Source organism: Lepus europaeus, unplaced genomic scaffold, assembly GCF_033115175.1.
Source record: "Lepus europaeus isolate LE1 unplaced genomic scaffold, mLepTim1.pri SCAFFOLD_30, whole genome shotgun sequence".
Classification (NCBI taxonomy): domain Eukaryota; kingdom Metazoa; phylum Chordata; class Mammalia; order Lagomorpha; family Leporidae; genus Lepus; species Lepus europaeus.
In genome coordinates this window covers 4534689-4823046 of record NW_026909177.1, presented here as the reverse complement: position 1 = coordinate 4823046, position 288358 = coordinate 4534689, and positions in this window count along the sequence as shown.

Genomic DNA, 288358 nt, shown 5'->3' with positions numbered 1-288358 from the left:
TCTGGATATTCTCGATGGACTTTATTGTTTTGAATGCTTTTGTCAGGGAACATTTAATTTCGTACCGTAGAAACACTAATTGGTTCATCATGGGGACACCAGCTCTACACATTCCTACTTTCTAGGGAGAAAGCTAGAGGAACTGCCTAAAAGAAACATGATATTTCTGTTTGTCCTGATGACATTTTATGCACTTGCCTAAAGAAAAGACTTTGCTTTTCTCCAAAACCATTTTTTACTCTGATTTTCTCGGTCCATTGCATACGAATTCCACACCAGTTTGTCCGGATATGACTGCATGAAACCGGAAATATCTGGTTTTGTTTTGTCTAACTCAATCCCAGATATTGCTACAGCCTCTCTGTTTGTGCATTGCTGATATTATCGATGGACTTTATTGTTTTGAATGTTTTTTATCGGGGAACATTTTATTTTGAGCTTGGATACAGTAATTGTTTCCACATGGAGACACCAGCTCTGCACATTCGTATTTTCTAGGGAGAAAGCTAGAGGAACTGCGGCAAACAAACATTATATTTCTGTTTGTATCGATGACATTTTATGCACTTGCCTAATGAAAAGACTTTGCTTTTCTCCAAAACCATTTTTACTGGTTTTTTTTTTTTTTTTGGTTCAATGCTTACGAATTCCACACCAGTTTGTACGCGTATGACTGGATGAAACCAGAAATATCCGGTTGTGTTTTGGCTAACTCAATCTGAAATATTGTGAAAGACTCTGTGTTTGTGTTTTCTGGATATTCTCGATGGACTTTATTGTTTTGAATGTTTTTTATCAGGTAACATTTTTTTATGTTTTATTTATTTATTTTTTTAGTGGGAGATAAAATAGCAAGGTTTATTAGGGTAGGGACATCCATAAAAACGGATGGGCACCTCTCCAGACAGGACCTGGGCGAGAGCGGGGCTGCATGGGTGAGTGGAGTTTACACCTGGCCAGACCAGGTGGGCGGCTCATCAAAGATGCAGAGAGCTGAGCGCGCTGTCCAGTTCAGGCTGGGTGTTTTTAAGGGGATGGGTCTTGCTTCCCCACCTCTGCTCCTCTTGGAACAAAGGGCTTTTTGGATGTAAATAGAAAAACTTCTCTTGAAGGTCTGAAACAAAGGACTTTATGGATGCAAATGTTATCAGACCTGAGGAAGGGAGCAGGGTGTTTGAGATGCAGATACTGGGCTGCACCTGGGAGATTGTGGAAGATTGTCAGGCAGAAGGGGGCAGGGCAGGGCTGGATGCTGCCTCAGAAACATTATCGGGATGACTTTGTCATGCAGATGCATATGCTGGACATAGATGTCTTCTCTTTAGGCCTGTTACACACACATAAGCTCATAACTGACTTCCTACCTAACATTCCCCCCTCAAGAGGTAATACCCAAAATTCTTTTTGGGATTATGGATGGAGTTCTGTCTTCTGTAACTTCTTCAAAGCTGGCATGTGGGCGTCGAGGGAGATTTGGGTATTTCCTCTTGCTAACTGTCTTATGGTGTGTGACAGTGGTCTTGGAAAGACTGTGCTGCTCGGTCCAGGGGGCTGCTCAGGTCGTCCAATGGAATGGGCTGGAAGCCTTGTCTGACGACCATTTGGAGTTTGCCAGCCTTTAGTCTGTTAGAGACAAAAGGAACAAGGGCATTAAAAACACAAGGTCCAAAGAGAAGCAGCAAGATTACAGAAGTTATTGGGCCAAGGAGAGGAAATAGGCAGGATTTCCATGACCAGATGTCAGGCCAGAAATCCCAGCCCTGCTTGGCCTGGTCCTGGAGCTGTTTGGAATTGTCCAGGAAAAGTACAAATTTGGGTTTGTACCTGTCCAGTCTGATTGACACAGAGACAACATTCTTCCTGGAGCATGGCACAGATACCTCTCAGAGCAGCAGTTAGCATGTTTAATATTTCTGTCTTTTTTTTTTTTTGGACAGGCAGAGTGGACAGTGAGAGAGAGAGACAGAGAGAAACGTCTTCTTTTTTGCCGTTGGTTCACCCTCCAATGGCCGCCGCGGTAGTGCGCTGCGGCCGGCGCACCGCGCTGTTCTGATGGCAGGAGCCAGGTGCTTATCCTGGTCTCCCATGGGGTGCAGGGCCCAAGCACTTGGGGCATCCTCCACTGCACTCCCTGGCCACAGCAGAGAGCTTGCCTGGAAGAGGGGCAACCAGGACAGGATCGGTGCCCCGACCGGGACTAGAACCCGTTGTGCCGGCGCTGCAAGGCGGAGGATTAACATAGTGAGCCGCGGCACCGGCCTATTTCTTTCTTTTATAACCTTTTGTGACTTCCACACACCCTGTTCAACTTACTTTAAACATTTCACCATTTCCATTCCAGTCTAGAGTAAACTAGCCATCAGGATAAAGTCATTCTTACAAACCATGTCCTTTCCTTATTTAAAAAGCCCTTTCCTTTTTAGCCCTTCTTACCAACAACACTCTTTCCTTCTACACCTTTCTTACCAAGCACACATTTCTATACTTGATGTTTTCCATAGAGCCTGGTTGGCTCTTCTTACCTTACCAGAAGACTGAGGTCTCCATGCAGAGTGAAGATGCCTTACAAATCCCTTGTGTGATCTAGCGCTCTGGTTAAGGCAATCAGTTCTGCTAGCTGAGCAAAAGTTCCTGGGGGCAGAGCACGCTTCAATAACGTGCCATGCTGTAACTGTTGCATACCCTGAGAAGCAGGTCCTGTCTGACAAAACTGTTTCTGTCTGTGAACCAAACCTCATCTGCATTAGTCAGGGGGCTTTTAGGTCCCTTCTGCTGGCATAGATTAAGACTATAGACTTGATCTATTGTCTCAGTACAGGAGTGGAGGGGACCACTTTCCCCCGGAACTGGCATTAAAGTAACTGGGTTTAGAGTAGAGCAATGCCTTATTTTTACCTGAGGGTTTTCTAGGAGGACCTGATATTTTAGTATTCTACTATCTGTGAGCCAGTGAGAGCCCTTTTGCTCTAATAGAGAATTTATTTGATGTGAGGTATAAAGGGCGATATCTTGCCCCAGTGTAATTCTAGATACCTCTTCCGTAAGCAAGGCAGCTGCTGCCATTGTCTTTAGGCAGTGAGGCCATCCTTGTGCAACCATGTCTAGGTTTTAGAAAAGTAGCCCACAGGTTGATTAATAGGTCCCAGATCCTGAGTTAACCCTCCTAAGGTGACTCCCTGCCTCCCAGTGATGTACAGCTGGGAGGGTTTCTCTGGGCTTGGCAGTCCTAGCACAGGGGCTTTAGCCATAGCATCCTTCAGCTGAGCAAAGGCTGTGGTTTGCTCTTTCCCCCAAAGGAGGGGGCTCTGCTTTGCCTGCCTGTCAAGAGCCTGGTTTAGGAACTGTGCTATTTCCCTGTATCAGGAACCTGTAACCTGATAGAGAAAAGCTGGGACTGCCTGAAGTTTGCAGACTTTGCTGCATGGCCCATATCCTCTCTGGGGCTGGTTTTCTCTCCCCAGGGGAGAGGATAAGGGTTAAATAATTAACACTCTAATGGACTAGCAATGCTTTGTTTTCTTCCAGATACCTAGTAGCTAGTTTTGCTAGGAAGTTAAGCCAATGTATAAGACTAGAGTCTCAGGCTGGGAAAGGAGACAGACTAACAAATCATTTACATTTAATCATCTACATTATGGATTATTGTGCACCCCCCTCAAGAGATAGTCCCTTTAAGTCCTCAGTGAGGACCTGTCCAAATAGGTGCAGGACTACCTGAGTTAGCTGTTACTGAAAGCCCTGTTTTTAGGAACAGGCAGGGAGGGCTTTCTCTAAGCTTAATACTATTGGATAGATGTCTAAGGCCTGGCTGGGTGCATGAGGCCCAGACCTATCCAGGGGGTGCTGGAAGAGAATTGCAAGAGATGCGAATCTCTTTTAAGGGAGGCACCCTGTTGACTGGCATTACATGGCTGGACTAGGAGGAGAGCTGAGTAGGAGGCTGATAGAAATAGGCAACTTGCGTTTCACTGACCCTGGGCCATCCCCTCAATAGCAGTGGCTGGAGCTAGAAGCTGGGCAGAGGCTGGGCAGAGCCAAAGGCTTTTTAGCTCGGGGCCACAAGGTCTGCAGTTCTGAACCAGGAGTCCTTCGACACCCAGGGCAGTTCCGTGTCCAGTGACCATGCTCTTGGCAGAGCTGACAGAAGGCAGTTTCTGTCACAACAGCTGATTGCCCAATGCCCTGGCTCCTTATATCAGCAACAGGTGCTGTTTGGGGTGCACTGGCCTTGCTGGGTCTCCTTGACGGCAGATCACTGTGCAGAAAGCCATATATTGGCCTGTTGCCTACCCTCTGCTAGCTTGCTGCTTGTTCTCCTGGTCTCTAATAAAGTAGACCAAGGAGGCAGCCTTTATGATGTCAGTCAAGGGGGTGCTCAACCCAACCCTGATTTCTTTAATATCAGGGTGAGCTAAAAAAACTATGGTCATGGGCAAATTCTGACACTTAATATTTTCTTGTTAAGACTGTGCCCATGAGGAGAACTATGACCTTTTAGGTACGATCAACTGTGGTGACCTGCTTGCATAGTTTGAGGTCATCAGTACAACTTCCTATTTATCCCTTAATTTGGTTTAAAAGGGGAGTTAAAAGGTGCAGGACTACCTGAGTTAGCTGTTACTGAAAGCCCTGTTTTTAGGAACAGGCAGGGAGGGCTTTCTCTAAGCTTAATACTATTGGATAGACGTTTAAGGCCTGGCTGGGTGCGTGAGGCCCAGACCTATCCAGGGGGTGCTGGAAGAGAATTGCAAGAGATGCGAATCTCTTTTAAGGGAGGCACCCTGTAGCTGTCACATTATTTCATAGTATAACCTCTTATTCTGGCTATGCTGTTTGGCCAGGCATTATTACAGAAAAGGTCAACCATTCCTTACATAAGGTCTGGGGATCAAACCGTACATCACAGTGGAGAGCCCTGCAGAACTGTAGTAACTTCCCTTCTGGAAGAGAAAAGAGGAGAAGTGAGGCAACGAGTCGGGACTCTAGACTGACTTCCTGGGCTTTCAGATTTAACTGGCGGTTTAACCAGTTCTTACTGCGTAGCCTGACTTAGAGGAGAAATTGTGGCAGACTCGTCTCTGCCATCCTTTGGCTTCCGGATTATTTACCGTGTAGCCAGTGGGTTATGGGCCTGGGTTTCCGGGTTTAACTAGTCTTACCGTGTAACCCATAAGTTTAAGTTTTTTTGGCTTCCGGGCTTTCACCGTGTAGCCTGTGGACACTAGAGTTTTCTTGGGCTCCTGGAACCCAGTTCTCTAGCATCTGCCGCATAACCATCTCCTGTTGTCTCTAAGTCTCTTCTGGAACACTTTCTCCCTTTTGGCTAGACCTCCTGTTTGATCCACATTTGAACTAGCAATACATTTGAACTAGCAATGCCTGGTTGTTCAGCGTTAGCTGGACGGAGACTCTGTCAGTCCCTCTTTAAAGGATCTGGCTTCTGAGCCAGAGACTGGAGCAGCTAGAAAGAAACACGTTTATAGCTGAAGTTTAGCATCATTTCACATCTTGGCACCACTTTTAATCTAAACAGCCGATTGATTATTATCTCTGCAAGATGAGAGAGATCTCTTTTGACATCTCCAGGGGCCCACTGGGGATGTCAAAAGTCCGGATAATTTAGAACTTTGATTTTCAGAAAGTCTGTTAAAGGTGCCAAGAGAACTTAGAGTATCTGGTCAAAATAGAATTCCTTAACATCCTGAAATGATAGCCATTCATTTAGGGTGATTTTAACACTTTTAAACCAGATCTAATCATAATATTTAACAATGCTTTTCATCAATCTGAACTTAACAGAGACAGTAGAGCACACAATAGATTACTTGGGTAGAACATGAATTCTATATCTCTTGTTGTCGAATAAACCAGAAATAAAAAAAAAACCTTGCACATAAGAGTTCACATAATTCAGAACTATTTAACAGAGTCAAAAAGAGCTTACACGACCTAACTCTAGAAATGGCAGAGCAACCGATTAAGCAGACACTGTTGATTTACGACTTAGACCATTTCCAGATATTTACTAACATTAGTGAACATTTTTTTTAGAAACCTCATTGTTGTAACAGAAGATCAGACTTCAACTTTAGGTCAGACTTCAACTTTAGGTTAATGTAATTTTGGCATTAGCACTCAACTTAAAGAAAACTCTGTAAACAATTTAAAGTTGTAAACCTTTTAAAACTTTTCATGACTTGCTCACACCTTCTGAAACGTTATACCTGTAGTTACTTTTACATAGTCTTGAATTGTCATGTATGGACAATCTATGAGAATACATGCTAACAAACTCAAACAGTCTCTCTTATCGAATTTAAGATGTGAAAAGTACACAATACATTTTCCCACATTTTGCTTAGCATTGATGCCTAGATGGCTTAAGACACTGAGTTATTACTGAATACCACACCATTATCTGAATAGAAAGTCAAAATTACATTTCGATGCTTTTAAGTAACATAAGAATAACTCCTCCTGGACAGCAAACACGGACACTAGTACATGTTTACAACTTTGAAAAGATCTTCATCGTTAAGAGAAACAAGTTGAAAGCATATCAAAGACATGTAAAACCGAGCAAGTGAGCTACCAAGCAAACCGAAGGGCTTTGGCATTAACTTAATTCTCTGAACCAATCTGTATTGGCTTACTTTAGTTAACAACATAAAGGCTTGTATACACAGAATTTACTCATTTTCGTAAGGCCACTCTAGCTGGAAAGCAAGAACATGAATACAGCATAGGTCTGACACCAATTACAACATTTTAGTACATTTCACATAATCTGAATTGACTCAAGCAGCTGTTACTTTAACAAATTTTAGAGTCTCATCCTTTGAGAGTTCCAGGGATCTGACTGGAAGCCCAAAGTTGGAAGACTCGGTTTAGAATTTAAGCTGTCAGAGTCAAGCGGTTTAGCCAACAATCAGTACATTCCTGATCAGTTGGGTAATCACTCAAACACTGAAAACAGATAAACAACATAAATAACTTTGCGTTGCAGTTTTCCCAATAGAAAAACGCGAAACCTTTAAGGCACGTGAATGAACACTCTCATCAGATAAGTCAGGGACAGCAGCATAGAAAAGAACTAGACATCAGCATATGACCCATTGCTTAGGCTTCCATTAACTGCAAAGAGAAAAACCCATCAGGTTGGAAAGGGTTAATGGATTAAGGTTCTGGCTCCCTTAGGTAAGGCCAGCAGTAGTAAGTATTGAATTGGAAATTCCTCCAGGGGAGGGAAAAAAAGCAGCCCTGGAGGGGGGTGGGGCGTGCTCTTCCTAGATATCTGGCTATGCCTGCCAGGGTGCAGCAGGCCACGTGGACTGGAATAGAGTGCAGAGAAAGGCTGTGGTCCCCCATTTACAGGGAAGACTGTGCACACCAGGGCCTGGAGGACTGGCCGTGGGGTTGGGTAGGTGCGCCATTTCACCAAGAGTGCTGGGAACCTCCTATAATTCAGCCAAAGCCAGATCAATCAGGACTACTGCAAACACTCAGTCAATTAAAACAGATAGTTAACTTGAGCTCCTTTCCAGATTCAGTCCTCAGACAATCAAAGCTTAGCAACAGTAATAGCTCAGAAAAACTTCAAGACGCACCAAAGCTACCATAAGCTGCAAAGACGGAAAGCCTTCTACCAGGTTGGAAAGGGTTAACTGGTAACAGCTTTTACCTAGGTAGACAAGATGTGAGCGGCTGCCCTCACCTTCCCCTATGAATCTCAGCTGGAGGAGAGCAAAGGGAAAAGGCCCTGATGTCTGGGGGCTGAGTGGGGTTTGAAATCTCCTATCGCTCAAGAGTGCCCACTACCTAGTTGTCCGAGTTTACCTGGAGGGCCAATATTAGCCTCGACCGAAGCTAAGCCCTGCTCGCGTAGCAGTAGGCAGCGTGACCAGGCGTCCCTCCAAGAGAGAGACCTGGTCCTCGGGTCGCGGTCTGGCCGCCGGGAAGCCAAAGCGAGCTCAGGGGGTCTCCAGGCTCTCAGCCAACTGCCCTTCCTAATCGCCCTCCTGTTCCTTACAATCCCTCTGGAGTTTCGGCCGTAGCTAAGCCATGGCCGGGGGGACTCCACGTTCTCGGGGAGCTGTGGTGTGCCGGACACTCAACGGTCACTTCCACAGATCCGGTCCTGCTTGAGGGAAGGAATACTGACCTCCGATGTCTTCTCAAAATCCCTTCGTGGTTGCCAAAAATGTTACCGGAGAAATTGCAGGGTTCTTGTCTCCACGCAAGAAAGAATTCAGGTGTGAGACAGAGAGTAGTGGGAGGTAAAATAGCAAGGTTTATTAGGAAGGGACATCCGTAAAAACGGATGGGCACTCCTCCAGACAGAGCCTGAGAGACTGGGGAGAAGGAAGGAGTGGAGAGATTACACCTGACCAGGCCAGGCGGGCGGCTCAGCAAAGAAACAGAGAGCTGAGAACTTAATTTTGTTCTTGGAAACACTAATTGATTCCACATGGACACACCATTTTTACTGTGATTTTCTCAGTCCATTGCATAGGAATTACACACCAGTTTGTCCGGATATGACTGGATGAAAAAAGGAAATATCCGGTTGTGTTTTGGCTAACTCAATCCGAAATATTTTGAAAGCCTCTGTGTTTTTGTTTTCTGGAAATTCTCGATGGACTTTATTGTTTTGAATGCTTTTGTCAGGGAACATTTAATTTCGTACCGTAGAAACACTAATTGGTTCATCATGGGGACACCAGCTCTACACATTCCTACTTTCTAGGGAGAAACTAGAGGAACTGCCTAAAACAAACATGATATTTCTGTTTGTCTAGATGACATTTTATGCACTTGCCTAATGAAAAGACATTGCTTTTCTCCAAAACCATTTTTACTGTGATTTTCTCGGTCCATTGCATACGAATTCCACACCAGTTTGTCTGGATATGACTGCATGAAACCGGAAATATCTGGTTTTGTTTTGTCTAACTCAATCCCAGATATTGCTACAGCCTCTGTGTTTGTGCATTGCTGATATTATCGATGGACTTTATTGTTTTGAATGTTTTTTATCGGGGAACATTTTATTTTGAGCTTGGATACAGTAATTGTTTCCACATGGAGACACCAGCTCTGCATATTCGTATTTTCTAGGGAGAAAGCTAGAGGAACTGCGGCAAACAAACATGATATTTCTTTTTGTATAGATGACATTTTATGCACTTGCCTTACGAAAAGACTTTGCTTTTCTCCAAAACCATTTTTACTGTGATTTTCTCGGTCCATTGCATACGAATTCCAAACCACTATGTCCGCATATGACTGGAAGAAACCAGAAATATCCGGTAGTGTTTTGGCTAATTGAATCCGAAATATTGTGAAAGCCTCTGTGTTTGTTTTTTCTGGATATTATCGATGGAATTTATTATTTTGAATATTTTTATCAGGGAGCATTTAATTTTGTACCGTAGAAACACTAATTGGTTCATCTTGGGACACCAGTTCTACATATTCGTATTTTCTACGGAAAAGCTAGAGGAACTTCAGCAAACAAACATGATATTTCTCTTTGTCTCGATGACATTTTATGCACTTGCCTAACGAAAAGACTTTGCCCTGGAGTCAAAGGATGCCCAGGTCAGAGCCACAGATCTTGTTGGCTCTAAGCTGAAAAGCCCTTCACTCAGCCCAACTTCCAAAGTGACCACTGCAGCTGAGGGGATGGTCAAGTAGGGTCAGCAACATTGCAGGCAGAACTGTAAATTTCTTGTTAGAGATGCCCCCTGCCTTTACCTGGCCAGCTCTCCTCCCAGCCCAGCCAAGTAATGAAAGTCAACAGAGTGCCTTCCCCTAGGAGGCTCACACCTCCCTTAGGATGTACCCCATGTGAAGAGATAGATAGGTCTGGGCCTCTTAACTTACAAGGCCTAAAGCCCACCAGATTAGTATCAAGCCCCTTCTATCAGGTTCTATTTGCCTCTCAATCAGAAAAATTACTTGTAGCTTAGACAGCACCTTTCTTAGCTCCTCTAATAATGACTCTGTCCTTTGTTCTAGGCCCTGTCTAGTGCACTTGGGCCTCATTCCTTTGTAATCATAACCTCTACTCTACCACCAATGGCTCTACTCCCAACCTGTGTGTACTGATGGTCCTCTTCCCCACTTAATGCTGTATAATTGTTCAAACCTGGTAAATGCCACTCTTAGGATCATTGGTTACTATCCTCACTCTGTCTTTTATGACCTGGTCTAAATATGATCAGAGTCGGCAAACTTGGAAGGCTTCCATAGCCTTGGCAATTCATGAAGACAGCCTAGGATGGTTACTGGCGCCATAAACTAGAGTGTCAATTTGTTGGGTCAACAACAGGAGCCACTGTGCACTTGCTCCTCATGTGGGATCTCTGTCCTTAATATGCTGTACATTGTGATTTAATGCTATAACTAGTACTCAAACAATATGTTTCATTTTGAGTTTCTATGTGGGTGCAAAATGTTGAAATCTTTATACTAAATTGATCTTCTGTATATAAAGAGAATTGAAAATGAATCTTGATGCAAATGGAAGGGGAGAGGGAGCGGGAGAGGGGAGGGTTGCAGGTGGGAGGGAAATTATGGGAGGGGGAAGCCATTGTAATCCATAACCTGCACACTGGAAATTTATATTCAGAAACATCCGATTGTGTTTTGGCTACCTCAATCTGAAATATTGTCAAAGCCTCTGTGTTTGTGTTTTCTAGATATACGAATTCCAAATGACTTTTTCCGCATATGACAGGATGTAACCAGAAATATCTGGTTGTGTTTTGGCTAACTCAATCCGAAATATTGTGAAAGCCTTGTGTTTGTGTTTTCTGGATATTATTGATGGACTTTATTATTTTGAATGTTTTTATCGGGGAACATTTTATTTTGAGCTTGGATACAGTAATTGGTCCACATGGAGACACCAGCTGAACATATTCATAATTTCTAGGGAGAAAGCTAGTTAAACTGCTGCAAACAAACATATTTCTATTTGTATAGATGACATTTTATGCACTTGCCTAGCGAAAAAACTTTGCTTTGCTCCAAAACCATTTTTACACTGATTTTCTCGGTCCATTGCATTCTAATTTCACACCAGTTTTTCCGGATATGACTGCATTAAACCAGAAATATCCTGTTTTTTTTTTGCTAACTCAATCCCAGATATTGCTACAGCCTCTGTGTTTGCGATTTCTTGATATAATCGATGGACTTTATTGTTTTGAATGTTTTTATCAGGGAACATCATATTTTGAGCTTGGATACAGTAATTGGTTCCACATGGAGACACTAGCTCTACACATTTGTGTTTTCTAGGGGAAAGCTAGAGGAACTGTGGCAAACAAACTTGATATTTCTGATTGTATAGATGACATTTTATGCACTTGCCTAACGAAAACACTTTGCTTTTCTCTCAAACCATTTTTACTGTGATTTTCTCACTCCATTGCATACGAACTCCAAACCACTTTGTCCGGAAATAACTGGATGAAACCAGAAACATCCGATTGTGTTTTGGCTAACTCAATCTGAAATATTGTGAAAGCATCTGTGTTTGTGTTTTCTAGATATTATCGATGCACTTTATTGTTTCTAATGTTTTTTATCGGGGAACATTTTATTTTGAGATTGGATACAGTAATTGGTCCACATGGAGACACCAGCTGAACATATTCGAATTTTGTAGGGAGAAAGCTAGAGGAACTGCGACAAACAAACATGATATTTCTGTTTGTATAGATGACATTTTATGCACTTGCCTAACGAAAAGACTTTGCTTTTCTCCAAAACCATTTTTACTGTGATTTTCACCATCCATTGCATACATATTCCACACCAGTTTACTGGATATAACTGGATGAATCCGGAAATATCCGGTTTTCTTTTGGTTAACTCAAACCCAGATATTGCTACAGTATCTGTGTTTGTGTATTCCTGATATTTTCCACAGAGTTTATTGTTTTGAATGTTTTTATCAGGGAACATTTAACTTTGTGCTTGGAATCACTAATTGGTTCCACATGGAGACACCAGCTCTACACATTCGTATTTTCAATGGAGAAAGCTAGAGGAACTGCGGCAAACAAACATGATATTTCTGTTTGTATCGATGATATTTTATGCACTTGCCTAACAAAATGACTTTGTTTTCTCCAAAACCATTTTTACTGTGAATATCTCGGTATATTGCATACTAATTCCACACAAGTTTACCGGATATAACTGGATGAAACGGGAAATATCCGGTTTTCTTTTGGCTAACTCAATCCCTGATATTGCTATAGCCTCTGTGTGTGTGTATTCCTGATATCCACGAACTTTATTGTTTTGAATGTTTTTTATCAGGGAACATTTAATTTTGTTCTTGGAAACACTAATTTATTCCACATGGAGACACCAGCTCTACGCATTCGTATTTTCTAGGGAGAAAACTAGAGGAACAGCAGCAAACAAACATGATATTTCTGTTTGTATAGATGACATATTATGCACTTGCCTGATGAAAAGACTTTACTTTCCTCCAAACCATTTTACTCTGATTTTCTCAGCCCAATGCATACGAATTCCACACCAGTTTGTCCGGATATGACTGGATGAAACCAGAAATATCCGGTTGTGTTTTGGTTAACTCAATCCGAAATATTGTGAAAGCCTCTGTGTTTGTGTTTTCTGCATATTATAGATGGACTATATTGTTTTGAATGTTTTCTATCAGGGAACATTTAATTTTGTACCATGGAAACTCTAATTGGTTCATCATGGGGACACCAGCTCTATACATTCGTATTTTCTATGGAGAAAGCAAGAGGAACTGCGACAAACAAACATGATATTTCTGTTTGTATAGATGACATTTTATGCACTTGCCTAGGGAAAAGACTTTGCTTTCTCCAAAACCATTTTTACAGTGATTTTCTCGATCCATTGCATCCTAATTCCACACCAGTTTTTTCGGATATGACTGGTTGAAACCAGAAATATCCAGTTTTGTTTTAGCTAACACAATCCCAGATATTGCTACAGCCTCTGTGTTTGCGTATTCCTGATATTATCCACAGACTTTATTTATTTGAATGTTTTTTATCAGGGAACATTTAATTTTGTACCATTGAAACACTAATTTTTCCACCTGGTGACACCAGCTCTACACATTCGTATTTTCTAGGGAGAAAGCTAGAGGAAATGTGGCAAACAAACATGATATTTCCGTTTGTATCGATGACATTTCATGCACTTGCCTCACGAAAAGAATTTGCTTTTCTCCAAAACCATTTTTCTGTGATTTCTCGGTACACTTCATGTGAATTCTACACCCGTTTGTCCCGATATGACTGGATGATACCGGAAATACCCGGTTGTGTTTTGGCTAACTCAATCCCAGATATTGTTACAGCCTCTGTGTTTGCGTTTTCTGGATATAATCGATGGACTTTATTGTTTTGAATATTTTTATCAGGGAATATTATATTTTGAGCTTGGATACAGTCATTGGTTCCACATGGAGACACCAGTTCTACATATTTGTGTTTTCTAGGGAGAAAGATAGAGGAATTGTGGCAAACAAACTTGATATTTCTGATTGTATAGATGACATTTTATACACTTCCCTAATGAAAAGACATTGCTTTTCCCTCAAACCATTTTTACTGTGATTTTCTCGGTCCATTGCATACGAATTCCAAACCACTTTGTCCTGAAATGACTGGATGAAACCAGAAACATCCGATTGTGTTTTGGCTAACTCAATCTGAAATATTGTGAAAGCCTCTGTGTTTATGTTTTCTGGATATTATCGATGGACTTTATTGTTTTGAATGTTTTTATCGGGGAACATTTTATTAGAGCTAGGATACAGTAATTGGTTCCACATGGAGACACCAGCTGAACATATTCGAATATTGTAGGTAGAAAGCTAGAGGAACTGCGACAAACAAACATGATGTTTCTGTTTGTATAGATGACATTTTATGAACTTGCGTAACGAAAAGACTTTGCTTTTCTCCAAAACCATTTTTACTGTGATTTTCACCATCCATTGCATATGAATTCCACACGAGTTTACTGGATATAACTGGATGAATCCGGAAATATCCGGTTTTCTTTTGGCTAACTCAAACCCAGATATTGCTACAGCCTTTGTGTTTGTGTATTCCTGATATTATCCACGGAGTTTATTGTTTTGAATATTTTTATCAGGGAACATTTAACTTTGTGCTTGGAATCACTAATTGGTTCCACATAGAGACACCAGCTATACACATTCGTATTTTCTAGGGAGAAAGCTAGAGGAACTGCGACAAACAAGCATGATATTTCTGTTTGTATCGATGACATTTTATGCACTTGCCTAACGAAAAGATTTTTCTATTCTCCAAAACCATTATTACTGTAATTTTCTCGGTCCATTGCATACGAATTCCACACCAGTTTGTCCGGATATGACAAGATGAAACCGGAAATATCTGGTTTTGTTTTGCCAAACTCAATCCCAAATATTGTGAAAGCCTCTGTGTTTCTATTTTCTGGATATTATCAACGGACATTATTGTTTTGAATGTTTTTTATCGGGGAACATTTTATTTTGAGCTTGGATACAGTAATTGGTTCCAAATGGAGACACCAGCTGAACATATTCATATTTTCTAGGGAGAAAGCTAGAGGAATTGTGGCAAATAAACATGATATTTCTGTTTGTATAGATGACATTTTATGCACTGGCCTAGCGAAAAGACTGCTTTTCTCCAAAACCATTTTTACTGTGATTTTCTCGGTCCATTACATACGAATTCCAAATGACTTTTTCCGGATATAACTGGATGAAACCAGAAATATCTGGTTTTGTTTTGGTAACTCAAACCCAGATATTGCTACAGACTCTGGGTTTGTTTATTCCTGATATTATCAATGGATTTTATTGTTTTGAATGTTTTTTGTCAGGGAACATTTTATTTTGAGCTTGGATACAGTAATTCATTCCACATGGAGACACAAGCTCTAAACATTCGTATTTTCTAGGGAGAAAGCTAGAGGAACTGTGGCAAAGAAACATGATATTTCTGTTTGTCTCGATGACATTTTATGCACTTGCCTAACGAAAAGACTTTGCTTTTCTACAAAACCATTTGTACTGTGATTTCCTCGGTCCATCGCATATGAATTCCACACAAGTTTGTCCGGATATGACTGGATAAACCAGAAATATCCGGTTTTGTTTTGTCTAACTCAATCCCAGATATTGCTACACCCTCTGTGTTTGTTTTTTCGGGATATTATCCACAGACTTTATTGTTTTGAATGTTTTTTTCGGGGAACATTTTATTTTGAGCTTGGATACAGCAATTGGTTCCATATGGAGACACCAGCTCTATATATTTGTATTTTCTAGGGAGAAAGCTAGAGGAACTGTGGCAAACAAACATCATATTTCTGTTTGTATCGATGATATTTTATGCACTTTCTAATGAAAAGAGATTGCTTTTCTCCAAAACCGTTTTTACTCTGATTTTCCCGGTCCATTTCATATGAATTCCACATCAGTTTGTCCGGATATGACTGGATGAAACCAGAAATATCCAGTTTTGTTTTGGCTAACCCAATTCGAAATATTGCTACAGCCTCTGTGTTTGTGTATTCTGGATATTATCGATGGACTTAATGTTTTAATGTTTTTATCAGGGAACATTTAATTTTGTACCGTTGAAACACTAATTGGTTCATAATGGGAATACCAGCTCTACACATTCGTATTTTCTAGTGAGAAAGCTAGAGGAACTGCTGCAAACAAACATCATATTTCTGTTTCTATAGATGACATTTTATGCACTCGCCTAACGTAAAGACTTTGCTTTTCTCCAAAACCATTTTTACTGTGATTTTCTCGGTCCATTGCATACGAATTCCACACCACTTTGTCCGGATATGACTGGATGAAACCAGAAATATCTGGTTTTGTTTTGGCTAACACAATCCCAGATATTGCTACAGCCTCTGTGTTTGTGTATTCCTGATGTTATCCACAGACTTTATTGTTTTGAATGTTTAATTTCAGGGAAAATTTTATTTTCTGCTCCGAAACACTAATTGTTTCCACATGGATAAACCAGCTGTATGTGTTTGTATTTTCTAGGTAGAAAGCTAGAATAACTGCGGCAAACAAACATGATATTTCTGTTTGTATAGATGACATTTTATGTACTTGCCTAACGAAAAGACTTTGCTTTTCTCCAAAACCATTTTTACTGTTATTTTCTCGGCCCGTTGCATACGAATTCCACAACATATTTTCCGGATATGACTGGATGAAACCAGAAATACCCGGTTGTGTTTTGGCTAACTGAATTCCAGATATTACTACAGCCTCTGTGTTTGTGTTTTCTGGATATTATCGATGGATTTATTGTTTTGAATGTATTTATCAGGGAACATTTATTTTTGTACCGTAGAAACACTAATTGGTTCATCATGGGAACACCAGCTCTACACATTCATAATTTGTAGGGAGAAAGCCTGAGGAACTGCGGCAAACAAACATGATATTTCTGTTTGTCTAGTTGACATTTTATGCACTTGCCTAACGTAAAGACTTTGCTTTTCTCCAAAAGCATTCTTACTGTGATTATTTCGTTCCATTGCATACGAATTCCACATGAGTTTGACCAGATATGACTGGATGAAACCAGAAATATCCGTTTTTTTTTTTTTTTTTTTGGTTAACTCAATCCCAGATATTGCTACAGCCTCTGTGTTTGTGTTTTCTGGATATTATCAATGGACTTTATTGTTTTGAATTTTTTTTATCGGGGAACATTTTATTTTGAGCTTGGATACAGTAATTGGTTCCTCTACCTATTCGTATTTTCTAGGGAGAAAGCTAAAGGAACTGACAAACAAACATGATATTTCTGTTTGTATAGATGACATTTTATGCACTTGCCTAACGAAAATACTTTGCTTTTCTCCAAAACCATTTTTACTGTGATTTTCTCAGTCCATTGCATACGAATTCCACACCAATTTGTCCGGATATGACTGGAAGAAACTGGAAATATCTGGTTGCGTTTTGGCTAACTCAATCCGAAATATTGTAAAAGCCTCTCTATTTGTGCTTTCTGGATATTATCGATGAACTTTATTGTTTTGAATGTTTTTATTAGAGAACATTTAATTTTGTACAGCAGAAACACTAGTTGGTTCATCCTGGGGACACCAGCTCTACATATTCATATTTTTAGGGAGAAAGCTAGAGGAACTGCAGCAAACAAACATGATAATTCTGTTTGTCTAGATGACATTTTATGCACTTGCCTAACGAAAAGACTTTGCTTTTCTCCAAAACCATTTGTACTGTGATTATCTCGGTCCATTGCATACGAATTCCACACCAGTTTGTCCGGATATGACTGGATGAAACCAGAAATATCTGGTTGTGTTTTCAATAACCGAATCTGAAATATTGTGAAAGCCTCTGTGTTTGTGTATTCCTGTTATTATCCACGGACTTTATTATTTTGAATGTTTATTTTCAGGGAACATTTAATTTTTGCTTAGAAACACTAATTGATTCAACGTGGAGACACAAGCTCTGCAGATTCGTATTTTCTAGGGAGAAAGCTAGAGCAACTGCGGCAAAGAAACATGGTATTTCTGTTTGTATCGAAGACATTTTGTCTATTTCTCTAATGAAAGACTTTTCTTTTCTCCAAAACCATTTTTACTGTGATTTTCTCGGTCCATTGCATACGAATGCCACACGAGTTTGTCCGGATGTGACTGGATGAAACCGGAAATATCCGGTTTTGTGTTGGCTAACTCAATCCCAAATATTGCTATGGCCTCTATGTTTGTGTATGCCTGATATTATCCACAGACTTTATTGTTTTGAATGTTTTTTATTAGGGAACATTTAATTTTGTGCTGGGAAACACTTATTGTTTCCACATGGAGACACCAGATCTACATTTTGTACATTCTAGGGAGAAAGGTAGAGAAACTGCTGCAAACAAACATGATATTTCTGTTATTATAGCTGACATTTTATCCACTTGCCTAATGAAAAGACTTTGCTTTTCTCCAAAACCATTTTTACTCTGATTTTCTCGGTCCATTGCATGCGAATTCCACACCACTTTGTCCACATATGACTAAATGAAACCAGAAATAATCGGATGTGTTTTTCTAACTCTAACCGAAATATTGCGAAAGCCTCAGTGTTTGTGTTTTCTGGATATTATCGATGGACTTATTGTTTTGAATGTTTTTATCAGGGAACACATAATTTTGTACCATTGAAACAATAATTGGTTCATCATGGGAACACCAGCTAAACACAATCGTATTTTCAAGGGAGAAAGCTAGAGGAACTGCAGCAAACAAACATGATAATTCTGTTTGTATAGATGACATTTTATGCACTTGCCTAACGAAAAGACTTTGCTTTTCTCCAAAATTATTTTTACTGTGATTTTCTCGGTCCATTGCATATGAATTCCACACCACTTTGTTCGGATATGACTGGATGAAACCAGAAATATCCGGTTCTGTTTTGGCTAACTCAACCCGAAATATTGCTACAGCCTCTATGTTTGTGTATTCCTGATATTATCCACGTACTTTATTATTTTGAATGTTTTTTTTAGTGAACATTTAATTTTTTGCTTAGAAACAATAATTGGTTCCACGTGGAGACACCAGCTCTGCACATTCGTATTTTCTAGGGAGAATGCTAGAGGAACTGCGGCAAACAAACATCATATTTCTTTTTGTATCGATGACATTTTATACACTTGCCTAAAGAAAAGACTTTGGTTTTCTCCAAAACCAGTTTTATTGTGAATTTCTTGGTCCATTGCATAGGAATTCCACAGTAGTTTGTCCAGATATGACTTGATGAAACCAGAAATATCCGTTTTTTTTTTTTTTTTGGCTATCTCTATCCCTTATATTTCTACAGCCTCTATGTTTGAGTATTCCTGGTATTATCCACGGACTTTATTGTTTTGAATGTTTTTTATCAGGGAACATTTAATTTTGTGCTTGGAAACACTAATTTGTTGCACATGGAGACACCAGCTCTACACATTCGTTATTTCTAGGGAGAAAGCTAGAGGAACTGAGGCAAACAAACATGACATTTCTGTTTGTCTCGAAGATATTTTCTGCCCTTCCCTAACGAAAAGACTTTGCTTTTCTCCAAAACCATTTTTACTGTAAGTTTCTTGGTCCATTGCATATGAATTCCACAGGAGTTTGTCCAGATATGAATGGATGAAACCGGAAATATCCGGTTTTGTTTTGGCTAACTCAATCCCAGATATTGCTACAGCCTCTGTTTGTGTATGCCTGATATTATCCACAGACTTTATTGTTTTGAATGTTTTTTATTAGGGAACATTTAATTTTGTGCTGGGAAACAATTATTGTTTTCACATGGAGACACCAGCTCTACATTTTGTACATTCTAGGGAGAAAGCTAGAGGAACTGCTGCAAACAAACATGATATTTCTGTTTTTATAGCTGACATTTCATCCACTTGCCTAATGAAAAGACTTTGCTTTTCTCCAAAACCATTTTTACTGTGATTTTCTTGGTCCATTGCATACGAATTCCAAACCACTTTGCCCGGATTTGACCGGATGAAACCAGAAATATCAGGTTGTGTTTTGGCTAACTAAATCCAAATTATTGTGAAAGCCTTGGTGTTTGTGTTTTCCCGATATTATCGAAGACTTCATTGTTTTGAATATTTTTATCAGGGAATATTTATTTTTGTACCGTTGAAACACTAATTGGTTCATCATGGGGACATCAGCTCTACACATTCGTATTTACTAGGGAGAAAGCTAGAGGAACTGCGGCAAACATGATATTTATGTTTGTGTAGATGACATTTTCTGCACTTGCCTAACGAAAAGACTTTGCTTTTCTCCAAAATCATTTTTACTGTGATTTTCTCGGTCTATTGCATATGAATTCCACACCACTTTGTCCGGATATGACTGGATGAAACCAGAAATATCTGGTTGTGTTTTCGCTAACTCAATCTGAAATATTACTACAGCTTCTGTGTTTGTGTATTCCTGATATTATCCATGGACTTTATTGTTTTGAATGTTTTTTTTTCAGGGAACATTTAATTTTTTGCTTGGAAACACTAATTGCTCAACGTGGAGACACCAGCTCTGCACATTCGTATTTTCTAGGGAGAAAGCTAGAGGAGCTGCGGCAAACAAACATGATATTTCTGTTTGTATAGATGACATTTTATGCACTTGCCTAAAGAAAAGACTTTGCTTTTCTCCAAAAGCATTCTTACTGTGATTTTCTCGGTCCATTGCATACGAATTCCACACCAGTTTGTCTGGATATGACTGCATGAAACCGGAAATATCCAGTTTTGTTTTGGCTAACTCAATCCCAGATATTGCTACAGCCTCTGTGTTTGTGTTTTCTGGATATTATCAATGGACTTTATTGTTTAATGTTTTTTATCAGGGAACATTTTATTTTGAGCATGGATACAGTAATTGGTTCTGCATGGAGACACCAGCTCTACATATTCGTATTTTCTATTGAGAAATCTAGAGGAACTGCGGCAAACAAACATGATATTTCTGTTTGTATCGATGACTTTTTATGCACTTGCCTTACGAAAAGACTTTGCTTTTCTCCAAAATCATTTTTACTGTGATTTTCTCGGTCCATTGCATACGAATTCCAAACCACTTTGTCCGCATATGACTGGAAGTAACCAGAAATATCTGGTAGTGTTTTGGCTAACTGAATCCGAAATTTTGTGAAAGCCTCTGTGTTTGTTTTTTCTGGATATTATCGATGAACTTTATTGTTTTGAATATTTTTATCAGGGAACATTTAATTTTGTACCGTAGAAACACTAATTCATTCATCATGGGGACACCAGCTCTACACATTCGTATTTTCTACGGAAAAGCTAGAGGAACTGCAGCAAACAAACATGATATTTCTGTTTGTCTCGATGACATTTTATGCACTTGCCTAACGAAAAGACTTTGCCCTGGAGTCGAAGGATGCCCAGGTCAGAGCCACAGATCTTATTGGCTCTAAGCTGAAAAGCCCTTCACTCAGCCCAACTTCCAAAGTGACCACTGCAGCTGAGGGGATGGTCAAGTAGGGTCAGCAACATTGCAGGCAGAACTGTAAATTTCTTGTTAGAGATGCCCCCTGCCTTTACCTGGCCAGCTCTCCTCCCAGCCCAGCCAAGTAATGAAAGTCAACAGAGTGCCTTCCCCTAGGAGGCTCACACCTCCCTTAGGATGTACCCCATGTGAAGAGATAGATAGGTCTGGGCCTCTTAACTTACAGGGCCTAAAGCCCACCAGATTAGTATCAAGCCCCTTCTATCAGGTTCTATTTGCCTCTCAATCAGAAAAATTACTTGTAGCTTAGACAGCACCTTTCTTAGCTCCTCTAATAATGACTCTGTCCTTTGTTCTAGGCCCTGTCTAGTGCACTTGGGCCTCATTCCTTTGTAATCATAACCTCTACTCTACCACCAATGGCTCTACTCCCAACCTGTGTGTTCTGATGGTCCTCTTCCCCACTTAATGCTGTATAATTGTTCAAACCTGGTAAATGCCACTCTTAGGATCATTGGTTACTATCCTCACTCTGTCTTTTATGACCTGGTCTAAATATGATCAGAGTCGGCAAACTTGGAAGGCTTCCATAGCCTTGGCAATTCATGACGACAGCCTAGGATGGTAACTGGCGCCATAAACTAGAGTGTCAATTTGTTGGGTCAACAACAGGAGCCACTGTGCACTTGCTCCTCATGTGGGATCTCTGTCCTTAATATGCTGTACATTGTGATTTAATGCTATAACTAGTACTCAAACAATATGTTTCATTTTGAGTTTCTATGTGGGTGCAAAATGTTGAAATCTTTATACTAAATTGATCTTCTGTATATAAAGAGAATTGAAAATGAATCTTGATGCAAATGGAAGGGTAGAGGGAGCGGGAGAGGGGAGGGTTGCAGGTGGGAGGGAAATTATGGGAGGGGGAAGCCATTGTAATCCATAAGCTGTACACTGGATTTTATATTCATTAAATAAAAGTTAAAAAAAAAGACTTTGCTTTTCTCCAAAACCATTTTAACTCTGATTTTCTCGATCCATTGAATATGAATTCCCCACCACTTTGTCTGGATATGAATGGATGAAAACAAAAATATCTGGTTGTATATTGGCTAATTCAATCCCAGTTACTGCTACAGCCTCTGTGTTTGTGTATTCCTGATATTATCCATGCACTTTATTTTTTACAATGTTTTTTTTCAGGGAACATTTAATTTTGTGCTTGGAAACACTAATTGGTTCCACATAGAGACACCAGCGCCACATATTCGTATTTCTAGGGAGAAAGCTAGAGGAACTGCGGCAAACAAACATGATATTTCTGTTTGTATAGATGACATTTTATGCACTTGCCTAATGAAAAGGCTTTGCTTTTCTCCAAAACCATTTTTACTGTGATTTTCTCGGTCCAGTGCATACGAATTACCCACAACTTTGTCCGCATGAAACCGGAAATATCTGGTTTTGTTTTGTCTAACTCAATCCCAGATATTGCTACAGCCTGTGTGTTTGTTTTTTCTGGATATTATCCAAGGACTTTATTGTTTTGAATGTTTTTTATCGGGGAACATTTTGAGCTTTGATAGAGTAATTGGTTCCACATGGTGACACCAGCTCTACACATTCGTATTTTCTAGGGAGAAAGCTAGAGGAACTGCAGCAAACAAACATGATATTTCTGTTTGTATAGATGACATTTTATGCACTTGCCTAATGAAAAGAGTTTGCTTTTCTCCAAAACCAGTTTTCCTGTTTTTTTTTTTTTGTTGTTGTTGTTTCAATGCTTACGAATTCCACACCAGTTTGTCCGGATATGACTGGATGAAACCAGAAATATCCGGTTGTGTTTTGGCTAACTCAATCCGAAATATTGTCAAAGACTCTGTGTTTGTGTTTTCTGGATGTTACTGATGGACTTTATAGTTTTGAATATATTTATCAGGGAACATTTAATTTTGTACCGTAGAAACACTAATTGGTTCATCATGGAGACACCAGCTCTACACATTCGTATTTTCCACATGGAGACTCCAGCTCTACACTTTCGTATTTCCTAGGGAGAAACTAGAGGAACTGCGGCAAACAAACATCATATTTCTATTTGTATAGATGACATTTTATGCACTTGCCTAAAGAAAAGACTGCTTTACTCCAAAACCATTTTTACTGTGATTTTCTCGGTCCATTGCATACGCATTCCACACCAGTTTACAGGATATAACTGGATGAAACCGGAAATATCAGGTTTTGTTTTGGCTTACTCAATCCCAGATATTGCCACAGCCTCTCTGTCTGTGTATTCCTGATAGCATCCACGGACTTTATTGTTTTGAATGTTTTTATCAGGGAACATTTTATTTTATACCATTGAAACACTAATTCATTCCACATCTGGTCACCAGCTCTACACATTCGTATTATCCAGGGAGAAAGCTAGGGGAACTGCGGGAAACAAACATGATATTTCTGTTTGTATAGATGACATTTTATGCACTTGCCTAACGAAAACACTTTGCTTTTCTCCAAACCATTTTCACTGTGATTTACTTGGTCCATTGCATACAAATTCCACACCAGTTTGTCCGGATATGACTGGATGAAACCAGAAATATCTGGTTTGTTTTGCCTAACTCAATCCCAAATATTGCTACAGCCTCTGTGTTTGTGTTACTGGATATTATCTACGGACTTTTTTGTTTTGAATGTTTTCATCGGGGAACATTTTATTTTGAGCTTGGATACAGTAATTGGTCAAAATGGAGACACTAGCTGAACATATTTGTATTTTCTAGGGAGAATGCTAGAGGAACTGCGGCAAACAAACATGATATTTCTGTTGGTATAGATGACATTTTATGCACTTGCCTAACGAAAAGACTTTGCTTTTCTCCAAAACAATTTTTACTGTTGTTTTCTCGGTCCATTGCATACGAATTCCACACCAGTTTGTCCGGGTATGACTGGATGAAACCAGAAATATTCGGTTGTGTTTTAACTAACTCAATCCAAAATATTGTGAAAGCCTCTGTGTTTGTGTTTTCTGGATATTATCAATGGACTTTATTTTTTTGAATGTTTTTTATCGGGGAACATTTTATTTTGTACCGTTGAAACCCTAATTGGTTCATCATGGGGACACCAGCTGAACATATTCCTATTTTCTGGGGAGAAATCTAGAGGAACTGCGACAAACAAACATGATATTTCGGTTAGAATAGATGACATTTTATGCACTTGCCTAACAAAAAGACTTTGCTTTTCTCCAAAACCATTTTTACTGTAATTTTCTCGGTCCAGTGCATAGGAATTCTACTCGAGTTTGTCAGGATATGACTGGATGAAAACAGAAATATCCGGTTGTGTTTTGGCTAACTCAATCCGAAATTTTTTGAAAGCCTCTGTGTTAGGTTTTTCAGGATATTATCAACGGACTTTATCTTTTTGAATGTTTTCTATCGGGGAACATTTTATTTTGAGCTTCGATACAGTAATAGGTTCCACATGGAGACAGCAGCTCTACGCATTCCTATTTTCTAGGGAGAATGCTAGAGGAACTGCGACAAACAAACATGATATTTCTGTTTGTATCGATGACATTTTATACACTTGCCTAACGAAAAGACTTTGCTTTTCTCCAAAAACATTTTTCTCTGATTTTCTCAGTACACTTCATAAAATTCCACACCACTTTTCCGCATATGACTGGATGAAACCAGAAATGTTGGGTTTGTTTTGGCTAACTCAATCCCAGATATTGCTACAGCCTCTGTGTTTGTGTATTCCTGATATTATCCTCGGACTTTATTGTTTTCAATGTTTTTTATCAGAGAACATTTTATTTTGATCGTTTAAACACTAATTTGTTCCACAGTGAGACATCAGCTGTACATATTCCTATTTTAAGAGATGAAAGCTAGAGGAACTGTGACAAACAAACATGATATTTATGTTTGTATAGATGACATTTTATGCACTTGCCTAACGAAAAAACATTGCTTTTCTCCAAAACCAATTTTTTTCTCTGATTTTCTCGGTACACTTCATACGAATTCCACACCAGTTTGTCTGGATATGACTGGATGAAATCGGAAATATTCGGTTTTGTTTTAGCTAACTCAATCCCAAATATTGCAACAGCCTCTGTTTTTGTGTATTCCTTATATTATCCAAGGACTTTATTGTTTTCAATGTTTCTTATCAGGGAATATTTTATTTTGTTCTATTAAACACTAGTTTGTTCCACATGGAGAAACAGGCTCTACACATTTCTCTTTTCTAGTGAGAAAGCTAGAGGAACTGCGAGAAACAAACAGGATATTTCTGTTTGTCTACATGACATTTTATGCACTTGCCTAACGAAAACACTTTGCTTTTCTCCAACACAATTTTTACTGTGATTTTCTTGGTCCATTGCATACGAATTCCACACCAGTTTGTCCGGATATGACTGGATGAAACCAGAAATATCCGGTTTTGTTTTGGCTAACTCAATCCCAGATATTGCTACAGCCTCTGTGTTTCTGTATTCCTGATATCATCCACGGACTTCATTGTTTTGAATGTTTTTAGCGGGAACATTTAATTTAGTACCGTTGAAACACTAACTGTTTCATCATGGGGACCCCAGCTCTACACATTTGTATTTTCTAGGGAGAAAGCTAGAGGAACTGCGACAAACAAACATGATATTTCTGTTTGAATAGATGACATTTTATGCACATGCCTAACAAAAAGACTTTGCTTTTCTCCAAAACCATTTTTACTGTGATTTTCTCAGCCCAATACATACGAATTCCACACTTTTTCCGTATATGACAGGATGAAACCAGAAATATCCGGTTGCGTTTTGGCTAATTCAATCCGAAATATTGTGAAAGCCTCTGTGTTTGTGTTTTCTGGATATTATCGATGGACTTTATTTTTTGAATACTTTTATCAGGGAATATTTAAGTGTGTACCGTAGAAATAATAATTCGTTCATCATGGGGACACCAGCTCTACACATTCGTATTTTCTAGGGAGAAACTAGAGGAACTGCGGCAAACAAACATGATATTTCTGTTTGTGTAGATGAGATTTTATGCACTTGCCTAAAGAAAAGACTTTGCTTTTCTCCAAAACAATTTTTACTGTAATTTTCTCATTCCATTGCAGGCGAATTCACACAAGTTTGTCCGGATTGAGTAGATGAAACCAGAAATATCTGGTTTTGTTTTGGCTAACTCAATCCCAAATATTGCTACAGCATCTGTGTTTCTGTTTTTCGGAGAATATCCACGGACTTTATTGTTTTGAATGTTTTTTATCGGGGAACATTTTATGTTGAGCTTGGATACAGCAATTGGTTCCACATTGAGACACCAGCTCTACATATTCGTATCTTCTAGGGAGAAAGCTAGAGGATCAGCGGCAATAAACCTGATACTTCTGTTTATATCGATGACATTTTATGCATTTGCCTAAGGACAAGACTTTGCTTTTCTCCAAAATCATTTTACTCTGATTTTCTCAGCCCAGTGTATAGGAATTCCACACCACTTTGTCCGGATATGACTGGATGTAACCAGAAATATCCGGTTGTGTTTTGGCTAACTCAATCCGAAATATTGTGAAAGCCTCTGTGTTTGTGTTTTCTGGATATTACTGATATACTTTATTGTTTTGAATGTTTTTATCAGGAAAAATTTAATTTTGTACCGTTGAAATACTAATTGGTTCATCATGAGAACACCAACTCTACACATTCGTATTTTCTAGGGAGATAGCTAGAGCAACTGCGGCAAACAAACATGATATTTATATTTCTATAGATGACATTTTATTCACTTGCCTAACTAAAAGACATTGCTATTCTCCAAAACCAATTTTACTGTGATTTTCTCGGTCCATTGCATACGAATTCCACACCAGTTTCTCCGGATATGACTGGATGAAACCGGAAATATCCGGTTTTGTTTTTGCTAACGCAATCCCAAATATTGTGAAAGCCTTTATGTTTGTGTATTCCTGCTATTATCCATGGACTTCATTGTTTTGAATGATTTTATCAGGGAACATTTAATTTTGTACCGTTGAAACACTATTTAGTTCATCAAGGGAAAACCAGCTCTACACACTCGTATTTTCTAGGGAGAAATCTAGAGGAACTGCGACAAACAAACATGATATTTCTGTATGTATAGATGACATTTTATGCACTTGCCTAAAGAAAAGACTTTGCTTTTCTCCAAAACCATTTTTCTGTGATTTCTCGGTACACTTCATATGAATTCTACACCAGTTTCCGGATATGACTGGATGAAACCGGAAATATCCGGTTTTGTTTTGGCTAACTCAATCCCAGATATTGCTACAGGCTTTGTGTTTGTGTATTCCTGATATTATCCACGGACTTTATTGTTTTGAATGATTTTATCAGGGAACATTTAATTTTGTACCGTTGAAACACTAATTGGTTCATCATGGGAACATCAGCTCTACACATTCGTGTATTCTAGGGAGAAAGCTAGAAGAACTGCGGCAAAAAAACATGATATTTCTTTTTGTATAGATGACATTTTATGCACTTGTCTAACGAAAAGACTTTGCTTTTTTCCAAAACCATTTTTACTGTCATTTTCTCGGTCCATTGCATACGAATTCCAAATGACTTTTTTTGGATATAACAGGATGTAACCAGAAATATCCAGTTGTGTTTTGGGTAACTCAAACCGAAATATTGTGAAAGCCTCTGTGTTTGTGTTTCCTGGATATTATTGATGGACTTTATTTTTTGAATATTTTTATCAGGGAACATTTAATTTTGTACTGTTGAAACACTAATTGGTTCATCATGGGGACACCAGCTCTACACATTCGTATTCTCTGGGGGAAAGCTAGAGGATCTGTGACAAACAAACTTGATACTTCTGTTTATATAGATGACATTTAATGCACTTGCCTAACGAAGTGACTTTGCTTTTCTCCAAAACCATTTTTACTGTAATTTTCTCTGTCCACTGCATCTGAATTCCACACCAGTTTGTCCGGATATGACTGGATGAAACCGGAAATATCCGGTTTTGTTTTGGCTAACTCAATCCCAGATATTGCTACAGCCTCTGTGTTTGTGTTTTCTAGATATTATTGATGGAGTTTATTGTTTTGAATATTTTTATTCAGGGAACATTTCATTTTGTACCGTAGAAACTTCATTTGATTCATCATGGTGACACCAGCTGAACATATTCGTATTTTCTGGGGAGAAAGCTAGAGGAACTGCGGCAAACAAACATGATATTTCTGTTTGTATAGATGACGTTTTATGCACTTGCCTAACGAAAAGACTTTGCTTTTCTCCAAAATCACTTTTACTGTTTTTTTTCTCGGTCCATTGCATACGAATTCCACACCAGTTTGTCCGTGTATGACTGGATGAAACCGGAAATATCTGGTTTTGCTTTGGCTAACTCAAACCCAGATATTGCTACAGCCTCTGTGTTTGTGTATTCCTGATATTATCCACGGACTTTATTGTTTCGAATGTATTTTGTCGGGGAACATATTATTTTTTGCTTGGAATCACTAATTGGTTCCACATGGAGACACAAGCTCTACACATTCGTATTTTCTAGGGAAAAAGCTAGAGGAACTGCGACAAACAAACATGATATTTCTGTTTGTATAGATAACATTTTATGCACTTGCCTAACGAAAAAACTTTGCTTTTCTCCAAAACCATTTTTACTGTGATTTTCTCGGTCCATTGCATCTGAATTCCACATCAGTTTTTCCGGATATGTGTGGATGAATACAGAAATATCCGGTTGTGTTTTGGCTAACTCAATCCGAAATATTGTGAAAGCCTCTGTGTTTGTGTTTTCTGGATATTACTGATATACTTTATTGTTTTGAATGTTTTTATCAGGAAAAATTTAATTTTGTACCGTTGAAATACTAATTGGTTCATCATGAGAACACCAACTCTACACATTCGTATTTTCTAGGGAGATAGCTAGAGCAACTGCGGCAAACAAACATGATATTTATATTTCTATAGATGACATTTTATTCACTTGCCTAACTAAAAGACATTGCTATTCTCCAAAACCAATTTTACTGTGATTTTCTCGGTCCATTGCATACGAATTCCACACCAGTTTCTCCGGATATGACTGGATGAAACCGGAAATATCCGGTTTTGTTTTTGCTAACGCAATCCCAAATATTGTGAAAGCCTTTATGTTTGTGTATTCCTGCTATTATCCATGGACTTCATTGTTTTGAATGATTTTATCAGGGAACATTTAATTTTGTACCGTTGAAACACTATTTAGTTCATCAAGGGAAAACCAGCTCTACACACTCGTATTTTCTAGGGAGAAATCTAGAGGAACTGCGACAAACAAACATGATATTTCTGTATGTATAGATGACATTTTATGCACTTGCCTAAAGAAAAGACTTTGCTTTTCTCCAAAACCATTTTTCTGTGATTTCTCGGTACACTTCATATGAATTCTACACCAGTTTCCGGATATGACTGGATGAAACCGGAAATATCCGGTTTTGTTTTGGCTAACTCAATCCCAGATATTGCTACAGGCTTTGTGTTTGTGTATTCCTGATATTATCCACGGACTTTATTGTTTTGAATGATTTTATCAGGGAACATTTAATTTTGTACCGTTGAAACACTAATTGGTTCATCATGGGAACATCAGCTCTACACATTCGTGTATTCTAGGGAGAAAGCTAGAAGAACTGCGGCAAAAAAACATGATATTTCTTTTTGTATAGATGACATTTTATGCACTTGTCTAACGAAAAGACTTTGCTTTTTTCCAAAACCATTTTTACTGTCATTTTCTCGGTCCATTGCATACGAATTCCAAATGACTTTTTTTGGATATAACAGGATGTAACCAGAAATATCCAGTTGTGTTTTGGGTAACTCAAACCGAAATATTGTGAAAGCCTCTGTGTTTGTGTTTCCTGGATATTATTGATGGACTTTATTTTTTGAATATTTTTATCAGGGAACATTTAATTTTGTACTGTTGAAACACTAATTGGTTCATCATGGGGACACCAGCTCTACACATTCGTATTCTCTGGGGGAAAGCTAGAGGATCTGTGACAAACAAACTTGATACTTCTGTTTATATAGATGACATTTAATGCACTTGCCTAACGAAGTGACTTTGCTTTTCTCCAAAACCATTTTTACTGTAATTTTCTCTGTCCACTGCATCTGAATTCCACACCAGTTTGTCCGGATATGACTGGATGAAACCGGAAATATCCGGTTTTGTTTTGGCTAACTCAATCCCAGATATTGCTACAGCCTCTGTGTTTGTGTTTTCTGGATATTATCAACGTACTTTATTGTTTTGAATGTTTTTTATCGGGGAACATGTTATATTGAGCTTGGATACAGTAATTGATTCCACATGGAGACACAAGCTCTACACATTCGTATTTTCTAGGGAGAAAGCTAGAGGAACTGTGGCAAACAAACATGATATTTCTGTTTGTATAGATGATATTTTATGCACTTATCTAACGAAAAGACTTTGCTTTGCTCCAAAACCATTTTTACTGTGACTTTCTTGGTACATCGCATACGAATTCCACACCAGTTTGTCCGGTTATGATTGGAGGAAAACAGAAATATCCGGTTTTGTTTTGGCTAATTCAATTCGAAATATTGTGAAAGACTCTGTTTGTGTTTTCTGGATATTATCGATGGACATTATTGTTTTGAATGTTTTATCGGGGAACATATTATTTTGAGCTTGGATGCAGTAATTGGTCCTCGAGGAGACACCAGCTGAACATATTCATATATTCTAGGGAGAAAGCTAGAGGAACTGCTGCAAACAAACATGATATTTCTGTTTGTATAGATGACATTTTATGCACTTGCCTAGCGAAAAGAGTTTGCTTTGCTCCAAAAGCATTTTTACTGTGATTTTCTCGGTCCATTGCATACGAATTCCACACCATTTTGTCCGGATATGACTGGATGAAACCGGAAATATCCGGTTCTTTTTTGGCTAACTCAATCCCAGATATTGCTACAGCCTCTTTGTTTGTGTATTCCTGATATTCTCCAAGGACTTTATTGTTTTGAATGTTTTTTTTACCAGGGAACATTTAATTTTGTGCCTGGAAACACTAATAGGTTCCACATGGGGACACAAGCTCTACACATTCGTATTTTCTAGGGAGAATGCTATTTGAACTGCGGCAAACAAACATGATATTTCTGTTTGTATAGATGACATTTTATGCACTTGCCTAACGAAAAGACTTTGTTTTTCTGCAAAACCATTTTGACTGTGATTTTCTGGGTGCATTGCATATGAATTCCACACCAGTTTGTCTGGATATGACTGGTTGAAATCGGAAATATCCAGTTTTGCTTTGGCTAACTCAATCCCAGATATTGCTACAGCCTCTGTGTTTCTGTATTCCTGATATTATCCACGGACTTTATTGTTTTGAATGTTTTTATCAGGGAACATTTTATTTGATCTTGGAAACACTAATTGGTTCATAATGGGAATACCAGCTCTACACATTCGTATTTTCCAGGGAGAATGATAGAGGAACTGCGGCAAACACACATGATATTTATGTTTGTGTAGATGACATTTTATGCACTTGCCTAACGAAAAGACTTTGCTATTCTCCAAAACCATTTTTACTGTGATTTTCTCGGTCCATTGCAAATGAATTCCACACCAGTTTGTCCGGATATGACTGGATGAAACCGGATATATCTGGTTTTGTTTTGGCTAACTCAATCCAAGATATTGCTACAGCCTCTGTGTTTGTGTATTCCTGATATTATCCATGGACTTTAGTGTTTTGAATGTTTTTTATCAGGAACATTTACTTTTGTGCTTGGAAACTCTAATTGGTACCACATGGAGACACCAGCTCTACATATTTGTATTTTCTAGGGAGAAAGCTAGAGGAACTGCGGCAAACAAACATCATATTTCTGTTTGTATAGATGACATTTTATGCACTTGCCTAATGAAAAGACTTTGCTTTTCTCCAAAAGCATTTTTACTTTGATTTTCTGGGTGCATTGCATACGAATTCCACACCATTATTTCCGGATATGACTGGATGAAACCAGAAATATCCGGTTGTGTTTTTGCTAACTGAATCTGAAATATTGTGAAAGACTCTGTGTTTGTGTTTGCTGCATATTATTGATGGACATTATTGTTTTGAAAGTTTTTATCAGGGAATATTTAATTTTGTACCATTGAAACACTAATTGGTTCCACGTGGACACACCAGCTCTACACATTCTTATTGTCTAGGGAGAAAGCTAGAGGAACTGCGGCAAACAAACATGATATTTCTGTTTGTATAGATGACATTTTATGCACTTGCCTCACGAAAATACTTTGCTTTTCTCCAAAACCATTTCACTGTGATTTTCTCGGTCCATTGCAAATGATTTCCACACCAATTTGTCCAGATATGACTGGATGAAATCGGAATTATCCGGTTTTGTTTTGGCTTACTCAATCCGAAATATTGTGAAAGACTCTGTGTTAGACTACTCCTAATATTATCCACGGACTATATTTTTCTGAATGTTTTTTTTGGTGGGAACATTTAATTTTGAGCTTGGAAACACTGATTGGTTCCACATGGAGACATCAGCTCTACACATTCGTATTTTCTAGGGAGAAAGTTAGAGGAACTGCTGCAAACAAACATATTTCTGTTAGTCTATATGACATTTTATGCCTTCCCTAAAGAAAATACTTTGCTTTTCTACAAAACCATTTTTACTGTGATTTTCTCGGTCCATTGCATGCGAATTCCACACCACTTTGACGGATATGACTGGATGTAACCAGAAATATCCGGTTTTGTTTTGGCTAACTCAATCCCAGATATTGCTACAGCCTCTGTGATTGTGTATTCCTGATATTTCCATGGACTTTACGGTTTTGAATGTTTTTATCAGGGAACATTTAATTTTGGGCTTGGAAACACTAATTGGATCCACATGGAGAAACCAGCTCTACACATCCGTATTTTCTAGGGAGAAAGCTAGGGGAACTGCGGCAAACACACATGATATTTCTATTTGTCTAGATGACATTTTATGCACTTGCCTAATGAAAAGACTTTGCTTTTCTCCAAAACCATTTTTACTGTGATTTTCTTGGTCCATTGCATACGAAATCCACAACACTTTGTCCGCATAAGACTGGATGAAACCAGAAATATCCGGTTGTGTTTTGGCTAACTCAATCCGAAATATGGTGAAAGCCTCTGTGTTTTGTGGATATTATTGATGGACTTTATTATTTTCAATGATTTTATTAGGGAACATTTAATTTTGTCCCGTAGAAACTTTAATTGTTTCATCATGAGGACACCAGCTCTACACATTCGTATTTTCTAGGGAGAAAGCTAGAGGAACTGCGGCAAACAAACATGATATTGCTGTTTGTATAGATGACATTTAATGCACTTGCCTAACGAAAAGACTTTGTTTTTCTGCAAAACCATTTTGACTGTGATTTTCTGGGTGCATTGCATATGAATTCCACACCAGTTTGTCTGGATATGATTGGTTGAAATCGGAAATATCCAGTTTTGCTTTGGCTAACTCAATCCCAGTTATTGCTACAGCCTCTGTGTTTCTGTATTCCTGATATTATCCACGGACTTTATTGTTTTGAATGTTTTTATCAGGGAACATTTTATTTGATCTTGGAAACACTAATTGGTACATAATGGGAACACCAGCTCTACACATTCGTATTTTCCAGGGAGAAAGATAGAGGAACTGCGGCAAACACACATGATATTTATGTTTGTGTAGATGACATTTTATGCACTTGCCTAACGAAAAGACTTTGCTATTCTCCAAAACCATTTTTACTGTGATTTTCTCAGTCCATTGCATACGAATTCCACACCAGTTTGTCCAGATATGACTGGATGAAACCGGATATATCTGGTTTTGTTTTGGCTAACTCAATCCAAGATATTGCTACAGCCTCTGTGTTTGTGTATTCCTGATATTATCCATGGACTTTAGTGTTTTGAATGTTTTTTATCAGGAACATTTACTTTTGTGCTTGGAAACTCTAATTGGTACCACATGGAGACACCAGCTCTACATATTTGTATTTTCTAGGGAGAAAGCTAGAGGAACTGCGGCAAACAAACATCATATTTCTGTTTGTATAGATGACATTTTATGCACTTGCCTAATGAAAAGACTTTGCTTTTCTCCAAAAGCATTTTTACTGTGATTTTCTCGGTCCATTGCATACGAATTCCACACCATTTTGTCAGGATATGACTGGATGAAACCAGAAATATCCGGTTGTGTTTTTGCTAACTCAATCTGAAATATTGTGAAAGCCTCTGTGTTTGTGTTTGCTGCATATTATCGATAGACTTTATTGTTTTGAAATTTTTAATCAGGAAATATTTAATTTTGTACCATTGAAACACTAATTGGTTCCACGTGGACACACCAGCTCTACACATTCTTATTTTCTAGGGAGAAAGCTAGAGGAACTGCGGCAAACAAACATGATATTTCTGTTTGTATAGATGACATTTTATGCACTTGCCTCACGAAAATACTTTGCTTTTCTCCAAAACCATTTCACTGTGATTTTCTCGGTCCATTGCAAACGAATTCCACACCAGTTTGTCCGGATATGACTGGATGAAATCGGAATTATCCGGTTTTGTTTTGGCTTACTCAATCCGAAATATTGTGAAAGACTCTGTGTTAGACTACTCCTGATATTATCCACGGACTATATTTTTCTGAATGTTTTTTTTTTCGGGGAACATTTAATATTGAGCTTGGAAACACTGATTGGTTCCACATGGAGACATCAGCTCTACACATTCGTATTTTCTAGGGAGAAAGTTAGAGGAACTGCTGCAAACAAACATGATATCTCTGTTTGTGTAGATGACATTTTATGCCTTCCCTAAAGAAAATACTTTGCTTTTCTACAAAACCATTTTTACTGTGATTTTCTCGGTCCATTGCATGCGAATTCCACACCACTTTGACGGATATGACTGGATGTAACCAGAAATATCTGGTTTTGTTTTGGCTAACTCAATCCCAGATATTGCTACAGCCTCTGTGATTGTGTATTCCTGATATTTCCATGGACTTTACGGTTTTCAATGTTTTTATCAGGAAACATTTAATTTTGGGCTTGGAAACACTAATTGGATCCACATGGAGAAATCAGCTCTACACATCCGTATTTTCTAGGGAGAAAGCTAGGGGAACTGCGGCAAACACACATGATATTTCTGTTTGTCTAGATGACATTTTATGCATTGCCTAACGAATAGACTTTGCTTTTCTCCAAAACCATTTGTACTGTGATTTTCTCAGACTATTGCATACAAATTCCACAGCACTTTGTCAGGATATGACAGGATGAAACCGGAAATTTCTGGTTGTGTTATGGCTAACTCAATCCGAAATATGGTGAAAGCCTCTGTGTTTCTGTATTCCTGATATTATCCACACACTTCATTGTTTTCAATGTTTTTTATCAGGGAACATTTAATTTGTGCTTGGAATCACTAAGTGTTTCCAAATGGAGACACCAGCTCTACACATTCGTATTTTCTAGGGAGAAAGCTAGTGGAACTGCGGCAAACACACATGATATTTATGTTTGTGTAGATGACATTTTATGCACTTGCCTAACGAAAAGACTTTGCTTTTCTCCAAAACCATTTTTACTGTGATTTTCTCGGTCCATTGCATACGAATTTCACACCATTATCCGGATATGACTGGATGAAACCGGAAATATCCGGTTTTTTCTTGGCTAACTCAATCGCAGATATTGCTACAGCCTCCGTGTTTGTGTATTCCTGATATTATCCATGGGCTTTTTTGTTTTGAATGTTTTTTTATCAGGGAACATTTCATTTTGTACCGTTGAAACACTAATTGGTTCATCATGGGGACACCAGCTCTACACATTCGTATTTTCTAGGGAGAATGCTATTTGAACTGCAGCAAACAGACATGATATTTCTGTTTGTATAGATGACATTTTATGCAGCTTCTTCACTAAAAGACATTGCTTTTCTCCAAAATCATTGTTACTGTGAATATCTCGGTCCATTGCATACGAATTCCACAAAGTTTGTCAGGATATGAATAATTGAAACCAGAAATATCGGGTTTTGTTTTGGCTAACTCAATCCCAGATATTGCTACAGCCTCTGTGTTTGTGTATTCCTGATATTATCCACGGTCTGTATTGTTTTGAATGTTTTTCTCTGGGAACATTTAATTTTGTGCTTGGAATCACTAATTGGTTCCACATGGAGACACCACCTCTACACATTCGTATTTTATAGAGAGAAACTAGAGGAACTGCTGCAAACATACATGATATTTCAGTTTGTATAGATGACATTTTATGCAATTCCTAATGAACATACTCTGCTTTTCTCCAAACCATTTTTACTGTGATTTTCTCGGTCCATTGCATACGAATTCCACACCAGTTTGTCTGGATATGACTGGTTGAAATCGGAAATATCCGGTTTTGCTTTGGCTAACTCAATCCCAGATATTGCTACAGCCTCTGTGTTTGTGTATTCCTGATATTATCCACGGACTTTATTGTTTTGAATGTTTTTATCAGGGAACATTTTATTTGATCTTGGAAACACTAATTGGTTCATCATGGGAACACCAGCTCTACACATTCGTATTTTCCAGGGAGAAAGAGGAACTGCGGCAAACACACATGATATTTATGTTTGTGTAGATGACATTTTATGCACTTGCCTAACGAAAAGACTTTGCTTTTCTCCAAAACCATTTCACTGTGATTTTCTCGGTCCATTGCAAATGAATTCCACACCAGTTTGTCCGGATATCACTGGATGAAATCGGAATTATCCGGTTTTGTTTTGGCTTACTCAATCCGAAATATTCTGAAAGCCTCTGTGTTAGAGTACTCCTGATACTATCCACGGACTACATTTTTTTGAAAGTTTTTTTTTTTTCGGGGAACCTTTAATTTTGAGCTTGGAAACACTGATTGGTTCCACATGGAGACATCAGCTCTACACATTCATATTTTCTAGGGAGAAAGTTAGAGGAACTGCTGCAAACAAACATGATATTTCTGTTAGTCTATATGACATTTTATGCCTTCCCTAAAGAAAATACTTTGCTTTTCTACAAAACCATTTTTACTGTGATTTTCTCGGTCCATTGCATGCGAATTCCACACCACTTTGACGGATATGACTGGATGTAACCAGAAATATCCGGTTTTGTTTTGGCTAACTCAATCCCAGATATTGCTACAGCCTCTGTGATTGTGTATTCCTGATATTTCCATGGACTTTACGGTTTTGAATGTTTTTATCAGGGAACATTTAATTTTGGGCTTGGAAACACTAATTGGATCCACATGGAGAAACCAGCTCTACACATCCGTATTTTCTAGGGAGAAAGCTAGGGGAACTGCGGCAAACACACATGATATTTCTGTTTGTCTAGATGACATTTTATGCATTGCCTAACGAATAGACTTTGCTTTTCTCCAAAACCATTTGTACTGTGATTTTCTCAGACTATTGCATACAAATTCCACAGCACTTTGTCAGGATATGACAGGATGAAACCGGAAATTTCTGGTTGTGTTATGGCTAACTCAATCCGAAATATGGTGAAAGCCTCTGTGTTTCTGTATTCCTGATATTATCCACACACTTCATTGTTTTCAATGTTTTTTATCAGGGAACATTTAATTTGTGCTTGGAATCACCAAGTGTTTCCAAATGCAGACACCAGCTCTACACATTCGTATTTTCTAGGGAGAAAGCTAGTGGAACTGCGGCAAACACACATGATATTTATGTTTGTGTAGATGACATTTTATGCACTTGCCTAACGAAAAGACTTTGCTTTTCTCCAAAACCATTTTTACTGTGATTTTCTCGGTCCATTGCATACGAATTTCACACCATTATCCAGATATGACTGGATGAAACCGGAAATATCCGGTTTTTTCTTGGCTAACTCAATCGCAGATATTGCTACAGCCTCTGTGTTTGTGTATTCCTGATATTATCCATGGACTTTTTTGTTTTGAATGTTTTTTATCAGGGAACATTTCATTTTGTACCGTTGAAACACTAATTGGTTCATCATGGGGACACCAGCTCTACACATTCGTATTTTCTAGGGAGAATGCTATTTGAACTGCGGCAAACAGACATGATATTTCTGTTTGTATAGATGACATTTTATGCAGCTTCTTCACTAAAAGACATTGCTTTTCTCCAAAATCATTGTTACTGTGAATATCTCGGTCCATTGCATACGATTTCCACAAAGTTTGTCAGGATATGAATAATTGAAACCAGAAATATCGGGTTTTGTTTTGGCTAACTCAATCCCAGATATTGCTACAGCCTCCGTGTTTGTGTATTCCTGATATTATCCACGATCTTTATTGTTTTGAATGTTTTTCTCTGGGAACATTTAATTTTGTGCTTGGAATCACTAATTGGTTCCACATGGAGACACCACCTCTACACATTCGTATTTTATAGAGAGAAACTAGAGGTACTGCTGCAAACATACATGATATTTCAGTTTGTATAGATGACATTTTATGCAATTCCTAATGAACATACTCTGCTTTTCTCCAAACCATTTTTACTGTGATTTTCTCGGTCCATTGCATACGAATTCCACACCAGTTTGTCTGGATATGACTGGTTGAAATCGGAAATATCCGGTTTTGCTTTGGCTAACTCAATCCCAGATATTGCTACAGCCTCTGTGTTTGTGTATTCCTGATATTATCCACGGACTTTATTGTTTTGAATGTTTTTATCAGGGAACATTTTATTTGATCTTGGAAACACTAATTGGTTCATCATGGGAACACCAGCTCTACACATTCGTATTTTCCAGGGAGAAAGAGGAACTGCGGCAAACACACATGATATTTATGTTTGTGTAGATGACATTTTATGCACTTGCCTAACGAAAAGACTTTGCTTTTCTCCAAAACCATTTCACTGTGATTTTCTCGGTCTATTGCAAATGAATTCCACACCAGTTTGTCCGGATATCACTGGATGAAATCGGAATTATCCGGTTTTGTTTTGGCTTACTCAATCCGAAATATTCTGAAAGCCTCTGTGTTAGAGTACTCCTGATACTATCCACGGACTACATTTTTTTGAAAGTTTTTTTTTTCGGGGAACCTTTAATTTTGAGCTTGGAAACACTGATTGGTTCCACATGGAGACATCAGCTCTACACATTCGTATTTTCTAGGGAGAAAGCTAGAGGAACTGCGGCAAACAAACATGATATTTCTGTTTGTATAGATGACATTTTATGCACTTGCCTCACGAAAATACTTTGCTTTTCTCCAAAACCATTTCACTGTGATTTTCTCGGTCCATTGCAAACGAATTCCACACCAGTTTGTCCGGATATGACTGGATGAAATCGGAATTATCCGGTTTTGTTTTGGCTTACTCAATCCGAAATATTGTGAAAGACTCTGTGTTAGACTACTCCTGATATTATCCACGGACTATATTTTTCTGAATGTTTTTTTTTTCGGGGAACATTTAATATTGAGCTTGGAAACACTGATTGGTTCCACATGGAGACATCAGCTCTACACATTCGTATTTTCTAGGGAGAAAGTTAGAGGAACTGCTGCAAACAAACATGATATCTCTGTTTGTGTAGATGATATTTTATGCCTTCCCTAAAGAAAATACTTTGCTTTTCTACAAAACCATTTTTACTGTGATTTTCTCGGTCCATTGCATGCGAATTCCACACCACTTTGACGGATATGACTGGATGTAACCAGAAATATCTGGTTTTGTTTTGGCTAACTCAATCCCAGATATTGCTACAGCCTCTGTGTTTGTGTATTCCTGATATTATCCACGGACTTTATTGTTTTGAATGTTTTTATCAGGGAACATTTTATTTGATCTTGGAAACACTAATTGGTTCATCATGGGAACACCAGCTCTACACATTCGTATTTTCCAGGGAGAAAGAGGAACTGCGGCAAACACACATGATATTTATGTTTGTGTAGATGACATTTTATGCACTTGCCTAACGAAAAGACTTTGCTTTTCTCCAAAACCATTTCACTGTGATTTTCTCGGTCCATTGCAAATGAATTCCACACCAGTTTGTCCGGATATCACTGGATGAAATCGGAATTATCCGGTTTTGTTTTGGCTTACTCAATCCGAAATATTCTGAAAGCCTCTGTGTTAGAGTACTCCTGATACTATCCACGGACTACATTTTTTTGAAAGTTTTTTTTTTTTTCGGGGAACCTTTAATTTTGAGCTTGGAAACACTGATTGGTTCCACATGGAGACATCAGCTCTACACATTCGTATTTTCTAGGGAGAAAGTTAGAGGAACTGCTGCAAACAAACATGATATTTCTGTTAGTCTATATGACATTTTATGCCTTCCCTAAAGAAAATACTTTGCTTTTCTACAAAACCATTTTTACTGTGATTTTCTCGGTCCATTGCATGCGAATTCCACACCACTTTGACGGATATGACTGGATGTAACCAGAAATATCCGGTTTTGTTTTGGCTAACTCAATCCCAGATATTGCTACAGCCTCTGTGATTGTGTATTCCTGATATTTCCATGGACTTTACGGTTTTGAATGTTTTTATCAGGGAACATTTAATTTTGGGCTTGGAAACACTAATTGGATCCACATGGAGAAACCAGCTCTACACATCCGTATTTTCTAGGGAGAAAGCTAGGGGAACTGTGGCAAACACACATGATATTTCTGTTTGTCTAGATGACATTTTATGCCTTGCCTAACGAATAGACTTTGCTTTTCTCCAAAACCATTTGTACTGTGATTTTCTCAGACTATTGCATACAAATTCCACAGCACTTTGTCAGGATATGACAGGATGAAACCGGAAATTTCTGGTTGTGTTATGGCTAACTCAATCCGAAATATGGTGAAAGCCTCTGTGTTTCTGTATTCCTGATATTATCCACACACTTCATTGTTTTCAATGTTTTTTATCAGGGAACATTTAATTTGTGCTTGGAATCACCAAGTGTTTCCAAATGCAGACACCAGCTCTACACATTCGTATTTTCTAGGGAGAAAGCTAGTGGAACTGCGGCAAACACACATGATATTTATGTTTGTGTAGATGACATTTTATGCACTTGCCTAACGAAAAGACTTTGCTTTTCTCCAAAACCATTTTTACTGTGATTTTCTCGGTCCATTGCATACGAATTTCACACCATTATCCAGATATGACTGGATGAAACCGGAAATATCCGGTTTTTTCTTGGCTAACTCAATCGCAGATATTGCTACAGCCTCTGTGTTTGTGTATTCCTGATATTATCCATGGACTTTTTTGTTTTGAATGTTTTTTATCAGGGAACATTTCATTTTGTACCGTTGAAACACTAATTGGTTCATCATGGGGACACCAGCTCTACACATTCGTATTTTCTAGGGAGAATGCTATTTGAACTGCAGCAAACAGACATGATATTTCTGTTTGTATAGATGACATTTTATGCAGCTTCTTCACTAAAAGACATTGCTTTTCTCCAAAATCATTGTTACTGTGAATATCTCGGTCCATTGCATACGAATTCCACAAAGTTTGTCAGGATATGAATAATTGAAACCAGAAATATCGGGTTTTGTTTTGGCTAACTCAATCCCAGATATTGCTACAGCCTCCGTGTTTGTGTATTCCTGATATTATCCACGGTCTTTATTGTTTTGAATGTTTTTCTCTGGGAACATTTAATTTTGTGCTTGGAATCACTAATTGGTTCCACATGGAGACACCACCTCTACACATTCGTATTTTATAGAGAGAAACTAGAGGTACTGCTGCAAACATACATGATATTTCAGTTTGTATAGATGACATTTTATGCAATTCCTAATGAACATACTCTGCTTTTCTCCAAACCATTTTTACTGTGATTTTCTCGGTCCATTGCATACGAATTCCACACCAGTTTGTCTGGATATGACTGGTTGAAATCGGAAATATCCGGTTTTGCTTTGGCTAACTCAATCCCAGATATTGCTACAGCCTCTGTGTTTGTGTATTCCTGATATTATCCACGGACTTTATTGTTTTGAATGTTTTTATCAGGGAACATTTTATTTGATCTTGGAAACACTAATTGGTTCATCATGGGAACACCAGCTCTACACATTCGTATTTTCCAGGGAGAAAGAGGAACTGCGGCAAACACACATGATATTTATGTTTGTGTAGATGACATTTTATGCACTTGCCTAACGAAAAGACTTTGCTTTTCTCCAAAACCATTTCACTGTGATTTTCTCGGTCCATTGCAAATGAATTCCACACCAGTTTGTCCGGATATCACTGGATGAAATCGGAATTATCCGGTTTTGTTTTGGCTTACTCAATCCGAAATATTCTGAAAGCCTCTGTGTTAGAGTACTCCTGATACTATCCACGGACTACATTTTTTTGAAAGTTTTTTTTTTTTTTCGGGGAACCTTTAATTTTGAGCTTGGAAACACTGATTGGTTCCACATGGAGACATCAGCTCTACACATTCGTATTTTCTAGGGAGAAAGTTAGAGGAACTGCTGCAAACAAACATGATATTTCTGTTAGTCTATATGACATTTTATGCCTTCCCTAAAGAAAATACTTTGCTTTTCTACAAAACCATTTTTACTGTGATTTTCTCGGTCCATTGCATGCGAATTCCACACCACTTTGACGGATATGACTGGATGTAACCAGAAATATCCGGTTTTGTTTTGGCTAACTCAATCCCAGATATTGCTACAGCCTCTGTGATTGTGTATTCCTGATATTTCCATGGACTTTACGGTTTTGAATGTTTTTATCAGGGAACATTTAATTTTGGGCTTGGAAACACTAATTGGATCCACATGGAGAAACCAGCTCTACACATCCGTATTTTCTAGGGAGAAAGCTAGGGGAACTGCGGCAAACACACATGATATTTCTGTTTGTCTAGATGACATTTTATGCATTGCCTAACGAATAGACTTTGCTTTTCTCCAAAACCATTTGTACTGTGATTTTCTCAGACTATTGCATACAAATTCCACAGCACTTTGTCAGGATATGACAGGATGAAACCGGAAATTTCTGGTTGTGTTATGGCTAACTCAATCCGAAATATGGTGAAAGCCTCTGTGTTTCTGTATTCCTGATATTATCCACACACTTCATTGTTTTCAATGTTTTTTATCAGGGAACATTTAATTTGTGCTTGGAATCACTAAGTGTTTCCAAATGGAGACACCAGCTCTACACATTCGTATTTTCTAGGGAGAAAGCTAGTGGAACTGCGGCAAACACACATGATATTTATGTTTGTGTAGATGACATTTTATGCACTTGCCTAACGAAAAGACTTTGCTTTTCTCCAAAACCATTTCACTGTGATTTTCTCGGTCCATTGCAAATGAATTCCACACCATTATCCAGATATGACTGGATGAAACCGGAAATATCCGGTTTTTTCTTGGCTAACTCAATCGCAGATATTGCTACAGCCTCTGTGTTTGTGTATTCCTGATATTATCCATGGACTTTTTTGTTTTGAATGTTTTTTATCAGGGAACATTTCATTTTGTACCGTTGAAACACTAATTGGTTCATCATGGGGACACCAGCTCTACACATTCGTATTTTCTAGGGAGAATGCTATTTGAACTGCGGCAAACAGACATGATATTTCTGTTTGTATAGATGACATTTTATGCAGCTTCTTCACTAAAAGACATTGCTTTTCTCCAAAATCATTGTTACTGTGAATATCTCGGTCCATTGCATACGAATTCCACAAAGTTTGTCAGGATATGAATAATTGAAACCAGAAATATCGGGTTTTGTTTTGGCTAACTCAATCCCAGATATTGCTACAGCCTCCGTGTTTGTGTATTCCTGATATTATCCACGGTCTTTATTGTTTTGAATGTTTTTCTCTGGGAACATTTAATTTTGTGCTTGGAATCACTAATTGGTTCCACATGGAGACACCACCTCTACACATTCGTATTTTATAGAGAGAAACTAGAGGTACTGCTGCAAACATACATGATATTTCAGTTTGTATAGATGACATTTTATGCAATTCCTAATGAACATACTCTGCTTTTCTCCAAACCATTTTTACTGTGATTTTCTCGGTCCATTGCATACGAATTCCACACCAGTTTGTCTGGATATGACTGGTTGAAATCGGAAATATCCGGTTTTGCTTTGGCTAACTCAATCCCAGATATTGCTACAGCCTCTGTGTTTGTGTATTCCTGATATTATCCACGGACTTTATTGTTTTGAATGTTTTTATCAGGGAACATTTTATTTGATCTTGGAAACACTAATTGGTTCATCATGGGAACACCAGCTCTACACATTCGTATTTTCCAGGGAGAAAGAGGAACTGCGGCAAACACACATGATATTTATGTTTGTGTAGATGACATTTTATGCACTTGCCTAACGAAAAGACTTTGCTTTTCTCCAAAACCATTTCACTGTGATTTTCTCGGTCCATTGCAAATGAATTCCACACCAGTTTGTCCGGATATCACTGGATGAAATCGGAATTATCCGGTTTTGTTTTGGCTTACTCAATCCGAAATATTCTGAAAGCCTCTGTGTTAGAGTACTCCTGATACTATCCACGGACTACATTTTTTTGAAAGTTTTTTTTTTTTCGGGGAACCTTTAATTTTGAGCTTGGAAACACTGATTGGTTCCACATGGAGACATCAGCTCTACACATTCGTATTTTCTAGGGAGAAAGTTAGAGGAACTGCTGCAAACAAACATGATATTTCTGTTAGTCTATATGACATTTTATGCCTTCCCTAAAGAAAATACTTTGCTTTTCTACAAAACCATTTTTACTGTGATTTTCTTGGTCCATTGCATGCGAATTCCACACCACTTTGACGGATATGACTGGATGTAACCAGAAATATCCGGTTTTGTTTTGGCTAACTCAATCCCAGATATTGCTACAGCCTCTGTGATTGTGTATTCCTGATATTTCCATGGACTTTACGGTTTTGAATGTTTTTATCAGGGAACATTTAATTTTGGGCTTGGAAACACTAATTGGATCCACATGGAGAAACCAGCTCTACACATCCGTATTTTCTAGGGAGAAAGCTAGGGGAACTGCGGCAAACACACATGATATTTCTGTTTGTCTAGATGACATTTTATGCATTGCCTAACGAATAGACTTTGCTTTTCTCCAAAACCATTTGTACTGTGATTTTCTCAGACTATTGCATACAAATTCCACAGCACTTTGTCAGGATATGACAGGATGAAACCGGAAATTTCTGGTTGTGTTATGGCTAACTCAATCCGAAATATGGTGAAAGCCTCTGTGTTTCTGTATTCCTGATATTATCCACACACTTCATTGTTTTCAATGTTTTTTATCAGGGAACATTTAATTTGTGCTTGGAATCACTAAGTGTTTCCAAATGGAGACACCAGCTCTACACATTCGTATTTTCTAGGGAGAAAGCTAGTGGAACTGCGGCAAACACACATGATATTTATGTTTGTGTAGATGACATTTTATGCACTTGCCTAACGAAAAGACTTTGCTTTTCTCCAAAACCATTTTTACTGTGATTTTCTCGGTCCATTGCATACGAATTTCACACCATTATCCAGATATGACTGGATGAAACCGGAAATATCCGGTTTTTTCTTGGCTAACTCAATCGCAGATATTGCTACAGCCTCTGTGTTTGTGTATTCCTGATATTATCCATGGACTTTTTTGTTTTGAATGTTTTTTATCAGGGAACATTTCATTTTGTACCGTTGAAACACTAATTGGTTCATCATGGGGACACCAGCTCTACACATTCGTATTTTCTAGGGAGAATGCTATTTGAACTGCGGCAAACAGACATGATATTTCTGTTTGTATAGATGACATTTTATGCAGCTTCTTCACTAAAAGACATTGCTTTTCTCCAAAATCATTGTTACTGTGAATATCTCGGTCCATTGCATACGAATTCCACAAAGTTTGTCAGGATATGAATAATTGAAACCAGAAATATCGGGTTTTGTTTTGGCTAACTCAATCCCAGATATTGCTACAGCCTCCGTGTTTGTGTATTCCTGATATTATCCACGGTCTTTATTGTTTTGAATGTTTTTCTCTGGGAACATTTAATTTTGTGCTTGGAATCACTAATTGGTTCCACATGGAGACACCACCTCTACACATTCGTATTTTATAGAGAGAAACTAGAGGTACTGCTGCAAACATACATGATATTTCAGTTTGTATAGATGACATTTTATGCAATTCCTAATGAACATACTCTGCTTTTCTCCAAACCATTTTTACTGTGATTTTCTCGGTCCATTGCATACGAATTCCACACCAGTTTGTCTGGATATGACTGGTTGAAATCGGAAATATCCGGTTTTGCTTTGGCTAACTCAATCCCAGATATTGCTACAGCCTCTGTGTTTGTGTATTCCTGATATTATCCACGGACTTTATTGTTTTGAATGTTTTTATCAGGGAACATTTTATTTGATCTTGGAAACACTAATTGGTTCATCATGGGAACACCAGCTCTACACATTCGTATTTTCCAGGGAGAAAGAGGAACTGCGGCAAACACACATGATATTTATGTTTGTGTAGATGACATTTTATGCACTTGCCTAACGAAAAGACTTTGCTTTTCTCCAAAACCATTTCACTGTGATTTTCTCGGTCCATTGCAAATGAATTCCACACCAGTTTGTCCGGATATCAATAGATGAAATCGGAATTATCCGGTTTTGTTTTGGCTTACTCAATCCGAAATATTCTGAAAGCCTCTGTGTTAGAGTACTCCTGATACTATCCACGGACTACATTTTTTTGAAAGTTTTTTTTTTTTTTTTCGGGGAACCTTTAATTTTGAGCTTGGAAACACTGATTGGTTCCACATGGAGACATCAGCTCTACACATTCGTATTTTCTAGGGAGAAAGTTAGAGGAACTGCTGCAAACAAACATGATATTTCTGTTAGTCTATATGACATTTTATGCCTTCCCTAAAGAAAATACTTTGCTTTTCTACAAAACCATTTTTACTGTGATTTTCTCGGTCCATTGCATGCGAATTCCACACCACTTTGACGGATATGACTGGATGTAACCAGAAATATCAGGTTTTGTTTTGGCTAACTCAATCCCAGATATTGCTACAGCCTCTGTGATTGTGTATTCCTGATATTTCCATGGACTTTACGGTTTTGAATGTTTTTATCAGGGAACATTTAATTTTGGGCTTGGAAACACTAATTGGATCCACATGGAGAAACCAGCTCTACACATCCGTATTTTCTAGGGAGAAAGCTAGGGGAACTGCGGCAAACACACATGATATTTCTGTTTGTCTAGATGACATTTTATGCATTGCCTAACGAATAGACTTTGCTTTTCTCCAAAACCATTTGTACTGTGATTTTCTCAGACTATTGCATACAAATTCCACAGCACTTTGTCAGGATATGACAGGATGAAACCGGAAATTTCTGGTTGTGTTATGGCTAACTCAATCCGAAATATGGTGAAAGCCTCTGTGTTTCTGTATTCCTGATATTATCCACACACTTCATTGTTTTCAATGTTTTTTATCAGGGAACATTTAATTTGTGCTTGGAATCACTAAGTGTTTCCAAATGGAGACACCAGCTCTACACATTCGTATTTTCTAGGGAGAAAGCTAGTGGAACTGCGGCAAACACACATGATATTTATGTTTGTGTAGATGACATTTTATGCACTTGCCTAACGAAAAGACTTTGCTTTTCTCCAAAACCATTTTTACTGTGATTTTCTCGGTCCATTGCATACGAATTTCACACCATTATCCAGATATGACTGGATGAAACCGGAAATATCCGGTTTTTTCTTGGCTAACTCAATCGCAGATATTGCTACAGCCTCTGTGTTTGTGTATTCCTGATATTATCCATGGACTTTTTTGTTTTGAATGTTTTTTATCAGGGAACATTTCATTTTGTACCGTTGAAACACTAATTGGTTCATCATGGGGACACCAGCTCTACACATTCGTATTTTCTAGGGAGAATGCTATTTGAACTGCGGCAAACAGACATGATATTTCTGTTTGTATAGATGACATTTTATGCAGCTTCTTCACTAAAAGACATTGCTTTTCTCCAAAATCATTGTTACTGTGAATATCTCGGTCCATTGCATACGAATTCCACAAAGTTTGTCAGGATATGAATAATTGAAACCAGAAATATCGGGTTTTGTTTTGGCTAACTCAATCCCAGATATTGCTACAGCCTCCGTGTTTGTGTATTCCTGATATTATCCACGGTCTTTATTGTTTTGAATGTTTTTCTCTGGGAACATTTAATTTTGTGCTTGGAATCACTAATTGGTTCCACATGGAGACACCACCTCTACACATTCGTATTTTATAGAGAGAAACTAGAGGTACTGCTGCAAACATACATGATATTTCAGTTTGTATAGATGACATTTTATGCAATTCCTAATGAACATACTCTGCTTTTCTCCAAACCATTTTTACTGTGATTTTCTCGGTCCATTGCATACGAATTCCACACCAGTTTGTCTGGATATGACTGGTTGAAATCGGAAATATCCGGTTTTGCTTTGGCTAACTCAATCCCAGATATTGCTACAGCCTCTGTGTTTGTGTATTCCTGATATTATCCACGGACTTTATTGTTTTGAATGTTTTTATCAGGGAACATTTTATTTGATCTTGGAAACACTAATTGGTTCATCATGGGAACACCAGCTCTACACATTCGTATTTTCCAGGGAGAAAGAGGAACTGCGGCAAACACACATGATATTTATGTTTGTGTAGATGACATTTTATGCACTTGCCTAACGAAAAGACTTTGCTTTTCTCCAAAACCATTTCACTGTGATTTTCTCGGTCCATTGCAAATGAATTCCACACCAGTTTGTCCGGATATCACTGGATGAAATCGGAATTATCCGGTTTTGTTTTGGCTTACTCAATCCGAAATATTCTGAAAGCCTCTGTGTAGAGTACTCCTGATACTATCCACGGACTACATTTTTTTGAAAGTTTTTTTTTTTTCGGGGAACCTTTAATTTTGAGCTTGGAAACACTGATTGGTTCCACATGGAGACATCAGCTCTACACATTCGTATTTTCTAGGGAGAAAGTTAGAGGAACTGCTGCAAACAAACATGATATTTCTGTTAGTCTATATGACATTTTATGCCTTCCCTAAAGAAAATACTTTGCTTTTCTACAAAACCATTTTTACTGTGATTTTCTTGGTCCATTGCATGCGAATTCCACACCACTTTGACGGATATGACTGGATGTAACCAGAAATATCCGGTTTTGTTTTGGCTAACTCAATCCCAGATATTGCTACAGCCTCTGTGATTGTGTATTCCTGATATTTCCATGGACTTTACGGTTTTGAATGTTTTTATCAGGGAACATTTAATTTTGGGCTTGGAAACACTAATTGGATCCACATGGAGAAACCAGCTCTACACATCCGTATTTTCTAGGGAGAAAGCTAGGGGAACTGCGGCAAACACACATGATATTTCTGTTTGTCTAGATGACATTTTATGCATTGCCTAACGAATAGACTTTGCTTTTCTCCAAAACCATTTGTACTGTGATTTTCTCAGACTATTGCATACAAATTCCACAGCACTTTGTCAGGATATGACAGGATGAAACCGGAAATTTCTGGTTGTGTTATGGCTAACTCAATCCGAAATATGGTGAAAGCCTCTGTGTTTCTGTATTCCTGATATTATCCACACACTTCATTGTTTTCAATGTTTTTTATCAGGGAACATTTAATTTGTGCTTGGAATCACTAAGTGTTTCCAAATGGAGACACCAGCTCTACACATTCGTATTTTCTAGGGAGAAAGCTAGTGGAACTGCGGCAAACACACATGATATTTATGTTTGTGTAGATGACATTTTATGCACTTGCCTAACGAAAAGACTTTGCTTTTCTCCAAAACCATTTTTACTGTGATTTTCTCGGTCCATTGCATACGAATTTCACACCATTATCCAGATATGACTGGATGAAACCGGAAATATCCGGTTTTTTCTTGGCTAACTCAATCGCGGATATTGCTACAGCCTCTGTGTTTGTGTATTCCTGATATTATCCATGGACTTTTTTGTTTTGAATGTTTTTTATCAGGGAACATTTCATTTTGTACCGTTGAAACACTAATTGGTTCATCATGGGGACACCAGCTCTACACATTCGTATTTTCTAGGGAGAATGCTATTTGAACTGCGGCAAACAGACATGATATTTCTGTTTGTATAGATGACATTTTATGCAGCTTCTTCACTAAAAGACATTGCTTTTCTCCAAAATCATTGTTACTGTGAATATCTCGGTCCATTGCATACGAATTCCACAAAGTTTGTCAGGATATGAATAATTGAAACCAGAAATATCGGGTTTTGTTTTGGCTAACTCAATCCCAGATATTGCTACAGCCTCCGTGTTTGTGTATTCCTGATATTATCCACGGTCTTTATTGTTTTGAATGTTTTTCTCTGGGAACATTTAATTTTGTGCTTGGAATCACTAATTGGTTCCACATGGAGACACCACCTCTACACATTCGTATTTTATAGAGAGAAACTAGAGGTACTGCTGCAAACATACATGATATTTCAGTTTGTATAGATGACATTTTATGCAATTCCTAATGAACATACTCTGCTTTTCTCCAAACCATTTTTACTGTGATTTTCTCGGTCCATTGCATACGAATTCCACACCAGTTTGTCTGGATATGACTGGTTGAAATCGGAAATATCCGGTTTTGCTTTGGCTAACTCAATCCCAGATATTGCTACAGCCTCTGTGTTTGTGTATTCCTGATATTATCCACGGACTTTATTGTTTTGAATGTTTTTATCAGGGAACATTTTATTTGATCTTGGAAACACTAATTGGTTCATCATGGGAACACCAGCTCTACACATTCGTATTTTCCAGGGAGAAAGAGGAACTGCGGCAAACACACATGATATTTATGTTTGTGTAGATGACATTTTATGCACTTGCCTAACGAAAAGACTTTGCTTTTCTCCAAAACCATTTCACTGTGATTTTCTCGGTCCATTGCAAATGAATTCCACACCAGTTTGTCCGGATATCACTGGATGAAATCGGAATTATCCGGTTTTGTTTTGGCTTACTCAATCCGAAATATTCTGAAAGCCTCTGTGTTAGAGTACTCCTGATACTATCCACGGACTACATTTTTTTGAAAGTTTTTTTTTTTCGGGGAACCTTTAATTTTGAGCTTGGAAACACTGATTGGTTCCACATGGAGACATCAGCTCTACACATTCGTATTTTCTAGGGAGAAAGTTAGAGGAACTGCTGCAAACAAACATGATATTTCTGTTAGTCTATATGACATTTTATGCCTTCCCTAAAGAAAATACTTTGCTTTTCTACAAAACCATTTTTACTGTGATTTTCTCGGTCCATTGCATGCGAATTCCACACCACTTTGACGGATATGACTGGATGTAACCAGAAATATCCGGTTTTGTTTTGGCTAACTCAATCCCAGATATTGCTACAGCCTCTGTGATTGTGTATTCCTGATATTTCCATGGACTTTACGGTTTTGAATGTTTTTATCAGGGAACATTTAATTTTGGGCTTGGAAACACTAATTGGATCCACATGGAGAAACCAGCTCTACACATCCGTATTTTCTAGGGAGAAAGCTAGGGGAACTGCGGCAAACACACATGATATTTCTGTTTGTCTAGATGACATTTTATGCATTGCCTAACGAATAGACTTTGCTTTTCTCCAAAACCATTTGTACTGTGATTTTCTCAGACTATTGCATACAAATTCCACAGCACTTTGTCAGGATATGACAGGATGAAACCGGAAATTTCTGGTTGTGTTATGGCTAACTCAATCCGAAATATGGTGAAAGCCTCTGTGTTTCTGTATTCCTGATATTATCCACACACTTCATTGTTTTCAATGTTTTTTATCAGGGAACATTTAATTTGTGCTTGGAATCACTAAGTGTTTCCAAATGGAGACACCAGCTCTACACATTCGTATTTTCTAGGGAGAAAGCTAGTGGAACTGCGGCAAACACACATGATATTTATGTTTGTGTAGATGACATTTTATGCACTTGCCTAACGAAAAGACTTTGCTTTTCTCCAAAACCATTTTTACTATGATTTTCTCGGTCGATTGCATACGAATTTCACACCATTATCCAGATATGACTGGATGAAACCGGAAATATCCGGTTTTTTCTTGGCTAACTCAATCGCAGATATTGCTACAGCCTCTGTGTTTGTGTATTCCTGATATTATCCATGGACTTTTTTGTTTTGAATGTTTTTTATCAGGGAACATTTCATTTTGTACCGTTGAAACACTAATTGGTTCATCATGGGGACACCAGCTCTACACATTCGTATTTTCTAGGGAGAATGCTATTTGAACTGCGGCAAACAGACATGATATTTCTGTTTGTATAGATGACATTTTATGCAGCTTCTTCACTAAAAGACATTGCTTTTCTCCAAAATCATTGTTACTGTGAATATCTCGGTCCATTGCATACGAATTCCACAAAGTTTGTCAGGATATGAATAATTGAAACCAGAAATATCGGGTTTTGTTTTGGCTAACTCAATCCCAGATATTGCTACAGCCTCCGTGTTTGTGTATTCCTGATATTATCCACGGTCTTTATTGTTTTGAATGTTTTTCTCTGGGAACATTTAATTTTGTGCTTGGAATCACTAATTGGTTCCACATGGAGACACCACCTCTACACATTCGTATTTTATAGAGAGAAACTAGAGGTACTGCTGCAAACATACATGATATTTCAGTTTGTATAGATGACATTTTATGCAATTCCTAATGAACATACTCTGCTTTTCTCCAAACCATTTTTACTGTGATTTTCTCGGTCCATTGCATACGAATTCCACACCAGTTTGTCTGGATATGACTGGTTGAAATCGGAAATATCCGGTTTTGCTTTGGCTAACTCAATCCCAGATATTGCTACAGCCTCTGTGTTTGTGTATTCCTGATATTATCCACGGACTTTATTGTTTTGAATGATTTATCAGGGAACATTTTATTTGATCTTGGAAACACTAATTGGTTCATCATGGGAACACCAGCTCTACACATTCGTATTTTCCAGGGAGAAAGAGGAACTGCGGCAAACACACATGATATTTATGTTTGTGTAGATGACATTTTATGCACTTGCCTAACGAAAAGACTTTGCTTTTCTCCAAAACCATTTCACTGTGATTTTCTCGGTCCATTGCAAATGAATTCCACACCAGTTTGTCCGGATATCACTGGATGAAATCGGAATTATCCGGTTTTGTTTTGGCTTACTCAATCCGAAATATTCTGAAAGCCTCTGTGTTAGAGTTCTCCTGATACTATCCACGGACTACATTTTTTTGAAAGTTTTTTTTTTTTTCGGGGAACCTTTAATTTTGAGCTTGGAAACACTGATTGGTTCCACATGGAGACATCAGCTCTACACATTCGTATTTTCTAGGGAGAAAGTTAGAGGAACTGCTGCAAACAAACATGATATTTCTGTTAGTCTATATGACATTTTATGCCTTCCCTAAAGAAAATACTTTGCTTTTCTACAAAACCATTTTTACTGTGATTTTCTCGGTCCATTGCATGCGAATTCCACACCACTTTGACGGATATGACTGGATGTAACCAGAAATATCCGGTTTTGTTTTGGCTAACTCAATCCCAGATATTGCTACAGCCTCTGTGATTGTGTATTCCTGATATTTCCATGGACTTTACGGTTTTGAATGTTTTTATCAGGGAACATTTAATTTTGGGCTTGGAAACACTAATTGGATCCACATGGAGAAACCAGCTCTACACATCCGTATTTTCTAGGGAGAAAGCTAGGGGAACTGCGGCAAACACACATGATATTTCTGTTTGTCTAGATGACATTTTATGCATTGCCTAACGAATAGACTTTGCTTTTCTCCAAAACCATTTGTACTGTGATTTTCTCAGACTATTGCATACAAATTCCACAGCACTTTGTCAGGATATGACAGGATGAAACCGGAAATTTCTGGTTGTGTTATGGCTAACTCAATCCGAAATATGGTGAAAGCCTCTGTGTTTCTGTATTCCTGATATTATCCACACACTTCATTGTTTTCAATGTTTTTTATCAGGGAACATTTAATTTGTGCTTGGAATCACCAAGTGTTTCCAAATGCAGACACCAGCTCTACACATTCGTATTTTCTAGGGAGAAAGCTAGTGGAACTGCGGCAAACACACATGATATTTATGTTCGTGTAGATGACATTTTATGCACTTGCCTAACGAAAAGACTTTGCTTTTCTCCAAAACCATTTTTACTGTGATTTTCTCGGTCCATTGCATACGAATTTCACACCATTATCCAGATATGACTGGATGAAACCGGAAATATCCGGTTTTTTCTTGGCTAACTCAATCGCAGATATTGCTACAGCCTCTGTGTTTGTGTATTCCTGATATTATCCATGGACTTTTTTGTTTTGAATGTTTTTTATCAGGGAACATTTCATTTTGTACCGTTGAAACACTAATTGGTTCATCATGGGGACACCAGCTCTACACATTCGTATTTTCTAGGGAGAATGCTATTTGAACTGCGGCAAACAGACATGATATTTCTGTTTGTATAGATGACATTTTATGCAGCTTCTTCACTAAAAGACATTGCTTTTCTCCAAAATCATTGTTACTGTGAATATCTCGGTCCATTGCATACGAATTCCACAAAGTTTGTCAGGATATGAATAATTGAAACCAGAAATATCGGGTTTTGTTTTGGCTAACTCAATCCCAGATATTGCTACAGCCTCCGTGTTTGTGTATTCCTGATATTATCCACGGTCTTTATTGTTTTGAATGTTTTTCTCTGGGAACATTTAATTTTGTGCTTGGAATCACTAATTGGTTCCACATGGAGACACCACCTCTACACATTCGTATTTTATAGAGAGAAACTAGAGGTACTGCTGCAAACATACATGATATTTCAGTTTGTATAGATGACATTTTATGCAATTCCTAATGAACATACTCTGCTTTTCTCCAAACCATTTTTACTGTGATTTTCTCGGTCCATTGCATACGAATTCCACACCAGTTTGTCTGGATATGACTGGTTGAAATCGGAAATATCCGGTTTTGCTTTGGCTAACTCAATCCCAGATATTGCTACAGCCTCTGTGTTTGTGTATTCCTGATATTATCCACGGACTTTATTGTTTTGAATGTTTTTATCAGGGAACATTTTATTTGATCTTGGAAACACTAATTGGTTCATCATGGGAACACCAGCTCTACACATTCGTATTTTCTAGGGAGAAAGCTAGTGGAACTGCGGCAAACACACATGATATTTATGTTTGTGTAGATGACATTTTATGCACTTGCCTAACGAAAAGACTTTGCTTTTCTCCAAAACCATTTTTACTGTGATTTTCTCGGTCCATTGCATACGAATTTCACACCATTATCCAGATATGACTGGATGAAACCGGAAATATCCGGTTTTTTCTTGGCTAACTCAATCGCAGATATTGCTACAGCCTCTGTGTTTGTGTATTCCTGATATTATCCATGGACTTTTTTGTTTTGAATGTTTTTTATCAGGGAACATTTCATTTTGTACCGTTGAAACACTAATTGGTTCATCATGGGGACACCAGCTCTACACATTCGTATTTTCTAGGGAGAATGCTATTTGAACTGCGGCAAACAGACATGATATTTCTGTTTGTATAGATGACATTTTATGCAGCTTCTTCACTAAAAGACATTGCTTTTCTCCAAAATCATTGTTACTGTGAATATCTCGGTCCATTGCATACGAATTCCACAAAGTTTGTCAGGATATGAATAATTGAAACCAGAAATATCGGGTTTTGTTTTGGCTAACTCAATCCCAGATATTGCTACAGCCTCCGTGTTTGTGTATTCCTGATATTATCCACGGTCTTTATTGTTTTGAATGTTTTTCTCTGGGAACATTTAATTTTGTGCTTGGAATCACTAATTGGTTCCACATGGAGACACCACCTCTACACATTCGTATTTTATAGAGAGAAACTAGAGGTACTGCTGCAAACATACATGATATTTCAGTTTGTATAGATGACATTTTATGCAATTCCTAATGAACATACTCTGCTTTTCTCCAAACCATTTTTACTGTGATTTTCTCGGTCCATTGCATACGAATTCCACACCAGTTTGTCTGGATATGACTGGTTGAAATCGGAAATATCCGGTTTTGCTTTGGCTAACTCAATCCCAGATATTGCTACAGCCTCTGTGTTTGTGTATTCCTGATATTATCCACGGACTTTATTGTTTTGAATGTTTTTATCAGGGAACATTTTATTTGATCTTGGAAACACTAATTGGTTCATCATGGGAACACCAGCTCTACACATTCGTATTTTCCAGGGAGAAAGAGGAACTGCGGCAAACACACATGATATTTATGTTTGTGTAGATGACATTTTATGCACTTGCCTAACGAAAAGACTTTGCTTTTCTCCAAAACCATTTCACTGTGATTTTCTCGGTCCATTGCAAATGAATTCCACACCAGTTTGTCCGGATATCACTGGATGAAATCAGAATTATCCGGTTTTGTTTTGGCTTACTCAATCCGAAATATTCTGAAAGCCTCTGTGTTAGAGTACTCCTGATACTATCCACGGACTACATTTTTTTGAAAGTTTTTTTTTTTTCGGGGAACCTTTAATTTTGAGCTTGGAATCACTGATTGGTTCCACATGGAGACACCAGCTCTACACATTCGTATTTTCCAGGGAGAAAGTTAGAGGAACTGCTGCAAACAAACATGATATTTCTGTTAGTCTATATGACATTTTATGCCTTCCCTAAAGAAAATACTTTGCTTTTCTACAAAACCATTTTTACTGTGATTTTCTCGGTCCATTGCATGCGAATTCCACACCACTTTGACGGATATGACTGGATGTAACCAGAAATATCCGGTTTTGTTTTGGCTAACTCAATCCCAGATATTGCTACAGCCTCTGTGATTGTGTATTCCTGATATTTCCATGGACTTTACGGTTTTGAATGTTTTTATCAGGGAACATTTAATTTTGGGCTTGGAAACACTAATTGGATCCACATGGAGAAACCAGCTCTACACATCCGTATTTTCTAGGGAGAAAGCTAGGGGAACTGCGGCAAACACACATGATATTTCTGTTTGTCTAGATGACATTTTATGCATTGCCTAACGAATAGACTTTGCTTTTCTCCAAAACCATTTGTACTGTGATTTTCTCAGACTATTGCATACAAATTCCACAGCACTTTGTCAGGATATGACAGGATGAAACCGGAAATTTCTGGTTGTGTTATGGCTAACTCAATCCGAAATATGGTGAAAGCCTCTGTGTTTCTGTATTCCTGATATTATCCACACACTTCATTGTTTTCAATGTTTTTTATCAGGGAACATTTAATTTGTGCTTGGAATCACCAAGTGTTTCCAAATGCAGACACCAGCTCTACACATTCGTATTTTCTAGGGAGAAAGCTAGTGGAACTGCGGCAAACACACATGATATTTATGTTTGTGTAGATGACATTTTATGCACTTGCCTAACGAAAAGACTTTGCTTTTCTCCAAAACCATTTTTACTGTGATTTTCTCGGTCCATTGCATACGAATTTCACACCATTATCCAGATATGACTGGATGAAACCGGAAATATCCGGTTTTTTCTTGGCTAACTCAATCGCAGATATTGCTACAGCCTCTGTGTTTGTGTATTCCTGATATTATCCATGGACTTTTTTGTTTTGAATGTTTTTTATCAGGGAACATTTCATTTTGTACCGTTGAAACACTAATTGGTTCATCATGGGGACACCAGCTCTACACATTCGTATTTTCTAGGGAGAATGCTATTTGAACTGCGGCAAACAGACATGATATTTCTGTTTGTATAGATGACATTTTATGCAGCTTCTTCACTAAAAGACATTGCTTTTCTCCAAAATCATTGTTACTGTGAATATCTCGGTCCATTGCATACGAATTCCACAAAGTTTGTCAGGATATGAATAATTGAAACCAGAAATATCGGGTTTTGTTTTGGCTAACTCAATCCCAGATATTGCTACAGCCTCCGTGTTTGTGTATTCCTGATATTATCCACGGTCTTTATTGTTTTGAATGTTTTTCTCTGGGAACATTTAATTTTGTGCTTGGAATCACTAATTGGTTCCACATGGAGACACCACCTCTACACATTCGTATTTTATAGAGAGAAACTAGAGGTACTGCTGCAAACATACATGATATTTCAGTTTGTATAGATGACATTTTATGCAATTCCTAATGAACATACTCTGCTTTTCTCCAAACCATTTTTACTGTGATTTTCTCGGTCCATTGCATACGAATTCCACACCAGTTTGTCTGGATATGACTGGTTGAAATCGGAAATATCCGGTTTTGCTTTGGCTAACTCAATCCCAGATATTGCTACAGCCTCTGTGTTTGTGTATTCCTGATATTATCCACGGACTTTATTGTTTTGAATGTTTTTATCAGGGAACATTTTATTTGATCTTGGAAACACTAATTGGTTCATCATGGGAACACCAGCTCTACACATTCGTATTTTCCAGGGAGAAAGAGGAACTGCGGCAAACACACATGATATTTATGTTTGTGTAGATGACATTTTATGCACTTGCCTAACGAAAAGACTTTGCTTTTCTCCAAAACCATTTCACTGTGATTTTCTCGGTCCATTGCAAATGAATTCCACACCAGTTTGTCCGGATATCACTGGATGAAATCAGAATTATCCGGTTTTGTTTTGGCTTACTCAATCCGAAATATTCTGAAAGCCTCTGTGTTAGAGTACTCCTGATACTATCCACGGACTACATTTTTTTGAAAGTTTTTTTTTTTTCGGGGAACCTTTAATTTTGAGCTTGGAATCACTGATTGGTTCCACATGGAGACACCAGCTCTACACATTCGTATTTTCCAGGGAGAAAGTTAGAGGAACTGCTGCAAACAAACATGATATTTCTGTTAGTCTATATGACATTTTATGCCTTCCCTAAAGAAAATACTTTGCTTTTCTACAAAACCATTTTTACTGTGATTTTCTCGGTCCATTGCATGCGAATTCCACACCACTTTGACGGATATGACTGGATGTAACCAGAAATATCCGGTTTTGTTTTGGCTAACTCAATCCCAGATATTGCTACAGCCTCTGTGATTGTGTATTCCTGATATTTCCATGGACTTTACGGTTTTGAATGTTTTTATCAGGGAACATTTAATTTTGGGCTTGGAAACACTAATTGGATCCACATGGAGAAACCAGCTCTACACATCCGTATTTTCTAGGGAGAAAGCTAGGGGAACTGCGGCAAACACACATGATATTTCTGTTTGTCTAGATGACATTTTATGCATTGCCTAACGAATAGACTTTGCTTTTCTCCAAAACCATTTGTACTGTGATTTTCTCAGACTATTGCATACAAATTCCACAGCACTTTGTCAGGATATGACAGGATGAAACCGGAAATTTCTGGTTGTGTTATGGCTAACTCAATCCGAAATATGGTGAAAGCCTCTGTGTTTCTGTATTCCTGATATTATCCACACACTTCATTGTTTTCAATGTTTTTTATCAGGGAACATTTAATTTGTGCTTGGAATCACTAAGTGTTTCCAAATGGAGACACCAGCTCTACACATTCGTATTTTCTAGGGAGAAAGCTAGTGGAACTGCGGCAAACACACATGATATTTATGTTTGTGTAGATGACATTTTATGCACTTGCCTAACGAAAAGACTTTGCTTTTCTCCAAAACCATTTTTACTGTGATTTTCTCGGTCCATTGCATACGAATTTCACACCATTATCCAGATATGACTGGATGAAACCGGAAATATCCGGTTTTTTCTTGGCTAACTCAATCGCAGATATTGCTACAGCCTCTGTGTTTGTGTATTCCTGATATTATCCATGGACTTTTTTGTTTTGAATGTTTTTTATCAGGGAACATTTCATTTTGTACCGTTGAAACACTAATTGGTTCATCATGGGGACACCAGCTCTACACATTCGTATTTTCTAGGGAGAATGCTATTTGAACTGCGGCAAACAGACATGATATTTCTGTTTGTATAGATGACATTTTATGCAGCTTCTTCACTAAAAGACATTGCTTTTCTCCAAAATCATTGTTACTGTGAATATCTCGGTCCATTGCATACGAATTCCACAAAGTTTGTCAGGATATGAATAATTGAAACCAGAAATATCGGGTTTTGTTTTGGCTAACTCAATCCCAGATATTGCTACAGCCTCCGTGTTTGTGTATTCCTGATATTATCCACGGTCTTTATTGTTTTGAATGTTTTTCTCTGGGAACATTTAATTTTGTGCTTGGAATCACTAATTGGTTCCACATGGAGACACCACCTCTACACATTCGTATTTTATAGAGAGAAACTAGAGGTACTGCTGCAAACATACATGATATTTCAGTTTGTATAGATGACATTTTATGCAATTCCTAATGAACATACTCTGCTTTTCTCCAAACCATTTTTACTGTGATTTTCTCGGTCCATTGCATACGAATTCCACACCAGTTTGTCTGGATATGACTGGTTGAAATCGGAAATATCCGGTTTTGCTTTGGCTAACTCAATCCCAGATACTGCTACAGCCTCTGTGTTTGTGTATTCCTGATATTATCCACGGACTTTATTGTTTTGAATGTTTTTATCAGGGAACATTTTATTTGATCTTGGAAACACTAATTGGTTCATCATGGGAACACCAGCTCTACACATTCGTATTTTCCAGGGAGAAAGAGGAACTGCGGCAAACACACATGATATTTATGTTTGTGTAGATGACATTTTATGCACTTGCCTAACGAAAAGACTTTGCTTTTCTCCAAAACCATTTCACTGTGATTTTCTCGGTCCATTGCAAATGAATTCCACACCAGTTTGTCCGGATATCACTGGATGAAATCGGAATTATCCGGTTTTGTTTTGGCTTACTCAATCCGAAATATTCTGAAAGCCTCTGTGTTAGAGTACTCCTGATACTATCCACGGACTACATTTTTTTGAAAGTTTTTTTTTTTCGGGGAACCTTTAATTTTGAGCTTGGAAACACTGATTGGTTCCACATGGAGACATCAGCTCTACACATTCGTATTTTCTAGGGAGAAAGTTAGAGGAACTGCTGCAAACAAACATGATATTTCTGTTAGTCTATATGACATTTTATGCCTTCCCTAAAGAAAATACTTTGCTTTTCTACAAAACCATTTTTACTGTGATTTTCTCGGTCCATTGCATGCGAATTCCACACCACTTTGACGGATATGACTGGATGTAACCAGAAATATCCGGTTTTGTTTTGGCTAACTCAATCCCAGATATTGCTACAGCCTCTGTGATTGTGTATTCCTGATATTTCCATGGACTTTACGGTTTTGAATGTTTTTATCAGGGAACATTTAATTTTGGGCTTGGAAACACTAATTGGATCCACATGGAGAAACCAGCTCTACACATCCGTATTTTCTAGGGAGAAAGCTAGGGGAAATGCGGCAAACACACATGATATTTCTGTTTGTCTAGATGACATTTTATGCATTGCCTAACGAATAGACTTTGCTTTTCTCCAAAACCATTTGTACTGTGATTTTCTCAGACTATTGCATACAAATTCCACAGCACTTTGTCAGGATATGACAGGATGAAACCGGAAATTTCTGGTTGTGTTATGGCTAACTCAATCCGAAATATGGTGAAAGCCTCTGTGTTTCTGTATTCCTGATATTATCCACACACTTCATTGTTTTCAATGTTTTTTATCAGGGAACATTTAATTTGTGCTTGGAATCACTAAGTGTTTCCAAATGGAGACACCAGCTCTACACATTCGTATTTTCTAGGGAGAAAGCTAGTGGAACTGCGGCAAACACACATGATATTTATGTTTGTGTAGATGACATTTTATGCACTTGCCTAACGAAAAGACTTTGCTTTTCTCCAAAACCATTTTTACTGTGATTTTCTCGGTCCATTGCATACGAATTTCACACCATTATCCAGATATGACTGGATGAAACCGGAAATATCCGGTTTTTTCTTGGCTAACTCAATCGCAGATATTGCTACAGCCTCTGTGTTTGTGTATTCCTGATATTATCCATGGACTTTTTTGTTTTGAATGTTTTTAATCAGGGAACATTTCATTTTGTACCGTTGAAACACTAATTGGTTCATCATGGGGACACCAGCTCTACACATTCGTATTTTCTAGGGAGAATGCTATTTGAACTGCGGCAAACAGACATGATATTTCTGTTTGTATAGATGACATTTTATGCAGCTTCTTCACTAAAAGACATTGCTTTTCTCCAAAATCATTGTTACTGTGAATATCTCGGTCCATTGCATACGAATTCCACAAAGTTTGTCAGGATATGAATAATTGAAACCAGAAATATCGGGTTTTGTTTTGGCTAACTCAATCCCAGATATTGCTACAGCCTCCGTGTTTGTGTATTCCTGATATTATCCACGGTCTTTATTGTTTTGAATGTTTTTCTCTGGGAACATTTAATTTTGTGCTTGAAATCACTAATTGGTTCCACATGGAGACACCACCTCTACACATTCGTATTTTATAGAGAGAAACTAGAGGTACTGCTGCAAACATACATGATATTTCAGTTTGTATAGATGACATTTTATGCAATTCCTAATGAACATACTCTGCTTTTCTCCAAACCATTTTTACTGTGATTTTCTCGGTCCATTGCATACGAATTCCACACCAGTTTGTCTGGATATGACTGGTTGAAATCGGAAATATCCGGTTTTGCTTTGGCTAACTCAATCCCAGATATTGCTACAGCCTCTGTGTTTGTGTATTCCTGATATTATCCACGGACTTTATTGTTTTGAATTTTTTTAATCAGGGAACATTTTATTTGATCTTGGAAACACTAATTGGTTCATCATGGGAACACCAGCTCTACACATTCGTATTTTCCAGGGAGAAAGAGGAACTGCGGCAAACACACATGATATTTATGTTTGTGTAGATGACATTTTATGCACTTGCCTAACGAAAAGACTTTGCTTTTCTCCAAAACCATTTCACTGTGATTTTCTCGGTCCATTGCAAATGAATTCCACACCAGTTTGTCCGGATATCACTGGATGAAATCGGAATTATCCGGTTTTGTTTTGGCTTACTCAATCCGAAATATTCTGAAAGCCTCTGTGTTAGAGTTCTCCTGATACTATCCACGGACTACATTTTTTTGAAAGTTTTTTTTTTTTTCGGGGAACCTTTAATTTTGAGCTTGGAAACACTGATTGGTTCCACATGGAGACATCAGCTCTACACATTCGTATTTTCTAGGGAGAAAGTTAGAGGAACTGCTGCAAACAAACATGATATTTCTGTTAGTCTATATGACATTTTATGCCTTCCCTAAAGAAAATACTTTGCTTTTCTACAAAACCATTTTTACTGTGATTTTCTCGGTCCATTGCATGCGAATTCCACACCACTTTGACGGATATGACTGGATGTAACCAGAAATATCCGGTTTTGTTTTGGCTAACTCAATCCCAGATATTGCTACAGCCTCTGTGATTGTGTATTCCTGATATTTCCATGGACTTTACGGTTTTGAATGTTTTTATCAGGGAACATTTAATTTTGGGCTTGGAAACACTAATTGGATCCACATGGAGAAACCAGCTCTACACATCCGTATTTTCTAGGGAGAAAGCTAGGGGAACTGCGGCAAACACACATGATATTTCTGTTTGTCTAGATGACATTTTATGCATTGCCTAACGAATAGACTTTGCTTTTCTCCAAAACCATTTGTACTGTGATTTTCTCAGACTATTGCATACAAATTCCACAGCACTTTGTCAGGATATGACAGGATGAAACCGGAAATTTCTGGTTGTGTTATGGCTAACTCAATCCGAAATATGGTGAAAGCCTCTGTGTTTCTGTATTCCTGATATTATCCACACACTTCATTGTTTTCAATGTTTTTTATCAGGGAACATTTAATTTGTGCTTGGAATCACCAAGTGTTTCCAAATGCAGACACCAGCTCTACACATTCGTATTTTCTAGGGAGAAAGCTAGTGGAACTGCGGCAAACACACATGATATTTATGTTTGTGTAGATGACATTTTATGCACTTGCCTAACGAAAAGACTTTGCTTTTCTCCAAAACCATTTTTACTGTGATTTTCTCGGTCCATTGCATACGAATTTCACACCATTATCCAGATATGACTGGATGAAACCGGAAATATCCGGTTTTTTCTTGGCTAACTCAATCGCAGATATTGCTACAGCCTCTGTGTTTGTGTATTCCTGATATTATCCATGGACTTTTTTGTTTTGAATGTTTTTTATCAGGGAACATTTCATTTTGTACCGTTGAAACACTAATTGGTTCATCATGGGGACACCAGCTCTACACATTCGTATTTTCTAGGGAGAATGCTATTTGAACTGCGGCAAACAGACATGATATTTCTGTTTGTATAGATGACATTTTATGCAGCTTCTTCACTAAAAGACATTGCTTTTCTCCAAAATCATTGTTACTGTGAATATCTCGGTCCATTGCATACGAATTCCACAAAGTTTGTCAGGATATGAATAATTGAAACCAGAAATATCGGGTTTTGTTTTGGCTAACTCAATCCCAGATATTGCTACAGCCTCCGTGTTTGTGTATTCCTGATATTATCCACGGTCTTTATTGTTTTGAATGTTTTTCTCTGGGAACATTTAATTTTGTGCTTGGAATCACTAATTGGTTCCACATGGAGACACCACCTCTACACATTCGTATTTTATAGAGAGAAACTAGAGGTACTGCTGCAAACATACATGATATTTCAGTTTGTATAGATGACATTTTATGCAATTCCTAATGAACATACTCTGCTTTTCTCCAAACCATTTTTACTGTGATTTTCTCGGTCCATTGCATACGAATTCCACACCAGTTTGTCTGGATATGACTGGTTGAAATCGGAAATATCCGGTTTTGCTTTGGCTAACTCAATCCCAGATATTGCTACAGCCTCTGTGTTTGTGTATTCCTGATATTATCCACGGACTTTATTGTTTTGAATGTTTTTATCAGGGAACATTTTATTTGATCTTGGAAACACTAATTGGTTCATCATGGGAACACCAGCTCTACACATTCGTATTTTCCAGGGAGAAAGAGGAACTGCGGCAAACACACATGATATTTATGTTTGTGTAGATGACATTTTATGCACTTGCCTAACGAAAAGACTTTGCTTTTCTCCAAAACCATTTCACTGTGATTTTCTCGGTCCATTGCAAATGAATTCCACACCAGTTTGTCCGGATATCACTGGATGAAATCAGAATTATCCGGTTTTGTTTTGGCTTACTCAATCCGAAATATTCTGAAAGCCTCTGTGTTAGAGTACTCCTGATACTATCCACGGACTACATTTTTTTGAAAGTTTTTTTTTTTTTCGGGGAACCTTTAATTTTGAGCTTGGAATCACTGATTGGTTCCACATGGAGACACCAGCTCTACACATTCGTATTTTCTAGGGAGAAAGTTAGAGGAACTGCTGCAAACAAACATGATATTTCTGTTAGTCTATATGACATTTTATGCCTTCCCTAAAGAAAATACTTTGCTTTTCTACAAAACCATTTTTACTGTGATTTTCTCAGTCCATTGCATGCGAATTCCACACCACTTTGACGGATATGACTGGATGTAACCAGAAATATCCGGTTTTGTTTTGGCTAACTCAATCCCAGATATTGCTACAGCCTCTGTGATTGTGTATTCCTGATATTTCCATGGACTTTACGGTTTTGAATGTTTTTATCAGGGAACATTTAATTTTGGGCTTGGAAACACTAATTGGATCCACATGGAGAAACCAGCTCTACACATCCGTATTTTCTAGGGAGAAAGCTAGGGGAACTGCGGCAAACACACATGATATTTCTGTTTGTCTAGATGACATTTTATGCATTGCCTAACGAATAGACTTTGCTTTTCTCCAAAACCATTTGTACTGTGATTTTCTCAGACTATTGCATACAAATTCCACAGCACTTTGTCAGGATATGACAGGATGAAACCGGAAATTTCTGGTTGTGTTATGGCTAACTCAATCCGAAATATGGTGAAAGCCTCTGTGTTTCTGTATTCCTGATATTATCCACACACTTCATTGTTTTCAATGTTTTTTATCAGGGAACATTTAATTTGTGCTTGGAATCACTAAGTGTTTCCAAATGGAGACACCAGCTCTACACATTCGTATTTTCTAGGGAGAAAGCTAGTGGAACTGCGGCAAACACACATGATATTTATGTTTGTGTAGATGACATTTTATGCACTTGCCTAACGAAAAGACTTTGCTTTTCTCCAAAACCATTTTTACTGTGATTTTCTCGGTCCATTGCATACGAATTTCACACCATTATCCAGATATGACTGGATGAAACCGGAAATATCCGGTTTTTTCTTGGCTAACTCAATCGCAGATATTGCTACAGCCTCTGTGTTTGTGTATTCCTGATATTATCCATGGACTTTTTTGTTTTGAATGTTTTTTATCAGGGAACATTTCATTTTGTACCGTTGAAACACTAATTGGTTCATCATGGGGACACCAGCTCTACACATTCGTATTTTCTAGGGAGAATGCTATTTGAACTGCGGCAAACAGACATGATATTTCTGTTTGTATAGATGACATTTTATGCAGCTTCTTCACTAAAAGACATTGCTTTTCTCCAAAATCATTGTTACTGTGAATATCTCGGTCCATTGCATACGAATTCCACAAAGTTTGTCAGGATATGAATAATTGAAACCAGAAATATCGGGTTTTGTTTTGGCTAACTCAATCCCAGATATTGCTACAGCCTCCGTGTTTGTGTATTCCTGATATTATCCACGGTCTTTATTGTTTTGAATGTTTTTCTCTGGGAACATTTAATTTTGTGCTTGGAATCACTAATTGGTTCCACATGGAGACACCACCTCTACACATTCGTATTTTATAGAGAGAAACTAGAGGTACTGCTGCAAACATACATGATATTTCAGTTTGTATAGATGACATTTTATGCAATTCCTAATGAACATACTCTGCTTTTCTCCAAACCATTTTTACTGTGATTTTCTCGGTCCATTGCATACGAATTCCACACCAGTTTGTCTGGATATGACTGGTTGAAATCGGAAATATCCGGTTTTGCTTTGGCTAACTCAATCCCAGATATTGCTACAGCCTCTGTGTTTGTGTATTCCTGATATTATCCACGGACTTTATTGTTTTGAATGTTTTTATCAGGGAACATTTTATTTGATCTTGGAAACACTAATTGGTTCATCATGGGAACACCAGCTCTACACATTCGTATTTTCCAGGGAGAAAGAGGAACTGCGGCAAACACACATGATATTTATGTTTGTGTAGATGACATTTTATGCACTTGCCTAACGAAAAGACTTTGCTTTTCTCCAAAACCATTTCACTGTGATTTTCTCGGTCCATTGCAAATGAATTCCACACCAGTTTGTCCGGATATCACTGGATGAAATCGGAATTATCCGGTTTTGTTTTGGCTTACTCAATCCGAAATATTCTGAAAGCCTCTGTGTTAGAGTACTCCTGATACTATCCACGGACTACATTTTTTTGAAAGTTTTTTTTTTTTCGGGGAACCTTTAATTTTGAGCTTGGAAACACTGATTGGTTCCACATGGAGACATCAGCTCTACACATTCGTATTTTCTAGGGAGAAAGTTAGAGGAACTGCTGCAAACAAACATGATATTTCTGTTAGTCTATATGACATTTTATGCCTTCCCTAAAGAAAATACTTTGCTTTTCTACAAAACCATTTTTACTGTGATTTTCTCGGTCCATTGCATGCGAATTCCACACCACTTTGACGGATATGACTGGATGTAACCAGAAATATCCGGTTTTGTTTTGGCTAACTCAATCCCAGATATTGCTACAGCCTCTGTGATTGTGTATTCCTGATATTTCCATGGACTTTACGGTTTTGAATGTTTTTATCAGGGAACATTTAATTTTGGGCTTGGAAACACTAATTGGATCCACATGGAGAAACCAGCTCTACACATCCGTATTTTCTAGGGAGAAAGCTAGGGGAACTGCGGCAAACACACATGATATTTCTGTTTGTCTAGATGACATTTTATGCATTGCCTAACGAATAGACTTTGCTTTTCTCCAAAACCATTTGTACTGTGATTTTCTCAGACTATTGCATACAAATTCCACAGCACTTTGTCAGGATATGACAGGATGAAACCGGAAATTTCTGGTTGTGTTATGGCTAACTCAATCCGAAATATGGTGAAAGCCTCTGTGTTTCTGTATTCCTGATATTATCCACACACTTCATTGTTTTCAATGTTTTTTATCAGGGAACATTTAATTTGTGCTTGGAATCACTAAGTGTTTCCAAATGGAGACACCAGCTCTACACATTCGTATTTTCTAGGGAGAAAGCTAGTGGAACTGCGGCAAACACACATGATATTTATGTTTGTGTAGATGACATTTTATGCACTTGCCTAACGAAAAGACTTTGCTTTTCTCCAAAACCATTTTTACTGTGATTTTCTCGGTCCATTGCATACGAATTTCACACCATTATCCAGATATGACTGGATGAAACCGGAAATATCCGGTTTTTTCTTGGCTAACTCAATCGCAGATATTGCTACAGCCTCTGTGTTTGTGTATTCCTGATATTATCCATGGACTTTTTTGTTTTGAATGTTTTTAATCAGGGAACATTTCATTTTGTACCGTTGTAACACTAATTGGTTCATCATGGGGACACCAGCTCTACACATTCGTATTTTCTAGGGAGAATGCTATTTGAACTGCGGCAAACAGACATGATATTTCTGTTTGTATAGATGACATTTTATGCAGCTTCTTCACTAAAAGACATTGCTTTTCTCCAAAATCATTGTTACTGTGAATATCTCGGTCCATTGCATACGAATTCCACAAAGTTTGTCAGGATATGAATAATTGAAACCAGAAATATCGGGTTTTGTTTTGGCTAACTCAATCCCAGATATTGCTACAGCCTCCGTGTTTGTGTATTCCTGATATTATCCACGGTCTTTATTGTTTTGAATGTTTTTCTCTGGGAACATTTAATTTTGTGCTTGGAATCACTAATTGGTTCCACATGGAGACACCACCTCTACACATTCGTATTTTATAGAGAGAAACTAGAGGTACTGCTGCAAACATACATGATATTTCAGTTTGTATAGATGACATTTTATGCAATTCCTAATGAACATACTCTGCTTTTCTCCAAACCATTTTTACTGTGATTTTCTCGGTCCATTGCATACGAATTCCACACCAGTTTGTCTGGATATGACTGGTTGAAATCGGAAATATCCGGTTTTGCTTTGGCTAACTCAATCCCAGATATTGCTACAGCCTCTGTGTTTGTGTATTCCTGATATTATCCACGGACTTTATTGTTTTGAATTTTTTTAATCATGGAACATTTTATTTGATCTTGGAAACACTAATTCGTTCATCATGGGAACACCAGCTCTACACATTCGTATTTTCCAGGGAGAAAGAGGAACTGCGGCAAACACACATGATATTTATGTTTGTGTAGATGACATTTTATGCACTTGCCTAACGAAAAGACTTTGCTTTTCTCCAAAACCATTTCACTGTGATTTTCTCGGTCCATTGCAAATGAATTCCACACCAGTTTGTCCGGATATCACTGGATGAAATTGGAATTATCCGGTTTTGTTTTGGCTTACTCAATCCGAAATATTCTGAAAGCCTCTGTGTTAGAGTACTCCTGATACTATCCACGGACTACATTTTTTTGAAAGTTTTTTTTTTTTCGGGGAACCTTTAATTTTGAGCTTGGAAACACTGATTGGTTCCACATGGAGACACCAGCTCTACACATTCGTATTTTCTAGGGAGAAAGTTAGAGGAACTGCTGCAAACAAACATGATATTTCTGTTAGTCTATATGACATTTTATGCCTTCCCTAAAGAAAATACTTTGCTTTTCTACAAAACCATTTTTACTGTGATTTTCTCGGTCCATTGCAAATGAATTCCACACCAGTTTGTCCGGATATCACTGGATGAAATCGGAATTATCCGGTTTTGTTTTGGCTTACTCAATCCGAAATATTCTGAAAGCCTCTGTGTTTGTTTTTTCTGGATATTCTCGATGGACTTTATTGTTTTGAATGTTTTTATCAGGGAACATTTAATTTTGTACCGTTGAAACACTAATTGGTTCATCATGGGAACACCAACCCTACACATTCATATTTTCTAGGGAGAAAGCTAGAGGAACTGCGGCAAACAAACATGATATTTCTGTTTGTATAGATGACATTTTATGCACTTGCCTAACAAAAAGACTTTGCTTTTCTCCAAAAGCATTTTTACTGTGAATATCTCGGTCCATTGCATACGAATTCCACACCAGTTTTCCGGATATACCTGGATGAAACCGGAAATATCCAGTTTTCTTTTTGCTAACTCAATCCCAGATATTGCTACAGCCTCTGTGTTTGTGTATTCCTGATATTCTCCAAGGACTTTATTGTTTTGAATGTTTTTTTACCAGGGAATATTTTACTTTGATCTTGGAAACAATAATTGATTCCACATGGAGACGCCAGCTCTACACATTCCTATTTTCTAGGGAGAAAGCTAGAGGAACTGTGACAAACAACCATGATATTTCTGTTTGTCTAGATGACATTTTATGCACTTGCCTAACGAAAAGACTTTGCTTTTCTCCAAAACCATTTGTACTGTGATTTTCTCAGTCCATTGCATACGAATTCCACACCACGCTGTCCGCATAAGACTGGATGAAACCAGAAATATCCGGTTGTGTTTTGGCTAACTCAATTCGAAATATGGTGAAAGCCTCTGTGTTTTGTGGATATTATCGATGGACTTTATTGTTTTCAATGATTTTATTAGGGAACATTTAATTTTGTCCCGTAGAAACTTTAATTGGTTCATCATGAGGACACCAGCTCTACACATTCGTATTTTCTAGGGACAAAGCTAGAGGAACTGCGGCAAACAAACATGATATTTCTGTTTGTATAGATGACATTTAATGCACTTGCCTAACGAAAAGACTTTGTTTCTCTGCAAAACCATTTTGACTGTGATTTTCTGGGTGCATTGCATATGAATTCCACACCAGTTTGTCTGGATATGACTGGTTGAAATCGGAAATATCCGGTTTTGCTTTGGCTAACTCAATCCCAGATATTGCTACAGCCTCTGTGTTTCTGTATTCCTGATATTATCCACGGACTTTATTGTTTTCAATGTTTTTAATCAGGGAACATTTTATTTGATCTTGGAAACACTAATTGGTTCATAATGGGAACACCAGCTCCACACATTCGCATTTTCCAGGGAGAAAGATAGAGGAACTGCTGCAAACAAACATGATATCTCTGTTTGTGTAGATGACATTTTATGCATTGCCTAACGAAAAGACTTTGCTTTTCTCCAAAACCATTTTTACTGTGATTTTCTCGGTCCATTGCATACGAATTTCACACCATTATCCAGATATGACTGGATGAAACCGGAAATATCCGGTTTTTTCTTGGCTAACTCAATCGCAGATTTGCTACAGCCTCTATGTTTGTGTATTCCTGATATTGTCCATGGACTTTTTTGTTTTGAATGTTTTTTATCAGGGAACATTTCATTTTGTACCGTTGAAACACTAATTGGTTCATCATGGGGACACCAGCTCTACACATTCGTATTTTCTTGGGAGAATGCTATTTGAACTGCGGCAAACAGACATGATATTTCTGTTTGTATAGATGACATTTTATGCAGCTTCTTCACTAAAAGACATTGCTTTTCTCCAAAATCATTGTTACTGTGAATATCTCGGTCCATTGCATACGAATTCCACACCAGTTTGTCTGGATATGACTGGTTGAAATCGGAAATATCCGGTTTTGCTTTGGCTAACTCAATCCCAGATATTGCTACAGCCTCTGTGTTTGTGTATTCCTGATATTATCCACGGACTTTATTGTTTTGAATTTTTTTAATCATGGAACATTTTATTTGATCTTGGAAACACTAATTCGTTCATCATGGGAACACCAGCTCTACACATTCGTATTTTCCAGGGAGAAAGAGGAACTGCGGCAAACACACATGATATTTATGTTTGTGTAGATGACATTTTATGCACTTGCCTAACGAAAAGACTTTGCTTTTCTCCAAAACCATTTCACTGTGATTTTCTCGGTCCATTGCAAATGAATTCCACACCAGTTTGTCCGGATATCACTGGATGAAATTGGAATTATCCGGTTTTGTTTTGGCTTACTCAATCCGAAATATTCTGAAAGCCTCTGTGTTAGAGTACTCCTGATACTATCCACGGACTACATTTTTTTGAAAGTTTTTTTTTTTCGGGGAACCTTTAATTTTGAGCTTGGAAACACTGATTGGTTCCACATGGAGACACCAGCTCTACACATTCGTATTTTCTAGGGAGAAAGTTAGAGGAACTGCTGCAAACAAACATGATATTTCTGTTAGTCTATATGACATTTTATGCCTTCCCTAAAGAAAATACTTTGCTTTTCTACAAAACCATTTTTACTGTGATTTTCTCGGTCCATTGCAAATGAATTCCACACCAGTTTGTCCGGATATCACTGGATGAAATCGGAATTATCCGGTTTTGTTTTGGCTTACTCAATCCGAAATATTCTGAAAGCCTCTGTGTTTGTTTTTTCTGGATATTCTCGATGGACTTTATTGTTTTGAATGTTTTTATCAGGGAACATTTAATTTTGTACCGTTGAAACACTAATTGGTTCATCATGGGAACACCAACCCTACACATTCATATTTTCTAGGGAGAAAGCTAGAGGAACTGCGGCAAACAAACATGATATTTCTGTTTGTATAGATGACATTTTATGCACTTGCCTAACAAAAAGACTTTGCTTTTCTCCAAAAGCATTTTTACTGTGAATATCTCGGTCCATTGCATACGAATTCCACACCAGTTTTCCGGATATACCTGGATGAAACCGGAAATATCCAGTTTTCTTTTTGCTAACTCAATCCCAGATATTGCTACAGCCTCTGTGTTTGTGTATTCCTGATATTCTCCAAGGACTTTATTGTTTTGAATGTTTTTTTACCAGGGAATATTTTACTTTGATCTTGGAAACAATAATTGATTCCACATGGAGACGCCAGCTCTACACATTCCTATTTTCTAGGGAGAAAGCTAGAGGAACTGTGACAAACAACCATGATATTTCTGTTTGTCTAGATGACATTTTATGCACTTGCCTAACGAAAAGACTTTGCTTTTCTCCAAAACCATTTGTACTGTGATTTTCTCAGTCCATTGCATACGAATTCCACACCACGCTGTCCGCATAAGACTGGATGAAACCAGAAATATCCGGTTGTGTTTTGGCTAACTCAATTCGAAATATGGTGAAAGCCTCTGTGTTTTGTGGATATTATCGATGGACTTTATTGTTTTCAATGATTTTATTAGGGAACATTTAATTTTGTCCCGTAGAAACTTTAATTGGTTCATCATGAGGACACCAGCTCTACACATTCGTATTTTCTAGGGACAAAGCTAGAGGAACTGCGGCAAACAAACATGATATTTCTGTTTGTATAGATGACATTTAATGCACTTGCCTAACGAAAAGACTTTGTTTCTCTGCAAAACCATTTTGACTGTGATTTTCTGGGTGCATTGCATATGAATTCCACACCAGTTTGTCTGGATATGACTGGTTGAAATCGGAAATATCCGGTTTTGCTTTGGCTAACTCAATCCCAGATATTGCTACAGCCTCTGTGTTTCTGTATTCCTGATATTATCCACGGACTTTATTGTTTTCAATGTTTTTAATCAGGGAACATTTTATTTGATCTTGGAAACACTAATTGGTTCATAATGGGAACACCAGCTCCACACATTCGCATTTTCCAGGGAGAAAGATAGAGGAACTGCTGCAAACAAACATGATATCTCTGTTTGTGTAGATGACATTTTATGCATTGCCTAACGAAAAGACTTTGCTTTTCTCCAAAACCATTTTTACTGTGATTTTCTCGGTCCATTGCATACGAATTTCACACCATTATCCAGATATGACTGGATGAAACCGGAAATATCCGGTTTTTTCTTGGCTAACTCAATCGCAGATTTGCTACAGCCTCTATGTTTGTGCATTCCTGATATTGTCCATGGACTTTTTTGTTTTGAATGTTTTTTATCAGGGAACATTTCATTTTGTACCGTTGAAACACTAATTGGTTCATCATGGGGACACCAGCTCTACACATTCGTATTTTCTTGGGAGAATGCTATTTGAACTGCGGCAAACAGACATGATATTTCTGTTTGTATAGATGACATTTTATGCAGCTTCTTCACTAAAAGACATTGCTTTTCTCCAAAATCATTGTTACTGTGAATATCTCGGTCCATTGCATACGAATTCCACAAAGTTTGTCAGGATATGAATAATTGAAACCAGAAATATCGGGTTTTGTTTTGGCTAACTCAATCCCAGATATTGCTACAGCCTCCGTGTTTGTGTATTCCTGATATTATCCACGGTCTTTATTGTTTTGAATGTTTTTCTCTGGGAACATTTAATTTTGTGCTTGGAATCACTAATTGGTTCCACATGGAGACACCACCTCTACACATTCGTATTTTATAGAGAGAAACTAGAGGAACTGCTGCAAACATACATGATATTTCAGTTTGAATAGATGATATTTTATGCAATTCCTAATGAAAATACTCTGCTTTTCTCCAAACCATTTTTACTGTGATTTTCTCGGTCCATTGCATACGAATTCCACACCAGTTTGTCTGGATATGACTGGATGAAACCAGAATTATCCGGTTGTGTTTAGGCTAACTCAATCCGAAATATTTTGAAAGCCTCTGTGTTTGTTTTTTCTGGATATTCTCGATGGACTTTATTGTTTTGAATGTTTTTATCAGGGAACATTTAATTTTGTACCGTTGAAACACTAATTGGTTCATCATGGGAACACCAACCCTACACATTCATATTTTCTAGGGAGAAAGCTAGAGGAACTGCGGCAAACAAACATGATATTTCTGTTTGTATAGATGACATTTTATGCACTTGCCTAACAAAAAGACTTTGCTTTTCTCCAAAAGCATTTTTACTGTGAATATCTCGGTCCATTGCATACGAATTCCACACCAGTTTTCCGGATATACCTGGATGAAACCGGAAATATCCAGTTTTCTTTTTGCTAACTCAATCCCAGATATTGCTACAGCCTCTGTGTTTGTGTATTCCTGATATTCTCCAAGGACTTTATTGTTTTGAATGTTTTTTTACCAGGGAACATTTTACTTTGATCTTGGAAACAATAATTGATTCCACATGGAGACGCCAGCTCTACACATTCCTATTTTCTAGGGAGAAAGCTAGAGGAACTGTGACAAACAACCATGATATTTCTGTTTGTCTAGATGACATTTTATGCACTTGCCTAACGAAAAGACTTTGCTTTTCTCCAAAACCATTTGTACTGTGATTTTCTCAGTCCATTGCATACGAATTCCACACCACGTTGTCCGCATAAGACTGGATGAAACCAGAAATATCCGGTTGTGTTTTGGCTAACTCAACCCGAAATATGGTGAAAGCCTCTGTGTTTTGTGGATATTATCGATGGACTTTATTGTTTTCAATGATTTTATTAGGGAACATTTAATTTTGTCCCGTAGAAACTTTAATTGGTTCATCATGAGGACACCAGCTCTACACATTCGTATTTTCTAGGGACAAAGCTAGAGGAACTGCGGCAAACAAACATGATATTTCTGTTTGTATAGATGACATTTAATGCACTTGCCTAACGAAAAGACTTTGTTTCTCTGCAAAACCATTTTGACTGTGATTTTCTGGGTGCATTGCATATGAATTCCACACCAGTTTGTCTGGATATGACTGGTTGAAATCGGAAATATCCGGTTTTGCTTTGGCTAACTCAATCCCAGATATTGCTACAGCCTCTGTGTTTCTGTATTCCTGATATTATCCACGGACTTTATTGTTTTCAATGTTTTTAATCAGGGAACATTTTATTTGATCTTGGAAACACTAATTGGTTCATAATGGGAACACCAGCTCCACACATTCGCATTTTCCAGGGAGAAAGATAGAGGAACTGCTGCAAACAAACATGATATCTCTGTTTGTGTAGATGACATTTTATGCATTGCCTAACGAAAAGACTTTGCTTTTCTCCAAAACCAATTTTACTGTGATTTTCTCGGTCCATTGCATACGAATTTCACACCATTATCCAGATATGACTGGATGAAACCGGAAATATCCGGTTTTTTCTTGGCTAACTCAATCGCAGATTTGCTACAGCCTCTGTGTTTGTATATTCCTGATATTATCCATGGACTTTTTTGTTTTGAATGTTTTTTATCAGGGAACATTTCATTTTGTACCGTTGAAACACTAATTGGTTCATCATGGGGACACCAGCTCTACACATTCGTATTTTCTTGGGAGAATGCTATTTGAACTGCGGCAAACAGACATGATATTTCTGTTTGTATAGATGACATTTTATGCAGCTTCTTCACTAAAAGACATTGCTTTTCTCCAAAATCATTGTTACTGTGAATATCTCGGTCCATTGCATACGAATTCCACAAAGTTTGTCAGGATATGAATAATTGAAACCAGAAATATCGGGTTTTGTTTTGGCTAACTCAATCCCAGATATTGCTACAGCCTCCGTGTTTGTGTATTCCTGCTATTATCCACGGTCTTTATTGTTTTGAATGTTTTTCTCTGGGAACATTTAATTTTGTGCTTGGAATCACTAATTGGTTCCACATGGAGACACCACCTCTACACATTCGTATTTTATAGAGAGAAACTAGAGGAACTGCTGCAAACATACATGATATTTCAGTTTGAATAGATGATATTTTATGCAATTCCTAATGAAAATACTCTGCTTTTCTCCAAACCATTTTTACTGTGATTTTCTCGGTCCATTGCATACGAATTCCACACCAGTTTGTCTGGATATGACTGGATGAAACCAGAATTATCCGGTTGTGTTTAGGCTAACTCAATCCGAAATATTTTGAAAGCCTCTGTGTTTGTTTTTTCTGGATATTCTCGATGGACTTTATTGTTTTGAATGTTTTTATCAGGGAACATTTAATTTTGTACCGTTGAAACACTAATTGGTTCATCATGGGAACACCAACCCTACACATTCATATTTTCTAGGGAGAAAGCTAGAGGAACTGCGGCAAACAAACATGATATTTCTGTTTGTATAGATGACATTTTATGCACTTGCCTAACAAAAAGACTTTGCTTTTCTCCAAAAGCATTTTTACTGTGAATATCTCGGTCCATTGCATACGAATTCCACACCAGTTTTCTGGATATACCTGGAGGAAACCGGAAATATCCAGTTTTCTTTTTGCTAACTCAATCCCAGATATTGCTACAGCCTCTGTGTTTGTGTATTCCTGATATTCTCCAAGGACTTTATTGTTTTGAATGTTTTTTTACCAGGGAACATTTTACTTTGATCTTGGACACAATAATTGATTCCGCATGGAGACACCAGCTCTACACATTCCTATTTTCTAGGGAGAAAGCTAGAGGAACTGTGACAAACAACCATGATATTTCTGTTTGTCTAGATGATATTTTATGCACTTGCCTAACGAAAAGACTTTGCTTTTCTCCAAAACCATTTGTACTGTGATTTTCTCGGTCCCTTGCATACAAATTCCAAACGACTTTTTCCGGATATGACTCGATGAAACAGGAAATATAGTTGTGTTTTGGCTAACTCAATCCGAAATATTGTGAAAGACTCTGTGTTTGTGTTTTCTGGATATTATCGATGGACTTTATTGTTTTGAATATTTTTATCAGGGAACATTTAATTTTGTGCTTGGAAACACTAATTGGTTCCACATGGAGACACCAGCTCTACACATTCGTATTCTCTAGGGAGACAGCTAGAGGAACTGCGACAAACAAACATGATATTTCTGTTTGTATAGATGGCATTTTAAGCACTTGCCTAACGAAAAGACTTTGCTTTTCTCCAAAACCATTTTTACTGTGATTTTCTCGGTCCATTGCATACGAATTCCACACCACGTTGTACGGATATGACTGGATGAAACCAGAAATATCCAGTTGTGTTTTGGCAAACTCAATCCGAAATATTGTGAAACACTCTGTGTTTGTGTTTTCTGGATATTATCGATGAACCTTATTGTATTGAATGTTTTTATTAGGGAACATTTAATTTTGTACTGTTGAAACACTAATTGGTTCATCATGGGGACACCAGCTCTACACATTCGTATTTTGTAGGGAGAAAGCTAGAGGAACTGCGGCAAACAAACATGATATTTCTGTTTGTGTAGATGACATTTTATGCACTAGCCTAACGAAAAGACTTTGCTATTCTCCAAAACCATTTTTACTGTGATTTTCTTGGTCCATTGCATATGAATTCCACACCACTTTGTCCAGATATGACTGGATGAAACCAGAAATATTCGGTTGTGTTTTGGCTAACTCAATCCCAGTTATTGCTACAGCCTCTGTGTTTGTGTATTCCTGATATTAACCACGGACTTTATTGTTTTGAATGTTTTTTATCAGGGAACATTTAATTTTGTGCTACCAAACACTATTTGGTTCCACTTGGAGACACCAGCTCTACACATTCGTATTTTCTAGGGACAAAGCTAGAGGAACTGTGGCAAACAAACATGATATTTCTGTTTGTATAGATGACATTTAATGCACTTGCCTAACGAAAAGACTTTGTTTTTCTGCAAAACCATTTTGACTGTGATTTTCTGGGTGCATTGCATATGAATTCCACACCAGTTTGTCCAGATATGACTGGTTGAAATCGGAAATATCCGGTTTTGCTTTGGCTAACTCAATCCCAGATATTGCTACAGCCTCTGTGTTTCTGTATTCCTGATATTAACCACAGACTTTATTTTTTTGAATGTTTTTTTTATCAGGGAACATTTAATTTTGTGCTTGGAAATACTAAATGGTTCCACATGGATACACCATCTGAACATATTCGTATTTTCTAGGGAGAAACCTACAGGAACTGCTGCAAACAAACACGATATTTCGGTTTATATAGATGACATTTTATGCACTTGCTTACAGAAAAGACTTTGCTTTTCTCCAAAACCATTTCTACTGTGATTTTCTCGGTCCATTGCATATGAATTCCACACCAGTTTGTCTGGATATGACTGGTTGAAATCAGAAATATCCGGTTTTGCTTTGGCTAACTCAATCCCAGATATTGCTACAGCCTCTGTGTTTCTGTATTCCTGATATTAACCACAGACTTTATTGTTTCGAATGTTTTTATCAGGGAACGTTTTATTTGATCTTGGAAACACTAATTGGTTCATCATGGGAACACCAGCTCTACACATTCGTATTTTCCAGGGAGAAAGAGGAACTGCGGCAAACACACATGATATTTATGTTTGTGTAGATGACATTTTATGCACTTGCCTAACGAAAAGACTTTGTTTTTCTCCAAAACCATTTTACTGTGATTTTCTCGGTCCATTGCATACGAATTCCACACCAGTTTGTCCGGATATGACTGGATGAAACCGGAAATATCCGGTTTTGTTTTGGCTCACTGAATCCCTGATATTGCTACAGCCTCTGTGTTTGTGTTTTCCGGATATTATCCACGGACTTTATTGTTTCGAATGTTTTTTTATTGGGGCATATTTTATTTTGTGCTTGGAAATACTGAATGGTTCCACATGTATACACCAGCTGAATATATTCGTATTTTCTAGGGAGAAACCTACAGGAACTGCTGCAAACAAACACGATATTTCGGTTTATATAGATGACATTTTATGCACTTGCTTACAGAAAAGACTTTGCTTTTCTCCAAAACCATTTCTACTGTGATTTTCTCGGTCCATTGCATACGAATTCCACATCAGTTTGTCCGGACATGACTGGATGAAACCGGAAATATCCGGTTTTGCTTTGGCTAACTCAATCCCAAATATTGCTACAGCCTCTGTGTTTGCGTTTTCTGGATATTATCCACAGACTTTATTTTTTGGAATGTTTTTTATCGGGGAATATTTTTTTGAACTTGTATACAGTAAGTGGTTCCCCAGGGAGACACCAGCTCTACACATTCGTATTTTCTGGGGAGAAAGCTAGAGGAACTGCGGCAAACACACATGATATTTATGTTTGTGTAGATGACATTTTATGCACTTGCCTAACGAAAAGACTTTGCTTTTCTCCAAAACCATTTTTACTGTGATTTTCTCGGTCCATTACTTACGAATTTCACACCATTATCCAGATATGACTGGATGAAACCGGAAATATCCAGTTTTTTCTTGGCTAACTCAATCGCAGATATTGCTGCAGCCTCTATGTTTGTGTATTCCTGATATTGTCCATGGACTTTTTTGTTTTGAATGTTTTTTACCAGGGAACATTTCATTTTGTACCGTTGAAACACTAATTGGTTCATCATGGGGACACCAGCTCTACACATTCGTATTTTCTAGGGAGAATGCTATTTGAACTGCGGCAAACAGACATGATATTTCTGTTTGTATAGATGACATTTTATGCAGCTTCTTCACTAAAAGACATTGCTTTTCTCCAAAATCATTGTTACTGTGAATATCTCGGTCCATTGCATACGAATTCCACAAAGTTTGTCAGGATATGAATAATTGAAACCAGAAATATCGGGTTTTGTTTTGGCTAACTCAATCCCAGATATTGCTACAGCCTCCGTGTTTGTGTATTCCTGATATTATCCACGGTCTTTATTGTTTTGAATGTTTTTCTCTGGGAACATTTAATTTTGTGCTTGGAATCACTAATTGGTTCCACATGGAGACACCACCTCTACACATTCGTATTTTATAGAGAGAAACTAGAGGAACTGCTGCAAACATACATGATATTTCAGTTTGAATAGATGATATTTTATGCAATTCCTAATGAAAATACTCTGCTTTTCCCCAAACCATTTTTACTGTGATTTTCTCGGTCCATTGCATACGAATTCCACACCAGTTTGTCTGGATATGACTGGATGAAACCAGAAATATCCGGTTGTGTTTAGGCTAACTCAATCCGAAATATTTTGAAAGCCTCTGTGTTTGTTTTTTCTGGATATTCTCAATGGACTTTATTGTTTTGAATGTTTTTATCAGGGAACATTTAATTTTGTACCGTTGAAACACTAATTGGTTCATCATGGGAACACCAACCCTACACATTCATATTTTCTAGGGAGAAAGCTAGAGGAACTGCGGCAAACAAACATGATATTTCTGTTTGTATAGATGACATTTTATGCACTTGCCTAACAAAAAGACTTTGCTTTTCTCCAAAAGCATTTTTACTGTGAATATCTCGGTCCATTGCATACGAATTCCACACCAGTTTTCTGGATATACCTGGAGGAAACCGGAAATATCCAGTTTTCTTTTTGCTAACTCAATCCCAGATATGGCTACAGACTCTGTGTTTGTGTATTCCTGATATTCTCCAAGGACTTTATTGTTTTGAATGGTTTTTTACCAGGGAACATTTTACTTTGATCTTGGACACAATAATTGATTCCACATGGAGACACCAGCTCTACACATTCCTATTTTCTAGGGAGAAAGCTAGAGGAACTGTGACAAACAACCATGATATTTCTGTTTGTCTAGATGACATTTTATACACTTGCCTAACGAAAAGACATTGCTTTTCTCCAAAACCATTTGTACTGTGATTTTCTCAGTCCTTTGCATACGAATTCCACACCACTTTGTCCGCATAAGACTGGATGAAACCAGAAATATCCGGTTGTGTTTTGGCTAACTCAATCTGAAATATGGTGAAAGCCTCTGTGTTTTGTGGATATTATCGATGGACTTTATTGTTTTCAATGATTTTATTAGGGAACATTTAATTTTGTCCCATAGAAACTTTAATTGGTTCATCATGAGGACACCAGCTCTACACATTCGTATTTTCTAGGGACAAAGCTAGAGGAACTGCGGCAAACAGACATGATATTTCTGTTTTTATAGATGACATTTTATGCAGCTTCTTCACTAAAAGACATTGCTTTTCTCCAAAATCATTGTTACTGTGAATATCTCGGTCCATTGCATACGAATTCCACAAAGTTTGTCAGGATATGAATAATTGAAACCAGAAATATCGGGTTTTGTTTTGGCTAACTCAATCCCAGATATTGCTACAGCCTCCGTGTTTGTGTATTCCTGATATTATCCACGGTCTTTATTGTTTTGAATGTTTTTCTCTGGGAACATTTAATTTTGTGCTTGGAATCACTAATTGGTTCCACATGGAGACACCACCTCTACACATTCGTATTTTATAGAGAGAAACTAGAGGAACTGCTGCAAACATACATGATATTTCAGTTTGAATAGATGATATTTTATGCAATTCCTAATGAAAATACTCTGCTTTTCTCCAAACCATTTTTACTGTGATTTTCTCGGTCCATTGCATACGAATTCCACACCAGTTTGTCTGGATATGACTGGATGAAACCAGAAATATCTGGTTGTGTTTAGGCTAACTCAATCCGAAATATTTTGAAAGCCTCTGTGTTTGTTTTTTCTGGATATTCTCGATGGACTTTATTGTTTTGAATGTTTTTATCAGGGAACATTTAATTTTGTACCGTTGAAACACTAATTGGTTCATCATGGGAACACCAACCCTACACATTCATATTTTCTAGGGAGAAAGCTAGAGGAACTGCGGCAAACAAACATGATATTTCTGTTTGTATAGATGACATTTAATGCACTTGCCTAACGAAAAGACTTTGTTTTTCTGCAAAACCATTTTGACTGTGATTTTCTGGGTGCATTGCATATGAATTCCACACCAGTTTGTCCAGATATGACTGGTTGAAATCGGAAATATCCGGTTTTGCTTTGGCTAACTCAATCCCAGATATTGCTACAGCCTCTGTGTTTCTGTATTCCTGATATTATCCACGGACTTTATTGTTTTGAATGTTTTTATCAGGGAACATTTTATTTGATCTTGGAAACACTAATTGGTTCATAATGGGAACACCAGCTCTACACATTCGTATTTTCCAGGGAGAAAGATAGAGGAACTGCGACAAACACACATGATATCTCTGTTTGTATAGATGACATTTTATGCACTTGCCTAACGAAAAGACTTTGTTTTTCTCCAAAACCATTTTACTGTGATTTTCTCGGTCCATTGCATACGAATTCCACACCAGTTTGTCCGGATATGACTGGATGAAACCGGAAATATCCGGTTTTGTTTTGGCTCACTGAATCCCTGATATTGCTACAGCCTCTGTGTTTGTGTTTTCCGGATATTATCCACGGACTTTATTGTTTCGAATGTTTTTTTATTGGGGCATATTTTATTTTGAGCTTGGATACAGTAATTGGTTCCACATGGAGACACCAGCACTATATATTCGTATTTTCTAGGGAGAAAGCTAGAGGAACTGGGGCAAACAAACATGATATTTCTGTTTGTATCGATGATATTTTATACACTTGCCTAACGAAAAGACTTTGCTTTCCTCCAAAACCATTTTTACTGTGATTTTCTCCTTCCATTGCATACGAATTCCACAGCAGTTTGCCCGGATATGACTGCATGAAACCGGAAATATCCGGTTCTGTTTTGGCTAACTCAATCCCAGATATTGCTAAAGCCTCTGTGTTTCTGTATTCCTGATATTCTCCACAGACTTTATTTTTTTGAATGTTTTTTTTATCAGGGAACATTTAATTTTGTGCTTGGAAATACTAAATGGTTCCACATGGATACACCAGCTGAACATATTCGTATTTTCTAGGGAGAAACCTACAGGAACTGCTGCAAACAAACACGATATTACGGTTTATATAGATGACATTTTAGGCACTTGCTTACAGAAAAGACTTTGCTTTTCTCCAAAACCATTTCTACTGTGATTTTCTCGGTCCATTGCATACGAATTCCACACCAGTTTGTCCGGATATGACTGGTTGAAATCGGAAATATCCGGTTTTGCTTTGGCTAACTCAATCCCAGATATTGCTACAGCCTCTGTGTTTCTGTATTCCTGATATTAACCACAGACTTTATTGCTTTGAATGTTTTTATCAGGGAACGTTTTATTTGATCTTGGAAACACTAATTGGTTCATAATGGGAACACCAGCTCTACACATTCGTATTTTCCAGGGAGAAAGATAGAGGAACTGCGGCAAACACACATGATATTTATGTTTGTGTAGATGACATTTTATGCACTTGCCTAACGAAAAGACTTTGCTTTTCTCCAAAACCATTTGTACTGTGATTTTCTCGGTCCATTACTTACGAATTTCACACCATTATCTGGATATGACTGGATGAAACTTGAAATATCCAGTTTTTTCTTGGCTAACTCAATCGCAGATATTGCTGCAGCCTCTATGTTTGTGTATTCCTGATATTGTCCATGGACTTTTTTGTTTTGAATGTTTTTTATCAGGGAACATTTCATTTTGTACCGTTGAAACACTAATTGGTTCATCATGGGGACACCAGCTCTACACATTCGTATTTTCTAGGGAGAATGCTATTTGAACTGCGGCAAACAGACATGATATTTCTGTTTGTATAGATGACATTTTATGCAGCTTCTTCACTAAAAGACATTGCTTTTCTCCAAAATCATTGTTACTGTGAATATCTCGGTCCATTGCATACGAATTCCACAAAGTTTGTCAGGATATGAATAATTGAAACCAGAAATATCGGGTTTTGTTTTGGCTAACTCAATCCCAGATATTGCTACAGCCTCCGTGTTTGTGTATTCCTGATATTATCCACGGTCTTTATTGTTTTGAATGTTTTTCTCTGGGAACATTTAATTTTGTGCTTGGAATCACTAATTGGTTCCACATGGAGACACCACCTCTACACATTCGTATTTTATAGAGAGAAACTAGAGGAACTGCTGCAAACATACATGATATTTCAGTTTGAATAGATGATATTTTATGCAATTCCTAATGAAAATACTCTGCTTTTCTCCAAACCATTTTTACTGTGATTTTCTCGGTCCATTGCATACGAATTCCACACCAGTTTGTCTGGATATGACTGGATGAAACCAGAAATATCTGGTTGTGTTTAGGCTAACTCAATCCGAAATATTTTGAAAGCCTCTGTGTTTGTTTTTTCTGGATATTCTCGATGGACTTTATTGTTTTGAATGTTTTTATCAGGGAACATTTAATTTTGTACCGTTGAAACACTAATTGGTTCATCATGGGAACACCAACCCTACACATTCATATTTTCTAGGGAGAAAGCTAGAGGAACTGCGGCAAACAAACATGATATTTCTGTTTGTATAGATGACATTTAATGCACTTGCCTAACGAAAAGACTTTGTTTTTCTGCAAAACCATTTTGACTGTGATTTTCTGGGTGCATTGCATATGAATTCCACACCAGTTTGTCCAGATATGACTGGTTGAAATCGGAAATATCCGGTTTTGCTTTGGCTAACTCAATCTCAGATATTGCTACAGCCTCTGTGTTTCTGTATTCCTGATATTATCCACGGACTTTATTGTTTTGAATGTTTTTATCAGGGAACATTTTATTTGATCTTGGAAACACTAATTGGTTCATAATGGGAACACCAGCTCTACACATTCGTATTTTCCAGGGAGAAAGATAGAGGAACTGCGACAAACACACATGATATCTCTGTTTGTATAGATGACATTTTATGCACTTGCCTAACGAAAAGACTTTGTTTTTCTCCAAAACCATTTTACTGTGATTTTCTCGGTCCATTGCATACGAATTCCACACCAGTTTGTCCGGATATGACTGGATGAAACCGGAAATATCCGGTTTTGTTTTGGCTCACTGAATCCCTGATATTGCTACAGCCTCTGTGTTTGTGTTTTCTGGATATTATCCACGGACTTTATTGTTTCGAATGTTTTTTTATTGGGGCATATTTTATTTTGAGCTTGGATACAGTAATTGGTTCCACATGGAGACACCAGCACTATATATTCGTATTTTCTTGGGAGAAAGCTAGAGGAACTGGGGCAAACAAACATGATATTTCTGTTTGTATCGATGATATTTTATACACTTGCCTAACGAAAAGACTTTGCTTTCCTCCAAAACCATTTTTACTGTGATTTTCTCCTTCCATTGCATACGAATTCCACAGCAGTTTGCCCGGATATGACTGCATGAAACCGGAAATATCCGGTTCTGTTTTGGCTAACTCAATCCCAGATATTGCTAAAGCCTCTGTGTTTCTGTATTCCTGATATTCTCCACAGACTTTATTTTTTTGAATGTTTTTTTTATCAGGGAACATTTAATTTTGTGCTTGGAAATACTAAATGGTTCCACATGGATACACCAGCTGAACATATTCGTATTTTCTAGGGAGAAACCTACAGGAACTGCTGCAAACAAACACGATATTTCGGTTTATATAGATGACATTTTAGGCACTTGCTTACAGAAAAGACTTTGCTTTTCTCCAAAACCATTTCTACTGTGATTTTCTCGGTCCATTGCATACGAATTCCACACCAGTTTGTCCGGATATGACTGGTTGAAATCGGAAATATCCGGTTTTGCTTTGGCTAACTCAATCCCAGATATTGCTACAGCCTCTGTGTTTCTGTATTCCTGATATTAACCACAGACTTTATTGCTTTGAATGTTTTTATCAGGGAACGTTTTATTTGATCTTGGAAACACTAATTGGTTCATAATGGGAACACCAGCTCTACACATTCGTATTTTCCAGGGAGAAAGATAGAGGAACTGCGGCAAACACACATGATATTTATGTTTGTGTAGATGACATTTTATGCACTTGCCTAACGAAAAGACTTTGCTTTTCTCCAAAACCATTTGTACTGTGATTTTCTCGGTCCATTACTTACGAATTTCACACCATTATCTGGATATGACTGGATGAAACTTGAAATATCCAGTTTTTTCTTGGCTAACTCAATCGCAGATATTGCTGCAGCCTCTATGTTTGTGTATTCCTGATATTGTCCATGGACTTTTTTGTTTTGAATGTTTTTTATCAGGGAACATTTCATTTTGTACCGTTGAAACACTAATTGGTTCATCATGGGGACACCAGCTCTACACATTCGTATTTTCTAGGGAGAATGCTATTTGAACTGCGGCAAACAGACATGATATTTCTGTTTGTATAGATGACATTTTATGCAGCTTCTTCACTAAAAGACATTGCTTTTCTCCAAAATCATTGTTACTGTGAATATCTCGGTCCATTGCATACGAATTCCACAAAGTTTGTCAGGATATGAATAATTGAAACCAGAAATATCGGGTTTTGTTTTGGCTAACTCAATCCCAGATATTGCTACAGCCTCCGTGTTTGTGTATTCCTGATATTATCCACGGTCTGTATTGTTTTGAATGTTTTTCTCTGGGAACATTTAATTTTGTGCTTGGAATCACTAATTGGTTCCACATGGAGACACCACCTCTACACATTCGTATTTTATAGAGAGAAACTAGAGGAACTGCTGCAAACATACATGATATTTCAGTTTGTATAGATGACATTTTATGCAATTCCTAATGAACATACTCTGCTTTTCTCCAAACCATTTTTACTGTGATTTTCTCGGTCCATTGCATACGAATTCCACACCAGTTTGTCTGGATATGACTGGATGAAACCAGAAATATCTGGTTGTGTTTAGGCTAACTCAATCCGAAATATTTTGAAAGCCTCTGTGTTTGTTTTTTCTGGATATTCTCGATGGACTTTATTGTTTTGAATGTTTTTATCAGGGAACATTTAATTTTGTACCGTTGAAACACTAATTGGTTCATCATGGGAACACCAACCCTACACATTCATATTTTCTAGGGAGAAAGCTAGAGGAACTGCGGCAAACAAACATGATATTTCTGTTTGTATAGATGACATTTAATGCACTTGCCTAACGAAAAGACTTTGTTTTTCTGCAAAACCATTTTGACTGTGATTTTCTGGGTGCATTGCATATGAATTCCACACCAGTTTGTCCAGATATGACTGGTTGAAATCGGAAATATCCGGTTTTGCTTTGGCTAACTCAATCCCAGATATTGCTACAGCCTCTGTGTTTCTGTATTCCTGATATTATCCACGGACTTTATTGTTTTGAATGTTTTTATCAGGGAACATTTTATTTGATCTTGGAAACACTAATTGGTTCATAATGGGAACACCAGCTCTACACATTCGTATTTTCCAGGGAGAAAGATAGAGGAACTGCGACAAACACACATGATATCTCTGTTTGTATAGATGACATTTTATGCACTTGCCTAACGAAAAGACTTTGTTTTTCTCCAAAACCATTTTACTGTGATTTTCTAGGTCCATTGCATACGAATTCCACACCAGTTTGTCCGGATATGACTGGATGAAACCGGAAATATCCGGTTTTGTTTTGGCTCACTGAATCCCTGATATTGCTACAGCCTCTGTGTTTGTGTTTTCCGGATATTATCCACGGACTTTATTGTTTCGAATGTTTTTTTATTGGGGCATATTTTATTTTGAGCTTGGATACAGTAATTGGTTCCACATGGAGACACCAGCACTATATATTCGTATTTTCTAGGGAGAAAGCTAGAGGAACTGGGGCAAACAAACATGATATTTCTGTTTGTATCGATGATATTTTATACACTTGCCTAACGAAAAGACTTTGCTTTCCTCCAAAACCATTTTTACTGTGATTTTCTCCTTCCATTGCATACGAATTCCACAGCAGTTTGCCCGGATATGACTGCATGAAACCGGAAATATCCGGTTCTGTTTTGGCTAACTCAATCCCAGATATTGCTAAAGCCTCTGTGTTTCTGTATTCCTGATATTCTCCACAGACTTTATTTTTTTGAATGTTTTTTTTATCAGGGAACATTTAATTTTGTGCTTGGAAATACTAAATGGTTCCACATGGATACACCAGCTGAACATATTCGTATTTTCTAGGGAGAAACCTACAGGAACTGCTGCAAACAAACACGATATTTCGGTTTATATAGATGACATTTTAGGCACTTGCTTACAGAAAAGACTTTGCTTTTCTCCAAAACCATTTCTACTGTGATTTTCTCGGTCCATTGCATACGAATTCCACACCAGTTTGTCCGGATATGACTGGTTGAAATCGGAAATATCCGGTTTTGCTTTGGCTAACTCAATCCCAGATATTGCTACAGCCTCTGTGTTTCTGTATTCCTGATATTAACCACAGACTTTATTGTTTTGAATGTTTTTATCAGGGAACATTTTATTTGATCTTGGAAACACTAATTGGTTCATAATGGGAACACCAGCTCTACACATTCGTATTTTCCAGGGAGAAAGATAGAGGAACTGCGGCAAACACACATGATATTTATGTTTGTGTAGATGACATTTTATGCACTTGCCTAACGAAAAGACTTTGCTTTTCTCCAAAACCATTTGTACTGTGATTTTCTCGGTCCATTACTTACGAATTTCACACCATTATCTGGATATGACTGGATGAAACCGGAAATATCCAGTTTTTTCTTGGCTAACTCAATCGCAGATATTGCTGCAGCCTCTATGTTTGTGTATTCCTGATATTGTCCATGGACTTTTTTGTTTTGAATGTTTTTTATCAGGGAACATTTCATTTTGTACCGTTGAAACACTAATTGGTTCATCATGGGGACACCAGCTCTACACATTCGTATTTTCTAGGGAGAATGCTATTTGAACTGCGGCAAACAGACATGATATTTCTGTTTGTATAGATGACATTTTATGCAGCTTCTTCACTAAAAGACATTGCTTTTCTCCAAAATCATTGTTACTGTGAATATCTCGGTCCATTGCATACGAATTCCACAAAGTTTGTCAGGATATGAATAATTGAAACCAGAAATATCGGGTTTTGTTTTGGCTAACTCAATCCCAGATATTGCTACAGCCTCCGTGTTTGTGTATTCCTGATATTATCCACGGTCTTTATTGTTTTGAATGTTTTTCTCTGGGAACATTTAATTTTGTGCTTGGAATCACTAATTGGTTCCACATGGAGACACCACCTCTACACATTCGTATTTTATAGAGAGAAACTAGAGGAACTGCTGCAAACATACATGATATTTCAGTTTGAATAGATGATATTTTATGCAATTCCTAATGAAAATACTCTGCTTTTCTCCAAACCATTTTTACTGTGATTTTCTCGGTCCATTGCATACGAATTCCACACCAGTTTGTCTGGATATGACTGGATGAAACCAGAAATATCTGGTTGTGTTTAGGCTAACTCAATCCGAAATATTTTGAAAGCCTCTGTGTTTGTTTTTTCTGGATATTCTCGATGGACTTTATTGTTTTGAATGTTTTTATCAGGGAACATTTAATTTTGTACCGTTGAAACACTAATTGGTTCATCATGGGAACACCAACCCTACACATTCATATTTTCTAGGGAGAAAGCTAGAGGAACTGCGGCAAACAAACATGATATTTCTGTTTGTATAGATGACATTTAATGCACTTGCCTAACGAAAAGACTTTGTTTTTCTGCAAAACCATTTTGACTGTGATTTTCTGGGTGCATTGCATATGAATTCCACACCAGTTTGTCCAGATATGACTGGTTGAAATCGGAAATATCCGGTTTTGCTTTGGCTAACTCAATCCCAGATATTGCTACAGCCTCTGTGTTTCTGTATTCCTGATATTATCCACGGACTTTATTGTTTTGAATGTTTTTATCAGGGAACATTTTATTTGATCTTGGAAACACTAATTGGTTCATAATGGGAACACCAGCTCTACACATTCGTATTTTCCAGGGAGAAAGATAGAGGAACTGCGACAAACACACATGATATCTCTGTTTGTATAGATGACATTTTATGCACTTGCCTAACGAAAAGACTTTGTTTTTCTCCAAAACCATTTTACTGTGATTTTCTCGGTCCATTGCATACGAATTCCACACCAGTTTGTCCGGATATGACTGGATGAAACCGGAAATATCCGGTTTTGTTTTGGCTCACTGAATCCCTGATATTGCTACAGCCTCTGTGTTTGTGTTTTCCGGATATTATCCATGGACTTTATTGTTTCGAATGTTTTTTTATTGGGGCATATTTTATTTTGAGCTTGGATACAGTAATTGGTTCCACATGGAGACACCAGCACTATATATTCGTATTTTCTAGGGAGAAAGCTAGAGGAACTGGGGCAAACAAACATGATATTTCTGTTTGTATCGATGATATTTTATACACTTGCCAAACTAAAAGACTTTGCTTTCCTCCAAAACCATTTTTACTGTGATTTTCTCCTTCCATTGCATACGAATTCCACAGCAGTTTGCCCGGATATGACTGCATGAAACCGGAAATATCCGGTTCTGTTTTGGCTAACTCAATCCCAGATATTGCTAAAGCCTCTGTGTTTCTGTATTCCTGATATTCTCCACAGACTTTATTTTTTTGAATGTTTTTTTTTTATCAGGGAACATTTAATTTTGTGCTTGGAAATACTAAATGTTTCCACATGGATACACCAGCTGAACATATTCGTATTTTCTAGGGAGAAACCTACAGGAACTGCTGCAAACAAACACGATATTTCGGTTTATATAGATGACATTTTAGGCACTTGCTTAAGGAAAAGACTTTGCTTTTCTCCAAAACCATTTCTACTGTGATTTTCTCGGTCCATTGCATACGAATTCCACACCAGTTTGTCCGGATATGACTGGTTGAAATCGGAAATATCCGGTTTTGCTTTGGCTAACTCAATCCCAGATATTGCTACAGCCTCTGTGTTTCTGTATTCCTGATATTAACCACAGACTTTATTGTTTTGAATGTTTTTATCAGGGAACATTTTATTTGATCTTGGAAAGACTAATTGGTTCATAATGGGAACACCAGCTCTACACATTCGTATTTTCCAGGGAGAAAGATAGAGGAACTGCGGCAAACACACATGATATTTATGTTTGTGTAGATGACATTTTATGCACTTGCCTAACGAAAAGACTTTGCTTTTCTCCAAAACCATTTTTACTGTGATTTTCTCTGTGCATTACTTACGAATTTCACACCATTATCCAGATATGACTGGATGAAACCGGAAATATCCAGTTTTTTCTTGGCTAACTCAATCGCAGATATTGCTGCAGCCTCTATGTTTGTGTATTCCTGATATTGTCCATGGACTTTTTTGTTTTGAATGTTTTTTATCAGGGAACATTTCATTTTGTACCGTTGAAACACTAATTGGTTCATCATGGGGACACCAGCTCTACACATTCGTATTTTCTAGGGAGAATGCTATTTGAACTGCGGCAAACAGACATGATATTTCTGTTTGTATAGATGACATTTTATGCAGCTTCTTCACTAAAAGACATTGCTTTTCTCCAAAATCATTGTTACTGTGAATATCTCGGTCCATTGCATACGAATTCCACAAAGTTTGTCAGGATATGAATAATTGAAACCAGAAATATCGGGTTTTGTTTTGGCTAACTCAATCCCAGATATTGCTACAGCCTCCGTGTTTGTGTATTCCTGATATTATCCACGGTCTTTATTGTTTTGAATGTTTTTCTCTGGGAACATTTAATTTTGTGCTTGGAATCACTAATTGGTTCCACATGGAGACACCACCTCTACACATTCGTATTTTATAGAGAGAAACTAGAGGAACTGCTGCAAACATACATGATATTTCAGTTTGAATAGATGATATTTTATGCAATTCCTAATGAAAATACTCTGCTTTTCTCCAAACCATTTTTACTGTGATTTTCTCGGTCCATTGCATACGAATTCCACACCAGTTTGTCTGGATATGACTGGATGAAACCAGAAATATCCGGTTGTGTTTAGGCTAACTCAATCCGAAATATTTTGAAAGCCTCTGTGTTTGTTTTTTCTGGATATTCTTGATGGACTTTATTGTTTTGAATGTTTTTATCAGAGAACATTTAATTTTGTACCGTTGAAACACTAATTGGTTCATCATGGGAACAGCAACCCTACACATTCATATTTTCTAGGGAGAAAGCTAGAGGAACTGCGGCAAACAAACATGATATTTCTGTTTGTATAGATGACATTTTATGCACTTGCCTAACAAAAAGACTTTGCTTTTCTCCAAAAGCATTTTTACTGTGAATATCTCGGTCAATTGCATACGAATTCCACACCAGTTTTCTGGATATACCTGGAGGAAACCGGAAATATCCAGTTTTCTTTGTGCTAACTCAATCCCAGATATTGCTACAGCCCCTGTGTTTGTGTATTCCTGATATTCTCCAAGGACTTTATTGTTTTGAATGTTTTTTTACCAGGGAACATTTTACTTTGATCTTGGAAACAATAATTGATTCCACATGGAGACACCAGCTCTACACATTCCTATTTTCTAGGGAGAAAGCTAGAGGAACTGTGACAAACAACCATGATATTTCTGTTTGTCTAGATGACATTTTATGCACTTGCCTAACGAAAAGACTTTGCTTTTCTCCAAAGCCATTTGTACTGTGATTTTCTCAGTCCATTGCATACGAATTCCACACCACGTTGTCCGCATAAGACTGGATGAAACCAGAAATATCCGGTTGTGTTTTGGCTAACTCAATCCGAAATATGGTGAAAGCCTCTGTGTTTTGTGGATATTATCGATGGACTTTATTGTTTTCAATGATTTTATTAGGGAACATTTAATTTTGTCCCGTAGAAACTTTAATTGGTTCATCATGAGGACACCAGCTCTACACATTCGTATTTTCTAGGGACAAAGCTAGAGGAACTGCGGCAAACAAACATGATATTTCTGTTTGTATAGATGACATTTAATGCACTTGCCTAACGAAAAGACTTTGTTTTTCTGCAAAACCATTTTGACTGTGATTTCCTGGGTGCATTGCATATGAATTCCACACCAGTTTGTCCATATATGACTGGTTGAAATTGGAAATATCCGGTTTTGCTTTGGCTAACTCAATCCCAGATATTGCTACAGCCTCTGTGTTTCTGTATTCCTGATATTAACCACAGACTTTATTGTTTTGAATGTCTTTATCAGGGAACATTTTATTTGATCTTGGAAAGACTAATTGGTTCATAATGGGAACACCAGCTCTACACATTCGTATTTTCCAGGGAGAAAGATAGAGGAACTGCGGCAAACACACATGATATTTATGTTTGTGTAGATGACATTTTATGCACTTGCCTAACGAAAAGACTTTGCTTTTCTCCAAAACCATTGGTACTGTGATTTTCTCGGTCCATTACTTACGAATTTCACACCATTATCCGGATATGACTGGATGAAACCGGAAATATCCAGTTTTTTCTTGGCTAACTCAATCGCAGATATTGCTGCAGCCTCTGTGTTTCTGTATTCCTGATATTATCCACGGACTTTATTGTTTTGAATGTTTTTATCAGGGAACATTTTATTTGATCTTGGAATCACTAATTGGTTCATAATGGGAACACCAGCTCTACACATTCGTATTTTCCAGGGAGAAAGATAGAGGAACTGCGACAAACAAACATGATATCTCTGTTTGTATAGATGACATTTTATGCACTTGCCTAACGAAAAGACTTTGTTTTTCTCCAAAACCATTTTACTGTGATTTTCTCGGTCCATTGCATACGAATTCCACACCAGTTTGTCCGGATATGACTGGATGAAGCCGGAAATATCCAGTTTTGTTTTGGCTCACTGAATCCCTGATATTGCTACAGCCTCTGTGTTTGTGTTTTCCGGATATTATCCACGGACTTTATTGTTTCGAATGTTTTTTATTGGGGCATATTTTATTTTGAGCTTGGGTACAGTAATTGGTTCCACATGGAGACACCAGAACTATATATTCGTATTTTCTTGGGAGAAAGCTAGAGGAACTGGGGCAAACAAACATGATATTTCTGTTTGTATCGATGATATTTTATACACTTGCCTAACGAAAAGACTTTGCTTTCCTCCAAAACCATTTTTACTGTGATTTTCTCCTTCCATTGCATACGAATTCCACAGCAGTTTGCCCGGATATGACTGCATGAAACCGGAAATATCCGGTTCTGTTTTGGCTAACTCAATCCCAGATATTGCTAAAGCCTCTGTGTTTCTGTATTCCTGATATTCTCCACAGACTTTATTTTTTTGAATGTTTTTTTTTATCAGGGAACATTTAATTTTGTGCTTGGAAATACTAAATGGTTCCACATGGATACACCAGCTGAACATATTCGTATTTTCTAGGGAGAAACCTACAGGAACTGCTGCAAACAAACACGATATTTCGGTTTATATAGATGACATTTTAGGCACTTGCTTACAGAAAAGACTTTGCTTTTCTCCAAAACCATTTCTACTGTGATTTTCTCGGTCCATTGCATACGAATTCCACACCAGTTTGTCCGGATATGACTGGTTGAAATCGGAAATATCCGGTTTTGCTTTGGCTAACTCAATCCCAGATATTGCTACAGCCTCTGTGTTTCTGTATTCCTGATATTAACCACAGACTTTATTGTTTTGAATGTTTTTATCAGGGAACATTTTATTTGATCTTGGAAAGACTAATTGGTTCATAATGGGAACACCAGCTCTACACATTCGTATTTTCCAGGGAGAAAGATAGAGGAACTGCGGCAAACACACATGATATTTATGTTTGTGTAGATGACATTTTATGCACTTGCCTAACGAAAAGACTTTGCTTTTCTCCAAAACCATTTTTACTGTGATTTTCTCTGTGCATTACTTACGAATTTCACACCATTATCCAGATATGACTGGATGAAACCGGAAATATCCAGTTTTTTCTTGGCTAACTCAATCGCAGATATTGCTGCAGCCTCTATGTTTGTGTATTCCTGATATTGTCCATGGACTTTTTTGTTTTGAATGTTTTTTATCAGGGAACATTTCATTTTGTACCGTTGAAACACTAATTGGTTCATCATGGGGACACCAGCTCTACACATTCGTATTTTCTAGGGAGAATGCTATTTGAACTGCGGCAAACAGACATGATATTTCTGTTTGTATAGATGACATTTTATGCAGCTTCTTCACTAAAAGACATTGCTTTTCTCCAAAATCATTGTTACTGTGAATATCTCGGTCCATTGCATACGAATTCCACAAAGTTTGTCAGGATATGAATAATTGAAACCAGAAATATCGGGTTTTGTTTTGGCTAACTCAATCCCAGATATTGCTACAGCCTCCGTGTTTGTGTATTCCTGATATTATCCACGGTCTTTATTGTTTTGAATGTTTTTCTCTGGGAACATTTAATTTTGTGCTTGGAATCACTAATTGGTTCCACATGGAGACACCACCTCTACACATTCGTATTTTATAGAGAGAAACTAGAGGAACTGCTGCAAACATACATGATATTTCAGTTTGAATAGATGATATTTTATGCAATTCCTAATGAAAATACTCTGCTTTTCTCCAAACCATTTTTACTGTGATTTTCTCGGTCCATTGCATACGAATTCCACACCAGTTTGTCTGGATATGACTGGATGAAACCAGAAATATCCGGTTGTGTTTAGGCTAACTCAATACGAAATATTTTGAAAGCCTCTGTGTTTGTTTTTTCTGGATATTCTTGATGGACTTTATTGTTTTGAATGTTTTTATCAGAGAACATTTAATTTTGTACCGTTGAAACACTAATTGGTTCATCATGGGAACAGCAACCCTACACATTCATATTTTCTAGGGAGAAAGCTAGAGGAACTGCGGCAAACAAACATGATATTTCTGTTTGTATAGATGACATTTTATGCACTTGCCTAACAAAAAGACTTTGCTTTTCTCCAAAAGCATTTTTACTGTGAATATCTCGGTCAATTGCATACGAATTCCACACCAGTTTTCTGGATATACCTGGAGGAAACCGGAAATATCCAGTTTTCTTTGTGCTAACTCAATCCCAGATATTGCTACAGCCCCTGTGTTTGTGTATTCCTGATATTCTCCAAGGACTTTATTGTTTTGAATGTTTTTTTACCAGGGAACATTTTACTTTGATCTTGGAAACAATAATTGATTCCACATGGAGACACCAGCTCTACACATTCCTATTTTCTAGGGAGAAAGCTAGAGGAACTGTGACAAACAACCATGATATTTCTGTTTGTCTAGATGACATTTTATGCACTTGCCTAACGAAAAGACTTTGCTTTTCTCCAAAGCCATTTGTACTGTGATTTTCTCAGTCCATTGCATACGAATTCCACACCACGTTGTCCGCATAAGACTGGATGAAACCAGAAATATCCGGTTGTGTTTTGGCTAACTCAATCCGAAATATGGTGAAAGCCTCTGTGTTTTGTGGATATTATCGATGGACTTTATTGTTTTCAATGATTTTATTAGGGAACATTTAATTTTGTCCCGTAGAAACTTTAATTGGTTCATCATGAGGACACCAGCTCTACACATTCGTATTTTCTAGGGACAAAGCTAGAGGAACTGCGGCAAACAAACATGATATTTCTGTTTGTATAGATGACATTTAATGCACTTGCCTAACGAAAAGACTTTGTTTTTCTGCAAAACCATTTTGACTGTGATTTCCTGGGTGCATTGCATATGAATTCCACACCAGTTTGTCCATATATGACTGGTTGAAATTGGAAATATCCGGTTTTGCTTTGGCTAACTCAATCCCAGATATTGCTACAGCCTCTGTGTTTCTGTATTCCTGATATTAACCACAGACTTTATTGTTTTGAATGTCTTTATCAGGGAACATTTTATTTGATCTTGGAAACACTAATTGGTTCATAATGGGAACACCAGCTCTACACATTCGTATTTTCCAGGGAGAAAGATAGAGGAACTGCGGCAAACACACATGATATTTATGTTTGTGTAGATGACATTTTATGCACTTGCCTAACGAAAAGACTTTGCTTTTCTCCAAAACCATTGGTACTGTGATTTTCTCGGTCCATTACTTACGAATTTCACACCATTATCCGGATATGACTGGATGAAACCGGAAATATCCAGTTTTTTCTTGGCTAACTCAATCGCAGATATTGCTGCAGCCTCTGTGTTTCTGTATTCCTGATATTATCCACGGACTTTATTGTTTTGAATGTTTTTATCAGGGAACATTTTATTTGATCTTGGAATCACTAATTGGTTCATAATGGGAACACCAGCTCTACACATTCGTATTTTCCAGGGAGAAAGATAGAGGAACTGCGACAAACAAACATGATATCTCTGTTTGTATAGATGACATTTTATGCACTTGCCTAACGAAAAGACTTTGTTTTTCTCCAAAACCATTTTACTGTGATTTTCTCGGTCCATTGCATACGAATTCCACACCAGTTTGTCCGGATATGACTGGATGAAGCCGGAAATATCCAGTTTTGTTTTGGCTCACTGAATCCCTGATATTGCTACAGCCTCTGTGTTTGTGTTTTCCGGATATTATCCACGGACTTTATTGTTTCGAATGTTTTTTATTGGGGCATATTTTATTTTGAGCTTGGGTACAGTAATTGGTTCCACATGGAGACACCAGAACTATATATTCGTATTTTCTTGGGAGAAAGCTAGAGGAACTGGGGCAAACAAACATGATATTTCTGTTTGTATCGATGATATTTTATACACTTGCCTAACGAAAAGACTTTGCTTTCCTCCAAAACCATTTTTACTGTGATTTTCTCCTTCCATTGCATACGAATTCCACAGCAGTTTGCCCGGATATGACTGCATGAAACCGGAAATATCCGGTTCTGTTTTGGCTAACTCAATCCCAGATATTGCTAAAGCCTCTGTGTTTCTGTATTCCTGATATTCTCCACAGACTTTATTTTTTTGAATGTTTTTTTTTTTATCAGGGAACATTTAATTTTGTGCTTGGAAATACTAAATGGTTCCACATGGATACACCAGCTGAACATATTCGTATTTTCTAGGGAGAAACCTACAGGAACTGCTGCAAACAAACACGATATTTCGGTTTATATAGATGACATTTTATGCACTTGCTTACAGAAAAGACTTAGCTTTTCTCCAAAACCATTTCTACTGTGATTTTCTCGGTCCATTGCATACGAATTCCACACCAGTTTGTCTGAATATGACTGCTTGAAATCGGAAATATCCGGTTTTGCTTTGGCTAACTCAATCCCAGATATTGCTACAGCCTCTGTGTTTCTGTATTCCTGATATTAACCACAGACTTTATTGTTTTGAATGTCTTTATCAGGGAACATTTTATTTGATCTTGGAAACACTAATTGGTTCATAATGGGAACACCAGCTCTACACATTCGTATTTTCCAGGGAGAAAGATAGAGGAACTGCGGCAAACACACATGATATTTATGTTTGTGTAGATGACATTTTATGCACTTGCCTAACGAAAAGACTTTGCTTTTCTCCAAAACCATTGTTACTGTGATTTTCTCGGTCCATTACTTACGAATTTCACACCATTATCCGGATATGACTGGATGAAACCGGAAATATCCAGTTTTTTCTTGGCTAACTCAATCGCAGTTATTGCTGCAGCCTCTATGTTTGTGTATTCCTGATATTGTCCATGGACTTTGCTTTTCTCCAATACAATTTTTACTGTGATATTCTTGGTTCATGGCATACAAATTCCACACCAGTTTGTCCGGATATGACTGGATGTAACGAGAAATCTCTGGTTGTGTTTTGGCTAACTCAATCCGAAATATTGGAATTTATATTTTTCAATGTTTTTTTTCAGGGAACATTTAATTTTGAGCTTGGAAACACTAATTGGTTCCACATGGAGACACCAGCTCTACACATTCGTATTTTATACGGAGAAACCTAGAGGAACTGCAGCCAACAAACATGATATTTCTGTTTGTATAGATGACATTTTATGCACTTGCCTAACGAAAAGACTTTGCTTTTCTCCAAAACCATTTTTACTGTGATTTTCTTGGTCCATTGCATACGAATTCCACACCAGTTTGTCCGGAAATGACTGGATGAAACCAGAAATATCTGGTTGTGTTTTGAATAATTCAATCTGAACGATTGCTACAAAGTCGGTGTTTGTGTATTCCTGATATTATCCATGGACTCTATTATTTTGAATGTTATTTTTCTGCTCTACACGTTCGTATTTTCTAGGGAGAAAGCTAGAGGAACTGCGACAAACAAACATGATATTTCTGTTTGTCTAGATGACATTTGATGCACTTCCCTAACGAAAAGACTTTGCTTTTCTCCAAAACCCTTTTTACTCTGATTTTCTTGGTTCATTGCATGCGAATTCCACACAACTTTGTTCGGATATGACTGGATGAAACCAGAAATATCCGGTTTTGTTTTGGCTAACTCAATCCCAGATATTACTGCAGCATCTGAGTTGTGCATTCCTGACATTATCCATGGACTTTATAGTTTTTAATGGTTTTTTTCAGGGAACATTTAATTTTGGGCTTGGAAACACTAATTGGTTAAACATGGAGACAACAGCTCTACACATCCATATTTTCTAGGGAGAAAGCTAGAGGAACTGCGGCAAACAAACATGATACTTCGGTTTCTATCGATGACATTTTATGCACTTGCCTAACGAAAAGACTTTGCTTTTCTCCAAAACCATTTTTACTGTGATTTTTTCGGTCTATTGCATGTGAATTCCACACCACTTTGTCCGGATATGACTGGATGAATCCAGAAATATCCAGTTGTGTTTTGGCTAACTCGATCCCAGATATTGCGACAACCTCTGTGTTTGTGTATTCCTCATATTATACACGGACTTGATTGTTTTGAATGTTTTTTTTTCAGGGAACATTTAATTTTGAGCTTGGATACAGTAATTGGTTCCACATGGAGACACCAGCACTATATATTAGTATTTTCTACGGAGAAAGCTAGAGGAACTGCGACAAACAAACATGATATTTCTTTTTGTATCCTTCACATTTTATGCACTTGCCTAATGAAAAGACTTTGCTTTTCTCGAAAACCATTTTTACTCTGATTTTCTCGGTCCACTGCATACGAATTCCAAAGCACTTTGTCGGAATATGACTGCATGAAACCAGAAATATCCGGTTGTGTTTTGGCTAACTCCATCCGAAATATTGTGAAAGCCTCTGTGTTTGTGTTTTCTGGATATTATCTACAGACTTTATTGTTTTAAATGTTTTTATCAGAGAACATTTAATTTTGTACCGTTGAAACACTCATTGGTTTATCATGTGAACACCAGCTGTACACATTCATATTTTCTCGGGAGAATACTAGATGAATGCGGCCAACAAACATGATATTTATGTTTGTGTAGATGATATTTTATGCACTTGCCTAATGAAAATCTTTGCTTTTCTCCGAAACCATTTTTACTCTGATTTTCTCCGTCCATTGCATACGAATTCCTAAGCACTTTGTCCGAATATGACTGGATTGAAACAGAAATATCTGCTTGTGTTCTCGCTAACTCAATCCGAAATATTGTGAAAGCATCTGTGTTTGTGTTTTCTGGATATTATCGATGGACTTCATTATTTTGAATGGTTTTATCTGGGAACATTTAATTTTGTACCATTGAAACACTAATTGATTGCACATGGGGACACCTGCTCAACACATTCGTATTTTCTAGGGAGAAAGCTAGAGGAACTGCGGCAAACAAACATGATATTTCTGTTTGTATAGATGACATTTTATGCACTTGGCTAACATAAAGACTTTGCTTTTCTCCAAAACCATTTTACTGTGATTTTCACGGTCCATTGCATACGAGTTCCACACAACTTTGTCGGGATATGACTGGATGAAACCAGAAATATCCGGTTCTGTTTTGGCTAACTCAATCCAGATATTGCGGTGTTTGTGTATTCCTCATATTATACAAGGACTTTATGCTTTTGAATGTTTTTTTTTTCAGGGAACATTTAATTTTGTGCTGTTGAAACACTAATTATTTCCCCATGGAGACACCAGCTCTACACATTCGTATTTTCTAGGGAGAAAGCTAGAGGAACTGCGACAAACAAACATGATATTTCTGTTTGTATCGATGACATTTTATGCACTTACCTAACGAAAAGACTTTGCTTTTCTCCAAAAGTATTTGTACTGTGATTTTCTCAGCCCATTGAATAGGAATTCCACACCACTTTGTCAGGATATGACTGGATGAAACAAGAAATATCTGGTGGTGTTTTGGCTAACTCAATCCGAAATATTGCTACAGCCTCTGTGTTTGTGTATTCCTGATATTATCCATAGACTTTATTTTTTTGAATGATTTTTTTTCAGGGAACATTTTATTTTGTACTTGGAAACACTAATTGGTTCCACATGGAAACACCAGCTCTACACATTCGTATTTTCTAGGGAGAAACCTAGAGGAACTGTGGCAAACAAACATGACATTTCTGTTTGTATCAATGACATTTCATGCACTTGCCTAACGTAAATACTTTGCTTGTCTCCAAAAAAACTTGTACTGAGATTTCCTTGGTCCATTGCATAAGAATTCCACACCAGTTTGTCCGGATATGACTGGATAAAACCGGAAATATCTGGTTGTGTTTTGGCTAACTCAATCCCAGATATTGTTACCGCCTCTTTGTTTGTGTATTCCTGATATTATCCAAAGACTTTATTGTTTTGAATGTTTTTTCAGGGAACATTTAAATTTGTGCTTGGAAACACTAGTTTTTTCCCCATGGAGACACAAGCTCTACACATTCGTATTTTCTAGGGAGAAAGCTAGAGGAACTGCGGCAAACAAACATGATATTTCTGTTTGTAAAGATGACATTTTAAGCCCTTGCCTAATGAAAAGTCTTTGCTTTTCTTCAAAACCATGTTTACTGTGATTTTATCGGTCCACGGCATACGAATTCCACACCAGTTTGTCCGATATGACTGGATGAAACCAGAAATATCTGGTTGTCTTTAGGATAATTCAATACCAGATATTGCTACAGCCTCTGTGTTTGTGAATTCCTGATATTATCCACGGACTTTATTGTTCTGAATGTTTTTTATCAGGGAACATTTAATCTTGCAACATTGAAACACTAATTGGTTCATCATTTGAAAACAGCTCTACACATTTGTATATTCTAAGGTGAAAGCTAGAGGAATTGCAGAAAACAAACCTTATATTTCTTTTTGTCTAGATGACATTTTATGCACTTCCCTAACGAAAAGACTTTGCTTTTCTCCAAAACCATTTTCACTGTGATTTTTTCGGTCCATTGCATACGAATTCCACACCAGTTTGTCCGGATATGACTGGATGAAACCGGAAATATCCGGAATTTTGTTGGCTAACTCAATCCCAGATATTGCTACAGCCTCTGTGTTTGTGTATTCTTGATATTATCCAGGGACTTTATTTTTTTGAATGTTTTTATCAGGGAACATTTAATTTTGTGCTGCGAAACACTAATTGTTTCCACGTGGAGACACCAGCTCTACACATTCATATTTTCTAGGGAGAAAAGTAGAGGAACTGCGGCAAACATACATGATATTTCTGTTTGTATAGAAGACATTTTATGCACTTGCCTAACGTAAAGACTTTGCTTTTCTCCAAAATCATTTTCACTGTGATTTTCTCGGTCCATTGCATACGAATTCCACACGAGTTTGTCCGGATGTGACTGGATGAAACTAGAAATATCCGGTTTTGTTTTGGCTAACTCAATCCCAGATATTGCTACAGCCTCTGTGATTGTGTATTCCTGATATTATCCACGGACTTTATTGTTTTGAATTTTTTTATCAGGGAAAATTTAATTTTGTACCGTAGAAACACTAATTGGTTCAACATGGGGACACCAGCTCTACACATTCGTATTTTCTTGGGAGAAAACTTGAGGAATTATGCCAAAAAACATGGTATTGCTGTTTGTCTAGATGACATGTTATGCACTTGCCTAAGGAAAAGACTTTGCATTTCTCCAAAACCATTTTTACTGTGATTTTCTCGGTTCATTGCATTAGAATTCCACACCAGTTTGTCCGCATATGACTGGATGAAACTGAAAACATCAAGTTTTGTTTGGCTAACCCAATCCCAGATATTGCTACAGCCTCTGTGTTTGTGTATTCCTGATATTATCCACGGACTTTATTGTTTTGAATTTTTATTATCAGGGAACATTTAATATTGTGCTTGGAAACTCTAATTGGTTCCACATGGAGACACCAGCTCTACACATTCGTGTTTTCTATAGAGAAAGCTAGAGGAACTACTGCAAACAAACAGGATATTTATGTTTATATCAATGATATTTTATCTACTTGCCTAATGAAAAGACTTGGCTTTTCTCCAAAAACATTTTTCCTGTGATTTTCTCAGTGCAATGCATAGGAATTCCACAGGAGTTTGTCCGCATATGACTGGATGAAACCAGAAAATTCCTGTTGTGTTTTGTGTAACTCAATCCGAAATATTTGAAACCCTTTGTGTTTGTGTTTTCCGGATATTATCGATGGAATTTATTCTTTTGAATGTTTTAATCAGGGAACATTTAATTTTGTACCGTAGCAACACTAATTGGTTCATCATGGGGACAACAGCTCTACACATTCGTAGTTTCTAGGGAGAATGCTAGAGGAACTGCGGCAAACAACCATGATATTTCTGTGTGTCTAGATGACATTTTATGCACTTGCCTAACGAAAAGACTTTGCTTTTCTCCAAAACCATTTGTACTGTGATTTTCGCGGTCCATTGCATACGAATTCCACACCATTTTGTCCGGACATGACTGGATGAAACCGGAAATATCCGGTTTTTTTTTTTGATTAAGTCAAACCCAGATATTACTACAGCCTCTGTGTTTGTGTTTTCTGGATATTATCCATGGACGTTATGGTTTGAATGTTTATTATCAGGGAGCATTTAATTTTCTTCTTGGAAACACTATTTGGTTCATCATGGGGACACCAGCTCTACACATTCTTATTTTCTTGGGAGAATGCTAGAGGAAGTGCAGCAAACAAAAATAATATTTATGTTTATGTAGATGACATTTTATGCACTTGCCTGATGAAAAGACTTTGCTTTTCTCCCAAACAATTTGTACTGTGATTTTCTCGGTCCATTGTATACGAATTTCACGCCACTTTGTCCGGATATGACTGGATGAAACCGGAAATATCCGTTTTTTTTTTGTTTTTTGTTTTTTTTGGCTAGCTCAATCCCTAATATTGCTAAAGCCTCTGTGTTTGTTTTTTCTGGATATTATCCTCAGACTTTATTGTTTTGAATGTTTTTTATTGGGGAACATTTTATTTTGAGCTTGGATAGAGTATTTGGTTCCACATGGAGACACCAGCTCTACATATTCGTATTTTTTAGGGAGAAAGCTAAGGGACTGCCACAAACAAACATGATATTTCTGTTTGTATCGATGACATTTTATGCACTTGCCCAATGAAAAGACTTTGCTTTTCTCCAAAACCATTTTCACTCTGATTTTCTCGGTCCATTGCATACGAATTCCACACCACTTTGTCCGGATATGACTGTATGAAACCGGAAATATCCGGTTGTGTTTTCGCTAACTCCATCTGAAATATTGCTACAGCCTCTGTGTTTGTGTTTTCTGGATATTATCGATGGACTTTATTGTTTTGAATGTTATTATCAGGGAACATTTAATTTTTTACTGTAAAAACACTAATTGGTTCAACATGGGGACACCAGCTCAACACATTCGTATTTTCTAGGGAGAAAGCTAGAGGAACTGCGGCAAACAAACATGATATTTCTGTTTGTATCGATGACATTTTATGCACTTGCCTACCGAAAAGACTTTGCTTTTCATGAAAACTATTTTTACTGTGATTTTCTCGGTCCATTGCATACGAATTCGACACCAGTTTGTCCGGATATGACTGCATGAAACCGGAAATATCCGGTTTTGTTTTAGCAAACTCAATCCCAGATATTGCTACAGAATCTGTGTTTGTGTATTCCTGATATTATCCACAGACTTTATTGTTTTGAATGTTTATATTAGGGAATTTTTATTTTTTTGCTTGAAAACACTAATTGGTTCATCATGGGAATACCATCTCTACACATTCATATTTTCTAGGGAGAAAGCTAGAGGAACTGCGGCAAACAAACATGATATTTCTGTTTGTATCGATGATATTTTATCTACTTGCCTAATGAAAAGAATTTGATTTTCTCCAAAACCATTTGTACTGTGATTTTCTCGGTCCATTGCATACGAATTCCAAAACACTTTGTCGGATATGACTGGATGAAACGGGAAATATCCGGTTTTCTTTTGGCTAACTCAATCCCAGATATTGCTAAAGCCTCTGTGTTTGTGTATTCCTGATATTATCAATGGACTTTATTGTTTTGAATGTTTTTTATCCAGAAACATTTAATTTTTTGCTGCGAAACACTGATTGTTTCCACATGGAGACACCAGCTCTACATATTCGTATATTCCACGGAGAAAGCTAGAGGAACTGGTGCAAACAAACATGATATTTCTGTTAATCGAGATGACATTTTATGCACTTGCCTAATGAAAAGACTTTGCTTTTCTCCAAAACCATTCTTACTGTTATTTTCTCGGTCCATTGCATAGGAATTCCACTACACTTGGTCAGGATATGACTGGATGAAACCGGAAATATCTGGTTCTGTTTTGGCTAACTCAACCCGAAATACTGCAACAGCCTCGGTGTTTTTTTATTCCTGATATTATCCATAGACTTTATTTTTTTGAATGTTTTTTAACAGGGAACAATTAATTTTGTGGTTGGAAACTCTAATTGGTTCCACATGGAGACACCAGCTCTACACATTCGTATTTTCTTGGGAGAAAGCTAGAGGAACTGCAGCAAACAAACATGAATTTCTGTTTGTATAGCACTTGCCTAACGAAAAGACCTTGCTTTTCTCCAAATCCATTTTTATTCTGATTTTCTCGGTCCATTGCATACGAATTCCACACCAGTTTGTCCGGATATGACTGGATGAAACCGGAAATATCCGGTTTTTTTGGCTAACTCAATTCCAGATATTGCTACAGCCTCTATTTTGTGTTTTCTTGATATTATCAATGGACTTTATTGTTTTGAATGTTTTTTATCGGGGAACATTTGATTTTGAGCTTGCATACAGTAATTGGTTCCACATGGAGACACAAGCGCTACATATTCGTATTTTCTAGGGAGAAAGCCAGAGGAACTGCGGCAAACAAACATGATATTTCTGTTTGTGTAGATGACATTTTATGCACTTGCCTAATGAAAAGACTGCTTTTCTCCAAAACCATTTTTACTGTGATTTTCTCGGTCCATTGCATAAGAATTCCACACCAGTTAGTCCGGATATGACTGGATAAAACCAGAAATATCCGGTTTTTATTTTGGCTAACTCAATCCGAAATATTGCTACAGCCTCTGTGTTTGTGTATTCCTGATATTATCCATGGACTTTATTGGTTTGAATGTTTTTATCAGGGAACATTTAATTTTGTACCATAGAAACACTAATAGGTTCATCATGGGGACACCAGCTTTACACATTCGTATTTTCTAGGGAGAAAGCTAGAGTAACTGGTTAAAACAAACATGATATTTATGTTTGTGTAGATGACATTTTATGCACTTGCGTAAACAAACGACTTTGTTTTTCTCCAAAATCATTTTTACTGTGATTTTCTCGGTCCATTGCATAGGAATTGCACAGCAGTTTGTCCGGATATGACTGGACAAAACAGGAATATCCCGTTTTCTGTTGGCTAACTCAATCCCAGATATTGCTACAGCCTCTGTGTTTGTGTATTCCTGATATTATCCATAGACTTTATTTTTTTCAAAGTGTTTTTTCAGGGAACATTTAATTTTGTTTTTCGAAACACTAATTGGTTCCACATGCAGACAGCAGCTCTACACATTCTTATTTTCTAGGGAGAAAGCTAGAGTAACTGCAGCAAACATACATGATGTTTCTGTTTGTAATGATGACATTTTATGCACTTGCCTAACGAAAAGACTTTGCTTTTCTCCAAAACCATTTTTACTCTGATTTTCTCCATCCATTTCATACCAATTCCACACTAGTTTGTCCGGATATGATTGGATGAACCCGGAATATCCGGATTTGTGTTTGCTAACTCAATCCCAGATATTGTTACCGCCTCTTTGTTTGTGTATTCCTGATATTATCCACGGACTTTATTTATTTTGAATGTTTATTATCAGGGAACATTTAATTTTGTGTTTGGAAACTCCAATTGATTCCACATGGAGACACCAGCTCTACACATTCGTGTTTTCTATAGAGAAAGCTAGAGGAACTACTGCAAACAAACAGGATATTTCTGTTTGTATCGATGATATTTTATCTACTTGCGTAATGAAAAGACTTTGCTTTTCTCCAAAAACATTTTTTGTTTTGTTTTTTTTTTAATTTTTATTTAATGAATATAAATTTCCAGTGTACAGCTTATGGATTACAATAGCTTCCCCCTCCCATAACTTCCCTCCCACACGCAACCCTCCCCTCTCCCGCTCCCTCTCCCCTTCCATTTGCATCAAGATACATTTTCAATTCTCTTTATATACAGAAGATCAATTTAGTATAAAGATTTCAACAGTTTGCATCCACATAGAAACACAAATTGAATCATACTGTTTGAGTACTAGTTATAGCATTAAATCAAAATGTACAGCACATTAAGGACAGAGATCCCACATGAGAAGCAAGTGCACAGTGGCTCCTGTTGTTGACCCACCAAAATGACACTCTACTTTATGGCGCCAGTAACCAACCTAGGCTGTTGTCATGAGTTGCCAAGGCTACGGAAGCCTTCCAAATTTGCCGACTCTGATCATATTTAGACAAGGTCATAAAAGACAGAGTGAGGATAGTAACCAATGATCCTAAGAGTGGCATTTACCAGGTTTGAACAATTATACAGCATTAAGTGGGGAAGAGGACCATCAGTACACACAGGTTGGGAGTAGAGCCATTGGTGGTAGAGTAGAGGTTATGATTACAAAGGAATGAGGCCCAAGTGCACTAGACAGGGCCTAGAACAAAGGACAGAGTCATTATTAGAGGAGCTAAGAAAGGTGCTGTCTAAGCTACAAGTAATTTTTCTGATTGAGAGGCAAATAGAACCTGATAGAAGGGGCTTGATAAAAATCTGGTGGGCTTTAGGCCTTGTAAATTCAGAGGCCCACACCTATCTATCTCTTCCCATGGGGTATATCCTAAGGGAGGTGTGAGCCTCCTAGGGGAAGGCACTCTGTTGACTTTCATTACTTGGCTGGCCTGGGAGGAGAGCTGGCCAGGTAAAGGCAGGGGGCATCTCTAACAAGAAATTTACAGTTCTGCCTGCAATGTTGCTGACCCTACTTGAACATACCCTCGGCTGCAGTGGTCAATGTGGAAGCTGGGCTGAGTGAAGGGCTTTTCAGCTTAGAGTCAATAAGATCTGTGGCTCTGACCTGGGCATCCTTCGACTCCAGGGCAGGTCCATTTCCAGTGATCCAACTCTTGGCAGAGCTGCCAGGGCTCTTCACAAGCTGACTTCTGCTGAAGCCCAGGCTTACCACATTGAAAGCCACTGCAGTGGATTGGCCTGTTGGGTCTCCTAGAGGGCAGATCACTGTACAGAACAGCCATTAATAGGCCTGTCACCCATTGCTTCTGATGCCAAGCTTTCTTTTCCTCCTGGTTTGTGTTAAAGCCGACCAGAGGATGCAAGTCAAGGGAGTGCCCGTGTCCCATCTCTAATCTTCAGTGGTCTGAACTACAAGTCTATAGTCACAGGCATGTTCTGTAGTAGTTTTTCTAAGGTAGACAATGCCCATGAGGAAAATTATATTCTCAGTTAAAAAGTTTCTTTCCCTTTGGTCTGAAAGTGAGGTTTTTTCTACTTACTATATACTTCGCTGATGGAGAAGTGAATCTAGCTATGAGATTATTATTTAAGTTCTTATTTTGGCTATGCTATTACAGAAAAATGTTAGCCATCTCTTTTATAAGGTCTAAAGATTAAATTGTGCATCCTACAGATTCCTTTATAATAGAATTAGTTTCCTACCTTGAAGAGATAGAGCAATGAAAGAACAAGTTGGGCTTAGAATAGAGAAATGAGGGAGCAAGTACTAGATCGCTTGCTGACAATAGCAATATTACATGAATACTTAGCAAACCGTTTCAACCATTAGATAACAACTTAAGAAAACATTTACCAGAAGGTCCAATGCCTTCTATAAATTTTAAGAATCATGTATTTGAAAACACCTCTTAAATATCTAACATGGTGTAGTTTGTTTAGCCAGTAAACTTAAGCACAACCATCTAAAATGTGTTTAGTTTCTTTCTACCAACACGTTTAAAACATATGATACACAGATTTAGGTCACACAAATTAAAATGTATCTTTGATTGATTTTAGCATCTTAAATTTATGGACAATCTTATCTATAAGCCATTGAAAATAAAACTCTTAATAAAATTTCCCCCTGTGGACATACAATATGTACACACATGTAACATAGCATAATAGACCAATATAGCAATTTTAATAATAGCTTTTAAAATCTTTAACTCTTTTTGTAGATTGCCAATTGATTTGAATTGCTTTTTGTTTTTAGTAACCTCAGTTAACCATACTTTCTCTCAGTTGGTAGTTAATACATTATTGGCTTCATCTGTTTACAGAGCCATCCCAAAGTATTGAATACAATAGAAGTGGCTGGAAAAATTCCATAGGATCCTATAGGAGGACAGCTAAACACAGAACCAACAACGCTTTAGTTTTATGAGCAGCACATCATATATAACTATGGATGACAAAAGACTTTAAGTCGCCATGTTTAAAATTATAAACTCATCAACCAACAAGAGGCACTTGCTTCCTTCACAGTATTTTTGAAAGCACCTGTAGGATTTTACAAGTATTTAACCCTTTTTGTCCTCTGGGGCTTTCTCATTAAGATAACTATCATGTCTAGTAACACAAGATCATTAGACTTTTTAATTCTCAAACATTTGTATTAATAGCATTTTCCATTATAGAAACTTAAAGTCTGGTACCACATCACATCTTGACAGTCCTTCTAATATAATCCAAATAGACTGATTAGTTGGTGTCTCTATAAGATGAGAGACATAGGTCCTTCGATTTTTTCAGTTGGGCCCAAACTGGAAAAACCAAAGTCCAAGATTTACTGGAAATTTTAGAGACCAGATTGTTTGAAACTTTGATTTTTTGAATGCCTGTCAAGAATGCCAAGAAGGCTCAAAATCCAAAATATATGGTTGAAAAAAGATTCCTTAAAATCATGACATAACATAGACCAAATGTTATCATTGTTACAAGGTGATTATTCAAATCTTTGAAAATAAGCACATATTTAAATAACCCATAGCACTTAATAAAAATTCAGCTGTTTTTGAACAATTAGAATTTAACAGACATCAAGAGAACATAATAGATTACTTTAACACATTGATTTAACAGAGCATCAGAGTTTAATTCTATGTCAAAGAGAAATTGAGCTTCCTGTGATCTTTTGCTGTGAGGTTTCCTTCCTTTACCTTCTTTCATATTGGTGACCATGTTTCTGTGTTTCTGTGTGTAACACATTTTTAAGCATCTTTTGCAGGGCAGGATGAGTGGCAACAAATTCTTTCAGTTTCTGTTTGCTATGAAAAGTCTTAATTTCACCTTCATTCACAAATGAGAGCTTTGCAGGATATAGTATTCTGGGCTGGCAGTTTTTCTCTCTTAGTACATGGGCTATGTCTCGCCATTCCCTTCTAACTTGTAGGGTTTCTGATGAGAAGTCTGCTGTGAGTCTGATTGGAGATCCTCTAAGAGTAATCTGACATTTCTCTCTTGCACATTTTCGGATCTTTTCTTTATGTTTCACTGTGGTGAGTTTGATTACAACATGTCGTGGTGAGGATCTCTTTTGGTCATGTTTATTAGGGGTTCTATAAGCTTCCTGTACTAAGATGCCTCTGTCTTTTTCCAAACCTGGGAAATTTTCTGCTAGTATCTCACTGAAAATGCCTTCTAATCCTTTCTCACTCTCCATGCCTTCAGGAACTCCTAGAACCCGAATGTTGGGTTTTTTAATAGTATCCTGTAGATTCCCGACAATATTTTTTAGATTTCTAATTTCTTCTTCTTTTCTTTGGTTTGCCTGTTTCATTTCCTGTTCTCTGTCTTCTAAGTCTGATATTCTCTCTTCTGCTTCGCCCATTCTGTTTTTAAGGCTCTCTAATGTGTTTGTCATTTGATCTATTGAATTCTTCATTTCATTATGATTTCTAGTCACTATCAGAGTTTCTTGTTCCACTAGTTGTTTCATTTCATTTTGATTCCTCCTTAATATTTCACTTTCACGAGAGAGATTTTGTATCTTGTCCATTAAGGATTTCTGTAGTTCAAGAATTTGTTTTTGAGAACTTCTTAATGTTCTTATCAATTTTTTGAGATCCACTTCTTGCATTTCTTCTATCTCATCATCTTCATAATCTTGAATTGGGGTGTCTTTTTCATTTGGGGGTGTCATAGTGTCTTCCTTGTTCTTGTAACCTCGGTTTTTGCGTTTGTTGTTTGGCATGTTGGAGATATTTGGTTTCTTCACTGTGGTGTTTTTTCTTGTTACACTATGGCTCTATATTAAGGGGACTGTCTGCTTTTGGTGGAGCCTTAGATGCTTGAGATGAGTGTGGACTGGGAGCTGTGTTTGGTTCCTCAGGGTTGAGGGTGTGTCAAAGATGACACTCCCAGGTTAGGCGTGGTAAATCTCTCTTTTTTTGATTCAAAAGGGAAGTAATTCCACACAGCTGAATGTAATTGGAGGTAGTTAGCAGGCAAATGATATACCCACAGGAGCCAGAGATTGGAAGCTCTTTCCCAAGGACCACACAGGGAATCTCTGCTGCCCTCAGCATGGGCTCCAATTCTCCTGCAGTCTCCCACTGGGTTGCCAAGTTAGATGCTAATCTCCTGTTATTTCACCCCTCCCCCCAGAGTCAGGTTTTTCTGCTAGGCTCAGGGCTAGTGCAGACCTGAGGTCGCCCTGCTTATGACGTATTTTCAAAATGGCGCCTGCTCTGTCTTGCTCGCCTTTGAGAGGTGAGCGCAGAGAGAGAAACTTGTGTCCGTATCGGTCACTTTTTTATTTTTTTCCTCTCTCTCTTCTAGTTAGCCTGGTGAATTTTTCCTCACGGAATTGCAAGCCTCATTAACTCTAGCCTCCTCTTTCCGCTTGCCCGCTAGTGTCTCGGGCTATTGAGGTTCGGCTCACTTCACGTTCCAGCTCTGGTGTGTTGAGTCTGCCACTGGTGTCCCGAACTTGGGCTCCCACGCTTTCCACGCAGGTCCACTGTGAATCACTAGTTCCGGAAGAGTTTCCTCTGCTGTTTCATCCCCAACACTTCCTTGAACCTGCAGTATCTCCACTTATATTAAACTGTCTCTCTCCTAGACTAATAGTGTGCTCCCTGCCTATTCCGCCATCTTGCCTTTTCAATTCTCCAAAAACATTTTTACTGTGATTTTCTCAGTCCATTGTATACGAATACCACACCAGTTTGTCCGCATATGACTGGATAAAACCAGAAATATCCGCGTTTGTTTTGGCTAACTCAATCCCAGATATTGCTACAGCCTCTGTGTTTGTGTATTCCTGATATTATCCACGGACTTTATTGTTTTGAATGTTTTTTTATCAGGGAACATTTAATTTTTGCTTGGAAACTCTAACTGGTTCCACATGGTGGCACCATCCCTACACATTCGTATTTTCTAGGGAGAAAGCTAGAGGAACTGCTGCAAACAAACATGATATTTCTGTTTGTATCAATGATATTTTATCTACTTACCTAAGGAAAAGACTTTACTTTTTCTAAAACTGTTTTTACTGTGATTTTCTCGAACCATTGCATATGAATTCCACACCACTTTGTCCGGATATGAATGGATGAAACCAAAAATATCTGGTTGTGTTTTGGCTAACTCAATCCGAAATATTGCTACAGCCTCTGTGTTTATATTTTCAGGATATTATCGATGGACTTTATTGTTTTGAATATTTTTATCAGGGAACATTTAATTTTGTAACGTTGAAACTCTAATTGGGTCATCATGGAGACACCAGCTCTACACATTCGTATTTTCTAGGGAGAAAGCTAGAGGAACTCCGGCAAACACCTATGATATTTCTGTTTGTATAGATGACATTTTATGCACTTGCCTAACGAAAAGACTTTGCTTTTCTCCAAAACCATTTTTACTGTGATTTTCTCCATCCATTGCATAGGAATTACACACCAGTTTGTCCGGACATGACTGGATGAAACCAGAAATATCCGGTTGTGTTTTTGCTAACTCAATCCGAAATATTGCTACAGCCTCTGTGTTTGTGTATTCCTGATATTATCCAAGGAATTTATATTTTTCAATTTTTTTTTCAGGGAACATTTAATTTTGTGCTTGGAATCACTAATTGGTTCCACATGGAGACACCAGCTCTACACATTCGTATTTTCTAGGGAGAAAGCTAGAGAAACTGCGACAAACAAACATGGTGTTTCTGTTTGTATCGATGATATTTTATCTACTTGCCTAATGAAAAGAATATGCTTTTCTCCAAAAGCATTTTGACTGTGATTTTCTCGGTCCATTGCGTATGATTTCCACACCACTTTGTCTGGATATGACTTGATGAAACCAGAAATATCCGGTTCTGTTTTGGCTAATCAAACCGAAATATTGTGAAACAATTTGTGTTTAAGTTTTCCAGATATTATCCATGGAATTTATTGTTTTGAAAGTTTTTATCAGGGAACATTTATTTTTCTACCGTAGAAACACTAATTGGTTCATCATGGGAACACCAGCTCTACACATTCGTATTTTCTAGGGAGAAAGCTAGAGGAACTGCGGCAAACACCTATGATATTTCTGTTTGTATAGATGACATTTTATGCACTTGCCTAACGAAAAGATTTTGCTTGTCTCCAAAATCATTTTCACTGTGATTTTCTCGGTCCATTGCATACGAATTCCACACCAGTTTGTCTGGATATGACTGGATGAAACCAGAAATATCTGGTTGTGTTTTGGCTAACTCAATCCGAAATATTGCTACAGCCTCTGTGTTTGTATTTTCAGGATATTATCGATTGAGTTTATTGTTTTGAATATTTTTATCAGGGAACATTTAATTTTGTACCGTTGAAATTCAAATTGGTTCATCATGGAGAAACCAGCTGAACATATTCGTATATTCTAGGGAGAAAGCTAGAGGAACTGCGGCAAACACCTATGATATTTCTGTTTGTATAGATGACATTTTATGCACTTGCCTAACGAAAAGACTTTGCTTGTCTCCAAAATCATTTTCACTGTGATTTTCTCGGTCCATTGCATACGAATTCCACACCAGTTTGCCTGGATATGACTGGATGAAACCGGAAATTTCCAGTTTTGTTTTGGCTAACACAAACCCAGATATTGCCACATCCTCTGTGTTTCTGTTTTCTGGATATTATCCATGGACTTTATGGTTTTGAATGCTTTTTATCAGGGAACATTTAATTTTGAGCTTGGAAACACTATTTGGTTCCACATGGAGACACCAGCACTACACATTCATATTTTACGGAGAAAGCTAGAGAAACTACGACAAACAAACCTGATATTTCTGTTTGTATCAATGATATTTTATGCACTTGCCTAATGAAAAGACTTTGGTTTTCTCCAAAACTATTTGTACAGAGATTTTCTCGGTCCATTGAATACGAATTCCACACCACTTTGTCTGGATATGACTAAATGGAACCATAAATATCAGGATGTGTTTTGGATAATTCAATCCTAAATATTGCTACAGCCTCTTTGTTTGTGTATTCCTGATTTTATCCACGGACTTTATATTTTTCAAAGATTTTTTTCAGGGAACATTTAATTTTGTACTGTTGAAACTCCAATTGGTTCATCATGGAGACTCCAGCTCTACACATTCGTCTTTTCTAGGGAAAAAGCTAGAGGAACTGCGGCAAACAAGCATGATATTTCTGTATGTCTAGATGACATTTTATGCACTTGCCTAATGAAAAGACTTTGCTTTTCTCCAAAACCGTTTTTACTGTGATTTTCTCAGTCCATTGTATACGAATACCACACCAGTTTGTCCGCATATGACTGGATAAAACCAGAAATATCCGCGTTTGTTTTGGCTAACTCAAACCCAGATATTGCTACAGCCTCTGTGTTGTGTATTCCTGATATTATCCACGGACTTTATTGTTTTGAATGTTTTTTTATCAGGGAACATTTAATTTTGTGCTTGGAAACTCTAATTGGTTCCACATGGGGGCACCAGCACTACACATTCGTATTTTCTAGGGAGAAAGCTAGAGGAACTGCTGCAAACAAACATGATATTTCTGTTGGTATCAATGATATTTTATCTACTTGCCTAAGGAAAAGACTTCACTTTTCTCCAAAAATCTTTTTACTGTGATTTTCTCGAACCATTGCATATGAATTCCACACCACTTTGTCCGGATATGAATGGATGAAACCAGAAATATCTGGTTGTGTTTTGGCTAACTCAATCCGAAATATTGCTACAGCCTCTGTGTTTGTGTTTTCAGGATATTATCGATGGACTTTATTGTTTTGAATATTTTTATCAGGGAACATTTAATTTTGTACCGTTGAAACTCTAATTGTTTCCACATGGAGACACCAGCTCTACACATTTGTATTTTCTAGGGAGAATGCTAGAGGAACTGTGGCAAACACCTATGATATTTCTGTTTGTATAGATGACATTTTAAGCACTTGCCTAACGAAAAGACATTGCTTTTCTCCAAAACCATTTTCACTGTGATATTCTCGGTCCATTGCATACGAATTCCACAACAGTTTGTCCGGACATGACTGGATGAAACCGGAAATATCCGGTTCTGTTTTGGCTAACTAGAGTCCCAGATATTGCTACAGCCTCTGTGTTTCTGTATTCCTGATATTATCTTCGGACTTTATTTTTTTCAATTTTTTTTCAGGGCACGTTTAATTTTGTACTTGGAAACACTAATTTGTTCCACATGGAGACACCAGATCTACACATTCGTAATTTCTAGGGAGAAAGCTAGAGGAACTGCGGCCAAGAAGCATGATATTTCTGTTTCTATAGATGACATTTTATGTACTTGCCTAACGAAAAGACTTTGCTTTTCTCCAAAACCATTTTTACTGTGATTTTCTCCGTCCATTGCATAGGAATACCACAGCAGTTTGTCCGGATATGACTGGATGAAACCAGAAATATCCGGTTGTGTTTTCTCTAACTCAATCTGAAATATTTGAAACCCTTTGTGTTTGTGTTTTCTGGACATTATCGATGGAATTTATTGTTTTGAATGATTTAATCAGAGAACATTTAATTTTGTACCGTAGAAACACTAATTGGTTCATCATGGGAAAAACAGCTCTACACACTCGTATTTTCTAGGGAGAATGCTAGAGGAACTGCGGCAAACAAACATGATATTTCTGTTTGTATCGATGACATTTTATGCACTTGCCTAACGAGAAGACTTTCCTTTTCTCAAAAACCATTTTTACTGTGATTTTCTCGGTCCATTGCATACGAATTCGACACAAGATTGGCCGGATATGACTGGATGAAACCGGAAATATCCCGTTTAGTTTTGGCTAACTCAATCCCAGATATTGCTACAGCCTCTGTGTTTGTGTATTCCTGATATTATCCACGGACTTTATTGTTTTGAATGTTTTTTTATCAGGGAACATTTAATTTTGTGCTTGGAAACTCTAATTGGTTCCACATGGGGGCACCAGCACTACACATTCGTATTTTCTAGGGAGAAAGCTAGAGGAACTGCTGCAAACAAACATGATATTTCTGTTGGTATCAATGATATTTTATCTACTTGCCTAAGGAAAAGACTTCACTTTTCTCCAAAACTCTTTTTACTGTGATTTTCTCGAACCATTGCATATGAATTCCACACCACTTTGTCCGGATATGAATGGATGAAACCAGAAATATCTGGTTGTGTTTTGGCTAACTCAATCCGAAATATTGCTACAGCCTCTGTGTTTGTGTTTTCAGGATATTATCGATGGACTTTATTGTTTTGAATATTTTTATCAGGGAACATTTAATTTTGTACCGTTGAAACTCTAATTGTTTCCACATGGAGACACCAGCTCTACACATTCGTATTTTCTAGGGAGAATGCTAGAGGAACTGTGGCAAACAAACATGATATTTCTGTTTGTATAGATGACATTTTAAGCACTTGCCTAACGAAAAGACATTGCTTTTCTCCAAAACCATTTTCACTGTGATATTCTCGGTCCATTGCATACGAATTCCACAACAGTTTGTCCGGACATGACTGGATGAAACCGGAAATATCCGGTTCTGTTTTGGCTAACTAGAGTCCCAGATATTGCTACAGCCTCTGTGTTTGTGTAATCCTGATAATATCTTCAGACTTTATTTTTTTCAATTTTTTTTCAGGGCACGTTTAATTTTGTACTTGGAAACACTAATTTGTTCCACATGGAGACACCAGCTCTACACATTCGTAATTTCTAGGGAGAAAGCTAGAGGAACTGCGGCCAAGAAGCATGATATTTCTGTTTCTATAGATGACATTTTATGTACTTGCCTAACGAAAAGACTTTGCTTTTCTCCAAAACCATTTTTACTGTGATTTTCTCCGTCCATTGCATAGGAATTCCACAGCAGTTTGTCCGGATATGACTGGATGAAACCAGAAATATCCGGTTGTGTTTTCTCTAACTCAATCTGAAATATTTGAAACCCTTTGTGTTTGTGTTTTCTGGACATTATCGATGGAATTTATTGTTTTGAATGATTTAATCAGAGAACATTTAATTTTGTACCGTAGAAACACTAATTGGTTCATCATGGGAAAAACAGCTCTACACACTCGTATTTTCTAGGGAGAATGCTAGAGGAACTGCGGCAAACAAACATGATATTTCTGTTTGTATCGATGACATTTTATGCACTTGTCTGACGAAAAGACTTTGCTTTTCTCCAAAACCATGTTTACTGTGATTTTCTCGGTCCATTGCATGTGTATTCCATAACACTTTGCCGGATATGAATGGATGCAACCAGAAATATCTGGTTGTGTTTTGGCTAACTCAATCCGAAATATTGCTACAGCCTCTGTGTTTGTGTATTCCTGATATTATCCACGGACTTTATTGTTTTGAATTTTTTTTTCAGGGAACATTTAATTTCCTGCTAGGAAACACTAATTGTTTCCACATGGAGACACCAGCTCTACAAATTCGTATTTTCAAGGGAGAAAGCTAGAGGAACTGCGACAAACAAACATGATATTTCTTTTTGTATAGATGACATTTTATGCACTTGCCTAACGAAAAGACTTTGCTTTTCTCTAAAACCATTTTTACTGTGATTTTCTCGGTCCATTGCATACGAATTCCACACCAGTTTGTCTCGATATGACTGCATGAAACCAGAAATATACGGTTTTCTTTTGGCTAACTCAATCCGAGATATTGCTACAGACTCTGTGTTTATACATTCCTGATATTATGCACAGACTTTATTTTTTTGAATATTTTTTATCAGGGAACATTTAATTTGGTACCATTGAAACACTAATTATTTCCACATGGAGACACCAGCTCTACACATTCGTATTTTCTAGAGAGAAAGCTAGAGGAACTGCGGCAAACAAACATGATATTTCTGTTTGTATCGATGACATTTTATGCACTTGCCTGACGAAAAGACTTTGCTTTTCTCCAAAACCATGTTTACTGTGATTTTATCGGTATTGCATACGAATTCCACACCAGTTTGTCCGGATATGACTGGATAAAACCGGAAATATCTGGTTGTGTTTTGACTAACTCAATCCCAGGTATTGCTACAGACTCTGTGTTTGTGTTTTCCTGATATTATCCACGGACTTTAGTGTTTTGAATGTTTTTTATCAGGGAACATTTTTTTTTTGTGCTTGGAATCTTTAATTGGTTCATCATGGGGACACCAGCTCTTAATATTGGTATTTTCTGGGAAAAAGCTGGAGGAGCAGCAGCAAACAAACATGATATTTCTGTTTGTATAGATGACATTTTATACACTTGCCTAACAAAAAGACTTTGCTTTTCTCCAAAACCACTTTTACTGTGATTTTCTCAGTCCCTTGCATACGAATTCCACACCACTTTGTCTGGATATGACTGCATGAAACCAGAAATATCCGCTTTTGTTTTGCCTAACTCAATCCCAGATATTGCTACAGCCTCCGTGTTTGTGTATTCCTGATATTATCCGCATACTTTATTGTTTTGAATATTTTTTATCAGCGAACAATTAATTTTGTACTGTTGAAACACTAATTGTTTCCACATGGAGACACCAGCTCTACACATTCGTATTTTCTACAGAGAAATCTAAAGGAACTGCGGCAAACAAACATGATATTTCTGTTTGTATAGATGACATTTTAAGCACTTGCCTAACGAAAAGACTTTGCTTTTCTCCAAAACCATTTTTACTGTGATTTTCTCGATCCATTGCATTCGAATTCTACACCAGTTTCTCCGCATATGACTGGATGAAACCGAAAATTTCCGGTTTTGTTTTGGCTAACTCAAACCCAGCTATTGCTACAGCCTCTGTGTTTGTGTATTCCTGATATTATCCACGGACTTTATTGTTTTGAATGTTTTTTGTCAGGGAACATTTAATTTTATGCTTGGAATCACTAATTGGTTCCACATGGAGACACCAGCTCTACACCTGTGTATTTTCTAGTGAGAAAAATAGAGGACCTGCGGCAAACAAACATGATATTTCTATTTGTATAGATGACATTTTATGCATTTGCCTAACGAAAAGACTTTGCTTTTCTCCAAAATTATTTTTGCTGTGATTTTTTGGTTCATTGCATATGAATTCCACACGACTTTGTCCGGATATCACTGGATGAAAACAGAAATATCAGGTTGTGTTTTGGCTAACTCAATCCGAAATATTGTGAAAGCATCTGTGTTTATGTTTTCTGGATATTATCGATGGACTTTATTGTTTTGAATATGTTTATCAGGGAACATTTAATTTTGTACCGTAGAAAAACTAATTGGTTCATCAAGGGGACACCAGCTCTACACATTCGTATTTTCTAGGGAGAAAGCTAGAGGAATTGCGGCAAACAAACATGATATTTCTGTTTGTATAGATGACATTTTATGCACTTGAGCAAAGAAATGATTTTGATTTTCTCCAAAACCATTTTTACTGTAATTTTCTGGGTCCAGTGCATACGAATTCCACTCCAGTTTTTCCGGATATGACTGGATGAAAACAGAAATATCCGGTTGTGTATTGGCTAACTCAATCCGAAATATTGTGAAAGCCTCTGTGTTAGTGTTTCCAGGATATTATCAATGGACTTTATTTTTTTGAATGTTTTTTATCGGGGAACATTTTATTTTGAGCTTGGATACAGTAATAGGTTCCACATGGAGACACCAGCTCTACACATTCCTATTTTCTAGGGAGTAGGCTAGAGGAACTGAGACAAAGAAACATGAAATTTCTGTGTGTATCGATGACATTTTATGCACTTGCCTAACGAAAAGACTTTGCTTTTCTCGAAAACCATTTGTAATGTGATTTTCTCGGTCCATTGCATACGAACTCCACACCAGTACCGGATATGACTGGATGAAACCAGAAATATCCAGTTGTGTTTTGGCTAACTCAATCCCAGATATTGCTACAGCCTCTGTGTTTGTGTATTCCTGATATTATCCACGGACTTAATTGTTTGAATATTTTTTGTCGGGGAACATATAATTTTTTGCTTGGAATCACTATTTGGTTCCACATGGAGACACCAGCTCTACATATCCGTATTTTCTAGGATAAACCTATAGGAACTGCGACAAACAAAGATGATATTTCTGTTTGTATTGATGACATTTTATGCACTTGCCTAACGACAAGACTTTGCTTTTCTCCAAAACTATTTTTACTGTGATTTTCTAGGTCCATTGCTTACGAATTCCAAACCAGTTTACCGGATATGACTGGATGAAACCGGTTTTGTTTTGGCTAACTCAAACCCAGCTATTGCTATAGCCTATGTGTTTGTGTGTTCCTGATATTTTCCACGGACTTTATTATTTTGAATATTTTTTATCAGGGAATATTTGATTTTGTGCTTGGAATCACTAATTGGTTCCACATGGAGACACCAGCTCTACACATTTGTATTTTCTAGGGAGAAAGCTAGAGGAACTGCGGCAAACAAACATGATATTTCTGTTGGTATAGATGACATTTTATGCACTTGAGTAACAACAAGACTTTGCTTTTCTCCAAAACCATTTTACTCTGAATTCTTCGCCCAATGCATACGAATTCCACACCACTTTGTCCGGATATGACTGGATGAAACCGGAAATATCCACTTTTGTTTTGGCTAACTCAAACCCAGATATTGCTACAGCCTGTGTGTTTGTGTGTTCCTGATATATTCCACGGACTTTATTGTTTTGAATATTTTTTTAATCTGGGAATATTTAATTTTGTGCCTGGAATTACTAATTGGTTCCACATGGAGACACCAGCTCTACACATTCGTATTTTCTAGGGAGAAAGCTAGAGGAACTGCAGAAAACAAACATGATATTTCTGTTTGTATCGATGACATTTTATGCACTTGCCTAACGAAAAGACTTTGCTTTTCTCTAAAACCATTTTTCTCTGATTTTCTCGGTCCATTGCGTACGAATTCCACACCAGTTTGTCCGGATATGACTGGATGAAACCGGAAATATTTGGGTTTTTTTTTTGCTAACTCAATCCCAAATATTGCTACAGCCTCTGTGTATGTGTATTCCTGATATTCTCCACGGACTTTATTGTTAAGAATGTTTTTGTCGAGGAACATATAATTTTGTGCTTGCATAGAGTAATTGGTTCCACATGGAGACACCAGCTGACCATATTCGTATTTTCTAGGGAGAAAGCTAGAGTAACTGCGACAAACAAACATGATATTTCTGTTTGTATCGATGACATTTTATGAACTCGCATAACGAAAAGACTTTGCTTTTCTACAAAACCTTTTTTACTGTGATTTTCTCGGTCCACTGCATATGAATTCCACATCAGTTTGTCCAGATATGACTGGATGAAACCGAAATATCTGGTTTTGTTTTGGCTAACTCAAACCCAGATATTTCTACAGCCTCTATGTCTGTGTATTCCTGATATTATCTACTGACTTTATTGTTTTGAAATTTTTTGTCGGGGAACATATAATTTTGTGCTTGCATAGAGAAATTTGTTCCACATGGAGACACCAGCTGACCATATTCGTATTTTCTAGGGAGAAAGCTAGAGGAACTGCGACAAACAAACATGATATGTCTGTTTATATAGATGACATTTTATGCACTTGCGTAACGAAAAGACTTTGCTTTTCTCCAAAACCATTTTTACTGTGATTTTCTCGGTCCATTGCATACGAATTCCACACCAGTTTGTCCGGATATGAGTGGATGAAAACAGAAATATCTGGTTGTTTTTTGGCTAACTGAATGAGAAATATTGTGAAAGCTTCTGGGTTTGTTTTTTCTGGATATTATCGATGGAGTTTATTGTTTTAAATATTTTTATCAGGGACCATTTAATTTTGTACCGTTGAAACACTAGTTTGTTAATTATGGGGACACCAGCTCTACACATTCGTATTTTCTAGGGAGAAAGCTAGAGGAACTGTGAAAAACAAACATGATATTTCTGTTTGTATCGATGACATTTTATGAACTCGCATAACGAAAAGACTTTGCTTTTCTCCAAAACCATTTTTACTGTAATTTTCTCAGGCCATTGCATACGAATTCCATCAGAGTTTGTCCTGATATGACTGGATGAAACCAGAAATATTCGGTTTTGTTTTGGCTAACTCAATCCCAGATATTGCTACAGGCTCTGAGTTTGTTTTTTTTTCTGGATACTATCAATGGACTTTATTTTTTTTAATGCTTTTTATCAGGGAACACTTTATTTTGAGCTTGTATACAGTAATTGGTTCCACATGTAGACACCAATTCTACTTATTCGTATTTTAGGGAGAAAGCTAGAGGAACTGTTTCAAACACATATGATATTTATGTTTGTGTAGATGACGTTTTATGCGCTTGCCTAACAAAAAGACTTTGCTTTTCTCCAAAACCATTTTTACTGTGATTTTCCCGGTCCATTGCATATGAATTCCACACCAGTTTGTCCAGATATGACTGGATGAAAGCAGACATATCCGTTTTTGTTTAGGCTAACTCTATCCCAGATATTGCTACAACCTCTGTGTTTGTCCATTCATGATATTAGCCACAGACTTTATTGTTTTGAATGTTTTTTATCAGGGAACAATTAATTTTGTACCATTTAAACACTAATTGGTTGCACTGGAGACACCAATTCTACACATTCCTATTTTATAGGGAGAAAGGTAGAGGAACTGTGACAAACAAACATGATATTTCTGTTTGTGTAGATGACATTTTATGCACTTGCCTAAGGAAAAGACTTTGCTATTCTCCAAACCCGTTTTTGCTGTGAATATCTCGGTTCACTGCATACAAATTCCACACCAGTTTCTCCGGATACGACTGGATGAAACCAGAAATATTTGTATTTTGGCTAACTCAATCCCAGATATTGCTACAGCATCTGTGTTTGTGTATTCCTGATATTATCCAAGGAATTTATAGTTTGAATGTTTTTTTTCAGGGAACATTTAATTTTGTACCGTAGGTACACTAATTGGTTCATCCTTGGGACTCGAGCTCTACACATTCGTATATTCTAGGGAGAAAGCGAGAGGAAATGCGACAAAAAAAACATGATATTTCTGTTTATATAGATGACATTTAATGTACTTGCCTAACGAAAAGACTTTGCTTTTCTCCAAAACCATTTTAAATCTGATTTTCTAGGTCCATTGCATATGAATTCCACAGCAGTTTGTCCGTATATGACTGGATGAAACCAGAAATATCCGGTTTTTTTTGGCTAACTCAATCCGAAATATTGTGAAAGCCTCGGTGTTTGTGTTTTCTGGATATTATCGATGGACTTTATTGTTTTGAATGTTTTTATCAGGGAACATTTAATTTTATACCGTTGAAACACTAATTGGTTCTTCATGCGAACACCAGCTCTACACATTTGTACTTTCTAGGGGAAAGTTAGAGGAACTGTGGCAAACAAACATGATATTTCGGTTGTATAGATGACATTTTATGCACTTGCCTAACGAAAAATCTTTGCTCTTCTCAAAAGCATATTTACTGTGATTTTCTCGATACATTGCATACGAATTCCAAACCACTTTGTCTGGATATGATTGGATGAAACCGGAAATATCCGGTTTTTTTTTTTTTTTTTTTTTTTGCTTCTCAATCCCAGATATTGCTACAGCCTCTATGTTTGTGTATTCTGGATATTATCGATGGACTTTATTGTTTTGAATGTTTTTATCAGGAAACATTTAATTTTGTACCATAGCAACACTAATTGGTTCATCATGGGGACAACAGCTCTACACATTCCTATATTCTAGGGATAAAGCTAGAGGAACTGCGGCAAACAAACATTATATTTCTGTTTGTATAGATTACATTTTATGCACTTGCGTAGCGAAAAGACTTTGCTTTTCTCCAAAACCATTCTTACTGTGATTTTCTCAGTCCATTGCATACGAATTCCAAACCACTTTGTCCGGATATGACTGGATGAAACCAGAAGTATCCGGTTGTTTTTTGGCTAACTGAATGAGAAATATTGTGAAAGCTTCTGTGTTTGTGTTTTCTGGATATTATCGATGGACTTTATTGTTTTAAATATTTTTATTAGGGACCATTTAATTTTGTACCGTTGAAACACGAATTGGTTAATTATGGGGGCACCAGCTCTACACATTTGTATTTTCTAGGGAGAAAGCTAGAGGAATTTTGGCAAACCAACATGATATTTCTGTTTGTCTAGATGACATTTTATGCACTTGCCTAACGAAAAGACTTTGCTTTTCTCCAAACCATTTTTAATGTGATTATCTCGGTCCATTGAATACGAATTCCACAAGACTTTGTCCGGATATCACTGGATGAAACCGGAAATATCCGTTTTTTTTTTTTTGGCTAACTCAATACGAAATATTGTGAAAGCCTCTGTGTTTGTGTTTTCTGATTATTAACGATGGACTTTATTGTTTTGAATGTTTTTATCAGGGAACATTTAACTTTGCGCTTAGAATCAGTAATTGGTTCCACATGGAGACACCAGCTCTACACATTTTTATTTTGTAGGGAGAAAGCTAGAGGAACTGCGGCAAACAAACATGATATTTCTGTTTGCATCGATGACATTTTATGCACTTGCCTAACGAAAAGACTTTGCTTTTCTCCAAAACCATTTTTACTGTGATTTTCTCGTTCCATTGCATACAAATTCCACACAAGTTTGTACGGATATGACTGGATGAAACCGGAAATATGCGGTATTGTTTGGCTAACTCAATCCCAGGTATTGCTACAGCCTCTGTGTTGCTATATTCCTGACATTATCCAGAGACTTTATTGCTTTGAATGTTTTTTATCAGGGAACATTTAATTTTGAGCTTGGAAACAGTAATTGTTTCCACATGGAGACACCAGCCCTACACATTCATATTTTCTAGGGAGAAAGCTAGAGGAACTGCGGCAAACAAACATGATATTTCTGTGTGTCTAGATGACATTTTATGCACTTGCCTAACGAAAAGACTTTGCTTTTCTCCAAACCATTTTTAATGTGATTATCTCGGTCCATTGCATACGAATTCCACACCACTTTGTCCGGGTATGACTGCATGAAACCGGAAATATCTGTTTTTTTTTTTTTTTTTTTTTTTTGCTAACTCAATACGAAATATTGTGAATGCCTCTGCGTTGGTGTTTTCTGGATATTATCAATGGAGTTTATTGTTTTGAATGCTTTTTATTGGGGATCATTTAATTTTGTACCACTGAGACACTAATTGGTTCATCATGGTGACACCAGCTCTACACATTCGTATTTTCTGTGGAGAAAGCTAGAGGAACTGAGGCAAACAAACATGATATCTCCGATGTCTAGATGACATTTTATGCACTTGCCAAATGAAAAGACTTTGCTTTACTCCAAACCCATTTTTACTGTGCTTTTCTCGGTCCTTTGCATACAAATTCCACACCAGTTTGTCCGGACATGACTGGAGGAAACCGGAAATATCCTGTTGTGTTTTGGCTAACTCAATCCCAGATATTGCTACAGCCTCTGTGTTTGTGTTTTCTGGATATTATCCATGGAATTTATTGTTTTGAATGTATTTTTTTCAGGGAACATTTAATTTTGTGCTTGGAAACACTAGTTGGTTCCACATGGAGACACCAGCTCTACATATTCGTATTTTCTAGGGAGAAAGCTAGAGGAACTGCGGGAAACAAACATGATATTTCTGTTTGTATAGATGACATTTTATGCAATTGCCTTATGAAAAGACTTTGCTTTTCTCCAAAATCATTTTTCCTGTGATTTTCTAGGTCCATTGCATATGAATTCCAAACCACTTTGTCCGGATATGACTGGAAGAAACCAGAAATATCCGGTAGTGTTTTGGCTAACTCAATCCGAAATATTGTGAAAGCCTCTGTGTTTGTGTATTCTGGATATTATCGATGGACTTTATTGTTTTGAATATTTTTATCAGGGAACATTTAATTTTGTACCGTAGAAACACTAATTAATTCATCATGGGGACACCAGCTCTACACATTCGTATTTTCTAGGGAGAAAGTTAGAGGAACTGCGGGAAAGAAACATGATATTTCTGTTTGTATGCATGACATTTTATGCACTTGCCTAACGAAAAGACTTTGCTTTTCTCCAAAACCATTTGTACTGTGATTTTCTCGGTCCATTGGATGTGTATTCCACACCACTTTGCCGGATATGACTGCATGAAACCAGAAATATCTGATTTTGTTTTGGCTAACTCAATCCCAGTTATTGATTGCTACAGCCTCTGTGTTTGTGTATTCCTGATATTATCCACGGACTTTATTGCTTTGAATGTTCTTTTTTTCAGGGAACATTTAATTTTGTGCTTAAAACACTTAATTGGTTCCACATGGAGACATTAGCTCTACACATATATATTTTCTAGGGAGAAAGCTAGAGGAACTGCGGCAAACAAACATGATATTTCTGTTTGTATCGATGACATTTTATGCACTTGCCTAACGAAAAGACTTTGCTTTTCTCCAAAACCATTTGTACTGTGATTTTCTCGGTCCATTGCCTACGAATTGCACACCAGTTTGTCTGGATATGACTGGATGAAACCGGAAATATCCCATTGTGTTTTGGCTAACTCAATCCCAGATATTGCTACAGACTCTGTGTTTGTGCATTCCTGATATTATCCACAGACTTTATTGTTTTGAATGTTTTTTATCAGGAAACATTTAATTTTGTACCGTTGAAACACTAGTTGTTTCCACATGGAGACCACAGTTCTGCATATTCGTATTTTCTAGTGAGAACGCTAGAGGAATTGAGGCAAACAAACATGATGTTTCTGTTTGTATAGATGACATTTTATGCACTTGCCTAACGAAAAGACTTTGCTTTCCTCCAAAACCATTTTTCATTGATTTCTTGGTCCATTGCCTACGAATTCCACACCAGTTTGTCCATATATGATGGGATGAACCTGGAAATGTCCGGTTCTGTTTTGGCTAACTCAATCCAAAATATTGCTACAGCCTCTGTGTTTGTGTATTCCTGATATTATCCACGGACTTTATTTCTTTGAATGTTTTTTTTCAGGGAACATTTCATTTAGTGCTTGGAAACACGAATTGGATCCACATGGAGACACCAGCTCTACAGATTCGTATTTTCTAGGGAGAAAGCCAGAGGAACTGCAGCAAACAAACATGATATTTCTGTTTGTATCGATGACATTTTATGCACTTGCCTAACGAAAAGACTTTGCTTTTCTCCAAAACCATTTTTACTGTGATTTTCTCGGTGCATTGCATACGAATTCCACACCACTTTGTCCGCATATGACTGGATGAAACCAGAAATATCCTGTTATGCTTTGGCTTACTCAATCCGAAATATTGTGAAAGCCTCTGTGTTTGTGTTTTCCAATATTACCCATGGACTTTGTTGTTTTGAATGTTTTTTTATAAGCGAACATTTAATTTTGTACCATTGAAACAGTGATTTTCTCGGTGCATTGCATACGAATTCCACACCAGTTTGTCCAGATATGACTAGATGAAACCGGAAATATCTGGTTTTGTTTTGGCTAACTCAATCCCAGATATTGCTACAGCCTCTGTTTTGTGTATTCCTGATATTATCATCGGACTTTATTGATTTGAATTTTTTTTTATTGGGGAACATTTAATTTTGTTCTTGGAAACACTAATTGGTTCCACATGGAGACACCAGCTCTACACATTGATATTTTCTAGTGAGAAAGCTAGAGGAACTGCAGCAAACAAACATGATATTTCTGTTTGTATAGATGATATTTTATGCACTTGCCTAATGAAAAGACTTTGCTTTTCTCCAACACCATTTTTACTGTGATTTTCTCGGTCCGTTGCATACGAATTCCACACCAGTTTGTCCGGTATGCCTCTGTGTTTGTGGTTTCTGGATATTATCAAGGGACTTTAATTTTTTCAATGTTTTTTATCGGGGAACATTTTATTTTGAGCTTGGATACAGTAGTTGGTTCCACAAGGAGACACCAGCTGACCATATTCGTATTTTCTAGGGAGAAAGCTAGAGGAACTGCGACAAACAAACATGATATTTCTGTTTGTATAGATGACATTTTATGCACTTGCCTAACGAAAAGACTTTGCTTTTCTACAAAACAATTTGTACTTTGATTTTCTCGGTCCATTACATACGAATTCCAAGCGACTTTTCCGGATATGACTGGATGAAACCGGAAATATCCGGTAGTGTTTTGGCTAACTCAATCCGAAATATTGTGAAAGCCTCTGTGTTTATGTTTTCTGGATATTATCGATGGAGTTTATTGTTTTGAATATTTTTATCAGGGAACATTTAATTTTGTACCGTAGAAACTTCAATTGGTTCCACATGGAGACACCAGCTGAACATATTCGTGTTTTCTGGGGAGAAAGCTTGAGGAACTGCAGCAAAGAAACATGATATTTCTGTTTGTATCGATGACATTTTATGCACTTGCCTAACGAAAAGACTGCTTTTCTCCAAAAGCATTTTTACTCTGATTTTCTTGGTACATTGCACACGAATTCCACACCCGTTTGTCCGGGTATGACTGGATGAAACCAGAAATATCCGGTTTTGCTTTGGCTACCTCAATCCGAAATATTGTGAAAGCCTCTGTGTTCTTGTTTTCTGGATATTATAGATGGAATTTATTGTTTTGAATGTTTTTATCATGGAACATTGAATTTTGTACCGTGGAAACACTAATTGGTTCATCATGGGGATACCAACTATACACATTTTTTTTTTCTAGGGAGAAAGCTAGAGGAACAGCAGCAAACAAACATGATATTTCTGTTTGTATAGATGACATTTTATGCACTTGCCTAACGAAAAGGCTTTGCTTTACTCCAAACCATTTTTACTGTGATATTCTCGGTCCATTGCACACGAATTCCACACCAGTTTACCGGGTATAACTGGATGAACCCGGAAATATCCGGTTTTGTTTTATCTAACTCAATCCCAGATATTGCTACAGCCTCTGTGTTTGTGTATTCCTGATATTATCCACGGACTTTATTGTTTTGAATGTTTTTTATCAGGCAACAATTAACTTTGTGCTTGGAATCACTAATTGGTTCATCATGGGGACACCAACTCTACACATTCGTATTCCACACCATTTTGTCTGGATATGACTGGATGAAACCGGAAATATCTGGTTTTCTTTTGGCTAACTCAATCCCAGATATTGCTACAGCCTCTGTGATTTTGTATTCCTGAAATTATCCACGGACTTTATTGCTTTTAATGTTTTTTATCAAGTAACATTTTATTTTGGTCTTGGAAACGAAAATGGGTTCCACATGGACACAGCAGCTGAACATATTCATATTTTCTAGGGAGAAATCGAGAGGAACTGCGACAAACAAACGTCATATTTCTGTTGGTATAGATGACATTTTATGCACTTGTCTAACAAAAAGACTTTACTTTTCTCCAAAACCATTTCTACTCTGATTTTCTCGGTCCAGTGCATTCGAATTCCACACCAGTTTGTCCGGGTATGACTGGATGAAAACTGAAATATCCGGTTTTGTTTTGGCTAACTCAATCCGATATATTGTGGAAGCCTCTGTGTTCGTGTTTTCTGGATAATATCGATGGACTTTATTGTTTTGAATGTTTTTATCAGGGAACATTTAATTTTGTACCGTTGAAACACTAATTTGTTCATCATGGGAACACGAACTCTACACATTCGTATTTTCTAGGGAGAAAGCTAGAGGAACTGCGGCAAAGAAACATGATATTTCTGTTTGTATAGATGACATTTTATGCACTTGCCTAACGAAAAGACTTTGCTTTTCTCCAAAACCATTTTCACTGTGATATTCTCGGTCCATTGCACACGAATTCCACACCAGTTTACCGGGTATAACTGGATGAACCCGGAAATATCCGGTTTTGTTTTAGCTAACTCAATCCCAGATATTGCTACAGCCTCTGTGTTTGTGTATTCCTGATATTATCCACGGACTTTATTGTTTTGAATGTTTTTTATCAGGCAACATTTAACTTTGTGCTTGGAATCACTAATTGGTTCCTCATGGGGATACCAACTCTACACATTCGTATTTTATAGGGAGAACGCTGGAGGAACTGCCGCAAACAAACATATATTTCTGTTTGTATAGATGACATTTTATGCACTTGCCTAACGAAAAGACTTTGCTTTTCTCCAAAACCATTTTTCTGTGATTTCTCGGTACACTTCATATGAATTCCACACAAGTTTGTCCAGATATGACTGGAAAAAATCGAAAATATCCGGTTTTGTTTTGGCTAACTAAATCCCAAATATTGCTACAGCCTCTGTGTTTGTATATTCCTGATATTATCCACGACTTCATTGTTTTGAATGTTTTCATCAGGGAAAATAAAATTTTGTAGCGTTGAAACACTGATTGGTTCATCATGGGGACACCAGCTCTACAGATTCAAATTTCTAGAGAAAAAGCTAGAGGAACTGCGGCAAACAAACATGATATTTCTGTTTGTATCGATGACATTTTATGCACTTGCCTAACGAAAAGACTTTGCTTTTCTCCAAAACCATTTTTACTGTGAATATCTCGTTCCATTTCATATGAATTCCACACCAGTTTGCCCGGATATGACAAGAAAAAACCGGAAATATCTGGTTTTGCTTTGATACCTGAATCCCAAATATTGCTACAGCCTCTGTTTTTGTTTTCTGGATATTATCCACGTACTTTATTGTTTGAATGTTTTTTTCGGGGAACATTTTATTTTGAGCTTGGATACAGTAATAGGTTCCACATGGAGACACCAGCTCTACACTTTCGTTTTCTAGGGAGAAACCTAGAGGAACTGCGAAAAACAAACATTATATTTCTGTTTGTATAGATGACATTTTATGCACTTGCCTAACAAAAAGACTTTGCTTTTCTCAAAAACCATTTTTACTTTGATTTTCTCAGTACAATTCGTTGAATTCCGCACCGGTTTGTACAGATTGAGTGGATGAACCCGGAAATATCCGGTTTTGTTCTGGCTAATTCAATCCCAGATATTGCTATAGCCTCTGTGTTTGTGTTTTCCGGATATTATCCTGGACTTTATTCTTTTGAATGTTTTTTATCGGGGAACATTTTATTTTGAGCTTGGATACAGTAATTGGTTCCACATGGAGACACCAGCTGTACACATTCGTATTTTCTAGGTAGAAAGCTAGAGGAACTACGACAAAGAAACATGATATTCCTGTTTGTATAGATGACATTTTATGCACTTGCCTAACGAAAAGACTTTGCATTTCTCCAAAACCATTTTTACTCTGATTTTATCAGCCCATTGCATATGAATTCCACACCACTTTGTCCGGATATGACTGGATGTAACCAGAAATATCAGGTTGTGTTTTGGCTAACTCAATCCGAAATATTGTGAAAGCCTCTGTGTTTGTGTTTTCTAGATATTATCAATGGATTTTATGGTTTTGAATTTTTTTATTAGGGAGTATTTAATTTTGTACCGTAGAAATACAAATTGGTTCATCTTGGGGACACCAGCTCTACACATTCGTATTTTCTAGGGAGTAAGCTAGAGGACCTGCGGCAAACAAACATGATATTTCTTTTGTATCGATGACATTTTATGCACTTGCCTAATGAAAACACTTTGCTTTTCTCCAAAACAATTTGTACTTTGATTTTCTCGGTCCATTACATACAAATTCCAAGCGACTTTTTCCGGATATGACGGGATGATACCGGAAATATCCGGTTGTGTTTTGGCTAACTCAATCCGAAATACTGTGTAAGCCTCTGTGTTTATGTTTTCTGGATATTATCAATGGAGTTTATAGTTTTGAATGTTTTTATCAGGGAACATTTAATTTTGTACCGTAGAAACTTCAATTGGTTCATCATCAGGACACCAGCTGAACGTATTCGTATTTTCTGGGGAGAAAGCTAGATGAACTGCGAAAAAAAACATTATATTTCTGTTTGTATAGATGACATTTTATGCACTTGCCGAACGAAAAGACTTTGCTTTTCTCCAAATCCATATTTACTGTGATTTTCTCGGTCCATTGCATATGAATTCCACACCACTTTGTCCGCATATGACTGGATGAAACCAGAAAAATCCGGTTGTGTTTTGGCTAACTCAAGCCGAAATATTGTGAGGCCTCTGTGTTTGTGTTTTCTGGATATTATCAACGGACATTATTGTTTTGAATGCTTTTTATCGGGGAACATTTAATTTTGTACCGTAGAAACACTAATTCATTCATCATGGGAACACCAACTCTACACATTCGTATTTTCTAGCGAGAAAGCTAGAGGAACTGTGGCAAACAAACATGATATTTCTGTTTGTATAGATGACATTTATGCACTTGCCTAACGAAAAGACTTTGCTTTTCTCCAAAACCTTTTTTACTGTGATTTTCTCGGTCCATTGCATACGAATTCGACACCAGTTTGTCCGAATATGACTGCATGAACCCAGAAATATGCGGTATTGTTTTGGCTAACTCAAACCCAGATATTGCTACAGCTTCTGTGTTTGAGTATTCCTGATATTATCCGCGGAATTATTGTTTTCAATGTTTTTTTATCAGGGAACGTTTCATTTTGTGCTTGGAATCACCAATTGGTTCCACATGGAGACACCAGCTCTACACATTCGTATTTTCTAGGGAGAAAGCTAGAGGAACTGCGACAAACAAACATGATATTTCTGTTTGTATAGATGACATTTTATGCACTTGCCTAACGAAAAGACTTTGCTTTTCTTCAAAACCATTTTTACTGTGAATAACTCGGTCCCTTGCATACGAATTCCACACCAGTTTACTGGATATAACTGGATGAAACCGGAAATATCCAGTTTTGTTTTGGCTAACTCAATCCCAGATATTGCTAGAGCATCTGTGTTTGTGTATTCCTGATATTATTCACGTACTTTATTGTTTTGAATGTTTTTTATCAGGGAACATTTAACTTTGTGCTAGGAATCACTAATTGTTTCCACATGGAGACACCAGCTCTACACATTCTTATTTGCTAGGCAGAGATCTAGAGGATCTGCGACAAACAAACATGATATTTCTGTTTCTATAGATGACATTTTATGCACTTGCCTAACGAAAAGATTTTGCTTTTCTCCAAAAACATTTTTACTGTGATTTTTTACTTCATTGCATACGAATTCCACACCACTTTGTCCGGATATGACTGGATGAAAACAGAAATATACGGTTTTGTTTTAGCTAACTCAATCCGAAATATTGTGAAAGCCTCTGTGTTTGTGTTTTCTTGATATTATCAATGGATTTTATTTTTTTTGAATGTTTTTTATTGGGAAACATATTATTTTTTGCTTGGATACAGTAATTGGTTCCACATGGAGACACCAGCTCACCATATTCGTATTTTATAGGGAGAAAGCTAGAGGAAGTGCGACAAACAAACATGATATTTCTGTTTGTATAGATGACATTTTATGCACTTGCGTAACGAAAAGACTTTGCTTTTCTCCAAAACCATTTTTACTGTTATTTTCTCAGTCCATTGCACACGAATTCCACACATGTTTGTCTGGATTGAGTGGATGAAACCGGATATATCCGGTTTTGTTTTGGCTAACTCAGTCCCAGATATTGCGACAGCATCTGTGTTTGTGTTTTCTGTATATTATCATCGGACTTTATTGTTTTGAATGTTTTTTATCGGGGAACATTTTGTTTTCAGCTTCAATAAAGTAATTGGTTCCACATGAAGACACCAGCTCAACATATTCGTATTTTCTAGGGAGTAAGCTAGAGGAACTGCGCAAACAAACATTATATTTCTGTTTGTATAGATGATATTTTATACACTTGCCTAACAAAAAGACTTTACTTTTCTCCAAAACCATTTTTACTCTGATTTTATCAGCCCATTGCATATGAATTACAGGCCACTTTGACCGGATATGACTGCATGAAACCAGAAATATCTAGTTGTGTTTTGGCTAAATCAATCCGAAATATTGCTACAACCTCTGTGTTTGTGTATTCCTGATATTATCGATGGACTTTATTGTTTTCAATGTTTTTATCAGGGAACATTTAATTTTTTACCGTAGAAACACCAATTGGTTCATCATGGGGACACCAGCTCTACACTTTCGTATTTTCTAGGGAGAAAGCTGGAGGAACTGCGGCAAACAAACATGATATTTCTGTTTGTATAGATGGCATTTTATCTACTTGCCTAACGAAAAGACTTTGCTTTTCTCCTAAACCAATTTACTGTGATTTTCTCGGTCCATTGCATACGAATTCCACACAACTTTTTCCGGATATGACTGGATGAAACCAGAAATATCTGTGTTTGTTTTGGATAACTCAATCAGAAATATTCTGAAAACCTCTGTGTTTGTGTATTCCGGATTTTATCCACGGACTTTATTTTTTTTTGAATGTTTTATTTCAGTGAACATTTAATTATGTGCTTGGAAACACTAATTGGATCCACATGCAGACTCCAGCTCTACACATTCGTAATTTCTAGGGAGAAAGCTAGAGGAACTGCGGCAAACACACATGATATTTCTATTCGTCTGGATGACATTTTATGCACTACCCTAACAAAAAGACTCTGCTTTTCTCCAAACCATTTTTACTGTGATTTAATCGGTCCATTGCATACGAATTCAACACTAGTTTGTCCGGACATGACTGGATGAAACCAGAATATCCGGATTTGTTTTGGCTAACTGTATCCCAAATATTTCTACAGCCTCTGTTGTTGTGTTTTATGGATATTATCCACAGACTTTATTTTTTGGAATGTTTTTTATTGGGGCATATTTTTTTGGAGTTTTTATACAGTAACTGGTTTCACAGGGAGACACCAGCTCTACGTATTCGTATTTTCTAGGGAGAAAGCTAGAGGAACTGCGGCAAACAAACATGATATTTCTGTTTGTATAGATGACATTTTATGCAGTTGCCTCACTAAAAGACATTGCTTTGCTCAAAAACCATTGTTACTGTGACTTTCTCGGTCCATTGCATACTAATTCCACACCAGTTTGTCAGGATGTGAATGGATGAAACCGGAAATATCTGGTTTTGTTCTGGCTAACTCAATCCCAGATTTTGCTACAGCCTCTGTGTTTGTGTATTTTTTGTTATTATACACAGACTTTATTGTTTTGAATATTTTTATCGGGGAACATTTTATTTTGATATTGGATACAGTAATTGATTCCACATGTAAACACCAGCTCTATATATTCGTATTTTCTAGGGAGAAAGCTAGAGGAACTGCGGCAAACACACATGATATTTATGTTTGTGTAGATGACATTTTATGCACTTGCCTAACGAAAAGACTTTGCTTTTCTCCAAAACCATTTTTACTCTGATTTTCTCGGTCCATTGCATACGAATTCCACACCAGTTTGTCCGGATATGACTGGATGAAACGGGAAATATCCGGTTTTTTCTTGGCTAACTCAATCCCAGATATTGCTACAGCCTCCTTGTTTGTGTATTCCTGATATTATCCATGGACTTTATTGTTTTGAATGTTTTTTATCAGGGAACATTTCATTTTGTACCGTTTAAACACTAATTGGTTCATCATGGGGACACCAGCTCTACACATTCGTATTTTCTAGGGAGAATGCTATTTGAACTGCGGCAAACAGACATGATATTTCTGTTTGTATAGATGACATTTTATGCAGCTTCTTCACTAAAAGACATTGCTTTTCTCCAAAATCATTGTTACTGTGAATATCTCGGTCCATTGCATACGAATTCCACAAAGTTTGGCAGGATATGAATAATTGAAACCAGAAATATCGGGTTTTGTTTTGGCTAACTCAATCCCAGATATTGCTAAAGCCTCCCTGTTTGTGTATTCCTGATATTATCCACGGTCTTTATTGTTTTGAATGTTTTTCTCTGGGAGCATTTAATTTTGAGCTTGGAATCACTAATTGGTTCCACATGGAGACACCACCTCTACACAATCGTATTTTATAGAGAGAAACTAGAGGAATGCTGCAAACATACATGATATTTCAGTTTGTATAGATGACATTTTATGCAATTCCTAACGAAAAGACTCTGCTTTTCTCCAAACCATTTTTACTGTGATTTTCTCGGTCCATTGCATACGAATTCCAAACCACTTTGTCTGGATATGACTGGATGAAACCAGAAATATCCAGATGTGTTTAGGCTAACCCAATCCGAAATATTTTGAAAGCCTCTGTGTTTGTGTTTTCTGGATACTATCGATGGATTTTATTGTTTTGAATGTTTTATCAGGGAACATTTAATTTTGTACCATTGAAACACTAATTGGTTCATCATGGGAACACCAATCCTACATATTCATATGTTCTAGGGAGAAAGCTAGAGGAACTGCGGCAAACAAACATGATATTTCTGTTTGTATAGATGACATTTTATGCACTTGCCTAACAAAAAGACTTTGCTTTTCTCCAAAAGAATTTTTACTGTGAATATCTCGGTCCATTGCATATGAATTCCACACCAGTTTACCGGATATAACTGGATGAAACCGGAAATATCCAGTTTTGTTTTTGCTAAATCAATCCCAGATATTGCTACAGCCTCTGTGTTTGTGTATTCCTGATATTATCCAAGGACTTTATTGTTCTGAATGTTTTTTGTCCGGGAATACTTAATTTTGTCCTAGGAATCACTAGTTGGTTCCACATGGAGACACCAGCTCTACACATTCCTATTTTCTAGGGAGAAAGCTAGAGGAACTGTGACAAACAACCATGATATTTCTGTTTGTCTAGATGACATTTTATGCACTTGCCTAATGAAAACACTTTGCTTTTCTCCAAAAGCATTTGTACTGTGATTTTCTCGGTCCATGGCATACGAATTCCACACCACTTTGTCCGGATAAGACTGGATGAAACCAGAAATATCCGGTTGTCTTTTGGATAACTCAATCCGAAATATGGTGAAAGCGTCTGTGTTTTGTGGATATTATCGATGGACTATATTGTTTTCAATGTTTTTATCAGGGAACATTTAATTTTGTCCCGTAGAAACTTTAATTGGTTCATCATGAGGACACCAGCTCTACACATTCGTATTTTCTGTGGAGAAAGCTAGAGGAACTGTGGCAAACAAACATGATATTTCTGTTTGTATAGATGACAATTTATGCACTTGCCTAACGAAAAGACTTTGCTTTTCTCCAAAACCTTTTTGACTGTGATTTTCTGGGTGCATTGCATACGAATTCCAATCCAGTTTGTCTGGATCTGACTGGTTGAAATCGGAAATATCCGGTTTTGCCTTGGCTAACTCAATCCCAGTTATTGCTACAGACTCTGTGTTTGTGTATTCCTGATATTATCCACGGACTTTATTGTTTTGAATGTTTTTATCAGGGAACATTTTATTTGATCTTGGAACACTAATTGGTTCATAATGGGAACACCAACTCTACACATTCGTATTTTCCAGGGAGAAAGCTAGAGGAACTGCAAAAAACAAACATGATATCTCTGTTTGTATAGATGACATTTTATGCACTTGCCTAACGAAAAGACTTTGTTTTTTTCCAAAACCATTTTACTGTGATTTTTTGGGTCCATTGCATTCGAATTCCACACCAGTTTGTACGGATATGACTGGATGAAACCAGAAATATCCGGTTTTGTTTTGGCTCTCTGAATCCCAGATATTGCTACAGCCTCTGTGTTTGTGTTTTCCGGATATTATCCACGGACTTTATTGTTTCGAATGTTTTTTTATCGTTGAATATTTTATTTTGAGCTTGGATGCAGTAACTGGTTCCACATGGAGACACCAGCACTATATATTCATATTTTCTAGGGTGAAAGCTACAGGAACTGCGGCAAACAAACATGATATTTCTGTTTGTATCGATGACATTTTATGCACTTGCCTAACGAAAAGACTTTGCTTTTCTCCAAAAGCATTTGTACTGTGATTTTCTCAGCCCATTGAATAGGAATTCCACAACACTTTTTCAGGATATGACTGGATGAAACAAGAAATATCTGGTTGTGCTTTGGATAACTCAATCCGAAATATTGCTACAGCCTCTGTATTTGTGTATTCCTGATATTATCCACGGACTTTATTTTTTGAATGTCTTTTATCGGGAAACATTTTATTTTGAGCTTGGATACAGTAATTGGTTCCACATAGAGACACCAGGTGAACATATTTATATTTTCTAGGGAGAAAGCTTGAGGAACTTCGACAAACATAATAAATCTGTTTGTATAGATGACATTTTATGCACTTGCCTAACGAAAAGACTTTGCGTTTCTCCAAAACCGTTTTTACTGTGATTTTCACAGCCCATTGCATAGGAATTCCACACCACTTTGTCCGGATATGACTGCATGAAACCGGAAATATTCGGGTCTTTTTTGGCTAACTCAATCCCAGATATTGCTACAGCCTCTGTGTTTGTGTATTCCTGATATTATCCATGGACTTTATTGTATTGAATGTTTTTTATCAGGGAGCATTTTATTTTGATCTTGGAAACACTAATTGGTTCCACGTGGAAACACCAGCTCTATACATTCCTATTTTCTGGGGAGAAAGCTAGAGGAACTGCAACAAACAAACATGGTATTTCTGTTTGTATAGATGACATTTTATGCACTTGCCTAACGAAAAGACTTTGCTTTTCTCCAAAGCCATTTTTACTGTGATATTCTCGGTACATTGCATCCGAATTCCACACCACTTCGTCCGGATATGATTGGATCAATGCAGAAATGTCTGGTTGTGTTTTAGCAAACTCAATCCAAAATATTGTGAAAGCTTCTTTGTTTGTGTTTTCTGGATATTATGGATGGACATTATTGTTTTGAATGTTTTTATCAGGGAACATTTAATTTTGTACCGTAGAAACTTCAATTGGTTAATCATGGGAACACCAACTCTACACATTCTTATTTTCTAGGGAGAATGCTAGATGAACTGTGGCAAACAAACATGATATTTCTGTTTGTATAGATGACATTTTATTCACTTGCCTAAGGAAAAGAATTTCCTATTCTTCAAAGCCATTTTTACTGTGATTTTCTCGGTCCATTGCATACAAATTCCAATCCAGTTTGTCTGGATATCATTGGATGAAACCAGAAATATCCGGTTGTGTTTAGGCTAACTCAATCGGAAATTTTGTGAAAGCCTCTGTGTTTGTGTTTTCTGGATATTTCAATGGACTTTATTTTTTTGAATGTTTTTTATCGGGGAACATTTTATTTTCAGCTTGGATGCAGTAATAGGTTCCACATGGAGACACCAGCTCTACACATTCCTATTTTCTGTGGAGAAAGCTAGAGGAACTGCGCAAACAAACATGATATTTCTGTTTGTATCGATGACATTTTATGCACTTGCCTAACGAAAAGACTTTGCTTTTCTCCAAAAGCATTTTTACTTTAATTTTCTCTGTCCATTGCTTCCGTTTTCCAAACCAATTTTTCCGGATCTGACTGGATGAAAACAGAAATATCCGGTTGTGTTTTGGCTAACTCAATCCCAAATATGGTGAAAGCCTCTGTGTTTGTGTTTTCTGGATAATATTGATGGACTTTATTGTTTTGAATATTTTTATCAGGGAACATTTAATTTTGTACCGTAGAATCTTTAATTGGTTCATCATGGGAACACCAGCTCTACACATTCGTATTTTCTAGGGAGAAAGCCAGAGGAACTGCGACAAACAAACATGATATTTCTGTTTGTATAGATGACATTTTATGCACTTGCCTAACGAAAAGACTTTGCTTTTCCTAAAAACCATTTTTACTCTGATTTTCTCAGTACACTTCATATGAATTCCACACCAGTTTGTCCGGATATGACTGGATGAAACCGGAAATATCCGGTTTTGTTTTGGCTAACTCAATCCGAGATATTGCTACAGACTCTGTGTTTGTGTATTCCTGTTATTATCCACGGTATTATTGTTTTGAATATTTTTTTAATCAGGGAATATTTCATTTTGTGTTTGTAATCACCAATTCGTTCCACATGGAGACACCATCTCTACACATTCGTATTTTCTTGGGAGAAAGCTAGAGGAACTGTGGCAAACAAGCATGATATTTCTGTTTGTCTAGATGACGTTTTATGCGCTTGCCTAACGAAAAGTCTTTGCTTTTCTCCAAAACCACTTTACTCTGATTTTCAAAGCCCAATGCATATGAATTCCACACCACTTTGCACAGATATGACTGGATGAAACCATAAATATCCGGTTGTGTTTTGGCTAACTAAATCCGAAATATTGTGAAAGCCTCTTTGTTTTTGTTTTCTGGATATTATCAAAGTACTTTATTTTTTTGAATGTTTTTTATCGGTGAACATTTTAGTTTGAGCTTGGATACAGTAATTGGTTCCACATGGGGACACCAGCTGAATATATTCGTATTTTCTAGGCAGGAAGCTAGAGGAACTGCGGCAAAAAAAACATGATATTTCTGTTTGTATAGATGGCATTTTATGCACTTGCCTAAAGAAAAGACTTTGCATTTTCCAAAGCCATTTTTACTTTAATTTTCTCTGTCCATTGCATCCGAATTCCAAACCACCTTGTCGGGATATCACTGGATGAAACCAGAAATATCCCGTTTTGTTTAGGCTAACTAAATCTGAAATATTGTGAAAGCCTCTTTGTTTGTGTTTTCTGGATATTGTTGATGGACTTTAGTGCTTTGAATATTTTTATCCGGGAACATTTAATTTTGTACCGTAGAAACACTAATTGGTTCATCATAGGGACACCAGCTCTACACATTTGTATTTTCCACATGGAGACACCAGCTCTACACATTCGTATTTTCTAGGGAGAAAGCTAGAGGAACTGCGGCAAACAACATGATATTTCTGTTGGTCTAGATGACATTTTATGCACTTGCCTAACGAAAAAACTTTGCTTTTCTCCAAAACTTTTTGTACTGTGATTGTCTCGGTCCATTGCATATGAATTCCACAGGAGTTTTTCCGGATGTGACTAGATGAAACTGGAAATATCTATTTTTGTTTTGGCGAACTCAATCCCAGATACCGCAACAGCATCTGTGTTTGTGTTTTCTGGATATTATCAATGGATTTTATTGTTTTGAATGTTTTTATCAGGGAATATTTAATTTTGTACCATAGAAACACTAATTGGTTCATCCTGGGGACACCAGCTCTACACATTCGTATTTTCTTGGGAGAAAGCTAGAGGAACTGCGGCAAACAAACATGATATTCATGTTTGTGTAGATGACATTTCATGCACTTGACTAACGAAACGACTTTGCTTTTCTCCAAAACCATTTTCACTGTGATATTCTCAGTCCATTGCATGGAAATTCCACACCAGTTTGTCCGGATATGACTGGATGAAACCGGAAATATCTGGTTTTGTTTTGGCTAACTCCATCCCAGATATTGCTACAGCCTCTGTGTTTGCTTTTTCTGGATATTATCCACAGACTTTATTGTTTTGAATGTTTTTTATCGGGGAACATTTTATTTTGAGCTTGCATACAGTAATTGGTTCCATAAGGAGACACCAGCTGTACACATTCGTATTTTCTAGGGAGAAAGCTAGAGGAACTGCGGCAAACAAACATGATATTTCTGTTTGTGTAGATGACATTTTATGAACTTTCCTAACGAAATGACTTTGCTTTTCTCCAAAACCATTTGTACTGTGATTTTCTCGGTACATTGCATGCGAATTCCACACCAGTTTGTCCGGATATTACTGGATGAAACCAGAAATATCCAGTTGTGTTTTGGATAACTCAATCCCAGATATTGCTTCAGCCTCTGTGTTTGTGTATTCCTGATATTATCCACGGACGTTATTGTTTTGAATGTTTTTTTTTTTCAGGGAACATTTAATTTTGGGTTTGGAAACACTAATTGGCTCATCATCAGGGCACCAGCTCTACACTTTCACATTTTCTAGGGAGAAAGCTAGAGGAACTGCGGCAAACAAACATGATATTTCTGTTTGTATCGATGACATTATGCACTTGCCTAACGAAAGGACTTTGCTTTTCTCCAAAACCATTTTTCCTCTGATTTTCTCGGTCCATTGCATGCGAATTCCACACCACTTTGTCCGGATATGACTGGATGAAAGCAGAAATATCTGGTTGTGTTTTGGCTAACTCAATCTGAAATATTGCTATAGCATCTGTGTTTGTGTATTCCTGATATTATCCACGGACTTTATTGTTTTGAATGTTTTTTATCAGGGAACATTTAATTTTGTGCTTGGAAACACTAATTGGTTCCACAAGGAGACACTAGCTCTATATATTCGTATTTTCTATGGAGAAAGCTAGAGGAACTGCGGGAAACAAACATGATATTTCTGTTTGTATCGATGACATTTTATGCACTTGCCTAACGAAAAGACTTTGCTTTTCTTAAACCATTTTTACTGTGATTTTCTCGGTCGATTGCATGGGAATTCCACACCAGTTTGTCTGGATATGACTGGATGAAACCAGAAATATCCTGTTGTGTTTTGGCTAACTCAATCCCAGATATTGCTACAGCCTCTGTGTTTTAGTTTTCTGGATATTATCGATGGACTTTATTGTTTGAATATTTTTATCAGGGAACATTTAATTTTGTACCGTTGAAATAGTAATTGGTTCCACATGGAGACACCAGCTCTACACATTCGTATTTTCTCTGGAGAAAGCTAGAGGAACTGTGAAAAACAAACATGATATTTCTGTTTGTATAGATGACATTTCTTTTTTTATTTTTTTGCCATGTCAATCTTACAAGACACGTGATTACTGTCTTCAATAAAACTCAGTAGAACAGAAATACTAGTATTTTCAGACTTTTTAAACAAGTCATAAATATTTATTATATGGAAAAATAAAAATAAATTTTAAGACACCTTTAGAGATTAATTTTTTAAAAACATAAAATCAGGTTATTTGCAATGAATTAAAGTCATTTAAAAAAATTGGTATAGCTACATTTTTCAGAACAATGGATGAAGCAACTACATTAAGAAACGTTCACAAAGATGTAGAATTGGATAATCGAACCTATTATATCTGGCAGCTTTTTATAAAATGTTGGAAAGTCAAATTGCTAGATTCTTTAATGCTTAGGTTTTCTCACTTAACACTAACTTTTAAAACGTGCTCAATTTTAAAACAAGTATCAGCACAGAGTCACTCACAAATGGTTTTTTTCAGTGGTCTCACAATGATCACATTAGGCACTTAAGTGATGTTTTTTATAACAACAAAAAAATAGTGATTTTCGAAGATGGAATCCATGAAGAGACTAAGAAATCAATCCTTTGAATACACAAAACCCGTGAAAGAATGCCAAAAATAATTACAGAAAGCAATCATTCGTATTTTCTCTGGAGAAACCTAGAGGAACTGCGGCAAACAAGCATGATATTTCTGTTTGTATAGATGACATTTTATGCACTTGCCTAAAGAAAAGACTTTGCTTTTCTCCAAAACCATTTTTACTGTGATTTTCCTGGTCCATTGCATATGAATTCCACACCAGTTTGTCCGGATATGACTGGATGGAACCAGAAATATCCGGTTGTGTTTTGGCTAACTCAATCCGAAATATTGCTACAGCCACTGTGTTTGTATTTTCCGGATATTATCGATGGACTTTATTGTTTTGAATATTTTTTATCGGGGAACATTTTATTTAGTACCGTTGAAACTCTAATTGGTTCATCATGGGGACACCAGCTCTACACATTCGTATTTTCTAGCTAGAAACCTAGAGGAACTGTGGCAAACAAGCATGATATTTCTGTTTGTCTACATGACATTTTATGCACTTGCCTAACGAAAAGACTTTGCCTTTCTCCGAAACCATTTTTACTGTGATTTTCTCGGTCCATTGCATGCAAATTCCAATACATTGTAAGGATATGACTGGCTGAAACCAGAAATATCCAGTTGTGTTTTGGCTAACTCAATCTGAAATATTGCTACAGCCTCTGTGTTTGTGTATTCCTGATATTATCCACGGACTTTATTGTTTTGAATGTTTTTTTTCAGGGAACATTTAATTTTGTGCTTGGAAAATCTAATTGGTTCCGCAAGGAGACACCAGCTCTACACAATCGTACTTTCTAGGGAGAAAGCTAGAGGAACTGCGGCAAACAAACATGATATTTCTGTTTGTATCGATGACATTTTATGCACTTGCCTAATGAAGAGACTTTGCTTTTCTCCAAAACCATTTTTACTGTGATTTTCTCGGTCTATTGCATTCGAATTCCACACCACTTTGTCTGGATAAAACTGTATGAAACCGGAAATATCCGGTTTTGTTTTGGCGAACTCAATCCCAGATATTGCTACAGCCTCTGTGTTTGCTTTTTCTGGATATTATCCACAGATTTTATTGTTTTGAATGTTTCTTATTGGGGAACATTTTATTTTGAGCTTGCATACAGTAATTGGTTCCACATGGAGACACCAGCTCTACATATTCGTATTTTCTAGGGAGAAAGCTAGAGGAACTGCGGTAAACAACCATGATATTTCTGTTTGTCTAGATGACATTTTATGCACTTGCCTAACAAAAAGACTTTGCTTTTCTCCAAAACCATTTTTACTCTGATTTTCTCGGTCCATTGCATATGAATTCCACACCAGTTTGTCCAGATATGGCTGGATGAAAGAAGAAATATCGCGATGTGTTTTGGCTAACTCAATCCCAGTTATTGCTACAGCCTGTGTTTGTGTATTCCTGATATTATCCACGGACTTTATTTTTTTGAATGTTTTTTATCAGGGAACATTTAATTTTGGGCTTGGAAACTCTAATTGGTTCCACATGGAGTACCAGCTCTACACATTTATTTTCTATGGAACAATCAGGAGGAACTGTGGCAAACAAGCCTGATATTTCTGTTTCTCTAGATGACATTTTATGCACTTGCCTAACGAAAAGACTTTGCTTTTCTCCAAAACCATTTTTAATCTGATTTTCTCGGTCCATTGCATGCGAATTCCACCACACTTTGTCCGGATATTACTGGATGAAACCAGAAATATCCGGTTGTCTTTTGGCTAACTCAATCTGAAATATTGCTACAGCTTCTGTTTTTGTGTATTCCTGATATTATCCACGGACGTTATTGTTTTGAATTTTTTTTTCAGGGAACATTTTATTTTGAGATTGGATACAGTAATTGGTTCCACATGGAGACACCAGCTGAACATAGTCGTATTTTCTAGGGAGAAAGCTAGAGGAACTGCGACAAACAAACCTGATATTTCTGTTTGTCTAGATGACATTTTATGCACTTGCCTAACGAAAATACTTTGCTTTACTCCAAAACCATTTTTACTCTAATTTTCTCGGTCCATTGCATGGGAATTCCACAACAGTTTGTCCGGATATGACTGGATGAAACCAGAAATATCCGGTTGTGTTTTTGCTAACTCAATCCCAGATATTGCTACAGCCTCTGTGTTTGTGTATTCCTGATATTATCCAAAGATTTTATTGTTTTGAATTTTATTTATCAGGGAACATTTAATTTTGAGCTTGGAAACACTAATTTGTTCCACATGGAGACACCAGCTCTACACATTGGTATTTTCTATGGAGAAAGCTAGAGGAACTGCAGCAAACAAACATGATATTTCTGTTTGTCTAGATGACATTTTATGCACGTGCCTAACGAAAAGACTGTTTTCTCCAAAACCATTTTTACTGTGATTTTCTCAGTCCATTGCATATGAATTCCACACCTTTTGTCCAGATATGACTTGATGAAACCAGAAATATCGTGATATGTTTTGGCTAACTCAATCCCAGTTATTGCTACAGCCTCTGTGTTTGTGTATTCCTGATATTATCCACGGACTTTATTTTTTTGAATGTTTTTTTTTCAGGGAACTTTTAATTTTGTTCTTGGAAACACTAATTGGTTCCACATGGTGACAACAGCTCTACACATTCCTATTTTCTCGGGAGAAATCTAGAGGAACTGTGAAAAACAAACATGATATTTCTGTTTTTATAGATGACATTATATGCACTTGCCTAAGGAAAATACTTTGCTTTTCTCCAAAACCCTTTTTACTGTGATTTTTTTGGTTCATTAATACGAATTCCATACCTCTTTGTCCGGATAAGACTGGATGAAACCAGAAATATCCGGTTGTGTTTTCGCTATCTCAATCCGAAATATTGTGAAAGCATCTGTGATTGTGTTTTATGAATATTATTGATGGACTTTATTATTTTGAATATTTTTATCAGGGAACATTTAATTTTGTACTGTTGAAACACTAATTGGTTCATCATGGGGCCACCAGCTCTACACATTTGTATTTTCCACATGGAGCCACCAGCTCTAAACATTGCTATTTTCTAGGGAGAATGCTAGAGGAACTGTTACACACAAACATGATATTTCTGTTTCTGTAGATGACATTTTATGCACTTGCCTAACAAAAAGACGTTGCTTTTCTCCAAAACCAATTATACTGTGATTCTCTCGGTCCATTGCATACGAATCCACACCAGTTTATCCGGATATGACTGGATGAAACCAGAAATATCCGCTTGTGTTTTGGCTATCTCAATCCAAATATTGCTACAACCTCTGTATTTGTGTATTCCTGATATTATCCGCGGACTTTACTGCACTGAATTTTATTTATCAGGGAACATTTAATTTTGTTCTTGGAAACACTAATTTGTTCCACATGGTGACAACAGCTCTACACATTCGTATTTCCTAGGGAGAAATTAGAGGAACTGTGAAAAACAAACATGATATTTATGTTTGTATAGATGATATTATATGCACTTGCCTAACGAAAACACTTTGCTTTTCTCCAAAACCGTTTTTATTGTGATTTTCTCTGTCCATTGCATATGAATTCCACACCAGTTTATTTGGATATGACTGGAAAAACGGAAATATCCGTTTATTTTTGGCTAACTCAATCCCAGATAATTCTACAACTGTGTTTGTATATTCCTGATATTATCCACGGACGTTATTGTTTTGAATGTTTTTATCAGGGAACATTTAATTTTGTACCGTTGAAACACTAATTGGTTCATCATGGGGACACCAGCTCTACACATTTGTATTTTCTAGGGGGAAAGCTAGAGGAACTGCGGCAAACAAACATCATATTTCTGTTTGTATAGATGACATTTTATGCACTTGCCTAACGAAAAGACTTTCCTTTTCTCCAAAACCATTTACTCTGATTTTCAAAGCCCAATGCATACGAATTCTACACCACTTTGTCCGGATATGACTGGATGAAACCAGAAATATCCGGTTGTGTTTTGGCTAACTCAATCAAAGATATTGCTACAGCCTCTGTGTTTGTGTATTCCTGATATTATCCACTGAGTTTATTGCACTGAATTTTTTTATCATGGAGCATTTAATTTTGTTCTTGGAAAAACTGATTGGTTCCACATGGAGACACCAGTTCTACACATTCCTATTTTCTAGGGAGAAAACTAGAGTAACTGCGTCAAACAAACTTGATATTTCTGTTTGTATAGATGACATTTTATGCACTTGCCTAACGAAAAGACTTTGCTTTTCCCCAAAACCATTTTTACTCTGATTTTCTCGGTCCATTGCATACAAATTCCACACCAGTTTACCGGATATAACTGGATGAAACCGGAAATATCTGTTTCTTTTTGCTAACAGAATCCCAAATATTGCTACAGCATTGGTTTTTTTGTTTGTTTGTTTGTTTTTTTCTGGATATTATCAACAGACTTTATTTTTTTGAATGTTTTTTATCGGGAAACATTTTATGTTGAGCTCGGATACAATAATTAGTTCCACATGAGGACAGCAGCTGAACATATTCGTATTTTCTAGGGAGAAAGCTACAGGAACTGCGGCAAACAAAGGTGATATTTCTGTTGGTCTAGATGACATTTTATGAACTTGCCTAACGAAAAGACTTTGCTTTTCTCTGAAACCATTTTTACTGTAATTTTCTCGGTCCATTGCATATGAATTCCACACCAGTTTACCGGATATGACTGGACGAAACCGGAATTATCTGGTTTTGTTTTGGCTAACTCAATCCAGATATTGCTACAGCCTCTGTGTTTGTGTTTTCTGGAAATTATCCACAGAATTCATTGTTTTGAATGTTTTTTATAGGGGAACATTTTATTTTGAGCTTGGATATAGTAATTGGTTCCACATGCAGTAACAAGCTCTACATATTCGTATTTTCCAGGGAGAAAGCTAGAGGAACTGCGGCAAACAAACATGATATTTATGTTTGTGTAGATGACATTTTATGCACTTGGCTAAGGAAAGGACTTTGCTTTTCTCCAAAACCATTTTTACTCTGATTTTCTCCGTCCATTGCATACAAATTCCACACCAGTTTACCGGATATAACTGGATGAATCCACAAACATCCTGTTGTGTTTTGGCTAGTTCCATTCTAAATATTGAGAAAGCCACTGTGTTTGTGTTTTCTGGATATTATCGATGTCCTTTATTGTTATGAATATTTTTATCAAGGAACATTAATTTTTGTACCATAGAAACACTAATTGGTTCATCATGGGGACACCAGCTCTACACATTTGTATTTTCTAGGGAGAAAGCCAGAGGAACTGCGGTAAACAAACATGATATTTCTGTTTGTATCGATGACATTTTATGCACTTGCCTAACGAAAAGACTTTGCTTTTCTCCAAAACCATTTTACTGTGATTTCCTCTGTCCATTGCATACGAATTCCACAAGACTTTGTCCGGATATGACTGGATGAAACCAGAAATATCCGGTTCTGTTTTGGCTACCTCAATCCGAAATATTGCTACCGCCTCTGTGTTTGTGTATTCCTGATATTATCCACAGGCTTTATTGTTTTGAATGTTTTTTTTCAGGGAACATTTAATTTTGTGCTGGGAAACAAAAATTGTTTCCACATGGAGACACCAGCTCTACACATTAGTATTTTCTACGGAAAAGCTAGAGGAACTGCGGCAAACAAGCATGATAGTTCTTTTTGTCTAGATGACATTTTACGCACTTGCCTAACGAAATGACTTTGCTTTAATCCAAAACCATTTTTATTGTGATTTTCTCGGTCCATTGCATACAGATTCCACACCAGTTTGTCCGGATATTACTGGATGAAACCAGAAATATCTGGTTGTGTTTTTGCTAACTCAATCCCAGATATTGCTACAGCCTCTGTGTTTGTGTTTTCTGGATATTATAAATGGACTTTAGTGTTTTGAATGTTTTTTATCAGGGAACATTTTATTTTGTACCATTAAAACACTAATTGTTTCCACCTGGAGACACCAGCTCTACACATTCGTATTTTCCAGGGAGAAAGCTAGAGGCACTGCGGCATACAAACATGATATTTCTGTTTGTATCGATGACATTTTATGCACTTGCATAACGAAAAGACTTTGCTCTTCTCCAAAACCATTTGTACTGTGATTTTCTCGGTACATTGCATACGAATTCCTCTCCACTTTGTCCCGATATCACAGGATAAAACCAGAAATATCTGGTTTGGTTTTGGCTAACACAATCCCAGATATTGCTACAACATCTGTGTTTGTTTTTCCTGGATATTATCCACAGACTTTATTGTTTTGAATGTATTTTATTGGGGAACATTTTATTTTGAGCTTGGATACAATAATTGGTTGCACATGGAGAAACCCGCTCTACATATTCGTATTTTCTAGGGAGAAAGCTAGAGGAACTGCAGCAAATAATGTGATATTTCTGTTTGTTTAGATGACATTTTATGCACTTGCCTAATGAAAAGACTTTACTTTTCTCCAAAACAATTTTTACTCTGATTTTCTCAGTCCATAGCATACGAATTCCACACCACTTTGTCCGGATATGACTGGATGAATCCAGAAATATCTGGTTGTGTTTTTATACCTCAATCCGAAATATTGTGAAAGCCTCTGTGTTTGTGTTTTCTGGATATTATCGATGGACTTTATTGTTTTGAATGTTTTTATCAGGGAATATTTATTTTTCTACCGTTGCAACACTAATTGGTTCCACATGTATACACCAGCTCTACACATTCGTATTTTCTAGCGAGAATGCTAGAAGAACTGCGGCAAACAAACATGATAATTCTGTTTATATCGATGACATTTTACGCAGTTGCCTAACAAAAAGACTTTGCTTTTCTCCAAAACCATTTTTACTGTGATTTTCTCGGTCCACTGCATATGTATTCCAAACCAGTTTGTACGGATCTGACTGTATTAAAACAGAAATATCCGGCTGTGTTTTGGCTAACTCAATCCGAAATATTGTGAAAGCCTCTGTGTTTGTGTTTTCTGGATATTATCGATGGACTTTATTGTTTTGAATGATTTTTATGGGGGAACATTTAATTCTGTGCTTGAAAACACCAATTGGTTCATCATGGGGACACCAACTCTACACATTCGTGTTTTCTAGGGAGAAAGCCAGAGGAACTGCGGCAAACAAACATGATATTTCTGTTTGTTTCGATGACATTTTATGCACTTGCCTAACGAAAAGACTGCTTTTCTCCAAAACCATTTTTACTGTGATTTTCTCGGTCCATTGCATAGGAATTCCACACAAGTTTGTCCAGATATGACTGGATGAAACCAGAAATATCCGGTTGTATTTTGGCTAACTTAATCCGAAATATTGTGAAAGTCTCTGTGTTGGTGTTTTCCTGATATTATCGATGGACTTTATTGTTTTGAATGTTTTTATCAGGGAACATTTAATTTTGTACCACTGAAACACTAATTGGTTCATCATGGGGACACCAGCTCTACACATTCGTATATTCTAGTGAGAGAACTAGAATAACTGCGGCAAACAAACATGATATTTCTGTTTGTATAGATGACATTTTATGCACTTGCCTAATGAAAAGACTTTCCTTTTCTCCAAAACCATATTTACTGTGATTTTCTCGGTCTATTGCATACGAATTCCACAACAGTTTGTCTGGATATGAATGGATGAAACCGGGAATATCCGGTTTTGTTTTGGATAACTCAATCCCAGATATTGCTACAGCCTCTGTGTTTGTTTATTCCTGATATTATCCATGGATTTTATTGTTTTGAATGTTTTTTGTCAGGGAATATTTTATTTTGAGCTTGGATACAGTAATTCGTTCCACATGGAGACACAAGCTGTATAAATTCGTATTTTCCAGGGAGAAAGCTAGAGGAACTGCGGTAAACAAACATGATATTTCTGTTTGTCTAGTTTTCATTTTATGCACTTGCCTAAGGAGAAGACTTTGCTTTTCTCCAAAACCATTTTTTTTTAATTTTTGACAGGCAGAGTGGACAGTGAGAGAGAGACAGAGAGAAAGGTCTTCCTTTTGCCGTTGGTTCACCCTCCAATGGCCGCCGCGGTAGCGCGCTGCGGCCGGCGCACCGTGCTGTTCCGATGGCAGGAGCCAGCTGCTTATCCTGGTCTCCCCTGGGGTGCAGGGCCCAAGAACTTGGGCCATCCTCCACTGCACTCCCTGGCCACAGCAGAGAGCTGGCCTGGAAGAGGGGCAACCGGGACAGAATCCGGTGCCCCGACCGGGACTAGAACCCGGTGTGCCGGCGCCGCATGGCGGAGGATTAGCCTGTTGAGCCACGGCGCCGGCCTCCAAAACCATTTTTACTGTGATTTTTTCGATCCATCGCATATCAATTCCACACAAATTTGTCCGGATATGACTGGATGAAAGGAGAAATATCCGGTTGTGTTTTGGCTAACTCAATCCCAGATATTGTGAAAGTCTGTGTTTGTGTTCTGCTGATGTTATCGATTGACGTTATAGTTTTGAATGTTTTTTATCAGGGAACATTTCATTTTGTCCCATAGAAACACTAATTCGTTCATCCTGGGAACACCAGTTCTACACATTCGTGTTTTCTAGGGACAAAGCTAGAGGAAGTGCGGGAAAAAATAATGATATTTCTCTTTGTATAGATCACATTTTATACACTTCCATAATGAAATGATTTATTTTCTCCAAAACGATTTTTACTGTGATTTTCTCGGTCCATTGCAGACAAATTCCACACCACTTTGTCCGGATATCACTAAATGAAACCAGAAATATCCGGTTTTTTTTTTTTTTTTTTGCTAACTCAATCCCAGATATTGCTACAGCCTCTGTGTTTGCTTTTTCTGGATATTATCCACAGACTTTATTGTTTTGATTGTTTTTTATCAGGGAATATTTAATTTTGTACTGTTGAAACATTAATTGGTTCATCATGGGGACACCAGCTCTACACAGTCGTATATTCTAGGGAGAAATCTAGAGGAACTGCGGCAAACAAACATGATATTTCTGTTTGTATCGATGACATTTTATGCACTTGCCTAACGAAAAGACTTTGCCTTTCTCCAAAACCATTTTTACTCTGATTTTCTCGGTCCATTGCATACGAATTCCACAGCAATTTGTCCGGATCTGACTGGATCAAACCAGAAATATCCGGTTGTGTTTTGGCTAACTCAATCCTAAATACTGCTAGAGACTCTGTGTTTGTGTATTCCTGATATTATCCATGGAATTAATTTTTTTCAATTTTTTTTTGCAGGGAACAGTTAATTTTGTGCTTGGAAACACTAATTGTTTACACATGGAGGAACCAGCTCTACACATTCGTGTTTTCTAGGGACAAAGCTAGAGGAACTGCAGGAAAAACTCATGATATTTCTGTTTGTATAGATAGACTTTTACGAACTTCCATAACGAAATGATTTTATTTTTTCCAAAACCATTTTTACAATGATTTTCTCGGTCCATTGCAAACAAATTCCACACCACTTTTTCCGGATATGACTGAATGAAACCGGAAATATTTGGTTTTTTTTTATTGCTAACTCAACCCCAGATATTGCTACAGCCTCTGTGTTTGTGTATTCCTAAATATTATCCACAGACTTTATTGTTTTGAATGTTTTTTTCAGGGAATATTTAATTTTGTGCTGCGAAACACTAATTGTCTCCACATGGAGATACCAGCTCTACACATTCGTATATTCTAGGGAGAAAGCTAGAGGAACCGCAGCAAACAAACATGATATTCCTGTTTGTATCAATGACATTTTATGCACTTCCCTAATGAAAAGACTTTGCTTTTCTCCAAAACCATTTGTACTGTGATTTTCTGGGTCCATTGCATTCGAATTCCACACCAGTTTGCCCGGATATGACTGGATGAAACCAGAAATATCTGGTTGTCTTTAGGCTAACTAAATCCGAAATATTGCTACAGCCTTTGTGTTTGTGTGTTCCTGATATTATACACGGACCCTATTTTTTTGAATTTTTTTTTCAGGGAACATTTAATTTTGTACTGCTGAAACACTAATTGTTTCCACATGGAGACAATGGCTCTACACATTCGTATTTTCTAGGGAGAAAGCTAGACGAATTGCTGCAAACAAACATGATAATTCTGTTTCTATAGGTGACATTTTATGCACTTGCCTAACGAAGAGACTTTGCTTTTCTCCAAAACCATTTTTACTGTGATTTTCTCGGTCCATTGCATACGAATTCCACACCACTTTGTCCGGATATGACTGGATGAAACCGGAAATATCTGGTTTTGCTTTGGCTAACACAATCCCAGATATTGCTACAGCCTCTGTGTTTGTTTTTTCTGGATATTATCCACAGACTTTATTGTTTTGAATGTTTTTTATCAGGGAACATTTTATTTTGAGCTTGCATACAGTAATTGGTTCCACATGGAGACACCAGCTCTACATATTTGTATTTTCTAGGGAGAAAGCAAGAGGAACTGTGGGAAACAAACATCATATTTCTGTTTGTATCGATGACATTTTAGCACTTTCTAATGAAAAGACTTTGCTTTTCTCCGAAACCATTTTTACTGTGATTTTCTCGGTCCATTGCATACGAATTCCACACCAGTTTGTCCGGATATGACTGGATGAAACCAGAAATATCCGGTTTTGTTTTGGCTTGTAAGACCCCGAAAGGTGTCTCACGATCCAAACGACCCCAGATGCATGAATTCCACTCCAATCGATGCAAAGAGCATGAGGAAGTTTATTACATCTGCGCAGATGGGCCTTCTCTAAGCACAACAACACCCTCGGGTGCAGTGCGAATAGAGGCCCCGATCATCAATCGCACAGAGTATTTAAGGCTTAAAACCACAACATTAGCATATTTCCACAGCATGACAAAAGATCACAAGGTAAAGGGTTTTTCCAGGGTAAAGGAACAAAGTACTTGAGCAAGCACAAATACGGTGTCATCAGGACATAGGTTGGGTACATTTTCGATCAACTTCTGCTTTTATGGTTCCCAAAAACTTAACATAGCTCCTAAAATAATTATCACATGCTACAGGTTCAACTAAAGTTCAATTATCTCATGAAAGCATTTTGCAAGCCCAGCCATTTTGCACAGAAGCAGAACAGTATGCAGTTAGCTCACAAGCAACTCCATTTTAAACCTGCCCAATTTCTTTTACCCTTGTTAACATTATTTTAGGGTCTTACATTCCCTCCTCTTCTTTTTGTACTAATTTTAATCTTAAAATTTTAGGAATTACTTTTTAAATTTTGTAAAGGCCTGAAATAAAGAAAGGGAGCAGGGTGTTTAAAATATAACCAGTTGTCAGTTGCATACCCCGAGGAGCAGGCCCTATTTTACTAAGGGTCCTGCAATGGCTAAGATTCTTTTGGAAAGAAATTAAAAATCCCACAATGGTAACAATTAGAATTAAGAGGTGATTAAGTGTACGCTTTCGCCCGGTCCTTTGTTCCATAGGGGAGTCTGATCATAAGACAGGCCGGAGATGTCCCAGGTGTCTCTTTCCTACAGCCAATTGACAAACATCGGGGTGCAAGGAGGGCCACCATATCCCAGAAGGGGCCACGCGGGTAACGGACCACACAACCTCAGCGGTACCAGATCTTACCTCCCTCGTGATTTTCATTGGGATATGTGGGCTGCCCATCACCGGGGTAAGACAAAATAAAAGTATTGCAAGTACTAAACAGTCTGTAGGAGTCTTATCTTGAATGGGTTTTGAGTGCATTGTAATCTCCATTCCGGTGTCGTCTTGTCGGCAGGGCTGCCGGTCCCTCGACTCTGTTCAGCCGCCCCCCCCCCCCGTACTGATCGTTGAGAAGACAGCAACTGAACCAGAGCCAAGGTCGATACGTCTTGGTCTAGTGCCCGTGAACGTAAACGGTGTCTTCAGCCTGGAACAAGTTTAAGCTGATAGGCGGCAGCCGGCCGCCTCCCCATGCGCCCACCAAATCCGCTGCCAGACACAGGTTTACAAGCACATCTCTGTGCCCTGCAGCCGATCTTATGAGCATAGAAGCAAGTCTGCAGGGTAGGGGAAGTATGCCCCGCAGGATAGAAAAAGTTACAAAAAGGCATCAGAGTTTAAAAACAGAAAATACAACAGAGACAAAAACAGAAAACACATCCCTGAAGAAGTCATACAAATTTGGGTTGATACCTGGTGCCTGTTCAGCTGAATTGACCCAAATACTTTTTGTGACTTTCACACACCCTCTTCGACTTACTTTAAACATTTTACCATTTCCATTTCAGTCTAGAGTAAACTGGGGTCTTACAGCTAACCCAATCCCAGATATTGCTACAGCCTCTGTTTTTGTGTATTCCTGATGTTATCCACAGACTTTATTGTTTTGAATGTTTTTTTTCAGGGAACATTTAATTTTCTGCTGCAAAACACTAATTGTTTCCACATGGATACACCAGCTCTACAGATTCGTATTTTCTAGGAAGAAAGCTAGAGGAACTGCGGCAAACAAACATGATGTTTCTGTTTGTATAGATGACATTTTATGCACTTGGCTAACCAAAAGACTTTGCTTTTCTCCAAAACCATTTTTACTGTGATTTTCTCGGTCCATTGCATACGAATTCCATACCAGTTTGTCCAGATATGACTGGATGAAACCAGAAATATCCGGTTGTGTTTTGGCTAACTCAATCCCAGATATTGCTACAGCTTCTGTGTTTGTGTATTCCTGATATTATCCATGGACTTTATTTTTTTCAAATTTTTTTGCAGGGAACATTTAATTTTTTGCTTGGAAACACTAATTGTTTGCACATGGAGGAACCAGCTCTACACATTCGTGTTTTCTAGGGACAAAGCCAGAGGAACTGCGGCAAACACGCATGATAATTCTGTTTGTATAGATGACATTTTATGCACTTGCCTAACGAAAAGACTTTGCTTTTCTTCAAAACCATTTTTACTGTGATTTTCTCAGCCCATTGCATACGAATTCCACACCAGTTTGTCCGGATATGACTGGATGAAACCGGAAATATCCGGTTGTGTTTTGGCTAACTCAATCCCAGATATTGCTACAGCCTCTGTGTTTGTGTATTCCTGATATTATCCACAGACATTATTGTTTTGAATGTTTTTTTTTCAGGGACCATTAAATTTTGTGCTTTAAAACACTAATTGTTTCAACCTTGAGATACCAGCTCCACATATTTGTATTTCTAGGGAGAAAGCTAGAGGAACTGCGGCAAACAAACAAGATAATTCTGTTTGCATTGATGATATTTTATCTACTTACAGAATGAAAAGGCTTTGCTTTTCTCCAAAAGCATTTTGACTGCGATTTTCTCAGTCCATTGCATATGAATTCCACAGCACTTTGTCCGGATCTGACTGGATGAAACCAGAAATATCCGGTTGTGTTTTGATAACTCAATACGAAATATTGTGAAAGTCTCTCTGTTCGTATTTTCAGGATATTATCGATGGACTTTATTGTTTTGAATGTTTTTTATGAAGGAACATTTAATTTTGTGCTTGAAAACACTAATCGGTTCATCATGGGGCACCAGCTCTACATATTCGTATTTTCTAGGGAGAATGCTAGAGGAACTGCAGCAAACACGCATGATAATTCTCTTTGTAATACATGACATTTTATGCACTTGCCTAATGAAAGGAATTTGCTTTTCTCCAAAACAATTTTTACTGTGATTTTCTCAGTCCATTGCATACGAATTCCACAGCACTTTGTCCGGATCTGAATGGATGAAACCGGAAATATCCGGTTGTGTTTGGGCAATCTCAATACGAAATATTGTGAACGTCTCTCTGTTTGTGATTTCAGGATATTATCGATGGACTTTATTGTTTTGAATGTTTTTATCAGGGAACATTTAATTTTGTGCTTGAAAACACTAATTGGTTCGTCATGGGGACAACAGCTCTACACATTCGTATTTTCTAGGGAGAAAGCTAGAGGAACTGCGGCAAACACGCATGATAATTCTATTTCTATAGATGACATTTTATGCACTTGCCTAACGAAAAGACTTTGCTTTTCTCGAAAACCATTTTTACTGTGATTTTCTCAGTCCATAGCATACGAATTCCACACCAGTTTGTCCAGATATGACTGGATGAAAACGGAAATATCCGGGTTTATTTTGGCTGACTCAATCCAGGATATTGCTACAGCCTCTATGTTTGTGTAGTCCTGATATTATCCATGGACTTTATTGTTTTGAATGTTTTTTATCAGGGAACATTTAATTTATGCTTGAAAACACTAATTGTTTCAACATGGAGATACAAGCTCCACATATTTGTATTTCTAGGGAGAACGCTAGAGGAACTGCCGCAAACAAATAAGATAATTCTGTTTGCATCGATGATATTTTATCTACTTATCTAATGAAAAGGCTTTGCATTATTCCAAAACCATTTTTACTGTGATTTTCTCGGCCCATTGCATACGAATTCCACACCAGTTTGTCCGGATATGACTGGATGAAACCATAAATATCTGGTTGTGTTTTGGCTAACTCAATCCTAAATACTGCTAGAGACTCTGTGTTGTGTATTCCTGAAATATCCATAGATTTTATTTTTTTCAATTTTTTTTTGCAGGGAACATTTAATTTTGTGCTTGGAAACACTAATTGCTTGCAAATGGAGAAACCAGCTCTACACATTCGTGTTTTCTAGGGACAAAGCTAGAGGAACTGCGGGAAAAAATCATGATATTTTTGTTTGTATAGATCACATTTTATGCACATCCATAATGAAATGACTTTATCTTCTCCAAAACCATTTTACTGTGATTTTCTCGGTCCATTGCAGACAAATTCCACACCAGTTTGTCTGGATATGACTGAATGAAACCAGAAATATCCTTTTTTTTTTTTGCTAACTAAATCACAGATATTGATGCAGCCTCTGTGTTGGCGTATTCCTAAATATTATCCACAGACTTTATTGCTTTCAATGTTTTTTTTTCAGGGAACATTTAATTTTGTGCTGCGAAACACTAATTGTTTACACATGGAGTTACCAGCTCTACACATTCGTATATTCTAAGGAGAAAGCTAGAGGAACTGCCGCAAACAAACATGATATTTCTGTTTGTCTAGATGACATTTTATGCCTTGCCTAACGAAAAGACTTTGCTTTTCTCCAAAACCATTTTTACTGTGATTTTCTCGGTCCGTTGCATACGAATTCCACACCAGTTTGTCTGGATATGACTGGATGAAACCAGAAATATCTGGTTTTATTTTGGCTAACTCAATCCCAGATATTGCTACAGCCTCTGTGTTTGTCTTTTCTGGATATTATCGATGGACTTACTGTTTTAATGTTTTATCAGGGAAGATTTAATTTTGAACCATTGAAACACTAATTTATTCATCATGGGGAACCAGCTCTACACATTCCTATTTTCTCTGGAGAAAGCTAGAGGAACTGCGGCAAACATGATATTTATGTTTGTGTAGATGACATTTTATGCACTTGCCTAACGAAAAGACTTTGCTTTTCTACAAAACCATTTTTACTGTGATTTTCTCGGTCCATTGCATAGGAATTCCACACCAGTTTGTCCAGTTGTGACTGGATGAAACCAGAAATAATCGGATGTGTTTTGGTTAACTCAATCCGAAATATTGCGAAAGCCTCTGTGTTTGTGTTTTCTGAATATTATCGATGGACTTTATTGTTTTGAATGTTTTTATCAGGGAACATATAATTTTGTACCGTTGAAACACTAATTGGTTCCACATTGAGACACCAGCTCTACACAATCGTATTTTCAAGGTAGAAAGCTAGAGGAACTGCAGTAAAGAAACATGATATTTCTGTTTGTATAGATGACATTTTATGCACTTGCCTAACAAAAAGACTTTGCTTTTCTCCAAAATCATTTTTACTGTGATTTTATCGGTTCATTGCATATGAATTCCACACCAGTTTGTCCGGATATTACTGGATTAAATTAGAAATATCTGGTTCTGTTTTGGCTAACTCAATCCAAAATATTGCTACAGCCTCTGTGTTTGTGTATTCCTGATATTATACACGGACTTTATTGTTTTGATTTTTTTTCAGAGAACATCTAATTTTTTGCTTAGAAACAATAATTGGTTCCACGTGGAGACACCAGCTCTACATATTAGTATTTTCTATGTAGAAAGCTAGAGGAACTGCGTCAAACAAACATGATATTTCTGTTTGTATAGATGACATTTTATGCACTTTTCTAACGATAAGACTTTGCTTTTCTCAGCAACCATTTTTACTGTGATTTTCTCGGTCCATTGCATACGAATTCCACACCAGTTTGTCCGGATATGACTGGATGAAACCGAGAATATCCGGTTTTGTTTTGGCTTACTCAATCCCAGAAATCACTACAGACTCTCTGTTTGCGTATTCCTGATATTATCCACGGACTTTATGTTTCGAATGATTTTTATCAGGGAACATTTAATTTTGTAAAATTGAAACACTAATTGTTTCCACCTGGAGACACCAGCTCTACACATTCGTATTTTCTAGGGAGAAAGCTAGAGGAACTGCGACATACAAACATGATATTGCTGTTTGTATAGATGACATTTTATGCACTTGCCTAATCAAAAGACTTTCCTTTTCTCCAAAACCATTTTTACTGTGATTTTCTCGGTCCATTGTATACGAAGTCCACAATACTTTGTCCGGATATGACTGGATGAAACCAGAAATATCCCGTTGTGTTTTGGCTAACTCAATCCGAAATATTGTGAAAGCCTCTGTGTTAGTGTTTTCAGGATATTATCAACGGACTTTATTTTTTGAATATTTTTTCGGGGAGTATTTTATTTTGAGCTTGGATACAGTATAGGTTTCACATGGAGACACCACCTCTACGCTTTCCTATTTTCTAGGGAGAATGCTAGAGGAACTGCGGCAAACAAACATGATATTTCTGTTTGTATAGATGACATTTTATACACTGCCTAACGAAAAGACTTTGCTTTTCTCCAAATACAATTTTCTCTGATTTTCTCGGTACACTTCACATGAATTCCACTCCAGTTTGTCCGGATATGACTGGATGAAAACAGAAATATCCTGTTGTGTTTTTGCTAACTGAATCTGAAATATTGTGAAAGCCTCTGTGTTTTTGTTTTCTGGATATTATAAATTGACTTTATGGTATTGAACACTTTTATCAGGGAACATTTTAGTTTGTACCGTAGAGACACTAATTGGTTCATCATGGAGACACCAGCGCTACACATTCGTATTTTGTTTTGTTTTGGCTTGTAAGACCCCGAAAGGTGTCTCACGATCCAAACGACCCCAGATGCACGAATTCCACTCCAATCGATGCAAAGAGCATGAGGAAGTTTATTACATCTGCGCAGATGGGCCTTCTCTAAGCACAACAACACCCTCGGGTGCAGTGCGAATAGAGGCCCCGATCATCAATCGCACAGAGTATTTAAGGCTTAAAACCACAACATTAGCATATTTCCACAGCATGACAAAAGATCACAAGGTAAAGGGTTTTTCCAGGGTAAAGGAACAAAGTACTTGAGCAAGCACAAATACGGTGTCATCAGGACATAGGTTAGGTACATTTTCGATCAACTTCTGCTTTTATGGTTCCCAAAAACTTAACATAGCTCCTAAAATAATTATCACATGCTACAGGTTCAACTAAAGTTCAATTATCTCATGAAAGCATTTTGCAAGCCCAGCCATTTTGCACAGAAGCAGAACAGTATGCAGTTAGCTCACAAGCAACTCCATTTTAAACCTGCCCAATTTCTTTTACCCTTGTTAACATTATTTTAGGGTCTTACATTCCCTCCTCTTCTTTTTGTACTAATTTTAATCTTAAAATTTTAGGAATTACTTTTTAAATTTTGTAAAGGCCTGAAATAAAGAAAGGGAGCAGGGTGTTTAAAATATAACCAGTTGTCAGTTGCATACCCCGAGGAGCAGGCCCTATTTTACTAAGGGTCCTGCAATGGCTAAGATTCTTTTGGAAAGAAATTAAAAATCCCACAATGGTAACAATTAGAATTAAGAGGTGATTAAGTGTACGCTTTCGCCCGGTCCTTTGTTCCATAGGGGAGTCTGATCATAAGACAGGCCGGAGATGTCCCAGGTGTCTCTTTCCTACAGCCAATTGACAAACATCGGGGTGCAAGGAGGGCCACCATATCCCAGAAGGGGCCACGCGGGTAACGGACCACACAACCTCAGCGGTACCAGATCTTACCTCCCTCGTGATTTTCATTGGGATATGTGGGCTGCCCATCACCGGGGTAAGACAAAATAAAAGTATTGCAAGTACTAAACAGTCTGTAGGAGTCTTATCTTGAATGGGTTTTGAGTGCATTGTAGTCTCCATTCCGGTGTCGTCTTGTCGGCAGGGCTGCCGGTCCCTCGACTCTGTTCAGCCGCCGTCCCCCCCCCCCGTACTGATCGTTGAGAAGACAGCAACTGAACCAGAGCCAAGGTCGATACGTCTTGGTCTAGTGCCCGTGAACGTAAACGGTGTCTTCAGCCTGGAACAAGTTTAAGCTGATAGGCGGCAGCCGGCCGCCTCCCCATGCGCCCACCAAATCCGCTGCCAGACACAGGTTTACAAGCACATCTCTGTGCCCTGCAGCCGATCTTATGAGCATAGAAGCAAGTCTGCAGGGTAGGGGAAGTATGCCCCGCAGGATAGAAAAAGTTACAAAAAGGCATCAGAGTTTAAAAACAGAAAATACAACAGAGACAAAAACAGAAAACACATCCCTGAAGAAGTCATACAAATTTGGGTTGATACCTGGTGCCTGTTCAGCTGAATTGACCCAAATACTTTTTGTGACTTTCACACACCCTCTTCGACTTACTTTAAACATTTTACCATTTCCATTTCAGTCTAGAGTAAACTGGGGTCTTACAGCTAACCCAATCCCAGATATTGCTACAGCCTCTGTTTTTGTGTATTCCTGATGTTATCCACAGACTTTATTGTTTTGAATGTTTTTTTTCAGGGAACATTTAATTTTCTGCTGCAAAACACTAATTGTTTCCACATGGATACACCAGCTCTACAGATTCGTATTTTCTAGGAAGAAAGCTAGAGGAACTGCGGCAAACAAACATGATGTTTCTGTTTGTATAGATGACATTTTATGCACTTGGCTAACCAAAAGACTTTGCTTTTCTCCAAAACCATTTTTACTGTGATTTTCTCGGTCCATTGCATACGAATTCCATACCAGTTTGTCCAGATATGACTGGATGAAACCAGAAATATCCGGTTGTGTTTTGGCTAACTCAATCCCAGATATTGCTACAGCTTCTGTGTTTGTGTATTCCTGATATTATCCATGGACTTTATTTTTTTCAAATTTTTTTGCAGGGAACATTTAATTTTTTGCTTGGAAACACTAATTGTTTGCACATGGAGGAACCAGCTCTACACATTCGTGTTTTCTAGGGACAAAGCCAGAGGAACTGCGGCAAACACGCATGATAATTCTGTTTGTATAGATGACATTTTATGCACTTGCCTAACGAAAAGACTTTGCTTTTCTTCAAAACCATTTTTACTGTGATTTTCTCAGCCCATTGCATACGAATTCCACACCAGTTTGTCCGGATATGACTGGATGAAACCGGAAATATCCGGTTGTGTTTTGGCTAACTCAATCCCAGATATTGCTACAGCCTCTGTGTTTGTGTATTCCTGATATTATCCACAGACATTATTGTTTTGAATGTTTTTTTTTCAGGGACCATTAAATTTTGTGCTTTAAAACACTAATTGTTTCAACCTTGAGATACCAGCTCCACATATTTGTATTTCTAGGGAGAAAGCTAGAGGAACTGCGGCAAACAAACAAGATAATTCTGTTTGCATTGATGATATTTTATCTACTTACAGAATGAAAAGGATTTGCTTTTCTCCAAAAGCATTTTGACTGCGATTTTCTCAGTCCATTGCATATGAATTCCACAGCACTTTGTCCGGATCTGACTGGATGAAACCAGAAATATCCGGTTGTGTTTTGATAACTCAATACGAAATATTGTGAAAGTCTCTCTGTTCGTGTTTTCAGGATATTATCGATGGACTTTATTGTTTTGAATGTTTTTTATGAAGGAACATTTAATTTTGTGCTTGAAAACACTAATCGGTTCATCATGGGGCACCAGCTCTACATATTCGTATTTTCTAGGGAGAATGCTAGAGGAACTGCAGCAAACACGCATGATAATTCTCTTTGTAATACATGACATTTTATGCACTTGCCTAATGAAAGGAATTTGCTTTTCTCCAAAACAATTTTTACTGTGATATTCTCAGTCCATTGCATACGAATTCCACAGCACTTTGTCCGGATCTGAATGGATGAAACCGGAAATATCCGGTTGTGTTTGGGCAATCTCAATACGAAATATTGTGAACGTCTCTCTGTTTGTGATTTCAGGATATTATCGATGGACTTTATTGTTTTGAATGTTTTTATCAGGGAACATTTAATTTTGTGCTTGAAAACACTAATTGGTTCGTCATGGGGACAACAGCTCTACACATTCGTATTTTCTAGGGAGAAAGCTAGAGGAACTGCGGCAAACACGCATGATAATTCTATTTCTATAGATGACATTTTATGCACTTGCCTAACGAAAAGACTTTGCTTTTCTCGAAAACCATTTTTATTGTGATTTTCTCAGTCCATAGCATACGAATTCCACACCAGTTTGTCCAGATATGACTGGATGAAAACGGAAATATCCGGGTTTATTTTGGCTGACTCAATCCAGGATATTGCTACAGCCTCTATGTTTGTGTATTCCTGATATTATCCATGGACTTTATTGTTTTGAATGTTTTTTATCAGGGAACATTTAATTTATGCTTGAAAACACTAATTGTTTCAACATGGAGATACAAGCTCCACATATTTGTATTTCTAGGGAGAACGCTAGAGGAACTGCCGCAAACAAATAAGATAATTCTGTTTGCATCGATGCTATTTTATCTACTTATCTAATGAAAAGGCTTTGCATTACTCCAAAACCATTTTTACTGTGATTTTCTCGGCCCATTGCATACGAATTCCACACCAGTTTGTCCGGATATGACTGGATGAAACCATAAATATCTGGTTGTGTTTTGGCTAACTCAATCCTAAATACTGCTAGAGACTCTGTGTTGTGTATTCCTGAAATATCCATAGATTTTATTTTTTTCAATTTTTTTTTGCAGGGAACATTTAATTTTGTGCTTGGAAACACTAATTGTTTGCAAATGGAGAAACCAGCTCTACACATTCGTGTTTTCTAGGGACAAAGCTAGAGGAACTGCGGGAAAAAATCATGATATTTTTGTTTGTATAGATCACATTTTATGCACATCCATAATGAAATGACTTTATCTTCTCCAAAACCATTTTACTGTGATTTTCTCGGTCCATTGCAGACAAATTCCACACCAGTTTGTCTGGATATGACTGAATGAAACCAGAAATATCCTTTTTTTTTTTTTGCTAACTAAATCACAGATATTGATGCAGCCTCTGTGTTGGCGTATTCCTAAATATTATCCACAGACTTTATTGCTTTCAATGTTTTTTTTTTCAGGGAACATTTAATTTTGTGCTGCGAAACACTAATTGTTTACACATGGAGTTACCAGCTCTACACATTCGTATATTCTAAGGAGAAAGCTAGAGGAACTGCCGCAAACAAACATGATATTTCTGTTTGTCTAGATGACATTTTATGCCTTGCCTAACGAAAAGACTTTGCTTTTCTCCAAAACCATTTTTACTGTGATTTTCTCGGTCCGTTGCATACGAATTCCACACCATTTTGTCTGGATATGACTGGATGAAACCAGAAATATCTGGTTTTATTTTGGCTAACTCAATCCCAGATATTGCTACAGCCTCTGTGTTTGTCTTTTCTGGATATTATCGATGGACTTACTGTTTTAATGTTTTATCAGGGAAGATTTAATTTTGAACCATTGAAACACTAATTTATTCATCATGGGGAACCAGCTCTACACATTTGTATTTTCTAGGGAGAAAGCTAGAGGAACTGCGGCAAACATGATATTTATGTTTGTGTAGATGACATTTTATGCACTTGCCTAACGAAAAGACTTTGCTTTTCTACAAAACCATTTTTACTGTGATTTTCTCGGTCCATTGCATAGGAATTCCACACCAGTTTGTCCAGTTGTGACTGGATGAAACCAGAAATAATCGGATGTGTTTTGGTTAACTCAATCCGAAATATTGCGAAAGCCTCTGTGTTTGTGTTTTCTGAATATTATCGATGGACTTTATTGTTTTGAATGTTTTTATCAGGGAACATATAATTTTGTACCGTTGAAACACTAATTGGTTCCACATTGAGACACCAGCTCTACACAATCGTATTTTCAAGGTAGAAAGCTAGAGGAACTGCAGTAAAGAAACATGATATTTCTGTTTGTATAGATGACATTTTATGCACTTGCCTAACAAAAAGACTTTGCTTTTCTCCAAAATCATTTTTACTGTGATTTTATCGGTTCATTGCATATGAATTCCACACCAGTTTGTCCGGATATTACTGGATTAAATTAGAAATATCTGGTTCTGTTTTGGCTAACTCAATCCAAAATATTGCTACAGCCTCTGTGTTTGTGTATTCCTGATATTATACACGGACTTTATTGTTTTGATTTTTTTTCAGAGAACATCTAATTTTTTGCTTAGAAACAATAATTGGTTCCACGTGGAGACACCAGCTCTACATATTAGTATTTTCTATGTAGAAAGCTAGAGGAACTGCGTCAAACAAACATGATATTTCTGTTTGTATAGATGACATTTTATGCACTTTTCTAACGATAAGACTTTGCTTTTCTCAGCAACCATTTTTACTGTGATTTTCTCGGTCCATTGCATACGAATTCCACACCAGTTTGTCCGGATATGACTGGATGAAACCGAGAATATCCGGTTTTGTTTTGGCTTACTCAATCCCAGAAATCACTACAGACTCTCTGTTTGCGTATTCCTGATATTATCCACGGACTTTATGTTTCGAATGATTTTTATCAGGGAACATTTAATTTTGTAAAATTGAAACACTAATTGTTTCCACCTGGAGACACCAGCTCTACACATTCGTATTTTCTAGGGAGAAAGCTAGAGGAACTGCGACATACAAACATGATATTGCTGTTTGTATAGATGACATTTTATGCACTTGCCTAATGAAAAGACTTTCCTTTTCTCCAAAACCATTTTTACTGTGATTTTCTCGGTCCATTGTATACGAAGTCCACAATACTTTGTCCGGATATGACTGGATGAAACCAGAAATATCCCATTGTGTTTTGGCTAACTCAATCCGAAATATTGTGAAAGCCTCTGTGTTAGTGTTTTCAGGATATTATCAACGGACTTTATTTTTTTGAATATTTTTTCGGGGAGTATTTTATTTTGAGCTTGGATACAGTATAGGTTTCACATGGAGACACCACCTCTACGCTTTCCTATTTTCTAGGGAGAATGCTAGAGGAACTGCGGCAAACAAACATGATATTTCTGTTTGTATAGATGACATTTTATACACTGCCTAACGAAAAGACTTTGCTTTTCTCCAAATACATTTTTCTCTGATTTTCTCGGTACACTTCACATGAATTCCACTCCAGTTTGTCCGGATATGACTGGATGAAAACAGAAATATCCTGTTGTGTTTTTGCTAACTGAATCTGAAATATTGTGAAAGCCTCTGTGTTTTTGTTTTCTGGATATTATAAATTGACTTTATGGTTTTGAACACTTTTATCAGGGAACATTTTAGTTTGTACCGTAGAGACACTAATTGGTTCATCATGGAGACACCAGCGCTACACATTCGTATTTTCTAGGGAGAACACTAGAGGAACTGCGGCAAACAAACATGATATTTCTGTTTATCTAGATGACATTTTATGCACTTTCCTAACGGAATGACTTTGCTTTTCTCCAAAACCATTTTTACAGTGATTTTCTCAGTCCATTGCATACGAATTCCACACAAGTTTTTGCAGATTCAGTGGATGAAACTGGAAATATCCGGTTTTGTTTTGGCTAACTCAATCCCAGATGTTGCTACAGCCTCTGTGTTTGTCTGTTCCTGATATTATCCACGGAATTTATTGTTTTGAATATTTTTTTATCATGGAATATTTAAATTTGTGCTTGGAATCACTAATTGGCTCCACATGGAGACACCAGCTCTTCACATTCGTATTTACTAGGGAGAAAGCTAGAGGAACTGCAGCAAACAAACATGATATTTCTGTTTGTATAGATGACATTTTATGCACTTGCCTAACGAAAAGACTTTGCTTTTCTCCAAAATCATTTTTACTGTGATTTTCTCGGTCCATTGGATACGAATTCCACACAAGTTTGTCCGGATTGTGTGGATGAAACCGGAAATATCCGGTTTAGTTTTGGCTAACTCAATCCCAGATATTGCTATAGCCTCTGTGATTGTGTTTTCCGGATATTTTCCCCGGACTTTATTGTTTTGAATGTTTTTTATCGTGGAACATTTTATTTTGAGCTTGCATACAGGAATTGGTTCCACATGGAGACACCAGCACTACATATTTGTATTTTCTAGGGAGAAAGCTAGAGGATCTGCTGCAAACAAACCTGATATTTCTGTTTGTATCGATGATATTTTATGCAATTTTTAAAGAAAAGACTTTGCTTTTCTCCAAAACCATTTTACTCTGATTTTGTCAGCCCAATGCACACAAATTCCACACCACTTTGTCTGATTATGACTGGATGAAACCAGAAATATCCGGTTCTGTTTTGGCTAACTCAATCCGAAATATTCTGAAATCCTCTGTGTTTGTGTTTTCTGGATATTACCGATGGACTTTATTGTTTTTAATATTTTTATCAGGGAACATTTAATTTTATACCGTAGAAACTTCAATTTGTTCATCATGGGGACACCAACTCTACACAATCATATTTTCTAGGGAGAAAGCTAGAGTATCTGCTGCAAAGAAACCTGATATTTTTGTTTTTATAGATTACATTTTATGCAATTGCCTAATGAAAAGACTTTGCTTTTCTCCAAAACCATTTTTACTGTGATTTTCTCGGTCCATTGCATACGAATTCCACACAAGTTTGTCCTGATTGAGTGGATGAAACCGGAAATATCCAGTTTTGTTTTGGCTAACTCAATCCCAGATATTGCTACAGCCTCTGTGTTTGTGTTTTCTGGATATTATCCACGGACTTTATTGTTTTGAATGTTTTTTATCGGGGAATATTACATGTTGAGCTTGGATACAGTAATTGGTTCCACATGGAGACACCAACTGAACATATTCGTGTTTTCTAGGGATAAAGGTACAGGATCCATGGCAAACAAACCTGATATTTCTGTTTGTATAGATGACATTTTATGCACTTGCCTAACGAAAAGACTTTGCTTTTCTCCAAACCATTTTTACTCTGTGATTTTCTCGTTCCATTGCATACGAATTCCACATCACTTTGTCCGGATATGACTGGATGAAACCAGAAATATCTGGTTTTGTTTTGGCTGACTCAATCCCAAATATTGCTACAGATTCTGTGTTTGTGTATTCCTGAAATTATCCACAGACTTTATTGTTTTGAATGTTTTTTATCAGGTAACATTTTATTTTGGTCTTGGAAACAAAAATGGGTTCCACATATACACAATAGCTCTACACATTCGCATTTTCTAGGGAGAAAGCTAGAGGAATTGCGACAAACAAACATCATGTTTCTGTTTGTATCGATGATATTTTATGCCCTTGCCTAACGAAAACACTTTGCTTTGCTCCAAAAAAATTTTTACTCTGATTTTCTCGGTCCATTGCGTACGAATTCCACACCCGTTTGTCCGGGTATGACTGGATGAAAACAGAAATATCCGTTTTGTTTTGGCTAACTCAATCTGAAATATTGTGAAAGCCTCTGTGTTTGTGTTTTCTGGATATTATAGATGAACTTTATTGTTTTGAATGTTTTTGTCATGGAACATTGAATTTTGTACCGTGGTAACACTAATTGGTTCACCATGGGGATACCAGCTATACACATTCGTATTTTCTAGGGAGAAAGCTGGAGGAACAGCGGCAAACAAACATGATATTTCTGTTTGTATAGATGACATTTTATGCACTTGCCCAATGAAAAGACTTTGCCTTTCTCCAAAACCATTTTTACTGTGATTTTCTCGGTCCATTGAATAGGAATTCCACACCAGTTTGTCCGGATATGACTGGATGAAAACAGAAATATACATTTTTGTTTTTTCTAACTGAATCCGAAATATTGTGAAAGCCTCTGTGTTTGTGTTTTCTGGATATTATCAAGGGACTTCTTTTTTCAATGTTTTTTATCACAAAACATTTAACTTTATGCTTGGAATCACTAATTGCTTCCACATGGAGACACCAGCGGAACATATTCCTATTTTCTAGGGAGAATGCTAGAGGAACTGCGGCAAACAAACATGATATTTCTGTTTCTATAGAAGACATTTTATGCACTTGCCTGACGAAAAGACTTTGCTTTTCTCCAAAACCATTTTTACTGTGATTTTCTCGGTCCATTTCATACGAATTCCAAATGACTTTTTCCGTATATGACTGGATGAAACCAGAAATATCCCGTTGTGTTTTGGCTAACTCAATCCAAAATATTGTGAAAGCCTCTGTGTTTGTGTTTTCTGGATATTATCGATGGAGGTTATTGTTTTGAATATTTTTATCAGGGAACATTTAATTTTGTACCGTAGAAACACAAATTGGTTCATCATGGACACACCAGCTCTACACATTCTTATTTTCTAGGGAGAAAGCTAGAAGAACTGAGGCAAACAAACATGATATTTCTGTTTGTATTGATGACATTTTATGCACTTGCCTGACGAAAAGACTTTACTTTGCTCCAAAACCATTTTTACAGTGATTTTCTGGGTCCATTGCATCCGAATTCCACACCAGTTTGTCTGGATATGACTGGATGAAACCGCAAATATCCAGTTGTGTTTTGGCTAACTCAATCAGGGAACATTTAATTTTGTACCGTTGAAACACTAATTGGTTCATCCTGGGGACACCAACTCTACACATTCGTATTTCTTTGGAGAAAGCTAGAGGAACTGCGGCAAACAAACATGATATTTCTTTTGTATAGATGACATTTTATGCAGTTGCCTAACGAAAAGACTTTGCTTTTCTCCAAAACAATTTTTACTGTGAATATCTCGGTCCATTGCATACGAATTCTACACCATTTTACTGAATATGAATGGATGAAACCGGAAATATCCGGTTTTGTTTTGGCTAACTCAATCCCAGATATTGCTACAGCCTCTGTGTTTGTGTATTCCTGTTATTATCCACGGACTTTATTGTTTTGAATTTTTTTTATCCAGGAACATTTAATTTTGAGCTTGGAATCAATAATAGGTTACACATGGAGACACCAGCTCTACACAGTCCTATTTTCTAGGGAGAAAGCTAGAGGAACTGCGGCAAACAAACATGATATTTCTGTTTGTATTGATGACATTTTATGCACTTGCCTAACGAAAAGTCTTTGCTTTTCTCCAAAACCATTTTTACTGTGATTTTCTCGGTCCATTTCATATGAATTCCAAAGGACTTTTTCCGTATATGACTAGATGAAACCAGAAATATCCCGTTGTGTTTTGGCTAACTCAATCCGAAATATTGTGAAAGCTTCTGTGTTTGTGTTTTCTGGATATTATCGATGGAGTTTATTCTTTTGAATATTTTTATCAGGGAACATTTAATTTTGTACCGTAGAAACACTAATTGGTACATCATGGAGACACCAGCTCTACACATTCGTATTTGCTAGGGAGAAAGCTAGAAGAACTGTGGCAAACAAACATGATATTTCTGTTTGTATCGATGACATTTTATGCACTTGCCTGACGAAAAGACTTTGCTTTTCTCCAAAACCAATTTTACTGTGATTTTCTCGGTCCATTGCATACGAATTCCACACTAGTTTACCGGATATGACTGGATGAAACCAGAAATATCTGGATTTGTTTTGGATATCCAATCCCAAATATTGCTACAGACTCTGCGTTTGTGTTTTCTGGATATTATCAAAGGCCTTTATTTTTTTGAATGTTTTTTTATCGGGGAACATTTTATTTTCAGCTTGGATACAGTAATTGGTTGTACATGGAACACCAGCTGAAATTATTCGTATTTTCTAGGGAGAAAGCTAGAGGAACTGCGACAAACAAACATGATATTTCTGTTTGTATAGATGACATTTTATGCACTTGCCTACGGAAAGACTTTGCTTTTCTCCAAAACCATTTTTACTGTCATTTTTTTGGTTCATTGCGTACGAATTCCACACCACTTTGTCTGGATATGAGTGGATGAAACCAGAAATATCCCGTTGTGTTTTTGCTAACTCAATCCCAGATATTGCTACAGCCTCTGTGTTTGTGTATTCCTGTTATTATCCACGGACTTTATTGTTTTGAATTTTTTTTATCCAGGAACATTTAATTTTGAGCTTGGAATCACTAATAGGTTACACATGGAGACACCAGCTCTACACAGTCCTATTTTCTAGGCAGGAAGCTAGAGGAACTGCGGCAAACAAACATGATATTTCTGTTTGTATAGATGACATTTTATGCACTTGCCTAATGAAAAGACTGCTTTTCTCCAAAACCATTTTTACTGTGATTTTCTCGGTCCAGTTCATACGAATTCCACACCAGTTTGTCCGGATATGACTGGATTAAACCGGAAATATCTGGTTGTGTTTTGACTAACTCAATCCCAGATATGGATACAGCCTCTGTGTTTGTGTATTCCTGAAATTATCCACGGACTTTATTTTTTTGAATTTTTTTTTCAGGGAATATTTTATTTTTTGCTTGGAAACACTAATTGGTTCCACATGGAGACACCAGCTCTGCACATTCGTGTTTTCTAGGGAGAATGCTAGAGGAACTACGGCAAACAAACATATTTCTGTTGGTCTAGATAACATTTTATCCACTTGCCTAACGAAAAGACATTGCTTTTCACCAAAATCATTTTTCCTGCGATTTTCTCGGTCCCTTTCATACAAATTCCATAACAGCTTGTCCGGATTTGACTGGATGAATCCGGAAATATCCGGTTTTGTTTTGGCTAACTCAATCCCAGATATGGATACAGCCAATGTGTTTGTGTTATCTGGATATTATAAATGGACTTCATGATTTTGAATGTTTTTTATCGGGGAACATTTAATGTTGTGATGCAAAACACTAATTGTTTCCACATGGGGACACCAGCTCGACACATTCGTATTTGCTAGGGAGAAAGCTAGAGGAACTGCAGCCAACAAACATGATATTTCTGTTTGTATAGATGACATTTTATGCACTTGCCTGACGAAAAGACTTTGCTTTTCTCCAAAACCATTTTCACTGTGATTTTCTGGGTCCATTGCATCCGAATTCCACACCAGTTTGTCCGGATATGACTGGATGAAACCGCAAATATCCAGTTGTGTTTTGGCTAACTCAATCAGGGAACATTTAATTTTGTACCGTTGAAACACTAATTGGTTCATCCTGGGGACACCAGCTCTACACATTCGTATTTTCTAGGGAGAACACTAGAGGAACTGCGGCAAACAAACATGATATTTCTGTTTGTATCGATGATATTTTATGGAGTTGCCTAACGAAAAGACTTTGCTTTTCTCCAAAACCATTTTTACTTTGATTTTCTCAGGACACTTCATTGAATTCCGCACCAGTTTGTACAGATTGAGTGGATGAAACCGGAAATATCTGGTTTTGTTTTGACTAACTCAATCCCAATTATTGCTACAGCCTCTGTGTTTGTGTTTTCTGGATATTATCATCGGACTTTTTTTTTTTGAGTATTTTTTATCGGAGATCATTTTATTTTGAGCTTGGATACAGTAATTCGTCCACATGGAGACACCAGCTGAATATATTCGTATTTTCTAGGGAGAAAGCTAGAGGAACTGCGACAAACAAACATCATATTTCTGTTTGTATCGATGATATTTTATGCACTTGCCTAATGAAAAGACTTTGCTTTTCTCCAACACCATTTTTACTGTGATTTTCTCGGTCAATTACATATGAATTCCACACCAGTTTGTCCGTGTATGACTGGATGAAAACAGAAATATCCGGTTGTGTTTTGGCTAACTCAATCCGAAATATTGTGAAAGCCTCAGTGTTTGTGTTTTCAGGATATTATCGATGAACTTGATTGTTTTGAATGTTTTTATCAGGGAACATTTAATTTTGTACCGTTGAAACCGTAATTGGTTCATCATGGGAGCACCAACTCTACACATTCGTATTTCTTTGGAGAAAGCTAGAGGAACTGCGGCAAACAAACTTGATATTTCTTTTGTATAGATGACATTTTATGCAGTTGCCTAACGAAAAGACTTTGCTTTTCTCCAAAACAATTTTTACTGTGAATATCTCGGTCCATTGCATACGAATTCTACACCATTTTACTGGATATGAATGGATGAAACCGGAAATATCCGGTTTTGTTTTGGCTAACTCAATCCCAGATATTGCTACAGCCTCTGTGTTTGTGTATTCCTGTTATTATCCACGGACTTTATTGTTTTGAATTTTTTTTATCCAGGAACATTTAATTTTGAGCTTGGAATCAATAATAGGTTACACATGGAGACACCAGCTCTACACAGTCCTATTTTCTGGGGAGAAAGCTAGAGGAACTGCGGCAAACAAACATGATATTTCTGTTTCTATAGAAGACATTTTATGCACTTGCCTAACGAAAAGACTTTGCTTTTCTCCAAAACCATTTTTACTGTGATTTTCTCGGTCCATTTCATATGAATTCCAAAGGACTTTTTCCGTATATGACTAGATGAAACCAGAAATATCCCGTTGTGTTTTGGCTAACTCAATCCGAAATATTGTGAAAGCTTCTGTGTTTGTGTTTTCTGGATATTATCGATGGAGTTTATTCTTTTGAATATTTTTATCAGGGAACATTTAATTTTGTACCGTAGAAACACTAATTGGTACATCATGGAGACACCAGCTCTACACATTCGTATTTGCTAGGGAGAAAGCTAGAAGAACTGTGGCAAACAAACATGATATTTCTGTTTGTATCGATGACATTTTATGCACTTGCCTGACGAAAAGACTTTGCTTTTCTCCAAAACCAATTTTACTGTGATTTTCTCGGTCCATTGCATACGAATTCCACACTAGTTTACCGGATATGACTGGATGAAACCAGAAATATCTGGATTTGTTTTGGATATCTCAATCCCAAATATTGCTACAGATTCTGCGTTTGTGTTTTCTGGATATTATCAAAGGCCTTTATTTTTTTGAATGTTTTTTTATCGGGGAACATTTTATTTTCAGCTTGGATACAGTAATTGGTTGTACATGGAACACCAGCTGAAATTATTCGTATTTTCTAGGGAGAAAGCTAGAGGAACTGCGACATACAAACATGATATTTCTGTTTGTATCGATGACATTTTATGCAATTGCCTAATGAAAAGACTTTGCTTTTCTCCAATACCATTTTTAATGTGATTTTTTTGGTTCATTGCGTACGAATTCCACACCACTTTGTCTGGATATGAGTGGATGAAACCAGAAATATCCCGTTGTGTTTTTGCTAACTCAATCCCAGATATTGCTACAGACTCTGTGTTTGTGTATTCCTGATATTATCCACGGACTTTATTGTTTTGAATGTTTTTATCAAAGAACATTTTATTTTGATCTTGGAAACACTAATTGGTTCCACATATAGACACCAGCTTTACAAATTCCTATCTTCTAGGGATAAAGCTAGACAAACTGCGACAAACAAACATGATATTTCTGTTTGTATAGATGACATTTTATGCACTTGCCCAACAAAAAGACTTTGCCTTTCTCCAAAACCATTTTTACTGTGATTTTTTGGTTCATTGCATATGAATTCCACACCACTTTGTCCGGATATGACTGGATGAAAACAGAAATATCCGGTTGTGTTTTGGCTAATTCAATCCGAAATATTGTGAAAGCCTCTGTGTTTGGGTTTTCTGGATATTATCAACGGACTTTATTATTTTGAATGTTTTTCTATCGGGGAACATTTTATTTTGAGCTTGGATACAGTATTTGTTCCACATGGAGACACCAGCTGAACATATTCGTATTTTCTAGGGAGGAAGCTAGAGGAACTGCGGCAAACAAACATGATATTTCTGTTTGTATAGATGACATTTTATGCACTTGCCTAATGAAAAGACTCCTTTTCTCCAAAACCATTTTTACTGTGATTTTCTCGGTCCAGTTCATACGAATTCCACACCAGTTTGTCCGGATATGACTGGATTAAACCGGAAATATCTGGTTGTGTTTTGACTAACTCAATCCCAGATATGGATACAGCCTCTGTGTTTGTGTATGCCTGAAATTATCCACGGACTTTATTTTTTTGAATTTTTTTTTCAGGGAATATTTTATTTTTTGCTTGGAAACACTAATTGGTTCCACATGGAGACACCAGCTCTGCACATTCGTGTTTTCTAGGGAGAATGCTAGAGGAACTACGGCAAACAAACATGATATTTCTGTTGGTCTAGATAACATTTTATCCACTTGCCTAACGAAAAGACATTGCTTTTCACCAAAATCATTTTTCCTGTGATTTTCTCGGTCCCTTTCATACAAATTCCATAACAGCTTGTCCGGATTTGACTGGATGAATCCGGAAATATCCGGTTTTGTTTTGGCTAACTCAATCCCAGATATGGATACAGCCAATGTGTTTGTGTTATCTGGATATTATAAATGGATTTCATGGTTTTGAATGTTTTTTATCGGGGAACATTTAATTTTGTGATGCAAAACACTAATTGTTTCCACATGGGGACACCAGCTCGACACATTCGTATTTGCTAGGGAGAAAGCTAGAGGAACTTCGGCCAACAAACATGATATTTCTGTTTGTATAGATGACATTTTATGCACTTGCCTAACGAAAAGACTTTGCTTTTCTCCAAAACCATTTTCACTGTGATTTTCTCGGTCCATTGCATACGAATTCCACACTAGTTTACCGGATATGACTGGATGAAACCGGAAATATCTGGATTTGTTTTGGATATCTCAATCCGAAATATTGCTACAGACTCTGTGTTTGTGTTTTCTGGATATTATCAAAGGACTTTATTTTTTTGAATGTTTTTTTTATCGGGGAACATTTTATTTTCAGCTTGGATACAGTAATTGGTTGCACATGGAGACACCAGCTGAAATTATTCGTATTTTCTAGGGAGAAAGCTAGAGGAACTGCGACAAACAAACATGATATTTCTGTTTGTATCGATGACATTTTATGCAATTGCCTAATGAAAAGACTTTGCTTTTCTCCAAAACCATTTTCACTGTGATTTTTTTGGTTCATTGCGTACGAATTCCACACCACTTTGTCTGGATATGAGTGGATGAAACCAGAAATATCCCGTTGTGTTTTTGCTAACTCAATCCCAGATATTGCTACAGACTCTGTGTTTGTGTATTCCTGATATTATCCACGGACTTTATTGTTTTGAATGTTTTTATCAAAGAACATTTTATTTTGATCTTGGAAACACTAATTGGTTCCACATATAGACACCAGCTTTACAAATTCCTATCTTCTAGGGATAAAGCTAGACAAACTGCGACAAACAAACATGATATTTCTGTTTGCATAGATGACATTTTATGCACTTGCCCAACGAAAAGACTATGCCTTTCTCCAAAACCATTTTTACTGTGATTTTTTTGGTTCATTGCATATGAATTCCACACCACTTTGTCCGGATATGACTGGATGAAAACAGAAATATCCGGTTGTGTTTTGGCTAATTCAATCCGAAATATTGTGAAAGCCTCTGTGTTTGGGTTTTCTGGATATTATCAACGGACTTTATTATTTTGAATGTTTTTCTATCGGGGAACATTTTATTTTGAGCTTGGATACAGTATTTGTTCCACATGGAGACACCAGCTGAACATATTCGTATTTTCTAGGGAGGAGCTAGAGGAACTGCGGCAAACAAACATGATATTTCTGTTTGTATAGATGACATTTTATGCACTTGCCTAATGAAAAGACTGCTTTTCTCCAAAACCATTTTTACTGTGATTTTCTCGGTCCAGTTCATACGAATTCCACACCAGTTTGTCCAGATATGACTGGATTAAACCGGAAATATCCGGTTGTGTTTTGACTAACTCAATCCCAGATATGGATACAGCCTCTGTGTTTGTGTATTCCTGAAATTATCCACGGACTTTATTTTTTTGAATTTTTTTTTCAGGGAATATTTTATTTTTTGCTTGGAAACACTAATTGGTTCCACATGGAGACACCAGCTCTGCACATTCGTGTTTTCTAGGGAGAATGCTAGAGGAACTACGGCAAACAAACATGATATTTCTGTTGGTCTAGATAACATTTTATCCACTTGCCTAACGAAAAGACATTGCTTTTCACCAAAATCATTTTTCCTGCGATTTTCTCGGTCCTTTCATACAAATTCCATAACAGCTTGTCCGGATTTGACTGGATGAATCCGGAAATATCCGGTTTTGTTTTGGCTACCTCAATCCCAGATATGGATACAGCCAATGTGTTTGTGTTATCTGGATATTATAAATGGACTTCATGGTTTTGAATGTTTTTTATCGGGGAACATTTAATTTTGTGATGCAAAACACTAATTGTTTCCACATGGGGACACCAGCTCGACACATTCGTATTTTCTAGGGAGAAAGCTAGAGGAACTGCGACATACAAACATGATATTTCTGTTTGTATAGATGACATTTTATGCGCTTGCCAAACGAAAAGACTTTGCTTTTCTCCAAACCCTTTCTACTGTGATTTTCTCAGTCCATTGCATACGAATTCCACACCACTTTGTCCGGTTATGACTGGATGAAACGGGAAATATCCCGTTGTGTTTTGGCTAACTCAATCCCAGGTAGTGCTACAGCCTCTGTGTTTGTGTAATCCTGTTATTATCCACAAACTTTATTGTTTTTCATTTTTTTTTCACGGAACTTTAATTTGGTACCTTTGAAACACTAATTGTTTTCACATGGAGGCACCAGCTCTGCACATTCGTATTTTCTAGGGAGAAAGCTAGAGGGACTGCGACAAACAAACATGATATTTCTGTTTGTATAGATGACATTTTATGCACTTGCCTAATGAAAAGACTTTCCTTTTCTCCAAAACCATTTGTACTCTAATTTTCTAGGTCCATTGTAACTGAATTCCAAACCACTTTGTCCGGATATGACTGGATGTAACCAGAAATATCCAGTTGTGTTTTGGCTAACTCAATCCGAAATATTGTGAAAGCCTCTGTGTTTGTGTTTTCTGGATATTATCATCGGACTTGATTGTTTTGAATGCTTTTATGAGTGAACATTTAATTTTGTACCCTAGAAACACTAATTGTTTCCACGTGGAGACACCAGCTCTACATATTTGTATTTTCTATGGAGAAAGCTAGAGGAACTGTGGCAAACCATCATGATATTTCTGTTTGTCTAGATAATATTTTATCCACTTGCCTAACGAAAAGACATTGCTGTTCACCCAAATCATTTTTACTACGATTATATTGGTCCATTGCATATGCATTCCACACCACTTTTTCCAGATATGACTGGATGAATCCGGAAATATCCTGTTTTGTTTTGGCTAACTCAATCCCATATATGGCTACAGCCTCTGTGTTTGTGTTTTCTGGATAGTATCCACAGACTTCATTGTTTTGAATGTTTTTTATCGGGGAACATTTTATTTTGAGCTTGGATTAAGTAATTAGTTCAACTGGAGACACCAGCTCTGCACATTCGTCTTTGCTAGGGAGAATGCTAGAGGAACTATTACAAACAAATATGATATTTCTGTTTGTCTAGATAACATTTTCTCCACTTGCCTAACAAAAAGACATTGCTGTTCACCCAAATCATTTTTACTGCGATTTTATCGGTCCATTGCATATGCATTCCACACCACTTTTTCCGGATATGACTGGATGAAACCGCAAATATCTGGTTTTGTTTTGGCTAACTCAATCCCAGATATTGCTACAGCCTCTGTGTTTGTGTATTCCTGTTATTATCCACGGCCTTTATTGTTTTGAATTTTTTTTTTATCCAGGAACATTTAATTTTGTGCTTGGAATCACTAATAGGTTACACATGGAGACACCAGCTCTACACGGTCCTATTTTCTGGGGAGAAAGCTAGAGGAACTGCAGCAAACAAACATGATATTTCTGTTTGTATTGATGACATTTTATGCACTTGCCTATCGAAAAGACTTTGCTTTTCTCCAAAACCATTTTTACTGTGATTTTCTCTGTCCATTGCATACGAATTCCACACCATTTTACCGGATATGAATGGATGAAACCGGAAATATTCGGTTGTGTTTTGACTAACTCAATGCGAAATATGTGAAAGTTTCTTTCTTTGTGTTTTCTGGATATTATCGATGGACTTTATTGTTTTGAATGTTTTTATCAGGTAATATTTAATTTTGTACCGTAGAAACATTAATTGGTTCATCTTGGGGACACCAGCTCTACACATTCGTGTTTTCTAGGGAGAAAGCTAGAGCAACTGCGGCAAACAAACATGATATTCATGGTTTTATAGATGACATTTTATGCACTACCCTAATGAAAATCTCTGCTTTTCTCCAAACCCTTTTACTGTGATTTTCTCAGTCAATTGCATACGAATTCCACACCATTGTCCGGATATGACTGGATGAATCCAGAAATATCAGGTTTTGGTTTGGCTAACCCAATCCCAGATATTGCTACAGCCTCTGTGTTTGTGTATTCCTGATATTATCCACGGACTTTATTGCCTTGAATTTTTTTTTATCAGGAAACGTTGAATTTCGTTTTTGGAAACACTAATTGTTCCACATGGAGACACCAGCTCTACACATTTGTATTTTCTAGGGAGAAAACTAGAGGAACTGTGGCAAAGAATCATGATATTTCTGTTTGTATCGATGATATTTTATGCACTTGCCTACGGAAAGACTTTGCTTTTCTCCAAAACCATTTTGACTCTGATTTTCTCAGCCCATTGCATACGAACTCCACACCAGTTTGTCCCGATAAGACTGGATGAAACCAGTAATATCCGGTTGTGTTTTGGCTAACTCCATCCAAAATATTACTACAGCCTCTGTGTTTGTGTATTCCTGATATTATCCATGGAGTTTATTTGTTTGAATGTTTTTTTCAGGGAACATTTTATTTTGAGCTTGGATACAGTTATAGGTTCCACATGGAGATACCAGCTGAACATATTCGTATTCTAGGGAGAAAGCTAGAGGAACTGCGGCAAACAAACATGATATATTTGTTTCTATCGGTGATATATTATGCACTTGCCTAACGAAAAGACTGCTTTTCTCCAAAACCATTTTTACAGTGATTTTCTCGGTCCATTGCATAGGAATTCCACACCAGTTTGTCTGGATATGACTGGATGAAACCAGAAACATCCGGTTGTGTTTTGGATAATTCAATCCGAAATATTGTGAAAGCTTCTGTGTTTGTGTTTTCTTGATATTATCGATGGACTTTATTGTTTTGAATGTTTTTATCAGGGAACATTTAATTTTGTACCGTAGAAACACTAATTGGTTCATCATGGGGACACCAGCTCGACACATTCGTATTTGCTAGGGAGAAAGCTAGAGGAACTGCGGCAAACAAACACGATATTTCTGTTTGTATAGATGACATTTTATGCACTTGCCTAACGAAAAGACTTTGCTTTTCTCCAAAACCATTTTCACTGTGATTTTCTCGGTCCATTGCATATGAATTCCACACTAGTTTGTCCGGATTTGACAGAGTGAAACCGGAAATATCTGGTTTTATTTTGGCTAACTCAATCCCAGATGTTGCTACAGCCTCTGTGTTTGTGTTTTTTGGATATTATCAATGGACTTTATTGTTTTGAATGTTTTTTATCGGGGAACATTTTATTTTGAGCTTGGATACAGTAATTGGTTCCACATGGGGACACAATCTCTACATATTCATATTTTCTAGGGGAATGCTAGAGGAACTGCGACAAACAAACATGATATTTCTGTATGTCTAGATGACATTTTATGCACTTGCCTAATGAAAAGACTTTGCTTTTATCCAAAACCATTTGTACTCTAATTTTCTAGGTCCATTGTAACTGAATTCCAAACCACTTTGTCCGGATATGACTGGATGTAACCGGAAATATCCAGTTGTGTTTTGGCTAACTCAATCCGAAATATTGTGAAAGCCTCTGTGTTTGTGTTTTCTGGATATTATCATCGGACTTGATTGTTTTGAATGTTTTTATGAGTGAACATTTAATTTTGTACCCTAGAAACACTAATTGTTTCCACGTGGAGACACCAGCTCTACATATTTGTATTTTCTATGGAGAAAGCTAGAGGAACTGTGGCAAACCATCATGATATTTCTGTTTGTCTAGATAATATTTTATCCACTTGCCTAACGAAAAGACATTGCTGTTCACCCAAATCATTTTTACTGCGATTTTATCGGTCCATTGCATATGCATTCCACACCACTTTTTCCGGATATGACTGGATGAAACCGCAAATATCCGGTTTTGTTTTGGCTAACTCAATCCCAGATATTGCTACAGCCTCTGTGTTTGTGTATTCCTGTTATTATCCACGGCCTTTATTGTTTTGAATTTTTTTTTATCCAGGAACATTTAATTTTGTGCTTGGAATCACTAATAGGTTACACATGGAGACACCAGCTCTACACGGTCCTATTTTCTGGGGAGAAAGCTAGAGGAACTGCAGCAAACAAACATGATATTTCTGTTTGTATTGATGACATTTTATGCACTTGCCTATCGAAAAGACTTTGCTTTTCTCCAAAACCATTTTTACTGTGATTTTCTCTGTCCATTGCATACGAATTCCACACCATTTTACCGGATATGAATGGATGAAACCGGAAATATTCGGTTGTGTTTTGACTAACTCAATGCGAAATATGTGAAAGTTTCTTTCTTTGTGTTTTCTGGATATTATCGATGGACTTTATTGTTTTGAATGTTTTTATCAGGTAATATTTAATTTTGTACCGTAGAAACATTAATTGGTTCATCTTGGGGACACCAGCTCTACACATTCGTATTTTCTAGGGAGAAAGCTAGAGCAACTGCGGCAAACAAACATGATATTCATGGTTTTATAGATGACATTTTATGCACTACCCTAATGAAAATCTCTGCTTTTCTCCAAACCCTTTTACTGTGATTTTCTCAGTCAATTGCATACGAATAACACACCATTGTCCGGATATGACTGGATGAATCCAGAAATATCAGGTTTTGGTTTGGCTAACCCAATCCCAGATATTGCTACAGCCTCTGTGTTTGTGTATTCCTGATATTATCCACGGACTTTATTGCCTTGAATTTTTTTTTATCAGGAAACGTTGAATTTCGTTTTTGGAAACACTAATTGTTCCACATGGAGACACCAGCTCTACACATTTGTATTTTCTAGGGAGAAAACTAGAGGAACTGTGGCAAAGAATCATGATATTTCTGTTTGTATCGATGATATTTTATGCACTTGCCTACGGAAAGACTTTGCTTTTCTCCAAAACCATTTTGACTCTGATTTTCTCAGCCCATTGCATACGAACTCCACACCAGTTTGTCCCGATAAGACTGGATGAAACCAGTAATATCCGGTTGTGTTTTGGCTAACTCCATCCAAAATATTACTACAGCCTCTGTGTTTGTGTATTCCTGATATTATCCATGGAGTTTATTTGTTTGAATGTTTTTTTCAGGGAACATTTTATTTTGAGCTTGGATACAGTTATAGGTTCCACATGGAGACACCAGCTCTACACATTCATATTTTCTAGGCAGAAAGCCAGAGGAACTGTGCCAAACAAACATGATATTTCTGTTCGTATAGATGATATTTTATGCACTTGCCTAACGAAAAGACTTTGCTTTTCTCCAAACCATTTTTACTGTGAATATCTCGGTCCATTGCATACGAATTCCAAATGACTTTTTCTGGATATGACAGGATGTAACCAGAAATATCCGGTTGTGTTTTGGCTAACTCAATCCGAAATATTGTGAAAGCCTCTGTGTTTGTGTTTTCTGGATATTATCGATGGACTTTTTTTTTGAATGTTTTTATCGGGGAACATTTTATTTTGAGCTTGGATACAGTAATTGGTCCACATGGAGACACCAGCTGAACATATTCGTATTTTCTAGGGAGGAAGCTAGAGGAACTGCGGCAAACAAACATGATATTTCTATTTGTATAGATGACATTTTATACACTTGCCTAGCGAAAAAACTTTGCTTTTCTCCAAAGCCATTTTTACTTTGATTTTCTCGGTCCATTGCATCCTAATTCCACACCAGTTTTTCCAGATATGACTGGATGAAACCAGAAATATCCTGTTTTGTTTTGGGAAACTTAATCCCAGATATTGCTACAGCCTCTGTGTTTGTGCATTCCTGATATTATCCATGGACTTTATTGTTTTGAATGTTTTTATCAGGAAACATTTCATTTTGTACCATTGAAACACTAATTGTTTCCACCTGGAGACACCAGCTGAACATATTCGTATTTTCTAGGGAGAAAGCTAGAGGAACTGCAGCAAACAAACAGGATATTTCTGTTTGTATAGATGACATTTTATGCACTTGCCTAACGAAAAGACTTTGCTTTTCTCCAAAACCATTTTTACTGTCATTTTCTCGGTCCATTTCATACGAATTCCAAACGACTTTTTCTGTATATGACTGGATGAAACCAGAAATATCCCGTTGTGTTTTGGCTAACTCAATCCGAAATATTGTGAAAGCCTCTGTGTTTGTGTTTACTGGATATTATCGATGAAGTTTATTCTTTTGAATATTTTTATCAGGGAACATTTAATTTTATACCGTAGAAACACTAATTGGTTCATCATGGAGACACCAGCTGTACACATTCCTATTTTCTAGGGAGAAAGCTAGAAGAACTGCGGCAAACAAACATGATATTTCTGTTTGTATCGATGACATTTTATGCACTTGCCTGACGAAAAGACTTTGCTTTTCTCCAAAACCATTTTTACTGTGATTTTCTCGGTCCATTGCATATGATTTCCACACCAGTTTTTATGGATATGACTTGATGAAACCAGAAATATCCCGTTTTGTTTTGGCTAACTGAATCCCAGATATTGCTACAGCCTCCGTGTTTGTGTTTACTGGATATTATCAATGCACTTTATTGTTTCTAAAGTTTTTTATCGGGGAACATTTTATTTTGAGCTTGGATACAGTAATTGGTTCCACCTGGAGACACCAGCTCTACACATTCGTATTTTCTAGGCAGAAAGCTAGAGGAACTGTGCCAAACAAACATGATATTTCTGTTCGTATAGATGATATTTTATGCACTTGCCTAACGAAAAGACTTTGCTTTTATCCAAACCATTTTTACTGTGAATATCTCGGTCCATTGCATACGAATTCCAAATGACTTTTTCCGGATATGACAGGATGTAACCAGAAATATCCGGTTGTGTTTTGGCTAACTCAATCCGAAATATTGTGAAAGCCTCTGTGTTTGTGTTTTCTGGATATTATCGATGGACTTTATTATTTTGAATGTTTTTATCGGGGAACATTTTATTTTGAGCTTGGATACAGTAATTGGTCCACATGGAGACACCAGCTGAACATATTCGTATTTTCTAGGGAGGAAGCTAGAGGAACTGCGGCAAACAAACATGATATTTCTGTTTGTATAGATGACATTTTATGCACTTGCCTAGCGAAAAAACTCTGCTTTTCTCCAAAGCCATTTTTGCTTTGATTTTCTCGGTCCATTGCATCCTAATTCCACACCAGTTTTTCCAGATATGACTGGATGAAACCAGAAATATCCTGTTTTGTTTTGGGAAACTTAATCCCAGATATTGCTACAGCCTCTGTGTTTGTGCATTCCTGATATTATCCATGGACTTTATTGTTTTGAATGTTTTTATCAGGAAACATTTCATTTTGTACCATTGAAACACTAATTGTTTCCACCTGGAGACACCAGCTGAACATATTCGTATTTTCTGGGGAGAAAGCTAGAGGAACTGCAGCAAACAAACATGATATTTCTGTTTGTATAGATGACATTTTATGCACTTGCCTAACGAGAAGACTTTGCTTTTTTCCAAAACCATTTTTCTGTGATTTCTCGGTACACTTCATGTAAATTCCACACAAGTTTGTCCGGATATGACTGGATGAAACTGGAAATACCCGGTTTTGTTTTGACTAACTCAATCCCAGATATTGCTACAGCCTCTGTGTTTGTGCATTCCTGATATTATCCACGGACTTTATTGTTTTGAATGTTTTTATCAGGGAACATTATATTTTGAGCTTGGAAACACTGATTGGTTCCACATGGAGACACCAGCTCTACACATTTGTGTTTTCTATGGAGAAAGGTAGAGGAACTGTGGCAAACAAACTTGATATTTCTGATTGTATAGATGACATTTTATGCACTTGCCTAACGAAAAGACTTTGCTTTTCTCTCAAACCATTTTTACTGTGATTTTCTCAGTCCATTGCATACGAACTCCAAACCACTTTGTGCGGCAATAACTGGATGAAAACAGAAACATCCGCTTGAGTTTTGCCTAACTCAAACCGAATATTGTTAAAGACTCTGTGTTTGTGTTTTCTAGATATTATCGGTGCACTTTATTGTTTCTAATGTTTTTTTATCGGGGAACATTTTATTTTGAGCTTGGATACAATAATTGGTCCACATGGAGACACCAGCTGAACATATTCGTGTTTTGTAGGGAGAAAGCTAGAGGAACTGCGACAAACAAACATGATATTTCTGTTTGTATAGATGACATTTTATGCACTTGCCTAAGAAAAAGGCTTTGCTTTTCTCCAAAAGCATTCTTACTGTGATTTTCTCGCTCCATTGCATAGGAATTCCACACCAGTTTGTCCGGGTATGATTGGGTGAAAACAGAAATATCCGGTTGTATTTTGGCTAACTCAAACCCAGGTATTGCTACAGCATCTGTGTTTGTTTATTCCTGATATTTTCCACGGAGTTTATTGTTTTGAATATTTTTATCAGGGAACATTGAATTTTGTACCATGGAAACACTAATTGGTTCATCATGGGGACACCAGCTCTACACATTCGTATTTTCTAGGGAGAAAGCAAGAGGAACTGCGACAAACAAACATGATATTTCTGTTTGTATCAATGACATTTTATGCACTTGCCTAGGCAAAAGACTTTCCTTTGTCCAAAACCATTTTTACAGTGATTTTCACGCTCCATTGCATCCTAATTCCACACCAGTTTTTCCGGATATGACTCCTTGTAACCAGAAATATCCGGTTTTGTTTTGGCTAACACAATCCCAGATATTGCTACAGCCTGTGTGTTTGCGTATTCATGATATTATCCACAGACTTTATGGTTTGGAATGTTTTTTATCAGGGAACATTTCATTTTGTACCATTGAAACACTAATTGTTTCCACCTGGAGACACCAGCTCTACACATTCGTATTTTCTAGGGAGAACGCTAGAGGAACTGTGGCAAACAAACATGATATTTCTGTTTGTATCAATGACATTTTATGCACTTGCCTAACAAAATACTTTGCTTTTCTCTAAAACCATTTTTACTGTGATTTTCTCGGTCCATTGCATACGAATTCCACACCAGTGTGTCCGGATATAACTGGATGAAACCGGAAATATACGGTTTTGTTTTGGCTAATTCAAACCCAGATATTGCTACAGCCTCTGTGTTAGTTTATTCCTAATATTATCCACGGACTTTATTTTTTGAATTTTTTTTTATCAGGGAATATATAATTTTGTGCTTGGAATCACTAATTGGTTCCACATGAAGACACCAGCTCTGCACAGTCATATTTTATAGGGAGAAATCTAGATGAACTGCGGCAAACAAACAAGATATTTCTGTCTGTATAGATGACATTTTATGCACTTGCCTAACAAAAAGACTTTGCTTTTCTACAAAACCATTTTTACTGTGAATATCTCGGTCCATTGCATACGAATTCCACACCAGTTTGTCTGGATATGACTGGATGAAAACAAGAATATCCGGTTCTGTTTTGGCTAACTCAATCCGAAATATTGGGAAAGCCTCTGTGTTAGTGTTTTCAGGATATTATCAACGGACTTTATTTTTTTGTATTTTTTTTATCGGGGAACATTTAATTTTGAGCTTGGATACATTAACAGGTTCCACATGGAGACACCAGCTGAACATATTCGTATTTTCTAGGGAGGAAGCTAGAGGAACTGCGGCAAACAAACATGTTATTTCTGTGTGTGAAATATTGTGAAAGCCTCTGTGTTTATGTAGTCTGGATATTATCGATTGAGTTTATTGTTTTGAATATTTTTATCAGGAAACATTTAATTTTGTACCATAGAAACTTCAATTAGTTCATCATCGGGACACCAGCTGAACATATTCTAATTTTCTGGGGAGAAAGCTAGAGTAACTGCGGCAAACAAACATGATATTTCTGTTTGTATCGATGACATTTTATGCACTTGCTAACGAAAAGACTGCTTTTCTCCAAAACCATTTTTACTGAGATTTTCCAGGTCCATTGCATACGAATTCCACACCAGTTTGTCCAGATAGGACTGGATGAAACCGGAAATAATGGTTGTGTTTTGGCTATCTCAATCAGAAATATTGTGAAAGCCTCTGTGTTTGTGTTTTCTGGATAGTATCGATGGACTTTATTGTGTTGAATGTTTTTATCAGGGAACATTTAATTTTATACCGTGGAAACACTAATTGGTTCATCATGGTCACACGAAATCTACACATTCCTATTTTCTATGGAGAAAGCTAGAGGAACTGCAGCAAACAAACATGATATTTCTGTTTGTATAGATGACATTTTATGCACTTGCCTAACTAAAAGAATTTGCTTTTCTCCAAAACCATTTTTCTGTGATTTCTCGGTACACTTCATATGAATTCCACAACAGTTTGTCCGGATATGACTGGATAAAACCGGAAATATCCGGTTGTGTTTTGGCTAATTCAATCCCAAATATTGCTGCAGCCTCTGTGTTTGTGTATTCCTGATATTATCCACGGACTTCATTGTTTTGAATGTTTTTATCAGGGAACATTTAATTTTGTACTGTTGAAACACTAATTCGTTCATCATGGGAACACCAGCTCTACACATTCGTATTTTCTAGGGAGAAAGCTAGAGGAACTGCGACAAACAAACATGATATTTCTGTTTGTATCGATGACATTTTATGCACTTGCCTAACAAAAAGATTTTGCTATTCTCCAAAACCATTATTACTGTAATTTTCTCGGTCCATTGCATACGAATTCCACACCAGTTTGTCCGGATATGACAAGATGAAACCCGAAATATCTGGTTTTGTTTTGGCTAACTCAATCCCAAATATTGTGAAAGCCTCTGATTTGTGTTTTCTGGATTTTATCAACGGACATTATTGTTTTGAATGTTTTTTATCGGGGAACATTTTATTTTGATCTTGGATACAGTAATTGGTTCCACATGGAGACGCCAGCTGAACATATTCGTATTTCCTAGGGAGAAAGCTAGAGGAACTGCAGCAAACAAACATGATATTTCTGTTTGTATAGATGACTTTTTATGCACTTGCCTAACGAAAAGACTTTGCTTTTCTCCAAAACCATTTTTACTGTGATTTTCTCGGTCCACTGCATACGAATTCCAAACAACTTTTCCGGATATGACTGGAGGAAACCAGAAATATCTGGTTTTGTTTTGGCTAACTCAAACCCAGATATTGCTGCAGCCTCTATGTTTGTGTATTCCTGATATTAACCACTGACTTTATTGTTTTGAATGTTTTTTGTCGGGGAACATATAATTTTGTGCTTGGATACAGTAATTGGTTCCACATGGAGACACCAGCAGACCATATTCGTATTTTCTAGGGAGAAAGCTAGAGGAACTGCGGGAAACAAACATGATATTCCCGTTTGTATCGATGACATTTTATGCACTTGCCTAACTAAAAGAATTTGCTTTTCTGCAAAACCATTTTTACTCTGATTTTATCAGCCCATTGCATATGAATTCCACAGCACTTTGTCTGGTTATGACTGGTTGAAACCAGAAATATCCGGTTGTGTTTTGGCTAACTCAATCCGAAATATTGTGAAAGCCTCTGTGTTTGTGTTTTCTGGATATTATTGATGGAGTTTATTGTTTTGAATATTTTTATAAGGGAACATTTAATTTTATACCGTGGAAACACTAATTGGTTCATCATGGGGACACCAGCTCTTCACATTCGTATTTTCAAGGGAGAAAGGTGGAGAAACTGCGGCAAACAAACATGATATTTCTGTTTGTATAGATGACATTTTATGCACTTGCCTAACGAAAAGACTTTGCTTTTCTCCAAAACCATTTTTACAGTGATTTTCACGCTCCATTGCATACGAATTCCACACCAGTTTGTCCGGATATGACTGGATGAAAACAGAAATATCCGCTTGTGTTTTGGCTAACTCAATCCGAAATATTATGAAAGCCTCTGTGTTTGTGTTTTCTGGATATTATTGATGGACTTTATTGTTTTGAATGTTTTTATCAGGGAATATTTAATTTTGTACCATTGAAACACTAATTCGTTCATCATGGGAACACCAACTCTACACATTCGTATTTTATAGCGAGAAATCTAGAGGAACTGCGGCAAACAAACATGATATTTCTGTTTGTATAGATTATATTTTATGCACTTGCCTAACGAAAAGACTGCTTTTCTTCAAAACCATTTTTACTGTGAATATCTCGGTCCATTGCATACAAATTCCACACCAGTTTACAGGATATAACTGGATGAAACCGGAAATATCCGGTTTTGTTTTGGCTAACTCAATCCCAGATATTGCTACAGCATCTGTGTTTGTGTATTCCTGATATTATCCACGGACATTTGTTTTGAATATTTTTTTTTAGGGAACATTTAACTTTGTGCTTGGAATCACTAATTGTTTCCACATGGAGACTCCAGCTCTACACATTCTTATTTGCTAGGTAGAGAGCTAGAAAACTGCGACAAACAAACATGATATTTCTGTTTGTATAGATGACATTTTATGCACTTGCCTAGCGAAAAGACTTTGCTTTTCTCCAAAACCATTTTTACTGTGATTTTTTCGTTCCATTGCATATGAATTCCACACCCGTTTGTCCGGGTATGACTGGATGAAACCAGAAATATCCGGTTGTGTTTTGCCTAACTCAATCCGAAATATTGTGAAAGCCTCTGTGTTTATGTTGTCTGGATATTATCGATTGAGTTTATTGTTTTGAATATTTTTATCAGGAAACATTTAATTTTGTACCGTAGAAACTTCAATTAGTTCATCATCGGGACACCAGCTGAACATATTCTAATTTTCTGGGGAGAAAGCTAGAGTAACTGCGGCAAACAAACATGATATTTCTGTTTGTATCGATGACATTTTATGCACTTGCTAACGAAAAGACTGCTTTTCTCCAAAACCATTTTTACTGAGATTTTCCAGGTCCATTGCATACGAATTCCACACCAGTTTGTCCAGATAGGACTGGATGAAACCGGAAATAATGGTTGTGTTTTGGCTATCTCAATCAGAAATATTGTGAAAGCCTCTGTGTTTGTGTTTTCTGGATAGTATCGATGGACTTTATTGTGTTGAATGTTTTTATCAGGAACATTTAATTTTATACTGTGGAAACACTAATTGGTTCATCATGGTCACACGAAATCTACACATTCCTATTTTCTATGGAGAAAGCTAGAGGAACTGCAGCAAACAAACATGATATTTCTGTTTGTATAGATGACATTTTATGCACTTGCCTAACTAAAAGAATTTGCTTTTCTCCAAAACCATTTTTCTGTGATTTCTCGGTACACTTCATATGAATTCCACACCAGTTTGTCCTGATATGACTGGATAAAACCGGAAATATCCGGTTGTGTTTTGGCTAATTCAATCCCAAATATTGCTGCAGCCTCTGTGTTTGTGTATTCCTGATATTATCCACGGACTTCATTGTTTTGAATGTTTTTATCAGGGAACATTTAATTTTGTACCGTTGAAACACTAATTCGTTCATCATGGGAACACCAGCTCTACACATTCGTATTTTCTAGGGAGAAAGCTAGAGGAACTGCGACAAACAAACATGATAGTTCTGTTTGTTTCGATGATATTTTATGCACTTGCCTAACGAAAAGATTTTGCTATTCTCCAAAACCATTATTACTGTAATTTTCTCGGTCCATTGCATACGAATTCCACACCAGTTTGTCCGGATATGACAAGATGAAACCGGAAATATCTGGTTTTGTTTTGGCTAACTCAATCCCAAATATTGTGAAAGCCTCTGATTTGTGTTTTCTGGATATTATCAACGGACATTATTGTTTTGAATGTTTTTTATTGGGGAACATTTTATATTGAACTTGGATACAGTAATTGGTTCCACATGGAGACGCCAGCTGAACATATTCGTATTTTCTAGGGAGAAAGCTAGAGGAACTGCAGCAAACAAACATGATATTTCTGTTTGTATAGATGACTTTTTATGCACTTGCCTAACGAAAAGACTTTGCTTTTCTCCAAAACCATTTTTACTGTGATTTTCTCGGTCCACTGCATACGAATTCCAAACAACTTTTCCGGATATGACTGGAGGAAACCAGAAATATCTGGTTTTGTTTTGGCTAACTCAAACCCAGATATTGCTGCAGCCTCTATGTTTGTGTATTCCTGATATTAACCACTGACTTTATTGTTTTGAATGTTTTTTGTCGGGGAACATATAATTTTGTGCTTGGATACAGTAATTGGTTCCACATGGAGACGCCAGCAGACCATATTCGTATTTTCTAGGGAGAAAGCTAGAGGAACTGCGGCAAACAAACATGATATTCCCGTTTGTATCGATGACATTTTATGCACTTGCCTAACTAAAAGAATTTGCTTTTCTGTAAAACCATTTTTACTCTGATTTTATCAGCCCATTGCATATGAATTCCACAGCACTTTGTCTGGTCATGACTGGATGAAACCAGAAATATTCGGTTGTGTTTTGGCTAACTCAATCCGAAATATTGTGAAAGCCTCTGTGTTTGTGTTTTCTGGATATTATTGATGGAGTTTATTGTTTTGAATATTTTTATAAGGGAACATTTAATTTTATACCGTGGAAACACTAATTGGTTCATCATGGGGACACCAGCTCTACACATTCGTATTTTCAAGGGAGAAAGGTAGAGAAACTGCGGCAAACAAACATGATATTTCTGTTTGTATAGATGACATTTTATGCACTTGCCTAACGAAAAGACTTTGCTTTTCTCCAAAACCATTTTTACTGTGATTTTCACGCTCCATTGCATATGAATTCCACACCAGTTTGTCCTGATATGACTGGATAAAACCGGAAATATCCGGCTGTGTTTTGGCAAATTCAATCCCAAATATTGCTGCAGCCTCTGTGTTTGTGTATTCCTGATATTATCCACGGACTTCATTGTTTTGAATGTTTTTATCAGGGAACATTTAATTTTGTACTGTTGAAACACTAATTCGTTCATCATGGGAACACCAGCTCTACACATTCGTATTTTCTAGGGAGAAAGCTAGAGGAACTGCGACAAACAAACATGATATTTCTGTTTGTATAGATGACATTTTATGCACTTGCCTAGCGAAAAGACTTTGCTTTTCTCCAAAACCATTTTTACTGTGATTTTCACGCTCCATTGCATACGAATTCCACACCAGTTTGTCCGGATATGCCTGGATGAAAACAGAAATATCTGCTTGTGTTTTGGCTAACTCAATCCGAAATATTATGAAAGCCTCTGTGTTTGTGTTTTCTGGATATTATTGATGGACTTTATTGTTTTGAATGTTTTTATCAGGGAATATTTAATTTTGTACCGTTGAAACACTAATTCGTTCATCATGGGAACACCAACTCTACACATTCGTATTTTCTAGCGAGAAATCTAGGGGAACTGCGGCAAACAAACATGATATTTCTGTTTGTATAGATTATATTTTATGCACTTGCCTAACGAAAAGCCTTTGCTTTTCTTCAAAACCATTTTTACTGTGAATATCTCGGTCCATTGCATACAAATTCCACACCAGTTTACAGGATATAACTGGATGAAACCGGAAATATCCGGTTTTGTTTTGGCTAACTCAATCCCAGATATTGCTACAGCCTCTGTGTTTGTGTATTCCTGATATTATCCACGGACATTTGTTTTGAATATTTTTTTTAGGGAACATTTAACTTTGGGCTTGGAATCACTAATTGTTTCCACATGGAGACTCCAATTCTACACATTCTTATTTGCTAGGGAGAGAGCTAGAAAACTGCGACAAACAAACATGATATTTCTGTTTGTATAGATGACATTTTATGCACTTGCCTAGCGAAAAGACTTTGCTTTTCTCCAAAACCATTTTTACTGTGATTTTTTGGTTCCATTGCATATGAATTCCACACCCGTTTGTCCGGGTATGACTGGATGAAACCAGAAATATCCGGTTGTGTTTTGGCTAACTCAATCCGAAATATTGTGAAAGCTTCTGTGTTTATGTTGTCTGGATATTATCGATTGAGTTTATTGTTTTGAATATTTTTATCAGGAAACATTTAATTTTGTACCGTAGAAACTTCAATTAGTTCATCATCGGGACACCAGCTGAACATATTCTAATTTTCTGGGGAGAAAGCTAGAGTAACTGCGGCAAACAAACATGATATTTCTGTTTGTATCGATGACATTTTATGCACTTGCTAACGAAAAGACTGCTTTTCTCCAAAACCATTTTTACTGAGATTTTCCAGGTCCATTGCATACGAATTCCACACCAGTTTGTCCAGATAGGACTGGATGAAACCGGAAATAATGGTTGTGTTTTGGCTATCTCAATCAGAAATATTGTGAAAGCCTCTGTGTTTGTGTTTTCTGGATAGTATCGATGGACTTTATTGTGTTGAATGTTTTTATCAGGGAACATTTAATTTTATACCGTGGAAACACTAATTGGTTCATCATGGTCACACGAAATCTACACATTCCTATTTTCTATGGAGAAAGCTAGAGGAACTGCAGCAAACAAACATGATATTTCTGTTTGTATAGATGACATTTTATGCACTTGCCTAACTAAAAGAATTTGCTTTTCTCCAAAACCATTTTTCTGTGATTTCTCGGTACACTTCATATGAATTCCACACCAGTTTGTCCTGATATGACTGGATAAAACCGGAAATATCCGGCTGTGTTTTGGCAAATTCAATCCCAAATATTGCTGCAGCCTCTGTGTTTGTGTATTCCTGATATTATCCACGGACTTCATTGTTTTGAATGTTTTTATCAGGGAACATTTAATTTTGTACTGTTGAAACACTAATTCGTTCATCATGGGAACACCAGCTCTACACATTCGTATTTTCTAGGGAGAAAGCTAGAGGAACTGCGACAAACAAACATGATATTTCTGTTTGTATCGATGACATTTTATGCACTTGCCTAGCGAAAAGACTTTGCTTTTCTCCAAAACCATTTTTACTGTGATTTTTTCGTTCCATTGCATATGAATTCCACACCCGTTTGTCCGGGTATGACTGGATGAAAACAGAAATATCCGGTTGTGTTTTGGCTAACTCAATCCGAAATATTGTGAAAGCCTCTGTGTTTATGTTGTCTGGATATTATCGATTGAGTTTATTGTTTTGAATATTTTTATCAGGAAACATTTAATTTTGTACCGTAGAAACTTCAATTAGTTCATCATCGGGACACCAGCTGAACATATTCTAATTTTCTGGGGAGAAAGCTAGAGTAACTGCGGCAAACAAACATGATATTTCTGTTTGTATCGATGTCATTTTATGCACTTGCTAACGAAAAGACTGCTTTTCTCCAAAACCATTTTTACTGAGATTTTCCAGGTCCATTGCATACGAATTCCACACCAGTTTGTCCAGATAGGACTGGATGAAACCGGAAATAATGGTTGTGTTTTGGCTATCTCAATCAGAAATATTGTGAAAGCCTCTGTGTTTGTGTTTTCTGGATAGTATCGATGGACTTTATTGTGTTGAATGTTTTTATCAGGGAACATTTAATTTTATACCGTGGAAACACTAATTGGTTCATCATGGTCACACGAAATCTACACATTCCTATTTTCTATGGAGAAAGCTAGAGGAACTGCAGCAAACAAACATGATATTTCTGTTTGTATAGATGACATTTTATGCACTTGCCTAACTAAAAGAATTTGCTTTTCTCCAAAACCATTTTTCTGTGATTTCTCGGTACACTTCATATGAATTCCACACCAGTTTGTCCGGATATGACTGGATAAAACCGGAAATATCCAGCTGTGTTTTGGCTAATTCAATCCCAAATATTGCTGCAGCCTCTGTGTTTGTGTATTCCTGATATTATCCACGGACTTCATTGTTTTGAATGTTTTTATCAGGGAACATTTAATTTTGTACCGTTGAAACACTAATTCGTTCATCATGGGAACACCAGCTCTACACATTCGTATTTTCTAGGGAGAAAGCTAGAGGAACTGCGACAAACAAACATGATATTTCTGTTTGTATCGATGACATTTTATGCACTTGCCTAACGAAAAGATTTTGCTATTCTCCAAAACCATTATTACTGTAAATTTCTCGGTCCATTGCATACGAATTCCACACCAGTTTGTCCGGATATGACAAGATGAAACCCGAAATATCTGGTTTTGTTTTGGCTAACTCAATCCCAAATATTGTGAAAGCCTCTGATTTGTGTTTTCTGGATATTATCAACGGACATTATTGTTTTGAATGTTTTTTATCGGGGAACATTTTATTTTGAGCTTGGATACAGTAATTGGTTCCACATGGAGACGCCAGCTGAACATATTCGTATTTTCTAGGGAGAAAGCTAGAGGAACTGCAGCAAACAAACATGATATTTCTGTTTGTATAGATGACTTTTTATGCACTTGCCTAACGAAAAGACTTTGCTTTTCTCCAAAACCATTTTTACTGTGATTTTCTCGGTCCACTGCATACGAATTCCAAACAACTTTTCCGGATATGACTGGAGGAAACCAGAAATATCTGGTTTTGTTTTGGCTAACTCAAACCCAGATATTGCTGCAGCCTCTATGTTTGTGTATTCCTGATATTAACCACTGACTTTATTGTTTTGAATGTTTTTTGTCGGGGAACATATAATTTTGTGCTTGGATACAGTAATTGGTTCCACATGGAGACACCAGCAGACCATATTCATATTTTCTAGGGAGAAAGCTAGAGGAACTGTGGGAAACAAACATGATATTCCCGTTTGTATCGATGACATTTTATGCACTTGCCTAACTAAAATAATTTGCTTTTCTGCAAAACCATTTTTACTCTGATTTTATCAGCCCATTGCATATGAATTCCACAGCACTTTGTCTGGTTATGACTGGATGAAACCAGAAATATCCGGTTGTGTTTTGGCTAACTCAATCCAAAATATTGTGAAAGCCTCTGTGTTTGTGTTTTCTGGATATTATTGATGGAGTTTATTGTTTTGAATATTTTTAAAAGGGAACATTTAATTTTATACCGTGGAAACACTAATTGGTTCATCATGGGGACACCAGCTGTACACATTCGTATTTTCAAGGGAGAAAGGTGGAGAAACTGCGGCAAACAAACATGATATTTCTGTTTGTATAGATGACATTTTATGCACTTGCCTAACGAAAAGACTTTGCTTTTCTCCAAAACCATTTTTACAGTGATTTTCACGCTCCATTGCATACGAATTCCACACCAGTTTGTCCGGATATGACTGGATGAAAACAGAAATATCCACTTGTGTTTTGGCTAACTCAATCCGAAATATTATGAAAGCCTCTGTGTTTGTGTTTTCTGGATATTATTGATGGACTTTATTGTTTTGAATGTTTTTATCAGGGAATATTTAATTTTGTACCGTTGAAACACTAATTCGTTCATCATGGGAACACCAACTCTACACATTCGTATTTTCTAGTGAGAAATCTAGAGGAACGGCGGCAAACAAACATGATATTTCTGTTTGTATAGATTATATTTTATGCACTTGCCTAACGAAAAGACTTTGCTTTTCTTCAAAACCATTTTTACTGTGAATATCTCGGTACATTGCATACAAATTCCACACCAGTTTACAGGATATAACTGGATGAAACCGGAAATATCCGGTTTTGTTTTGGCTAACTCAATCCCAGATATTGCTACAGCCTCTGTGTTTGTGTATTCCTGATATTATCCACGGACATTTGTTTTGAATATTTTTTTTAGGGAACATTTAACTTTGTGCTTGGAATCACTAATTGTTTCCACATGGAGACTCCAGCTCTACACATTCTTATTTGCTAGGGAGAGAGCTAGAAAACTGCGACAAACAAACATGATATTTCTGTTTGTATAGATGACATTTTATGCACTTGCCTAGCGAAAAGACTTTGCTTTTCTCCAAAACCATTTTTACTGTGATTTTTTGGTTCCATTGCATATGAATTCCACACCCGTTTGTCCGGGTATGACTGGATGAAACCAGAAATATCCGGTTGTGTTTTGGCTAACTCAATCCGAAATATTGTGAAAGCTTCTGTGTTTATGTTGTCTGGATATTATCGATTGAGTTTATTGTTTTGAATATTTTTATCAGGAAACATTTAATTTTGTACCGTAGAAACTTCAATTAGTTCATCATCGGGACACCAGCTGAACATATTCTAATTTTCTGGGGAGAAAGCTAGAGTAACTGCGGCAAACAAACATGATATTTCTGTTTGTATCGATGACATTTTATGCACTTGCTAACGAAAAGACTGCTTTTCTCCAAAACCATTTTTACTGAGATTTTCCAGGTCCATTGCATACGAATTCCACACCAGTTTGTCCAGATAGGACTGGATGAAACCGGAAATAATGGTTGTGTTTTGGCTATCTCAATCAGAAATATTGTGAAAGCCTCTGTGTTTGTGTTTTCTGGATAGTATCGATGGACTTTATTGTGTTGAATGTTTTTATCAGGGAACATTTAATTTTATACCGTGGAAACACTAATTGGTTCATCATGGTCACACGAAATCTACACATTCCTATTTTCTATGGAGAAAGCTAGAGGAACTGCAGCAAACAAACATGATATTTCTGTTTGTATAGATGACATTTTATGCACTTGCCTAACTAAAAGAATTTGCTTTTCTCCAAAACCATTTTTCTGTGATTTCTCGGTACACTTCATATGAATTCCACACCAGTTTGTCCTGATATGACTGGATAAAACCGGAAATATCCGGCTGTGTTTTGGCAAATTCAATCCCAAATATTGCTGCAGCCTCTGTGTTTGTGTATTCCTGATATTATCCACGGACTTCATTGTTTTGAATGTTTTTATCAGGGAACATTTAATTTTGTACTGTTGAAACACTAATTCGTTCATCATGGGAACACCAGCTCTACACATTCGTATTTTCTAGGGAGAAAGCTAGAGGAACTGCGACAAACAAACATGATATTTCTGTTTGTATCGATGACATTTTATGCACTTGCCTAGCGAAAAGACTTTGCTTTTCTCCAAAACCATTTTTACTGTGATTTTTTCGTTCCATTGCATATGAATTCCACACCCGTTTGTCCGGGTATGACTGGATGAAAACAGAAATATCCGGTTGTGTTTTGGCTAACTCAATCCGAAATATTGTGAAAGCCTCTGTGTTTATGTTGTCTGGATATTATCGATTGAGTTTATTGTTTTGAATATTTTTATCAGGAAACATTTAATTTTGTACCGTAGAAACTTCAATTAGTTCATCATCGGGACACCAGCTGAACATATTCTAATTTTCTGGGGAGAAAGCTAGAGTAACTGCGGCAAACAAACATGATATTTCTGTTTGTATCGATGTCATTTTATGCACTTGCTAACGAAAAGACTGCTTTTCTCCAAAACCATTTTTACTGAGATTTTCCAGGTCCATTGCATACGAATTCCACACCAGTTTGTCCAGATAGGACTGGATGAAACCGGAAATAATGGTTGTGTTTTGGCTATCTCAATCAGAAATATTGTGAAAGCCTCTGTGTTTGTGTTTTCTGGATAGTATCGATGGACTTTATTGTGTTGAATGTTTTTATCAGGGAACATTTAATTTTATACCGTGGAAACACTAATTGGTTCATCATGGTCACACGAAATCTACACATTCCTATTTTCTATGGAGAAAGCTAGAGGAACTGCAGCAAACAAACATGATATTTCTGTTTGTATAGATGACATTTTATGCACTTGCCTAACTAAAAGAATTTGCTTTTCTCCAAAACCATTTTTCTGTGATTTCTCGGTACACTTCATATGAATTCCACACCAGTTTGTCCGGATATGACTGGATAAAACCGGAAATATCCAGCTGTGTTTTGGCTAATTCAATCCCAAATATTGCTGCAGCCTCTGTGTTTGTGTATTCCTGATATTATCCACGGACTTCATTGTTTTGAATGTTTTTATCAGGGAACATTTAATTTTGTACCGTTGAAACACTAATTCGTTCATCATGGGAACACCAGCTCTACACATTCGTATTTTCTAGGGAGAAAGCTAGAGGAACTGCGACAAACAAACATGATATTTCTGTTTGTATCGATGACATTTTATGCACTTGCCTAACGAAAAGATTTTGCTATTCTCCAAAACCATTATTACTGTAAATTTCTCGGTCCATTGCATACGAATTCCACACCAGTTTGTCCGGATATGACAAGATGAAACCCGAAATATCTGGTTTTGTTTTGGCTAACTCAATCCCAAATATTGTGAAAGCCTCTGATTTGTGTTTTCTGGATATTATCAACGGACATTATTGTTTTGAATGTTTTTTATCGGGGAACATTTTATTTTGAGCTTGGATACAGTAATTGGTTCCACATGGAGACGCCAGCTGAACATATTCGTATTTTCTAGGTAGAAAGCTAGAGGAACTGCAGCAAACAAACATGATATTTCTGTTTGTATAGATTACTTTTTATGCACTTGCCTAACGAAAAGACTTTGCTTTTCTCCAAAACCATTTTTACTGTGATTTTCTCGGTCCACTGCATACGAATTCCAAACAACTTTTCCGGATATGACTGGAGGAAACCAGAAATATCTGGTTTTGTTTTGGCTAACTCAAACCCAGATATTGCTGCAGCCTCTATGTTTGTGTATTCCTGATATTAACCACTGACTTTATTGTTTTGAATGTTTTTTGTCGGGGAACATATAATTTTGTGCTTGGATACAGTAATTGGTTCCACATGGAGACACCAGCAGACCATATTCATATTTTCTAGGGAGAAAGCTAGAGGAACTGTGGGAAACAAACATGATATTCCCGTTTGTATCGATGACATTTTATGCACTTGCCTAACTAAAAGAATTTGCTTTTCTGCAAAACCATTTTTACTCTGATTTTATCAGCCCATTGCATATGAATTCCACAGCACTTTGTCTGGTTATGACTGGATGAAACCAGAAATATCCGGTTGTGTTTTGGCTAACTCAATCCGAAATATTGTGAAAGCCTCTGTGTTTGTGTTTTCTGGATATTATTGATGGAGTTTATTGTTTTGAATATTTTTAAAAGGGAACATTTAATTTTATACCGTGGAAACACTAATTGGTTCATCATGGGGACACCAGCTGTACACATTCGTATTTTCAAGGGAGAAAGGTGGAGAAACTGCGGCAAACAAACATGATATTTCTGTTTGTATAGATGACATTTTATGCACTTGCCTAACGAAAAGACTTTGCTTTTCTCCAAAACCATTTTTACCGTGATTTTCACGCTCCATTGCATACGAATTCCACACCAGTTTGTCCGGATATGACTGGATGAAAACAGAAATATCCGCTTGTGTTTTGGCTAACTCAATCCGAAATATTATGAAAGCCTCTGTGTTTGTGTTTTCTGGATATTATTGATGGACTTTATTGTTTTGAATGTTTTTATCAGGGAATATTTAATTTTGTACCGTTGAAACACTAATTCGTTCATCATGGGAACACCAACTCTACACATTCGTATTTTCTAGTGAGAAATCTAGAGGAACGGCGGCAAACAAACATGATATTTCTGTTTGTATAGATTATATTTTATGCACTTGCCTAACGAAAAGACTTTGCTTTTCTTCAAAACCATTTTTACTGTGAATATCTCGGTCCATTGCATACAAATTCCACACCAGTTTACAGGATATAACTGGATGAAACCGGAAATATCCGGTTTTGTTTTGGCTAACTCAATCCCAGATATTGCTACAGCATCTGTGTTTGTGTATTCCTGATATTATCCACGGACATTTGTTTTGAATATTTTTTTTTTAGGGAACATTTAACTTTGTGCTTGGAATCACTAATTGTTTCCACATGGAGACTCCAGCTCTACACATTCTTATTTGCTAGGGAGAGAGCTAGAAAACTGCGACAAACAAACATGATATTTCTGTTTGTATAGATGACATTTTATGCACTTGCCTAGCGAAAAGACTTTGCTTTTCTCCAAAACCATTTTTACTGTGATTTTTCGTTCCATTGCATATGAATTCCACACCCTTTTGTCCGGGTATGACTGGATGAAAACAGAAATATCCGCTTGTGTTTTGGCTAACTCAATCCTAAATATTATGAAAGCCTCTGTGTTTGTGTTTTCTGGATATTATTGATGGACTTTATTTTTTGAATGTTTTTATCAGGGAATATTTAATTTTGTACCGTTGAAACACTAATTCGTTCATCATGGGAACACCAACTCTACACATTCGTATTTTCTAGCGAGAAATCTAGAGGAACTGCGGCAAACAAACATGATATTTCTGTTTGTATAGATGACATTTTATGCACTTGCCTAGCGAAAAGACTTTGCTTTTCTCCAAAACCATTTTTACTGTGATTTTTTCGTTCCATTGCATATGAATTCCACACCCGTTTGTCCGGGTATGACTGGATGAAACCAGAAATATCCGGTTGTGTTTTGGCTAACTCAATCCGAAATATTGTGAAAGCCTCTGTGTTTATGTTGTCTGGATATTATCGATTGAGTTTATTGTTTTGAATATTTTTATCAGGAAACATTTAATTTTGTACCGTAGAAACTTCAATTAGTTCATCATCGGGACACCAGCTGAACATATTCTAATTTTCTGGGGAGAAAGCTAGAGTAACTGCGGCAAACAAACATGATATTTCTGTTTGTATCGATGACATTTTATGCACTTGCTAACGAAAAGACTGCTTTTCTCCAAAACCATTTTTACTGAGATTTTCCAGGTCCATTGCATACGAATTCCACACCAGTTTGTCCAGATAGGACTGGATGAAACCGGAAATAATGGTTGTGTTTTGGCTATCTCAATCAGAAATATTGTGAAAGCCTCTGTGTTTGTGTTTTCTGGATAGTATCGATGGACTTTATTGTGTTGAATGTTTTTATCATGGAACATTTAATTTTATACCGTGGAAACACTAATTGGTTCATCATGGTCACACGAAATCTACACATTCCTATTTTCTATGGAGAAAGCTAGAGGAACTGCAGCAAACAAACATGATATTTCTGTTTGTATAGATGACATTTTATGCACTTGCCTAACTAAAAGAATTTGCTTTTCTCCAAAACCATTTTTCTGTGATTTCTCGGTACACTTCATATGAATTCCACAACAGTTTGTCCGGATATGACTGGATAAAACCGGAAATATCCGGTTGTGTTTTGGCTAATTCAATCCCAAATATTGCTGCAGCCTCTGTGTTTGTGTATTCCTGATATTATCCACGGACTTCATTGTTTTGAATGTTTTTATCAGGGAACATTTAATTTTGTACCGTTGAAACACTAATTCGTTCATCATGGGAACACCAGCTCTACACATTCGTATTTTCTAGGGAGAAAGCTAGAGGAACTGCGACAAACAAACATGATATTTCTGTTTGTATCGATGACATTTTATGCACTTGCCTAACGAAAAGATTTTGCTATTCTCCAAAACCATTATTACTGTAAATTTCTCGGTCCATTGCATACGAATTCCACACCAGTTTGTCCGGATATGACAAGATGAAACCCGAAATATCTGGTTTTGTTTTGGCTAACTCAATCCCAAATATTGTGAAAACCTCTGATTTGTTTTTTCTGGATATTATCAACGGACATTATTGTTTTGAATGTTTTTTATCGGGGAACATTTTATTTTGAGCTTGGATACAGTAATTGGTTCCACATGGAGACGCCAGCTGAACATATTCGTATTTTCTAGGGAGAAAGCTAGAGGAACTGCAGCAAACAAACATGATATTTCTGTTTGTATAGATGACTTTTTATGCACTTGCCTAACGAAAAGACTTTGCTTTTCTCCAAAACCATTTTTACTGTGATTTTCTCGGTCCACTGCATACGAATTCCAAACAACTTTTCCGGATATGACTGGAGGAAACCAGAAATATCTGGTTTTGTTTTGGCTAACTCAAACCCAGATATTGCTGCAGCCTCTATGTTTGTGTATTCCTGATATTAACCACTGACTTTATTGTTTTGAATGTTTTTTGTCGGGGAACATATAATTTTGTGCTTGGATACAGTAATTGGTTCCACATGGAGACACCAGCAGACCATATTCGTATTTTCTAGGGAGAAAGCTAGAGGAACTGCGGCAAACAAACATGATATTCCCGTTTGTATCGATGACATTTTATGCACTTGCCTAACTAAAAGAATTTGCTTTTCTGTAAAACCATTTTTACTCTGATTTTATCAGCCCATTGCATATGAATTCCACAGCACTTTGTCTGGTCATGACTGGATGAAACCAGAAATATTCGGTTGTGTTTTGGCTAACTCAATCCGAAATATTGTGAAAGCCTCTGTGTTTGTGTTTTCTGGATATTATTGATGGAGTTTATTGTTTTGAATATTTTTATAAGGGAACATTTAATTTTGTACCGTGGAAACACTAATTGGTTCATCATGGGGACACCAACTCTACACATTCGTATTTTCAAGGGAGAAAGGTAGAGAAACTGCGGCAAACAAACATGATATTTCTGTTTGTATAGATGACATTTTATGCACTTGCCTAACGAAAAGACTTTGCTTTTCTCCAAAACCATTTTTACAGTGATTTTCACGCTCCATTGCATACGAATTCCACACCAGTTTGTCCGGATATGACTGGATGAAAACAGAAATATCCACTTGTGTTTTGGCTAACTCAATCCGAAATATTATGAAAGCCTCTGTGTTTGTGTTTTCTGGATATTATTGATGGACTTTATTGTTTTGAATGTTTTTATCAGGGAATATTTAATTTTGTACCGTTGAAACACTAATTCGTTCATCATGGGAACACCAACTCTACACATTCGTATTTTCTAGCGAGAAATCTAGGGGAACTGCGGCAAACAAACATGATATTTCTGTTTGTATAGATTATATTTTATGCACTTGCCTAACGAAAAGACTTTGCTTTTCTTCAAAACCATTTTTACTGTGAATATCTCGGTCCATTGCATACAAATTCCACACCAGTTTACAGGATATAACTGGATGAATCCGGAAATATCCGGTTTTGTTTTGGCTAACTCAATCCCAGATATTGCTACAGCCTCTGTGTTTGTGTATTCCTGATATTATCCACGGACATTTGTTTTGAATATTTTTTTTAGGGAACATTTAACTTTGTGCTTGGAATCACTAATTGTTTCCACATGGAGACTCCAATTCTACACATTCTTATTTGCTAGGGAGAGAGCTAGAAAACTGCGACAAACAAACATGATATTTCTGTTTGTATAGATGACATTTTATGCACTTGCCTAACTAAAAGAATTTGCTTTTCTCCAAAACCATTTTTCTGTGATTTCTCGGTACACTTCATATGAATTCCACACCAGTTTGTCCTGATATGACTGGATAAAACCGGAAATATCCGGCTGTGTTTTGGCAAATTCAATCCCAAATATTGCTGCAGCCTCTGTGTTTGTGTATTCCTGATATTATCCACGGACTTCATTGTTTTGAATGTTTTTATCAGGGAACATTTAATTTTGTACTGTTGAAACACTAATTCGTTCATCATGGGAACACCAGCTCTACACATTCGTATTTTCTAGGGAGAAAGCTAGAGGAACTGCGACAAACAAACATGATATTTCTGTTTGTATCGATGACATTTTATGCACTTGCCTAGCGAAAAGACTTTGCTTTTCTCCAAAACCATTTTTACTGTGATTTTTTCGTTCCATTGCATATGAATTCCACACCCGTTTGTCCGGGTATGACTGGATGAAAACAGAAATATCCGGTTGTGTTTTGGCTAACTCAATCCGAAATATTGTGAAAGCCTCTGTGTTTATGTTGTCTGGATATTATCGATTGAGTTTATTGTTTTGAATATTTTTATCAGGAAACATTTAATTTTGTACCGTAGAAACTTCAATTAGTTCATCATCGGGACACCAGCTGAACATATTCTAATTTTCTGGGGAGAAAGCTAGAGTAACTGCGGCAAACAAACATGATATTTCTGTTTGTATCGATGTCATTTTATGCACTTGCTAACGAAAAGACTGCTTTTCTCCAAAACCATTTTTACTGAGATTTTCCAGGTCCATTGCATACGAATTCCACACCAGTTTGTCCAGATAGGACTGGATGAAACCGGAAATAATGGTTGTGTTTTGGCTATCTCAATCAGAAATATTGTGAAAGCCTCTGTGTTTGTGTTTTCTGGATAGTATCGATGGACTTTATTGTGTTGAATGTTTTTATCAGGGAACATTTAATTTTATACCGTGGAAACACTAATTGGTTCATCATGGTCACACGAAATCTACACATTCCTATTTTCTATGGAGAAAGCTAGAGGAACTGCAGCAAACAAACATGATATTTCTGTTTGTATAGATGACATTTTATGCACTTGCCTAACTAAAAGAATTTGCTTTTCTCCAAAACCATTTTTCTGTGATTTCTCGGTACACTTCATATGAATTCCACACCAGTTTGTCCGGATATGACTGGATAAAACCGGAAATATCCAGCTGTGTTTTGGCTAATTCAATCCCAAATATTGCTGCAGCCTCTGTGTTTGTGTATTCCTGATATTATCCACGGACTTCATTGTTTTGAATGTTTTTATCAGGGAACATTTAATTTTGTACCGTTGAAACACTAATTCGTTCATCATGGGAACACCAGCTCTACACATTCGTATTTTCTAGGGAGAAAGCTAGAGGAACTGCGACAAACAAACATGATATTTCTGTTTGTATCGATGACATTTTATGCACTTGCCTAACGAAAAGATTTTGCTATTCTCCAAAACCATTATTACTGTAAATTTCTCGGTCCATTGCATACGAATTCCACACCAGTTTGTCCGGATATGACAAGATGAAACCCGAAATATCTGGTTTTGTTTTGGCTAACTCAATCCCAAATATTGTGAAAGCCTCTGATTTGTGTTTTCTGGATATTATCAACGGACATTATTGTTTTGAATGTTTTTTATCGGGGAACATTTTATTTTGAGCTTGGATACAGTAATTGGTTCCACATGGAGACGCCAGCTGAACATATTCGTATTTTCTAGGGAGAAAGCTAGAGGAACTGCAGCAAACAAACATGATATTTCTGTTTGTATAGATGACTTTTTATGCACTTGCCTAACGAAAAGACTTTGCTTTTCTCCAAAACCATTTTTACTGTGATTTTCTCGGTCCACTGCATACGAATTCCAAACAACTTTTCCGGATATGACTGGAGGAAACCAGAAATATCTGGTTTTGTTTTGGCTAACTCAAACCCAGATATTGCTGCAGCCTCTATGTTTGTGTATTCCTGATATTAACCACTGACTTTATTGTTTTGAATGTTTTTTGTCGGGGAACATATAATTTTGTGCTTGGATACAGTAATTGGTTCCACATGGAGACACCAGCAGACCATATTCATATTTTCTAGGGAGAAAGCTAGAGGAACTGTGGGAAACAAACATGATATTCCCGTTTGTATCGATGACATTTTATGCACTTGCCTAACTAAAAGAATTTGCTTTTCTGCAAAACCATTTTTACTCTGATTTTATCAGCCCATTGCATATGAATTCCACAGCACTTTGTCTGGTTATGACTGGATGAAACCAGAAATATCCGGTTGTGTTTTGGCTAACTCAATCCGAAATATTGTGAAAGCCTCTGTGTTTGTGTTTTCTGGATATTATTGATGGAGTTTATTGTTTTGAATATTTTTAAAAGGGAACATTTAATTTTATACCGTGGAAACACTAATTGGTTCATCATGGGGACACCAGCTGTACACATTCGTATTTTCAAGGGAGAAAGGTGGAGAAACTGCGGCAAACAAACATGATATTTCTGTTTGTATAGATGACATTTTATGCACTTGCCTAACGAAAAGACTTTGCTTTTCTCCAAAACCATTTTTACAGTGATTTTCACGCTCCATTGCATACGAATTCCACACCAGTTTGTCCGGATATGACTGGATGAAAACAGAAATATCCGCTTGTGTTTTGGCTAACTCAATGCGAAATATTATGAAAGCCTCTGTGTTTGTGTTTTCTGGATATTATTGATGGACTTTATTGTTTTGAATGTTTTTATCAGGGAATATTTAATTTTGTACCGTTGAAACACTAATTCGTTCATCATGGGAACACCAACTCTACACATTCGTATTTTCTAGCGAGAAATCTAGAGGAACGGCGGCAAACAAACATGATATTTCTGTTTGTATAGATTATATTTTATGCACTTGCCTAACGAAAAGACTTTGCTTTTCTTCAAAACCATTTTTACTGTGAATATCTCGGTCCATTGCATACAAATTCCACACCAGTTTACAGGATATAACTGGATGAAACCGGAAATATCCGGTTTTGTTTTGGCTAACTCAATCCCAGATATTGCTACAGCCTCTGTGTTTGTGTATTCCTGATATTATCCACGGACATTTGTTTTGAATATTTTTTTTAGGGAACATTTAACTTTGTGCTTGGAATCACTAATTGTTTCCACATGGAGACTCCAATTCTACACATTCTTATTTGCTAGGGAGAGAGCTAGAAAACTGCGACAAACAAACATGATATTTCTGTTTGTATCGATGACATTTTATGCACTTGCCTAGCGAAAAGACTTTGCTTTTCTCCAAAACCATTTTTACTGTGATTTTTTCGTTCCATTGCATATGAATTCCACACCCTTTTGTCCGGGTATGACTGGATGAAAACAGAAATATCCGCTTGTGTTTTGGCTAACTCAATCCGAAATATTATGAAAGCCTCTGTGTTTGTGTTTTCTGGATATTATTGATGGACTTTATTGTTTTGAATGTTTTTATCAGGGAATATTTAATTTTGTACCGTTGAAACACTAATTCGTTCATCATGGGAACACCAACTCTACACATTCGTATTTTCTAGCGAGAAATCTAGAGGAACTGCGGCAAACAAACATGATATTTCTGTTTGTATAGATTATATTTTATGCACTTGCCTAACGAAAAGACTGCTTTTCTTCAAAACCATTTTTACTGTGAATATCTCGGTCCATTGCATACATATTCCACACCAGTTTACAGGATATAACTGGATGAAACCGGAAATATCCGGTTTTGTTTTGGCTAACTCAATCCCAGATATTGCTACAGCTTCTGTGTTTGTGTATTCCAGATATTATCCACGGACATTTGTTTTGAATATTTTTTTTTAGGGAACATTTAACTTTGTGCTTGGAATCACTAATTGTTTCCACATGGAGACTCCAGCTCTACACATTCTTATTTGCTAGGGAGAGAGCTAGAAAACTGCGACAAACAAACATGATATTTCTGTTTGTATAGATGACATTTTATGCACTTGCCTAACTAAAAGAATTTGCTTTTCTCCAAAACCATTTTTCTGTGATTTCTCGGTACACTTCATATGAATTCCACACCAGTTTGTCCTGATATGACTGGATAAAACCGGAAATATCCGGCTGTGTTTTGGCAAATTCAATCCCAAATATTGCTGCAGCCTCTGTGTTTGTGTATTCCTGATATTATCCATGGACTTCATTGTTTTGAATGTTTTTATCAGGGAACATTTAATTTTGTACTGTTGAAACACTAATTCGTTCATCATGGGAACACCAGCTCTACACATTCGTATTTTCTAGGGAGAAAGCTAGAGGAACTGCGACAAACAAACATGATATTTCTGTTTGTATCGATGACATTTTATGCACTTGCCTAGCGAAAAGACTTTGCTTTTCTCCAAAACCATTTTTACTGTGATTTTTTCGTTCCATTGCATATGAATTCCACACCCGTTTGTCCGGGTATGACTGGATGAAACCAGAAATATCCGGTTGTGTTTTGGCTAACTCAATCCGAAATATTGTGAAAGCCTCTGTGTTTATGTTGTCTGGATATTATCGATTGAGTTTATTGTTTTGAATATTTTTATCAGGAAACATTTAATTTTGTACCATAGAAACTTCAATTAGTTCATCATCAGGACACCAGCTGAACATATTCTAATTTTCTGGGGAGAAAGCTAGAGTAACTGCGGCAAACAAACATGATATTTCTGTTTGTATCGATGTCATTTTATGCACTTGCTAACGAAAAGACTGCTTTTCTCCAAAACCATTTTTACTGAGATTTTCCAGGTCCATTGCATACGAATTCCACACCAGTTTGTCCAGATAGGACTGGATGAAACCGGAAATAATGGTTGTGTTTTGGCTATCTCAATCAGAAATATTGTGAAAGCCTCTGTGTTTGTGTTTTCTGGATAGTATCGATGGACTTTATTGTGTTGAATGTTTTTATCAGGGAACATTTAATTTTATACCGTGGAAACACTAATTGGTTCATCATGGTCACACGAAATCTACACATTCCTATTTTCTATGGAGAAAGCTAGAGGAACTGCAGCAAACAAACATGATATTTCTGTTTGTATAGATGACATTTTATGCACTTGCCTAACTAAAAGAATTTGCTTTTCTCCAAAACCATTTTTCTGTGATTTCTCGGTACACTTCATATGAATTCCACACCAGTTTGTCCGGATATGACTGGATAAAACCGGAAATATCCAGCTGTGTTTTGGCTAATTCAATCCCAAATATTGCTGCAGCCTCTGTGTTTGTGTATTCCTGATATTATCCACGGACTTCATTGTTTTGAATGTTTTTATCAGGGAACATTTAATTTTGTACCGTTGAAACACTAATTCGTTCATCATGGGAACACCATCTCTACACATTCGTATTTTCTAGGGAGAAAGCTAGAGGAACTGCGACAAACAAACATGATATTTCTGTTTGTATCGATGACATTTTATGCACTTGCCTAACGAAAAGATTTTGCTATTCTCCAAAACCATTATTACTGTAAATTTCTCGGTCCATTGCATACGAATTCCACACCAGTTTGTCCGGATATGACAAGATGAAACCGGAAATACCTGGTTTTGTTTTGGCTAACTCAATCCCAAATATTGTGAAAGCCTCTGATTTGTGTTTTCTGGATATTATCAACGGACATTATTGTTTTGAATGTTTTTTATCGGGGAACATTTTATTTTGAGCTTGGATACAGTAATTGGTTCCACATGGAGACGCCAGCTGAACATATTCGTATTTTCTAGGGAGAAAGCTAGAGGAACTGCAGCAAACAAACATGATATTTCTGTTTGTATAGATGACTTTTTATGCACTTGCCTAACGAAAAGACTTTGCTTTTCTCCAAAACCATTTTTACTGTGATTTTCTCGGTCCACTGCATACGAATTCCAAACAACTTTTCCGGATATGACTGGAGGAAACCAGAAATATCTGGTTTTGTTTTGGCTAACTCAAACCCAGATATTGCTGCAGCCTCTATGTTTGTGTATTCCTGATATTAACCACTGACTTTATTGTTTTGAATGTTTTTTGTCGGGGAACATATAATTTTGTGCTTGGATACAGTAATTGGTTCCACATGGAGACACCAGCAGACCATATTCATATTTTCTAGGGAGAAAGCTAGAGGAACTGTGGGAAACAAACATGATATTCCCGTTTGTATCGATGACATTTTATGCACTTGCCTAACTAAAAGAATTTGCTTTTCTGCAAAACCATTTTTACTCTGATTTTATCAGCCCATTGCATATGAATTCCACAGCACTTTGTCTGGTTATGACTGGATGAAACCAGAAATATCCGGTTGTGTTTTGGCTAACTCAATCCGAAATATTGTGAAAGCCTCTGTGTTTGTGTTTTCTGGATATTATTGATGGAGTTTATTGTTTTGAATATTTTTATAAGGGAACATTTAATTTTATACCGTGGAAACACTAATTGGTTCATCATGGGGACACCAGCTGTACACATTCGTATTTTCAAGGGAGAAAGGTGGAGAAACTGCGGCAAACAAACATGATATTTCTGTTTGTATAGATGACATTTTATGCACTTGCCTAACGAAAAGACTTTGCTTTTCTCCAAAACCATTTTTACCGTGATTTTCACGCTCCATTGCATACGAATTCCACACCAGTTTGTCCGGATATGACTGGATGAAAACAGAAATATCCGCTTGTGTTTTGGCTAACTCAATCCGAAATATTATGAAAGCCTCTGTGTTTGTGTTTTCTGGATATTATTGATGGACTTTATTGTTTTGAATGTTTTTATCAGGGAATATTTAATTTTGTACCGTTGAAACACTAATTCGTTCATCATGGGAACACCAACTCTACACATTCGTATTTTCTAGTGAGAAATCTAGAGGAACGGCGGCAAACAAACATGATATTTCTGTTTGTATAGATTATATTTTATGCACTTGCCTAACGAAAAGACTTTGCTTTTCTTCAAAACCATTTTTACTGTGAATATCTCGGTCCATTGCATACAAATTCCACACCAGTTTACAGGATATAACTGGATGAAACCGGAAATATCCGGTTTTGTTTTGGCTAACTCAATCCCAGATATTGCTACAGCCTCTGTGTTTGTGTATTCCTGATATTATCCACGGACATTTGTTTTGAATATTTTTTTTAGGGAACATTTAACTTTGTGCTTGGAATCACTAATTGTTTCCACATGGAGACTCCAATTCTACACATTCTTATTTGCTAGGGAGAGAGCTAGAAAACTGCGACAAACAAACATGATATTTCTGTTTGTATAGATGACATTTTATGCACTTGCCTAGCGAAAAGACTTTGCTTTTCTCCAAAACCATTTTTACTGTGATTTTTTCGTTCCATTGCATATGAATTCCACACCCTTTTGTCCGGGTATGACTGGATGAAAACAGAAATATCCGCTTGTGTTTTGGCTAACTCAATCCGAAATATTATGAAAGCCTCTGTGTTTGTGTTTTCTGGATATTATTGATGGACTTTATTGTTTTGAATGTTTTTATCAGGGAATATTTAATTTTGTACCGTTGAAACACTAATTCGTTCATCATGGGAACACCAACTCTACACATTCGTATTTTCTAGCGAGAAATCTAGAGGAACTGCGGCAAACAAACATGATATTTCTGTTTGTATAGATTATATTTTATGCACTTGCCTAACGAAAAGACTGCTTTTCTTCAAAACCATTTTTACTGTGAATATCTCGGTCCATTGCATACATATTCCACACCAGTTTACAGGATATAACTGGATGAAACCGGAAATATCCGGTTTTGTTTTGGCTAACTCAATCCCAGATATTGCTACAGCATCTGTGTTTGTGTATTCCAGATATTATCCACGGACATTTGTTTTGAATATTTTTTTTTAGGGAACATTTAACTTTGTGCTTGGAATCACTAATTGTTTCCACATGGAGACTCCAGCTCTACACATTCTTATTTGCTAGGGAGAGAGCTAGAAAACTGCGACAAACAAACATGATATTTCTGTTTGTATAGATGACATTTTATGCACTTGCCTAACTAAAAGAATTTGCTTTTCTCCAAAACCATTTTTCTGTGATTTCTCGGTACACTTCATATGAATTCCACAACAGTTTGTCCTGATATGACTGGATAAAACCGGAAATATCCGGCTGTGTTTTGGCAAATTCAATCCCAAATATTGCTGCAGCCTCTGTGTTTGTGTATTCCTGATATTATCCACGGACTTCATTGTTTTGAATGTTTTTATCAGGGAACATTTAATTTTGTACTGTTGAAACACTAATTCGTTCATCATGGGAACACCAGCTCTACACATTCGTATTTTCTAGGGAGAAAGCTAGAGGAACTGCGACAAACAAACATGATATTTCTGTTTGTATCGATGACATTTTATGCACTTGCCTAGCGAAAAGACTTTGCTTTTCTCCAAAACCATTTTTACTGTGATTTTTTCGTTCCATTGCATATGAATTCCACACCCGTTTGTCCGGGTATGACTCGATGAAACCAGAAATATCCGGTTGTGTTTTGGCTAACTCAATCCGAAATATTGTGAAAGCCTCTGTGTTTATGTTGTCTGGATATTATCGATTGAGTTTATTGTTTTGAATATTTTTATCAGGAAACATTTAATTTTGTACCGTAGAAACTTCAATTAGTTCATCATCGGGACACCAGCTGAACATATTCTAATTTTCTGGGGAGAAAGCTAGAGTAACTGCGGCAAACAAACATGATATTTCTGTTTGTATCGATGACATTTTATGCACTTGCTAACGAAAAGACTGCTTTTCTCCAAAACCATTTTTACTGAGATTTTCCAGGTCCATTGCATACGAATTCCACACCAGTTTGTCCAGATAGGACTGGATGAAACCGGAAATAATGGTTGTGTTTTGGCTATCTCAATCAGAAATATTGTGAAAGCCTCTGTGTTTGTGTTTTCTGGATATTATCGATGGACTTTATTGTGTTGAATGTTTTTATCAGGGAACATTTAATTTTATACCGTGGAAACACTAATTGGTTCATCATGGTCACAAGAAATCTACACATTCCTATTTTCTATGGAGAAAGCTAGAGGAACTGCAGCAAACAAACATGATATTTCTGTTTGTATAGATGACATTTTATGCACTTGCCTAACTAAAAGAATTTGCTTTTCTCCAAAACCATTTTTCTGTGATTTCTCGGTACACTTCATATGAATTCCACAACAGTTTGTCCGGATATGACTGGATAAAACCGGAAATATCCGGTTGTGTTTTGGCTAATTCAATCCCAAATATTGCTGCAGCCTCTGTGTTTGTGTATTCCTGATATTATCCACGGACTTCATTGTTTTGAATGTTTTTATCAGGGAACATTTAATTTTGTACCGTTGAAACACTAATTCGTTCATCATGGGAACACCAGCTCTACACATTCGTATTTTCTAGGGAGAAAGCTAGAGGAACTGCGACAAACAAACATGATATTTCTGTTTGTATCGATGACATTTTATGCACTTGCCTAACGAAAAGATTTTGCTATTCTCCAAAACCATTATTACTGTAAATTTCTCGGTCCATTGCATACGAATTCCACACCAGTTTGTCCGGATATGACAAGATGAAACCCGAAATATCTGGTTTTGTTTTGGCTAACTCAATCCCAAATATTGTGAAAGCCTCTGATTTGTGTTTTCTGGATATTATCAACGGACATTATTGTTTTGAATGTTTTTTATCGGGGAACATTTTATTTTGAGCTTGGATACAGTAATTGGTTCCACATGGAGACGCCAGCTGAACATATTCGTATTTTCTAGGGAGAAAGCTAGAGGAACTGCAGCAAACAAACATGATATTTCTGTTTGTATAGATGACTTTTTATGCACTTGCCTAACAAAAAGACTTTGCTTTTCTCCAAAACCATTTTTACTGTGATTTTCTCGGTCCACTGCATACGAATTCCAAACAACTTTTCCGGATATGACTGGAGGAAACCAGAAATATCTGGTTTTGTTTTGGCTAACTCAAACCCAGATATTGCTGCAGCCTCTATGTTTGTGTATTCCTGATATTAACCACTGACTTTATTGTTTTGAATGTTTTTTGTCGGGGAACATATAATTTTGTGCTTGGATACAGTAATTGGTTCCACATGGAGACACCAGCAGACCATATTCATATTTTCTAGGGAGAAAGCTAGAGGAACTGTGGGAAACAAACATGATATTCCCGTTTGTATCGATGACATTTTATGCACTTGCCTAACTAAAAGAATTTGCTTTTCTGCAAAACCATTTTTACTCTGATTTTATCAGCCCATTGCATATGAATTCCACAGCACTTTGTCTGGTTATGACTGGATGAAACCAGAAATATCCGGTTGTGTTTTGGCTAACTCAATCCGAAATATTGTGAAAGCCTCTGTGTTTGTGTTTTCTGGATATTATTGATGGAGTTTATTGTTTTGAATATTTTTAAAAGGGAACATTTAATTTTATACCGTGGAAACACTAATTGGTTCATCATGGGGACACCAGCTGTACACATTCGTATTTTCAAGGGAGAAAGGTGGAGAAACTGCGGCAAACAAACATGATATTTCTGTTTGTATAGATGACATTTTATGCACTTGCCTAACGAAAAGACTTTGCTTTTCTCCAAAACCATTTTTACAGTGATTTTCACGCTCCATTGCATACGAATTCCACACCAGTTTGTCCGGATATGACTGGATGAAAACAGAAATATCCACTTGTGTTTTGGCTAACTCAATCCGAAATATTATGAAAGCCTCTGTGTTTGTGTTTTCTGGATATTATTGATGGACTTTATTGTTTTGAATGTTTTTATCAGGGAATATTTAATTTTGTACCGTTGAAACACTAATTCGTTCATCATGGGAACACCAACTCTACACATTCGTATTTTCTAGTGAGAAATCTAGAGGAACGGCGGCAAACAAACATGATATTTCTGTTTGTATAGATTATATTTTATGCACTTGCCTAACGAAAAGACTTTGCTTTTCTTCAAAACCATTTTTACTGTGAATATCTCTGTCCATTGCATACAAATTCCACACCAGTTTACAGGATATAACTGGATGAAACCGGAAATATCCGGTTTTGTTTTGGCTAACTCAATCCCAGATATTGCTACAGCCTCTGTGTTTGTGTATTCCTGATATTATCCACGGACATTTGTTTTGAATATTTTTTTTAGGGAACATTTAACTTTGTGCTTGGAATCACTAATTGTTTCCACATGGAGACTCCAATTCTACACATTCTTATTTGCTAGGGAGAGAGCTAGAAAACTGCGACAAACAAACATGATATTTCTGTTTGTATAGATGACATTTTATGCACTTGCCTAGCGAAAAGACTTTGCTTTTCTCCAAAACCATTTTTACTGTGATTTTTTCGTTCCATTGCATATGAATTCCACACCCTTTTGTCCGGGTATGACTGGATGAAAACAGAAATATCCGCTTGTGTTTTGGCTAACTCAATCCGAAATATTATGAAAGCCTCTGTGTTTGTGTTTTCTGGATATTATTGATGGACTTTATTGTTTTGAATGTTTTTATCAGGGAATATTTAATTTTGTACCGTTGAAACACTAATTCGTTCATCATGGGAACACCAACTCTACACATTCGTATTTTCTAGCGAGAAATCTAGAGGAACTGCGGCAAACAAACATGATATTTCTGTTTGTATAGATTATATTTTATGCACTTGCCTAACGAAAAGACTGCTTTTCTTCAAAACCATTTTTACTGTGAATATCTCGGTCCATTGCATACATATTCCACACCAGTTTACAGGATATAACTGGATGAAACCGGAAATATCCGGTTTTGTTTTGGCTAACTCAATCCCAGATATTGCTACAGCATCTGTGTTTGTGTATTCCAGATATTATCCACGGACATTTGTTTTGAATATTTTTTTTTAGGGAACATTTAACTTTGTGCTTGGAATCACTAATTGTTTCCACATGGAGACTCCAGCTCTACACATTCTTATTTGCTAGGGAGAGAGCTAGAAAACTGCGACAAACAAACATGATATTTCTGTTTGTATAGATGACATTTTATGCACTTGCCTAACTAAAAGAATTTGCTTTTCTCCAAAACCATTTTTCTGTGATTTCTCGGTACACTTCATATGAATTCCACAACAGTTTGTCCTGATATGACTGGATAAAACCGGAAATATCCGGCTGTGTTTTGGCAAATTCAATCCCAAATATTGCTGCAGCCTCTGTGTTTGTGTATTCCTGATATTATCCACGGACTTCATTGTTTTGAATGTTTTTATCAGGGAACATTTAATTTTGTACTGTTGAAACACTAATTCGTTCATCATGGGAACACCAGCTCTACACATTCGTATTTTCTAGGGAGAAAGCTAGAGGAACTGCGACAAACAAACATGATATTTCTGTTTGTATCGATGACATTTTATGCACTTGCCTAGCGAAAAGACTTTGCTTTTCTCCAAAACCATTTTTACTGTGATTTTTTCGTTCCATTGCATATGAATTCCACACCCGTTTGTCCGGGTATGACTGGATGAAACCAGAAATATCCGGTTGTGTTTTGGCTAACTCAATCCGAAATATTGTGAAAGCCTCTGTGTTTATGTTGTCTGGATATTATCGATTGAGTTTATTGTTTTGAATATTTTTATCAGGAAACATTTAATTTTGTACCGTAGAAACTTCAATTAGTTCATCATCGGGACACCAGCTGAACATATTCTAATTTTCTGGGGAGAAAGCTAGAGTAACTGCGGCAAACAAACATGATATTTCTGTTTGTATCGATGACATTTTATGCACTTGCTAACGAAAAGACTGCTTTTCTCCAAAACCATTTTTACTGAGATTTTCCAGGTCCATTGCATACGAATTCCACACCAGTTTGTCCAGATAGGACTGGATGAAACCGGAAATAATGGTTGTGTTTTGGCTATCTCAATCAGAAATATTGTGAAAGCCTCTGTGTTTGTGTTTTCTGGATATTATCGATGGACTTTATTGTGTTGAATGTTTTTATCAGGGAACATTTAATTTTATACCGTGGAAACACTAATTGGTTCATCATGGTCACAAGAAATCTACACATTCCTATTTTCTATGGAGAAAGCTAGAGGAACTGCAGCAAACAAACATGATATTTCTGTTTGTATAGATGACATTTTATGCACTTGCCTAACTAAAAGAATTTGCTTTTCTCCAAAACCGTTTTTCTGTGATTTCTCGGTACACTTCATATGAATTCCACACCAGTTTGTCCGGATATGACTGGATAAAACCGGAAATATCCGGTTGTGTTTTGGCTAATTCAATCCCAAATATTGCTGCAGCCTCTGTGTTTGTGTATTCCTGATATTATCCACGGACTTCATTGTTTTGAATGTTTTTATCAGGGAACATTTAATTTTGTACCGTTGAAACACTAATTCGTTCATCATGGGAACACCAGCTCTACACATTCGTATTTTCTAGGGAGAAAGCTAGAGGAACTGCGACAAACAAACATGATATTTCTGTTTGTATCGATGACATTTTATGCACTTGCCTAACGAAAAGATTTTGCTATTCTCCAAAACCATTATTACTGTAAATTTCTCGGTCCATTGCATACGAATTCCACACCAGTTTGTCCGGATATGACAAGATGAAACCCGAAATATCTGGTTTTGTTTTGGCTAACTCAATCCCAAATATTGTGAAAGCCTCTGATTTGTGTTTTCTGGATATTATCAACGGACATTATTGTTTTGAATGTTTTTTATCGGGGAACATTTTATTTTGAGCTTGGATACAGTAATTGGTTCCACATGGAGACGCCAGCTGAACATATTCGTATTTTCTAGGGAGAAAGCTAGAGGAACTGCAGCAAACAAACATGATATTTCTGTTTGTATAGATGACTTTTTATGCACTTGCCTAACGAAAAGACTTTGCTTTTCTCCAAAACCATTTTTACTGTGATTTTCTCGGTCCACTGCATACGAATTCCAAACAACTTTTCTGGATATGACTGGAGGAAACCAGAAATATCTGGTTTTGTTTTGGCTAACTCAAACCCAGATATTGCTGCAGCCTCTATGTTTGTGTATTCCTGATATTAACCACTGACTTTATTGTTTTGAATGTTTTTTGTCGGGGAACATATAATTTTGTGCTTGGATACAGTAATTGGTTCCACATGGAGACACCAGCAGACCATATTCATATTTTCTAGGGAGAAAGCTAGAGGAACTGTGGGAAACAAACATGATATTCCCGTTTGTATCGATGACATTTTATGCACTTGCCTAACTAAAAGAATTTGCTTTTCTGCAAAACCATTTTTACTCTGATTTTATCAGCCCATTGCATATGAATTCCACAGCACTTTGTCTGGTTATGACTGGATGAAACCAGAAATATCCGGTTGTGTTTTGGCTAACTCAATCCGAAATATTGTGAAAGCCTCTGTGTTTGTGTTTTCTGGATATTATTGATGGAGTTTATTGTTTTGAATATTTTTATAAGGGAACATTTAATTTTATACCGTGGAAACACTAATTGGTTCATCATGGGGACACCAGCTGTACACATTCGTATTTTCAAGGGAGAAAGGTGGAGAAACTGCGGCAAACAAACATGATATTTCTGTTTGTATAGATGACATTTTATGCACTTGCCTAGCGAAAAGACTTTGCTTTTCTCCAAAACCATTTTTACCGTGATTTTCACGCTCCATTGCATACGAATTCCACACCAGTTTGTCCGGATATGACTGGATGAAAACAGAAATATCCGCTTGTGTTTTGGCTAACTCAATCCGAAATATTATGAAAGCCTCTGTGTTTGTGTTTTCTGGATATTATTGATGGACTTTATTGTTTTGAATGTTTTTATCAGGGAATATTTAATTTTGTACCGTTGAAACACTAATTCGTTCATCATGGGAACACCAACTCTACACATTCGTATTTTCTAGTGAGAAATCTAGAGGAACGGCGGCAAACAAACATGATATTTCTGTTTGTATAGATTATATTTTATGCACTTGCCTAACGAAAAGACTTTGCTTTTCTTCAAAACCATTTTTACTGTGATTTTTTCGTTCCATTGCATACAAATTCCACACCAGTTTACAGGATATAACTGGATGAAACCGGAAATATCCGGTTTTGTTTTGGCTAACTCAATCCCAGATATTGCTACAGCATCTGTGTTTGTGTATTCCTGATATTATCCACGGACATTTGTTTTGAATATTTTTTTTTTAGGGAACATTTAACTTTGTGCTTGGAATCACTAATTGTTTCCACATGGAGACTCCAGCTCTACACATTCTTATTTGCTAGGGAGAGAGCTAGAATACTGCGACAAACAAACATGATATTTCTGTTTGTATAGATGACATTTTATGCACTTGCCTAGCGAAAAGACTTTGCTTTTCTCCAAAACCATTTTTACTGTGATTTTTTCGTTCCATTGCATATGAATTCCACACCCGTTTGTCCGGGTATGACTGGATGAAACCAGAAATATCCGGTTGTGTTTTGCCTAACTCAATCCGAAATATTGTGAAAGCCTCTGTGTTTATGTTGTCTGGATATTATCGATTGAGTTTATTGTTTTGAATATTTTTATCAGGAAACATTTAATTTTGTACCGTAGAAACTTCAATTAGTTCATCATCGGGACACCAGCTGAACATATTCTAATTTTCTGGGGAGAAAGCTAGAGTAACTGCGGCAAACAAACATGATATTTCTGTTTGTATCGATGACATTTTATGCACTTGCTAACGAAAAGACTGCTTTTCTCCAAAACCATTTTTACTGAGATTTTCCAGGTCCATTGCATACGAATTCCACACCAGTTTGTCCAGATAGGACTGGATGAAACCGGAAATAATGGTTGTGTTTTGGCTATCTCAATCAGAAATATTGTGAAAGCCTCTGTGTTTGTGTTTTCTGGATAGTATCGATGGACTTTATTGTGTTGAATGTTTTTATCAGGGAACATTTAATTTTATACCGTGGAAACACTAATTGGTTCATCATGGTCACACGAAATCTACACATTCCTATTTTCTATGGAGAAAGCTAGAGGAACTGCAGCAAACAAACATGATATTTCTGTTTGTATAGATGACATTTTATGCACTTGCCTAACTAAAAGAATTTGCTTTTCTCCAAAACCATTTTTCTGTGATTTCTCGGTACACTTCATATGAATTCCACACCAGTTTGTCCTGATATGACTGGATAAAACCGGAAATATCCGGCTGTGTTTTGGCTAATTCAATCCCAAATATTGCTGCAGCCTCTGTGTTTGTGTATTCCTGATATTATCCACGGACTTCATTGTTTTGAATGTTTTTATCAGGGAACATTTAATTTTGTACCGTTGAAACACTAATTCGTTCATCATGGGAACACCAGCTCTACACATTCGTATTTTCTAGGGAGAAAGCTAGAGGAACTGCGACAAACAAACATGATATTTCTGTTTGTATCGATGACATTTTATGCACTTGCCTAACGAAAAGATTTTGCTATTCTCCAAAACCATTATTACTGTAAATTTCTCGGTCCATTGCATACGAATTCCACACCAGTTTGTCCGGATATGACAAGATGAAACCCGAAATATCTGGTTTTGTTTTGGCTAACTCAATCCCAAATATTGTGAAAGCCTCTGATTTGTGTTTTCTGGATATTATCAACGGACATTATTGTTTTGAATGTTTTTTATCGGGGAACATTTTATTTTGAGCTTGGATACAGTAATTGGTTCCACATGGAGACGCCAGCTGAACATATTCGTATTTTCTAGGGAGAAAGCTAGAGGAACTGCAGCAAACAAACATGATATTTCTGTTTGTATAGATGACTTTTTATGCACTTGCCTAACGAAAAGACTTTGCTTTTCTCCAAAACCATTTTTACTGTGATTTTCTCGGTCCACTGCATACGAATTCCAAACAACTTTTCTGGATATGACTGGAGGAAACCAGAAATATCTGGTTTTGTTTTGGCTAACTCAAACCCAGATATTGCTGCAGCCTCTATGTTTGTGTATTCCTGATATTAACCACTGACTTTATTGTTTTGAATGTTTTTTGTCGGGGAACATATAATTTTGTGCTTGGATACAGTAATTGGTTCCACATGGAGACACCAGCAGACCATATTCATATTTTCTAGGGAGAAAGCTAGAGGAACTGTGGGAAACAAACATGATATTCCCGTTTGTATCGATGACATTTTATGCACTTGCCTAACTAAAAGAATTTGCTTTTCTGCAAAACCATTTTTACTCTGATTTTATCAGCCCATTGCATATGAATTCCACAGCACTTTGTCTGGTTATGACTGGATGAAACCAGAAATATCCGGTTGTGTTTTGGCTAACTCAATCCGAAATATTGTGAAAGCCTCTGTGTTTGTGTTTTCTGGATATTATTGATGGAGTTTATTGTTTTGAATATTTTTATAAGGGAACATTTAATTTTATACCGTGGAAACACTAATTGGTTCATCATGGGGACACCAGCTGTACACATTCGTATTTTCAAGGGAGAAAGGTGGAGAAACTGCGGCAAACAAACATGATATTTCTGTTTGTATAGATGACATTTTATGCACTTGCCTAGCGAAAAGACTTTGCTTTTCTCCAAAACCATTTTTACCGTGATTTTCACGCTCCATTGCATACGAATTCCACACCAGTTTGTCCGGATATGACTGGATGAAAACAGAAATATCCGCTTGTGTTTTGGCTAACTCAATCCGAAATATTATGAAAGCCTCTGTGTTTGTGTTTTCTGGATATTATTGATGGACTTTATTGTTTTGAATGTTTTTATCAGGGAATATTTAATTTTGTACCGTTGAAACACTAATTCGTTCATCATGGGAACACCAACTCTACACATTCGTATTTTCTAGTGAGAAATCTAGAGGAACGGCGGCAAACAAACATGATATTTCTGTTTGTATAGATTATATTTTATGCACTTGCCTAACGAAAAGACTTTGCTTTTCTTCAAAACCATTTTTACTGTGATTTTTTCGTTCCATTGCATACAAATTCCACACCAGTTTACAGGATATAACTGGATGAAACCGGAAATATCCGGTTTTGTTTTGGCTAACTCAATCCCAGATATTGCTACAGCATCTGTGTTTGTGTATTCCTGATATTATCCACGGACATTTGTTTTGAATATTTTTTTTTTTAGGGAACATTTAACTTTGTGCTTGGAATCACTAATTGTTTCCACATGGAGACTCCAGCTCTACACATTCTTATTTGCTAGGGAGAGAGCTAGAATACTGCGACAAACAAACATGATATTTCTGTTTGTATAGATGACATTTTATGCACTTGCCTAGCGAAAAGACTTTGCTTTTCTCCAAAACCATTTTTACTGTGATTTTTTCGTTCCATTGCATATGAATTCCACACCCGTTTGTCCGGGTATGACTGGATGAAACCAGAAATATCCGGTTGTGTTTTGCCTAACTCAATCCGAAATATTGTGAAAGCCTCTGTGTTTATGTTGTCTGGATATTATCGATTGAGTTTATTGTTTTGAATATTTTTATCAGGAAACATTTAATTTTGTACCGTAGAAACTTCAATTAGTTCATCATCGGGACACCAGCTGAACATATTCTAATTTTCTGGGGAGAAAGCTAGAGTAACTGCGGCAAACAAACATGATATTTCTGTTTGTATCGATGACATTTTATGCACTTGCTAACGAAAAGACTGCTTTTCTCCAAAACCATTTTTACTGAGATTTTCCAGGTCCATTGCATACGAATTCCACACCAGTTTGTCCAGATAGGACTGGATGAAACCGGAAATAATGGTTGTGTTTTGGCTATCTCAATCAGAAATATTGTGAAAGCCTCTGTGTTTGTGTTTTCTGGATAGTATCGATGGACTTTATTGTGTTGAATGTTTTTATCAGGGAACATTTAATTTTATACCGTGGAAACACTAATTGGTTCATCATGGTCACACGAAATCTACACATTCCTATTTTCTATGGAGAAAGCTAGAGGAACTGCAGCAAACAAACATGATATTTCTGTTTGTATAGATGACATTTTATGCACTTGCCTAACTAAAAGAATTTGCTTTTCTCCAAAACCATTTTTCTGTGATTTCTCGGTACACTTCATATGAATTCCACAACAGTTTGTCCGGATATGACTGGATAAAACCGGAAATATCCGGTTGTGTTTTGGCTAATTCAATCCCAAATATTGCTGCAGCCTCTGTGTTTGTGTATTCCTGATATTATCCACGGACTTCATTGTTTTGAATGTTTTTATCAGGGAACATTTAATTTTGTACCGTTGAAACACTAATTCGTTCATCATGGGAACACCAGCTCTACACATTCGTATTTTCTAGGGAGAAAGCTAGAGGAACTGCGACAAACAAACATGATATTTCTGTTTGTATCGATGACATTTTATGCACTTGCCTAACGAAAAGATTTTGCTATTCTCCAAAACCATTATTACTGTAAATTTCTCGGTCCATTGCATACGAATTCCACACCAGTTTGTCCGGATATGACAAGATGAAACCCGAAATATCTGGTTTTGTTTTGGCTAACTCAATCCCAAATATTGTGAAAGCCTCTGATTTGTGTTTTCTGGATATTATCAACGGACATTATTGTTTTGAATGTTTTTTATCGGGGAACATTTTATTTTGAGCTTGGATACAGTAATTGGTTCCACATGGAGACGCCAGCTGAACATATTCGTATTTTCTAGGGAGAAAGCTAGAGGAACTGCAGCAAACAAACATGATATTTCTGTTTGTATAGATGACTTTTTATGCACTTGCCTAACGCAAAGACTTTGCTTTTCTCCAAAACCATTTTTACTGTGATTTTCTCGGTCCACTGCATACGAATTCCAAACAACTTTTCTGGATATGACTGGAGGAAACCAGAAATATCTGGTTTTGTTTTGGCTAACTCAAACCCAGATATTGCTGCAGCCTCTATGTTTGTGTATTCCTGATATTAACCACTGACTTTATTGTTTTGAATGTTTTTTGTCGGGGAACATATAATTTTGTGCTTGGATACAGTAATTGGTTCCACATGGAGACACCAGCAGACCATATTCATATTTTCTAGGGAGAAAGCTAGAGGAACTGTGGGAAACAAACATGATATTCCCGTTTGTATCGATGACATTTTATGCACTTGCCTAACTAAAAGAATTTGCTTTTCTGCAAAACCATTTTTACTCTGATTTTATCAGCCCATTGCATATGAATTCCACAGCACTTTGTCTGGTTATGACTGGATGAAACCAGAAATATCCGGTTGTGTTTTGGCTAACTCAATCCGAAATATTGTGAAAGCCTCTGTGTTTGTGTTTTCTGGATATTATTGATGGAGTTTATTGTTTTGAATATTTTTATAAGGGAACATTTAATTTTATACCGTGGAAACACTAATTGGTTCATCATGGGGACACCAGCTGTACACATTCGTATTTTCAAGGGAGAAAGGTGGAGAAACTGCGGCAAACAAACATGATATTTCTGTTTGTATAGATGACATTTTATGCACTTGCCTAACGAAAAGACTTTGCTTTTCTCCAAAACCATTTTTACCGTGATTTTCACGCTCCATTGCATACGAATTCCACACCAGTTTGTCCGGATATGACTGGATGAAAACAGAAATATCCGCTTGTGTTTTGGCTAACTCAATCCGAAATATTATGAAAGCCTCTGTGTTTGTGTTTTCTGGATATTATTGATGGACTTTATTGTTTTGAATGTTTTTATCAGGGAATATTTAATTTTGTACCGTTGAAACACTAATTCGTTCATCATGGGAACACCAACTCTACACATTCGTATTTTCTAGCGAGAAATCTAGAGGAACGGCGGCAAACAAACATGATATTTCTGTTTGTATAGATTATATTTTATGCACTTGCCTAACGAAAAGACTTTGCTTTTCTTCAAAACCATTTTTACTGTGAATATCTCGGTCCATTGCATACAAATTCCACACCAGTTTACAGGATATAACTGGATGAAACCGGAAATATCCGGTTTTGTTTTGGCTAACTCAATCCCAGATATTGCTACAGCATCTGTGTTTGTGTATTCCTGATATTATCCACGGACATTTGTTTTGAATATTTTTTTTTTTAGGGAACATTTAACTTTGTGCTTGGAATCACTAATTGTTTCCACATGGAGACTCCAGCTCTACACATTCTTATTTGCTAGGGAGAGAGCTAGAAAACTGCGACAAACAAACATGATATTTCTGTTTGTATAGATGACATTTTATGCACTTGCCTAGCGAAAAGACTTTGCTTTTCTCCAAAACCATTTTTACTGTGATTTTTTCGTTCCATTGCATATGAATTCCACACCCGTTTGTCCGGGTATGACTGGATGAAACCAGAAATATCCGGTTGTGTTTTGCCTAACTCAATCCGAAATATTGTGAAAGCCTCTGTGTTTATGTTGTCTGGATATTATCGATTGAGTTTATTGTTTTGAATATTTTTATCAGGAAACATTTAATTTTGTACCGTAGAAACTTCAATTAGTTCATCATCGGGACACCAGCTGAACATATTCTAATTTTCTGGGGAGAAAGCTAGAGTAACTGCGGCAAACAAACATGATATTTCTGTTTGTATCGATGACATTTTATGCACTTGCTAACGAAAAGACTGCTTTTCTCCAAAACCATTTTTACTGAGATTTTCCAGGTCCATTGCATACGAATTCCACACCAGTTTGTCCAGATAGGACTGGATGAAACCGGAAATAATGGTTGTGTTTTGGCTATCTCAATCAGAAATATTGTGAAAGCTTCTGTGTTTGTGTTTTCTGGATATTATCGATGGACTTTATTGTGTTGAATGTTTTTATCAGGGAACATTTAATTTTATACCGTGGAAACACTAATTGGTTCATCATGGTCACAAGAAATCTACACATTCCTATTTTCTATGGAGAAAGCTAGAGGAACTGCAGCAAACAAACATGATATTTCTGTTTGTATAGATGACATTTTATGCACTTGCCTAACTAAAAGAATTTGCTTTTCTCCAAAACCATTTTTCTGTGATTTCTCGGTACACTTCATATGAATTCCACACCAGTTTGTCCGGATATGACTGGATAAAACCGGAAATATCCAGCTGTGTTTTGGCTAATTCAATCCCAAATATTGCTGCAGCCTCTGTGTTTGTGTATTCCTGATATTATCCACGGACTTCATTGTTTTGAATGTTTTTATCAGGGAACATTTAATTTTGTACCGTTGAAACACTAATTCGTTCATCATGGGAACACCAGCTCTACACATTCGTATTTTCTAGGGAGAAAGCTAGAGGAACTGCGACAAACAAACATGATATTTCTGTTTGTATCGATGACATTTTATGCACTTGCCTAACGAAAAGATTTTGCTATTCTCCAAAACCATTATTACTGTAAATTTCTCGGTCCATTGCATACGAATTCCACACCAGTTTGTCCGGATATGACAAGATGAAACCGGAAATATCTGGTTTTGTTTTGGCTAACTCAATCCCAAATATTGTGAAAGCCTCTGATTTGTGTTTTCTGGATATTATCAACGGACATTATTGTTTTGAATGTTTTTTATCGGGGAACATTTTATTTTGAGCTTGGATACAGTAATTGGTTCCACATGGAGACGCCAGCTGAACATATTCGTATTTTCTAGGGAGAAAGCTAGAGGAACTGCAGCAAACAAACATGATATTTCTGTTTGTATAGATGACTTTTTATGCACTTGCCTAACGAAAAGACTTTGCTTTTCTCCAAAACCATTTTTACTGTGATTTTCTCGGTCCACTGCATACGAATTCCAAACAACTTTTCCGGATATGACTGGAGGAAACCAGAAATATCTGGTTTTGTTTTGGCTAACTCAAACCCAGATATTGCTGCAGCCTCTATGTTTGTGTATTCCTGATATTAACCACTGACTTTATTGTTTTGAATGTTTTTTGTCGGGGAACATATAATTTTGTGCTTGGATACAGTAATTGGTTCCACATGGAGACACCAGCAGACCATATTCATATTTTCTAGGGAGAAAGCTAGAGGAACTGTGGGAAACAAACATGATATTCCCGTTTGTATCGATGACATTTTATGCACTTGCCTAACTAAAAGAATTTGCTTTTCTGCAAAACCATTTTTACTCTGATTTTATCAGCCCATTGCATATGAATTCCACAGCACTTTGTCTGGTTATGACTGGATGAAACCAGAAATATCCGGTTGTGTTTTGGCTAACTCAATCCGAAATATTGTGAAAGCCTCTGTGTTTGTGTTTTCTGGATATTATTGATGGAGTTTATTGTTTTGAATATTTTTATAAGGGAACATTTAATTTTATACTGTGGAAACACTAATTGGTTCATCATGGGGACACCAGCTGTACACATTCGTATTTTCAAGGGAGAAAGGTGGAGAAACTGCGGCAAACAAACATGATATTTCTGTTTGTATAGATGACATTTTATGCACTTGCCTAACGAAAAGACTTTGCTTTTCTCCAAAACCATTTTTACCGTGATTTTCACGCTCCATTGCATACGAATTCCACACCAGTTTGTCCGGATATGACTGGATGAAAACAGAAATATCCGCTTGTGTTTTGGCTAACTCAATCCGAAATATTATGAAAGCCTCTGTGTTTGTGTTTTCTGGATATTATTGATGGACTTTATTGTTTTGAATGTTTTTATCAGGGAATATTTAATTTTGTACCGTTGAAACACTAATTCGTTCATCATGGGAACACCAACTCTACACATTCGTATTTTCTAGCGAGAAATCTAGAGGAACTGCGGCAAACAAACATGATATTTCTGTTTGTATAGATTATATTTTATGCACTTGCCTAACGAAAAGACTTTGCTTTTCTTCAAAACCATTTTTACTGTGAATATCTCGGTCCATTGCATAAAAATTCCACACCAGTTTACAGGATATAACTGGATGAAACCGGAAATATCCGGTTTTGTTTTGGCTAACTCAATCCCAGATATTGCTACAGCCTCTGTGTTTGTGTATTCCTGATATTATCCACGGACATTTGTTTTGAATATTTTTTTTTAGGGAACATTTAACTTTGTGCTTGGAATCACTAATTGTTTCCACATGGAGACTCCAGCTCTACACATTCTTATTTGCTAGGGAGAGAGCTAGAAAACTGCGACAAACAAACATGATATTTCTGTTTGTATAGATGACATTTTATGCACTTGCCTAGCGAAAAGACTTTGCTTTTCTCCAAAACCATTTTTACTGTGATTTTTTGGTTCCATTGCATATGAATTCCACACCCGTTTGTCCGGGTATGACTGGATGAAACCAGAAATATCCGGTTGTGTTTTGGCTAACTCAATCCGAAATATTGTGAAAGCCTCTGTGTTTATGTTGTCTGGATATTATCGATTGAGTTTATTGTTTTGAATATTTTTATCAGGAAACATTTAATTTTGTACCGCAGAAACTTCAATTAGTTCATCATCGGGACACCAGCTGAACATATTCTAATTTTCTGGGGAGAAAGCTAGAGTAACTGCGGCAAACAAACATGATATTTCTGTTTGTATCGATGACATTTTATGCACTTGCTAACGAAAAGACTGCTTTTCTCCAAAACCATTTTTACTGAGATTTTCCAGGTCCATTGCATACGAATTCCACACCAGTTTGTCCAGATAGGACTGGATGAAACCGGAAATAATGGTTGTGTTTTGGCTATCTCAATCAGAAATATTGTGAAAGCCTCTGTGTTTGTGTTTTCTGGATAGTATCGATGGACTTTATTGTGTTGAATGTTTTTATCAGGGAACATTTAATTTTATACCGTGGAAACACTAATTGGTTCATCATGGTCACAAGAAATCTACACATTCCTATTTTCTATGGAGAAAGCTAGAGGAACTGCAGCAAACAAACATGATATTTCTGTTTGTATAGATGACATTTTATGCACTTGCCTAACTAAAAGAATTTGCTTTTCTCCAAAACCGTTTTTCTGTGATTTCTCGGTACACTTCATATGAATTCCACACCAGTTTGTCCGGATATGACTGGATAAAACCGGAAATATCCGGTTGTGTTTTGGCTAATTCAATCCCAAATATTGCTGCAGCCTCTGTGTTTGTGTATTCCTGATATTATCCACGGACTTCATTGTTTTGAATGTTTTTATCAGGGAACATTTAATTTTGTACCGTTGAAACACTAATTCGTTCATCATGGGAACACCAGCTCTACACATTCGTATTTTCTAGGGAGAAAGCTAGAGGAACTGCGACAAACAAACATGATATTTCTGTTTGTATCGATGACATTTTATGCACTTGCCTAATGAAAAGATTTTGCTATTCTCCAAAACCATTATTACTGTAAATTTCTCGGTCCATTGCATACGAATTCCACACCAGTTTGTCCGGATATGACAAGATGAAACCCGAAATATCTGGTTTTGTTTTGGCTAACTCAATCCTAAATATTGTGAAAGCCTCTGATTTGTGTTTTCTGGATATTATCAACGGACATTATTGTTTTGAATGTTTTTTATCGGGGAACATTTTATTTTGAGCTTGGATACAGTAATTGGTTCCACATGGAGACGCCAGCTGAACATATTCGTATTTTCTAGGGAGAAAGCTAGAGGAACTGCAGCAAACAAACATGATATTTCTGTTTGTATAGATGACTTTTTATGCACTTGCCTAACGAAAAGACTTTGCTTTTCTCCAAAACCATTTTTACTGTGATTTTCTCGGTCCACTGCATACGAATTCCAAACAACTTTTCTGGATATGACTGGAGGAAACCAGAAATATCTGGTTTTGTTTTGGCTAACTCAAACCCAGATATTGCTGCAGCCTCTATGTTTGTGTATTCCTGATATTAACCACTGACTTTATTGTTTTGAATGTTTTTTGTCGGGGAACATATAATTTTGTGCTTGGATACAGTAATTGGTTCCACATGGAGACACCAGCAGACCATATTCATATTTTCTAGGGAGAAAGCTAGAGGAACTGTGGGAAACAAACATGATATTCCCGTTTGTATCGATGACATTTTATGCACTTGCCTAACTAAAAGAATTTGCTTTTCTGCAAAACCATTTTTACTCTGATTTTATCAGCCCATTGCATATGAATTCCACAGCACTTTGTCTGGTTATGACTGGATGAAACCAGAAATATCCGGTTGTGTTTTGGCTAACTCAATCCGAAATATTGTGAAAGCCTCTGTGTTTGTGTTTTCTGGATATTATTGATGGAGTTTATTGTTTTGAATATTTTTATAAGGGAACATTTAATTTTATACCGTGGAAACACTAATTGGTTCATCATGGGGACACCAGCTGTACACATTCGTATTTTCAAGGGAGAAAGGTGGAGAAACTGCGGCAAACAAACATGATATTTCTGTTTGTATAGATGACATTTTATGCACTTGCCTAGCGAAAAGACTTTGCTTTTCTCCAAAACCATTTTTACCGTGATTTTCACGCTCCATTGCATACGAATTCCACACCAGTTTGTCCGGATATGACTGGATGAAAACAGAAATATCCGCTTGTGTTTTGGCTAACTCAATCCGAAATATTATGAAAGCCTCTGTGTTTGTGTTTTCTGGATATTATTGATGGACTTTATTGTTTTGAATGTTTTTATCAGGGAATATTTAATTTTGTACCGTTGAAACACTAATTCGTTCATCATGGGAACACCAACTCTACACATTCGTATTTTCTAGTGAGAAATCTAGAGGAACGGCGGCAAACAAACATGATATTTCTGTTTGTATAGATTATATTTTATGCACTTGCCTAACGAAAAGACTTTGCTTTTCTTCAAAACCATTTTTACTGTGATTTTTTCGTTCCATTGCATACAAATTCCACACCAGTTTACAGGATATAACTGGATGAAACCGGAAATATCCGGTTTTGTTTTGGCTAACTCAATCCCAGATATTGCTACAGCATCTGTGTTTGTGTATTCCTGATATTATCCACGGACATTTGTTTTGAATATTTTTTTTTTAGGGAACATTTAACTTTGTGCTTGGAATCACCTATTGTTTCCACATGGAGACTCCAGCTCTACACATTCTTATTTGCTAGGGAGAGAGCTAGAATACTGCGACAAACAAACATGATATTTCTGTTTGTATAGATGACATTTTATGCACTTGCCTAGTGAAAAGACTTTGCTTTTCTCCAAAACCATTTTTACTGTGATTTTTTCGTTCCATTGCATATGAATTCCACACCCGTTTGTCCGGGTATGACTGGATGAAACCAGAAATATCCGGTTGTGTTTTGCCTAACTCAATCCGAAATATTGTGAAAGCCTCTGTGTTTATGTTGTCTGGATATTATCGATTGAGTTTATTGTTTTGAATATTTTTATCAGGAAACATTTAATTTTGTACCGTAGAAACTTCAATTAGTTCATCATCGGGACACCAGCTGAACATATTCTAATTTTCTGGGGAGAAAGCTAGAGTAACTGCGGCAAACAAACATGATATTTCTGTTTGTATCGATGACATTTTATGCACTTGCTAACGAAAAGACTGCTTTTCTCCAAAACCATTTTTACTGAGATTTTCCAGGTCCATTGCATACGAATTCCACACCAGTTTGTCCAGATAGGACTGGATGAAACCGGAAATAATGGTTGTGTTTTGGCTATCTCAATCAGAAATATTGTGAAAGCCTCTGTGTTTGTGTTTTCTGGATAGTATCGATGGACTTTATTGTGTTGAATGTTTTTATCAGGGAACATTTAATTTTATACCGTGGAAACACTAATTGGTTCATCATGGTCACACGAAATCTACACATTCCTATTTTCTATGGAGAAAGCTAGAGGAACTGCAGCAAACAAACATGATATTTCTGTTTGTATAGATGACATTTTATGCACTTGCCTAACTAAAAGAATTTGCTTTTCTCCAAAACCATTTTTCTGTGATTTCTCGGTACACTTCATATGAATTCCACAACAGTTTGTCCGGATATGACTGGATAAAACCGGAAATATCCGGTTGTGTTTTGGCTAATTCAATCCCAAATATTGCTGCAGCCTCTGTGTTTGTGTATTCCTGATATTATCCACGGACTTCATTGTTTTGAATGTTTTTATCAGGGAACATTTAATTTTGTACCGTTGAAACACTAATTCGTTCATCATGGGAACACCAGCTCTACACATTCGTATTTTCTAGGGAGAAAGCTAGAGGAACTGCGACAAACAAACATGATATTTCTGTTTGTATCGATGACATTTTATGCACTTGCCTAACGAAAAGATTTTGCTATTCTCCAAAACCATTATTACTGTAAATTTCTCGGTCCATTGCATACGAATTCCACACCAGTTTGTCCGGATATGACAAGATGAAACCCGAAATATCTGGTTTTGTTTTGGCTAACTCAATCCCAAATATTGTGAAAGCCTCTGATTTGTGTTTTCTGGATATTATCAACGGACATTATTGTTTTGAATGTTTTTTATCGGGGAACATTTTATTTTGAGCTTGGATACAGTAATTGGTTCCACATGGAGACGCCAGCTGAACATATTCGTATTTTCTAGGGAGAAAGCTAGAGGAACTGCAGCAAACAAACATGATATTTCTGTTTGTATAGATGACTTTTTATGCACTTGCCTAACGAAAAGACTTTGCTTTTCTCCAAAACCATTTTTACTGTGATTTTCTCGGTCCACTGCATACGAATTCCAAACAACTTTTCTGGATATGACTGGAGGAAACCAGAAATATCTGGTTTTGTTTTGGCTAACTCAAACCCAGATATTGCTGCAGCCTCTATGTTTGTGTATTCCTGATATTAACCACTGACTTTATTGTTTTGAATGTTTTTTGTCGGGGAACATATAATTTTGTGCTTGGATACAGTAATTGGTTCCACATGGAGACACCAGCAGACCATATTCATATTTTCTAGGGAGAAAGCTAGAGGAACTGTGGGAAACAAACATGATATTCCCGTTTGTATCGATGACATTTTATGCACTTGCCTAACTAAAAGAATTTGCTTTTCTGCAAAACCATTTTTACTCTGATTTTATCAGCCCATTGCATATGAATTCCACAGCACTTTGTCTGGTTATGACTGGATGAAACCAGAAATATCCGGTTGTGTTTTGGCTAACTCAATCCGAAATATTGTGAAAGCCTCTGTGTTTGTGTTTTCTGGATATTATTGATGGAGTTTATTGTTTTGAATATTTTTATAAGGGAACATTTAATTTTATACCGTGGAAACACTAATTGGTTCATCATGGGGACACCAGCTGTACACATTCGTATTTTCAAGGGAGAAAGGTGGAGAAACTGCGGCAAACAAACATGATATTTCTGTTTGTATAGATGACATTTTATGCACTTGCCTAACGAAAAGACTTTGCTTTTCTCCAAAACCATTTTTACCGTGATTTTCACGCTCCATTGCATACGAATTCCACACCAGTTTGTCCGGATATGACTGGATGAAAACAGAAATATCCGCTTGTGTTTTGGCTAACTCAATCCGAAATATTATGAAAGCCTCTGTGTTTGTGTTTTCTGGATATTATTGATGGACTTTATTGTTTTGAATGTTTTTATCAGGGAATATTTAATTTTGTACCGTTGAAACACTAATTCGTTCATCATGGGAACACCAACTCTACACATTCGTATTTTCTAGTGAGAAATCTAGAGGAACGGCGGCAAACAAACATGATATTTCTGTTTGTATAGATTATATTTTATGCACTTGCCTAACGAAAAGACTTTGCTTTTCTTCAAAACCATTTTTACTGTGAATATCTCGGTCCATTGCATAAAAATTCCACACCAGTTTACAGGATATAACTGGATGAAACCGGAAATATCCGGTTTTGTTTTGGCTAACTCAATCCCAGATATTGCTACAGCATCTGTGTTTGTGTATTCCTGATATTATCCACGGACATTTGTTTTGAATATTTTTTTTTTTAGGGAACATTTAACTTTGTGCTTGGAATCACTAATTGTTTCCACATGGAGACTCCAGCTCTACACATTCTTATTTGCTAGGGAGAGAGCTAGAAAACTGCGACAAACAAACATGATATTTCTGTTTGTATAGATGACATTTTATGCACTTGCCTAGCGAAAAGACTTTGCTTTTCTCCAAAACCATTTTTACTGTGATTTTTTCGTTCCATTGCATATGAATTCCACACCCGTTTGTCCGGGTATGACTGGATGAAACCAGAAATATCCGGTTGTGTTTTGCCTAACTCAATCCGAAATATTGTGAAAGCCTCTGTGTTTATGTTGTCTGGATATTATCGATTGAGTTTATTGTTTTGAATATTTTTATCAGGAAACATTTAATTTTGTACCGTAGAAACTTCAATTAGTTCATCATCGGGACACCAGCTGAACATATTCTAATTTTCTGGGGAGAAAGCTAGAGTAACTGCGGCAAACAAACATGATATTTCTGTTTGTATCGATGACATTTTATGCACTTGCTAACGAAAAGACTGCTTTTCTCCAAAACCATTTTTACTGAGATTTTCCAGGTCCATTGCATACGAATTCCACACCAGTTTGTCCAGATAGGACTGGATGAAACCGGAAATAATGGTTGTGTTTTGGCTATCTCAATCAGAAATATTGTGAAAGCTTCTGTGTTTGTGTTTTCTGGATATTATCGATGGACTTTATTGTGTTGAATGTTTTTATCAGGGAACATTTAATTTTATACCGTGGAAACACTAATTGGTTCATCATGGTCACAAGAAATCTACACATTCCTATTTTCTATGGAGAAAGCTAGAGGAACTGCAGCAAACAAACATGATATTTCTGTTTGTATAGATGACATTTTATGCACTTGCCTAACTAAAAGAATTTGCTTTTCTCCAAAACCATTTTTCTGTGATTTCTCGGTACACTTCATATGAATTCCACACCAGTTTGTCCGGATATGACTGGATAAAACCGGAAATATCCAGCTGTGTTTTGGCTAATTCAATCCCAAATATTGCTGCAGCCTCTGTGTTTGTGTATTCCTGATATTATCCACGGACTTCATTGTTTTGAATGTTTTTATCAGGGAACATTTAATTTTATACCGTTGAAACACTAATTCGTTCATCATGGGAACACCAGCTCTACACATTCGTATTTTCTAGGGAGAAAGCTAGAGGAACTGCGACAAACAAACATGATATTTCTGTTTGTATCGATGACATTTTATGCACTTGCCTAACGAAAAGATTTTGCTATTCTCCAAAACCATTATTACTGTAAATTTCTCGGTCCATTGCATACGAATTCCACACCAGTTTGTCCGGATATGACAAGATGAAACCCGAAATATCTGGTTTTGTTTTGGCTAACTCAATCCCAAATATTGTGAAAGCCTCTGATTTGTGTTTTCTGGATATTATCAACGGACATTATTGTTTTGAATGTTTTTTATCGGGGAACATTTTATTTTGAGCTTGGATACAGTAATTGGTTCCACATGGAGACGCCAGCTGAACATATTCGTATTTTCTAGGGAGAAAGCTAGAGGAACTGCAGCAAACAAACATGATATTTCTGTTTGTATAGATGACTTTTTATGCACTTGCCTAACGAAAAGACTTTGCTTTTCTCCAAAACCATTTTTACTGTGATTTTCTCGGTCCACTGCATACGAATTCCAAACAACTTTTCCGGATATGACTGGAGGAAACCAGAAATATCTGGTTTTGTTTTGGCTAACTCAAACCCAGATATTGCTGCAGCCTCTATGTTTGTGTATTCCTGATATTAACCACTGACTTTATTGTTTTGAATGTTTTTTGTCGGGGAACATATAATTTTGTGCTTGGATACAGTAATTGGTTCCACATGGAGACACCAGCAGACCATATTCATATTTTCTAGGGAGAAAGCTAGAGGAACTGTGGGAAACAAACATGATATTCCCGTTTGTATCGATGACATTTTATGCACTTGCCTAACTAAAAGAATTTGCTTTTCTGCAAAACCATTTTTACTCTGATTTTATCAGCCCATTGCATATGAATTCCACAGCACTTTGTCTGGTTATGACTGGATGAAACCAGAAATATCCGGTTGTGTTTTGGCTAACTCAATCCGAAATATTGTGAAAGCCTCTGTGTTTGTGTTTTCTGGATATTATTGATGGAGTTTATTGTTTTGAATATTTTTAAAAGGGAACATTTAATTTTATACCGTGGAAACACTAATTGGTTCATCATGGGGACACCAGCTGTACACATTCGTATTTTCAAGGGAGAAAGGTGGAGAAACTGCGGCAAACAAACATGATATTTCTGTTTGTATAGATGACATTTTATGCACTTGCCTAACGAAAAGACTTTGCTTTTCTCCAAAACCATTTTTACCGTGATTTTCACGCTCCATTGCATACGAATTCCACACCAGTTTGTCCGGATATGACTGGATGAAAACAGAAATATCCGCTTGTGTTTTGGCTAACTCAATCCGAAATATTATGAAAGCCTCTGTGTTTGTGTTTTCTGGATATTATTGATGGACTTTATTGTTTTGAATGTTTTTATCAGGGAATATTTAATTTTGTACCGTTGAAACACTAATTCGTTCATCATGGGAACACCAACTCTACACATTCGTATTTTCTAGCGAGAAATCTAGAGGAACTGCGGCAAACAAACATGATATTTCTGTTTGTATAGATTATATTTTATGCACTTGCCTAACGAAAAGACTTTGCTTTTCTTCAAAACCATTTTTACTGTGAATATCTCGGTCCATTGCATAAAAATTCCACACCAGTTTACAGGATATAACTGGATGAAACCGGAAATATCCGGTTTTGTTTTGGCTAACTCAATCCCAGATATTGCTACAGCCTCTGTGTTTGTGTATTCCTGATATTATCCACGGACATTTGTTTTGAATATTTTTTTTTAGGGAACATTTAACTTTGTGCTTGGAATCACTAATTGTTTCCACATGGAGACTCCAGCTCTACACATTCTTATTTGCTAGGGAGAGAGCTAGAAAACTGCGACAAACAAACATGATATTTCTGTTTGTATAGATGACATTTTATGCACTTGCCTAGCGAAAAGACTTTGCTTTTCTCCAAAACCATTTTTACTGTGATTTTTTCGTTCCATTGCATATGAATTCCACACCTGTTTGTCCGGGTATGACTGGATGAAACCAGAAATATCGGTTGTGTTTTGCCTAACTCAATCCGAAATATTGTGAAAGCCTCTGTGTTTATGTTGTCTGGATATTATCGATTGAGTTTATTGTTTTGAATATTTTTATCAGGGAACATTTAATTTTGTACCGTAGAAACTTCAATTAGTTCATCATCGGGACACCAGCTGAACATATTCTAATTTTCTGGGGAGAAAGCTAGAGTAACTGCGGCAAACAAACATGATATTTCTGTTTGTATCGATGTCATTTTATGCACTTGCTAACGAAAAGACTGCTTTTCTCCAAAACCATTTTTACTGAGATTTTCCAGGTCCATTGCATACGAACTCCACACCAGTTTGTCCAGATAGGACTGGATGAAACCGGAAATTATGGTTGTGTTTTGGCTATCTCAATCAGAAATATTGTGAAAGCCTCTGTGTTTGTGTTTTCTGGATAGTATCGATGGACTTTATTGTGTTGAATGTTTTTATCAGGGAACATTTAATTTTATACCGTGGAAACACTAATTGGTTCATCATGGTCACACGAAATCTACACATTCCTATTTTCTATGGAGAAAGCTAGAGGAACTGCAGCAAACAAACATGATATTTCTGTTTGTATAGATGACATTTTATGCACTTGCCTAACTAAAAGAATTTGCTTTTCTCCAAAACCATTTTTCTGTGATTTCTCGGTACACTTCATATGAATTCCACACCAGTTTGTCCGGATATGACTGGATAAAACCGGAAATATCCAGCTGTGTTTTGGCTAATTCAATCCCAAATATTGCTGCAGCCTCTGTGTTTGTGTATTCCTGATATTAACCACTGACTTTATTGTTTTGAATGTTTTTTGTCGGGGAACATATAATTTTATGCTTGGATACAGTAATTGCTTCCACATGGAGACACCAGCAGACCATATTCGTATTTTCTAGGGAGAAAGCTAGAGGAACTGCGGGAAACAAACATGATATTCCCGTTTGTATCGATGACATTTTATGCACTTGCCTAACTAAAAGAATTTGCTTTTCTGCAAAACCATTTTTACTCTGATTTTATCAGCCCATTGCATATGAATTCCACAGCACTTTGTCTGGTTATGACTGGATGAAACCAGAAATATCCGGTTGTGTTTTGGCTAACTCAATCCGAAATATTGTGAAAGCCTCTGTGTTTGTGTTTTCTGGATATTATTGATGGAGTTTATTGTTTTGAATATTTTTATAAGGGAACATTTAATTTTGTACCGTGGAAACACTAATTGGTTCATCATGGGGACACCAGCTCTACACATTCGTATTTTCAAGGGAGAAAGGTAGAGATACTGTGGCAAACAAACATGATATTTCTGTTTGTATAGATGACATTTTATGCACTTGCCTAACGAAAAGACTTTGCTTTTCTCCAAAACCATTTTTACAGTGATTTTCACGCTCCATTGCATACGAATTCCACATCAGTTTGTCCGGATATGACTGGATGAAAACAGAAATATCCGCTTGTGTTTTGGCTAACTCAATCCGAAATATTATGAAAGCCTTTGTGTTTGTGTTTTCTGGATATCATTGATGGACTTTATTGTTTTGAATGTTTTTATCAGGGAATATTTAATTTTGTACCGTTGAAACACTAATTCGTTCATCATGGGAACACCAACTCTACACATTCGTATTTTCTAGTGAGAAATCTAGAGGAACTGCGGCAAACAAACATGATATTTCTGTTTGTATAGATTATATTTTATGCACTTGCCTAACGAAAAGACTTTGCTTTTCTTCAAAACCATTTTTACTGTGAATATCTCGGTCCATTGCATAAAAATTCCACACCAGTTTACAGGATATAACTGGATGAAACCGGAAATATCCGGTTTTGTTTTGGCTAACTCAATCCCAGATATTGCTACAGCATCTGTGTTTGTGTATTCCTGATATTATCCACGGACATTTGTTTTGAATATTTTTTTTAGGGAACATTTAACTTTGTGCTTGGAATCACTAATTGTTTCCACATGGAGACTCCAGCTCTACACATTCTTATTTGCTAGGGAGAGAGCTAGAAAACTGCGACAAACAAACATGATATTTCTGTTTGTATAGATGACATTTTATGCACTTGCCTAGCGAAAAGACTTTGCTTTTCTCCAAAACCATTTTTACTGTGATTTTTTCGTTCCATTGCATATGAATTCCACACCCGTTTGTCCGGGTATGACTGGATGAAACCAGAAATATCCGGTTGTGTTTTGCCTAACTCAATCCGAAATATTGTGAAAGCCTCTGTGTTTATGTTGTCTGGATATTATCGATTGAGTTTATTGTTTTGAATATTTTTATCAGGGAACATTTAATTTTGTACCGTAGAAACTTCAATTAGTTCATCATCGGGACACCAGCTGAACATATTCTAATTTTCTGGGGAGAAAGCTTGAGTAACTGCGGCAAACAAACATGATATTTCTGTTTGTATCGATGACATTTTATGCACTTGCTAACGAAAAGACTGCTTTTCTCCAAAACCATTTTTACTGAGATTTTCCAGGTCCATTGCATACGAACTCCACACCAGTTTGTCCAGATAGGACTGGATGAAACCGGAAATAATGGTTGTGTTTTGGCTATCTCAATCAGAAATATTGTGAAAGCCTCTGTGTTTGTGTTTTCTGGATAGTATCGATGGACTTTATTGTGTTGAATGTTTTTATCAGGGAACATTTAATTTTATACCGTGGAAACACTAATTGGTTCATCATGGTCACACGAAATCTACACATTCCTATTTTCTATGGAGAAAGCTAGAGGAACTGCAGCAAACAAACATGATATTTCTGTTTGTATAGATGACATTTTATGCACTTGCCTAACTAAAAGAATTTGCTTTTCTCCAAAACCATTTTTCTGTGATTTCTCGGTACACTTCATATGAATTCCACACCAGTTTGTCCGGATATGACTGGATAAAACCGGAAATATCCAGCTGTGTTTTGGCTAATTCAATCACAAATATTGCTGCAGCCTCTGTGTTTGTGTATTCCTGATATTATCCACGGACTTCATTGTTTTGAATGTTTTTATCAGGGAACATTTAATTTTGTACCGTTGAAACACTAATTCGTTCATCATGGGAACACCAGCTCTACACATTCGTATTTTCTAGGGAGAAAGCTAGAGGAACTGCGACAAACAAACATGATATTTCTGTTTGTATCGATGACATTTTATGCACTTGCCTAACAAAAAGATTTTGCTATTCTCCAAAACCATTATTACTGTAATTTTCTCGGTCCATTGCATACAAATTCCACACCAGTTTGTCCAGATATGACAAGATAAAACCCGAAATATCTGGTTTTGTTTTGGCTAACTCAATCCCAAATATTGTGAAAGCCTCTGATTTGTGTTTTCTGGATATTATCAACGGACATTATTGTTTTGAATGTTTTTTATCGGGGAACATTTTATTTTGAGCTTGGATACAGTAATTGGTTTCACATGGAGACGCCAGCTGAACACATTCGTATTTTCTAGGGAGAAAGCTAGAGGAACTGCAGCAAACAAACATGATATTTCTGTTTGTATAGATGACTTTTTATGCACTTGCCTAACGAAAAGACTTTGCTTTTCTCCAAAACCATTTTTACTGTGATTTTCTCGGTCCACTGCATACGAATTCCAAACAACTTTTCCGGATATGACTGGAGGAAACCAGAAATATCTGGTTTTGTTTTGGCTAACTCAAACCCAGATATTGCTGCAGCCTCTATGTTTGTGTATTCCTGATATTAACCACTGACTTTATTGTTTTGAATGTTTTTTGTCGGGGAACATATAATTTTGTGCTTGGATACAGTAATTGGTTCCACATGGAGACACCAGCAGACCATATTCGTATTTTCTAGGGAGAAAGCTAGAGGAACTGCGGGAAACAAACATGATATTCCTGTTTGTATCGATGACATTTTATGCACTTGCCTAACTAAAAGAATTTGCTTTTCTGCAAAACCATTTTTACTCTGATTTTATCAGCCCATTGCATATGAATTCCACAGCACTTTGTCTGGTTATGACTGGATGAAACCAGAAATATCCGGTTGTGTTTTGGCTAACTCAATCCGAAATATTGTGAAAGCCTCTGTGTTTGTGTTTTCTGGATATTATTGATGGAGTTTATTGTTTTGAATATTTTTATAAGGGAACATTTAATTTTGTACCGTGGAAACACTAATTGGTTCATCATGGGGACACCAGCTCTACACATTCGTATTTTCAAGGGAGAAAGGTAGAGAAACTGCGGCAAACAAACATGATATTTCTGTTTGTATAGATGACATTTTATACACTTGCCTAACGAAAAGACTTTGCTTTTCTCCAAAACCATTTTTACAGTGATTTTCACGCTCCATTGCATACGAATTCCACACCAGTTTGTCCGGATATGACTGGATGAAAACAGAAATATCCGCTTGTGTTTTGGCTAACTCAATCCGAAATATTATGAAAGCCTCTGTGTTTGTGTTTTCTGGATATTATTGATGGACTTTATTGTTTTGAATGTTTTTATCAGGGAATATTTAATTTTGTACCGTTGAAACACTAATTCGTTCATCATGGGAACACCAACTCTACACATTCGTATTTTCTAGCGAGAAATCTAGAGGAACTGCGGCAAACAAACATGATATTTCTGTTTGTATAGATGACATTTTATGCACTTGCCTAACGAAAAGACTTTGCTTTTCTTCAAAACCATTTTTACTGTGAATATCTCTGTCCATTGCATACAAATTCCACACCAGTTTACAGGATATAACTGGATGAAACCGGAAATATCCTGTTTTGTTTTGGCTAACTCAATCCCAGATATTGCTACAGCATCTGTGTTTGTGTATTCCTGATATTATCCACGGACATTTGTTTTGAATATTTTTTTTAGGGAACATTTAACTTTGTGCTTGGAATCACTAATTGTTTCCACATGGAGACTCCAGCTCTACACATTCTTATTTGCTAGGGAGAGAGCTAGAAAACTGCGACAAACAAACATGATATTTCTGTTTGTATAGATGACATTTTATGCACTTGCCTAGCGAAAAGACTTTGCTTTTCTCCAAAACCATTTTTACTGTGATTTTTTCGTTCCATTGCATATGAATTCCACACCCGTTTGTCCGGGTATGACTGGATGAAACCAGAAATATCCGGTTGTGTTTTGGCTAACTCAATCCGAAATATTGTGAAAGCCTCTGTGTTTATGTTGTCTGGATATTATCGATTGAGTTTATTGTTTTGAATATTTTTATCAGGGAACATTTAATTTTGTACCGTAGAAACTTCAATTAGTTCATCATCGGGACACCAGCTGAACATATTCTAATTTTCTGGGGAGAAAGCTAGAGTAACTGCGGCAAACAAACATGATATTTCTGTTTGTATCGATGTCATTTTATGCACTTGCTAACGAAAAGACTGCTTTTCTCCAAAACCATTTTTACTGAGATTTTCCAGGTCCATTGCATACGAATTCCACACCAGTTTGTCCAGATAGGACTGGATGAAACCGGAAATAATGGTTGTGTTTTGGCTATCTCAATCAGAAATATTGTGAAAGCCTCTGTGTTTGTGTTTTCTGGGTAGTATCGATGGACTTTATTGTGTTGAATGTTTTTATCAGGGAACATTTAATTTTATACCGTGGAAACACTAATTGGTTCATCATGGTCACACGAAATCTACACATTCCTATTTTCTATGGAGAAAGCTAGAGGAACTGCAGCAAACAAACATGATATTTCTGTTTGTATAGATGACATTTTATGCACTTGCCTAACTAAAAGAATTTTCTTTTCTCCAAAACCATTTTTCTGTGATTTCTCGGTACACTTCATATGAATTCCACACCAGTTTGTCCGGATATGACTGGATAAAACCGGAAATATCCAGCTGTGTTTTGGCTAATTCAATCCCAAATATTGCTGCAGCCTCTGTGTTTGTGTATTCCTGATATTATCCACGGACTTCATTGTTTTGAATGTTTTTATCAGGGAACATTTAATTTTATACCGTTGAAACACTAATTCGTTCATCATGGGAACACCAGCTCTACACATTCGTATTTTCTAGGGAGAAAGCTAGAGGAACTGCGACAAACAAACATGATATTTCTGTTTGTATCGATGACATTTTATGCACTTGCCTAACGAAAAGATTTTGCTATTCTCCAAAACCATTATTACTGTAAATTTCTCGGTCCATTGCATATGAATTCCACACCAGTTTGTCCGGATATGACAAGATGAAACCGGAAATATCTGGTTTTGTTTTGGCTAACTCAATCCCAAATATTGTGAAAGCCTCTGATTTGTGTTTTCTGGATATTATCAACGGACATTATTGTTTTGAATGTTTTTTATCGGGGAACATTTTATTTTGAGCTTGGATACAGTAATTGGTTCCACATGGAGACGCCAGCTGAACATATTCGTATTTTCTAGGGAGAAAGCTAGAGGAACTGCAGCAAACAAACATGATATTTCTGTTTGTATAGATGACTTTTTATGCACTTGCCTAACGAAAAGACTTTGCTTTTCTCCAAAACCATTTTTACTGTGATTTTCTCGGTCCACTGCATACGAATTCCAAACAACTTTTCCGGATATGACTGGAGGAAACCAGAAATATCTGGTTTTGTTTTGGCTAACTCAAACCCAGATATTGCTGCAGCCTCTATGTTTGTGTATTCCTGATATTAACCACTGACTTTATTGTTTTGAATGTTTTTTGTCGGGGAACATATAATTTTGTGCTTGGATACAGTAATTGGTTCCACATGGAGACACCAGCAGACCATATTCATATTTTCTAGGGAGAAAGCTAGAGGAACTGTGGGAAACAAACATGATATTCCCGTTTGTATCGATGACATTTTATGCACTTGCCTAACTAAAAGAATTTGCTTTTCTGCAAAACCATTTTTACTCTGATTTTATCAGCCCATTGCATATGAATTCCACAGCACTTTGTCTGGTTATGACTGGATGAAACCAGAAATATCCGGTTGTGTTTTGGCTAACTCAATCCGAAATATTGTGAAAGCCTCTGTGTTTGTGTTTTCTGGATATTATTGATGGAGTTTATTGTTTTGAATATTTTTAAAAGGGAACATTTAATTTTATACCGTGGAAACACTAATTGGTTCATCATGGGGACACCAGCTGTACACATTCGTATTTTCAAGGGAGAAAGGTGGAGAAACTGCGGCAAACAAACATGATATTTCTGTTTGTATAGATGACATTTTATGCACTTGCCTAACGAAAAGACTTTGCTTTTCTCCAAAACCATTTTTACCGTGATTTTCACGCTCCATTGCATACGAATTCCACACCAGTTTGTCCGGATATGACTGGATGAAAACAGAAATATCCGCTTGTGTTTTGGCTAACTCAATCCGAAATATTATGAAAGCCTCTGTGTTTGTGTTTTCTGGATATTATTGATGGACTTTATTGTTTTGAATGTTTTTATCAGGGAATATTTAATTTTGTACCGTTGAAACACTAATTCGTTCATCATGGGAACACCAACTCTACACATTCGTATTTTCTAGCGAGAAATCTAGAGGAACTGCGGCAAACAAACATGATATTTCTGTTTGTATAGATTATATTTTATGCACTTGCCTAACGAAAAGACTTTGCTTTTCTTCAAAACCATTTTTACTGTGAATATCTCGGTCCATTGCATAAAAATTCCACACCAGTTTACAGGATATAACTGGATGAAACCGGAAATATCCGGTTTTGTTTTGGCTAACTCAATCCCAGATATTGCTACAGCCTCTGTGTTTGTGTATTCCTGATATTATCCACGGACATTTGTTTTGAATATTTTTTTTTAGGGAACATTTAACTTTGTGCTTGGAATCACTAATTGTTTCCACATGGAGACTCCAGCTCTACACATTCTTATTTGCTAGGGAGAGAGCTAGAAAACTGCGACAAACAAACATGATATTTCTGTTTGTATAGATGACATTTTATGCACTTGCCTAGCGAAAAGACTTTGCTTTTCTCCAAAACCATTTTTACTGTGATTTTTTCGTTCCATTGCATATGAATTCCACACCTGTTTGTCCGGGTATGACTGGATGAAACCAGAAATATCGGTTGTGTTTTGCCTAACTCAATCCGAAATATTGTGAAAGCCTCTGTGTTTATGTTGTCTGGATATTATCGATTGAGTTTATTGTTTTGAATATTTTTATCAGGGAACATTTAATTTTGTACCGTAGAAACTTCAATTAGTTCATCATCGGGACACCAGCTGAACATATTCTAATTTTCTGGGGAGAAAGCTAGAGTAACTGCGGCAAACAAACATGATATTTCTGTTTGTATCGATGTCATTTTATGCACTTGCTAACGAAAAGACTGCTTTTCTCCAAAACCATTTTTACTGAGATTTTCCAGGTCCATTGCATACGAACTCCACACCAGTTTGTCCAGATAGGACTGGATGAAACCGGAAATTATGGTTGTGTTTTGGCTATCTCAATCAGAAATATTGTGAAAGCCTCTGTGTTTGTGTTTTCTGGATAGTATCGATGGACTTTATTGTGTTGAATGTTTTTATCAGGGAACATTTAATTTTATACCGTGGAAACACTAATTGGTTCATCATGGTCACACGAAATCTACACATTCCTATTTTCTATGGAGAAAGCTAGAGGAACTGCAGCAAACAAACATGATATTTCTGTTTGTATAGATGACATTTTATGCACTTGCCTAACTAAAAGAATTTGCTTTTCTCCAAAACCATTTTTCTGTGATTTCTCGGTACACTTCATATGAATTCCACACCAGTTTGTCCGGATATGACTGGATAAAACCGGAAATATCCAGCTGTGTTTTGGCTAATTCAATCCCAAATATTGCTGCAGCCTCTGTGTTTGTGTATTCCTGATATTAACCACTGACTTTATTGTTTTGAATGTTTTTTGTCGGGGAACATATAATTTTATGCTTGGATACAGTAATTGCTTCCACATGGAGACACCAGCAGACCATATTCGTATTTTCTAGGGAGAAAGCTAGAGGAACTGCGGGAAACAAACATGATATTCCCGTTTGTATCGATGACATTTTATGCACTTGCCTAACTAAAAGAATTTGCTTTTCTGCAAAACCATTTTTACTCTGATTTTATCAGCCCATTGCATATGAATTCCACAGCACTTTGTCTGGTTATGACTGGATGAAACCAGAAATATCCGGTTGTGTTTTGGCTAACTCAATCCGAAATATTGTGAAAGCCTCTGTGTTTGTGTTTTCTGGATATTATTGATGGAGTTTATTGTTTTGAATATTTTTATAAGGGAACATTTAATTTTGTACCGTGGAAACACTAATTGGTTCATCATGGGGACACCAGCTCTACACATTCGTATTTTCAAGGGAGAAAGGTAGAGATACTGTGGCAAACAAACATGATATTTCTGTTTGTATAGATGACATTTTATGCACTTGCCTAACGAAAAGACTTTGCTTTTCTCCAAAACCATTTTTACAGTGATTTTCACGCTCCATTGCATACGAATTCCACATCAGTTTGTCCGGATATGACTGGATGAAAACAGAAATATCCGCTTGTGTTTTGGCTAACTCAATCCGAAATATTATGAAAGCCTTTGTGTTTGTGTTTTCTGGATATCATTGATGGACTTTATTGTTTTGAATGTTTTTATCAGGGAATATTTAATTTTGTACCGTTGAAACACTAATTCGTTCATCATGGGAACACCAACTCTACACATTCGTATTTTCTAGTGAGAAATCTAGAGGAACTGCGGCAAACAAACATGATATTTCTGTTTGTATAGATTATATTTTATGCACTTGCCTAACGAAAAGACTTTGCTTTTCTTCAAAACCATTTTTACTGTGAATATCTCGGTCCATTGCATAAAAATTCCACACCAGTTTACAGGATATAACTGGATGAAACCGGAAATATCCGGTTTTGTTTTGGCTAACTCAATCCCAGATATTGCTACAGCATCTGTGTTTGTGTATTCCTGATATTATCCACGGACATTTGTTTTGAATATTTTTTTTAGGGAACATTTAACTTTGTGCTTGGAATCACTAATTGTTTCCACATGGAGACTCCAGCTCTACACATTCTTATTTGCTAGGGAGAGAGCTAGAAAACTGCGACAAACAAACATGATATTTCTGTTTGTATAGATGACATTTTATGCACTTGCCTAGCGAAAAGACTTTGCTTTTCTCCAAAACCATTTTTACTGTGATTTTTTCGTTCCATTGCATATGAATTCCACACCCGTTTGTCCGGGTATGACTGGATGAAACCAGAAATATCCGGTTGTGTTTTGCCTAACTCAATCCGAAATATTGTGAAAGCCTCTGTGTTTATGTTGTCTGGATATTATCGATTGAGTTTATTGTTTTGAATATTTTTATCAGGGAACATTTAATTTTGTACCGTAGAAACTTCAATTAGTTCATCATCGGGACACCAGCTGAACATATTCTAATTTTCTGGGGAGAAAGCTTGAGTAACTGCGGCAAACAAACATGATATTTCTGTTTGTATCGATGACATTTTATGCACTTGCTAACGAAAAGACTGCTTTTCTCCAAAACCATTTTTACTGAGATTTTCCAGGTCCATTGCATACGAACTCCACACCAGTTTGTCCAGATAGGACTGGATGAAACCGGAAATAATGGTTGTGTTTTGGCTATCTCAATCAGAAATATTGTGAAAGCCTCTGTGTTTGTGTTTTCTGGATAGTATCGATGGACTTTATTGTGTTGAATGTTTTTATCAGGGAACATTTAATTTTATACCGTGGAAACACTAATTGGTTCATCATGGTCACACGAAATCTACACATTCCTATTTTCTATGGAGAAAGCTAGAGGAACTGCAGCAAACAAACATGATATTTCTGTTTGTATAGATGACATTTTATGCACTTGCCTAACTAAAAGAATTTGCTTTTCTCCAAAACCATTTTTCTGTGATTTCTCGGTACACTTCATATGAATTCCACACCAGTTTGTCCGGATATGACTGGATAAAACCGGAAATATCCAGCTGTGTTTTGGCTAATTCAATCACAAATATTGCTGCAGCCTCTGTGTTTGTGTATTCCTGATATTATCCACGGACTTCATTGTTTTGAATGTTTTTATCAGGGAACATTTAATTTTGTACCGTTGAAACACTAATTCGTTCATCATGGGAACACCAGCTCTACACATTCGTATTTTCTAGGGAGAAAGCTAGAGGAACTGCGACAAACAAACATGATATTTCTGTTTGTATCGATGACATTTTATGCACTTGCCTAACAAAAAGATTTTGCTATTCTCCAAAACCATTATTACTGTAATTTTCTCGGTCCATTGCATACAAATTCCACACCAGTTTGTCCAGATATGACAAGATAAAACCCGAAATATCTGGTTTTGTTTTGGCTAACTCAATCCCAAATATTGTGAAAGCCTCTGATTTGTGTTTTCTGGATATTATCAACGGACATTATTGTTTTGAATGTTTTTTATCGGGGAACATTTTATTTTGAGCTTGGATACAGTAATTGGTTTCACATGGAGACGCCAGCTGAACACATTCGTATTTTCTAGGGAGAAAGCTAGAGGAACTGCAGCAAACAAACATGATATTTCTGTTTGTATAGATGACTTTTTATGCACTTGCCTAACGAAAAGACTTTGCTTTTCTCCAAAACCATTTTTACTGTGATTTTCTCGGTCCACTGCATACGAATTCCAAACAACTTTTCCGGATATGACTGGAGGAAACCAGAAATATCTGGTTTTGTTTTGGCTAACTCAAACCCAGATATTGCTGCAGCCTCTATGTTTGTGTATTCCTGATATTAACCACTGACTTTATTGTTTTGAATGTTTTTTGTCGGGGAACATATAATTTTGTGCTTGGATACAGTAATTGGTTCCACATGGAGACACCAGCAGACCATATTCGTATTTTCTAGGGAGAAAGCTAGAGGAACTGCGGGAAACAAACATGATATTCCTGTTTGTATCGATGACATTTTATGCACTTGCCTAACTAAAAGAATTTGCTTTTCTGCAAAACCATTTTTACTCTGATTTTATCAGCCCATTGCATATGAATTCCACAGCACTTTGTCTGGTTATGACTGGATGAAACCAGAAATATCCGGTTGTGTTTTGGCTAACTCAATCCGAAATATTGTGAAAGCCTCTGTGTTTGTGTTTTCTGGATATTATTGATGGAGTTTATTGTTTTGAATATTTTTATAAGGGAACATTTAATTTTGTACCGTGGAAACACTAATTGGTTCATCATGGGGACACCAGCTCTACACATTCGTATTTTCAAGGGAGAAAGGTAGAGAAACTGCGGCAAACAAACATGATATTTCTGTTTGTATAGATGACATTTTATACACTTGCCTAACGAAAAGACTTTGCTTTTCTCCAAAACCATTTTTACAGTGATTTTCACGCTCCATTGCATACGAATTCCACACCAGTTTGTCCGGATATGACTGGATGAAAACAGAAATATCCGCTTGTGTTTTGGCTAACTCAATCCGAAATATTATGAAAGCCTCTGTGTTTGTGTTTTCTGGATATTATTGATGGACTTTATTGTTTTGAATGTTTTTATCAGGGAATATTTAATTTTGTACCGTTGAAACACTAATTCGTTCATCATGGGAACACCAACTCTACACATTCGTATTTTCTAGCGAGAAATCTAGAGGAACTGCGGCAAACAAACATGATATTTCTGTTTGTATAGATGACATTTTATGCACTTGCCTAACGAAAAGACTTTGCTTTTCTTCAAAACCATTTTTACTGTGAATATCTCTGTCCATTGCATACAAATTCCACACCAGTTTACAGGATATAACTGGATGAAACCGGAAATATCCTGTTTTGTTTTGGCTAACTCAATCCCAGATATTGCTACAGCATCTGTGTTTGTGTATTCCTGATATTATCCACGGACATTTGTTTTGAATATTTTTTTTAGGGAACATTTAACTTTGTGCTTGGAATCACTAATTGTTTCCACATGGAGACTCCAGCTCTACACATTCTTATTTGCTAGGGAGAGAGCTAGAAAACTGCGACAAACAAACATGATATTTCTGTTTGTATAGATGACATTTTATGCACTTGCCTAGCGAAAAGACTTTGCTTTTCTCCAAAACCATTTTTACTGTGATTTTTTCGTTCCATTGCATATGAATTCCACACCCGTTTGTCCGGGTATGACTGGATGAAACCAGAAATATCCGGTTGTGTTTTGGCTAACTCAATCCGAAATATTGTGAAAGCCTCTGTGTTTATTTTGTCTGGATATTATCGATTGAGTTTATTGTTTTGAATATTTTTATCAGGGAACATTTAATTTTGTACCGTAGAAACTTCAATTAGTTCATCATCGGGACACCAGCTGAACATATTCTAATTTTCTGGGGAGAAAGCTAGAGTAACTGCGGCAAACAAACATGATATTTCTGTTTGTATCGATGTCATTTTATGCACTTGCTAACGAAAAGACTGCTTTTCTCCAAAACCATTTTTACTGAGATTTTCCAGGTCCATTGCATACGAATTCCACACCAGTTTGTCCAGATAGGACTGGATGAAACCGGAAATAATGGTTGTGTTTTGGCTATCTCAATCAGAAATATTGTGAAAGCCTCTGTGTTTGTGTTTTCTGGGTAGTATCGATGGACTTTATTGTGTTGAATGTTTTTATCAGGGAACATTTAATTTTATACCGTGGAAACACTAATTGGTTCATCATGGTCACACGAAATCTACACATTCCTATTTTCTATGGAGAAAGCTAGAGGAACTGCAGCAAACAAACATGATATTTCTGTTTGTATAGATGACATTTTATGCACTTGCCTAACTAAAAGAATTTTCTTTTCTCCAAAACCATTTTTCTGTGATTTCTCGGTACACTTCATATGAATTCCACACCAGTTTGTCCGGATATGACTGGATAAAACCGGAAATATCCAGCTGTGTTTTGGCTAATTCAATCCCAAATATTGCTGCAGCCTCTGTGTTTGTGTATTCCTGATATTATCCACGGACTTCATTGTTTTGAATGTTTTTATCAGGGAACATTTAATTTTATACCGTTGAAACACTAATTCGTTCATCATGGGAACACCAGCTCTACACATTCGTATTTTCTAGGGAGAAAGCTAGAGGAACTGCGACAAACAAACATGATATTTCTGTTTGTATCGATGACATTTTATGCACTTGCCTAACGAAAAGATTTTGCTATTCTCCAAAACCATTATTACTGTAAATTTCTCGGTCCATTGCATATGAATTCCACACCAGTTTGTCCGGATATGACAAGATGAAACCGGAAATATCTGGTTTTGTTTTGGCTAACTCAATCCCAAATATTGTGAAAGCCTCTGATTTGTGTTTTCTGGATATTATCAACGGACATTATTGTTTTGAATGTTTTTTATCGGGGAACATTTTATTTTGAGCTTGGATACAGTAATTGGTTCCACATGGAGACACCAGCTGAACATATTCATATTTTCTAGGGAGAAAGCTAGAGGAACTGCAGCAAACAAACATGATATTTCTGTTTGTATAGATGACTTTTTATGCACTTGCCTAACGAAAAGACTTTGCTTTTCTCCAAAACCATTTTTACTGTGATTTTCTCGGTCCACTGCATACGAATTCCAAACAACTTTTCCGGATATGACTGGAGGAAACCAGAAATATCTGGTTTTGTTTTGGCTAACTCAAACCCAGATATTGCTGCAGCCTCTATGTTTGTGTATTCCTGATATTAACCACTGACTTTATTGTTTTGAATGTTTTTTGTCGGGGAACATATAATTTTGTGCTTGGATACAGTAATTGGTTCCACATGGAGACACCAGCAGACCATATTCATATTTTCTAGGGAGAAAGCTAGAGGAACTGTGGGAAACAAACATGATATTCCCGTTTGTATCGATGACATTTTATGCACTTGCCTAACTAAAAGAATTTGCTTTTCTGCAAAACCATTTTTACTCTGATTTTATCAGCCCATTGCATATGAATTCCACAGCACTTTGTCTGGTTATGACTGGATGAAACCAGAAATATCCGGTTGTGTTTTGGCTAACTCAATCCGAAATATTGTGAAAGCCTCTGTGTTTGTGTTTTCTGGATATTATTGATGGAGTTTATTGTTTTGAATATTTTTATAAGGGAACATTTAATTTTGTACCGTGGAAACACTAATTGGTTCATCATGGGGACACCAGCTCTACACATTCGTATTTTCAAGGGAGAAAGGTAGAGAAACTGCGGCAAACAAACATGATATTTCTGTTTGTATAGATGACATTTTCTGCACTTGCCTTACGAAAAGACTTTGCTTTTCTCCAAAACCATTTTTACAGTGATTTTCACGCTCCATTGCATACGAATTCCACACCAGTTTGTCCGGATATGACTGGATGAAAACAGAAATATCCGCTTGTGTTTTGGCTAACTCAATCCGAAATATTATGAAAGCCTCTGTGTTTGTGTTTTCTGGATATTATTGATGGACTTTATTGTTTTGAATGTTTTTATCAGGGAATATTTAATTTTGTACCGTTGAAACACTAATTCGTTCATCATGGGAACACCAACTCTACACATTCGTATTTTCTAGTGAGAAATCTAGAGGAACTGCGGCAAACAAACATGATATTTCTGTTTGTATAGATGACATTTTATGCACTTGCCTAACGAAAAGACTTTGCTTTTCTTCAAAACCATTTTTACTGTGAATATCTCTGTCCATTGCATACAAATTCCACACCAGTTTACAGGATATAACTGGATGAAACCGGAAATATCCGGTTTTGTTTTGGCTAACTCAATCCCAGATATTGCTACAGCATCTGTGTTTGTGTATTCCTGATATTATCCACGGACATTTGTTTTGAATATTTTTTTTAGGGAACATTTAACTTTGTGCTTGGAATCACTAATTGTTTCCACATGGAGACTCCAGCTCTACACATTCTTATTTGCTAGGGAGAGAGCTAGAAAACTGCGACAAACAAACATGATATTTCTGTTTGTATCGATGACATTTTATGCACTTGCCTAGCGAAAAGACTTTGCTTTTCTCCAAAACCATTTTTACTGTGATTTTTTCGTTCCATTGCATATGAATTCCACACCCGTTTGTCCGGGTATGACTGGATGAAACCAGAAATATCCGGTTGTGTTTTGGCTAACTCAATCCGAAATATTGTGAAAGCCTCTGTGTTTATGTTGTCTGGATATTATCGATTGAGTTTATTGTTTTGAATATTTGTATCAGGGAACATTTAATTTTGTACCGTAGAAACTTCAATTAGTTCATCATCGGGACACCAGCTGAACATATTCTAATTTTCTGGGGAGAAAGCTAGAGTAACTGCGGCAAACAAACATGATATTTCTGTTTGTATCGATGTCATTTTATGCACTTGCTAACGAAAAGACTGCTTTTCTCCAAAACCATTTTTACTGAGATTTTCCAGGTCCATTGCATACGAATTCCACACCAGTTTGTCCAGATAGGACTGGATGAAACCGGAAATAATGGTTGTGTTTTGGCTATCTCAATCAGAAATATTGTGAAAGCCTCTGTGTTTGTGTTTTCTGGATAGTATCGATGGACTTTATTGTGTTGAATGTTTTTATCAGGGAACATTTAATTTTATACCGTGGAAACACTAATTGGTTCATCATGGTCACACGAAATCTACACATTCCTATTTTCTATGGAGAAAGCTAGAGGAACTGCAGCAAACAAACATGATATTTCTGTTTGTATAGATGACATTTTATGCACTTGCCTAACTAAAAGAATTTTCTTTTCTCCAAAACCATTTTTCTGTGATTTCTCGGTACACTTCATATGAATTCCACACCAGTTTGTCCGGATATGACTGGATAAAACCGGAAATATCCAGCTGTGTTTTGGCTAATTCAATCCCAAATATTGCTGCAGCCTCTGTGTTTGTGTATTCCTGATATTATCCACGGACTTCATTGTTTTGAATGTTTTTATCAGGGAACATTTAATTTTATACCGTTGAAACACTAATTCGTTCATCATGGGAACACCAGCTCTACACATTCGTATTTTCTAGGGAGAAAGCTAGAGGAACTGCGACAAACAAACATGATATTTCTGTTTGTATCGATGACATTTTATGCACTTGCCTAACGAAAAGATTTTGCTATTCTCCAAAACCATTATTACTGTAATTTTCTCGGTCCATTGCATACGAATTCCACACCAGTTTGTCCGGATATGACTGGATGAAAACAGAAATATCCGCTTGTGTTTTGGCTAACTCAATCCGAAATATTATGAAAGCCTCTGTGTTTGTGTTTTCTGGATATTATTGATGGACTTTATTGTTTTGAATGTTTTTTTCAGGGAATATTTAATTTTGTACCGTTGAAACACTAATTCGTTCATCATGGGAACACCAACTCTACACATTCGTATTTTCTACCGAGAAATCTAGAGGAACTGCGGCAAACAAACATGATATTTCTGTTTGTATAGATGACATTTTATGCACTTGCCTAACGAAAAGACTTTGCTTTTCTTCAAAACCATTTTTACTGTGAATATCTCTGTCCATTGCATACAAATTCCACACCAGTTTACAGGATATAACTGGATGAAACCGGAAATATCCTGTTTTGTTTTGGCTAACTCAATCCCAGATATTGCTACAGCATCTGTGTTTGTGTATTCCTGATATTATCCACGGACATTTGTTTTGAATATTTTTTTTAGGGAACATTTAACTTTGTGCTTGGAATCACTAATTGTTTCCACATGGAGACTCCAGCTCTACACATTCTTATTTGCTAGGGAGAGAGCTAGAAAACTGCGACAAACAAACATGATATTTCTGTTTGTATAGATGACATTTTATGCACTTGCCTAGCGAAAAGACTTTGCTTTTCTCCAAAACCATTTTTACTGTGATTTTTTCGTTCCATTGCATATGAATTCCACACCCGTTTGTCCGGGTATGACTGGATGAAACCAGAAATATCCGGTTGTGTTTTGGCTAACTCAATCCGAAATATTGTGAAAGCCTCTGTGTTTATGTTGTCTGGATATTATCGATTGAGTTTATTGTTTTGAATATTTGTATCAGGGAACATTTAATTTTGTACCGTAGAAACTTCAATTAGTTCATCATCGGGACACCAGCTGAACATATTCTAATTTTCTGGGGAGAAAGCTAGAGTAACTGCGGCAAACAAACATGATATTTCTGTTTGTATCGATGTCATTTTATGCACTTGCTAACGAAAAGACTGCTTTTCTCCAAAACCATTTTTACTGAGATTTTCCAGGTCCATTGCATACGAATTCCACACCAGTTTGTCCAGATAGGACTGGATGAAACCGGAAATAATGGTTGTGTTTTGGCTATCTCAATCAGAAATATTGTGAAAGCCTCTGTGTTTGTGTTTTCTGGATAGTATCGATGGACTTTATTGTGTTGAATGTTTTTATCAGGGAACATTTAATTTTATACCGTGGAAACACTAATTGGTTCATCATGGTCACACGAAATCTACACATTCCTATTTTCTATGGAGAAAGCTAGAGGAACTGCAGCAAACAAACATGATATTTCTGTTTGTATAGATGACATTTTATGCACTTGCCTAACTAAAAGAATTTGCTTTTCTCCAAAACCATTTTTCTGTGATTTCTCGGTACACTTCATATGAATTCCACACCAGTTTGTCCGGATATGACTGGATAAAACCGGAAATATCCAGCTGTGTTTTGGCTAATTCAATCCCAAATATTGCTGCAGCCTCTGTGTTTGTGTATTCCTGATATTATCCACGGACTTCATTGTTTTGAATGTTTTTATCAGGGAACATTTAATTTTATACCGTTGAAACACTAATTCGTTCATCATGGGAACACCAGCTCTACACATTCGTATTTTCTAGGGAGAAAGCTAGAGGAACTGCGACAAACAAACATGATATTTCTGTTTGTATCGATGACATTTTATGCACTTGCCTAACGAAAAGATTTTGCTATTCTCCAAAACCATTATTACTGTAAATTTCTCGGTCCATTGCATACGAATTCCACACCAGTTTGTCCGGATATGACAAGATGAAACCGGAAATATCTGGTTTTGTTTTGGCTAACTCAATCCCAAATATTGTGAAAGCCTCTGATTTGTGTTTTCTGGATATTATCAACGGACATTATTGTTTTGAATGTTTTTTATCGGGGAACATTTTATTTTGAGCTTGGATACAGTAATTGGTTCCACATGGAGACACCAGCTGAACATATTCATATTTTCTAGGGAGAAAGCTAGAGGAACTGCAGCAAACAAACATGATATTTCTGTTTGTATAGATGACTTTTTATGCACTTGCCTAACGAAAAGACTTTGCTTTTCTCCAAAACCATTTTTACTGTGATTTTCTCGGTCCACTGCATACGAATTCCAAACAACTTTTCCGGATATGACTGGAGGAAACCAGAAATATCTGGTTTTGTTTTGGCTAACTCAAACCCAGATATTGCTGCAGCCTCTATGTTTGTGTATTCCTGATATTAACCACTGACTTTATTGTTTTGAATGTTTTTTGTCGGGGAACATATAATTTTGTGCTTGGATACAGTAATTGGTTCCACATGGAGACACCAGCAGACCATATTCATATTTTCTAGGGAGAAAGCTAGAGGAACTGTGGGAAACAAACATGATATTCCCGTTTGTATCGATGACATTTTATGCACTTGCCTAACTAAAAGAATTTGCTTTTCTGCAAAACCATTTTTACTCTGATTTTATCAGCCCATTGCATATGAATTCCACAGCACTTTGTCTGGTTATGACTGGATGAAACCAGAAATATCCGGTTGTGTTTTGGCTAACTCAATCCGAAATATTGTGAAAGACTCTGTGTTTGTGTTTTCTGGATATTATTGATGGAGTTTATTGTTTTGAATATTTTTATAAGGGAACATTTAATTTTGTACCGTGGAAACACTAATTGGTTCATCATGGGGACACCAGCTCTACACATTCGTATTTTCAAGGGAGAAAGGTAGAGAAACTGCGGCAAACAAACATGATATTTCTGTTTGTATAGATGACATTTTCTGCACTTGCCTTACGAAAAGACTTTGCTTTTCTCCAAAACCATTTTTACAGTGATTTTCACGCTCCATTGCATACGAATTCCACACCAGTTTGTCCGGATATGACTGGATGAAAACAGAAATATCCGCTTGTGTTTTGGCTAACTCAATCCGAAATATTATGAAAGCCTCTGTGTTTGTGTTTTCTGGATATTATTGATGGACTTTATTGTTTTGAATGTTTTTATCAGGGAATATTTAATTTTGTACCGTTGAAACACTAATTCGTTCATCATGGGAACACCAACTCTACACATTCGTATTTTCTAGTGAGAAATCTGGAGGAACTGCGGCAAACAAACATGATATTTCTGTTTGTATAGATGACATTTTATGCACTTGCCTAACGAAAAGACTTTGCTTTTCTTCAAAACCATTTTTACTGTGAATATCTCTGTCCATTGCATGCAAATTCCACACCAGTTTACAGGATATAACTGGATGAAACCGGAAATATCCTGTTTTGTTTTGGCTAACTCAATCCCAGATATTGCTACAGCATCTGTGTTTGTGTATTCCTGATATTATCCACGGACATTTGTTTTGAATATTTTTTTTAGGGAACATTTAACTTTGTGCTTGGAATCACTAATTGTTTCCACATGGAGACTCCAGCTCTACACATTCTTATTTGCTAGGGAGAGAGCTAGAAAACTGCGACAAACAAACATGATATTTCTGTTTGTATAGATGACATTTTATGCACTTGCCTAGCGAAAAGACTTTGCTTTTCTCCAAAACCATTTTTACTGTGATTTTTTCGTTCCATTGCATATGAATTCCACACCCGTTTGTCCGGGTATGACTGGATGAAACCAGAAATATCCGGTTGTGTTTTGGCTAACTCAATCCGAAATATTGTGAAAGCCTCTGTGTTTATGTTGTCTGGATATTATCGATTGAGTTTATTGTTTTGAATATTTGTATCAGGGAACATTTAATTTTGTACCGTAGAAACTTCAATTAGTTCATCATCGGGACACCAGCTGAACATATTCTAATTTTCTGGGGAGAAAGCTAGAGTAACTGCGGCAAACAAACATGATATTTCTGTTTGTATCGATGTCATTTTATGCACTTGCTAACGAAAAGACTGCTTTTCTCCAAAACCATTTTTACTGAGATTTTCCAGGTCCATTGCATACGAATTCCACACCAGTTTGTCCAGATAGGACTGGATGAAACCGGAAATAATGGTTGTGTTTTGGCTATCTCAATCAGAAATATTGTGAAAGCCTCTGTGTTTGTGTTTTCTGGATAGTATCGATGGACTTTATTGTGTTGAATGTTTTTATCAGGGAACATTTAATTTTATACCGTGGAAACACTAATTGGTTCATCATGGTCACACGAAATCTACACATTCCTATTTTCTATGGAGAAAGCTAGAGGAACTGCAGCAAACAAACATGATATTTCTGTTTGTATAGATGACATTTTATGCACTTGCCTAACTAAAAGAATTTGCTTTTCTCCAAAACCATTTTTCTGTGATTTCTCGGTACACTTCATATGAATTCCACACCAGTTTGTCCGGATATGACTGGATAAAACCGGAAATATCCAGCTGTGTTTTGGCTAATTCAATCCCAAATATTGCTGCAGCCTCTGTGTTTGTGTATTCCTGATATTATCCACGGACTTCATTGTTTTGAATGTTTTTATCAGGGAACATTTAATTTTATACCGTTGAAACACTAATTCGTTCATCATGGGAACACCAGCTCTACACATTCGTATTTTCTAGGGAGAAAGCTAGAGGAACTGCAACAAACAAACATGATATTTCTGTTTGTATCGATGACATTTTATGCACTTGCCTAACGAAAAGATTTTGCTATTCTCCAAAACCATTATTACTGTAATTTTCTCGGTCCATTGCATACGAATTCCACACCAGTTTGTCCGGATATGACTGGATGAAAACAGAAATATCCGCTTGTGTTTTGGCTAACTCAATCCGAAATATTATGAAAGCCTCTGTGTTTGTGTTTTCTGGATATTATTGATGGACTTTATTGTTTTGAATGTTTTTTTCAGGGAATATTTAATTTTGTACCGTTGAAACACTAATTCGTTCATCATGGGAACACCAACTCTACACATTCGTATTTTCTACCGAGAAATCTAGAGGAACTGCGGCAAACAAACATGATATTTCTGTTTGTATAGATGACATTTTATGCACTTGCCTAACGAAAAGACTTTGCTTTTCTTTAAAACCATTTTTACTGTGAATATCTCGGTCCATTGCATACAAATTCCACACCAGTTTACAGGATATAACTGGATGAAACCGGAAATATCCGGTTTTGTTTTGGCTAACTCAATCCCAGATATTGCTACAGCATCTGTGTTTGTGTATTCCTGATATTATCCACGGACATTTGTTTTGAATATTTTTTTTAGGGAACATTTAACTTTGTGCTTGGAATCACTAATTGTTTCCACATGGAGACTCCAGCTCTACACATTCTTATTTGCTAGGGAGAGAGCTAGAAAACTGCGACAAACAAACATGATATTTCTGTTTGTATAGATGACATTTTATGCACTTGCCTAGCGAAAAGACTTTGCTTTTCTCCAAAACCATTTTTACTGTGATTTTTTCGTTCCATTGCATATGAATTCCACACCCGTTTGTCCGGGTATGACTGGATGAAACCAGAAATATCCGGTTGTGTTTTGGCTAACTCAATCCGAAATATTGTGAAAGCCTCTGTGTTTATGTTGTCTGGATATTATCGATTGAGTTTATTGTTTTGAATATTTTTATCAGGGAACATTTAATTTTGTACCGTAGAAACTTCAATTAGTTCATCATCGGCACACCAGCTGAACATATTCTAATTTTCTGGGGAGAAAGCTAGAGTAACTGCGGCAAACAAACATGATATTTCTGTTTGTATCGATGTCATTTTATGCACTTGCTAACGAAAAGACTGCTTTTCTCCAAAACCATTTTTACTGAGATTTTCCAGGTCCATTGCATACGAATTCCACACCAGTTTGTCCAGATAGGACTGGATGAAACCGGAAATAATGGTTGTGTTTTGGCTATCTCAATCAGAAATATTGTGAAAGCCTCTGTGTTTGTGTTTTCTGGATAGTATCGATGGACTTTATTGTGTTGAATGTTTTTATCAGGGAACATTTAATTTTATACCGTGGAAACACTAATTGGTTCATCATGGTCACACGAAATCTACACATTCCTATTTTCTATGGAGAAAGCTAGAGGAACTGCAGCAAACAAACATGATATTTCTGTTTGTATAGATGACATTTTATGCACTTGCCTAACTAAAAGAATTTGCTTTTCTCCAAAACCATTTTTCTGTGATTTCTCGGTACACTTCATATGAATTCCACACCAGTTTGTCCGGATATGACTGGATGAAACCAGAAATATCCGGTTTTGTTTTCGCTAACTCAATATGAAATATTGCCGCAGCCTCTGTGTTTGTGTATTCCTGATATTATCCACGGACTTTATTGTTTTGAATGTTTTTTATCAGGGAACAATTAATATTGAGCTTGGAAACACTAATTGGTTTCACATGGAGACAACAGCTCTACATGTTTGTATTTTCTAGGTAGAAAGCTAGAGGAACTGCCGCACACAAACATGATATTTATGTTTGTATCGATGATATTTTATCCACTTGCCTAATGAAAAGACTTTGCTTTTCTCCAAAAGCATTTTTACTGTGATTTTCTCGGTCCATTGCATAAGAATTCCACACGAGTTTTTCCGGATGTGACTGGATGAAACCAGAAATATCTGGTTGTGTTTTGGCTAACTCAATCCCAAATATTGCTACAGCATTTGTGTTTGTGTATTCCTGATATTATCCACAGACTATATTTTTTGAATGTTTTTTATGGGGAACATTGAATTTTGGGCTGCGAAACACTAATTCTTTCCACATGGAGACACCATCTCTAAATATTTGTATTTTCTACCGAGAAAGCTAGAGGAACTGAGGCAAACAAACCTGATATTTCTGTTTGTATAGATGACATTTTATGCACTTTCCTAATGAAAAGACTTTGCTTTTCTCCAAAACCATTTTTACTGTGATTTTCTTGGTCCATTGCATACGAATTCCACACCAGTTAGTCCGGATATGACTGGATGTAACCGGAAATATTCTGTTTTTATTTTTCGCAAACTCAATCCCAGATATTGCTACAGCCTCTGTGTTTGTGTATTCCTGATATTATCCAGGGCCTTTATTTTTTTTGAATTTTTTTTTTCGTGGAACATTTAATTTTGTGCTTTGAAACACTAATTGGTTCCACATGGAGACACCAGCTCTAAATATTTGTATTTTCTAGGGAGAAAGCTAGAGGAACTGCGGCAAACAAGCATGATATTTCTGTTTGTATAGATGACATTTTATGCCTTCCCTAACCAAAAGGCTTTGCTTTTCTCCAAAACCATTTTTACTCTGATTTTCTCGGTCCATTGCATACGAATTCTACAACACTTTGTCCGGACATTACTGGATGAAAACAAAAATATCCGGTTGTGTTTTGATTAGCTCAATCCGAAATATTGCTACAGCCGCTGTGTTTGTGTTTTCTGGATATTATCAATGGACTTTATTTTTTTGAATATTTTTTATCAGGGTACATTTTATTTTGAGCTTGGATACAGTAACTGGTTCCACATGGAGACACCAGCTGAACATATTCGTATTTTCTAGGGAGAAAGCTAGAGGAACTACAGCAAACAAACATGATATTTCTTTTTGTAGAGATGATATTTTATGCACTTGCCTAATGAAAAGACTTTGCTTTTCTCCGAAACCATTTTTCTGTGATTTTCTCGGTACAATTCCAATGAATTCCACACCAGTTTGTATGGATATGACTGGATGAAACCGGAAATATCCGGTTTGGTTTTGGCTAACTCAATCTGAAATGTTGCTACAGCCTCTATGCTTGTTTTCCGGATATTATCCACGGACTTTATTGTTTTGAATGTTTTTATCAGGGAACATTTTATTTTGTGCCGTTGAAACACTATTTGCTTCATCATTGGGACACCAGCTCTACACATTCGTAATTTCTAGGGAGAAAGCTAGAGGAATTGCGGCAAACAAACATGATGTTTCTGTTTGTATAGATGACATTTTATGCACTTGCCCCACGAAAAGACTTTGCTTTCCTCCAAAACCATTTTTACTCTGATTTTCTCGGTCCATTGCATACGAATTCCAAACGATTTTGTCCGGATATGACTGGATGAATCCAGAAATATCCAGTTCAGTTTTGGCTAACTTAAACCGAAATATTGTGAAAGCCTCTGTGTTTTTGTTTTCTGGATATTATCGATGGACTTTATTGTTTTGAATATTTTTATCAGGGAACATTTAATTTTGTACCGTAGAAACACTAATTGGTTCATCAAGGGGACACCAGCTCTACACATTCATATTTTCTACGGAGAAAGCTAGAGGAACGGCGGCAAACAAACATGATATTTCTGTTTGTATAGATGACATTTTATGTACTTGCCTAAGAAAAAGACTTTGCTTTTCTCCAAACCATTTTTTTGTGTTTTTCTCGGTACACTTCAAATGAATTCGACACCAGTTTGTCCGGATATGACAGGATGAAACAGGAAATATCCGGTTTTGTTTCGCCTATCTCAATTCAAGATATTTCTACAGCATCTCTGTGTTTTCCAGATATTATCTACGGACTTTATTGTTTTGAATGTTTTTATGAGGGAATATTTAATTTTGTACCGTTGAAACACTATTTCGTTCATCATGGGGACACCAGCTATACACATTTGTATTTTCTAGGGAGAAAGCTAGAGGAACTGTGGCAAGCAAACATGATATTTCTGTTTGTATAGATAACATTTTATGCACTTCCCTAGCGAAAAGACTTTGCTTTGCTCCAAAACCATTTTTACTGTGATATTCTCGGTCCATTGCATACGAATTCCACACCAATTTGTCCGGATATGACTGGAAGAAACTGGAAATATCCAGTTTTATTTTGGCTAACTCAATCCCAGATATTGCTACAGCCTCTGTGTTAGTGTATTCCTAATATTATCCATGGACTTTATTGTTTTGAATGTTTTTATCAGGGAACATTTAATTTTGTACCGTAAAAACACTAATTGGTTCTACATGGACACACCAGCTCTACACATTCGTATTTTCTATGGAGAAAGCTAAATGAACTGTGACAAACAACATGATATTTCTGTTTGTATAGATGAAAATTTATCCACTTGCCTAACGAAATACTTTGCTTTTCTCCAAAAGCATTTTTCTCTGATTTTCTCGGTACACTTCATTCGGATTCCACACCAGAGTGTCCGGATATGACTGGATGAAACCGGAAATATTCGGTTTTGTTTTGGATAACTCAATCCCAGATATTGCTACAGCCCCTGTGTTTGTGTATTCATGATATTATCCACGAACTTCATTGTTTTCAATGTTTTTTATCAGGGAACATTTTATTTTGATCTTTGTTTTGTTTTTTTTTTTTTTTTAGTCCTTATGGAAGAAACATACTGTTTGAGTACTAGTTATAGCATTAAATCACAATGTACAGCACATTAAATACAGAGATCCCACATGAGGAGCATGTGCACAGTGGTTCCTGTTGTTGACCTAACAAATTGACACTCTAGTTTATGGTGCCAGTAACCATCCTAGGCTGTCGTCATGAGTTGCCAAGGCTATGGAAGCCTTCCAAGTTCGCCGACTCTGATCATATTTAGACAAGGTCATAAAAGACAGAATGAGGATAGTAACCAATGACCCTAAGAGTGGCATTAACCAGGTTTGAACAATTATACAGCATTAAGTGGGGAAGAGGACCATCAGTACACACAGGTTGGGAGTAGAGCCATTGGTGGTAGAGTAGAGGTTATGATTACAAAGGAATGAGGCCCAAGTGCACTAGACAGGGCCTAGAACAAAGGACAGAGTCATTATTAGAGGAGCTAAGAAAGGTGCTGTCTAAGCTACAAGTAAATTTTCTGATTGAGAGGCAAATAGAACCTGCTAGAAGGGGCTTGATAATAATCTGGTGGGCTTTAGTCCTTGTAAGTTAAGAGGCCCAGCCCTATCTATCTCTTCACATGGGGTACATCCTAAGGGAGGTGTGAGCCTCCTAGGGGAAGGCACTCTGTTGACTTTCATTACTTGGCTGGCCTGGGAGGAGAGCTGGCCAGGTAAAGGCAGGGGGCATCTCTAACAAGAAATTTACAGTTCTGCCTGCAATGTTGCTGACCCTACTTGACCATCCCCTCAGCTGCAGTGGTCACTTTGGAAGTTGGGCTGAGTGAAGGGCTTTTCAGCTTAGAGCCAATAAGATCTGTGGCTCTGACCCGGGCATCCTTCGACTCCAGGGCAGGTCCATTTCCAGTGATCCAACTCTTGGCAGAGCTGCCAGGGCTCTTCACAAGCTGACTTCTGCTGAAGCCCAGGCTTACCACTTTGAAAGCCACTGCAGTGGACTGGCCTGTTGGGTCTCCTTGAGGGCAGATCACTGTACAGATCAGCCATTAATAGGCCTGCCACCCATTGCTTCTGATGCCTAGCTTTCTTTTCCTCCTGGTTTGTGTTAAAGCAGACCAGAGAATGCAAGTCAAGGGAGTGCCCAAGTCCCATCTCTAATCTTCGGTGGCCTGAACTACAAGTCTATAGTCACAGGCATGTTCTGTAGTAGTTTTTCTAAGGTAGACAATGCCCATGAGGAAAATTATATTCTCACTTAAAAACTTTCTTTCCCTTTGGTCTGAAAGGGAGGTTTTTTCTACTTACTGTATACTTCGCTGATGGCGAAGTAAATCTAGCTATGTGATTATTATTTAAGTTCTTATTTTGGCTATGCTATTACAGAAAAATGTTAGCCATCTCTTTTATAAGGTCTAAAGATTAAATTGTGCGTCCTACAGATTCCTTTATAATAGAATTAGTTTCCTACCTTGAAGAGAATAGAGAAAGGAAAGAACAAGTTGGGCTTAGAATAGAGAAATGAGGGAGCAAGTCCTAGATCGCTTGCTGACAATAGCAATATTACATGAATACTTAGCAAACCGTTTCAGCCATTAGATAACAACTTGAGAAAACATTTACCAGAAGGTCCAATGCCTTCTATAAATTTTAAGAATCATGTATTTGAAAACACCTCTTAAATATCTAACATGGTGTAGTTTGTTTAGCCAGTAAACTTAAGCACAACCATCTAAAATGTTTTTAGTTTCTTTCTACCAACACGTATAAAACATATGATACAGAGATTCAGGTCACACAAATTAAAATGTATCTTTGATTGATATTAGCAGCTTAAATTTATGGACAATCTTATGTATAAGCCATTTAAAATAAAACTCTTAATAAAATTTCCCCATGTGGACATACAATATGTACACACATATAACATAGCATAATAGACCAATATAGCAATTTTAATAATAGCTTTTAAAATCTTTAACTCTTTTTGTAGATTGCCAATTGATTTGAATTGTTTTTTGTTTTTAGTAACCTCAGTTAACCATACTTTCTCTCAGTTGGTACTGTTAGTACATTATTGGCTTCATCTGTTTACAGAGCCATCCCAAAGTACTGAATGCAATAAAAGTGGCTGGAAAAAGTCCATAGGAACGTATAGGAGGACAGCTAAACATAGAACCAACAACGCTTTAGTTTTATGAGCAGCACATCATATATAACTATGGATGACAAAAGACTTTAAGTCGCCATGTTTAAAATTATAAACTCATCAACCAACAAGAGGCACTTGCTTCCTTCACAGTATTTTTGAAAGCACCTGTAGGATTTTACAAGTATTTAACACTTTAGGCCTCTGGGGCTTTCTCATTAAGATAACTATCATGTCTAGGAACACAAGATCATTAGACTTTTTAATTCTAAAACATTTGTATTAATAGCATTTTCCATTATAGAAACTTAAAGTCTGGTACCACATCACATCTTGACAGTCCTTCTAATATAATCCAAATAGCCTGATTAGTTGGTGTCTCTATAAGATGAGAGACATTGGTCCTTCAATTTTTTCAGTTGGGCCCAAACTGGAAAAACCAAAGTCCAGGATTTACTGGAAATTTTAGAGTCCAGATTGTTTGAAACTTTGATTTTTTGAATGCCTGTCAAGATTTTGATCTTTTAAACACTAATTGGTTCCACCTGGAGACACCAGCTCTACACATTCATATTTTCTAGGGAAAAAGCTAGAGGAACTGCGGCAAACAAACATGATATTTCTGTTTGTATCAATGACATTTTATGCACTTGCCTAACGAAAAGGCTTTGCTTTTCTCCAAAACCATTTTTACTGTGATTTTCTCAGTCCATTTCATACGAATTCTACACGAGTTTGTCCGGATATGAATGGATGAAACCAGAAATATCTGGTTGTCTTTTGGCTAACTGAATCCGAAATATTGCTACAGCCTCTGTGTTTGTGTATTCCTGATATTATCCACGGAATTTATTGTTTTGAAGGTTTTTTTCAGGAAACATTTAATTTTGTGCTAGGAAACAGTAATTGGTTCCACATGGAGACACCAGTTCTACAGATTCGTACTTTCTAGGGAGAAAGCTAGAGGACCTGTGACAAACAAACATGAAATTTCTATTTGTCTAGATGACATTTTATGCACTTGCCTAACGAAAAGACCTTGCATTTCTCCAAAACCATTTTTACTCTGATTTTCTCAGTCCATTGCATACGAATTCCACACCAGTTTGTCCGGGTATGACTGGATGAAACCGGAATTATCTGGTTTTGTATTGGCTAACTCAATCCAGATATTGCTACAGCCTCTGTGTTTGTGTTTTCTGGAAATTATCCACAGACTTCATTGTTTTGAATGTTTTTTATAGGGGAACATTATATTTTGAGCTTGGATACAGTAATTGGTTCCTCATGCAGAAACAAGCTCTACATATTCGTATTTTCCAGGGAGAAAGGTAGAGGAACTGCGGAAAACAAACATGATATTTATGTTTGTGTAGATGACATTTTATGCACTTGGCTAAGGAAAAGACTTTGCTTTTCTTCAAAAGCATTTGTACTGTGTTTTTCTCTGTCCATTGCATACGAATTCCACACCATTTTGTCCGGATATGACAGAATGAAACCACGAACATACTGTTGTGTGTTGGCTAGTTCCATTCGAAATATTGTGAAAGCCACTGTGTTTATGTTTTATGCATATTATCGATGTCCTTTATTGTTATGAATGTTTTTATCAGGGAACATTTAATTTTGTACCGTAGAAACAATAATTGGTTCATCATGGGGACACCAGCTCTACACATTCGTATTTTCTAGGGAGAAAGCTAGAGGAACTGCGGCAAACAAACATGATATTTCTGTTTGTCTAGATGACACTTTATGCACTTGCCTAACGAAAAGACTTTGCTTTTCTCCAAAACCATTTTTACTCTGATTTTCTCGGTTCATTGCATAAGAATTCCACACCACTTTGCCCGGATATGACTGGATGAAACCAGAAATATTTGGTTGATTTGGCTAACTCAATCCCAGTTATTGCTACAGCCTCTGTGTTTGTGTATTCCTGATATTATCCACAGACTTTATTGTTTTGAATGTTTTTTTTTTTCAGGGAACATTTAATTTTATGCTGCGCAACACTAATTGTTTCCACATGGAGACACCAGCTCTACACATTCGTATTTTCTAGGGAGAAAGGTAGAGGAACTGCGGAAAACAAACATGATATTTATGTTTGTGTAGATGACATTTTATGCACTTGGCTAAGGAAAAGACTTTGCTTTTCTTCAAAAGCATTTGTACTGTTTTTTTCTCTGTACATTGCTTACGAATTCCACACCACTTTGTCCGGATATGACAGAATGAAACCACAAACATACTGTTGTGTTTTGGCTAGTTCCATTCGAAATATTGTGAAAGCCACTGTGTTTATGTTTTATGCATATTATCGATGTCCTTTATTGTTATGAATGTTTTTATCAGGGAACATTTAATTTTGTACCGTAGAAACACTAATAGGTTCATCATGGGGACACCAGCTCTACACATTCGTATTTTCTAGGGAGAAAGCTAGAGGAACTGCGGCAAACAAACATGATATTTCTGTTTGTCTAGATGACACTTTATGCACTTGCCTGACGAAAAGACTTTGCTTTTCTCCAAAACAATTTTTACTCTGATTTTCTCGGTCCATTGCATACGAATTCCACACCACTTTGCCCGGATATGACTGGATGAAACCAGAAATATCTGGTTTTGATTTGGCTAACTCAATCCCAGTTATTGCTACAGCCTCTGTGTTTGTGTATTCCTGATATTATCCACAGACTTTATTGTTTTGAATGTTTTTTTTTTCAGGGAACATTTAATTTTATGCTGCGCAACACTAATTGTTTCCACATGGAGACACCAGCTCTACACATTCGTATTTTCTAGGGAGAAAGCTAGAGGAACTGCGGCAAACAAACATGATATTCCTGTTTGTATCTATGACATTTTATGCACTTGCCTAATGAAAAGACTTTGCTTTTCTCCAAAACCATTTTTACTGTGATTTTCTCGGTCCATTGCATACGAATTCCACACCACTTTGCCCGGATATGACTGGATGAAACCGGAAATATCTGGTTTTGTTTTGGCTAACACGATCCCAGATATTGCTACAGCCTCTGTGTTTGTTTTTTCTGGATATTATCCACAGACTTTATTGTTTTGAATGTTTTTTTCGGGGAACATTTTATTTTGAGCTTGGATACAGCAATTGGTTCCACATGGAGACACCATCTCTATATATTTGTATTTATTAGGGAGAAAGCTAGAGGAACTGCGGCAAACAAACTTCATATTTCTGTTTGTATCGATGACATTTTATCCACTTTCTAATGAAAAGAGTTTGCTTTTCTCCAAAACCATTTTTACTCTGATTTTCCCGGTCCATTGCATACGAATTCAACAACAGTTCGTCTGGATATGACTGGATGAAACCAGAAATATCCGGTTGTGTTTTGGCTAACCCAATTCGAAATATTGCTACAGCCTCTGTGTTTGTGTTTTCTGGATAAGATCGATGGACTTAATATTTTAATGTTTTTATCAGGGAACATTTAATTTTGTACCGTTGAAACACTAATTGGTTCATAATGGGAACACGAGCTCTACACATTCGTATTTTCTAGGGAGAAAGCTAGAGGAACTGCGGCAAACACGCAATATAATTCTGTTTGTATCGATGACATTTTATGCACTTGCCTAGCGAAAAGACTTTGCTTTTCTCCAAAACCATTTGTACTGTGATTTTCTCGGTCCATTGCATACGAATTCCACACCAGTTTGTCTGGATATGACTGGATGAAACTGGGAATATCCGGTTTTGTTTTGGCTAACTCAATCCCAGATATTGCTACAGCCTCTGTGTTTGTTTATTCCTGATATTATCAATGGATTTTATTGTTGTGAATGTTTTCTGTCAGGGAACATTTTATTTTGAGCTTGGATACAGTAATTCATTCCACATGGAGACACAAGCTCTACACATTCGTATTTTCTAGGGAGAAAGCTAGAGGAACTGCGGCAAACAAACATGATATTTCTGTTTGTATAGATGACATTTTATGCACTTGCCTAACGAAAAGACTTTGCTTTGCTCCAAAACCATTTTTCCTCTGATTTTCTCGGTCCATTGCATACGAATTCCACACCACTTTGCCCGGATATGACTGGATGAAACCAGAAATATCTGGTTGTCTTTTGGCTAACTCAATCTGAAATATTGCTACAGCCTCTGTGTTTGTGTATTCCTGATATTATACACGGACTTTATTTTTTTGAATTTCTTTTTCAGGGAACATTGAATTTTGTACCGTTGAAACACTAATTGTTTCCACATTTAGACAACGGCTCTGCACATTCGATTTTCTAGGGAGAAAGCTAGAGGAATTGCTACAAACAAACATGATAATTCTGTTTGTATAGATGACATTTTACGCACTTGCCTAATGAAAAGACTTTGCTTTTCTCCAAAACCAGTTTTACTGTGATTTTCTCGGTCCATTGCATACGAATTCCACACCACTTTCCCCGGATATGGCAGGATGAAACCGGAAATATCTGGTTTTGTTTTGGCTAACTCAATCCGAAATATTGTGAAAGCCTCCGTATTTGTGTTTTCTGGATATTCTCGATGGACTTTATTGTTATGAATGTATTTATTAGAGATCATTTAATTTTGTACCGTTGAAACACTAATTGTTTCCACATGGAGACACCAGCTCTACACATTCCTATCATCTAGGGGGAAAGCTAGTGGAACTGCGGCAAACAAACATGATATTGCTGTTTGTATAGATGACATTTTATGCACTTGCCTAACGAAAAGACTTTGCTTTTCTCCAAACCATTTTTACTGTGATTTTCTCGGTCCATTGCATACGAATTCCACACTACTTTGCCCGGATATGACTGGATGAAACCGGAAATATCCGGGTTTGTTTTGGCTCACTCAATCCAGGATATTGCTACAGCCTCTATGTTTGTGTATTCCTGATATTATCCATGGACTTTATTGTTTTGAATGTTTTTTACCAGGGAACATTTAATTTTGTGCTTGAAAACACTAATTGTTTCAACATGGAGATACCAGCTCCACATATTTGTATTTCTAGGGAGAAAGCTAGAGGAACTGCTGCAAACAAACAAGGTAATTCTGTTTGCATCGATGATATTTTATCTACTTACCTAATGAAAAGGCTTTGCTTTACTCCAAAACCATTTTTACTGTGATTTTCTCGGTGCATTGCATACGAATTCCACACCAGTTTGTCCAGATATGACTGGATGAAACCAGAAATATCCGGTTGTGTTTTGGCTAACTCAATCCTAAATACTGCTAGAGACTCTGTGTTTGTGTATTCCTGATATTATCCATGGACTTTATTTTTTTCGATTTTTTTACAGGGAACATTTAATTTTGTGCTTGGAAACACTAATTGTTTGCACATGGAGAAACCAGCTCTACACTTTCGTTTTTTCTAGGGACAAAGCTAGAGGAAATGCGGGAAAAAATCATGATATTTCTCTTTGTATAAATAACATTTTACGCACTTCCATAATGAAATGACTTTATTTTCTCCAAAACCATTTTTACTGTAATTTTCTCGGTCCATTACATACAAATTCCACACCACTTTGTCCGGATATGACTGAATGAAACCGGAAATATCCGTTTATTTATTTATTTTTTTTTTGCTAACTCAATCCCAGATATTGCTACACCATCTGTGTTTGTGTATTCCTAAATATTATCCACAGACTTTATTGTTTTGAATGTTTTTCATCAGGGAACATTTAATTTTATACCATTGAAACACTAATTGGTTCCACCTGGAGACACCAGCTCTACACATTCGTATTTTCTAGGGAGAAAGCTAGAGGAACTGCGGCAAACAAACATGATATTTCTGTTTGTCTAGATGACACTTTATGCACTTGCCTAACGAAAAGACTTTGCTTTTCTCCAAAACCATTTTTACTCTGATTTCTCGGTTCATTGCATAAGAATTCCACACCACTTTGCCCGGATATGACTGGATGAAACCAGAAATATTTGGTTGATTTGGCTAACTCAATCCCAGTTATTGCTACAGCCTCTGTGTTTGTGTATTCCTGATATTATCCACAGACTTTATTGTTTTGAATGTTTTTTTTTTCAGGGAACATTTAATTTTATGCTGCGCAACACTAATTGTTTCCACATGGAGACACCAGCTCTACACATTCGTATTTTCTAGGGAGAAAGGTAGAGGAACTGCGGAAAACAAACATGATATTTATGTTTGTGTAGATGACACTTTATGCACTTGCCTGACGAAAAGACTTTGCTTTTCTCCAAAACAATTTTTACTCTGATTTTCTCGGTCCATTGCATACGAATTCCACACCACTTTGCCCGGATATGACTGGATGAAACCAGAAATATCTGGTTTTGATTTGGCTAACTCAATCCCAGTTATTGCTACAGCCTCTGTGTTTGTGTATTCCTGATATTATCCACAGACTTTATTGTTTTGAATGTTTTTTTTTTCAGGGAACATTTAATTTTATGCTGCGCAACACTAATTGTTTCCACATGGAGACACCAGCTCTACACATTCGTATTTTCTAGGGAGAAAGGTAGAGGAACTGCGGAAAACAAACATGATATTTATGTTTGTGTAGATGACATTTTATGCACTTGGCTAAGGAAAAGACTTTGCTTTTCTTCAAAAGCATTTGTACTGTTTTTTTCTCTGTACATTGCTTACGAATTCCACACCACTTTGTCCGGATATGACAGAATGAAACCACAAACATACTGTTGTGTTTTGGCTAGTTCCATTCGAAATATTGTGAAAGCCACTGTGTTTATGTTTTATGCATATTATCGATGTCCTTTATTGTTATGAATGTTTTTATCAGGGAACATTTAATTTTGTACCGTAGAAACACTAATAGGTTCATCATGGGGACACCAGCTCTACACATTCGTATTTTCTAGGGAGAAAGCTAGAGGAACTGCGGCAAACAAACATGATATTTCTGTTTGTCTAGATGACACTTTATGCACTTGCCTGACGAAAAGACTTTGCTTTTCTCCAAAACCATTTTTAATTTGATTTTCTCGGTCCATTGCATACGAATTCCACACCACTTTGCCCGGATATGACTGGATGAAACCAGAAATATCTGGTTTTGATTTGGCTAACTCAATCCCAGTTATTGCTACAGCCTCTGTGTTTGTGTATTCCTGATATTATCCACAGACTTTATTGTTTTGAATGTTTTTTTTTTCAGGGAACATTTAATTTTATGCTGCGCAACACTAATTGTTTCCACATGGAGACACCAGCTCTACACATTCGTATTTTCTAGGGAGAAAGCTAGAGGAACTGCGGCAAACAAACATGATATTCCTGTTTGTATCTATGACATTTTATGCACTTGCCTAATGAAAAGACTTTGCTTTTCTCCAAAACCATTTTTACTGTGATTTTCTCGGTCCATTGCATACGAATTCCACACCACTTTGCCCGGATATGACTGGATGAAACCGGAAATATCTGGTTTTGTTTTGGCTAACACGATCCCAGATATTGCTACAGCCTCTGTGTTTGTTTTTTCTGGATATTATCCACAGACTTTATTGTTTTGAATGTTTTTTTCGGGGAACATTTTATTTTGAGCTTGGATACAGCAATTGGTTCCACATGGAGACACCATCTCTATATATTTGTATTTATTAGGGAGAAAGCTAGAGGAACTGCGGCAAACAAACTTCATATTTCTGTTTGTATCGATGACATTTTATCCACTTTCTAATGAAAAGAGTTTGCTTTTCTCCAAAACCATTTTTACTCTGATTTTCCCGGTCCATTGCATACGAATTCAACAACAGTTCGTCTGGATATGACTGGATGAAACCAGAAATATCCGGTTGTGTTTTGGCTAACCCAATTCGAAATATTGCTACAGCCTCTGTGTTTGTGTTTTCTGGATAAGATCGATGGACTTAATATTTTAATGTTTTTATCAGGGAACATTTAATTTTGTACCGTTGAAACACTAATTGGTTCATAATGGGAACACGAGCTCTACACATTCGTATTTTCTAGGGAGAAAGCTAGAGGAACTGCGGCAAACACGCAATATAATTCTGTTTGTATCGATGACATTTTATGCACTTGCCTAGCGAAAAGACTTTTCTTTTCTCCAAAACCATTTGTACTGTGATTTTCTCGGTCCATTGCATACGAATTCCACACCAGTTTGTCTGGATATGACTGGATGAAACTGGGAATATCCGGTTTTGTTTTGGCTAACTCAATCCCAGATATTGCTACAGCCTCTGTGTTTGTTTATTCCTGATATTATCAATGGATTTTATTGTTGTGAATGTTTTCTGTCAGGGAACATTTTATTTTGAGCTTGGATACAGTAATTCATTCCACATGGAGACACAAGCTCTACACATTCGTATTTTCTAGGGAGAAAGCTAGAGGAACTGCGGCAAACAAACATGATATTTCTGTTTGTATAGATGACATTTTATGCACTTGCCTAACGAAAAGACTTTGCTTTGCTCCAAAACCATTTTTCCTCTGATTTTCTCGGTCCATTGCATACGAATTCCACACCACTTTGCCCGGATATGACTGGATGAAACCAGAAATATCTGGTTGTCTTTTGGCTAACTCAATCTGAAATATTGCTACAGCCTCTGTGTTTGTGTATTCCTGATATTATACACGGACTTTATTTTTTTGAATTTCTTTTTCAGGGAACATTGAATTTTGTACCGTTGAAACACTAATTGTTTCCACATTTAGACAACGGCTCTGCACATTCGATTTTCTAGGGAGAAAGCTAGAGGAATTGCTACAAACAAACATGATAATTCTGTTTGTATAGATGACATTTTACGCACTTGCCTAATGAAAAGACTTTGCTTTTCTCCAAAACCAGTTTTACTGTGATTTTCTCGGTCCATTGCATACGAATTCCACACCACTTTCCCCGGATATGGCAGGATGAAACCGGAAATATCTGGCTTTGTTTTGGCTAACTCAATCCGAAATATTGTGAAAGCCTCCGTATTTGTGTTTTCTGGATATTCTCGATGGACTTTATTGTTATGAATGTATTTATTAGAGATCATTTAATTTTGTACCGTTGAAATACTAATTGGTTCATCATTGGAACACCAGCTCTACACATTCCTATCATCTAGGGGGAAAGCTAGTGGAACTGCGGCAAACAAACATGATATTGCTGTTTGTATAGATGACATTTTATGCACTTGCCTAACGAAAAGACTTTGCTTTTCTCCAAACCATTTTTACTGTGATTTTCTCGGTCCATTGCATACGAATTCCACACTACTTTGCCCGGATATGACTGGATGAAACCGGAAATATCCGGGTTTGTTTTGGCTCACTCAATCCAGGATATTGCTACAGCCTCTATGTTTGTGTATTCCTGATATTATCCATGGACTTTATTGTTTTGAATGTTTTTTACCAGGGAACATTTAATTTTGTGCTTGAAAACACTAATTGTTTCAACATGGAGATACCAGCTCCACATATTTGTATTTCTAGGGAGAAAGCTAGAGGAACTGCTGCAAACAAACAAGGTAATTCTGTTTGCATCGATGATATTTTATCTACTTACCTAATGAAAAGGCTTTGCTTTACTCCAAAACCATTTTTACTGTGATTTTCTCGGTGCATTGCATACGAATTCCACACCAGTTTGTCCAGATATGACTGGATGAAACCAGAAATATCCGGTTGTGTTTTGGCTAACTCAATCCTAAATACTGCTAGAGACTCTGTGTTTGTGTATTCCTGATATTATCCATGGACTTTATTTTTTTCGATTTTTTTACAGGGAACATTTAATTTTGTGCTTGGAAACACTAATTGTTTGCACATGGAGAAACCAGCTCTACACTTTCGTTTTTTCTAGGGACAAAGCTAGAGGAAATGCGGGAAAAAATCATGATATTTCTCTTTGTATAAATAACATTTTACGCACTTCCATAATGAAATGACTTTATTTTCTCCAAAACCATTTTTACTGTAATTTTCTCGGTCCATTACATACAAATTCCACACCACTTTGTCCGGATATGACTGAATGAAACCGGAAATATCCGTTTATTTATTTATTTTTTTTTGCTAACTCAATCCCAGATATTGCTACACCATCTGTGTTTGTGTATTCCTAAATATTATCCACAGACTTTATTGTTTTGAATGTTTTTCATCAGGGAACATTTAATTTTATACCATTGAAACACTAATTGGTTCCACCTGGAGACACCAGTTCTACATATTCGTATTTTCTAGGGAGAAAGCTAGAGGAACTGCGGCAAACAAACATGATATTCCTGTTTCTATAGATGACATTTTATGCACTTGCCTAACGTAAAGACTTTGCTTTTCTCCAAAACCATTTTTACTGTGATTTTCTCGGTCCATTGCATACGAATTCCACACCACTTTGTCCGGATATGACTGGATGAAACCAGAAATATCTGGTTTTGTTTTGGCTAACTCAATCCCAGATATTGCTACAGCCTCTTTGTTTGTGTTTTCTGGATATTATCGATGGAATTAATGTTTTAATGTTTTTATCAGGGAACATTTAATTTTGTACCGTTGAAACACTAATTGGATCATAATGGGAACACCAGCTCTACACATTCGTATTTTATTGGGAGAAAGCTAGAGGAACTGCGGCAAACAAACATGATATTTCTGTTTGTGTAGATGACATTTTATGCACTTGCCTAACGAATAGACTTTGCTTTGCTCCAAAACCATTTTTACTGTGATTTTCTCGGTCCATTGCATAGGAATTCCACACCAGTTTGTCCGGATAAGACTGGATGAAACCTGAAATATCCTGCTGTGTTTTGGCTAACTCAATCCCACATCTTGCTACAGCCTCTTTTTTGTGTATTCCTGATATTATCCACAGACTTTATTGTTTTGAATGTTTTTTATCAGGGAACATTTAATTTTATACCGTTGAAACACTAATTGGTTCCACCTGGTGACCCCAGCTCTACACATTCGTATTTTCTATGTAGAAAGCTAGAGGAATTGCGGCAAACAAACATGGTATTTCTGTTTGTATCGATGACATTTTATGCACTTGCCTAACGAAAAGACTTTATTTCTCCAAACCATTTTTACTGTGATTTTCTCGGTCCATTGCATACGAATTCCACACCACTTTGTCCGGATATGACTGGATGAAACCGAAATATCTGGTTTTGTTTTGGCTAACTCAATCCCAGGTATTGCTACAGCCTCTGTGTTTGTGTTTTCTGGATATTATCGATGGACTTACTGTTTTAATGTTTTTATCAGAGAACATTAATTTTCAACTGTTGGAACACTAATTGTTTCATAATGGTAACACCAGCGCTACACATTCCTATTTTCTAGGAAGAAAGCTAGAGGAACTGTGGCAAACAAACATGATATTTCTGTTTATATAGATGACATTTTATGCACTTGCCTAATGAAAAGACTTTGCTTTTCTCCAAAACCATTTTTACTGTGATTTTCTCGGTGCATTGCATACGAATTCCACACCAGTTTGTCCAGATATGACTGGATGAAACCAGAAATATCCGGTTGTGTTTTGGCTAACTCAATCCTAAATACTGCTAGAGACTCTGTGTTTGTGTATTCCTGACATTATCCATGGAGTTTATGTTTTTCAATTTTTTTTACAGGGAACATTTAATTTTGTGCTTGGAAGCACTAATTGTTTGCACATGGAGAAACCAGCTCTACACATTCGTGTTTTCTAGGGACAAAGCTAGAGGAACTGCGGGAAAAAAATCATGATATTTCTGTTTGTATAGATCACATTTTACACACTTCCATAATGAAATGACTTTATTTTCTCCAAAACCATTTTTACTGTGATTTTCTCGGTCCATTGCATACAAATTCCACACCACTTTGTCCAGATATGACTGAATGAAACCGGAAATATCCGTTTGTTTTTTGTTTTTTGCTAACTCAATCCCAGATAATGCTACAGCCTCTGTGTTTGTGTATTCCTAAATATTATCCACAGACTTTATTGTTTTGAATGTTTTTTTTCAGGGAACATTTAATTTTGTGCTGAAAACACTAATTGTTTCCACATGGAGACACCAGTTCTACACATTCGAATTTTCTAGGGAGAAAGCTAGAGGAACTGCGACAAACAAACATGATATTCCTGTTTCTATAGATGACATTTTATGCACTTGCCTAACGTAAAGACTTTGCTTTTCTCCAAAACCATTTTTACTGTGATTTTCTCGTTCCACTGCATACGAATTCCACACCACTTTGCCCGGATATGACTGGATGAAACCAGAAATATCTGGTTGTCTTTTGGCTAACTCAATCTGAAATATTGCTACAGCCTCTGTGTTTGTGTATTCCTGATATTATACACGGACTTTATTTTTTTGAATTTCTTTTTCTTGGAACATTGAATTTTGTACCGTTGAAACACTAACTGTTTCCACATTTAGACAACGGTTCTGCACATTCGATTTTCTAGGGAGAAAGCTAGAGGAATTGCTACAAACAAACATGATAATTCTGTTTGTATAGATGACATTCTATGCACTTGCCTAATGAAAAGACTTTGCTTTTCTCCAAAACCATTTTTACTGTGATTTTCTTGGTCCATTGCATACGAATTCCACCCCACTTTGCCCGGATATGACTGGATGAAACCAGAAATATCTGGTTTTGATTTGGCTAACACAATCCCAGTTATTGCTACAGCCTCTGTGTTTGTGTATTCCTGATATTATCCACAGACTTTATTGTTTTGAATATTTTTTTTTCAGGGAACATTTAATTTTATGCTGCGCAACACTAATTGTTTCCACATGGAGACACCAGCTCTACACATTCGTATTTTCTAGGGAGAAAGCTAGAGGAACTGCGGCAAACAAACATGATATTCCTGTTTGTATCGATGACATTTTATGCACTTGCCTAATGAAAAGACTTTGCTTTTCTCCAAAACCATTTTTACTGTGATTTTCTCGGTCCATTGCATACGAATTCCACACCACTTTGCCCGGATATGACTGGATGAAACCGGAAATATCTGGTTTTTTTTTGGCTAACATGATCCCAGATATTGCTACAGCCTCTGTGTTTGTTTTTTCTGGATATTATCCACAGACTTTATTGTTTTGAATGTTTTTTTCGCGGAACATTTTATTTTGAGCTTGGATACAGCAATTGGTTCCACATGGAGACACCAGCTCTATATATTTGTATTTTCTAGGGAGAAAGCTAGAGGAACTGCGGCAAACAAACTTCATATTTCTGTTTGTATCGATGACATTTTATCCACTTTCTAATGAAAAGAGTTTGCTTTTCTCCAAAACCATTTTTACTCTGATTTTCCCGGTCCATTGCATACGAATTCCACACCAGTTCGTCCGGATATGACTGGATGAAACCAGAAATATCCGGTTGTGTTTTGGCTAACCCAATTCGAAATATTGCTACAGCCTCTGTGTTTGTGTTTTCCGGATAAGATCGATGGACTTAATATTTTAATGTTTTTATCAGGGAACATTTAATTTTGTACCGTTGAAACACTAATTGGTTCATAATGGGAACACGAGCTCTACACATTCGTATTTTCTAGGGAGAAAGCTAGAGGAACTGCGGCAAACAAACATGATATTTCTGTTTGTATCGATGACATTTTATGCACTTGCCTAATGAAAAGACTTTGCCTTTCTCCAACATCATTTTTACTGTGATTTTCTCAGTCCATTGCATATGAATTCCACACCAGTTTGTCCGGATATGACTAGATGAAACCGGAAATATCCGGTTGTGTTTTGGCTAACTCAATCCCAGATATTGCTACAGCTTCTGTGTTTGTGTATTCCTGATATTATCAATGGATTTTATTGTTTTGAATGCTTTTTGTCATGGAACATTTTATTTTGAGCTTGGATACAGTAATTCATTCCACATGGAGACACAAGCTCTACACATTCGTATTTTCTAGGGAGAAAGCTAGAGGAACTGTGGCAAACACGCAATATAATTCTGTTTGTATCGATGACATTTTATGCACTTGCCTAGCGAAAAGACTTTGCTTTTCTCCAAAACCATTTGTACTGTGATTTTCTCGGTCCATTGCATACGAATTCCACACCAGTTTGTCTGGATATGACTGGATGAAACCGGGAATATCCGGTTTTGTTTTGGCTAACTCAATCCCAGATATTGCTACAGCCTCTGTGTTTGTTTATTCCTGATATTATCAATGGATTTTATTGTTGTGAATGTTTTCTGTCAGGGAACATTTTATTTTGAGCTTGGATACAGTAATTCATTCCACATGGAGACACAAGCTCTACACATTCGTATTTTCTAGGGAGAAAGCTAGAGGAACTGCGGCAAACAAACATGATATTTCTGTTTGTATAGATGACATTTTATGCACTTGCCTAACGAAAAGACTTTGCTTTGCTCCAAAACCATTTTTCCTCTGATTTTCTCGGTCCATTGCATACGAATTCCACACCACTTTGCCCGGATATGACTGGATGAAACCAGAAATATCTGGTTGTCTTTTGGCTAACTCAATCTGAAATATTGCTACAGCCTCTGTGTTTGTGTATTCCTGATATTATACACGGACTTTATTTTTTTGAATTTCTTTTTCAGGGAACATTGAATTTTGTACCGTTGAAACACTAATTGTTTCCACATTTAGACAACGGCTCTGCACATTCGATTTTCTAGGGAGAAAGCTAGAGGAATTGCTACAAACAAACATGATAATTCTGTTTGTATAGATGACATTTTACGCACTTGCCTAATGAAAAGACTTTGCTTTTCTCCAAAACCAGTTTTACTGTGATTTTCTCGGTCCATTGCATACGAATTCCACACCACTTTCCCCGGATATGGCAGGATGAAACCGGAAATATCCGGTTTTGTTTTGGCTAACTCAATCCGAAATATTGTGAAATCCTCTGTATTTGTGTTTTCTGGATATTCTCGATGGACTTTATTGTTATGAATGTATTTATTAGAGATCATTTAATTTTGTACCGTTGAAACACTAATTGGTTCATCATTGGAACACCAGCTCTACACATTCCTATCATCTAGGGGGAAAGCTAGTGGAACTGCGGCAAACAAACATGATATTGCTGTTTGTATAGATGACATTTTATGCACTTGCCTAACGAAAAGACTTTGCTTTTCTCCAAAACCATTTTTACTGTGATTTTCTCGGTCCATTGCATACGAATTCCACACTACTTTGCCCGGATATGACTGGATGAAACCGGAAATATCCGGGTTTGTTTTGGCTCACTCAATCCAGGATATTGCTACAGCCTCTATGTTTGTGTATTCCTGATATTATCCATGGACTTTATTGTTTTGAATGTTTTTTTTTCAGGGAACATTTAATTTTGTGCTTGAAAACACTAATTGTTTCAACATGGAGATACCCGCTCCACATATTTGTATTTCTAGGGAGAAAGCTAGAGGAACTGCTGCAAACAAACAAGGTAATTCTGTTTGCATCGATGATATTTTATCTACTTACCTAATGAAAAGGCTTTGCTTTACTCCAAAACCATTTTTACTGTGAATTTCTCGGTGCATTGCATACGAATTCCACACCAGTTTGTCCAGATATGACTGGATGAAACCAGAAATATCCGGTTGTGTTTTGGCTAACTCAATCCTAAATACTGCTAGAGACTCTGTGTTTGTGTATTCCTGATATTATCCATGGACTTTATTTTTTTCGATTTTTTTACAGGGAACATTTAATTTTGTGCTTGGAAACACTAATTGTTTGCACATGGAGAAACCAGCTCTACACATTCGTTTTTTCTAGGGACAAAGCTAGAGGAACTGCGGGAAAAAATCATGATATTTCTCATTGTATAAATAACATTTTACGCACTTCCATAATGAAATGACTTTATTTTCTCCAAAACCATTTTTACTGTGATTTTCTCGGTCCATTACATACAAATTCCACACCTCTTTGTCCGGATATGACTGAATGAAACCGGAAATATCCGTTTATTTATTATTTTTTTTTGCTAACTCAATCCCAGATATTGCTACACCATCTGTGTTTGTGTATTCCTAAATATTATCCACAGACTTTATTGTTTTGAATGTTTTTTTTCAGGGAACATTTAATTTTCTGCTGAAAACACTAATTGTTTCCACATGGAGACACCAGTTCTACATATTCGTATTTTCTAGGGAGAAAGCTAGAGGAACTGCGGCAAACAAACATGATATTCCTGTTTTAATCGATAACATTTTATGCACTTGCCTAACGTAAAGACTTTGCTTTTCTCCAAAACCATTTTTACTGTGATTTTCTCGGTCCATTGCAAACGAATTCCACACCACTTTGTCCGGATATGACTGGATGAAACCAGAAATATCTGGTTTTGTTTTGGCTAAATCAATCCCAGATATTGCTACAGCCTCTGTGTTTGTGTTTTCTGGATATTATCGATGGAATTAATGTTTTAATGTTTTTATCAGGGAACATTTAATTTTGTACCCTTGAAACACTAATTGGATCATAATGGGAACACCAGCTCTACACATTCGTATTTTATTGGGAGAAAGCTAGAGGAACTGCGGCAAACAAACATGATATTTCTGTTTGTGTAGATGACATTTTATGCACTTGCCTAACGAATAGACTTTGCTTTGCTCCAAAACCATTTTTACTGTGATTTTCTCGGTCCATTGCATAGGAAATCCACACCAGTTTGTCCGGATAAGACTGGATGAAACCTGAAATATCCTGCTGTGTTTTGGCTAACTCAATCCCACATCTTGCTACAGCCTCTGTGTTTGTGTATTCCTGATATTATCCACAGACTTTATTGTTTTGAATGTTTTTTATCAGGGAACATTTAATTTTATACCGTTGAAACACTAATTGGTTCCACCTGGAGACACCAGCTCTACACATTCATATTTTCTATGTAGAAAGCTAGAGGAATTGCGGCAAACAAACATGATATTTCTGTTTGTATCGATGACATTTTATGCACTTGCCTAACGAAAAGACTTTGCTTTTCTCCAAACCATTTTTACTGTGATTTTCTCGGTCCATTGCATACGAATTCCACACCACTTTGTCCGGATATGACTGGATGAAACCGAAATATCTGGTTTTGTTTTGGCTAACTCAATCCCAGGTATTGCTACAGCCTCTGTGTTTGTGTTTTCTGGATATTATCGATGGACTTACTGTTTTAATGTTTTTATCAGAGAACATTAATTTTCAACTGTTGGAACACTAATTGTTTCATAATGGTAACACCAGCGCTACACATTCCTATTTTCTAGGGAGAAAGCTAGAGGAACTGTGGCAAACAAACATGATATTTCTGTTTGTATAGATGACATTTTATGCACTTGCCTAATGAAAAGACTTTGCTTTTCTCCAAAACCATTTTTACTGTGATTTTCTCGGTGCATTGCATACGAATTCCACACCAGTTTGTCCAGATATGACTGGATGAAACCAGAAATATCCGGTTGTGTTTTGGCTAACTCAATCCTAAATACTGCTAGAGACTCTGTGTTTGTGTATTCCTGACATTATCCATGGAGTTTATATTTTTCAATTTTTTTTTACAGGGAACATTTAATTTGGTGCTTGGAAGCACTAATT